At 37.5% G+C, this 234,812-nt stretch overlaps 5 protein-coding genes across 26 annotated transcripts; 4 read left to right on the forward strand and 1 right to left on the reverse strand.

The window, feature by feature from the left end:
- Positions 1-2,385: 2,385 nt before the first annotated feature.
- Positions 2,386-128,824, forward strand: ncam1b (neural cell adhesion molecule 1b). Of its 19 annotated transcripts, none has more exons than XM_038303423.1 (24): positions 2,386-2,714; positions 64,598-64,672; positions 65,451-65,660; positions 68,545-68,688; positions 71,725-71,862; positions 73,138-73,255; positions 81,472-81,632; positions 83,429-83,571; positions 85,521-85,544; positions 93,346-93,375; positions 99,869-100,019; positions 101,123-101,310; positions 101,658-101,754; positions 107,684-107,854; positions 108,757-108,885; positions 111,184-111,198; positions 111,598-111,630; positions 112,881-112,883; positions 116,408-116,532; positions 116,841-117,021; positions 121,867-122,065; positions 122,562-122,678; positions 123,429-124,490; positions 125,858-128,824. In XM_038303423.1, exons 1-23 carry the CDS (start codon positions 2,663-2,665, stop codon positions 124,486-124,488), a joined length of 3,564 nt encoding a protein of 1,187 aa, XP_038159351.1. In that variant the 5' UTR covers positions 2,386-2,662; the 3' UTR covers positions 124,489-124,490; positions 125,858-128,824. The 19 variants fall into 19 exon arrangements, with proteins under 19 accessions (XP_038159351.1, XP_038159341.1, XP_038159350.1 ...); XM_038303413.1 differs by having other exon boundaries at positions 123,429-124,472; XM_038303422.1 differs by having other exon boundaries at positions 123,429-124,500; positions 125,858-125,985.
- A 5,295-nt stretch (positions 128,825-134,119) lies between these two features.
- zbtb16b (zinc finger and BTB domain containing 16b) lies at positions 134,120-173,104 on the forward strand. Its single transcript, XM_038303432.1, has 7 exons — positions 134,120-134,249; positions 136,413-137,653; positions 144,010-144,107; positions 147,775-147,861; positions 162,496-162,666; positions 165,933-166,100; positions 169,308-173,104. Exons 2-7 carry the CDS (start codon positions 136,482-136,484, stop codon positions 169,535-169,537), a joined length of 1,926 nt encoding a protein of 641 aa, XP_038159360.1. The 5' UTR covers positions 134,120-134,249; positions 136,413-136,481; the 3' UTR covers positions 169,538-173,104.
- Positions 173,105-189,586: 16,482 nt separating this feature from the next.
- On the forward strand, positions 189,587-203,428 carry tmprss5 (transmembrane serine protease 5). 2 transcript variants are annotated; one of them, XM_038303370.1, is made up of 13 exons: positions 189,587-189,742; positions 191,527-191,665; positions 191,928-192,008; positions 196,036-196,149; positions 196,486-196,621; positions 198,209-198,322; positions 198,430-198,473; positions 198,601-198,763; positions 198,900-199,084; positions 201,260-201,358; positions 201,479-201,621; positions 201,733-201,885; positions 203,271-203,428. In XM_038303370.1, exons 1-13 carry the CDS (start codon positions 189,740-189,742, stop codon positions 203,277-203,279), a joined length of 1,383 nt encoding a protein of 460 aa, XP_038159298.1. In that variant the 5' UTR covers positions 189,587-189,739; the 3' UTR covers positions 203,280-203,428. The 2 variants fall into 2 exon arrangements, with proteins under 2 accessions (XP_038159298.1, XP_038159297.1); XM_038303369.1 differs by lacking the exon at positions 203,271-203,428 and having other exon boundaries at positions 201,733-203,201.
- A 68-nt stretch (positions 203,429-203,496) lies between these two features.
- Positions 203,497-206,091, forward strand: pih1d2 (PIH1 domain containing 2). Its single transcript, XM_038303374.1, has 5 exons — positions 203,497-203,816; positions 204,863-204,989; positions 205,063-205,296; positions 205,411-205,685; positions 205,830-206,091. The coding sequence occupies exons 1-5, from the start codon at positions 203,634-203,636 to the stop codon at positions 205,962-205,964; spliced, it is 954 nt and encodes a 317-aa protein (XP_038159302.1). The 5' UTR covers positions 203,497-203,633; the 3' UTR covers positions 205,965-206,091.
- Positions 206,092-206,461: 370 nt separating this feature from the next.
- On the reverse strand, positions 206,462-230,018 carry dixdc1a (DIX domain containing 1a). Of its 3 annotated transcripts, none has more exons than XM_038303373.1 (16): positions 229,736-230,018; positions 229,465-229,634; positions 220,878-221,032; positions 220,638-220,783; positions 214,682-214,771; positions 214,382-214,435; positions 214,250-214,300; positions 211,914-212,018; positions 211,742-211,795; positions 211,543-211,626; positions 209,882-209,959; positions 208,803-208,964; positions 208,655-208,721; positions 208,379-208,487; positions 208,041-208,149; positions 206,462-206,874 (listed from the first exon to the last, which is right to left on the reverse strand). In XM_038303373.1, the coding sequence occupies exons 2-16, from the start codon at positions 229,485-229,487 to the stop codon at positions 206,791-206,793; spliced, it is 1,371 nt and encodes a 456-aa protein (XP_038159301.1). In that variant the 5' UTR covers positions 229,488-229,634; positions 229,736-230,018; the 3' UTR covers positions 206,462-206,790. The 3 variants fall into 3 exon arrangements, with proteins under 3 accessions (XP_038159301.1, XP_038159300.1, XP_038159299.1); XM_038303372.1 differs by having other exon boundaries at positions 211,543-211,629; XM_038303371.1 differs by having other exon boundaries at positions 211,543-211,632.
- Between the last annotated feature and the right edge of the window lie 4,794 nt (positions 230,019-234,812).

Consider the following 234,812-nt stretch of genomic DNA (forward strand, 5'->3'; position numbering starts at 1 on the left):
GTGGGGGGGAGATGTTCATGTTGCTGCAGTCTGCAGTCTGACCGCTAGATGTCGCTGAAAATTACACACTGTAGCTTTAAAGTATTTCTTTTTACAAAAAGTAATAAAACAAAATAAAATAAAATAAAACAGCTTTTTTGACCTTTTCGATGGTGATCAATAATTTCTGGTTTCACAGACTGCAGTAATAACAGTGCAAATTTCTAATTTTTCTATCTATTTATTGTTTATTGTAGAGTTCAAATCAGATCACAATAAAAATGAAATTTAAAAGTGGAGACATTTTTCTTAGGCAAAAAACTAGTGATGACAAGTAAGAAAAGACTGTGAGACATAACGACGTAATGACCAACTCTCAGAAAAGAAAATTAAACTCCAACGTAAATGAATTGCTTCAATAGTTATCAATTAATTAATTAATCATAATGTTTAATTCATCTGAGATTCCTAACTTATGAACTTTATAAATCAATTTGGAACAAGTTGATTCAATTACTTGTTAGCGATTGAAGCAATTCCTATAAGTTGGAGCTGTACTTTCTTTTTAGGGTGAAGAAACCAGGAGGGTCACAGGTAAAGATACTGAAGGGAAACGCCTAACAAATTGTGCGAGGAAGAAGAAAGTGCTTCAGTATAAGTGGAAAGATTAGAGTCAGAGAATGAAGACCATGCAGAGAAAAACTGGTGGACAAAAAAAAAAAAAAAAGCCATAGAGTTAGGTGATCCAGCTTATCCAATTTGACCACCTGGTACGTGCTTATTCAGGGGCGTAGCCAGAAAATTTTAATAAGGGTGGCCAGGCAATAACAATGTACACTGAGGGGTGGCCGAAAGCGGATAGGTGCCAGAACCTCAGAGTCAATCTGCACTGTTCCAAAAGGAAAATGAACAATCACAACATCCATATTTTCTAAATAAAGACAAACTATTCTTTCCTAGAGCCTTTGCTAACAAATAAACGCATATATTTAAACACCCATGGTGTCTAAATAAAAGGTGTAGTGGACAAAATTCTTTCAGTTTTAAGTTCTGGGGCGAACATCTTATTATCATTACTAACCTACTTTTATTAATATTCATTGAGCATAACATTAATATTTACATGTACTAATATCTACATTAAATTGATTAATTATTATTAAAGTAGTTATTTATCTGTGATTTCAGTAAAGATTCCTAGATGACTTGTATAGATATAATTTTCTCTTTACCCCATATAAGACAAAATGTAGTTCTGAAAAGAAAATTAATTCTGTATTTATCTTTAATGTTAGTAATGTTGTTTACATATAAAAAATTAAAATGTTAAATAAGTTAGAACTTTCCACTTGAGAATATAGGGCGACAGTGGCGTTATAGGGCGACAGTGGCGTTGGATGTTGGAGTTTGCCCTGAAATCGAAGGGTTGACGGTTCAAGCCCCGGCTCTGACTTTCATTGTCGTTGTGTCCTTGGGCAAGACACTTCACCTGCATTGTCTACTGATGGTGGTCAGAGGGCTTGGTGGCACCAGTGTACGGCAGCCCCGCTTCTGTCAGTGAGCCCCAGGGTAGCTGTGGCTACAATGTAGCTTGCCACCATGAGTGTGTGTGTGAATGGGTGAATGAATGTAGTGTAAAGCGCTTTGGTCAAGTCTCCTGACTTGAAAAAAGGCGCTATATAAGTACATACCATTTACCAATAATATTGCTGCCACCATCTGTATTGTAGGGAAAAAATGGTAGGGTGGCCAATCATTGCTAGCTCTGCCCCTGTGCTTATTCTCTGTATAATTTCCAGTATCTGAATCCTATATTATAGTCTTTTCTCTGTGGATGTTTTGCTAATATATACTGTACACATGAGAGATTTATTTAAATGTTTCAAAGGAGATGTCATATGCAACCCTGCTTAGATAGACATTTTCACCAAAATTTTTTCCTACTTGTTTTGATTCTGTTTTATTTTCCTATATTTTAATCATGTAAAGCACTTTGCATTGTCTTTGTAGTGAATTGTGCTATACAAATACATTTGCCTTGCCTTTCCTTGCCTTACATGTCAGTTTTCAAAAATGTTCAAAGTGGCTGAATGTTCCTGCTTTTTATTTTCTTTGTTAACGTTTTATTTTTTTTAGCACTTTGCTTAAAGGTTATCTTATATATGTGCTATACAAATTAATTTGAATCTCGTCATCACACGTTCACAGTTTGGAAGGATTAAATAAACAACATAATTAACAAATATTAATTTCCCCAAAAATGTTCAAAAGGGAAAAGGAAAAACATCTTATCTTGGCAATGACTGGGGATTCCCTATCATCCTCCTCCTCCTCCTCATCATCATCATCATCTTTGAGCCCTGCGCACTATTTAGCAACGGCAGATTCTCCCCTCCTCCTGCGCGGAGTAATTCGCGCATGTGAGAAGGCTCCACTTGTCAGTCAGACTTTGAACTGCGCACTGGCGCTCATCACTGCTTATCTCTGACCGCTGCTTGTCATCAAAAGACGCTGGGCACTGACACTTAGCGAGCTCAGATGTAAAGATTAGGATGAACAGTTGTTGAAAGAAAGAGAGAGAGAGAGAAAGAGAGAGAAAGGAAGAAGGAAAAATCCATAGAGCATCTCTAAGGGAACAGAGCGGGGATTAAACGTTCGCTTTAACGTTTACTCGGGAGTTGAGATGGTCAACACCAGGGATGTGTTTTTCGCCTTGCTTTTCGTGGGCTGTGCAGGTAGGAATCATAAGCATGCTTTTTTTTTATCTCATCCATTTCCGTTCTTTATTCATTGTGGTCCGGGACTGCGGGCGCTCCTTATGTCTCCTCTGCCTGCAGCTCTCTTATTTAGCAGGTGCGATGAGGACACTGCCTCTAATTAGCTTACAGGAGAGCTGATTGTCTAGTAAAGACAGCTTTCTACCTATTATTCCACATTCACACACGCAAACAGCCCAACTGGCTGCTATAAACGGCCATGCGCTGACTTTGCGTTATTGCATGGTCAATAAATTGATGCAGTGGGATTTAAATCTCGTGTAGGTGCGCCGTTTGTGTTGAAGTGTGACTCAGGGATTATTGTGCTTGTGTTTTGTAGAGTCGTGTCTATGTGGGCCGTTTGCTCTCCGCTCAGATGGGACGTGTTTGTTGATCGCTGGGAGGGATGCTGCGCGCCCTGTTTGGGGACACAAACACGGACGCGCGGCCAAAATACACCCCTGATGTGTCCATGCCCTTGATGTTATGATCAAACTGTGCAAAACAAAAGAAAGAAAACGCGTTTGACGTGCACCTGTGCATTGGCAGTGCGGTGATGACATTCTGGAGGTGGGGTTTGCAATGCATACGGACACCAGGGGTTATAGTTACGCACAGCAAGCGCAACTTCTACTCTGAATCGTGTTATATAACCTGATGCCACGATGCAAGCTTAAAATGAGACCCCCCCCCCCCCCCCCCCTAAGTTGTTAAACGTGTCCTTTACGTAAGAGATACTGGGGGAGTTTTGTGCAATTGCATTTTAATGATATTTGCACGCTCTCTTTTGATTAACGTCAGTATTTTCGGAAGTGTTGGGTGCTTATGTTTGAAGTAGCGCTTTTAGCTCCACCAGGCTCAGGATTTTCCGTGGGTTAGCATTTTAATCCTTCATGTACAATCCGATGTGAAGGGGTGTTCCTCAGGCTAGAGTGGAGAACGCAGTGGGAGTGGAGCTCTCACTGCATTGTCATGGTAATGCAGCCTTCTTTGCACAATTAATTTAATTTAAAATATAAAGGATAAACAGTTAATTATGCAATAACCTATCTTAAGTGACCACATGTACATTAATATATAAATAAATCTAATTCTTATAGTTCCTATGATATATAAATAAAAAACATGATCAAAACACTGCAATTAGATTTTTTGATAAAGTTATTTAAGAACTAAGATTTGTTATGTTTTATATCTGATTAAAATTTATTTAGGGAAGATCAGAAGCCATGGAGCTATAAATAGTTTGTAAATATACTATTATTGGTCTAGTATGAAATGAAAAAAGGCAAAAAGAATTGCACCTGTCATTATACATTAATGCACATCATATAATAACATATTTGTTTAGTATTCTGAAACAGTTTTGTTTTTAAACTGCTGAATTACATAAAAAACAAGCAATCCTTTTTTAATCCTTTTTTCTTACTGTGAAAAGGGTAACTTTGCCATGATTACTCCCACCACTTTCCCAAATCTTGATAATTTTGGCCCCAAGGTTAATATTAGAAATCAGTATTATGGAACCATGTAAAAACAGTCCACTTTTATTGCGTATCACCTGAACCATTTTAGTTCACATTGCACTCTGTTAACAACTCTATACAGTCATCTTTTTGTATGAACGACGTCATATTTTTTAGTCATTCCTTTTGTCCAATTCAAAATCTTGGTGGTTTCCATTTTCAAATTATATTAATTCTTAAATTTGTCTAAAGCCAATTAGAAAGGCATCATGCTCAATTTAGATTTTTATTTATTTAACCTTTATTTAACCTGGAAATAATCCCATTGAGATTAAAAACCTATTTTTCAAGGGAGTCCTGGCCAAGAGGCAGCAAAGTTACATAAGAAACATAGATATATTAAAATAAATGAAATGACAGGTATATATGAAAAAAAACATATCAAGTACAACATTAACAGATCATTGAGGCTGCTTCAATTTTTTCACTTTCAACTTAAAAGCATTTAAAGATAAAAACTCAGTCAATTTTCAGTTTCTTTGTAAAAAAAAAAATCCAAAAGGAGCTGCGTAGCTAAAGGCTTTCTTCCCTAGTTCTGTGCGGGCAAAAGAAACAGTGAGCAACAGCTGATAGTTGGATCTCAGGGCATAAGAAACCGTGCTTAACATCACTTATCTCCCTAAAAGAGTGTTAGTTTTGAAATGAAGCTTAAATAAAATTCATTCTGGAAGACTTGAGACTTCAGTTTCACCTGAACCATGTGTGATGTCCCTCGTCCAGCTTCAGCAAATCATCTCTGGGCCACACCTCATCCGAAGCCAATCCTCTTTCAAGATCCCCTTCATTTAGCTCCTGAACTAGCCTCTCTCCCGCATTCATGCAAACTTTCACCCACTTGCACCCAATCTCCTCCTTCACTATCAGACTATTCTCAGTCTCACCCTCTGGCTTATGCCGTCACCAGTGTGAGGAAGAATGCACTAATCCTTTTCCAAAGTTACTCATCCAAGCCAATGTTCATTCACAGCATCAAAGAGGTCTGAGCACTAAAGAACTTATTTCATTTATGTCACTACCTGCACACCCGCTTCTATTTCCTTGAACCCAAGTTAGCAGATGACTGCTCACACTGAGCCTAGTTCTACTGGAGGTTTCCTTTTAAAAGGGAGTTTTGCTCTCCACTGTCACTACATGCTTGATTGTTGTGAGGATTGCAGACAGCCAATGAGTTGATGCTATCAGCTGGTTTTTCATAGATAGAAACATTTTAACAATCTGACGGTGAAACCTGTTTAAATAAATTGTATTCAATAATATTTTTCTAACTGCAACTTTCTCTGTGTGTCTCTCAAGGTTGAAATAATAATAATATTCATCTGTGTTTACTTATATTTTGTATTTCAACAATATATCAAAACATTTGTTGTGCTTCCATAATCAACAGAAAAAAATATTTTATTTTAATGACAGTAATTGGAGATTTCTTCTAGCTGTAGACAAGCCCTTTTACATTTCTATTGTTATTGTGTTTATCTTTTGTGTTTAGACCCAAATATTAAATGCTGAAAGGTCTCCTTATCCCAAGCCTAATCATGAGCTCCTTTCACAGGTTCTCTGTTACATTCAAGTGTGGACAATGGCTGCACTGCTCCAAAATGTCATCATTGCATTCAGTCAGAAGGATTTTTATCTTCTTTAAAGATAATACTACTATCTTAAATATGGTTTGGATAATTGTTACTGTGAACAATTGTCGGCTTAACCTGAGCATGTAAATGAGTAAATATATTTAATCATAGGTTTCACAAATCAAAACACTTGATCTAAAATTGAAATCATTTATTCAAGGTCTTACCCATCTACATTATATATCGTTGATGGTTCTTGCTGAAGTGATTCTGCATAAATGAATGGCTTCAGTTGTTAACAATCAAATTGATCCAACTTAATTCAATTATTTGTTACCAATTGAAGCGCTTCATTAAAGTCGTTTTCTCTTTAGAGTGTAGTAATGTTTTCTTCTCAGATTATGTTTGAATGAATATACAGTTAGTGTAAAGAAGTCCAGTTTGGATTGGACCAGTGTAAGCATTTTAAAGTTTTAGGATAAAATGCAGCCCAGGTTAAAAAATCAATCAATCAATCAATCAATCAATCAATCAATCAATCAATCAATCAATCAATCAATCAATCAATCAATCAGTCTAGAATTAGGGTTGTCAAAAGTATTTATACTCCTTAAAGTATTAATACTGAAATGCTGTATCCGAATGCAGTACTAATTTCGGATGGTATCAATACTAAAGAGAAGTTTTTATTGCATATTTTTGCTATTGCTGATTTCAGATTTGTTTCGCACATTTATTTAACCAGCCTGTGCTCTTTTGAAAAAGCATATTTCATGCTGAGATTGTAAAAGGTGAAAAAAAAAGACTCAATTGACTTTAGTTGTAAATTCTAGGAATCAGTCAGGCACAAATTTCATGAATTTTCTTTTGTTTGTTTCAAGGCTTTTTGTCATCTTCATTTGAGAGGCGTTATGTGCTGTGAGTCATATTAATAGCTACAACTGATCAAGAACTGTAAACAACTATTTTGAGGAGAGATGTGTCTCAGTGGAAATTTTGAATTAAATGAGCTAATGATTTTTACATTCAAGGATATTAAATTTACAATAAAACAGTTACACTTTTATTGTTTAACATACATTTGATAATTGGTAACTAATGATCTATCAATATGTTTCAGTGCAAGTTAATGTTTGTATTTACAGGTATGTTTCTGTTTCACTGTTCTTTAAATCCTAAGGAGGAGAAATTTTGCAATGATATTTATATGCGGGGCGAAATCTAATGTAAAAGTTTGGTTAAATTCTATCTAAGTACCCTAACAAATCTGTCACTCTCTAGCAAAATAGATTTTACAATATTATTAGAAAAATAAATAGTTTACTTAAGCAGTAGGCATTTCTAGGGATTCATCTAGTTGTAAGTACATAGCTGAATGTAAATGAAATAAAATCCTCAACTTTAAAATGCTTGTTGTAGGGCAGGGCTGCTTGCAGCATTAATGACTGAACTGAGATTGAGGAGGGATTAACCCTCTTTCTGTTCCCTGTCCTGTAATTGATCCTCTTCCAGCTGATAACAGCTACGTGGATTCATTTTCAAAGATGAATTACAGCCCGAGAGAATGAAGCCAGACTTGATAAGAGATTAGTTGTAAATTTCTTTAAATTCTGGGACATCTCCACATATCACCATATGGCATCTTTGAATGGGAGAAAGCGGCTTTGTGCTTTACAGTAGGGTTGGTTCAATGAGGCTGTCTTACATCATCAGTCATGTGGATGTGATGACGTAGCTCCGTGCTGCTCTGTTTCCAAAGCAAGATTGAAGCAGGCCAACTTAGAAAAGCTCCAGCCCTCCTTACGACTGACTTAGCATTGGGAGGATGTAACCAACGCTGCCATAAGCAATGGCTGCAAGTCCAGAAGCTCCCATTTGACAAAACAATTATTTCAGAATAGTGTGCATATATGGTAGAGGCAAAAAAGAAAAAGAAAAGAAAGACCACTATATCTCCCTCTAAATCAAACAGCAAAGTATCAATTTAATTGATTATATGTAATATTTTGTTTCTGGCAACATTTTTTGCTTTTCTATTGAATAATTAACAAGTGTAACATACTTTTCTTCTATTCCCCCCAATTGCTTTTACATGAAAATGCTAAGTAATTTCAAATTTGAAAACATTTATTACTCTTATTTGACTCTACAGTCATTGGGCTAAGTACAGGGAGCTGCGTGGTATGGTGTGGAAACAATAATCTGACCCTTAATGAGAACAAAACAAGGGTGGGTGGTGGTAAATTTCCGAGCAAATGACTTAAAGAAGCTCAGCAAACTGATAAAGAAGATATAAGAAGGCTCTGTTCCAGAACACCTAGAAGCTCTGGAAATGATTTAACAAAGAAGAAATATTTATAATGTTAAGAACATTATGGACAACAGTGAGCGTCCTCTTCAGGCGATTGTTAGATAAAAGGCTTCTCCTGCTGTGACACAGCTTATCCTGATACTGTGGCACTACTATGCTGGAGTATCCAGCCAAAAATAGCTTCAGTTTCCAATTAAAACAGTAAGACTACAAGAATCCTTGCGTGCCACCCAGGAGTGAACTTTTACACCAGCCTCTCAGATACACTTTGGATGTTGCTTTTGAGCATATTTTGCCACAATAAAGACATTTCTGCCTTTTACTGTCAAACAGAACTCTGTAAAATTGAACAAAAAAGAGTTTGGTTGCAGAAAGCCTGGCAGGAGTACAATTTTAGAGTTTTGACTCAACTTGACCTAAGAGAGGTTTTTAAGAACAAAAACTGTTTTGTCTTCATAAATAAAAAAATTAAAATGTAGAGTGAAAGATCTTAGTGGCTGCTTTAGGCCTGGCATACACTGTATTAATTGTTGTACTCAGTTCATTGCACATGATGTATGTTCTTATACTGTATGGCCCAATGCTCTGATGTATTCCACCTGCTCACACTGTACGTCTAAAAACCACATGTCGTAGTCAGCGCTGTGAGATGGTGCTGGTCGGACTCGCTAATCTGGAAGAAAAAGAAGAAAACTCCCATGTTTTCACATGGGCATTGCATAAGTTTCTGGTAAATCAGCTAGTAGACCCTCGTGGTAGACCTTCGTAGACAAATCCTGCTTCAACAGCAGCCCAAGAATATCTCACGAGGGCCACCTCGCAGTTGCGTTAGGGTAATATGTGCCCCACAAACAAACAATCTCTGTCTCTGGGAAACAAAACAAAAACAGGAGATTTGTAGAAAAAAAAAAAGATAACATGGAATGTTTTTATATATAATAACTGTTTTCTCACCCCTCGTGGGGTGGTAGTGTCATCCTCAAGCTCGGGTCCTCTACCAGAGGCCTGGGAGTTTGAGGGTTCTGTGCAGTATCTTGCTGTTCCTAGGACTGCGCTCTTCTGGACAGAGACCTCTGATGTTTTACCTGGAATCTGCTGTAGCCACTCTCCCAGTTTGGGGGTTACAGCCCCCAGTGCTCCAATTACCACTGGCACCACTGCTGCTCTTACTTTCCACATCTTTTCTAGCTCCTCCTTCAGCCCTTGGTATTTCTCAACCTTCTCGTGTTCTTTCTTCTTGATGTTGCTGTCGCTTGGGATTGCCACATCTATCACTAGATGTGGCAATATATATATATATATATATATATATGCATCTGTTTCTGAATCTACACAGATGCCTCACTTGTCCATAAATTAGCTTAAAGTGAGGCATTCAAGTAGGGCTGGGCGATATAGAAAAAAAGCTTATCGATAAAAAAAAAATGCATATTGATCGATATCGATAATTATTGAAAAGATTTGAAACCATATTTTATGTGCAGCTCTGCCTGGACTTTTTATAATATTGCTAAATGATTTAATTTTAATAAAACTCACAAACACAGACTTCGAATTAAATCTTTATTTAACCAACTTTTTAACCATAACAGAATTGTTTTAAAGAAAAATAACTTAAGAGACCTGAGTTATGTTATTAAATACTGACAAAGAATAAACTAAAGTGACCAGAAAAGTGACCAAAATAAATATAACAAATAAATAATTGCCCCGCCGCCGCCGCCCCTGTTTCCTGCTTTAACCTGAGTTATTACTTTGAAGTTTCTGGCCCCTCAGCATTTTTCTCTCAATCGTTAGAACTACGTGGGAAACTGCCCAGAACATATATATATATAATATATATATATATATATATATATATATATATATATATATTTTTTTTTTTTTTTTTCCCGGAATTCCCGAAGATTCCTCGGAGGAGAGCCGCTTCGGGGCCTACACAGCTCGTACTCCTGCGGGTGTGAGCGGCTGAGATGATAAATAATAAAAAAAAATTGGTTGTGTTATCAGACTTCGTTTTCACTGGTTCCCGACACATTTTACAGATGACTGTGGTTTGTTTTTGGTCCGACTTGCCATGACCGAAATACTGCCAGACTGCCGAACTACAAAAACCCTTCTTTGAAACAATTTCCTCCGACTCTACTTGCTGCGACATCTTCATGTGCTCTGTGTTGTGGTTAGAGAGGGCGGCGCTTTGTGACGGCGTGCCTGGGTCCGCGATTGTGATTGGTTGGGAGGAAGTAGTGACTAGCATAAACCTACATGCTAGGTTACAATGAGAAGAAAGGAAAACTGCGTTTCTTTTTTATCAAACTTTTATTGACCCTCTTTTTTTCTATTGCGCCACACGTCTATCGATCGATATATATCGTTATTGAATTATCGACCAGCCCTACATTCAAGTTTTCCAGCACACTGAAATGTTAAAAAAGATTGCAATAAATCAAATAGATGAATTTCCTTCTCATTTTTAAACAACACACTAACAAGAACAGCTTAACTTACTTAGTGCAACACTCATGTACTGGAAGAAAGATTACTTCATTTAGAGCATAGAAAATCTGAGTATTTGACAAAACAGAAACAATAAAACACATGTCGCACTCAAGGGTTCACAAAAAAAGTTAGACATATAGTTGTGACAATCTAATGACAACCGCTTACAACCACACATTCACAGGATGGTCAAATTATTGTACATTTGGCATTTTTGCAATTATTGATCATACATCCAACAGAGGTTAAAGTTGTTGAACAAATATGGTAATTATTGTACATCGGGTAACACTGTTCTCAAGACTTTTAGGACAATAATATTTGGACTAAAGACAAAAGGCGAACAGTTTTTCACGTTTATTAGAAAAAACTGTTCTGCAAAGAAGAGAATGGTTAAGAATTATTTTACATAGATGTAAAAGGTTTTACTTCTAGCTAAAAAAAACTTTTGGCAGGAGTGGTTGCTGCTAAGGGTGGCAGAATTTTTTAGGATTTTGGGGATTATTCTTTGTTCATAGCCCTATATGTCACTAAGCTCAGGTGGGTTCAGTAAAATGAATCAAAACATTATTAAATATAAAATATACTATTGGCAGGCAGAAAAATATACTATTACATATAGTTTTGCATGGCACACAAAATATTGTAACTGACCTAATATTCGATCGAAACTGGCCTTTGAAATTGCAGTACTTTGTACTTTGGCATTGCAATTCTGATTTGATACATTGTGCAGCTTTAGTTAAGACAAGTAATTTTAAAAATTCTCAGAAATTTTATATAAAAAAGAAAGTTAAATAACAACTACCTGTATATCAGAAAGTATAAAATCATTACACACATAAAAGCAACTTACACTTTCACCCAGAATAAGGAAGAAGGCACATGGAGGAGGCTAGGAATAATTCTAGTCAGGACATGACTCTCTGGGTGATGCCGACCGGAACAGACAGATCCAGGTCTGAGAGAGTTCAGAGGAGATTTGTTGCCTAAGGACACTAAATAGATGACATTACATGTGCGCGTGACCCCATTTGACAGTGAATGCGGAACAGAAGCACTGCCTCCTTGGGGTTTTCCTGGCAAAGGGAAGATAGGATGTGGGGATTAGTGGTTGTTTGTAAATGGTAACCTCTGTGGTGGAGGGACCCTAAGTCCAACCTCTGAGGTCCTTATTAGGTGATAATATTGATAAAATTTAATTGAGTATAGAATAGGTTGAAATACAGCATAGAACACACAGCGAGAGTTTACTTGTTATAAAAACCTGCTTCAGAAGGTGCTTCTTTACTGAAAATATAATAATTCTGATATCAGGATACCTGGCAAAATTTTGTCTCTGTCATCAAATTATAAATCATGCATCTTTGTCCCTTGTCAAATAATTAGGCAAAGCCATACCTTGAAAATACAAAACTCCATTATCTTAGCCTGACACACATTTTGGTGTCAAGGCTTTTCTCTACTTTAAAGCTAGACACCACCAAGCAATGGAAAACTGTGGACTGTTGAAGCGTACTTCAGTTTTCGGCTGTTTTTTACTTATTCAATCTGTCTTGGTCGAGTAGTGATTAAATATTTTTGGGATACTGGGCAGCCTTAGTTAAAACTTTCACAGGCCTCCATGTGCAATTTTATGATTTTCTTCCCTCATTTTATGCAAGGTTCTGCTATCAAATAGTGCTTTGTGGTGGTTATCTTTTATGATCTTCTTGTAAACCATTCAGATTTTCTTTGCCTATTCAGGTTAATTAGATCAGGATGTAAAATCTGGGTTACAGTGGGAAACCCCCATAAAAAATTTAGATATTTCTCAAAACTTAGTTATGTTACAGCTAAAATGTAATTTTGGTTGCCTTAGATATAGCAATTAAAACCAATATGAACATTGATTTTCTCATTGGATGTCTGTCTAGACTTTTCTAAGCCAACAAATAAACATACTTTAATCCAAACTATTTTATTATAGCTTTAGCTTTATTCTAAGAATTGTATCTCTTCCCGATGTTTCTCTCTTAAGCAGCAGCCATTTAACACTGCCTTCGGACTCCTCTCCACCTGGTGGACTCATCTGATCTTCCTCTGCTTCGATCCTCCTTGGTTAGCCTCTAGTTAGCCAGGGCTACCTGTAGCCTCTTCTGGCCATGTTTCCAGCAGACCTAACCAAGCTGCTGCTGTGCTCCTCAGCTCTCTTCCTGAGCTGTAAGCTGCCGCCTCTGCCGTTGTGCTGTCTTACCATAGAGGACGGCATAGCTGGCTGGCTTGTCCTGGTTTTGGAGCTCTCTCAGCTTCTCAAACTGATTCCCTACTGCTTCTGTCTAAGCTCAGGAACACTGTCTTCCCTTAGCTCTGTTTTCCAAGTGATTCATCCCCCTGTTTTGGGCATAACAAACAGGGACTGAGGGCAGGACAAAGATGCAAGTCTGCTGAGAAAACCAAAAACACAACAAAGCGATTTAAATCAGTTGTCTACATCAGGGATCTTCAATGTTTTTCAGGCCAAGTACCCCCAAACTGATGGAGAGATGGAGCGGGGACCCTCTAATTTGAAATATATTGCATGTTATATCAAACTGGTCCTATAGTCAATCTATTACATATGGAATAATATAATGAAACTAATTTCACCCAGGGATTATTAAAGTATTTTCTGATTCTTATTGTCAGGTGTTGTCGCTGAATGTGTGCATTGATGACTGACAGACATCTTCTGCCTCCATTTATCTGTTTACTACAGTGTGTTGAATTTATGTTAATGTGTATTTAAAGACACTTCAAATGGAAAACATTGTAGGGCAGAATATAAAATAAAAAAGTCTAATCAACCAAAACTTTCGTGACACCCATTCAGTACCACTGTGGACCCCCTAGGGGTCGCGGACCCCCTGTTGAAGGCCTCTGGTCTACAAAATAACTGGGCTGTTGCTGGTCGTGGCCGGTGTACGTCTAGTTGACATAGAAAATTTTATGAATAGTATTTTATTAGCCTGTGTAGGACTGTATATAGGTCTATAAATTGCCGCATTCCCATTCAAGCTTAATGGCGATCTCTATAGTCATTAGTTTGTCAGATCTGCGCTGCTGTATTGCAAGAAATGTCTGCCTCAACCCACTGCTATTTGTTTATAAGTAGCAATTTCTTATAAGGCCAGTTGACATGTGATAATAAAATAACATGCATATGGGTTATACATACCATGTATGCCAGTAAATCCCTGTAATTATTACACACTGTACCTTTGAGTGTTGCCACCTCTATCAAGATGCTTTCAGGTATATACATTTATAAATGGCTTTTATTTAAAATATCCTGAATTTTGAAAAAGAGCACATCAATAGATTTTAACAATTGTGTTAGCTGTAATAAATACTGGCTAAATAGACTGGCGTGAACGTTGCCATAGTGACCCAAATACGATTTCTTATGCAACGTGTATCTGATCTTTTCATAACAGTCTGAACAACACAGATACGATTTTTTCAAATGGGACCCAGGCCACTTGGTTATGTGGTCCTTTTATCTGATACATATCTGACCTTTTCAAATGCAACCTGTGCATCTAATCTGAACGTCATAAAGTGCATTAATTGATGAAGGTCTCCACAATTAGTTGTGCTTATTTGTATATGTAATTTTCTACCATATTAGAAATAATTTACATAATGCCCTCTACTTTTCTGGCATTCTTATCTTCCTTGCACGTCTGTAATTTCTGGTTGAGAACTTGATGCTCCTCTACCTTGCTGATCAGTTGACTGGCCTCTTTGTGGATCATAACTTAAGAAACATGTCTAATGTTTATATGAACAGATCAAACTGCACAAAGTGGATTCTACTGTCATCGAGCAGTGTATATCAACTCATTGTAGATTATTATTTTGAAAATAATAATCCCAGTGAATGGATTCCTTTTAGATTGATTAATGTTTCTGTTTTAGAATGCCTCTGACAATACTGTTTGCTAGTATTGGTGTGGCTCTGCTTAAGTAGTAGTAGCATCCTCTTCTGACTGATGGCAAAACTACAGCGCTGAAAGACGGTCTGTCTTAGCAGATCAGTTCTAAGCATGATCAGTTATTAAAATTTAATAAACCATTAATCATGTCATCAATAATTAATTGTTATTCAGTTTTCTGCTCTGCAAACATTGTGGATTGGTCATTAACAATAAAACATATGATAATTATTGTTCTTTGGGCGTGACAGTTCAAATACACTAAACTCTGTGGTTGTTCCATGAACACTAATTCAGGGTTCTGCTTCTGTCCAGTCCAAAATTTTAAGTATAAAGTTATTAAGAGAAATGTATGTCATATTCAGCTTATTTAATTTCCTAGTAGCTGTTATCAGTGGATGTGTATTGAGTTTATTCAGTATATTACTTCCCTCAAATATAATGCACTGTCAAAATGGAACAGGCTGTTTTTGAATCAAGTTTGCTCATTTGCTAATGCAATTACCTGCATTCTGCCTCAGCTGTTTTCTAATTTCAAAGCTCTAGAGACCGTGCAAAAATTCCACAGTGGTGCACATCAAGTCCTTTCACATCTTTTTCTATTTCCTCTATGGCAGTGGTTTCATTAAAAGCGACTCTTGTAGAACATGTATTAACTTCTGTTGTTACTGTGGAGCTGGAGACTTTTCTTTTTCCACCATTCTCTGATGAGGTTTTGGCTCTGAACACAGCTCAGTATGTAGTTAGGTTAAAATCGAATCTTTTTTTTTAGAATTGTTGTTTTAGGCCGTTCATATTATCTTAAACTCATCTGGATGCAATCCGTATTTTACAGTAATATATTGAGTGTGCTGTTTCTATAATACCATTGATAATAATGATATTGGTCAGAACATCCTCAACCACTTCAGGGACGAACTTTTCTTTCCTGCTCCTGTTTACAAGTCCTTTATTTAATTGATTGGAGCTTACACTAAATTTATTTGCTTTTCTCGCAAAGCTATTCATTTGCAAATGAAGACTAATTCCTCATTTGAGATGTTTCATTATAAACTGAGGGTGCCTTCCTGGGCTTTTTGTCGTCTAAACTGAGTCATCATCCCAGCCTTGTCTGTGGCCCACGTGACACTTTAAAGAGAAGGTGAACTTTAACTGTGACTGTAACAAGGGATACAGATTAAACATGTCGGCTAAAGCTTACAGCATTGATTTTAAAAAAATGGTCTGTAAAAGAGCAGCATGCTGTTGGCCATAATTTAGCTCTATTTTTTTGTAACATGAAGGGAATCTGTACAGTATGTCCCTTCAATTCATTGTTGAAACACCATAGGATGCATCACCATGCATAGAGAAGGGGAAATTTGGATTTTTATGCCTTAGGCATTTTTATACAGTCCATAAAATGTAGCACCCTGTCTAATATTACAGTTCTGTACAGATTTAGCGATTGCCTGGGAACTTCAAGATGATTCTGTTTCACACAGAGATAATGTGCATTAAAATGCTCTTCAAAGGGTTCGAAGCATTCAGAGATAAATTGGGTATAATTGTGCTATTCAGCCTTTTTAATTTGAGTTCAGATAGAAACTATCTTAGCAATTAAAAGTTCTGTTCTCTTTGAGTGTTTTTTCTCATTGAGCTTACATTTGCTAAAAATGAGCAGATTAGATCGTCATGTTGCTAATTTCTATGTAGAAAATGACCAATGAATAACAGAGACATACGCTTAAAAAATGACAGTGATGGCATTTATTATTTGTTTTAAAAGACAAGGAAAATAGACTTAGCATAATTTAGGAACTCCTCCACATCAGAGGATACAGTGAATATCACCTATGCAGATTGTACATATCAAGAGGTTCAGAATGCATAATTTTCTTTTTCTTTCCTATTGACATAGCACCCTTTTTTAAGATATTACTTACATACAGACTTTAGTTGAAGATGGTTTTGTTCTATGATATCTGATTTGCCTTTAAATGTTTTAGTTTTGTCAACCTAAAATGATAAATTAAAGGTACAGAGGGGAATGTCCTTTTTCTGTGTTGATCATCAAAATAAGTGGTCCTCCTTATTGTCAGTAATTCTGATGATATGTTTACATAAGGAGAGGGTGGGTCTTTTCAAAAATTTGCGGAACTCCTCCACTATACATTTAAAGCAAAGTTATATTAAGTAAATTAAATTAGCATTATTACATTAGTGACCTAACTAATATTGCAATAATCACTGAAAGACAAATTACAAGCACTTCAGAAGAAACATGTAAGAAAAAAAGAAAAAAGAAACTGTGCTAAGCTGTCTTGCTCTGGATATAAAATTGAGATGAAATCGGTGCTGAGCATCCAACAGCTGAGAACATCTACCTGAATGCTAGTTTTTGTGGATTCGAGGTTAGAAATGCCCCAATGACCAATTTTGCACTTCCCTCACCAAATATAAAAAAAATCAAACATTAGAAAGTTTTCTTAGAAAACTGAGCATTTTTACTGTTGCTGTGAGAGATATCTGAAAATTTTTCCCTTATGTCCTGCCAAAAACGCTTGGACATCTGTCTACTTTTCCTGATACTTTCCTCGGAGTCCAACTAACTCTAAGAGTGTTCACACTGAACTGGTGTACTTGTGCATTAATCTTTGATATACTGATTTGATCTTTTGTGATTTTGCTACAGCGTAGGATGGTCCAGCCTAGTCTCTTCCATTGTGCAATGTGACAGAAATTCTTGTTTGATTTTATCACATCTATCTTCAATAGTGTTCATGCTTTGTTTGATTTGTATGAGTGTTTGTTACTTTGAACTAAACAGCCAAATACTCTTTCTGAATTCTCTTTTGGATTTCTATAAAGACTGAGGCTAAAGCTTGATTTGTGCTTAATGTGTCTGTGAGGTCTTTGCGGTCAAATTATGGTACTGTAGCTTCCCCGCCCCTCCGTGTGATGTTCAAGCTGACATAATTTCTGCACCGCATGGCTAGGAAAAATTTCTAAGTATGTGGACAGCTCTGCGGAACAAGTGCAATAGTCCAAGTCAACTACTATATAGTCTTTCCGTAGCTCTTAACTGTGCAGATATTTTTATATCTAAAGGAAACATATTCTAGGACATTACAACTTTTCTTTTTTGTATTATATACATTCTTTATATAATGTCTGTTGTATTTTTTTCTTTAATGGCATCTTGCTTTAACTCTGCCCTTTGTACTCTTTTTAAGCTATAGGAACCAGAATTTCCCTGAAGGAGTAATTCCAAGCGATAAATAAAGTTGAGTCTAAGTCTGAGTCTAAGTGGAAAAACATGGTGGATGAGTGACAGCTCCTACTGTCAAGGGGTTGCAAATAGAACCTTCTAGAGTCATTGTGTGCTTTAGTCCATAAATATTACTATGGTCAAGAGATTGCAAAAATCTCTTGGAAAGAAATTACTGTCAATCTTTAATGACAGGAGAAGGGTTTGAAAAACTTGGAAATGGCAGTGTTTTCCACTTCCTCATAGGGTTGTCACGATACTAAACTTTTCACCTCGATACCGATACTAAGGAAAATATTCGATACTCGATACCATTTTCGATACCACAAGGATAAAAACAACGACTCCAAAATTCTACAGAAATATTTTCATTAATAAATAAAATACAATAAAGGTTGTATGCTGTGCACAATATTAAGCAAGCTTGATAAAAAACTTATAAAATTAAAATTAAGTGTTTCTTCCTCGGCTATGCTTTGCACACATAAAAATGACACTAGCCAAACCGGTTAAGAAACAAAAATAATTCTCAGCAGCTGCACCTCTTACAAAAAAAAAGCCTGAAACTGAAAAGTGCACAGAATTATTGAATCACACAGTGTTCTGAAAGTGCATTTTCCTCTATTCTGCACTTTAGATGAAGGACTGCTTAGGTGCCACTGGTGGTGGCACTGTATCGATACTTTGAAAAACGAGTATTGTATCCGGATACAACATTTCAGTATCGATACTTTTTTGAGTTTCGATACTTTTGACAACCCTACTTCCTCATGTAGTGTGGTGTTGTAAGCTTGAGGTTGGTAGTATACACACCCCAATGGAGCCGGCTAGAATATTAGGCACAGGTCCTCTTATACTCAAGTCGTTGATTTGTCCTAGGTAGGGGTTAATTTTTTTCCTCGCAAAAAAATTTTTTTTTTTTTTTTGTTCTTTTTGGTAAAACTAAAATGTAATGACATTGTAATCATTAGGTATTGCACTTTTTGAAGTTCCCAGTCTTCAAAAGGTTTCTTCACATGCCTCTCAGCTCAACTCCAGAATAAGCAATTTTTGAAGTGGCACTTAGGGGAAGCTACAGGTGCTGGTCATAAAATTAGAATATCATGAAAAAGTAGATTGATTTCAGTAATTCCATTTAAAAAGTGAAACTTGTATATTATATTCATACATTACATACAAACTCATATATTTCAGATGTTTATTTTGTTTAATTTTGATGATTACAAATGACAACAAATGAAAATCTCAAATTCATCATATCAGAAAATTAGAATATTGTGAAAAGGTTCAAAATTGATGGCCCCTGGTGCCACACTCTAATCAGCTAATTAACTCAAACCACCTGCAAAAGCCTTTAAATGGTCTTTCAGTCTAGTTCTATAGGCTACACAATCATGGGGAAGACTGCTGACTTGACAGTTGTCCAAAAGACGACCATCGACACCTTGCACAAGGAGGGCAAGACACAAAAGGTCATCGCTAAAGAGGCTGGCTGTTCACAGAGCTCAGTGTCCAAGCACATTAATAGAGAGGCGAAGGGAAGGAAAAGATGTGGTCGAAAAAAGTGTACAAGCAAGAGAGATAACCGCACCCTGGAGAGGATTGTGAAACAAAACCCCTTCAAAAATGTGGGGGAGATTCACAAAGAGTGGACTGCAGCTGGAGTGAGTGCTTCAAGAACCACCACACACAGACGTATGAAAGACATGGGTTTCTGCTGTCGCATTCCTTGTGTCAAGCCACTCTTGAACTACAGACAGCGTCAGAAGCGTCTTGCCTGGGCTAAAGAGAAACAGGACTGGACTGCTGGTGAGTGGTCCAAAGTCATGTTCTCTGATGAAAGTAAATTTTGCATTTCCTTTGGAAATCAAGGTCCCAGAGTCTGGAGGAAAAGAAGAGAGGCACTTCATCCACGTTGCTTGAAGTCCAGTGTAAAGTTTCCACAGTCAGTGATGGTTTGGGGTGCCATGTCATCTGCTGGTGTTGGTCCATTGTGTTTTCTGAGGTCCAGGGTCAACGCAGCCACATACCAGGAAGTTTTAGAGCACTTCATGCTTCCTGCAGCTGACCAACTTTTTGGAGATGCAGATTTCATTTTCCAACAGGACTTGGCACCTGCACACAGTGCCAAAGCTACCAGTACCTGGTTGAAGGACCATGGTATCCCTGTTCTTAATTGGCCAGCAAACTCTCCTGACCTTAACCCCATAGAAAATCTATGGGGTATTGTGAAGAAGAAGATGCAATACACCAGACCCAACAATTCAGAAGAGCTAAAAGCCACTATTAGAGCAACCTGGGCTATCATAACACCTGAGCAGTGCCACAGACTGATCGACTCCATGCCACGCCGCATTGCTGCAGTAATACAGGCCAAAGGAGGCCCAACTAAATACTGAGTGCTGTACATGCTCATACTTTTCATGTTCATACTTTTCAGTTGGCCAACATTTCTATAAATCCTTTGTTTTTATTGGTCTTCAGTAATATTCTAATTTTCTGATATGATGAATTTGAGATTTTCATTTGTTGTCATTTGTAATCATCAAAATTAAACAAAATAAACATCTGAAATATATGAGTTTGTATGTAATGTATGAATATAATATACAAGTTTCACTTTTTAAATGGAATTACTGAAATCAATCTATTTTTTCATGATATTCTAATTTTATGACCAGCACCTGTATCTGCTAGAAGTATGAATTGAATTATCTTTTTTGTCTCTGATTGCTAGTTAGTTAATTATTCCTAAGTGTAGGGAAGAAACCACGCCCACTTGTTCTCGCAGGTCGGAGATCTATTGAACTTTAATCTCTTGATGAAATTCAGATTCGGCAATGTGCTGTTCTGCTAATTTGCTTCACAATATGTGGCAGCAAGCCAATTCAGTCTAGTCAAACACTGTGAATTGGATCGGCAATGTTAACAGAGATTATGTTTAGATTTGAATATGAAATGTGCAATTAACAATTCTGTGTCTCCTCTGAGCATATGTTTAGTATATAGTATACTGCATATGTCTCATGATACTAAGGATGTTATTTATATTAAATTAGTTTTAAGTAAAATTAACAAAGCAGAAATTTAGGGAAGAAAATCTATGACCTAAGTAGTGCGGTCAAAGTCATTCTGGAAAGACTAAGGTTATTTCTGACAATCTAATTAGATCACTTTAATAAGACAATCTCCTGGGAAGACTTAGCAGCTACAGCATGTCTTTTCCATTCTACATGTAGGATCCACTTTGATATAGTAACAGTACTCATTACATGATTTTTGTTCTGTTTCAACTATCAGACTTATTTTAATACTCAATTTTATTATATGTAAAGTGAAAGGTAATGGCTGCTGTTAGGCATTCATATAGAGGAAAATGCCTTGTCTGTATTTTTTTAGTTTATGCTCAAAATTTTAATAAGTGGGTTAATATTTATGGAGGCGCATTGCATTCCCCAAAGAAAAAAAATCAGACAGCTTAATACGAGATACTGATCTCGTAATTATGAGATATTATCTCGTAATCATGAGATCTTTTCTCAAATTATGAGATAAAATCTCATAATTACGAGATACTGATCTTGTAATTATGAGATCTTATATATATAAGATCTATCTAAGATATATATATATGGTTATGATTACTTGAGGCAGTAATGAAGCATCTCTCAGAAAACTGGTCTTCATGACTACTTCTTAAAAATATCTGCATCTGTCCCACTTAACAGTTCTCTGTGTCAATGTCTGACCTGATACGGGTTGGAGTTCCGCTCCTGTTTTTAACTTCATCCATAAGGTACACAGCTATAACCCTGGGGTTACTACTTGTGGAGTAAGCATGCAGCCATATGACCATACACGAAAATCCGTAAAAAGCTCGTTTAAAACAGATTCCGTGTTTAGCTTTTCATATCAATCGACATGCTGCATGTTGTTGGGACCTGGTCGTTTTAAACAATTTTGAACCCTCAGCTGTACTCCTTGAGGATCTAGGAGTTTGAGAAGGTACCGGTGGACAGTTCTTTGGGGCACAACCAAGCCAGCTGGAATGCATTTCAGATGCATTTATTTATAACCATAAAGAATCCCGTGCTGGTTTAATTGCTCCAGGAGGACCAGTGCGATTCCCAGCACGTCAGAGTAGAGTGGGCTTTTTCGCCAAAACAATTCTAAGGAATCACTGTGCAATGCTGACAAACTAAAACTAATTCCATCCTCATTGAGGAAACTCAGTATTTCCAAGTGTTGCATACCTAAAAGGAATTAAAAGCATATTAAATCCGACAACCCACTCATTGTTTACTTTTCATGTAGTGTAGCTCGGCATTGACTGTCCTTCCTGATCTTCTAAATATGAACTATTATCCCATAATTATGAGATAAGATCTCATAATATTGGAATCAGGATCTCATAATTATGAGATCGGTATCTTTTAATTATGACATCTTTTCTCGTAATTAGGAGATCTTATCTGGTAATTATGAGAAGGATCTTATAATTACGAGATACTGTCGAATTTTTTTTGGTGAATGCAGTATGCTTCTGTAAATATTTCTGTAAATTGTCTTTTTTCTCTCATGAATCTATGTCCTAATGACATAGCGTAACACCAATAACAGGTATCGGTAACATGCAAGAAATGTTTAAGGCTGAAATATTTTGAGTTTTTCTCGCTGTAGCAAAGCCTTACACAAAAATAAAAGGGGAAGTTCTCCCACATTGTAGTTCTTTATTTTATCACCCTTACCATTCTCCTCATTATATGGTGGCAAAAAATACCTAGATTGGTACTAGTGCACTCATACACTGCTCCTGTTGTTTATTTTATATATAAATGGTGAGTGAAATGCAATTGTTATGTAAATGTATATATTTTTCGAGTTTTTATTTTATTCAAGATAGTCAACTCAAATGTGCCTTATACCCTTATTACATTACTGCAGTGATTGCCAACCAGGGGTACGTGTATCCCTAGTATTGCCCTCAAAACGGACAATCTTATTCCTAGAGGGGAGCTATTTATACATTAAAGGAGAAGTTCGGTTTTTAACACTTTTAGCCCATTTTCTGTAGTGTCCAGGATGAAATCGAATGATCGACACCAAAATTTTGACAATTGGTCCTGTCTCTGCTTTTTGGCTCATTTAGAATCCACCCCTGGCTGCTTTAGAATGGCTTCCATAGAGCATGTCCGATAATGTCCTTAAAACAACCTTAAACGTTCTTTTTTTTAAATATGCTACTCACCGGGTCGTCAGCGCTGTTCAATGACGTTCCAAAAAAAGTTTCGTAAAGAAAAAACGTTCCTGTAGTTTTTTATTTAGCATTTTGTAAATCCCATTGAGTTCTGTTGGAATAGTCAATATTCCCCTGCCACCGGAAACGGAAATGGGGCCTGTTTACACAGTTGTAGTCTTTTCGCTTCACTCTGTGTACTCCGACGTCGAGAATCAAGAATCCACCTTTCGTATTCCATTTTCAGAGTTTTTTAAAGTGTTTAACAGAGACGTTAGCACCTCGACGTCGGAGTACACAGAGTGAATACTCAAGGTATTTTAGGTTTGTAACAAGCTGTTTGAAGGAAAGCGTTGAAGAATATCTACAGTTTATTTAGTTTATTTAATTATGAGATCGTAAGATAGAGTAAGACTTTCCTTAAATACCAAGAAGACTGAACTCGGTTTAATTGTTTTGAGCTCTAAACCTCTGTATACCATAGAATATTCTGGATTTGGAAGTTCTGGTAGCCTTTTGTAAGTTAGTTGAATTAAGGTTGAATTAATCTACATTCTCTAGGAAATTAACACAAATGTAGTGTGAAGCCAATGTGCTAAAATATGCTGCCAAACTCTACAATCTTTTAGTCTTAATCATGTTTAACAGTGAGAGATCTCTCACAAATAGACCAACATATACTCTACTACAATTGTATAGCTTATTGTAGAGATGCACGATATTGGGATTTTGGCCGATAACCGATATGCCGATATTTTAAAACTCATGTAGCCGATAACCGATATCGATACTGATGTTAAAGCTGGACAAAAATAAGTATTCATTGAAAATAGCAGTTTTGTTATCCATTTTTGACTCTTTGAAAAATAATATACTCAAATATATTTTCATATGCTGATATCAAATTGATTTTTAAAAACGCGGTATCGATCTATTTTACTTTCAAAATCTCGTGAAATTTCATCGTTCTGTTACAAACTCTCGTGATATTTTGCAAATTCTTGTGAGATTTTGTTAGTAAAATAGATCGATACCGCGTCAATATATCAACATATAAAAATATGGCAACATTTTGTGAATTTTCAGGGGATTTCGTAGCATAACGATGCCATATAGCAATATTTCATTAGTAAAAGAGATTGATATGGTGTTTTTAAATGGCAATTTATCAGCATATGAAGATATTGTGATATTTTAATGTATCAATATTTTTTCCCTCATCTTTAGAAGTTTTTAAGTCTGTAAAAAAGAAGTTTTTGAGGAAGAAGAAGAAGTAGTATTTTTTATTTTTTTTTTTAGACTTTAGAAACTCAGAAGCTGATCAAATATTGGGTTAAATATCAGTGGGGTAGCCGATGTCCGATATTCAGTTTTAAGGCCGATACAGGCCGATACCGATAGGGGGCCGATTATACAGTATTGTGCATCCCTAGCTTATTTCCTAAATTTTCTTATCTTTTATATTGTCTTACACTTTAAGGACTTGTATCTAACCTGCAAGGGGGCTTCCATAGTAAGAAAGTTTAGCTTGTTACTTAAACAGTCTTAAGCATTGAACATCTTCTGTGTAAGTCCATTGGTGAAGCTAACTGCTGAGGTCTCAGGTCTAATGTTAATGTTCTGCCATATGAGAGCTTTGTTGCAACATTTTGAGCCTATAATACTCACTGCTGACATCTTTTAAAGAAAAAGCCTGGAGGCAAAATTCAACAGGTTACTTACTTACTTGCTGTAGGCAGAGTGAAAAGGCGCATGGAATATTTTATTACTGTTATAGTGAATATAGCCTCAGACTCCAAATATGAGGGTCAATTATTGTCGGTGAAATTTGAAATGAATCTGACCAGAGTATCTTCAGCGAGTCCAGCTGCTCGCCAGCTGACAGGCAGCAGAAGGCGAGACATAAAAAAACTGAGTCCCTGTGTAGCTTATGCAAAAATGTATAATACTATATATGAATGCAATAATGAATTCAAACCATATATAAAACAAACTTTAAAGTAAGTTATTCGATTCAAATTTAATCCCCCAAAAACACACAGATACATGATAACGACAGTCAAATTATGTTATGGAATCAAGGATAAAAATAATTATTGAAAAAAATAATGATTTTTTTTATCATATTTCCCAGCCCTAGATGAAATGGATTTAGTGGATCCACTGCTGACTTAATGCCTTCTGATGCCATAACTACTCAGCTGTAGCAACTGCCTTTGGGTGTGGAAGCAAGCAATTTCCAGAGGTTATATGAAGCCAATTAGATTGTGGTTTTGTTTATTTAGGGCGACAGTGGCGTTGGATGTAGGAGTTTGCCCTGTAATCGGAGGGTTGACGGTTCAAGCCCCGACTCCGACTTTCATTGTCGTTGTGTCCTTGGGCAAGACACTTCACCTGCATTGTCTACTGATGGTGGTCAGAGGGCCCGGTGGCGCCAGTGTACGGCAGCCTCGCTTCTGTCAGTGAGCCCCAGGGCAGCTGTGGCTACAATGTAGCTTGCCACCATCAGTGTGTGAGTGTGTGTGTGAATGGGTGAATGAATGTGGTGTAAAGCGCTTTGGTCAAGTCTCCTAACTTGAATAAAGGCGCTATATAAGTACATGCCATTTACCATTTACCAATTATTTAGAGCTGTGAATTTCCTAATATTAACTGTCTACATCACCTTAAGCTGCATCATGTCCTTAGTAGTATTCACAAACCTGGCACACACCAATTGAACAGGAGGTGTAGCAGAAGTTTCCATCGAAGAGGCAGAGGTATGAGAGTTAACTCCACATTGCTGGAGTGGATGTGATGGATGAGTTTTGTTCTGAAAGGCTGTGGACTGTTTGGATATTGCTGGGCTCTGTAACAGCTCGCCTAGTACAACAAAAAAGAACAAAAAAACCCACCTTACTATTTCTTGGGTGTTGTGTTGCAATGCTAAAGCCTCTGGATATTGTAGCAGCTGCCTCTGAAAGTAACATACAACTTAAATTGTCAGATAAAATGACCCGTTTCCCTTTTTGATGATCAGCAATGCACTTCTTACAATAAGCTGCAATTTGTGCTTTTGATGTAAGCACAAAGAACAACATTACAGTCTGTTTTAATTAACTGAGTTCGTTTTTTAAATTAGATAAATTAATCTGTATAACTAAATGGAGGAAATACAAAGACGCCATAAATCTCTACAGAAGACTTTTTTGTGTTGGCAGTTGATATTGTTCAGTAGCCATTAACATAAGCCCAATCATGTTGGCTGGTGAATACTATTATATAATTACATTAGGCTCATCTTGAAACCCCTTTGTTTAGTGATGGCAATCAATTGGGCGCTATTGCTGAACCACATTCGATACTTTTTTGAAACCTTTGACATGCTTTTAATCAATGCAGAATGCAAGGAGAAGCAAAGGCAGAAAGGGACGCCTAAGCAACAGAGCCAATCACACTTTTAAGAGCAAATTAAAACAAAGCCCATTTAAGAGCTTGGGGGAGACTTCCAAATGTGAACTTTTGTTAGTCCAAGCTTCAGCAGCAACCACACACAGGCCTATGTAGGATTACAGGCTGCAACAATTTCATTCTTTTTTTCCTTTAAACAAGAGATGACATCTTCGCTTTTATCTGGGTTTGCAATAACACTGGCCTGTTGCTCTGTGGTCGAAGTCGTCTTTTCAGATAAAACTAAATTTTTGAAATGAAGATTCTAGAGTTTAGAGGGAAAGGGGAGAGGCACAAATGTAAGGTTCTTTTTACAGTCACTTATGACTTGAGGAGTCATATCTTCTGCTGGTGTTTATTCTCTTTAAAGTTTAAAGATTTTTTTATTGTCATAAAAATTCACATTTGCATTTTGTTTGTGGTATCAAATTTGGACTCATGTCACAGTTAAATAAGCTTAATATTTAACAAAAGAAAGAGAAATAGATGAAGCTGAATTTAGTGTTCAGCAGTTTCACAGCTCCAGGGTAGAAACTGTTTCTAAGCCTTGTTGGTCTTGTTCTAGATGCTCCTTAGCTGCCTGCCTGAGGTGGGAGGCCAGAAGAGCCTGTGTTTATGATGGTTGGAGTTCTTCATGATGTGGTTGGCCTTCCCCATGCATCTTAACATGTAGAGGTCCGAGGTGGAGGAAAGGCCACTCCCTACAGTTCTCTGTACAGCTTCAACAGCCCTCTGCTGTGTCGTCCTCTCAGTATCACTGCAGCTGCCGTGCCATATGGTGATGCAGGTGCAGAGAATACTGCCTTGGTACTTGTAGGTAAAGACACAGGTTCTTCTCCATGGTAAAGGGGATGAAAAGGATCCTTTTCCCTTCTAAAATCCACTATCATCCCCTGTGTCTTCTTCACGTTAATAGAGAGGTCATTGTCTCTGCATCACTTCCCCAGTTCTATCTTTTCTCTGTATTTGGTCTAATCATTGTTTGTGATGCATCCTGCAAACTTTACCACAAGACAGGTACTGTGTGTCTTGCCGGGCAATGGTATATCAGCTGAGGAAACAGGAGCTCAGGAGGGAGTTGGGTGCTGATTGATCCTTAACGTAGGAAAATAATCTGTTGAGTGCATCTGGTCATATGGTCCTTTGTCATTAAACATGTCTGATGTAGCCTGTTATGCATTTGATGCCCTTCCACTTGCATTGTAGGTCATTGGTGGTGACCATTTATTTTTTGGGTGTATTTGGCTTTGGTCCTCACAGTGCCTACAGTCAATCTTTTCCTCGCCTCAGAGTGCTGATGCCTCACCTGTCCTGAACACAGTGTCCCTTGCTTTCAGCAGAGCTCTCACCTCAGCATTCAGCCAAGATCTCTGGTTCAGATAACAGGTTACTATCATGGTGGAAGTTACAGCATCAGCACACAAGAAGATGAAGCAAGAATAGTGGGGGTTTATTTATCCAGATCCACCTCTCTGTCATATATAGCCACCTCTCTGAAGACCCACCAATCACAAAACCAGTCGTGTTGCATGGTGGCTACACCCCTGACTCACACATAGCAGCTATTTAGTCAGGTAACTTTAAAATGCTTCATGATCCCCTCATCTGACAAGCTTTATTAAGATGCTGATTTAATTTAGCAGTAGGATTTTGCACCTGTCCAGCCTGACAAATGGACCAATACTGTGTCACTGTGCTTGATTAGTCAACAAACCCACTCAGACTAAACCCCAAGAAGAGTCTGTGGAGGCGTTTTAACAGCAGAATCAACAACGCTGTTGAGCTGGAGGAAGTTTTTGATGAAAACTGGGCTTCCTTAACTTTTCTGCAAAGCTGCAGTCCGATCACCTCGATGTAATGCATAGATGCAGTGTTTGGCAACTTTGGCTCAGTGAGAAAGAAAGTGCCCATACAATCAGAGTAGTGTGGGTTTCATTTCAAGCTTCACATTTAAATGCACTACTGTTGGTGAATGTATCTGTAGTTTAGTTTGTCCATGCAAACAACCCCGACGCTGTCCTGAGAGTGAGTAGGTTGATATTTCTTAAAATTGCTCTTTTCTGATTTTATTTTGGTCTATTGTAGCATTCACATTTTTTTTGAGGAGATAGATTATGAGCATCTTTGGCTCTAAGTCATATTTAAAATGAACAGAAATAGAATCATAAATACATAAAACTTTGTCAAAAACCAATAAAAGAAACATTTTACCATTTGCATCAATTTGCTGAAACTTCCAATGACATTCTAATTTATGGAAATGCACCTTTTATAAATTGAAAGGTAGAATTTCTTAAAACAAGACTTGGAAAACAGTACATGAATGCTGATATTTCACCATTAGGTGCATTTTGAGCCTCCCCAGAGCATCATGAGAAATTATTTGAAAATCCATCAGCTAAAAATGATTTTCCACAGTACATAATACATTCATGCATTTTGCACCGCAGGTACTAATATGAGGGTTATTGTGAATGTATTATGATTGTGCAACTACTCTTTTTTTAAAGAACAAACCATTTACTGTTTTACAGAACTGTGCATTTACACAAATGCTAACCAATGTAACTAAAAAAGGATTTTTATTACAGAGAAAGCATTTTCATAAATGTTTATCTACTCATCGCAGCAGTATTAAGATCCAATTATGTGGTGAGCCCAAGTATTATAAGTGATCCCTGATGAATTTCAACTATTCGACTGGGTGTTGATGCACTACTATTTCCTGCATTTAATGTCAGTAAACACCATTTACAGCTTTCTCTCGTCAGCTCAATTTTAGGTTTTAGTTTTGTTTATTTTGTGTTTGGTCTCCCAGCTGTGCTTAGACTAAGGATGATATAAAAAGTAAAAAGAAAATATCCATCTGCTATTTTGCATGATAATTTTATTATGGGCATGTGATTAGAAAATAACAGGGGTATTTAATAGAACCTAAAATCTGTATCCACTGTAAATTTGGCATCACTTTGCTCATCTGTCATGGTCTGTTTTACCATACCCCAACCCCCACCCCCCACCCACAAAAGGAGCTCCATGCAGTATGACTCATTGACTTCAGCAGCCTGAAAGCCATCTTGCTTCTTTGCCAACAGAAGTCCGGATGTGTCATGAGCCCCATTGTCCAACTTTTCAATATAAATGCCATAAAAAGCAATGAAGATGACAAGGCCTGTGAAACTATCTTCACTGATCAAGTAGGAACCAGCTCACTGTCATACCAGGCTATATACAAAGTTCAAATTTAGAATAAGCAACAAAAAAAGTTATACACTTCTTGACCCTGTTTCCATTTTGTCACATTAAATCCCCAAGCCAGAAATATTTTATTCACCTTTTATTTTATAGGTCAGCACAATGTTGTGTTTAATCACGTAATTATAAAATATAATGAAATAGATCTGTGCTTTTATAAAAATAGGTTTGCATAAAAATACGAAAGGTGTTGCATGTATTTGATTCTGCCCAAATGAGTCAATACTTTTCCATCTTTGATTGCAATTACAGACAGGTCTTTCAGGAAATATCTGAACTAGTTTTGCTCAAGACACATTATTATTCCAAATATACCGTATCTCATGTTCAAACAGCTTGAACGGGGAACACCTTCCCAGCACTCTTGACTAGATCCCCTACCCCTCCGAAAGAAAAGTATTCCCACAGCTAAATGTCGTTTCCACCTTGATATGTTTGATCTTTAACAAGAGCTTGTTGTTCTAAACAGATGTAGATGCAAGATAATTAAAAAAAACTACAATCTAAACTTGTTTGAATTTGCCTAAGGAGGCTTTTTTCTTTTAACTTCTCAAAAAGATAAAATAACCATTAAATATCTGTAGTAGTCCGGATGCTTAGGAAATTTTTATATCAAGTATCAATAAAAATTAGCCCAATCTGTAGGGTCAGATCTGTTAAATGTCTCTCCATGGTAAATTTAAGTTTTGTTCTCTTCAACAGCAACAAGGTTTACTCCTTATGGGCATCTGTCTTTTTTATTTCATAACTACAGCCAGTTTCATCCCTTACAGTTGCATATATATATTTTCAGGATGGTTTTGTCCTGTTTTTATTTATTGATTTTTTGACAACCTTTACTGACCCTCAAGTGTTGTGGGAACAAATGTGTATATTCATACATATCATAGCCTCATCAAAAATCATCAGTAATGATGTTTAAATATTTTTATTTATTAAAAAGTCATGTTTAAATGTATCATAGATACTAGTACTATAGGATTTGATTTTATCATCAAATTTCTCTTTCATCCAGTCACTCACAGTTCATCCCTTAAATTGTTAATGAGAGGTTTAAGTTTTGATTGTAAATCCTTTTTTTTAACAGTTTCAACAGTTAACTTAATTATTACTTAATTATATCTGGTAGAGATCTGGTAAAAGAAAAGTATTGGAGTCTACAAATATTTAAATCTGAGTTTCTAAGTTGGAACACAAGTGAAAAAATGTGGATCTCTGCATCCCTACTGAAAATTTGTAAATGTAATAATGGGCTATTGTAAGTTTTTATGATTAAAAAAAGACTTAATTTAAGTGCTACTATTGAAAAAATACTTTTTCTTTTATTTTATTGTGACTTTCTTAGAGGAAGGTACTGTAGATGACTGCAAAACAAAGAAACATAAAAGTATGCTGGGGTTTGGTATTTTTGATGATTACATATCATACAAGCTTGCACTAAATAATAAAACAGTGTCTCTGCAACATATATGCTATCAGCAAACTGTAATAAGCCACCTTATATTCTGTTGCATTCAGTTGAATTGTGTGCCAACTCCCTCTGGTCTATCTTAATAATCGCCATTAGCTTAGATGGAAGATGTTTCCTTGAAGGACTGTTTTCCACCTCATGAAAGCACACGGCTGCTTTATCTGCTTGAGTGGATACAGCAGCTCAATGAACACAGTTTGACTGAACAGGGTCAGGGAGCCGTTACACCTAGAGAAATAGAATCACCATGTTGGAGCATCAAATGTTTGTATTCAATTTATGGTTAGGTTTTACAGTACAGAATTGGACAATATATCCACACAATGTTTTTTTGTATTATATTAAAAAGGTTAGAACTACCTTTGAGTTCTTTGTAGTTTACTTTTTGACTCGGTTTTTGGAAGAAAAAGCGTGCTGTTAATACTATATACAACAATTCACTTTGCTAACAAATGAAATACAATCAAATTGAAATAACCAGGGCTTACATTTATTAAGAAAAGGTATTATTATAAATTTTTACCATATTTACCCTACCATAATATACTACCATATTGTAGTAAACTTTCTATTTTTTTTCTTTTGTCTTTTTTTTTTTTTTCAAAGATACCGTTAAGATCCTTTTTAGACCATATCAAGCTCTTACACCTAGCTGGTTGACAGGAAACATGGCAACAACAAGAGTGCTGTCATGTGATCCAATAAAAGGAAAATGTTATGTGTCAAAAGATGATGATGCTTTCCTGTCTGTGTTTCTCAAATTGGAAACAAGTGAATACAAAGTTTTTGTTATTCAGCCCCCACCAGTGAACTGTTTCTCTTGAGGTTGTAAAAGGGAAAGGTACAAGATAACCCAAGTAGGTTGTCAAAAGCATTTTGACAGAAAACTAAAAGCTATCGGCCTCGAAAGCAGAAAACAATAGCAGAAGAAAGCCGAATGGGAGAAAAAAAATAATTGAGTTAACTGTTGGAACTGGTAATAAATAGGATTTACAATCAGGATAGCAAAACTTAAACCTCTCATTAACAATTTAAGGGATGAACTGTGAGTGACTGGATGAAAGAAAAATATTACAATAAAATCAAATCCTGTAGTCCTAGTATCTATAAAGCATTTAAACATGACTTTTTAAATAGATAAAAATGTTTAAACATTTATTTTCTCTAGTTGTGGGGTTGGGTAGTACAGTGGGCGCTGTCTCATTCCTGGTGACTGCAGGGGCAGGCCGGGGCCTCCTGACCCTGTGGGGTCTCCACTTGGGGGTTGTTTGCTCTCATCCGGACCCACCCTGGCTGTGACTGGCCGCTGGTGAAGCCCATGGGCTTGATGCCGCTGCCCCAGCATTGTGGCCTCCGAGGTTTGGCCCCTCATGGACTGGGCCCCATTTGGGTTGGGCCAATCATGGCTTCAGGTCCGGTTGCTCTCATCTGCTCTTTTATGGTGGGTGAGGCCATCTCTATGTCTGCCCTCCTTGTGTCCCAGTGATCTGGGTGCCTCAGGATAATGGGGCTCCTGTTGCCTGTTTTTCTGTCCTGGCCCCGTCAGGCTTGTCTGGTACCGCCCACACCTGCTATTAAGCATACGTTCCACCTGAAGAGGATTTGTGAATCCCTTATACACAAGCATGCTCATGCATTTGTTTCGAGGTGTTCACGGATACACATTAATACTAAAATACTGAGCTGCAGCTACAGATATTTTCCTCCCTGATTAACATTGTGTAATCACAATAGGTTCGGACTCTTACACACATGGAAAGGATACACGCTGCTGTTGAAGCTTTTTTTTTTAAAGTCTACTTTGGTTGTCCGTTGTCTTCTTTTTGCTGTTATGCTCTTTTTTTTCTGTTCTTTTTATCCCATACAGGTGTGGAAGCGGATTTTTAGGAGTTGCATATTTTCTGTGTTGTCTATTTTTGCTATTTTGATCTGTTTTCTCTCTTTTCATGCACTCTTTCCTGTCTGTCTCTCCCCCTCTGTCCCCTTAGTTCTAACCCTCATTGTCTTTCTCATCTCCCTTTCCGTGTCCGTTGTACTTGATTTTATTCCCCAAATAGTTTTCAATAAAGTTTAATGCACATATACAAAGCAGAACTTCATGGCAATCATACTACTTGTGAAAACAAAGCTAGCATCAGCGAGCTGTGGGACATCAATTCCCAGAGATATATTAGCTTAACAGGACACACACACAAAAAAATAGATTATTGTTATTCCACAAATGAAATATATAATCAGTGTACTGGATGAACACATTTCCACTTCTGTCTATATTATAACTTTCTAATACTATTAGTCACTTTTTAAGATAATTCAGGTTGAATCTATAATACTAGGCTAATTATGAAATAAGTAAATTAGCCGATTACATTTTTTGTCAATGATTTAGAAAAATACTTATTTTAAAAATCCTGAAGCTGCTTCTTGAAGTCTTAGATAAGAAAAATTTTAAATAAATTAGTTATTAAAAATAATAATTATGATTCTTTTTTAATTATCTTTAATCTGCGACTATTAAAATAGCTCAAAGGCAATAATTTTTAATCTTTTTTCAGTGGAGGACACTACTTACTTTTTTGTTTATGCGTTGCATTTGCTTTTATTCTCAAACTCCAAACAAAACTGTTGTTTTAGATAGATAGATATTTATCTATCTATCTATATATATATATATATATATATATATAGATAGATAGATAGATATATATTTATCTATCTATCTATCTATCTATCTATCTATCTATCTATCTATCTATCTATCTATCTATCTATCTATCTATCTATCTATCTATATATATATATATATATATATATATATATATATATATATATATATATATATATCAACAACAGTTTTATATACCACATATCTCATATTGGTAAGAGATAAATAGCCTTTTAATGATCATGAAACTTTAATATCTGGTGAAACCAAAGCTTAATTACTTTTTGGGGAAAAAAATGAAACAAAAGAACAATCTAGTCTTGTTTTCAATATCAGTTACTCATAGAAGTTAATTAAAATTCTGCTTAGAGGAAGGTTGTGTTTTGTAATGTGATTTAAGGCTTCTTCAGTGTTGCTCCTGTATTCCTTTGGGTTCTTGATGTTATCTAATGACAGGATGACATGATTTCCTACAATTCCAACATGGTGTTGGCCTGAGGGACTATTGTAAGATTGCTGGTCCCAACGGGATCTTATTTAAACAGAATGACAGTTGCAGCCCTAAACAAGTAAGAAATGCACAGTATTAAAATAAATGCTGTTTACTTTCAGAGACAGCTAGGCTAAGTTCTTCTGAAATTAATCTGCTGATGAGCATGTTTGAGTGGCTGAGACTGTCAGACTTGGTGCCAGCAGCAGACAGATTACCATCCATTACCAAAGTAGATTATACTCATTGCTATCATGGGCCATGATTTCCATAATGTGAAGAGCCCAATGAATTCTAAGTTATGTATTTTCTTCTCAGTTTGAAATTTAGAATTGGTGCACATTTGGCAAATTTATGTACATAAAAAACAAAAACTTCTCATATGATTATAGAATAAATGAAAAAAAGCATTATCTCAAGTTTGATTTCTCTGAGCTGACTAAAAAGTGGCATTCTGAATGAGGGCTTACAGTTCTCACTGCAGACAAATTTATTCCTGTGATGCGGCTCAGGAATTGAAACTGAGCATTCACTGATCTGCAAATCAAATGTGAGTTACATTCTTCGCTTTGCTTCAGACTGGATTTAATATGTTTTAGTCAAACTTTATCTTTTGCACACTGCTAAATTAGATTCAGTATGTAGTCTGTGTTAACCTGAAGGTCAGACATTTGACCCCAACTCAAAAGTATTAAAGACAAATAACATTAGTAACAATTTTTGTGCGATAGTTTACCCTAATATCCATCTGTTCTGATGCTTGTGTTAGTTCAAACCATGCGGCTGTGACTGGGGTTTCTCCTTATTTCTCTCTGCTTCTCTTTGGGAACTCTAGCCGTAAGAAGTAGTGCGGCACTCTCTGGAGGCAAGCCTTGTCCCAGTGTCTATTTTTACAGTCCAGCCTCTGATTGGCCAGAAAGATGTGTGTGTGGAAGCTCATGTTTATGTCATAAGGTGCTTCTGTACCATCTGTTGCCTTTAGTAGAGCTGCTGTGAAAACTGACCACGCCTTGGCAGGCACTCTCAGAGAATGCGAAACACAACCTTGGGCTTTCCTTGCTCTTTTTTAATGCCAGCTAGGTTTGGAATTTTGGGATCATAATAAGGTTAAAATAAACAAAAGCAAGCACCCTCTTTGCAGAGAAAAATAGTTTACTCTTCTCACTGTAGCGTTGCTCTCTTTAGCAGATACCTGCATTTAGTATAAATATATAGGATGTTGGTTAATCCTGAATATTTCTGGACTGTATGTTTGCAGCATTGGATTTGTTGGCGAATTAATACCTATGTAAATGCTAACAGTAAACATGAACAGATTTATCTGGCAGGTGTTGAAGCAGGTGGTTTATGACTCATTGTTGTCTGGTCTATGAATTGAATACGAATTTGCTGTCGCACCAGAAGCGCTACATAACTTAATCACACTTGTGGTAGAGACTTGACTAACCAAAACAGAAGATTACACAGTGTGAACTGACCACATCTTGTCACAAACTTCAGTTTATGTGGAGGTATTGAGACGACATGTGACTTGGGAGGTTGGTTAAGTTAAAAAAATAAAATAAAATAAAAAAGTTTTATCATTTTATTTGCTTACCTAAATTGCATATTATAAATTAATCATTCAGTTTACCTGACTTTTCTTTTCACAAGGATTAGATGAGATTTTAGCAGTATTTTTATGTAAACTAAAAAAGCTTAAGTTCATTTTTTACAAAATAGGAATTCATGAACTTCATGTTGTGTTGCATAATGCTTTATTCTAAGATGTTCCAAATGGGTAATTATTTAGTTAATAACCCAAATACTTTGCTCTTACAATTTGAACGGTCATATACATGCTTTCACATTTTTTATTACCTAAATGCTTTTTTCTTCCTAGAACAGATTCTTAGAACAAAAAAATGGTAAAATAAACCAGGAGTGGGCATTTCCAGTTCCTGAGGGCCGGTATCCTGCAGCTCTTAGATTCACCTTTGGTTTGACACACCTTAATCAAGTCATTAGATGATTGAGAGGACTCTGGAGGAACTGACTACATCCTAATGAGGTAACTCAGACATTTCATTCAGGTTTGCTGGAGCAAGGGTTAATCTAAAAGCTGCAGGATACCAACCCTCAGAAACTGGAATTGCCAACCCCTGGACTAAAGGGTTTAACCTTCTTGCTAAGTTTAGATACTGTCAGGGTTCCCATGTGTATGAGTTATACATCTCTTCAAGAGAGGATCTTTGTGGAGAACCTGGGCAATCTACACAGGTGGAGCTAATCAGGCTCATCAGAGTGCCAGGCTTTAAAGAGCAGAGGAGCCTTCACTCAGTGCTGGTTTCTTGTTGTCATCGTCCCTACCTTCCACATGTATGTTCCCGAACATTTTTTTGGGCATCTAGTTTGGTTTTCAGCATTTTTGGATTTTTGCCTCTGTTGCTCTTGGACTTTTCATTAAATCTTTAAAACTCCTCTCTGCTTAATCATCTCCGCATTTGGATCCTTGAAGTCTCTACCTAACCACACAGATACAAATACAATGTAGATTCCATAGGGGAAAAAAAACTGTCTTTAAACATTTGCCTTGTTTAATGGCTAAGAAATCAGGGATAACATTTTTGCACCTTTTCTTTTTGGGTATAGCCATGGGTCAGTTTCCTGTATGAAGAGATGCCAAGGTCACGAAAACGTAATTTTTCAAAAGTAATTTTTACTGTACCGTTGAAATGGTCTTAAGTCTATTTACAGAGTTTTTCCTAGTTTTTTGTATCATAGAGAAATCGAACACTTTCCCTTTCATACTCACTGATCTCACTCAGGTGGATAGATGTTCTGTCATTTACAAAAAAGCTGTTTGAATACCTTTCCAAATGTTTTTTTTGTCTTGAGAAATTAAAATAGGAATGCTGTTAAAAGTGCAGTTAATGGATTATAATCGACATCTCTGTAAAGGAGTAGACAAGCCAGATAACCCAACTAAATAATTAACCAATGGTGGCTTAATGGTTATTCTCATATTGTTATTTTAAAAGAGTAAAGAGGATAGAGGGCAGCTTAAAAAAACGACTTCTTTCCATTCTTTGAATACAAATCTTAAACAGAGATACATAATATAGCTGCATTTATATGTTATTGTTTCATATTTTGATACCAGGAATAAATCTGGCTGATGTTTAATTTCATATTGTTGGACTTTGTGCTGCAGGAGGGGGAGGGAGGGGCTTTGGTCAAATTATATTCATCTGCGTATGTGACTGTAAAAGTAATGCAGCCCAGGATTTGTGGGTGTTTAGCTTATGCAGACAAGCAAAGTCAGCTGTGTGGTTGATTTATTATTATTTTTTTTTTTTTTACAGTGTTGACAAGGTAGGGAAATAACATTGATAAATTCAATTTATCACCATAACAGCAATATTGATAGCAGTTGAAATTTTCCTATCAGCATTATGCTTTATAAAATACAAACATTTTAACAGTTTTAAAGCACTCACCCTCAAACTTTGACATATCAATACTGATACCAAATAGATAGTTAATGGTAAGAACAACTGCATTCCAGAATTAATATAGTGGAGCTCTAATATTTTGAGATTGTGTGTCACAGGATCATGCTATGAACATAATTATTATGACTTTGCATGCTTAAGTTACATTCACACAGCAGGCCTTGATGCTCAATTCCAATTTTTTTGCTAAATACGATTTTGTTTGCATTGCCGTTCATATTTCCAAATATATGCGACTTGCATGTGATCTCCTTTGTGAACTGCAGTCATACAACGCAAGTGTCCCGCATGCGCGGTAGATGACGCAATGCCGTCACAGGCCAGCATTTTCTTTGTTTACAGAAGTAAACATGGATGGTAGTGCCAGCGCGCATCTAGCGATCTTTTCCAACCATAAAAACTCAATCTTTTCAATATGGTTAAACATAAATACTGCTCTCTGCATCACCATCTGCCATGGTTGTTGTTTTTCTTGCCGCTTCTGCATAGCATTAATTAATTAATACCCACCTTTGTCGGGTATTAATGGCATTCAGGTCTGATGAATGCGACCTGGCTGTTCAGACACAGGTCTCATTTGAAAAGATCAGATTCGAATCGGATTCAGGACCGCATAGCCAAGTTGCCGGGGTCGGATTGGAAAAAATCGGATCTGTGTTTTTTAGACTGCCAGGAAAAAAATCTGATCCAGGTCGCAAATGGGCCAAAAAATCAGACTTGGGTCACTTTAGGCTGCAGTCTTAGTTATGGTATAAGTTGTTGGAGATTGTAGCTGTTATTGAATAACTCAAGCATACTTCAGAGGAATCCTGGTTAAAAGGTTTGCTAAGTGTTTTTCCAAGCATTTCCTGTGAGTTAGCCATGCCAAAGATTTTTTGTATGTTAACGCTTTGTCAAAGCAAACCTATTTCTCTGTATTTTAATAAAAACTATTATATTCACGTTTTTTGAAGATACAAATATTTTTGAGGCCTTTTAAAAAGTAAACAAACTTTCCATGCTCAGTGTATGAAAAGCGCTTTAACCTTGGTAAGGTCGTACAGGTGTTTAACAGCCTCGTTCTTGTGGAAACTCTTACAAATACACTCATGAAAGCTTTCATAAGGTGCTCGATAAGCAGTCCTTTTCTCTGTACTTAGCAAGAAATGTTTTAATGGCAATAGGTGGTTCAGTCCAAGGGCATTTTGACGTGAATGGCTGTGAATCCAATTACAGACCTTTCTTTTAAAGAAGAACCACTCAAACGTCTGGGTCATAATAGCAGATGAGCTTTTTGACAGCTTTCTTTAAAGTTACCTAATGGAAGAAGAGGTCCTTATTTAATTTAGTTCGGGACCTTCCTGTGTGAAAAAAAATCTTGTTTTTTTCCCGCACACCAACGAGATGCTTGTTTAATTAGTTGATGATTCTTAAACTGGCTTCAGGAGTAAGTATGGTCATTTGTCTGTGTTGGCTGTGTGATAAGCTGGCAGCCTATACAGGGTGTACCCCTCCTCTCCCCCATTGAAAGCTGGGATGGATTCCAGCCAGCCCCCACCAGTGAACAGTTTATCTTGGCTCTGAAGGATGGTAAATTTATCATTAAAATTAGCAACATTCTGTAAGGTCTATAAGCTAGTCATATCAATCAATGTTTCTCTTTAGTGAATATTGCAAGCTGTGCTGTTTAACCATGAAATATATGGGTTTTATACCATTTCCTGTGGCTCTGCTGATTGCCAGCATTATAGACACCCCCATCAGTTATACGGACACTTCTGTTTCCCCTCTTCTGATCAAAAGAGCAGTAAGCCCCATAGTACTGCCTTGTGGTTGCATCGTCCTTGTAACTGTCTTAAGATTGATCACATCCTGGTAGCAGATTTCTTAGGGGATCTGAGACAGTATTTGCAAATTGGGATAAGGCAGTTGAGATTTTTTGCCTTGCATAAATGGCCTTTGTACTGTGATCATAGGCTTTTCTCAGATTGTTAACATAAAGGGCAGATTTTCAGCAAAGAGATGCTCTTACGTCAGAAAGGGTAATAGGCTTCAAGGCACGTCAGAGGGAGCAGTGCTGTTGGTGGGGATGGAAGTGAGGCCCTATATATTCTATAGGAGGGAGAAACATTCATGTCTCTGTCTGTGGGACTGAATAAGAAGTAACTTGTTGAAGGAAAGGGGGCACCTCTTTAAAATGTCTGCCTTGATGATCAGTTGTGTCTGTTAAAATTACAATTAATGAATATCATGAAGACAAATACACAATTTTGACTTTGTTTTAGATGAAATTTGCTAATCCAATTTTAATACTTTTTTTGGGGGGTGACTGAAAAAGAATCAAGCCTTAAACCTTTTCCTGATATGGTTACATTTAGCCAGGAAATTAGATGCAATTTATCCAGATTTTTATTGACGCACAGTTATGAAGTTGGAGAGAACAGGTGATGCTTTTTATAAAAACACATTTAAAAAGTAGTACTTGACTTACTTGTTAAATGCAAGAATATGTCTCTTTCTTATTTATATCAAGAAAACAAGGAACTATTAAAATGTATTCAGGACAGGCCATCCAATATCCTTTGATGCTTTGAAGAGTCAGTGGGGAAGTTGAAATGGTTTCTGATTGGTCTTTGATCAACTTGCCAGCTTCAGTTCAGTTCCCCTTTTTATTGACATTGAAAGAGCACATAAATTATATTCTTTCATTTTTTTTTTTTTTTCATATTTTTGTTTGTTGGGGGACTCAATTGAATTTACAAGCTAAGGTCACATAAAGCAAAACACTATAAATTTAGATGGTCTTACACAGAGGCTTTCCTCATCCAGCAGAAAATCATAAGAAACAGGAACTTATATACACTTAGACAGGGTAGGGAAAATGGCTAACAAATCAGAAGAGCTAATCACATGAAATATGGATCACTTGTTGCAGAGGTAAGTTACAAAGGCAAAGGGAGAAGAACTAATTAACGAACATAACAGTAACAGAATTTAAAAAAAACTCAATATTCAACAGAGAATGTTATCGAATTTTTAAAATCAAGTAGCAATACACTGTGTGGGAAATAATCGTTTTCGCGTTATATCATGATATTCGGCTGCCCAATATAATATCGATTTTTCACTTCTTAGTATCGATAAAAAAAAAAAAATGGTTACATAAAACATTGATGGGAAAATGGGCTACCTCTGCACCACCACTCTGGCAGAAAGCGCTGTGGAGCCCTTTAACTGTGCGTGCAGCACCAGATCTGTATTTGAGGCAGTCACAGTGGAAGAAAACCCCAAACAACATGGATAATAATACCTAATCAATATTTTCTGATGAAAATATACAGCACTTGCTTTTTTATCTCATCATTTGATTTTCATAGCTGGGGAAAATATGGCAATATATAGTGATACCGCAATATCGTGATAATATCGTATCTTGACCCAAGTATTGCGACATGTACTGTATCGAATCGCAACACTCATGCCAATACTCACCTCTACAATACACTGTTTCAACTAAATAAGAAAAGACTGATCTTGTCTTTGTAAGTTTATTTGAAGGCAAACAGGTTTCGACACCACCATAGAGTCAATGAATGTGCAAAGTCCTAAAAGTTAACACACCGTTTATAATTCTCAAGGCACTCAGCAGAACCTTGATGAGAAAGAGATGTTTGGAATGTACCCAATAACCAAGGGGAAGGACCTCTTCAATCAGGAGCCTACAGTAGATAAGGGTTGCACGTCCCTGGAAATAGTAAATGGCCTGCACTTTAAGTCATTCACCCATTCACGCACACTGATGGTGGCACGCTACACTGTAGCCACAGCTGCCCTGGGGCTAACTGAAACCCTCTGACCAGGGTGAAGGACTAAAAGCTGGAGCTGGGGCTTGAAACATCACCCCTCTAGTTGCAGGGCAAACTCCTATATTTGACACCACATGCAAAATTGCAGGGTCACAAACTAAAACTATTCTTCTACTACGTAAGAATATATAGTCATCGGTGTGCAGGTGGAGCAGTGGTTAGTGTGCAAGACCCATGTATGGTGGCCTTAGTCTTCAACGCGGCCGAACCGTGTTCGAATCCGACCTGTGGTTCTTTGCCGCATGTCTCCCTCAAGTGATTCAGACCCCCCCCTCTATAATTGACATTTATTCATTCCTTGCACTATTTTTACATGCCACCATCACTTTACTTGGATTTAGCTATACATATGCATATATATATATATATATATATACAGAAGAGTTATATGTGTATATATTTATATCTTTATTATCTTGTGTGCTTTGTTGTATATATATATATATATATATATATATATATATATATATATATATATATATATATATATATATATAAAACTGTATATGGAGCGTGTAACAAAAGTAATTTCCCTCTGGGATTATTAAAGTATTTCTGATTCTGATTTTGTCTCTCCCCCTCTCTCATACCCCCTTTCCTGTCAGCCTACTGTCGAAAAAAACAAGCCAGAAGTGGCACAAAAACTCTATATAAACTAAAAAAAAACTTATCTAGCAAAAATGGCAAAAGTAAGATGTAATAAAGACCCCCCCCCCCAAAAAAAAAAAAAAGTAAAAATGCAATTTAGATCATAAATAATTAATACGGAAATGTCACTAACTCATTTTATCTTCATTAGTAAGATGCTAATTTTAACACAGATTACCTTCAATTATAGCATTAGGTATAATTGCTGCTTGACTGTTGCTAATATAGACAGTATCTTTCTGTAAAGAAGCAAGAAAGCTTCACAGAGTTGATGGAAAAGAAAAGTTGGAGCTTAATACACCAGTGTGAAAAAAACAAGTTAGAAACTGCAAAAGTGTTCACCTTGTACAGGAACACACCTAAAGTAAAGCTTTAGCCAGAGTGCAATAATTTACATCAAAGAATGATCATGTGTTAGACTGGTCCAGTCAAAGGCTTGTTAAATAAAATGCATCAGTAATTTGTTGCAACACTTGAAAATGTCGCTTTTTAGTCAGATTTCAATCTGACAGACCACCATTTGCCTAAGATTTATTTGCTTTAAAAGTTAAAAACCATTGACTCTGGCTGTTTTTTTGTGTATTTGAGAAAGAGAAATACAGGACAGCTCTTTCCCACTTAACTTTAAAGAACAATTGAAACTGCTAGTTTTTTTGTCAATCAAGATGCACTATGTTGTGTTGTTCTTTCAAAAAATGCTTTAAAATCCAAGTCACTAGTTGTAACATGACAAAATGAGAAAACGTCCTCTAACACACATCCTCAAAGTATATTTGCCTTTAAAACTGTGTTGTAATGGCATTCAGTTTAACTTTCAAGTGACAATAGCAATTACTCTTTGGCAACAACCTGTTTGATCAGCTTATGGGTAGACACACTGTGAACAGAGGCGTAATAATCAGAGGACAGGAAAAGACTCACTAAGGCATCATCTTTTTTGGCCTCTGTAGAGGCTCATCCTTATTTTTTTTACAGGCATTTGATACTTGGCAAGTAGTGTAGATACTGTTAGCATGGGAGGTGGGGCGTCAGATTGTGATTGACTTCTGGGGGTGATGTCCAAATGCTTAGATGTAGCCAACAGTTTCCATGCCAGCAAGGGAGGCATAAGTGACCGCCGTGGCAAACATTGTTCAGTGTTTATTTGGTCACTGGAGAGGCTCGGGCCCCTGGCACCTGCATTCTCTTCCTTCTGTCAGCCTGCTTAGACAATTGTCTTCGGCTTTTCAGCTTTGATGTAGACAGGCATATATCAGTTTTGGTTCTTATTAGTACCTAAATCTACAATGCAGTGTCCTAATCCCTAAGGTGTTTATATTGTCTCCCCATGTTTCTATATAATTCTAGAAGTGGCAGCACACACTCTGCTCACCCTACACAGCATAATGAGTACTCGAGGTCTGCCCTGTCCTTACTCAGTTTGTCTATATCCGAAATGGTGCATTCCCTCCTATTGATCCTCTTCCTGGTGGAGTCACAGGCAGGCTTATCCGGCTCGTCTCAGCGTGTCTGCCTTATGAATGGACACACAGAGAGAGCTGTGTGCATGTGCCAGGCTTCAGCTCTCTGTGCAGTCTCAGGCATCTTGTGGCTGACTGGTCATTTTGGCTCCTTCCTCCCAGCCTGAGTTTTCTTCATTTTTGCCTCATTGGTGTTAAAGTAATTATTATAAATGTTTGAAAATTGGACCAATGAGTTGCATCACAACCTGCTTAATCTTAATTGCTTTTTCGCATATAACAAACAGGGGCTCTGCAGGTTTCATGAGAGTGTGTCGTGACTATTGCTAACGGGGAAGTCACTGGAGAACCACTGTAGTGATTAATCTGGAAAAATAACCTTTTTGTGTGTAGGAGTGACAGACTGTGGTGATTCATTGTGTCACAGGGATGTTAACATTTCAGTCATTGTTCACGCTACATAGACTCACTATACTTTTTGGTGTTTTTTATGCAGGATTTAAAAAAACAAACAAAAAAACAGCAAAATTTTTATACACTCCCTAGAGGTCAGCCTCCATTCCACTGATTATGCTTTCCTTTTTATGACAGGGTAAGAAAGTCCTCATAGTCTTTGCACAGATTTTATATCTCTCCTGGAGCCTTAATAAAAAAAAAAGAAACTTAAAAAAATAAGTTGCAATCAAAGTCTTGATGCATCTAATGTTATTTTGTTTTTAAAGGCATAGATAATCAAATAGAGACATAAAATGTTAAAAAAAATTCTCAAGTACAAACTCAACTCAATCACAATGAACAGTTCTATACTGTAACATCAAATCAGATAAGTGCTCTCATGAAACATGCACTTCCTTTATGGGGATTCCATAGAGTCTAGAATCGTGTTTTGTGGAAATCACTTACAGATGTCATAAATTGTACAGTTTTCTTGTCAAAAACATTTTAAATGGGAATATGTCAACTTCTTGTTTGGCTTGGTTAGTGCATCACAGAAAAAAGATGTCATCATGTATACAGCTGTTGGCTGCAGATGTTTTAATTGTCAAGGATTAAAACACTGTTTCAACAAAATAAAAAGATTAATCTTTGCTTAGTGAATTTAGTTTGTGAGTAGAAGTTATGCATTATAATAAGTTTATTTGAAGGCAAACAGCGTTCGAGGCACACTAAATCATAGAGTCACTAATTGTGAAAAAAGTCAAAAGTTAACACACCCTTTAAAGCCTTTGGTGCTGTAAGAGTAACATGGTGAGAAACGGAAGTAAGGAGGGTTTCCAATGAGAGGGACTGTCATGATGGGTTCACAGAAGGCAACCCAGTTATGCAGAACACCACTGACGGACACAAGGATGAAGAGTTCAACAGTTTATTAAAGCACAAACACACAGAATGTACCGATTCTGGTTCGGGGCCTGGATACTGGTTCACCGGAGTCTGCGTGAGAGACAGCACAGTTAGCGGTTGGCTGGCAGGGTTTTACTTCCAGAAGTTCACTGATTGTACCTTGAGGGTTCTTGAGGTTAACTTTGGGAGAGTCACTGTTGGTTCTGGAGAAGGGTTCATCAGCAGAGTCCGTTAGCTGCTTCAGCGTCTCACGTCTTGTTAGAACAGACCTTGGCTTGGAAGTCCCAGCTCAGTCCTGAGCTGCTTGAGGTTTCTCAGAGGGATCTTCAGGGTTTGGCTCAGAGGGTCGGCTCGGCAGGTTAGCTCTTCCAGAGCTTTCTCAGAGGAGGCACAGGTTTCTTGGAAGACAGAGATAATAGTTAGAATCCAGACTGGATTCAAAGTCATGGAGATACTCAGAGGATCTAGGCTTTAGCGCTGACCAACTGGAACAACACTGCGGCGTTGAGGCAAGGTCTGAAGACAGCTTAAGTAGTGGATCCTCTGATGATCTTGACGAGCTGCAGCTGTGCAGGGAGCTCCCTCAGAGGATCCACGGCGGACTCTGCTGGAGAAAGATGGGATTTCTCCAGCTCCCAACAGGGACAAGATCACACAAAACGCAGGGTCACAAACTAAAGCATAAAAAATAATTTTAGTAAGGATTTATAAATAGTGATGTACAAAATATCCAACAACACAGCAAACTTGGATTAGCTCAGGGAAAAGCAGATGAGGACCCTAATGATGATTGTTTTTGTTGATACAGCTTATCAAATAAGAAATCAGAAACAGACATACTTAAAAAATTCCCTGCGGGAAATTACTAAATGTCTGCTTTTAAAGCATTTCCTTAAAATTTTTTTGTATTATTTATGAGTCAGAAGGAGAAGATATCTACAGGTGCTGCTACATTAATACTTGCTCTTTCCAAACATTCCTGCTGCTTGTGAAGCCCCAAAAACATCTGTTTTCATAAAAATATTTTAACACCCATTACATATGTAGTCTTAGGTGAAAGAGAGTTTTTAAGGGAAAAATAAAATGTTTTTTACATAAAATTCTTTTCATGCACTTATAGCATTTGAGGGTTAAAACAGACATTGAATTATGAACAATATTAGCTAGCTAAATTACTGTAGCACAGTTAAATCCCCTCAAGTAACACATTGAAAGATTATATACAGATAAGCAAGTCCTGCCCAACATTTGTATGACTGAGATAAAGTAGGCCATTCAGGTGAGACAGCTGTTGGGATTTATGTGTCGCTGCTTGTGATTATCAGAGTAGCAACACTGGTGCTGACATAACTTCTAGACAAATCCTGCCAGAACTTTGTGTTTTCAAATAAAAGTTTTTGTCACAATCAGTTTTTTGCTACTGATGACATATACTGGTAGATTGAGCCCAAAATAGTGAGCTCCTAAATCTCTGTACGGGGTGCCAGTTGGTTAGGTTTCCCACCTACTCTCACTGTTTCATTGGTATATAAATCTCAACATTATAAAATTGTATTGATGTTGGGGGCTTTGTTGTGACATATTATGTGCCAGGGCCCAATTTCTTGATGCACAAATGCCTGTTTTCAGCATTCCCAATGTAACATCTGTTACTTTTACCTTTTAATGCTTTTTTAAATTGCATAAAATTGTATAGAACTTTTTGGAGTAGCAAGTCTGAGCTGAAAGCATTGACTAAAAACTTGTTACGTTTATAGATGAGATTTATTCATTTTTATTAGGGTTTCATGCAACATTACAAGCCACATTTTTTTTCCTTTAGGAACCATCGCTCCCGTGTAATTGAAGTGTTATTGGAACACAATGTCTGTATTTTATTCTAGCCTTGTTTTCTACTGACTAAACAGTGACTCATTACAGGAGTACACAGCATGGCATGATGGGTCACAGACGCTCAGCTCTCTGCCTCTGTGGGCTTTTGTTGTGTGGCGGACAGCTGAGGCAGATGCTGAGGGGCACTCACACTAAATTGCCTGAACGAGGGCAAATTCTGCTGGCCGTTGAAGTGGAGTGTAGCGAAGCTCGTTGATTCGCAGTTTATCTACGGCACAGAAAAGAGGAGAAATCCAGTTCACAGAGGCATATAGCCATTACAGACCGATCATTCTAACTCATATTTTGACTGCAGTTTAAGTTTTCATACATAGATTTAGATTTTGTAGGTCCAGTGTTGCTAAAAATCCTTTATGCAACTTGTGTTGCTTTCAGTAGCTGGCAAAAATTAGTTTGAAAGAAAATGTCTTGGAGCTTGTTCACGCACAGCTGGATAAACTGAACTGAAAAACACTTCTAATTGAATTTAGTTTGTGAGTAGAAGTAATGCATGATGATTAGAGACCAAAACCACTTTAAGGAAAGCAATACATAACACCATACTTGGGATTTTGTGGATGAGATGGAAGTTTTGCCATGCAAAATTCAATAATTGATTTATGCATCAATCAATTTTCTCAAACCTGGGTACCTCTAAAACCCACACATTCACGGACAGATGAACTCCATGACTGGTTTGATTTGAAGCACCGGCGCAGTAATTCTAATTCAGAGGACTGTCAAATTCTTGCAGCTGGCATAATTGTTTGAAAGTCAACATGTAGGGGATTATTTGCAGTTATGCAGATGTACTGTATTTTGAAATACCCTAAAATACCAAGAGACTCCCTTTTAATAAACCACTACAACAAATGAGAGAAAAAAAACCGCCCAGAAATCTTTTTGTTATCAGTGATATGAATAAGCCAAGAGTGAGCAGTTAACTTGGTGTATTAAGAATAGAAATTCCTGGATGGCTCCTTGTAGTGAAACCCCTGCTGTGTATCAGTATTGTTTTTTTTCCATAATAACACCTGCTGTTTTGAATTGTTGTTACGGAAACAACAGCACATCTGACGTGCTGGCATAACTACTTCTGCTTTTCATGTTACATCCTGGCAAATAGTTTAAGTCTCTTAAAAATAATTAACATAAAAAGGGAAATGTTTTATCTAAAGAGCAAAATTAAAAGATAACAAAATCTCTTGGAGGATATCATAAGGTAGTATCTTTCTGCAGATTTTGAAAATCAAACTTAGAAGGGGAGGAACACTCATCTCACTTAAGATTAGGGATGCAAGTTATCACAATGTGGTAAATCTAAAGTCAGTTGCTTTTATTCATGGACAAATAATAAATTTTCCAGAGTTGTTTGTTGTATTACAGGAGGCTTCTATAATATTAAGGGTTAAATTTGTCACAGTAAACTGAAATAGGGCAGAAACAATCAGATTAATTGTGATTAATTGATTATTGAAATAGTAATCGATTAACCATTAACTCAAGAGACTCTTAAAAACATGCCTTTAGCTGACAGAATGACCCATTTAGAGCAGTAATTATAGCAAGATTGTAAAAACCATTTTGCATCTCATATAAAAAATCTTTTTCGTCTCTCAATATTCTCTATCAAGAACTCCTCAAGTCGAAAAGTTTGTTTTACCTGGTTTAATTTTATAAAAAGTCTTCTTTAGAAAACCTTTGGGTATCCAATTATTAATTGAAAAAAAAATATAACAACAGATTAATTGATTGGCAAAATAATTGTTACTTATGTCTTTGTTAGCAATGACTCTCAACCCACCTGCTTCCAAAGTCTCTGTGATAACCAACTACTGGGCTAACTGAACGCTTGCTGGAGTCCCAACTACTTTCATTAGTTTTTTTTTGTTTTCCTACATAAACACCACAGAATCAGAGTACAGATTTGTAATAGACCCGTCATTTTGTTGCCTGTGGGACTTTGGCTATCTTAATTCAAACCTTGTTATGCAGATGGCCAGAACAAAAAATCACCACCATCTCTTTCTCCTTTACTGCCCACCCGTTTCATACATTATCTATTAATGCAAAACTTTTTAAATAAGAACATTTAAGTGCTGCATTAAGGCTGAAGTCTGTAAGTTTTTAAAAATCTTTTTTTTGTCATATTGGCTAAAACTGTCCCTATGCCCAGACAGCAGTACATGTGATATGTAACCTGTGAAAAACACTGCTTCAACTGGTCCCGCCTACTGCCTGTATTTCAATCTGGAAAGAATAATTCGGGACGAGTCAAAACAACCAATCACAGCCAGAGGAGCGTCTGATGGAGTGTCAATCACAGCTCACACATGCTGAATCCTGCCCCCTCCCTCTCACCGCTGAACCTGCCGCTGCCGCGGTATAACCGGCATCTTATATCTAGCTGCTTGGAGGTGAGTGTTATCGCTCTTACCGGTTCACACTCCATGCCGCGTACGCTGCTTGGACGCTTCTGGTCGCATGCGGTAGCCGCGCAGATGCTGTGAGAGGGGTGGAGCTTGGAGGTGGGGCATGAGTGAAGCAGAGAGGGTGGGGGAGTGGCGTGAAACCTGTTTTTCTTCAAATTTTCAGTCGAAGTCTGCTCTCTTCTCAATGTAACAGACTGCAGCTTTAATGTGTAGGTTTTTACCGTAGAGAGGTCTAAAGTTCAAGAACTGCAAAAACTGAAAACCCACCAAAGAATTTTACATTTTAAAGAGTGGTGCAGTGTAGAGCTATAGAATTATATTAAATAGTTACAGTACAGAACCTGATATTTGCAAATAAAATTTCCTCCTTTGACAAAGAAGAAATCTAATGGGACCTACTTTATCTTTTTTGTTGGCCATGTTAACAGATATGCTGCAACACGCTAACTTATTGAACATGCAAGAAAAAACGTTGCACATGCAATTTTGCACTTATTGGAATCTTTGAAGATGAGGCCCTAAGTGTGCATGCGCAGCAAAGGAGAAACTAGCAAGGAATGGTGTTAGATGCGGCATCAGGATGATCAGCATGAGTGACAACAAATAGATAAGAGGATCCTCCCGGAGCATGAAACCTAAAGAAGATTTTAGAGGGTTTTTTTTGGTAGATATCTATAATTCCAACGTGACAGAAAACACCTAAACAGGGACATAATATATCCTCACGCCTGATGACAAAGGGATTTAGTTGAAATATATACATTTTCTTACTTGCTCGATGCTTTTCAAATATTCAGTCTTTCCAATGAGGCAGCCGCCTGTTGTGGCTACAGCCTCTTATTACAATATAACGTTTGCTGCATTTCTATATCACTTTGTAAGATCAGTGTTCCAAGTTCACTGACTGTATCGGTCTCTTTAAATAAATTATGCTTTATAGACTGATAGCAGAATACTATTGCTAATATTTATAAAAAGGGATTTCAGAACACAATTTGAATTTTAGCTTCTTTAAAAATCCTCCTATCATTCAGGATTAAGATTGAAATGTAAAATTTAGCAGATCTTAGGATCCTTAAGAGTCAGAGCACCAATACCTCCTCCTTCATTGGTATAATTCCCTCTGATGCTAATACTGGCTATATGAAATTGCATTTTGTTTAAAAGATATATGAATGTAAAGATGAAATGCTCAACATGCCTAAAGCCATAATGATACCAATGCCTTAGCCTTGAGCTATATAAAGGGAGGTACGTGTTTTGCATCAAAAAGTATTTCTCAACATCATGCTTATCAAAACTCAGGTGCTGTTGAGAATAGTTAGTTAAAAGGTTTTTCCTGCTTGAACTGGATTTACCAGTAAAGAAGATGCAATGTCATACAATCTATAGGTCATTTTGATCTGTTAAAACCATTGGGAATGTTTTGACAGGCTCTTCAATGTAAATAGGCACTCCTCTCAGGCTGCACTGCTGCACCCAATCAAGCATTGAAGAGAGAGGGGGTGAGCAGAGGAGAGAAAGCAGTGATGTCAAAATAAGGGGAAGAGGGGAGTGGGGAAAGACGTTTCCATAGCAACAAGTACAATTGAGTTTAACTGTGGTTTAGAGACATGAGCAGCAAGCAAATATTTACTTCTTCCTTAAAAGAAGAGAGTCCAAGTATTTTATATAGAATTGGTTAGTGGGAACTTAATGGTGAGTGTTTACTAAATTCAAAGCTATTGATTTCTACTTTCTTTATAATGTTAACAAAGAAGAACGTGTAAAGTATTTTTGTGTACCAAATCACAGAATTTATGAGCTGGCTTCTGCTTCACCAGGATGGAAACTGGTTTTTAAAGAACAATTTGCATGCATATGAGGGTTCCACAAAGCTACTTTTAAAGAATATTAATTGCTGCTTAAATATATGAGGCACCTTATTTATATAATAGTGAAATGTAATGCTGTTGTGTAATGCTTTTACCAAATGGATTTACTAACCTCTTGAGCAATTAAAAAAAAAAGGCTTTCCAATATTTTTTTTTCCATTTGAAAGTGATTGGATAATGGGATGTTTAAAAAAAGAATGAAAGAAAAAACTTGTATAAGTATGTTTTAAATATGATTAAACTACTGTCTCAATACAGATTTAAAGATACCTTATTTAAGATAGCTATTGCTATTGCTGAAGATGGTCACTTAGAATATCCAGTTCACCAAGTGACAGTATAGTCAAATATATAATGTTACATTTCAAAAGAATTGAAATCAATACAAGGACATTAGCTGTGTAATGCAATTTTACCCTATCAATAGATGTGGTAGATAGCTGTTAAATGTGATTCTATCTGTTCACTAATGAGTGCTGTATCTTTTCATAAACAGCTTAAAAAAACACACACAAATGTATGCAGCAACAAAAAAGAAACAGTACATATGCTGGCCCCTATGGTGGCACTGTGACGGAATAGCCCTCAGATCGCTAACTAAAACAGCAAATTTGCATACAGCTCATGAAAGGTAAACACAAACAAAATCAGGCTAAGGAGGCATATGCGGGTTAGAGAGGTAAGTAGAGCTACAACATTAAAAACAAGATGCAGCGTGACACTAAAATATGAAACCCTTATTATCTGAATTGCCAACTTTAGAACCTGGTATCATAAACTATTTGATATGGTCTCCCAAAATGCTGGATCTATCTCACAAAATACCTTTGCAGTTATAACTAATCTCATCTGTGTGTGGATGTGGCAAGAGTATTTCTTTTGGACAAATGATTGTTGTTGCACTATACCTAAATAAACACTTTAAACTGATTGGCCTCTATAGAATAACTATGTCATAGCATTTGATAACAAAATGCATTGATTTTGTATTTGTATGTAATATGCAGCACACTGGATATTTGCATGTTAAAGTTTAGATTAGGCAGCAAAGGTTATAAAAGGGGTTTCAATACAACCTTTATTTGCTGTTATCATTAGACTTACGCTGACCAGAAGCCATGTTATATGGGAGATGTTACTATACCTGAAATGATTAGGGACTTGGGCTGCACAGTGGAACATTGGGTAGCACTGTTGCCTTCCAGCAAGAAGGTTTTTGAATCGATTCCCTGGAATCGATCCAATGCATGGAATTTGCATGTTCTCCACATGCATATGTGGGTTCTCATGCCAGGTACTTTGGCTTCCTCCTATAGTCGAAAAACATGACTGTTAGGTTAATCGACTTCTCTAAATTGTCCTTAGGTGTGGATGTGTGGAAGCGTTATTGTGTGTCTCTGTGTTACCCCGCAACACACTGGCGACCTGTCCAGGGTGTACTCTGCCTCTCACCCATGCAGTAGACTGTCGGGGGTAGGCAACGGCCACACCTAGACCCTGACAAGGAATTAGCTGGAGAAGATGGATGGATGGATGGATGGATGGATGGATGGATGGATGGATGGATGGATGGATGGATGGATGGATGGATGGATGGATGGATGGATGGATTCATGGATTGATTAGGGACATAAAAAAGCAGCAGTAGTTTCTGTTAGAGATTATATGGTAGTGAAGTTTGTTTTCACCAAAATTTACTGACTGAATATTCCCACAGATTGTGAGGTAAATGACTTCCTGTTTTCCATGAAGATATATTATTATAGTGGTAGATCTTTGATTCAGAGCTACATTCTGACGTTGATGGAAGCCATGCTCTCATCTTGCAAGATCTTTAATAAGCCTCACTGATTGATTTATCAAAGGAGTGCTTGGATAATCTCATGTTTCCACAACATGTGTCTGTGCAATTTAAGATTAGAAGATAAAAGCAATTACTCTTGTCAAATGTACACACAATGGCCACAAACAATATATGATTTTAAGCCATCTGGCTGAATGGATTCAAATGGTGGTTTGACATTTTTGTTGTTGACCAGCAGACATTTTGTCACTGGTTTTGAAGCCTCATTTTTCAGTTTTGAATCATTTCTACGTATCCTTGCATGTCTGTGTCAACAATAAATCAAATAAACGGCTAGACAAATTACAGTTCGTGTCCTGTGCATCCTCAAATAGGCTGGGTTTGTCTGTCAGTTCTGTCAATACATTGTAGTTGTATATAAATTACAGTAATTACAGTAGAGTGTTTATCGACAAAGGTTTGTAATGGTAAAAAGCAAATTTTTATATTGTGAATGTACATATTTCTTTGATGTTCTTTTAGAAAATATATTATTTTAGTCTGTACTGCATTGAAGGATTATTTCTTTGATTAATTAGTTGATTTTTATCTTAATTGATTTACCAGATTCATTGGATTAATCGTTTAATCTCAAAGTAAAAAAAGAAAAAAGAAAAGTTTAGGTGGAAGGAATAGGTAGGGGTAGAGACCGCAATCACTACAGACTCCCGTGCCTTTCAGTTTAACAAGACAGTAATTGTCAAAAACTGACCATTCACAATACTCTCCTGCAACTAAGCAAAGAAAGAATAGGCAGCGAGAACAACCCAATGAGAAATGTGTTCTTTTTAGATCATATTTGTACTCTCTTTTGCTTGATAATCTCTTAAGAAAGCTTCTCCAATTGGAAATACTGCCTTTGTTTGCCATTTTCTTTTGTCTTATGCTCATGCACTCAGCACTCGCTGTGCTCACGTGTGATTTGACACTATTTACATTGCAAAAAAACTTTTCAAACTTTTAACATGACATTTGCCCATATTCCTATCAATCACAAACATGAAGATAAACAGGCATTAACACAAAACAACAGCAAAAAAACAACAACGCAAAAGCTCGACTAAGAGCTACAAGCACTGACTCAGACTTCAGATTCCCCAGATTACAGTCTGATTGAGCATCTGTTGGATGTGCCGAAAGCCTGATCAACAGTAGCTCCACCTATAACCTAGAGGATCTGAAAAATTCTGTTGCCAGAGACACTAAACATTCTCATAGGCCCTCCTGTGCCCCAGTGGTTCTAAGCTGTTTTTGCACATCAAATAAATTGTATTAGGCAGTGGGTTGTTTTTGCATGATAGCTATGGTGACTTACTCCATGCTGCAAGAATTTTATATACTGTTATCTGGTGTGAAATATTTATATGCGGTTACCCTTAGTTGCTCACTTACTCTCAGTTTCAGTGGCCTAATGTTTATGTGAAATACATATCATAAATCTTCTGCTTTTTTAACCCCAGGATTTGAAGCTTGGGTTTATACTGTGACTGTCAACATGGCAGGCTGAAACTCTAAGTAGTTATGAATGTTTATGCATGTGTTTTACACTGGCAGAATAGATAATAAGCATAATCCCACATAGCAAGTGAGCTGAATCGCTTCTTGGGCTGAGGCTTACTGCAACACCCCAAAGTGTAGTCTGCAGCATGTGAGGTGTTCTTAGATAACCACAGGCCAGAGGAAAAAGCTAGGCTCTGCATAAATTTTTGCCTATATACTGTTTCTTCCTTTTATATCTTATCACTTACTTCTGAAATACCAGCGTCTTTCTGTTTAGCACTTGCAGTGAAGATCCAGAAAAGGTGGTTTTAGGCTACACAAGACTGATTTAAGGTGCAGCAGCTGTACTTGGTGATTCCTTTAGCCAAAGGACACCAGTGGACACCATGGTATTATCCTCCTTCCATCACCATGTTTATGCCAAAGACTAACACTTCCATGCCTGTGCAAGCACATGTGCATGCACTGGTATGAAACTGTAGTACAAAGCCTCGTAGCTATGCTAAAAAAAGAATGACTAGAGTCTATAAAAAGGGCACACATAAAAAAGCTTACAGTGGAGTAGGAATTGTAATCAAATTGCTCATAGCGTGTTGTAAGGCAATGATTTGAAAACAGTACATTTTATTTAAAATATACAGTATTATCAGTTAAATAGCTGGAAAGATATACATTATCCAGTGTAAGGATGTTAATTCACCACACTCTATGATTAATTAAGCTTTTTTACTAAGACTGCAAATCCCCAAGCTTTTGTTTGTTGACCTCCAGATACTTGAATTATTGACAATGCAAGCTGTCTCTTAAAGTTAGAATCAGCCTGTATCCAAACATGACATTGCCCACAGCTACATCGACTGGTGAATTTAAAGTCAACTACCCAATGTGTGAGCCACATTAACAGATTGCAGTCTAATTTTTTTTTCTGTTTTGAAGGCAGAAAAACAACCAGATTTCCTGTGTTTTTTCTTACCATGGTGGTGTGCATTATTGGACGATCATTTCGCTTTGTTCCATGATTACCAAGCTTATTTCTTGTAATTAAGACTTTTAATTTGCAGCTCGGATTTGTGGTTGGCACTGCAAGCTAAATATGTGTTTGGGCTACTGTCAGATTCCAAATGTATTCCGAACTCATCTTTGGTAATTTTTAAATCAGTTATGCCAAGTTTATTTTATTTTTCCCTAAATGTTCAGATTTTTTATTAACCCTTACTAATGAAGAAAATCTAATTTTTAGACAAACCATTTTGAATACCTTAATTTTTTCTTATGACGCATTTCTTTGTAGCAGCTTTGGTTTATTGAATTATATCCAGTCAATGCTGATGGTTTTTCGATGGGGACTCTTAAGGATTCTTTTGAAAATTGTGGAAGAAATGCCAAGTTTAATTGCAGAGAGATTACATGTTCTCCCATATCTAGGTCACTGTTTTTCCGCTTGAATTGTTTATTTTTCTTTCGGTCTCTCAGCTCTCTTCAGTTAAAGGCATTAGCAGCTTGGATGCTTGGAAATCCTGTGAATATTAAATGTTTACCTACTGGAGACCTAATATGTCATCTAAGGATACCAGAACTATAGCAAAACATGGTGGTGTCAGCTTCATGATTTGAGATGTTTCTTTTTATCTCAAGTGTAAGCCTTAGGCAAATCCCTAAGGAACTGCTAACAGTTACAACTACAAGTTGAGGTTGTATACAAATAAAGAATAGAAATGAAAAACAAATTAATTTGAAAGATTTCTTATCAGTCATAAACCCAGCCCGATCTTGCTGAGAAGGAGCCATAATTTTATCTACAGCAAGATAAAGCTCTAAACAGCTGGATTTACCTCCATTAATTCTCAACACACCCAAAATGTTTCAAAGTAGGGTCATAGTAATTGTTTACGCCAAAACTGCTTTGTTCAGGGATCCTACATAATATTAAAGGAGAAAAAGAAATTAATTTTACTTCTAGTTAGAAATACTATCTAACCCTAACCGAATCCTTAATCTTAACATAACCCTAACCTAATCCCTGGTATTGTTACCACATAATATTTTTAAAATACGCTCACATTGTTGTTCAACATGAATCTGTAAAAAGTCCACTGTAACATTTCTTACATTGCTTCATTATAATGGATTTGCCTTTTTTTATGTGAATATGTGTATCTCCTTGTGCAGTGATATTTTACTCTTGATCCCAGGAGCATATTGTTTTTTTTTTCTAACAATATTATCTAATGAAAGACAATATTGTGTTGAGGGATCTCATGTTGTCACAAAGTATAGCTTAAATGGTACATTATGATTACTACGCAAATTGGTTTAGGCATTAGTTTAATATATATTACATGACTACCAGGACCTAAACTTTTTCAGCAAGCTACTTCATTTGTAGATAACTAATTATATTCCTCTCGGCTTGGTGCTATTAGTTGTCAGTAGTGGTAGCTTTAAAATGGAAGAGTGTGCAAGTGTTGTGTTTCAAACAGATCGCCTACCAGAAGTTCACATGCAGATTGAATTTCCAGACCTCACAATGGCTTTTTTGTAATTTGGCCACCCCATCATTTGAATGAGTCTCTGGCCTTTAACAAGACTTGAGCTGCAGGATCTTGTACAGTTCTCTTTAATGTTGGGAAGGTGAGCTGTTTGGTGGAGGGCAATTAGAAAACCTCCATAGGTCTTAGAGAAGAGGAAATCCTGCTCTACCTTCATTTAGGAGAGAGCCAATTAGTGGTTGACTAACACTGATTTAATTGGATGGACTCTCAGACTGCAGGTGTGATGCTATTGTTTTAAAGAACTCAGCTCCATAAAGAGAAAAACATTTAGTGATTGAGTGGGAAAAGGATATAGAGTTCATGTGTTGGAAAGTCCCTGTGGAACCCTCCTCCCTCTGTCAGCTTGTATGCATATAGTCTAGTGATGGTTTTGCATTGTTGCTTTTAATGGAAAGAGCAGTGTGGTGAGACAGTTGAAAAGGTTTAAAGCCTCGCTTAGTCTTGTATGAATTTATGACATACTGTAAAATTAAATTATTCAGGGGATCTGAAAGAAAAAAATGTGAGATTCTAAACAATTCACATGTCACCTTTATGTGTTATCTGTTTAATAGTTTCTATGCTGCAATAAGGCTGAAACCAGGTACATGTTACCTCTGAAATTTTCCATCATACCTTTCCTACAGTCTGAAGTGTCCTTAATGAGATGCCAGAACACTCTTCTCCTAGATGACAACTCTCGCCCTCTCTGAGAAGTGTTTGTTAGAGACTACCACCATGATTTGGGAGCTGAGAAATGGGCTGTCAGCAGTCTTGAACTTAACCCCATTAAGCGGTTTTGGGATTAGCTTGGCCCTGGGGTTCTTTGCAGAGTACCAACCCAACCAAGATGGCTGATTTTCTAGGAAACCTTGTTGAGAGAAAAGGTTAAAAAAAACAATCCATTGGACTAGGGCTGCAACAACGAATCGATAAAATTGATAAAAAATCGACTTTTAAAAGTGTTGGCAACGAATTTCATCATCGATTAGTTGTGTCGTGCGATTAATGCGTCATCCGCCGCCGTCGTCATCACTGCCACTTGATTGAAACGCGGGAAGAAAAAAATACGGTAGTGCAAAGGTAGCACAGGTGCGCAAAGGCTGTTTTCAAAAGGCAGTAAAGTCAACTGTTCTAACGCAAGCTGCGTCTCAATTCGCAGACAGCCTGCGCTTTGTAAAGCGAAAAAAGTCATAGCTATAACAAATACCATGGCACGGAAGCACCACTGTTATGATGCAGCACCTGAAAAGGAAACACGTTGGAGCCTTCGATGGCAGTGAAGAGAGCTTATCAGCAGGGTGAGCGACCATGTTTGTTTCATTTTAAAGTGGGGAAACGTAGCTTTAGTTTCTCAGGTAGCTCATCTGATGCCTTCCTTACCTTGTTAGTAGGTTACAGACAGTGATAAGGTTGGCTACTTATTTTACTTTTATTTGAATTAGCTTAAGCGGCGTTTCTATTTTCTTTATAAATAAATGAACTTTCAAATTATGAGGGCAAGGCTTTTAAAGTTTAAATCTTCTGGCAAAGATATAGTAAAGAAGATCCTGCAATTTATGGAAGTACAGCAGAATAAAATCCAGCAAGATCAGTAATATGTCAATTAATTATAGGCTACATTCCCATGTAAATATCTGTCTTTGGAGGATGTGTTTTTTAGCACCCCTACAGTAGTTCTCTCATTTTCTTTCCAAATACAATTTATAATTTAAATCACAGGGCTATTTTTATCTCTATGGTTAAGTATTTTCTCAAGTAGAAACTTTAACTGCTATACTTTCCTGTCTTAAAAGGCAGAACTCTTCCAGTCTAAAAAAACCCTCATTTGTTGAAATGGGGGGGCCTATTGTTTGAACCCCTTAGGGGCTTTTAAAAACAAAAATGTCTTTTTTTGCTCTTTATGAAACAAAGTACCCTATATTTTGTGGATATACAGGTACATTTCTCATGTAAGTTTGCGTACTTTTAACACAAACATTTATTTTTCATATTGCACCAGTGCAGTTAATGAGCAAGCTGTACTTGTGTGCTTGTTTGTTCTGTCTAAAATGTTTATTTTGGAATAAAGAGGTTAATATAAAAAAATATTTTTTGTCCGATTAATCGAAAAAATAATCGGCCGATTCATCGATTTTTAAAATAATCGTTAGTTGCAGCCCTACACTGGACTTTGTTTCCAAGTTTGAAGACGTTTTGCTTTCCATCCAGGAAGCCTTTTCCAATTCAAAATGTCAGAAATAGCGTTACGTTCGAAGCTTCATAGAGTGAACCAAAAAGAAAGCCTTGTTTTGGCTTAGAAAACATGCAAATTGAACCGGACGAACGGGTTTGCACCTTAGGAATGGGCAGTCATTTAGGTTCTTTCTTAGCCTGCAATACCTGATGCTGGTCTATAATCTGAAAGGGGGGTCGTTATTTTATACTTGTTGAGGGAAGTGACGCTGTATCCCCGCAGTGTGTGACAAAGCTGGTGACCAGCATGAGGAGATGCCAGACTCTTGTGTGGTTGTGTACAGCTTTCTCACACACTACAAGCCCCTGTTTTTTTTAACAGGGTTCAACTGTCAGCATTTCTTGCTTCCTATACTAAGACGTCCAGTCCATGTGACGAAACCAAACATGAGTCGATAGGAGAGGAAATTCTTTGCGCTTGTCAAAAGGGACTTGGCCTTTAGTGTTCATAGTCTACATAACTGTCATGATTGGATCAATGGACTTAACCCACATGCAGAACACCAAACTGGAGACAGAGGAAAATTTAACAATGTTTATTTAGGACAACACACAGAGTTAAGGAGGACTGGTTCTGGTGCAGGTCCGGGACTGGTTTCACTGATATCTGAAGAGATGAGAGTTTGGTTAGCCAGGCAGTTAGATGGCTTGATGAAATAAGTTGAATTCTGATTATACCTTGAAGAAGTTCTGATAGATCCTTGAGAGGGGAAACCGGTTGGGTCCAGAGAATGTGGAAGTAGCAGAGAACTCGGCAGCAGCAGCGTCTAGCTTCTGGCAAGAGAGTCTCAGACTTGGGTTTAGCTTCCTAGCTCTTCCCTGAGAGCTGAAGGAGGAATCCAGACTGAAATCTTCAGGTTTAGCTTCCTGCCTCTTCCCTGAGAGCTGAAGGAGGAATCCAGACTGAGACCTTCAGGTTTAGCTTCCTAGCTCTTCCCTGAGAGCTGAAGGAGGAATCCAGACTGAAATCTTCAGGTTTAGCTTCCTGCCTCTTCCCTGAGAGCTGAAGGAGGAATCCAGACTGAGACCTTCAGGTTTAGCTTCCTAGCTCTTCCCTGAGAGCTGAAGGAGGAATCCAGACTGAGACCTTCAGGTTTAGCTTCCTAGCTCTTCCCTGAGAGCTGAAGGAGGAATCCAGACTGAGATCTTCAGGTTTAGCTTCCTTGCTCTTCCCTGAGAGCTGAAGGAGGAATCCAGACTGAGATCTTCAGGTTTAGCTTACTTGGGCAGGCAGGCACGTTTCCAGGTAAAGCTCATCCAGAGCTTCAGACTTCAGTCAGGCTTTCTGTGAGTAAAGAAGACAGAGGCAGGTTAGAATCCAGTTTCTCTCTAGAGTCTACTGTGATTCACTAGATTAACAGAGGCTTAGGTTTTGCTAACCAAACTTGGTCAACACTGCAGCGTCGAAGGAAGGTCTGACTGCTGCTTTTGTAGGAAGGTCTCCTGATGGGTTGATGAGCTTCAGGTGTGCTAGAGGCTCCAGCCCAGGAGACCCACAGCGCACTCTGCTGGAGACAGATGGTAGATCTCCAGATCCCAACAGTAACCCCAGTTCCTGACAGAAAACATATAACAGAAGAGGATCCTCTGCGCCCTCTGGTGGGCAAGCCTCAGGATCCCAACAATAACTCACTTCTGCTCAGGGTCTCACCAAGAGAGCGTGAGTATGTTGCCTGCTGGTACCTCTCATAGGTACCAGCAGGCAGTCTGGTATCATAGAGACCCAGTGACAATTTGCTCTGATCCACCTGCAGCCATGGTAAGGTCCCTGCATTTTAGTGACCATTGGTCGATTCTGCTTGACAGACCAGTCGTTTGGGAATCCATCTGAACCTGGACGTTTCCCTATCACCTTCAAAGGTTGCTCTCTGTCTACTGGCGGGGTGAAAGCAAAAGTGCTCATCTGCCTCAAGTCAATTCTTAGCTATAGGTCTTGCTTTAAATTGCTGTCTGTTATAGATTAAAGTGGAAATGGTCGCTAGTAAACCACTGTTATTTTAATTCAGTCATAGAATGTAAAGCAGTTGTAGTGATAAGTTTTATGGCTTCAGGCCTATAATTTGCAGCACGCTGTTTAAGTGCGACACATGTTTTATCGTTTCTGTTTTGTCAAACACTCAGATTTTCAATGCTCTAAATTAAGTAATCTTTTTTCCAGTACATGAATGTTGCACTAAGTTAAGGTGTTTTTGTCAGTGTGTTGTTTAAAAATGATAAGGAGATTCATTGATTATTGTTATCCTTTTTAACATTTCAGTGTGCTGGAAAATTTGAATGCCTTACTTAAAACTAATTTATGGACATGTAAGGGTTTGAATAAAATGCACCTTGTTAGGTTGAGTATACTTAGGAAACTTGGGGATACTATATTTTACAGATCAGAAAATAAAGGATAAAGGGATTGTTATATTTTAAATCTGTAGTTCCCAAAGTGGGTCGTTAGGGTTAAGGCTCAGTTATTGGGGGGAAAATAAACTGGAAAGGTATATCACTAAAATAATAATAATTTAGAGGTGGATTTTTTGTTACTTAAATGAGATTGTATTTCTTTTATCTCTTTGTATCTCTCTTATTGTATCTCTTTTAGTTTATTGCAATGCACAATTTCCTTCACTTAAATTTAATTTGGGGACAGGTTCAGAAAGAAAAGTTGTTGTACTCCATGTCCTATTTTGCTTAATGAGTCAGGACTTCATTTGACTTAACTTGCCATGATTGACATTGGCCATCGTGAAACTGTTGCATTGTGACTAAAACCCATAATATTGTATTGTATTTTGTTTTTAAGAAATACAAAAATTAAAATTGTCGCTGCTTGTGGTGCTCAGTCAGCCAGATTATGGCAACCACAAATGGACCTACAGGGAATTTGAGGCAATTGGATGCTCAGTTTATTCGAAAATGGTTCAGCAATTGTCTCTATTTTTGGTATAATTTTACAAAATATTTATTTTTACATTTGAAAAACATTTTTCTGTTGTTTTTGTTTTCAAAACCAATGAGGAAAACCAAAGTAAAGAGATAAAATGAATACACTTCACAGTATTTTCCTAGTGGGAATTGTGCAATAATAAAAAGTTTTTGTCATTCTTCTCTTTAAAGCTAAAACAAATCAAAGAAAATTACTTTATCTGCCCAATAAGTCATCCTGTTTGCTCTGGTAACCAGCCTGCAGACATATTACTCATAATTTACTAACGGCAGTTTTAATATAGCGCTGCTTAATTTGAAGGAATGTGTTTGGTAATTTGCCCTCCATGACTTTTCCCCGTTTTCAGACAGTCTCATATGTTATTCTTTCTAACAAGGGAATGTTTAGGAGACTATTTAAAGCCAGCTGACAGCAGTGCCCAGCAGCATGAAGTGGAGGTGCAGGGTTACATTACATTACACATAATTTGGCCAAGCAAATATATGAAGTATATGATGGAGACAGGTTTTTCAGTTTAATACTAAACACATAACTTATTATTGAAATAATAAATACTGTAGTTTGTATAGTTTAAAAATCGAGCACAATTATTCAATTACTTATTTTTTCTGCTACAGTTCACATGAATAATAGGTACTTTTACTTATTTTTAAATAAAAGTATATTTGTTTGCAGGTGACTAAATATGTTAAAGCTGCTAAACATTTCTTTTCTTTTGACACTCTGTGACAAAGCTGCAGTTCTTCCCCAGCTGCACCAGTTCATTCTGTGTGTCAGGAGCTGATTAATTGCTATGATAACTTGTTATTTTTCTTGAGAGGACAAGACTGTGGGCGATAGCAAGGAAGGGATTGTTCCTCTTGTTTCTGTAGCAGGCCTGCAGGAGCCAGAATTGGCTGTTATTTATGTGCATGGTCTTTGGTTTCTATAGATTTGTACTCATTGGCCTTTTCTGTCTGGGAAAAATACAAAATATGTATGCAGTTCCGCCTATGTAAAGATTTCTACCTGTTGGGCAAAAACCATTAGCCTGGGTGCCATTCCGAACTTAGTCCCGCCCACAAAGTTTGAGGTCGGGGAAGTTCGGTCTGGCTCTGCTCCATAGTAGCGCGAGTATTATCGCCCAATGTCAGGCGATCCAATCAAATTGTCAGGGCGGGCTTTATACGATGATGGACAGATGACAAACAGTAACGTAATGAACCACGTGACCAATGCGCGCTTGGGTGACAACAATAATGGCTGCCGCTGGAGAGTTTAGGTGAGTAGATTCTGCTATTAGGTCTGTTCTAGAAGATATCGACAGCAAATAAATTTTAAAAGAGGAACAGAGAAACGCGATCAAGTCTCATCTTCTTATTATAGGTGTGCAACTGCACGCTTTGATTTTTGTGGACAACAACTATGCCTCGCTTAACATACGTCACGCACTCTGTTGCTCTTATTGGTTGTAGGTCTATCCAATTGAGTGCAGAGGCATTTTTTTTCCTGGTTCGTTCAAAACACGCCCCATAATCACAGCTCTATGGAGCAGTATCAGACTCATATTCTGACTAGAATTGAGTCGGACTACGTCAGGCTAAAAAACCATAACTTTCCACTGGGAATGGGGAGCTATGGTCCTTTAATCATAACAGACTTTTTCTTTTCTTTTCTCCACTTTATTAAGTAAATTAATCTTAAAAAAAGGTAAAATGGGTGCTACAATGACACAAGGGTAAATTACTGACGCGTTGGTCCTCAATTCATCTGTCACTTGATGGCATTTAACTTTGCTGCTTGTCTTCTCTTCTTCCTCTGAACTCTATTTTCTGCCAGATGACTTTAAGATGATTGCCTCAAAAAAAAAGGCTATTTAAAATGAAGTAAAACATGTGTAGTTTCCAATTGTTAGTTTTTTTTATAAGAAAGCTCCTACAATTATACAAAATTAAAAAGTGCTATTGTTCTTGTTGACAGTAGAAGAATATTAAAATTTTAAAATCTTGGCTTTGGAAGGTATTCAGTTGTTTCTTTTTTTCAGTACATATTGAAAATTATTATGTCACTATGTATAGGACTAATTAGTCCTTAAATAATGAAGTTAATTGTATTCCTTTATGTTACTTATGTCCCAAAGTACTAAGAAGTGTATGCACCTTTTTGTACTTAGTTCATAATCAGTCTGTAATTGTATCATTTTCTTTTAATTTGTAGTTTCACTCGAAGTTCAGATCACACCTGTTCTTGGTGAGATCAGCCTTGGAGAGTCCAAATTCTTCATGTGTGATGGTAAGTCAGAGTTTCTGTTTGTTTCCATGTGAAAATTAACCATTTAAATAGGTAACAAACCTGTTTAGTATGCTTTGGTTTTGTTACTCAACATAGAATCCCTTATTTTACACATTCATTTTACCTTGGCTGTGTAGTTTTAAAGACTAAAGGGCTGTAGTGATCTGTGCTTTTTCTAAAAAAAAAACAAAAATCTGTTATCTTAAAGCACTTTGAAATCTGACACAGGCCAAAAAATAAATAAAATAAAATGTCTATGAGAATATTGAGAAAGCACTGTTATGCTTTGTGTTAGAATGACCTACTCAAATTCCTGCCCCCCAAAAAATACATAACCTGATGTAGTAAAAGAAGTTAGTCTATTTTTACTGATACTTTTTATTGAGTCTGACTGTGGTTGGGTGATTTGGCAAAGGGCAGACATACTGTACCCTGAAAAACATGCAGTTTGAATTACTGCACTGTCAAAAGTTATAGATAAACATGTAATAAAAAATACAAATAAAATACATTTAAAGTGTTGCTGAAATGTGATAAAAGGTGAAAGGGTTCAAGGTTAAGAATAGTTTTGCAAGGCATTTTATTCGATTCTGCCATATAAACAAGTGATCTTGTCATTCAACTCCTTATTAAATTCAAGGTAAAATTTAGAAAGTACAATACACCTACATTCAGTATTTCATCTGCTGGCTGGCTTCTATTTCTCTGCTTACTGTAGGGGCGAGCCCTCTGCAGATGCCTGTTTGCTTATCTCCTGCTCTGCTCTATGTGTTCTTAGTTGTAGGCGTTGCCAAACATTTGGACTGGTATGGCCCAAGCGGGGATCGGATAGACCCCAATAGACCAGACTTGACTGTAACCCGCACTGATGAGTCATCTTCCACCCTCACATTTTATAAAGCTAAGACTGATAGTGCCGGGATGTACAAGTGTGTCGCTACCAACGGAGACCAGCAAGCAGAGGCAACCATCACAGTAAAAATCTTCCGTAAGTTTTTTTTCCTCTTTCTCTCTGCTGCATGGCAGCCTTTAAAATTAATGAGTGATATGAACATGCAAGGACAAAAATCCTTGTTTGTGGAAGTCATGATATGCTATTGACTGCTGAAATGCAACACATTACTTTTTTATTTTCAAGGGTTTTTCATTAGTTCAGTAAAGTGTTGGAAGGCCATTAAAGGGATGTTTAATGAACCTGTGTGTTGTGTGGTTCCACTGAGAAATGGGTTTTATTTTACTTGAATGCTTAACATCAACAAATGTCCATATGAATAAAACCAGTTTATAAACACAACTTTTTTCTGTCCTCTGGCTGCTTTAGATCTTCATTATAGATAACATATAGATGTAAAGCATTTACAGTAGGCAGTCTGGTACTTCATAATATAAAGACTGCAACTTCATAAATGCTTTTTTTTGGCTTTTTTGCTGTCAGAGCAATATCGGATGTTTAGATTTTATTAAGAAAAATATAACTGATTGAAATTAAGTATAATCTAAGACTTGTTCCAATTTCTCACACTACTTTAGCACATGAATTAACATTTGCTAGTGTGAGGCAAGGCTTATGTTCAAGTTAAAGAACAGCACTAGGAGTAGCAAAATGCAGATAGAGCACACTGTTACACTTAAAAAATACAAGGACATAAGTTAACTGAGGTTAGGTCTTGAACACCATCAAGAATCTGTCAAGTGTGACCATATTCTGCCTGAGTTAAAACGAGGAGCATTTGTAGTTTGTATGTTAACATCAATATATAATAATAGTAATACATATTATATTGACACATTCTTACAAAGCATCTCTAACCTTAAAGAAATTCCTCAAAAATGTCGTGCTGTTACTTACAGTAGCAGCAATTCAAAATGGCCATTCCCATTCAAGCACCAGCCTAGTGGCAGCCCACTTCCCTGCAAATCCCAGCAAAATCCCGTCCAACTTCCAGCCATAGAAATGACCGAGTCCTCCTGGGCGTGCATATTTTTTTTACTCTGACCCCACCCTTTCACTGAATTACAGGGTCTGACCAGGAGATTGGGCTTCTCTTAATATCTGAATGTCCACAAATCATGACAGAATATTTTAGTACAAAGATTGATGTTCAAAAAGGAATTGTAGGGGACCAGCCAAGGGCCCATCAAGGGAATTTGGCAAATTTGGAATGGCTACCACTGTATAGTCTTTTTACAGTGTTGTTACATTGCTGTCACTGCATCTGCAATAGCGAACATAGGATTTTTTAAAGGCATTCCACAGTATTGGTCAGCAGGCTGTAAAGAAAATATGAAGGGACATAAATGTTGTGGTGTTTTGAAAAGGTAAAAGGCAGCAGAGCAAAAATTAGCTTAATAATCTGTTGTTTTGTAATCCTTTGCTTATTTGATAAACTTAGTGTCATGAACCGAGGACAGATGGACCCAGTATTCAGGAGAGACAGTCAGTAGGAAAGTTCAAAAGGTTTATTAAAATTAAAACCAAACAAAAGCAGAGCTGTGGCTCGCGGACACTGCAGGCGGGGGGGGGCACCGCCCAATCTCAGACACTCTAGGGGAGGAAACACAGGTAAGTGACCATGAGAAAACTGATATATGATTATCTGGGTTGGTCACTTACCTGGTTTAACAGTCCAGACCACGAGTGTCCCCAGTGCTGCAGTCCCAGAGGTTATGGTGGAAGCCGATCCTGGTGAGGGATCCAGAACAGACAGGAACAGACAGGAACAGGCAGGATCCAGATCAGACAGGAACAGAGACAGGTGGCAGGATCCAGACTTCCAGGCATGCACAGGCTTCCAGGAGGGTTCAGAGTCAGACTGGGACCAGAAGCATGACCAGGTGGCCACGCACAGGAGCAGACAGGATCAGGTGAAGACAGGCAGGCACAGTGGAAGAGGGTAGCTGAGACAGGACGTAGGAACCGGAACTTGAAGCTGGACTTTAAACTGGTCTCCTCCCTGGAGCCAGGCTTACTTTGATAAAAACTGAACCTCCCCCCATAATAAGCCAAAAACCCAGAGGACTCCACGGGGGAGGAACAGTGGACGATCAGGAGACAAGACAAACACTAAAACCCTCTTTCCACTGGCAGCTAGGATCCAGGACATGAACCAAATAAAAACTGAACAGAAAGACTGACAGAAAGACAAGCAATGATCTGGCCCTGAATGCTCAGGCTGAACTGAATATAAACCAGAGGAAACAGGTGAGGGGAATAAAATATGATGAGGCTGGGAAGGAAGAGGGCAGGTGAGAGGAATTACTAATTAGGGGAGAGCAAACAGGCCAGATCATGACACTTAGATAATGAAAATAGATTTAGAATAAGGAATTGTCAATTTTACCCCTGTATCGTTTCATACCTGTGTGATTTTTGTTGTTTTGAAATCAAATTTTGGAGTTTAGCGGAGCCATGTACAAGGCTATATGCTTTAATTTGGCTTATTAGGCGATGTTTTCTAGCTCACCAAAAAACTATAATAAGCAAAAATAAGAAGAAGAAGGAAAAAGCAATTTCTGCCACTATTCAGCTTATACTTTATTGGAAGAAAATATGTTTTTTTATTCAATTTTACTATGGCTTTTGACTCTATTATATTATGAAAATTTTCATTCTTATTTTTATTTATTTAATTTTATTTTTTTATTCTTTCCACTCACATTAATTGTGACTTTTAGATGAATAGTATAGAAGCACTGAGTGTTTAAATGTGACATCGATGGCTGAATAAAAATGTCTCCAAATTTAGAGAATACTACGCTACAGGAAACGGTTTATTGTTTTGTTTTTACTGCTTTGCTCTTATTCCATGAATAATTCCCTATTGGTTTTTATTAAAAGTTTAAGATTCATTTTGTCTTACTTTTTCTCGTAGAAAGAATAACCTTCACAAATGCTCCATCTCCTCAAGAGTTTACTGAAGGAGACAATGCAAACATTGTCTGTGATGTCACCAGCTCACCTTCACCCACTGTTTTTTGGAAATATAAAGGAGCAAAAATACAGTTTGAAAAAGATGGTAAGTGTTTTTACTTCCTGTTGTTTTCTGTTGGGATCATTGGACTTTTAAATCATCAAGTACTTCGATTATCCATATGATGCTTGTAAAGCTGTCTCTAAAGTGAAACTCACGTATGGAAAAATATTCTCATACAACCTATAAAAAATAATTTAGTATAATTAGGAAAATTTCCTTGCCTCATATAGAGCTGACAAACTATAATGGAAATGTTTTAAGGCACATGCTGGCACCCAAAGAAATGCTACCTAATTATGTGTATGCCGATATGCCTGTGTTACAAAGTGGAAATTGCTTGTGCGCTACCGCTCATGCCTTTTTTCTCCTGGGTTTATCTCTGCTTCAAAAGGAAAAATTTAATTTAATCTGGAATTTGAAAATAATATCCACTGTCTTACTCCTATTTGACACTGGCAGTTTAATAATGTTACTGTTGGTTTTGCTTACTGGAAAACAATAACACATGCTTGTGTGGGTTGCTAGAGCAGTTCCGATGACAGTTATGTGGATCATATTTCATTTGAAAGGGAAAATATTCATGCAGCTTTGGGGCATATTGCTATGTGCCTCAAGCTTGTAGTAGACATGTATAACACACACATACGCATATGCTTACATGTAATATAAATCATAATATCAATTGTTAATAATATCAATTGATATGAACTGTAAAGTTGTAGAGCTGTTGGTAGCACTGGACATTTCAAACATCAGGCTTTAGCTGTACCTTGCAGAGGGTTGAGCAGCAATCATTATTCTAAGCCCTGTTTGAGCCTCTATAAGCTGCCTTTTTGTAACAACACTACAGGTGGGCAGCATACAAGAGGATTGAAAAACCTTTGAAAAGGGATATGTGTTCAGACAGTGTACATATACCAAATTCACAAGTAAACATGTTCTCCTGTAAGGCTTACATCACCGACTATAAATATCTGCACCACCTTAAAGATCATCCATCCATCCATCCATCCATCCATCTTCCTCCGCTTATCCGGGGTCGGGTCGCGGGGGCAGCAGCTTAAGAAGGGAGGCCCAGACTTCCCTCTCCCCAGCCACTTCTTCCAGCTCTTCAGGAGGAACCCCAAGGCGTTCCCAGGCCAGCCGAGAAATATAGTCTCTCCAGCGTGTCCTGGGTCTTCCCCGGGGCCTCCCCCCGGTGGGACGTGCCCAAAACACCTCACCAGGGAGGCGTCCAGGAGGCATCCTAAACAGATGCCCAAGCCACCTCAACTGGCTCCTCTCGACGTGGAGGAGCAGCGGCTCTACTCCGAGTCCCTCCCGGATGACCGAGCTTCTCACCCTATCTCTAAGGGAGAGCCCAGCCACCCTACGGAGGAAACCTTAAAGATCATCACTTATGTAATGGCCCTAAATGATTCTGCCTCTTGCAAATGGACAGGAAGTAACATAAGAGATGCTTGATCTTCTTCAATTTTCACATAAATGCTTAAAAAGCAAAAGTAATAGTTGTTTGAAACATGCACTTAATTTCTAAACATTCATAAAATGGCTAATGTAGACTGGCTCCACAAAGCTTATGTGGCATTTATTTGAATCTATAAAATCTTAAAATTTAGTTCTGTACAAAACTTAAATTTACATATAAGCAATAAGTGTAAGCAGTAAGAGTTTTCATACAGATATATAATAAAATTAATGCAACTACAAGGAAAACCTCTAAGTTGACATTTGCAAACTTTCACTTACACGGTCCACATAGATGGAAGCTACAAAGATTGAGTGCTGGATTCAAATATATGATAAAAAATGTGTTCAGCGAAAAAAAAAAGAATTATAAGGAATCACTGCGAGAGAGAGGATTTAGAGGAGTTTTACAAGTCCTGGACGTCGGCTTAAAAACTATACAGAATACCCTGTATAGTTTTTAAGCCACTCCTGAATCGTCTTAACTGAGCAAAAGGAGAAAAACAAGTGAACTGTTGCCTGGCGGGGAAAATTCCTCTGTTCAGATTAAAATTTATACTTTTTTTTATCACTTGAAAAATACAGAAATTAGCAACAGATTTTGCGAGAGGTCCTATGTGAAATTTCCACTGTGACTGACAGATTTGTGAAGCCATGTCATTTGCTGCTGTTGGTCCACAGAGTTTTATCAAATTGCGAATCGGCACAACAATATCCGAGGAAATGTCATGATTTTCTCAGCTAAAGAGCTTTATGGAGATGTTTACATTACCTTGTAGGGTGTCACCTCGTAGGACTCTGACTAGTTTGATGATCAGGCTGTTATTATACTAAATCAGCTAATAGAATTAAACCTAATAAAAATTATCTTTAAGATATGCCAAGAGCAAAATAAGAGACATCAATTCCAACAACGGGCAAGTAGTACAGCCTGATCATCTCCATGCCACACCACACTGCTTCAGTAGTATACAGGAAGCCTAAACCAATAATTCATTGCATATACTATCCAGCACAAGGACATACTATACTGTAGGCCATTATTACTGTATCTATTTATAAATAGGTCTTAGGAAATATTCAAATTTTAAGAGGCTGAATTGTAAGTTTTCATTACCTATACACCTTTATGTTATGCATTAACAGAAATCTACATTAAAATGTATATATATGTGTCTCTGTCTGCTTGTCTGTCTGTCTATCCAACTATTTACATCTATCTATCTACATGTATATACTGTAAATGAGTCGTCCAATCTGCTTATTAATAATAAAAATAATTTATGCTTAGTATATATTTTGGTTTAATTACTATGTATGTTGCCTCTTTGATTAAAAGGTTTAATTTACTATATTGTCTTTATTACTTGTTTATTATCCTTTTATTCACTTTACTATCATTTTATTAACTTTAAATAAGGTGGACTGAATGGATCTGGTTTTGGACTTTCACGTTTGTTTTAAAGCTCACATATATGATATATGGTTAATATGCTCTAGAAAGGAAAGCTTTTTTGGCATATGTGGCTGCTGTGCAATGATAGTTATACTCTAAACTTGTCAGAGTAACTCCCCAAATAATCAATTAATTAATCATCTGTTTTATTTCAGTTCGTTTCAAGGTACTGAGCAACAACCACCTTCAAATCCGTGGCATAAAGAAGACAGATGAGGGCTTGTACGTGTGTGAGGCTCGCCTCATGTCACGCGGCGAGATTGATATGCGTCCCATCAGCGTAGTGGTGAATGGTTAGCAACCTCTTCACATCATTTCCAATTCCTTTTTGCTACCTGCATGTTTTTGTGTGTCAGGTGTAACCCGATACACAAGAAGTCATAGATATAAAGGGGAATGACAGGGTTTGGTATCATTATAGACACAGTTGCCCACAGCAACTGCTTATCAAAGATATTCTATGCTAATGAAGCTTATTTCCAGCAATGTCTGAGAGACAAAACAACACTGGATTAGTGCTCTGAATGTGTAAGAGTGACTGATTCTGTCTCTCATTCTGCAAGTTGTGTTTTCCTTGCTTTTTTACATCTAAAACACTATTTACAAGCTTAGAGCTACATACATTATTACAAGACACTCCACACTTATGGATGTGATAAAAGCCTTAAAAATGTACCGATGTTTTGTTGCAGTATCATTATGTATCTCAGAAAAACTACATAAACTACTACATTGTGGATTTTTCCATATACTCTCATCTTAAGCTCAACCCTCTTGATTTTCAATAAAATAGAGCCTGTGATAGCCTTGGAATAATGTTGATTTTATGTTTGGTGAATTATTTCTTTGTTGTTTTGGCCACAGAGTTTTTCTATCAACATCGCAAAAGATCAAATGAAGATAATATTTTCTGTTTTCTGGTAGAGTTCACCACGTTTTCATTTCAATGTCCTTTCAGCCAGGTTCATAGAGCCTTTAGGAAAAATCATTCCCAAAGCATCACAAGTCCTCCCCTCTGCCTAACAGCTGGCATGATGCAATTTTGTGCAGGTTTACACTGAAGCCAAACAATTATTTCAGCGTTCTAGCTTAAGTGCCTTAAACATTGACCGACTCCATTCAATTAAATTGTTGCCACTTTAGCTTTTTTTGCCAAAACCAGCTGATATTTTAATTGTATTAATATCGGTTCTCCTGGAAACCTTTCTGCAGTCCTCTAATAGGGAGCTTTGGAGATTATTTAATTTTCCTTAACATCCTACTCACTGTGTCTGGTAGAAAGATAAATGTGGGTCCTCATCTAGCTCTGTTTGGCACATTTCCAATTGTTGAAAACTCTTATTTTATTGCTCTCACTATAGATATGGCAAAGCTACAGGGAAGCCTCTTTCAAGTAATTTCAAGACTTTTTAAATCACTTACATCTGCATTGCTTGAATTTCATGTTCTATTGTCTTTCTGATTTACCCTTTTCTGGATCTATTTAGTTATTAGTTTATAAATGCATCTAGCTTTATTTCTTTATTTTTTCTTTTGTTTAACCATTTATAAATCTCTGTATGTATTAGTCCTCCCAACCATCAGAATATGGCAGTCAGAGGTGAATGCCACGGCAGATGTTGCCCAGCCTGCCACTTTGACTTGTGCTGTTGACGGCTACCCAGAACCCATGGTGACCTGGATAAGGTAAATCTCTGAGATTTATGGAGAGCTGTATTCATTATTACTCATTCCAGATATGAGTATTGTATATGTCTTTTTAGAAAGCATAGAAATGCATCTAACACATACTTCTGCATCTAGGAATAGTGTTCCTAAATTTTACACAAAAAACATCTCGTTAATCCATAATTATTCACCCTCCTGGTGGATTTTGATTTAAAATTTATTTAATTTCATCCTTTTTTTCTGTTTGGATTTATGTAAATTTTCTTTAAATAGTTTAATGTGTTAGCTTCAAATTAAGCAGAAACTTGTCCCACAATTTTATCAAGTAGCTTGTACACCTGAACAACTATAAGGTATTAAGCTAAACCCTTATATTTATTTGTGATATGCATTGATTGTCATACAGAACAGTAAGGTAAATATAATTATACTAAAAATTCATAGCAATAGCATAATTTTGATGAGTTGGCGTAAATCTAAATAATACAAATTTGTGTTAAAACTTTAATACAAGTATAAAAAATGTCTTTGTATGTGAAGGACATTTGAGATCATGAATGATTTATTCATTTCAATAGCATAGGAAACTTAATCACAGGGTATCAAAGGTAAACTGAAATCTAAGAAGCAGCATGTCAACAACAGCAACATTATCTGTGTATCTGAATGCAGCCATTGAAAAGCTTCCGCTTTGTTAAACTTTTTTCCATTTATCTTGTTTCCAAGAGAGCGGATGACTGCAGACTATTTAGATCTTGGGTCACAAAGTGTAGTAAGTCCAAAAAATCCTGCACTTTATGTGTTTTATTGATAGTTTCACTTTATACTGGTGCTGGTAGAGAGGACCAGCATTCTATTAAAAACTTCACTGAAGCACAAAACCAGCTTTCAAATACTGACAAATAGAAGGTCAGAAAACAACACCTCCTCTAGATTACTAGTATTTGTGACAAAGTACCGGTTCTGTAACATGACAAGATAAAGCAAAAAAAAAAAAAAAAAAACTAGCTTATTTTTAACAACTTTCATTTAATTAGCTTAAGAAACTGTACAGATTGCAAAGTAGGGAAAAATATTAAGATGAAGATTAAGTCAGACTAAGATTAGGAGGCATAATCAAATAGAAGATGCAAAAGGGGAAGCTTATAATTGGCATATAACTTCATTTTTATGCATTTACTTTTTAGTTGTGCTCTGGCTTGTAGATGTTGATAGTTTTAGTCCGTTCTATGTTAAAGTATGTACAGTAAAAGCACCGGGAAAAAAGATCACACGCAGCTGATAATGCATCAGAAACTTGCTAAAAAAATGATGAGGCTACATTTGCACATTAAACTAGAACACAAATGTCTAACACAGTATCCATCCCGAAGAATGGTCTGATTTTGGAAGATCATTGTTGCCACCGATTTAACAAAATGCTGCATGTTGTGATTTATTTAGCCGGGAGAAGGGAATCAGTTTTCTGAGCATCAGTGTGGAGACATAAACTGGTGCTACATCAAATGCTTATAATCACCCTGTGGTCTCCTGAGTCTCCCTGTAATTACCACTTTGGAGAATGTCTTAAAAGAAAAAAAAATCAGTTTCAAAATACCACATTTCTCCAAGCATTCAGACATGTTTATTTCAGTTCCAGTCCAGATCTGCACTGTTACTATGATATGCATGGGCATCAGGCTAACTGTTCTCTCTGCAACTGTCATCAGACTATTTTGACCAATCATAAAGCTATTGCATGCATTTCACTTTCTAGATATTAAAACCAAATTGTTTATCATCCAATGCAAAATGTGAAACATGAATGGAAGATGAGTACAATATAAATAGCAGTTTAAGACTGACTGTTTTGGCTAAAACATAAAAAATAATTTGCAGCTAAAGCTAGTTATACAATGCAACACAATCCTTCTTAGACAGTTATTATTATTTAGACCTGACAACGTAATCAGGTGTTTTATATTTAGAACTTGCAAAAGTCAAAACGACTCTAAATTGCTAATTTATTTGTTCATTAAAACATCCATGTCTTGTTGGTCTGCCTGTTGATTTCATGCTTTAGTAATCTGTTCAAGCCAGAAATTAACTGTATTGTTTCTTCTGCTTTCAAACCTGATTGTTCTTCCTCTTATATTGAAAATGATTACACTTAATAATTCTGAGGGAAAGGGTTAGGATTGAAGCCAGGTTAGGTTCTCTGAGATGTTCAGTTTAAATTTATATAGAACATTTATCATAGAGTGATGTCATCATAAGGATCTGATATCGCTTTGTAATTCGTGCTTGCACTGATTAACCACAACTACTGTATACATAAGGACAAGGAATAAAAAAGCAGCTCAAATCCTTAATAAAGTGGAGAAATGTTTGTTTTCTCACCATCACATTCCCTTCCCCAGTGATCAACAGAGTGAGTCGTACCACAAATCAACACATAGATTTTAAAAGGTGTAAGGTATTAATACTGAGTGCTGTAAACGTTTTAATACAGAAGGGACACCCATGCGTAATAGTGTGTTATACACTCTGCTCTAATGAAAGACGTTACAATCTGGAGAATTAGGAGGAAACAAATTGTCAGAGATCACCAATATTTTTGACCCATGAAAAAGACAGCAAGTGAGCCAATCAGACACAGCAAACCAGGCTTGTCTGGTGTCCTCCACATTCTAGATGTGTCTCTTTACCACACCTGAATCAAATTGCTGATTTACCTCATCAGCATGCAGGCAAGTTTTTCAGAATCTTAATAATCACCCCATTATTTGACTCAGGTGTGTTGAAGCAGATAAACACCTATAAGGTGCAAGACACCGAACCTAGAGGACCATAACTGAGGAAGCCTCCTGTAGAGCATTGCTCTTGAATCTATGCAGAAATCAGTCCCGTATTGGAGAGACTAACCAGCCATACCCACTAGATCAGTGTGCACAACAATGTAGAGAAGAACTGAAGGGTGGCATGAAGGACTCTACTAAAGGAATATGGACAACTCATGTTCCATTTTATATATAAGACTTGAGATACATTTGAAAATATAGTTCCATGAAAATTATTTATTTGAAAGGGTGAAAAATTGACAGTTTCAGGGCACAGTTTATTTAAGATTTTAGTTCATTACAGCTGTTAACCACTCTGTGGTTCTTTACAACCGGCTGTTAAACATCAACAATTACGAACTCTCTGCCTGAAGCAACGTTTAGGAGCAAATAATTCTTTGAATTTATCCAAAAATGCTGAGATATTATACCCACACCAAAGCAAAATCCTGCCTGCAGTTTTTAATGACAGTGCTAATACAGTCAGCTAATTTCAGACTTTGCTGAAATTAATAACACTTTTTATTTTTTCCCGCCACTACTCTGGCTACCAAACATATTTATACTTAACATCTATTTCTGCTATAGTTGAACTGCATTTTTTATTTTTTGCAGGCTCACCTTTTAATTGCCCATGGTAACTTTGGAATAGCATTATTCAACTGGCTCATTTATTTTCAAAATGACCTGCATGTGATGCTTTTTATGGGACACGTTTGGCTGAATGTTCGGGTGTGGTGGGCCAGACGTAAAGTGGTTCCTTTAGCGCACAGCTGGGATTTATCAAAAAAAAAAAAAAAAAATATATATATATATATATATATATATATATATATATATAGGGTTTATTTTGTGCGTATGCATGGCTTGACATATCTTTGGAGCTTGACAGGCCTATTGAGTGTGCACAGAATTTTAGTATAGATCCTACACAATATTGACAAATGGCACACATGAACTTAAGCACATCTTCCTCTTAGGTGGACATTCTTTGCCAAAAACATAACTGAAGGCAAGACTGCTAAAATAGCAGGCTATCACTTTGATAAAAAGGACCATGTACCTAGGAAATTCAGCTTTTTATATTCAATTTTGCACACATATCCGTTCATATTCAAATCAAAGTTGCTGTCTAGTAAGATACACATTCAAAGAGTGAAAAACAACTAAGAAAGACTAGTGTGTACAGTACAATCTGACAGGATAATATTAAAGAGTTGAATTTTGGCATAGTTCTTGAATTTACTATGCTCAACATTTAAATGTCGTGTGTATTTGTGTCATGAAAGCATCATAGAGAAATCAATCACAAATCTGACAGGTCATGGCAAAATCCATCAGTTTGTTTTGAGTTATTTGCAGATCCTGAAAGAGTGAGGTCTAAGTTTTCCAATGATGTACAACTTGTGGAAGATGGAAAAAAAAAGAATTCAAGTCGACATGACCCGTTAAATGTTGCCACTATCCAAAGAACTTAAAAGAGAAAAGGAGCTTGAAGAATTTTCGTGCCACTTTTGAAGCCATCTAGGTGATAAAAGCTGTTCATTTGAATAACTTTTATAGCTTTCTGCACTTAAGCCCAAAACCTCCCACAACAGCGTTTGTCAGCAGAGGCTCCAAAAGCTACTGACTGCACTGTATTTGACAGCAGACAGCATCATTTTTTTCTAAGTAAAATATAATTTACAGCATTACATTACTTATGTGCATTTTACACTCAAACTGTCATGAGCTCAGAACTTAGGACCCAATATTCAAGATGAGACAGATGGTTGGAAAATCCAAAGGCGAACATAACGGAACACTGAGCTGTGGATCTGCAGCGACTCGAGGGCAGCTGGGGCACTGCCTATCAGTGGCAACTCTGGTTTAGTCCATCCTCTTAGAGCGAGGCACGATCCAGCCGATGGACTGCCAACGAGATGGGGCAGACTCCGGGCAGAGTGAAACCAGATGCAGCAGCCCCAGTGATCAGGTAGAAGTCTGAGCCAGATCAGGGAAACAGTTAAGAACTGGAAGATTCTGAGATGCAGGAGTCCGCAGCCCGGTCAGGGGTTCCGATCTGAACAGGGACAGACAGATCCAGGGTTCCAGGAATCCACAGAGAGTTCAGGCAGAACATTCAGATGGGAACAGGCAAGCTCAGTGGTTGAGAGGCAGAACAAGGCATGAAATCAGGAAAACACTGAGACAATGCTAAAAATCTCTCTCACCACTGACCTCAGAGAACAAGAAGTGGAACTTAAGTCTATACTTATCTGCAAGTCATCTCAGCAACAACGTCAATGATCTAGTCCCGATACCTCGGACTGAGTCATTTAAATAAAGCAGCAGGAGCAGGTGGATAAGATGAGTTATAAATGGTAACAGCAAAGTTAGGCAGGTGAGTGAAATGAGCAATTAGGTAAGCTGGTGTGAAGTCCTGCATTTGACGAGGTCTAATTCCAAAAAGCCAAAAAATATATAAATATATTCACCAGGTGAATATCTTAAATAAAGATGGCAGTCTTGCAGTCATTAGTCATTTACCTTGGGACCACGTATGATATGTAATTATTGCCAGGAAAATCTGTGCTTTTAATACCATGAAAATCAGCCATGATAGTAATTTCTACATTAAAAATTGGCCACTTTTTATTACTATATTTTACAGAACTAAGAGGTCCTGTAATGATAACAATCTCATGCAAAATGTGTTGCTTATCCAGCTGTGCATTTCTTGTGCAACTGGCTTTTACAGTGTGGTTTTACATTATGCTCCCCTAAGTATGAAATAGAAAAATAACTTCGACAACCTTCACAAAAAGCTGTCCAAGAATCACCTTTCACACCAGGATAAAAGTGAAAATGAGGCACAGTCAAGCATAAATCAGGACATCTGGTCACAGATGGATCACATCATTGCACTGTGCTGTGAGAATTCCTTTCTTTTGTCTGTAGCCTCTTATAGAGCTGGCTAGCTCTAGCAGTTGCCCACAGCACTTAACAGTTGTTACACAATAGGCTATGCAGTGCACTAACATCATACCCAGCACAAGAAAATGTCAGTACATTTAAAAAAAAATGCGATTAAACCTGTGGAATTTGCAGATAAAAAGCAACTGTAAGGGGTAATTCATTTATTATATGGGGTTTCCCAGATAATGTTTATCATGTGTTAATATGGCTATCATTGTTCCAGAGCTGCGCCAGCCATCTGTCAAACCACACAAAGCAGCTCCCTATGTTATAACCAGCCGTGCACCATACTGTTATACTCAGGTAAAGGAATTTATCACGTATAAATAAAGTATACTCTAAGGAAAATAAACCAAGCCACAACAAAGCCTGCAGAACATTTTAGAACTGGGTGAGGACAGTAAAAGGTGATTCTCTTTATGTTAAGATTGCCATAGTTACTTTTTTTCTGGGAGGATGAGCTGCCCTTGAGCTTTTTGCCAGTAAATATTTACATCCATGACAATTTAACCTGCTTTTCCATGGTTATTTTTAAGACATCTTTTGGATTTGTTACCAGCGTGGTGTGGGCAAACAGTTTAACAAAAACATTATAATCACAAAACATATCATTCCTACGATTTCAGATTTTTAAAAATGGCATATAATACATTTATCATAATGATATAGAAATGTTGGAGTGACTTTAATGTCCCCCAGGTTGAATGATGCCATGAAGCTCTGCCATTTTCCCACCTGTCGGTGTGCACTGCAGACCAGCTGCTAGGTTTTTTTTTTATGATGTAGAAACTCTAATGTTGGATTCATAATAAACGTGTTTTGAACGTCAGGTCTTCTGGTTTACATAAGACGACATCTAGGAGCATCAAGAATCAAGAAAAGTAACTTTTGAGCAATCATGGGTCCAGAGCAACAGACATTGGAGTTGGGAAATCAAAACTTTTGCAGCTAGATGCTGAGTATCAACCTTTCAGAGTAGCTAATCCAGGAGCTGTCTGGGGACAGACACGACACGCAAGCTACGAACGCTTCTGCAGAGCTAACAGAATAAAACTATGAAAAATTAGCATATGTAAAGTTAAACTCCACTGGTTTAAAAAGCCAGAAAATATATATTTTATTTTATTGTACAAGGAAAAGACAGTTCTCTGATCAGTATTATTCTATTAAAATATTTTCTTACTAAAATCTGGTGAAACAGTTTACAAATACCTACATTAACTCAAAATTACAAAACCTACTTGTAAATAATATTCCTTTTAATATTATGGTACTTTTGAGTGTCCACACCATCCAGTGTCCAGACCACCCAACTTTAAAATACACAATCATCCAACTTGAGGCATTCTATACCTTTTTTGGTGTCAAAATTTGGTTGTTATGAACACACCATAAGCTGGTATTGTTCTAATATAATGAGTAAAATAACAAAATATCTATTTCTTGAAAATCCCTACGTTTAGTGTTAAGCAAGTAAGTTTTGTTGAAGTTTGTGCATTAAAATCCAAAAAATACATTTTAGTCAGTGTTACAAAATGACTAGACTTTAATAATCAATAAAATATATCATTCAAACTGCAGCTACACTGATGGCTACTTTTTCTTCAAAAAAGGCAATAAGATCATGTTATACATATTTGTTTTCAATGTTGCTGTCAACATTATTAATACCCGTGGTCATTCCTCAAGTATTTTTTTTTATACTGTGACAATCTCATAATGGCAGAAACTTTCCTCATTCCTATGAACTCATCAGTGTAATGTCTTAATACAGTTCCACTAAGCTATTACACACAGACCTGCAGGCTGTTAAACACAGAGCCTAGTTAGAAGGTTAGGAAACAAACATGCTGGTGTTTTACCCAGAAAGGTAAAGACATGTACAGGAATCATAGACTTTTCCACTCTGTGCACACAAATAAACTGATTCCCTAGAAAGTGGGTTCAGTGACCCAGACCAGATTTTTTAACCTTGCTTGAAAGGGTGTAAGCACAGTTCTGAACTACATTTATTTTTTGCAATGTTTGAAACCACACAGATGATTCTCCTAATGCAACAGGCTATGGAAGAATGTAAATATAAATCATAAATAATGAAATAAGCCATATTTTTTTTATTTTGACATATTTTCATCAAACACTCTGCCGTGAGTCCAGGTGTAACCACTGTGTCTACTTTCTTTCAAGAAAAACCTGCGGATAAATCTGTGTCAAAATGTCAGAGAGGTTGCAAAAGAAAATGTGTTGCAACAGAAAAACACATTTGTTCTCAGATTTTCAGCTTTTACATCTCCTCTCGTCATCACTGCTTTTGTAGTTCATCTGCTGACCTTTTTCACTTTGTTCCCAAGGGGACCTAAGAACTACTGCACATTTTCTAGAGTCCCACAAAAAGGTTGGAAAGTGCTGTGTAGATTGACTGGCTTCAGTATTTAAACACTTGTCTGTTTTCAACAGGAACGGCGTTGAACTTAGAGATGAAGAAAAGTACAGCTTTAATGAAGATGGCTCAGAAATGACTATAATGGATGTTACCAAACTGGATGAAGGAGAATACACATGCATTGCCAAAAACAAGGCTGGGGAGAGTGAGAAGGAACTGAGCCTCAGAGTGTTTGGTAAGACAGCATGTTTTATATATAGGAGCACATATGGACTAGTGACAGGATAAATTGTTCCAAGTAAGTGGGAATGATACACACATACTGTATGATCATGTATGTGGGGGAAGAACAATAGTTAGGTTTGTCTGTTTTAAGTCAGACAAGAACAAGGTGCTTTGGTGTGGGCTGCAATTGTTTTATGTTGGGATAAAGTGTAGCTTTAAAAAACAATGGAATGAGCTCAGTTGAACTATTCAGTCGAATTTTTTTTGCTTAGTTTATTTATTCATTCTCTTCTGATTTTCAGCAGATTTTTGCTGCTGCAGTTTGTTTCAAAAGCAGAATATGTGGCCTTTTTTCATCTCTTCAGAGAAACAATTATCTAATAATGATTCAAGGCAGCAGTTAAATCAGTGTTTACCTGAGTATTTCAAAGATTTCCTCTCTCTCTTTCAAAGCTTTTATTAGTGTACGCAAAGCAGCATTCAGTCATTCCTATGAGCTTTCATGCTTCGTAAGTGCAAATCATAAATGTAGATTTTCGGTCTCTGTGGATTTTTAAAACTTAAGTTCTTCAATATCAAATTTCAACTTTGATACTGCTGATAGTTTTTCATACATTAAAGCAGCTCCAACATAACCAAGATTATATTTAGTTTTAAATGTAAATATAAAGTAGTGTTTGTTCTATTCCTTTAAAATACTGCACTGTGTTAGTCCACCACATGAAACACTGCTGAAAGACAATTTGTAGTTGTAACAAAAAGTAAAATGGTTTGATGTAAATACAATTTTAAGACTATGTTTGTTTTTGGAAATTACATTTCTGCAAACAAAGTTACTATTGTCATGATGCTTTTAAGTGATCTGACCAACATGCAGAAAACCAATCATAGAACCAAGGGAAAGTTTAACAGGTTTATTGAGGAGAATCACAGGAAGTTTAATCTGGAAATCAGAGAGCTGATAAACCGGAACTAGAAGTGAGAAGGGAAGTTCACAGCGGTTAGTTCAGTGGCCGTAGGAAACTGGATTGAGTTCTTGAATATAGAGGAAGCGGGACTCACGTTGGAGGGGGTTTCAGTCTTATCCTTGAATCCAGAAAGTGTGGGTTTATCCAGAGGAAGGGCATCTCGTTGGAGGGCGGACAGGTTGGTTTGGGTTGGACCCTGAGGAGTAATATGAGCGGACTGCCACTTGAAATTCCGATGGAGCTTGAACGGGTCGTGTGGAGGTTTTTACCCTGCTCAGTGTGAACACAAAAGATCCTTCCAGGGGGAGAAGGCCAAACATCCAGTTTGCAGGAAGGTTTCCTGCCAAAAGGCAAAGACAAAAAACAGAGTTAATCTCAGAGAAACAAAGGCTCAGGTTAGAATCAGCTAATCTCAGTTTGGCTAGAGTACCCAAAACTGACAAACACTCTGGCATCGAGGTAGTGGCAGTCAACGGCTTAAATACTCCTCAGTGATGAACCAACAAGCTGCAGGTGTGCAGGAGGGCCAACGAGGACAGGGCGTCACCTGGTGGTGGAGGGAGAGACAAACACAAAACAACCCACACAAACTGGATTAGTAACAATTTTTAAAGTTAAAAATATTTTATGTAGTATTTTACTTGACAAAAAGTGCCACTTTTGTGATTTGTGTGATTCAAACATTTACTTCAGTCATTTTTTTTTACATTTTATTCTATGCTTAAAAGTATCTGTGATTTTAATGCTATTGATTCCTACTTCCTGCTGTATTGTATGACCATTTATGCTGCCAAACAACACAGCCCAGTTGACTAAACTTCAAGGCTTTTTTTCACAGTAAAACCCAGGATCACTTACATAGTGAACCGGACCACTTCAGAGATGGAAGAACAGGTAACTGTTACTTGTGAAGCATCTGGGGATCCAACTCCAACCATCAGCTGGAGCTACGGTGAGCAAGTTTTCGCTGAAGGAGACCAGGTAAGATCACATTTTATTCAAATGAAATCCACTAAAGTAGCCAGATTATAATTTATTACAGAAAAATAAAACAAATCTTTATCTAGTCAGTTTCTACAGTCTTTGCTTTTGATTCTTATGTATTCTATTTGCTTTCGAGTGCAAACAACATGATGAAGAAATGAAAATCTCTATTTACCGGCTTAGCATGAATTGTTTTTGATGCATTATGTGGAATTGGGACACTGAGCAGAAACCACCAGGGAGGAAAACATGCAGGCAACAGGTGTTTTACGAAAAAGAATTGAATATCTATAACCTACTTTCTAATGATGTATTGATTTGCTACAGATGGGGGACATGGAAATTCATTACAGAGTGCCTTCACTAGATTTACATTGTGTTCATGCTCTGTGCATCTTTTGTAATCAGTTTTCTAAAACTCAGTCATTATAAGAGAGCACTTACAGGAAAATATATCTATACCTCTTGAATAATACAAAATGGTGAAATCTTTTGCATCATTTTAAACAAGAAAGAAAATGATATATCATTTTAAAAAGATTTCACAAATAAAATAAAAATCTGGAGTGCTTTGCATTCATTTTCATCTCCTTTTTTTATCTGATGCCATTAGATAAAGCCACGTCAACCAATCACCCCTTGAAAATGTTTAATAAGTAGAATCCACCTCTGGGTAATATATATAAATATATAAATCCAGCTATTCTGTGCAGGTCTTAGAGGTTTCTTAGAAAACATTAGTGAACAACCAGCATAATAATAATTATAAAGGAGAGGTTAGGGATAATGGGGAGAAATTAAAGCAGAATTAAATTGTAAATTGATCTCCCTAACCTTAAATGTTTGACAGGACTACTGTTCTCTTTTCTCTGAAAATCGGAACAGTTTGGGAAAAAGCAAACCTACCTATATTGATAGGCCAGTAAAGGAGAACATTAATCAGGGAAGCTGCAAAGAGTTGGTTAATAACTCTAGTGGAGAGGTGGAAGGCAAGGCAATTTTATTTGTATAGCATGATTCAGTGGATGGACAATTCAAAGTGCTTTATATGAATTAGATGATAAAATGGAAGAAAAATGAAAGCAGAATAAAAGCAAAAAACATTTGTAAAACAAATGAATCAAAAAGCAGAAAAAAATAAAAAGACCCTGTTCTTGTGGGAGAAGCAAGTGAACTTTTAGTTATGCATTTAACAAATGTGGATTTTTCACAAGAGTTGTAAGACGAAACCATTGTTGAACAAAACTAATTTCAAGGTAACTTGGCAAAAGCCAGAAACATTCTGTCAGGCTGCTTTTTTTTAGCAGAATCAAATAGGTTAGGTGATGGGAGAAAGGTGGCAATAAATACAATCCGAAAAGACAGAGGTTTTTCTTCCGACAATGTGACAAAATGTGAAAAGGTGCAAGGAGTATGAATGCTTTTGCAAGACACTTTACATTTGAGACAAAGTCCCCGCTGCAGGGCAAATTATCTCCAGAACTCAATTAGACTGATCCCAAAATAAGCATGTCAATTAAGACAATTGAACTACTTTCTTTTTTTTATTTGCCACAATGAGCACTTGACAGAGCAAGTGTGTGTTTTGTTCTGTACATTCAATCACTTTTAGGGTTTTGTGCCTCTGTCAGTGATTAACATATTTTTCGATGATATTACTGAACATTTTACGATTTATTTGGGAGAGCCAGCTTTTAATCTCCCATCACATCATGTGTTTCATTTGTAATATCTTCCACATTATTACATGGCTAAACCATCAAATACAGTGAATACCTGATGGGTATTCTCATACATCTATTGTCCACATGGCTGACTTCTCCAAGGTGCTGGTGTCTCACTGCGGTTGAGAAATAAAAAGGGGTTATATGCTGTAGGGATATGCTTCAGTTCATAGAGTAATTCTGGAGCCGGTCCATTACATACGCTACATTTTCTCCCTACAGGCACATCTAAACAGGATCTATCAGGTATGAAATCCGCGTAGCACAGAAATGTCCTGAAGTAGTGTGTAAAATATGTCTTCAGCTATAACAAAAACTCTACGGAAATCAAATCGTCCTCCTTTGTTGAAAAAACTCCCAGTTCCTTCTTGAAAACCCCAAAGGAATGATCTCATCAGGGTTCATAAAATTGATTTGACTGCTGCATGTTTCCCAAAATGTGGCCTGAAAAATTTCACTGATCTTGTGATAGAAAGAATAGAAAGCTTTTTTTTTTCACAAGATCAAATGAAAATTTGTCTAATAACATACTAAAAGGGAAGACATCATTTCTGTGTTGCTTTTGCCTGATCATTTCAAACTATTCATCACAGCATGAGGTTGCCTGGTCTCAAGCCGAGCTCAGTCTGTGTCATTTCATCATATTGTAGATTGTCTAACACAGATGTTGGTATCGCTTCAAATTTCTGGTAAAAGTTGCTCCAATTAAAGTTTGCCTTTTAAATATCAAACCTTTGCTTCTGTAGACAAATCTATAAAAAAATGATGAATAAGAAATAACATTTTTGGCTGTTTTTTTATCATGAAATCTGCTGGCTTTGTATCATGCAGTGGTAATACTGTCCATGGAAATGGGACATTTTGCAGCCACCTGTCAAGTCTGTTGGATATTTAAAAATACATACTTTGATTGGAGCCTCACTCATAAGTGCAAAACACACTTCCACCATATGACGCACATCACGACTTGTTTTTTTTTTCTTTGCAAAACTACACATACTCTGTAGCGAGGTACACCGGCACACATGGATGCACTGCTGAGTAACAGCTTATACCTCAATCCTGTTTTCCAGTGTGAGTCTCCCATGAGAAGCATGTGTACAGAACACATCTCCCAGCTGGTGTATCTCTACTTACTCTGCCGTCATTGCTACTTTGGCTTAGATTTCTTTCACCTTAAAGCAGTCGATAATCGATGAAGTCAAAACAAAGCTCAGATTCAAGGTTCATATGATAAAAGGCATTGTTTGGAAAGCTATGACAATGGCTTGACTTATACTTTCGCAGTTGCAGAGGTGAGCAACTCACAAACACACAGTTGTTTTGTACTTGACAAAAAAATGGAAACATACAACATGATTTGCCCATTAGTTTTGCATGATGCATCTGCTGTGCTGAACTGTCACATGGCACATCAGATGATTGCCAGCTGTGCAGTGGTGGCAGTGTGATTTGCACTGTTGAGTTCAGTATGCTTGGTCTATCTGTGGCATCTCTTCACAGCTGTCTTAAAAAATGATTAGCAGCCTTATTGAATTACATTAATAGAGATCGCTTAGACTCTTTGTAGTTCTGATTAAGGAAAAAAAAAATTTCTGTGGCGGGCTTTTATCTGTCGGCTGCTAATTGTTTAGCTGTCCTGTTCAGTTTGTCTATCTGATGTTCGTCCGACACGTTGTCCATGACAACCACAACAGCTGCATTTCATCTGGTATCGGTGCGACAAATGTTCCAAATTTTGTGTGGGGTGAAGATGATGAAGTGACAGGAAGCATGTTTTCATTAACATATTGAGGTGAGATTTTCGTTTTGGTCAGAGAACAAGCACAGATCCGTTCTGTCTTTTCAGATGTGTGATGCTGATTAATAACCAGAATTAATTAGCAGTTAATTTGAAAGTGTTTTCAGTTATTTAGCTCTCTAACTGTTCAGATGCTGTCAATTCCAATAGCATTAGAATTCTGATCTAGAGTTGCTTGGAAAAGAAATTACATTGTGATTACTGATTATTAGTGAACAGTTTTATACTTCTTTTTCTGATGCAAGATTTAAAAAAAACATGCTGATGGAGTCCAGTTTTTCATAGAGCAAGTGCTGCACATTGTTTTAGTTCTTATATTGATATTTAAACACATTTATTTCATAAAGTATAAAGCATAAAGTTTGCAGGGAGGACACTCACAGCTTTAAGTATGTTTTCATTTAGTGATTTGCCAGTAGTTTTTCAACTATGTTTTTAACTTTGTTTAAAAAATACGATCAATTATAGTGTCCACAGAAATTATTTAAAACAACCATCATTTTACTGCAATAGCAAAGCAAGTATTATTTTTGACAACTCCAAAAGTTTCACAACTCCAAAAGAACAGAGATTACTGTATTTATTATAATGTTTTTATACATTATCTGTAATTTTTCTTTCTTAGACTGAAGAAAAGATATTAAATAAGCAGCGACTAAAATAATTGGCAGTTTTCAGTGCTGTTTAATAAGTTGGGCTGCCTGCTACTTGTGAGGGCTTATAGTCAGCTGTATAACAGAGAGGCTTTTCATGAGAGTGGTGGGTGGGGTGGTTTTAGTTGCTGTGCAGTGATTTTGCTTTTTTTCTGATGTCAAATGATTTTAAAGACTGAAATTTTCTCTTTTTCAGTGAAGAGGAAGTACATGAGAAATAGGAACCACTTTGTAAAATCGGGATCTAATTAGTTCAAAATTTACCCCAGAAAATTGGCTAAGACCTGTAGGAGATATCTATAGGTAGCCCACCAATGGCCCACCATGTTTTAGTTAAAATGTATATATAATAATTAGTTCAAAACCAATGATCTTTCATAAAAATAAAAAAACTAATTCTTAAAATACTGCTTAAAATAACAGAAAGAATGTTAATAAATATGGATTGTTTGCTCTTAAGTTCATCCTTAAGTAATCAGCCAGCAAATCTTAAATTAAGCAGTGTATTACTGGTCACATTTTCAGTTAGATTAAGTTATTAGTAATAAAGTGCAAACAAGGAATCAACAAACTGTTTACTTACTATTAGTATTTTTAACTGAATCATACAGATTCATTCATTTCAAAGCTATTTTTACTATCCTTAACAATATTCACCATAGTTATTTTTATCTCACTTTTTCAGGTTCAAGTACAGTTATAATCAGCTGCACTTTAAATAAATGTAAAAATTATATTAAAAGCTGCTTTTATTTTAATGGCTGAATTCACTGAGTGAGTCATTTTTTTATTGATTTCTAAAGCAGAGAATGAAGTCATGTAAGCATTGTGTACAGCATTTAGCCTCAATATAAATTATTGGGGCACAATGGTATAAAAGACTTAGTTTTAGTCCATAAATGTTATTTTCTAACCATAATGCTGCCCACACAATACTCATAGGACAGCAATCCCATGGGGAGCAGGCCACTGAAGCTCTTTGCCGTATAAGATGGCTGTTCAGTCTCTAATGGAAGGTTTTATGTAAGAAGAAACTTTTATTTAAAATATGCACCAGCTGCATGGATAATTACAGCCTTAGGGGGTTGTGAAGTAAATCATATGTAATATAGGCAAGATTCACAATAACACATACTGGCTTAAAAATATATCTCTTTTTCTGCAATTAATTTACATTATGTATGAGTTTCACTTTCTTAAACAATAATTGATAGATGTTCTAGTTCATCGAAATGCACCTGTTGCTGTTGTTAAGGCAAGCATTTCCTTATATCAGGTTTAGGTTTGAAATGTTTTTTTTTTTTTATTAATTTACCCACAAGTTTCTTCCAAGTGGAAATAATATTAACAAATTTTATAATGCCTCAAATTAAATCAAATAATCTTTAGGGGCATTCCAACCTGAAGACGCCGAAGATGGAGCTAAATTACCAAAGGAAACAAGCAAAAAGCTTCTCAGCAATTATAACGAAGGTTTGACGACCATGATGTTTAGAATCGTGTTCAGTTTTTTGTTTTATTATTGCTTAGTGAGAACGATCTGAACATGACATGCTGCCTTTAAAAAAAAGTTCAGTTCAATTTATAACCAATTAACACATCGTCTGAAGGAACTTTGCAGAGACAGCTCAATCACATCCTACATTAAGAATCATTTATTTATTTCAACATAAATAAAAACACATTTAATTTATAATTTTTGAGAAATGTCTGTTTGGTTTCCCAAACAAACCTCTTGGTTGAATATAAATAACTTTTAAATTAATTCTCACAGGGGTATTAATTACTTTTGGCTTAACTCTTTATATATCCCGTGAAGACATAGTTTAGTTTATTGATAATACATTTTGTAAATAGAAAAAGGGACTTACTTTAGTTGCCTTTGTTACGTCTTTAAGGAAGTGCCTTACATTTACTTACAAAGTAAGTTTGGCATAAAGAAACCTAATCTGTCTTCATTTAAAGTCATCCTGTTCTGCTTGGATTTCAACATAAGGAGAAATCAGAAGGTTCTTAGCAACCAGCTTAGGCTGTAGGTCGACAAAAGCATTGTCCTGTAACAATTTCAGAAGCAGCACAGCGTGAGGATGGAGGATTACTGTTCTGTTCACTGAGTAAATGACAGCATATAAAGGACAGCAAATGTAGACTAGTGGGATTTAACCAGCTTAGTTACATTTCAGAGTTCAGTCAGTGGTATCTGAGGATAGGCTTGTTTCTGTTTATGCAGCTATCAAAGCTACGTGGTTATATTTTTGTTTTTAAACTTTCATCAACTTCACACGCAGCTTTTGGTTCTCTTAGTCCTTTGAAAGCTTTTGCTGCAAGTCGTTTTAGATAAGTATGCCTGTTTAATAACTGAAAATGTAAATTAAGTATTTATTCCCGCTTTGTACATTATCTACAAAATGAATGTTTGGCTTATTTGAATACATATTAAACATTTTCCGTTACGCTGTTTTTGTTGTTTTTTGGTTTTAGCTGTAATAATATTTTCTGAGTTATAGAGCAGAAAGATGCAGGGAAACTGTAGAAAATTTAACAGCAAATAATAGTTACTGGTGCATTTGGTTTGAACTGTTTTTTGCAAAATATTTAACTCAGTCATATGATATTAATGGTAATTATTAACATATAATATCAATGTTTAAGAGAGTTGGACAAACTTATGGGGACATTGAACAGTAGTGAAATGTAAAAAGAAATGTCTATGTAATGCTGTTTGACAGTGACACAGGCAGGGCAGTTGCAGCGTATGGTTGCACTGCTAATGCTCCTCATTATTAACACGCCTGCTCTGTAATGTAAGGATGTCTGCAGCTCGTTTAGTCCTGAAGCAATAGAAATTTTTTGAGGCTCAGCAGATAGTGGCTTAGGACAATGGCAGAATGCGTAATCAGACGACTTAGTCCTGCATCGTCCAGATAATAAAACACCGTCAGTGTTTTTTTAACATGTTTAGATTATTTGCACAAGTACCTCTTTTTCTTTGCTTTTTCCATTCTCTTGTTCACACTGACATTACAGTTTAAGTCAGAACTGAAGGAGGATTATTGTCTGTGGAAGAGAAAATTACAATTGGCTGGAAAAATTGAGAACTCTCTCATGGGTGCCAGCAGCACATTGTTCTTGTTGTTTGGTCTGAGATGCGACAGTGGCAGGTGAAGTTGTTCATGGTCCTTTTTTGTCTCAGATAAACACCTGTCACAGATATGACAGCAGTGCTCATCAGCTCCCTTAGTGCAGAGGGAGCGCTGCGTACGGCGATGGAGCGGTGATGTACCACACTGTTAGGTTGCTTGTTTTAATTGGGCTCCCGTTCCTTCATAAGATGATATGCAGCGACTGCAGTGCCTAATGATGAACAGTCAGCTTTGCATAAAACTCGGCTGATAATTATTTACTATTTTTTCCAATCTTGGCACTGAGAAAGGATCCCGATTGTCAAGGATATTAGGGAATTTGCTAATGTAAAGAGAGTTGAATTTAAATACGCCATAAATGGTTTAAAAGCATTCTGCTCAGGCAGTAAAGATGATGCAGAAGTGCTTTTTAGATGTGAATATTGATGGTTTGATTCACTGTTTTGCCCCATTATTTTTCCTGTAGATTTCTTCCATTTACTCTTATATTTTCTTGCTGCTGTGCCTGATGAAATAGCTGTTTATTACTCTGCTAGTTGCATTTAAATAATGTGTTTTTTCCAGCTTTGTAGGCCATAACATCTCATTGACATGCTTAACATTTTCTCATCAGCATCAAAACAGCATGCTGTCCAAAAAGGTGTCGGTCTTGTGGTGTTTTTCAATGTTGTCTGATTTTATTTGGATTATTTGTACATATTCCTTTAAAAATCTGTACTGTCAAGAGACCTGTTCTACTATGATATATTAAAAAAATGGCTGTCCATTAGAAAGTAGGATAATGCTGATTATCTTTGATTTATTTTAAAGAATGCTTCTAGATTGTAGTTCTATATGTGCCATTATATTAACATAGATATATAAGATACAAATGTATAACATTACCCATTTGGTATAATCTAAAACAGAAATGTGCAATTATTCATACAGCTGCAAAACAATCGTATATTATTAGTTATAATGCTGTCTTTTATGCAGTGCTTGCAGTGCATATTGGTTGCACATGTGACCTTATTTTGTTTCTTGGGACCAATATTTCAAGTCTTTTCCAGAACAAAGTTATGATCTCTTTTTTTTTACCTCTGTGAAACACACAACATCACAGGACACATTAGTTTTCAATCTCCACCTGGCAACTCTGCTAGATCAGCCTGCATTAATTACTAATCAATTACCTTATAGGTGGATGCATTCAGTTTTAAAAATAGACTGTTGGTTACACTGACGACCTTGCCAGTTTTATTTGTCTACTAACACAGTTGTCATCTAAAAATTACTAACAAGATTTTTTTTTGTTTTTTGTGAGGCAACTTAATGTTGTTTATATTATAATTTTAAAAGCATCTTCGATCACACCCTGACAAAAAGAGAATACAAAGGTCATCTTCACTATGTAAAAATGTTTAAGTCGATTAAATATCTTACAGGACCTTGTAAAAAAAAAACACAGTGGTCTCAATCATTAGTGTGATGTATACTCCTGTTTCCATCATTAACTCCTTACTTAGAGATTTTGTTCATTTATTAATCAAAAGAAATTTGTTTTATTATATTTATTGCAGAAAAACTTCTGTTGACATAATTAAAAAACAACTACATTTCATTTTAAAGAACATGTACAAAAACCTTAGCAGCATTTTTAAAGGCATGTTCAGGAATGCTAAATGATAAGATCTTCTATAGCAGCAGTCATATTTCATTTTTAATTGTGTCATTTACTAACATTAAGTGATATTTTTTTAACTTAAAGACCTGAAACACAGAACCACAATCCTTTTCTTGTAAGGTGAATAAAGATTTTTGTCAAAGGAAAGAAATGCCACTTTCAGAACTCGTACAAGCAAAGATTTATTTCCTTGAAGAGCTCCAACAAAAATTGCCTTTCTCAACCAGTCATCGCTTATTGAAAAGCCCAGAAGTGTTGTTCAGTGACTTAAATGACAAGGCTGCTAACCAGTGTGCCTTGGTGCAGAGAGGCTTTTTTATCAAATAAAGACAGCAGGACTAGAGTAAAATGGATTGTGAGTTGATAATTGCTGTATCTCCTTTACCAAGGAATTCTGGCCTATCTTTGTTGTTGCAGTGTAATTGAATCACATCCTTTGATAAACTAGGAACCCTCTTCTTTGGAAGAATTTATGCTTTCGTGATGGCAGTAGATTTTCTTTATTTTGGTGTGCACTTTAGAAAAAAAAAAAAAAAACAGAAATCTATACTTAAAAGGTTTCTTAAAGCCAAATCAAGCTTTCTCTGAAAAATAAAAAAAACTTCCCTAAAGCATCAACAGGCATTATGAATCAGAAACTCAGACTTGGCACTTTGGATGCAAGGTAAATAATCTGGTCGTCTAATACTTGCATGCAATTTGCAGCATCCCATTCTTGAGAAGAAGAGGATTACTTTCTAAGAATTGCTTTGCCTTCTGTCTGTTGTTTCTCTGTCCTCTGCAGGCATCATGGACTCGGCCTGAGCAGCACAAGGTATTCTAAATGCATGGCTTTTTCCTCCACCCATCCATCATTCATGTCAGGAAAAGTCTAATTCAATTCCGAATGGATGCAGATCAAAATTCTTGATCAAAGGAGGGTCAGCGAAAGAACATAATGCTGAGAATGATGCAGTCGAAAAATAGGCTTGTGGAATTCTCTCATTTTTGGGTTTATTTCTGCTTTGGCCTGAACAGTTTTAGTCCCTCAGTGCTTTCCAAAAGCATTGATACACCTTCGATTCTGACAAGTTTTCTGTTTTCTTGCAACCATAAACCTATATATATATATATATATATATATATATATATATATATTATAAAGCCAAAAGACAACCCTGCGAGTTATGTTGCTACAAGTCCTGTATCAAATTTTTGACCTAGGATAAAAACCAATCCTTCTTGTTACCCTGAAAACATCATCCCCCCTTAAACAGTGTTGGCAGCATTCTGCTGTGGTTTTGTTTTTGATGGAATGAAACATTATTAGTAGTAACTGTTTAAATGTTACCCTGTTTCCATGATGGGTCCTTGACACGTCCTTCGCTACTAACCGACAGGTCTGTGGGGGTAATGTGCTCCACTACTTCTGGGTGCTAACTTTTTTTGTCTTTGGATTTAAACATAAATCTTGTCTTTTTGATTTTGTTTCCATTTCATTTTAATATTATGGTATATAGTGCATAACCCAACGAAAGAAACAACAAAAGTACGAATAAATTTTGCTGGACTGCTCTGAGAATGTCTGATGATGATGCAGTAGTTTAATGGGAAAATGTAAAAAGCATCAAAATTGTCTCAGAAAAATCATAAAACATTTTTAAACATGTGTTATCAGCGTTCTTTAGTGAGTTAAGGATAGAAAAAGTAATTTTAGTATCATAATTACATTATTTATGGAAACCCGGATTTTTATCTGGTTGCGCATGCACAAATGAGCTGATGGTACGGATTGTGCTTCCAGGACGAATTAGGTAGCAACACCACTCAAGGGGCTGGAATTGGGCGGAAATTTGGCTGGAAACCGGAGGCCAATCAGCTACTTTTCAGCCATTAGGGGAACTTATAAACTGTTACTACTGTATATATTAAAAAACTAAACATTTTAATGTTATTGTTATTTAGGGTGGTCTGTCTTACCAAATATAATTAAAAGACAGTGAGGTTTTGTCTGGAAGATAAAAAAAAAATGTGTAAAAGTTGAAGGAATGTGAAAACTCTTTTTAGTGTTTTTCCTGGAACTCATCCTAATCAAACATCGTCGATACAATTTCCTTCAGGTATATTTGATTAATCCAATGCTGAATATAAAGAGCTTTATACAGTAGTATCTCTTCTTTTAAATCTTTTTTCTTTCATGCATATCTGTAACTACTACTGTTCTCTATCAACTTTATAGTACATCTTTGAAAATTATTATTGACATCCATATGTGATATTGATTATAACTGATTCTTTGATTTTAAAAAGTTGAAATATCTCTGTTCAGTAGAATAGTATCAGAATAAGGTGCTTGCAGAAAGGAAATGTGAAAATTAGCTAAAGAAAGGACCAGAGCACTAAAGTTTTTCTCCAAATTAGTTTAATATTGAATTTGTTCTCCATACACGAGAAAATTGGTGAGAATATATCTTACATCTATACGCAACATGGAGTGAGACAAGGAGATCTTATTCCATTACATTTTTTGTTACGAGGTGTTCTTGCAAATTGTGTCTCTGATCCTCTGCTTTTTGTGGAGAAACTGTACTTCAAGTAAATCAATGCTGTTCTCTCAGGTCACTGTGTGTCCTGGAATAGCCTTGCTATTTTAGTATTGAAGGTGTTCTAAACAAATATAATCTAACAGTGCTGAAAAATACTGCATTTTAGTGCTCAAAGTTTCCAAATGAAGTTGGTATTTTATCAGGTCAAATCACTATTTGATACGTTGATCAGATGAGATTTTTTTTAATCTCCAGATATCTACAATAACTACCAAAACTAAATAGAGGCTCCTTCTTGAAACCTGAAAATGTTTGCATTAAAAATAAAAAGTTATGCATGAATAATTATTTCAAGTAAAAAAAAAAAAAAAAAAAAAAGAAGAAGAATGACTCATTCTTGCCATCTGGATTCATTTCATGACGATTCTTCTGCAAATAAAAAAATAAAGCCATTATATAACAATTTAGTTTTGGCTTTAAGATGTATAATCTCTGCTAGACGCAAATGCAGATTCACTACAGATTCCACAAGGCTTCTTGATATATATTTCTACATTAAGTGTATTTCAGTGAAATCCGGGCTTGCAAATGACTTTTCCAGTAGGGTATTTGAAGCACATGTGGTTTCTGGTCATGAGCTCTCTGGATTTCATTAATGGATGAGGCAATAATAATTTTCACTTTCTGACATAATGATATGCTTTTTCAGTTCACCTGCGCTCTGAGTTGATCAGTGTGTGTCTCTCTGCATGACATCCAATTACAAATCACACGGGAGGGAGCGCGGAGCACTGGGAGAATACTGAGTGTGTTCGTTTAATAAGCTGTGCGGTGGAAGGTCCATTTGTATGCGGGACTATTTTATATTTGATGAGACATGAGTTTTAACTTGTCCAGCGTGTAGTGTCAAATTGATGTTTTGAGGTTGCTCAGAATTGTCTTTCATTTTGAGACAAATTTCTCAAAATGCTCGGTCAGTTTAGCTTTATTAGTAATGTGTGCTAAAAATCTTGTGGTTTTTTTTACCTACTGTCTTAGAGCAGCATTTCACTTTGTCATTAAAAACTATATCTTTAGCTTTTTAGAATTCATATATCCAGAGAAAACATAACTTGGTTTATTTTCTACATTTAAAAAAGTGAAACATACTGTATGCCATAAGATATATTTTACACAATTATCTACTTTATAGTTAGTTTTGAATAATTTGACCTACAGCTAAAAGAAAATTAGAAAGTGGCATAACTTTTTTTTCTCAGTTAAATGATTGCTGTCACACCTTGAGGATTTGTCAGTTATGTCTGGTCGCACATGCCCGAAAGAGCTGAACGGATTGTGCTTCTGGGACATATTGGGTAGCGACACACCACTCAAGGGGCTGGAATTTGGAGGAAAGTTGGCTGGAAACCTGTAGCCATTCAGCACATGAAAAATAAGGCAAAAACGCTGACATACGTTGGACAAGTTATGGGTCAGTTTTGTATAAAGTATGCTCATACGTGAGCCATACTTTACAAGTACGTCATTTGATCGTAGACAAACGTTGAGTGTAAGTTATTCATAAGTCGTGGGATCTAGCTTATAGAAAACCTATGAGTAACTTTTATATAACTTATGAGTAACTTATCAAGAATTTATTTCCAACACAAATCAAAGTATTTGAGGTGTTCCAGATGACCGCCGAGCGGTTTTCTTATTTACAGCTATTGTATAATGACGTATTGGCAGCATTTTGGTATGAACGGGGGCTCACAGGAGGAAATGGTCTGTACTCCTCCAGACTTCATCCGCATTAAGGGGTGAGCATGAAGGTGAGCGTGATGGATCCTCCCTGCGTTCATGCCCCCAACCAACAAACTTCAAATACAAACCTTCTTTCTTTCTTTTTTCTATTTAATATTATAATATTCTTTCTTTCTTTTTTGGAGGGGGGGGGGGGGGGGGGGGGGGGGGGGGGGGGCAGTAAACAGCAGCTAGGTTAATACCGCGATCAAATAAGTCTTTTTATTCAGACCGGGCACCTCCGGGTGCATTGCTGCCGTCCTCAGGACACTGGCTTGTGACATTTCATGGGCATTACTCTGCCGTGGGTTATGCATAAGTTAGGCTGTGGTTGGACATAAGTTCTGGACTCGTTATGAATACTCTATGTATACGCCCTTAATTGATAAAATACATAGAAAGTTCATCGTAAGCCAGCGTTCTAGAAGATTCTGGGATGTCAGACATACGCTGGCTAAATTGTCAAGGTGTGACAGGGGCTTAATACCCCAGAAATTTCATACAAGAACATGTCTGAAAAGCAGCTTGTCAATTGTTTTGTTTGGCCCTTAATCTCTATTTAAAAATGGCCCAAATCCTGCTGCCAAGTGCTGGCAACAGCTGCACCAGACATCTAGCAAACAAAGTTTGATACACGCATTGAGTCAACTATGCTAAAAAGAGCAAATGTTTGCAAAGAGTGACCCACATACCCTCCAGTAAAGATGAGAAGAAATACAACTTTCTTTTTATGTTTTCTATCTTAAATGAGGTACATATTCATCCCCGGACAGCTGTGGACATGTGGCCTGCTTACTTTGTTGATTAGAAGTTCACAAGTAAAAAGGAAAATACTATCAAAGCTGACCTTGTGTTATCAAATATAAGAAAAAGGGAAGCCAGTCAGTTTAGACCAACACAAATATTCCGCTTCAGGATTCTGGCCCAGATGGCAAAACGTTTTAAAAAATGACTGTCAGGTAACCTAGGTCAGGTAGGCAAATGAAGCATTCAATACCACCGTCATATAACCTGATGTTTGTACATTGGGCACTGCTAGCAGGGGTGATATTTTGATGGAGATTAAATTAAACCTAATCTTCATAACACTTATTAGCAGAAGAAAATATGAAACTTAACATTTCCTAATAAATAGCTGCACTGAAGTTAGACCTGATCAAACACAGTGGAACAACAACAGCAGATGAAGACTCCCCAAATCATGAATGAAAGAACATTCTGTACCAGACCTCAGGCAACTTGGATTCTAACTCCCTCCATTTTCAGCTAAATGGTGGGAACTAAATTTACCAAATAAATGTATAATTGACATTCATATGAAGGAAGTGTTAAGGCCATTGCAACAGACACATAATTAGCTGACCTTAAATTGCAGTCCATACCATGTGAATCTCCCCAAACTGTGGATTTATACGACCTTATGCTCGGCAATTTCCTTATGTAGACCATTACATAACATTTCTGTGTAAATCCTTTTGCACATTCTTGCTGGATTTTCAATTACTGGAAGATAACGTATGACAATTAACATAACTGCTTCAAATACATTTTATTGTGTTTAAGATTCAGCATACAGTGAGTTTTATTTTATTTTATTTTTTTAACAAATTGCTTAATGGAATAGCTTTTTAATTATATATACATTATATAGTATATATACACCGTTTAACTAAAATACTTATGTATACTTATAATACTTATTTAGGGGTTTTTTTGCACTTAAAGGAATTCTATCAGATGAGAAAGCCTTCATACATTGTGGCTTTTTTTTAACTACTGTTGGCCCTAATGCCTATATGCAGTGGCATGTTGCATAAATGCAGCGTTTGAAAACAGCACCACAGGGGTCGACGGAGATAGCTATCTGCACAGGGGTCAGAAAAAAGGGTAGTGTGTGTTATGTAAGTGTCCCTCTGCTCTCGCTACCCGCTATGCATAATAAATGCCCCAGACATGCTTTGTGTGTATAATTTGAATACAAACTAACACTGTTTCTTTTAAATGCCTTCCCAGGCAGGGCCCTAATTCACTCTGTGTTAAAGCATTCAGCCATTGTTTTCTTTTCAATTTGGATCAAAGCCATAAAGCCATAAGAGACATTCAGATACTCTGTTCTAGCACCTTGGTGAGAGAACAAAGGCACAGGAAATTGTATAGAATACAAAAGTAAGATGTTCATGAAGAAAATTGGAACATCGTACAGATGTCTTTTATTTGGCTTTGGTGTGTTTGGATTTGATTATATCTAAGATATCATCTGGTTATGAGATGTTTCAATTTGTTTGATTTTTTTAATAAAAAGTAGCTCTTGGAAAGCAGAAACCACACACAGCCTGTTTTAGTCTAAGTGATAAAAACTGAATCTGTTGGCTGGAATGCAGCATGTGATGCAGCTGCACAGATCAAGTTCTTCCTACTAGGTTTTCTGGGGAATGGAGTTCACAATTAAGCATCTCATCAGGACACTTTCTGCGCTGCCTATCATGGTATTGGATTTCTGCGTGTCTTGATGTCGTCTTTTCATCACTGAAGCAGGAATAAGTGCTGGAAAAAAATATACAACTAAAATGTCACAAATGATGTAAGCAGTGGGGAAGCAAGTAACTGGCGGAGACAGAGATGATGCAAAAACACCAGTCAGCTGGTGTAGAAATGCAAGCGTGGGACATCCTGTCTGCAGCTGTGCATCAGCATATTTCACAAGTTTGTAAAGCTGCCATGTGAAAAGCTCTAGATGGTCCTAATGCTGTCTTCCATCAATTATTTATCAGCTCCCCTACCTTGTCATCTGCATCCCTGTGTTTCCATGTCTCTCTACTGAGCTGTTCACCTCTTTTGTTGAAGTCCATTCTTTTTATTAAAGGCTGGCTTACTTTTCTTTCTTCTTTCAGGTTAAAATCATCTTTTTGCAAAATAGTTTAATGTGACGATGCTGTAATACCATGAATGAACTGATATGTTTCCTTTTACACCAAACTTTTTTTTTCTGGCACTATTTAGAGCCCAGATGGAAATGTGGTTGTAAGGAGTGATGCTCGTGTGTCCTCCCTCACTCTGAAGTATGTCAAGTATACAGATGCTGGTCAGTATCTCTGCACAGCACGCAGCGCCATTGGAGAGGATGAACAAATTGCTTATCTGGAGGTCCGCTGTAAGTATTTCCTAGTTTTTTAGCAATCTGATAAATATTTACAGTGGGGAAAATTATGTTTAGGTGTACTTACAGTCACAATGAGCATTAATGTAGTAGATTATTTGGGTGTTTATTTATTGTTTTGATTAAAAATTCTAATAAGAAAGTGACATCCCCTTGGGGAGCCAACTGCTTCCCAAGGGGATGGGTTAAATGCAGAGGTAAATGTCTCCATTGTGAGATCAATTAAGTTAAATTATTATTGTCTTTTTTTAATATAGGTTTGAAAGCCTTACTTCCACTTCTTGAATCACAAATTTGGGATATTTTAAATAGATTAACCAGTCTGTATCTCCCTTGAACATATAACCTTTCTTTTGGAGATGTTTCTGCTATCCATTGAAGCGGCGGCAAACTTTAATAGTAGTAGATGGTTAACTTTGTGTAGAAGCTTCTTAAGGTTGTTTTCTAAAATAGTTGGTCCCTCTTAGTTATTACTTAGAATGTTTGCTGAGATATGTAGGTACATGATTTCATTTCATTTAATTTGTAAAAATTAGTAAAGTAGTTTTTGCTTTATAATCAGTATTATATGTTAGACTGTTGGACGATCATCAGTACTTTTGACTGAGACGGGTAATCATGGTAAGAAAATGCCCAAAGTAAACTGACTTAGTCACTGTATCCCCCAACAGTGAAACAGGCTGTCTTCATTTAGTGCTCTTGCCCTGATAGGAATACCTTTTTTAGCGACATTAACAGCAAGGCCATTGTTTTAGCACAGATTTGTACAATTTGTCCTATGAAATTATAGGTGTTTTAACTGTTTATGTTTTGTTCAGTCCCTTTATCTTTCATCACCTTAAAAAGCTAAAGATTTGCCAACAAATCTTGACTGCCAGCAGTTGATCAATCTACCAATTTGAAACATTTCAGTCCCTAGTGCATGTGCGTGATGGATTCTTACTCTTTGGATTACTGAATATAAAACCTTTAATACATTGAATCATTTGTCTATATCGCCTTAAAGAATTTACATTAACATCTTATCATCTTATCTTATTAATATAAGTTAAAAGATATTTTTTATCTGTTTTCTCAAACACGTTTTGCACTCCTAGATACGCCTAAGATCCATGGAACAGTCGCAGTTTACACCTGGGAAGGAAATCCGGTCAATATCAGCTGTGAGGTCAAGGCTTTTCCCACTGATGTGTCAATTGTTTGGCTGAGAGATGGACTGCAGCTCCCAAACTCAAACACAACCAATATCAAGATCTTCAGAACTCCTTCATCCAGCTACCTACAGGTAAACTGACTTTAAAGAGCATTTGGCAACGTAAAGTAAACATACATAATGCATAGACAATGTTCTTCCATGTGCACAGACAAATCCCAGACCCCCCACCACCTTGTGTCATCAAGATTTCATGAGCACAAGTTGGAGTGAGGGGGGTTTCTTTCAGCCTCATTGTGAAAAAAAGCATGAATAATTCAGCAGCATAAAGGCTCACAGCAGCACATACAGTAGAAATCTTTAGGTTACTCTAACGGACAAACACAAAGGTCACCTTCATAAGGTTTGACACATATGTTGGTTCGTGAGTTTTGCCTTCATACTGTATGTTTACTCTTCTATTTTTCTCCACCCTTCAGATTACTCCTGAGTCTGAAAATGATTTTGGAAGCTATAACTGCACCGCCTCCAATGAGATGGGCACCGAGTCCAAGGAGTTCCTGCTCATTCAGGCTGGTCAGTGATAAGGCTGTGGTTTAAACCTCACAACAGCATTAGACCACAACATTTAAATATATGATATATACAAGTCAGTACAGTATGTTGCAAAAGCATTTTATTGCAAATTATGGTAAGAGCTCTAAGACATGTATTTACCTTTGTAATAGCAGTAAACCTAATTAAAACCAAGTAGTGAATTAGATATTGGTTTGTTCTGGGCTGTGAAACAGATTCTAAACTCTTTGTATTAGAATGTTTGTCCGTGACATTCACCATGAGACAAAAAGCAGCTCTGTTTGTTTAGATGGAAGATAAATTTAGATAAAAGACATTAGATCATCTATCAGCATTGCTTATCTCTTTCTTGCATCAAAGACGTTTGTGCAGTGTGGAAAAAAATGTCGTTTTGTACTGTTCATCTGCAGAAATTCGCTGAATGCTTTGTTAGAAAAAGGGCAGTTTAATTACGTTGCACGGTGAGATGAGTGTATTTTTCTCCTTAAGACAAGAGGGAGAGAGAAAATGCCAATTTTAAGCCACCGTCTGAAATGAACAGCTTGGGGAAAAAGAAAAAAAAAAAGAAGCATTTTTCACTTTAGGCAGAAACCTGTGGAAGCGCAGTAATTACAGTGTTCCTTTTTACCTCCCAGATCAAAGTGATGCACAACAGAATGGGGCTCACGTCAGAGTCTTGGAATCCTACAAAGCCAGCAGAACTCGGATATTACTGTTTTAATTAGTTAAACAGTTTTAATAATATAATTTTCTCTGTAATGGATGGAGAAGTGGGTGGGGAGCAATAACTTTTTTTTGCTGGTAATTTTAACAAAGGAGAATTGTAATTTAAACCCTATTTCCTGCTACGAACAGTATGTACCTCATATCCCAGATAGCTCCTTTTCCCATAAAGGCTAAAATTAATATTTGTATATTACTGAACACTCGCTGTTTATAGTTGAATATTTTCATGTTTTGGAAACACTGAGTAATCTGTGACTTACTGATGGGGGATTAATGTAACTACAATCTTAGTTTAGGCTCCCAAGGGCTATTTATTAAGACTGTTAAAAGCCTGCTTAATTTTTTGTGACTTTGTTTTATATTTTACATCAAGAGAGGTGTATTTTTATTTTATTATAATTTTTTTTTTTATGCTTCTCTGGAGCTTTTTTCCTGGATTTCCACCCTTACCTTTACTACACATTCTACCCTTTACTGTATGTCCATTGTTTCTGCTTCAAACAGAGAAATAAAACCATCTGAGTTTGGATAACAGAAGTCGTTTAGTTTTAATTAAAATAGGGTCCAGGGTTTTAAACTTATAAATCATTAAGTTAGTCACTTCTACAAACAGTATATCGTATTTAAATGCCTTGTGGTTCTTTTAAAGATGGGGTGAAACCATTAAAGCATTTTTTTTCCTGTCTTAAATTACCATCAATACTAGGTTCTTAAGATATTCAGATACTAACTCCATCCATCCATCTTCCTCCGCTTATCCGGGGTCGGGTCGCGGGGGCAGCAGCTTAAGAAGGGAGGCCCAGACTTCCCTCTCCCCAGCCACTTCTTCCAGCTCTTCAGGAGGAACCCCAAGGCGTTCCTAGACCAGCCGAGAAACATAGTCTCTCCAGCGTGTCCTGGGTCTTCCCCGGGGCCTCCCCCCTGGGGACGTGCCCGAAACACCTCACCAGGGAGGCGTCCAGGAGGCATCCTAAACAGATGCCCAAGCCACCTCAACTGGCTCCTCTCGACGTGGACGAGCAGCGGCTCTACTCCGAGTCCCTCCCGGATGACCGAGCTTCTCACCCTATCTCTAAGGGAGAGCCCAGCCACCCTACGGAGGAAACCCATTTCGGCCGCTTGTATCCGCGATCTCGTTCTTTCGGTCATGACCCAGAGTTCATGACCATAGATGAGGGTAGGAACGTAGATCGACCGGTAAATCGAGAGCTTCGCTTTTTGACTCAGCTCTCTCTTCACCACGACGGACCGGTACAGCGCCCGCTTCACGGCAGATGCTGCACCAATCCGCCTTTTGAGTCTCAAAGAGGATCTACTTTGTTGCTTTTCTATCCTTCTAAACTCTATATTCTAACCAATTTTAGGTAAGGTATTCTGTTTATTGAAAAGTGTTATTGATTGTTTTTGATCGATGCTGCACTGCTTGCTATATATATATATATATATATATATATATATATATATATATGGCAGCTCCAACGACTATGGGAATTATGGCAGCTCCAACAACCATTGTCGTCATTGACAAAGAAACAACTACTAACACAGTGTTCCAACATCCGCAAACGGCAGCTCCTTTCACAGCTAGAAATTGACGAGGTACAACTGACATGCTGCGGCAAGGGGGAGTCAGGACAACAGGTCAGTAGGGAAATATCATCATCCCAACACACAGAGATTGGGCCCCCAGCCCCAACTACAACAGGCCCACTAAACGTAAGGGCAGCTGACCTGCGACAGCAGATCATAACGAAACTGGATCCCCTAGTACGACGACCAAGACTGCCAAGGCTAAGTGACAGAGTACCCTCTGAAAGCCTTCTAGAAGATGTAAATGCAGCACTACATACTATCCCTACTAAGGACATCACTGAAACCAATGAGCTGACCTATGCCACAGCTACAGTGATCCTAGAGATGCTTGGCCATAAGATAAACACCACAGGCCACAAAGCAGAGCCCCCATGGAGAAGAAGGCTGGAAGCCAAGATCAAGGCAACACGAAGAGAGGTTAGTCAGCTCTCAGACCTGCAGAAAGGTGTAGGGAAGAGGTTACCTAAGTACAACAAGCTGTCGATCCCTGAGGCTCTGGAAACTGCCAAGCAAAGACTCGCCGCCCTGGCCACCCACCTAAAGAGATACAAGGGAGAAGCAGAAGCCAGGAGAATAAACCAGGTGTTCTCCACCAACCCATCCAAAGTGTACTCACAGTGGCAGGGTAATTCAAGATCAGATCCACCCAGGGCTGAGACTGAACAGTACTGGAGAAACATATGGGAGAAGGAGGCATCCCACAACACCAATGCTCAGTGGCTGGAAGATCTAAGAACAGATCACAGCAATCTCCCAGAACAAGAACCAGTAACCATTACAACGGCAGATGTCCAAGAAAGAGCGGCAGGTTTGAAGAGCTGGACAGCACCAGGCCCTGACATGGTCCACACCTACTGGCTGAAAAAACTAACCGCACTTCATGCACGCCTCGCAGCACAAATGAACCAACTGCTGATGGATGGGACCCACCCAGAATGGCTAACCCAAGGACGGACAATCCTGATCATGAAGGATCCGCAGAAGGGAACAACCCCATCCAACTACCGGCCAATAACTTGCCTATGTACAACATGGAAGCTCCTGTCAGGCATCATAGCGGCTAAGATGAATAGGCACATGGCTCAATACATGCACCCTGCCCAGAAGGGAATAGGAAGCAACACCAGAGGAGCCAAGCACCAGCTACTAGTGGATAGAGCAGTCACCCGAGACTGTAGGACCAGGCAGACAAATCTGTGCACTGCCTGGATTGACTATAAGAAAGCCTATGACTCAATGCCACATACATGGATACTGGAATGCCTGGAAATGTACAAGATCAACAGGACTCTAATAGCCTTCATCAAGAACTCAATGAAGCTGTGGAAAACAAGTCTGGAAGCCAATGCAAAGCCAATAGCACAAGTCACCATCAAGTGCGGCATATACCAAGGCGATGCACTATCCCCGCTGCTGTTCTGCATAGGCCTTAACCCCCTCAGCCAGATCATCACAAAGACTGGCTACGGATACCAATTCCGAAGCGGAACAATCATCAGTCACCTCCTCTACATGGATGACATCAAGCTGTATGCCAGGAGTGAGCGAGACATCGACTCACTGATCCACACTACCAGGATCTACAGCAACGACATTGGGATGTCATTCGGACTGGACAAGTGCGGTCGCATGGTCTCAAAGAGAGGGAAGATGATCAGAACCGAGGGGGTTGAACTACCAGAAGGCCACATAACAGATGTTCAGGACAGCTACAAATACCTTGGGGTGCCACAGGCTAACGGAAACCACGAGGAGATGGCAAGAAAGACTGCCACAGCTAAATACCTACAAAGAGTAAGGCAGGTCCTGAAAAGCCAGCTGAATGGGAAAAACAAGATCCAAGCCATCAACACATATGCCCTACCAGTCATCAGATACCCCACTGGTATAATAAACTGGCCAAAGGAGGAGATAGAGGCTACTGACATCAAGACGAGAAAGCTCCTCACAATGCATGGAGGGTTCCACCCCAAATCCAGCACTCTGAGACTGTACACCAAGCGTAGCGAGGGAGGCCGAGGGCTAGTGAGTGTCAAGACCACTGTCCAGGATGAAACAACTAAGATCCAGGAGTACATCAGAAAGATGGCCCCCAAAGACAAATGGCTTGGTGAGTACCTCAGGCAGGAGAAAACCGAAAATGAGGACAAGAAAGAGGAAGGAGAACCATCATGGAGGGACAAGCCGCTGCACGGCGTATACCACAGACAAATAGAAGAAGTGGCTGATATCAAAAAATCCTACCAGTGGCTGGAAAAGGCTGGACTGAAGGACAGCACAGAGGCACTAATCATGGCAGCACAAGAACAGGCACTCAGTACAAGATCAATAGAGGCCGGGGTCTACCACACCAGGCAGGACCCCCGATGCAGACTGTGCAAAGATGCCCCTGAAACAATACAGCACATAACAGCGGGGTGTAAAATGCAGGCAGGAAGTGCATACATGGAACGCCACAACCAGGTAGCTGTCATAGTGTACAGGAACATCTGCCATGAGTATGGGCTGGAAGTCCCAAGGTCAAAATGGAAGACACCTCCTAAGGTAGTTGAGAATGACCGAGCTAAGATCCTATGGGACTTCAAGATCCAGACTGACAAACAGGTGATGGCTAACCAACCAGACATCGTGTTGATCGACAAACAGCAGAAGAAGGCAGTAGTGATAGATGTGGCAATCCCAAGCGACAGCAACATCAAGAAGAAAGAACACGAGAAGCTTGAGAAATACCAAGGACTGAAGGAGGAGCTAGAAAAGATGTGGAAAGTAAGAGCAGCAGTGGTGCCAGTGGTAATTGGAGCACTGGGGGCTGTGACCCCCAAACTGGGAGAGTGGCTACAGCAGATTCCAGGTAAAACATCAGAGGTCTCTGTCCAGAACAACGCAGTCCTAGGAACAGCTAAGATACTGCGCAGAACCCTCAAACTCCCAGGCCTCTGGTAGAGGACCCGAGCTTGAGGATGACACATACCACCCCACGAGGGGTGAGAAAACAGTTTTTTTTTTTTTTTATATATATAATGTATGCACTGTGTAAATTCAAAAGCGGCAAAACTGACTGTTCCCTTGGGATTTAGAGATTTTATTTTGCATTTCCCCCAAATAGATTTGCAACTGCATCTCTCTTCCCGTCAGATGCTGAATTGTCTTCTTGTCCAAATCCGTCCTCCAAACTTCTTTTTAGGCCTCTCAAAGAGCCCACTACCCTATTGTGAACAATGAAGTGCTAAACTTCTCCATGTCATTACAGATTACAGCCGAAATTCATCTATCAAAACCAAAACACGGCCTCTAACTTCTGCCAGACAAGAGCAATGTCCTGGTATAAAGCTGGTATTGTGAATCATTCGGTTGCTAAGGCAGTTGCAATAGCGCGTTCTCTGATTTCACTGAACTATATGATCAAATGTTTTGCCATTTATTTATTATAACCCTCAACTCCTTGCTGTGAAAAAATGAAAGCTCTATTCCTTTTATTAATTAACTCTTCACCCCACCTTTAAAGAGCTCCGTTTCTCACTGTAATGGAAGAACAGGTACTAAAAGAGCTGAGAGGGTAAAATCTTGTGGTTTCTGTGGCTAAAGCAATATATTTTTTATCATTTTACAGAGGTTCCATCAGCTGTAGTATTCAATGAGGTGAGGCCTTTCTCCACCACTGCTCTGATCCAGTTTGGGGAGCCAGAATCTCTCGGAGGCGTTCCTGTTCTGAAGTACAGAGCTCAGTGGAGGATGCAGGGCAGGGGCAGTTGGATTCAGAAGGTCTACGAGGTCACAGATGGTAAAAGCACATTTAAAAACAGACCTAATAGTATTAGAATAGGTTTTATGTTCCTTTGTCAATATTTTGTCAAACTTAAAAAACTGGTGAAATAAAAAAAATAAAAAAAAGTTAGTTCCTCTCAATAAATGGATTAAAAAAACAATACAGACCTTATACTTTTACCGTAATAAACCACTTCAAGGTTTAATTAGAATTCTGCAGAAATTAGACCAAATTGTGCAATTATCTAACAGTTATGTCTATAGTTGCCGAATAAATCATCACAGTAAAGCTCTATTGCTGAATGTAAAATAAGTGAAATGTTTTAAAGTGAATGAGTTCAGAAAAAAACACTGCATTGCTCAATGTTATTGGGTCACAATTCGTTAGATCGATAAATACTTAAAAATGGAAGAATTTGAAAAAAGAAATTACACATTGTAACTGAGTATGGTTTAGTATTGTAGTATAGTATTTCTGTGTTAAATATCTTAATATTGAAATAATTATTGTTTATCATAATTTGAAACATAATAACCTTTTACTCAAATTCGATGCGTGTGTTAAAGAAACATCTGAAAGATGAAATAGAATTTGGTAATTTCTGTATTAATTGCATATATTTTAGCTCTTATGATAATCAATTACTTGACAAATGAATTCTTTGCTTGATTGTGGAGTATTAGGCCATTGTCACTATTATTCTTGTTTTCATATAGGGTGTATCTGGAAACGGATCAATCAGTTGTTTAAATGTTTTTTTTTTAGGTAGAAATGAGAATCCAACTAATCAGTATCTGCCTCTGTGCCAATTCATTATGCATGTATTGTTGGAACAGGGGATTTTCTTTATTGTTGTGCTCATCAAAATTATCAAGGTGTTCTCAACAGAAATTGCACCGTCTTTGATAATGTAACAGGATTCATCAATGAAGTGACAATTACGGGCCTGAAGCCAGAGAGCCGCTACGAGGTGAAGCTTTCAGCCATTAATGGCAAGGGTGAAGGAGAGAGCAGCCCTGTCCAGTTCTTCAAGACGGAGCCTGTTCGTAAGTGCACAGTTTACAACACAGTGTAAAGCTTTTATCCACTTTTAGTTTTTTAAACCTATAACCTGCAGAGGATTTATATAAACACATTATTGGCTGGTGTCAGAGATGTTTGGACAGTTTAACTTATAAAAAGGTTTAATTTAAAAGACATTTGCAGTCCTTCCTTCTCAACATGTCTGCAGGAATTTTGTCAGCTGCTGTATTTGTCATTTTTACTTCTCCACAGGAACATGTAATCATCTAGGAAATCATAAAGCAGTTATTTAAAACCATCCTTATATATTTATTACTCCGATAATTCCTTGATGAATTTGTCAGAAAGCATAGTTGCTTACCAAAGTAGTATTTTCACATAAATTATTGTCCAGTTTATAACAATAGGATTTGATTTCCCTCCTCTTTAATGCACCACACAGCGACTGAAGCCCAACCAGTAGCATAGTACTGAAGATATTTTGGCATTCAAACATTTCTTACCAGTCTGGGAAGGATTTACTGAAGTGAAAAGTTGATCTGTTTTAGTAGATTCATTCAAAAGTTGAAACTTGTATTTTTTAAAGGATTATCACACCCAGTTCATATATCTAAGGCTTTATCAGTTTGCATCATGATGATTGTCGCTTGCAGCTATCCATCCATCCATCAATTTTCGATTACACTTATCCCTATTGGGTCGAGATAGGTGCTGGTGCCTATCTCCAGCTATCATTAGGCGAAAAGGAAGGTTACACTCTGGACAGGTCACCAGTCCATCACAGAGACAAAAAGGACAAACAACCATTCACACACACACTCACACCTAAGGAGAATTTTGAGAAGCCAATTATAATGTTTTTGGACTGTGGGAGGAAGCTGGAGTACCCAGAGAGAATCCATGCATGCTCAGGGAGAACATGCAAACTCCATGCAGAAAGAACCCGGTCCGGGAATCGAACCTAGAACATTCCTGCTGCAAGGCAGCACTGCTACCCACTGCGCCTCTGATTTCTCTAAAAGTTTGAATATACTACAATATATTAAGACTGAAGCTGAAGTGTAATGCAACACTCTAAACATTGATGGGGGAAACGGCTGACTTGGCAACCTGGCAAGTGAAAAACTCCACAACATAGATAGGTCACAGAGGCTAATTGCTTAACAAGCTAGCTTCTCACAGAGGACTTTATCCTACACAATGCTGGAAACGCAAGTGGAAGGAAGAAGTGTTTCAGATTTAGGATCAGAGGTCAAAGAGCACAGGTTTATTCATGTGTTAAGCCACTCCTAACCTAAATGCAACATCCCAATCGTTTTATTCTGGTGTTAAGGGAAAAAATAACTGGATTTTGGTTTAGTGGTCCTATTTTTAAATGTAATATAATTTTGCTTTGTCCAACATCTGGACAAGGAATATAATAAGGACGGAGTCCATGTTGCTTAACGTCCAGTATTATGTTTCCAATAAGTGATGATTATGGAGGCCTGTCATCTAATGGTGTTGGTCCCCTGGGTTTTTTCAAATGTATAGTCTATAGCAATATTCCCTTTAAAAAAATAAAAAGTCTGACAAACTGACCAAACAGTAGATGCTTTGATGCAGTAAATCATGCAAAAAGGTGCAGAACTTAACAGGGCATGCACATAATTATAAAAACATTTATATTGGTAAAATTACAACTATGACTAGTGTATTTTCTTTCATTAGCTCTAATTGAACAATGATAATATCCAGTAAAAGTACAACCAGGAAGTCGAAATTAAAATAGAATTTTTCCTTTGAGGATTTGCATTTGTCCAAAAAAACGTTTACATGGTCTGCTTATTTATTGGGATACACCTGTAGAAGGCTTTTCAGTGCTCTACACTGGATCTGAGAGATGAATTTTTTCAGGTGTGTAGATTTGTGTGTTTAGGGTTTGGATGGTTGGTTTTAGCTCTGAATCTGTTGTTCCTCTGCTGGTACAGATGCTGATACTACAGGTTGTGTCACTAGTGTGCAAAGTTTATGAAAAGTAGCATCAAAAGTAACCAGTTATACTATGTTGAAGTATTTTACAAATAAAATATAAGTTGTGATGTTATACCTTCTCTTTTTTATACGTTATCCTATACCTGATGACTTTATTTGTTAGCTATCATGTTATGCTTATTGGTGTGGCTTTGACATGCATTGAATCCAGATCCCATGCTTTAGTGTTTACCGCCCTCTGTTGGTTGGTGAGAGGTATGGCTCCATGCTGTGTTTCTTTCATTTCCTTTTTTTGAAATCACTAATTTTTATATCCATTTGTTCATTTTCTCTGTTATGTTCTTCAGCCCCCATTAGCAGAAGTAAGTGATCCATCCGTCTTTATTCAGATTTAGGTTTAGTTTTAGCTCTAGTTAATCTTCATTCCAGGGACAATCAAATAAAAACCATTTGCTCTGTTTTGTAGTAAATGTTTATTGAAATAAACCTATATGCTTTATTGGTGATTGCATTTGTAGTATTCCTCTAATTTACATAAAATCAATTTAAAACATATTTTCTGATAATACGATACAATTTAGAGTTGAGTTTATTTTTGTAAAAGGAAAAGGAATCCACTTCTTTTAATGCTACCCTTTTTTGGCAAACTGCCAGAAATTAGACTTCGCATATTTTCAATAAGTTCATATTGTTTAGATTCAGGTGGTTATTTGTGTAGAAAACTGATTTTGATTACTTTTTTTGTTTTATCCTGTCTCTAGACGACCTTTTTCATTTTTTCACTGACAGCACAGGTTTGTTTAGTAGTGGTGATGATAGAAGTAGCTGTAGCTGTTTCTTTCTCCTTAGAGGAGAACCTAGTCCCCCTCCTGCTGATTAGAAACATTTGTAGTAACTTTAGGGCATTGCAGAAGCTGATAAGCTCCTCCTGCATCTGTGACCTCACATGTCCCCATTTTCACTGCAAACTCCTCTGTGGGACATGAACAGATTTTATTTTACTTTCATCCCATGAGTTTTATCTGATATATCCAAATATGAATAATAATGTAATTCTGGTTTGGAGCTTGCAAACTAATTGGCTTTGTAAAACTCTGATGAATTAACGGGAAATATCTATATTTCAAAAGCTGCACATTTTTGCCCCTGGTTTCAGCTGCTTTGGGGATAAGTTTTGGGAATATTTGCATTTGGATTAGGCCCATCAGCATTGATTAATCTGCTGCCTTGTGAAGGATTAATTCTGCTAAATCAGGATGTAAAGTTGTTTGATGTCTGTTGCACTTCTGTCATTCAGAACCCAAACAGAGGAATTAAAGTGCATTTTAGCAGAATGTTTATAGCTTTGCTGTTATTTAGTCTGTTTAGTTTGTCTTAGGGTCACCTAGTTTTTTCTCTTCTTTACTTTTACCTCTATTTTGTCATCTGCTGCAAAGACCTGCAAAGGTTTTCAGAGCTGTTTTGTATTTGGTTGTCATCTTACCACCACAAAGAACCTTGTGTTGTATTCAGACGTTATGAAATAAATGAACAATTGGCTGCAGAAAAGTGTAAATTTAGTGAAAAATAGATTTTATAGTTGTTGTTTAATGAAATAAACATTTTTTTTGTGTGTATTTGTAATCAACCTGAGTTTGTGGAAATCTCCTTTTACTGAAATTAGTCTTTAAGGGAATATTTTACCCATGTATCTTTACAAATAACATGCTAATGTGAAAGTCATTGTAACACATATATCCATTCAAGTTGTAAGACATATGTAGCGTTTGATGGGGGTTTCACTGGATTTCATGCCAGTGAAGGGAAATGCATGCCACACTACGGTTCCACTTCCTGCCTATTCTTTACTGTGTCAAATAGAATATTTATAAGTTACTGGTTGGTAATTTGACAAATTATGAAGAAATAGCTCTGACCATTTTTGTAAGGCAATGTATGACTTTGAAGTGTGTCCTTTTAATAGTTGAATTACTCACATGTCATTTCATGTGCCTGTACCTGTCATTTGACTTGCATGGTGGTGATGATTTCTTCAACTCTGCAGAAGGTAACTTAGCCTGAAGTTTTCTTGGATGATACAGGTGCTGGTCATAAAATTAGAATATCATGAAAAAGTAGATTGATTTCAGTAATTCCATTTAAAAAGTGAAACTTGTATATTATATTCATACATTACATACAAACTCATATATTTCAGATGTTTATTTTGTTTAATTTTGATGATTACAAATGACAACAAATGAAAATCTCAAATTCATCATATCAGAAAATTAGAATATTGTGAAAAGGTTCAAAATTGATGGCCCCTGGTGCCACACTCTAATCAGCTAATTAACTCAAACCACCTGCAAAAGCCTTTAAATGGTCTTTCAGTCTAGTTCTATAGGCTACACAATCATGGGGAAGACTGCTGACTTGACAGTTGTCCAAAAGACGACCATCGACACCTTGCACAAGGAGGGCAAGACACAAAAGGTCATCGCTAAAGAGGCTGGCTGTTCACAGAGCTCAGTGTCCAAGCACATTAATAGAGAGGCGAAGGGAAGGAAAAGATGTGGTCGAAAAAAGTGTACAAGCAAGAGAGATAACCGCACCCTGGAGAGGATTGTGAAACAAAACCCCTTCAAAAATGTGGGGGAGATTCACAAAGAGTGGACTGCAGCTGGAGTGAGTGCTTCAAGAACCACCACACACAGACGTATGAAAGACATGGGTTTCTGCTGTCGCATTCCTTGTGTCAAGCCACTCTTGAACCACAGACAGCGTCAGAAGCGTCTAAAGAGAAACAGGACTGGACTGCTGGTGAGTGGTCCAAAGTCATGTTCTCTGATGAAAGTAAATTTTGCATTTCCTTTGGAAATCAAGGTCCCAGAGTCTGGAGGAAAAGAAGAGAGGCACTTCATCCACGTTGCTTGAAGTCCAGTGTAAAGTTTCCACAGTCAGTGATGGTTTGGGGTGCCATGTCATCTGCTGGTGTTGGTCCATTGTGTTTTCTGAGGTCCAGGGTCAACGCAGCCACATACCAGGAAGTTTTAGAGCACTTCATGCTTCCTGCAGCTGACCAACTTTTTGGAGATGCAGATTTCATTTTCCAACAGGACTTGGCACCTGCACACAGTGCCAAAGCTACCAGTACCTGGTTGAAGGACCATGGTATCCCTGTTCTTAATTGGCCAGCAAACTCTCCTGACCTTAACCCCATAGAAAATCTATGGGGTATTGTGAAGAAGAAGATGCAATACACCAGACCCAACAATTCAGAAGAGCTAAAAGCCACTATTAGAGCAACCTGGGCTATCATAACACCTGAGCAGTGCCACAGACTGATCGACTCCATGCCACGCCGCATTGCTGCAGTAATACAGGCCAAAGGAGGCCCAACTAAATACTGAGTGCTGTACATGCTCATACTTTTCATGTTCATACTTTTCAGTTGGCCAACATTTCTATAAATCCTTTGGTTTTATTGGTCTTCAGTAATATTCTAATTTTCTGATATGATTAATTTGAGATTTTCATTTGTTGTCATTTGTAATCATCAAAATTAAACAAAATAAACATCTGAAATATATGAGTTTGTATGTAATGTATGAATATAATATACAAGTTTCACTTTTTAAATGGAATTACTGAAATCAATCTACTTTTTCATGATATTCTAATTTTATGACCAGCACCTGTAGTTCCTAATCTCCGCTGATGAATAAGAAAATTAAAAAAACTCATTTTGTGTTTTTACTCTCACATCTAATACATTAATCAATGTGGGAATCTTGAGAAAGAAAAAACTGAGGGAAAACCAGAGCTCTTAATGGTGCTGTACTACTATTGATAGTCTGCCACATGAGGGATGGTAGCTCTTTGTCAGTCGTACGGATTACAGTAAATCAAGTATGTAATGAAATATCTTTTTCATAATTACAAAGAATCATTGTTCATTTTAATCCACTATATATAATCCTGCTGTCATCCCTTTCTCTCTGGTTTTCATTCAAACTGGTCCAATAATTTGATAATTAATTTTCCATATTGTTGTTTCCACATTAACCCTCTAAGATTCATTCACTACAGTTAGATTCACTAACTTGATCTGAATTTTAGATGCAATAATATGACAGCTGTTAAGATTAACCTAGGTGAAAAGCTTTATTATTAAGTTGAACAAAATGATTTGGGTTACAGAGATGGATTGATTTTCATGTAGAAAATGACCAATTTAGTTAGGCTGTAACTTTTGGAATTAAGAGAACTGTTTAGATTATTAGTTAAACATTTGCTCTCTAAAAAGTACAAAGAAGATTTTGGCAGTGTCATTAACTTTTATCTGAGATCGGGTAGTTCAAAACAATTATACATTTTTTAAATTTAAAGGATCTTGAAAGCAATGTTTTATGAGATTATCTTAAAGGGCCCCTGCAAGAGCTTTCAATAAGTCAAGTGTTTAGCTCATCACAAAGTTGCCTAATTTAGATCTTTTGCATAATCAGCAACTAGCTGACACTGATCTCCACATTTTTCCAAGCTGTTTTAACCAAAGCATTTTCTGTGTTTTTAATTATATTGGCACATTTATAAGAATCTAACCTTTTAAAATTCAAGTTCCTTTATTTAATGGAGGGGAGTTGTTAACACCATTATTATATTGTTTGTTTTAATCACCATTGACTTTATTGTTACAGCTATGAAATCCCTTTAAAATAGATATAGCTACAGTGATTTATTTTCCAAGGTGAATAAATGTTGTTTTCAACCACCTTGTATTAAGTTGGACAATGACAGGTTTTTTCTTGCATTGAGCTGGATAGTAAGGGAGGCTATAACTATTTGGAGACATACAGCAAAGAGTTGCATCTTGGGAGAAATATGCCTCCATAACAACCTATCTTCATGCCAAACAGCTCTTTGGAAGACATTTTTAGTTTTTGTTAAATTATATTAGTGAAAAAAAAGATAAAAAAAAAAGTTTTGAAAGATTTTCACACATCTTTGCCAGAAGTGCCAATAAATTTGGGCAGCACTATATATGGCAGAGATAGATTCTGTATTATAGCAACAGTATTTTGTGTCTTTTTGAAGATTTAAACATTTTAAACAACCAGGATATGAAGACCTAAAATATCTAGCATCATATTTAAATTCTTAAAATGTTCATATATCTAAATAAATACTGTTCAGCCATACAAAAAATGTTAAATGCTCTGAATTTATGACTCCTAAGAAACTGGATATTTCATCCCAACTGGTCCCTTTAGCATTCTTTACACCGCTGACTGTCACTCAGCAACTGCAGCAATACAAGGCAGCTTGGATGAATCAAATAAGCATGTGTTTGTGGGTCATTTGCTAATTAGTGTGACTTGACACATAGCATCTTGGGACAAGTGATTAAAGGTCAACTGAATAAGAGAACAACAGCAGGAAGAGTCTCTAGTATCAAACTTTAATTTAGTGGTCAGCAAACATAATTACCTCTGACCTTTCTTACAAATCAAACTTCATATATGTTTTTATTTATTTATTTATTTATTTATTTATTTATTTTTGTGCATGTGTGTATGTGTGTGCCTTTAGGAAATCCAAACCCTCCTAAACTTGAGGGATCACTGCAGCCTAAAGGTAACTCCCTCAAAGTCAGCTGGATTAAGCAGGATGATGGCGGATCTCCCATCCTGCATTACCTGATCCGCTACAAACCAGTGAGTTAACTATTTAGTTATGTTAAATTTATAAGCTTTGAAAAAGCCTAGCCTCATTTCAGGTTTAACATAGATCACATTGAAATAGGCAATGTTATTCATATTAACAATTATGCCTTTAAGATAGAATCCATTCATACTGGCTCTTCCCCATTATATATCCTAGGTAATACTTAATCCCAACTTTCAAAGCAACAGCCTTTTCTTTTTTAGTGAGATTTTACCTGACGATTGCAAATGCACCAGCTATGAGCAATACTCATCATCTACTTTGATAGTGTTTAGGTTATATTGATCTTTGTCCTTAGATCCAGGCATCAGTGTGGAAGCCCGAAATCCGGATGCCCAGTGGCAGTGATTACGTCATCCTGCAGGGATTAGAGTGGGACACAGACTATGATGTGTATGTGGTGGCTGAGAACCAGAAGGGGAAGTCCCCACCTGCCACCATGTCCTTCAGGACATCTGCAGAGCCAGAGGCCATCCCAGGTAACCTCTTAATAAACCTGGCTCTGTCCAGGTATAATGTGAATCCAAACCCTAACTAGAGAGAAAAATACAGCTTTGTGAAAAAACACGTTTTCCTACAGATTTCTTCTTTTTTTAATGGATTTTAATATCAGACAAAGATAACCAGAAGGATTTAAAAAAACAGTTTTCTGATAATAAATTAGTTTAAATAGATCTTCCCATAAAAACTTGGCTTTATGTGAAAATATATTTTCACCTTAATCCTGATAACTGGTTGTGGTGGGCAAAGGCTTGGCGGCCATGATTGTTTCACATCATGCGGAAGAAATTTGTGCTACTTTGTTGAATGGCTGTAATTTAGTTACAGTAATTTGATGGTTTCGGACTATGAAAAGTCAATTTAACGTGAACCCATGTCATCTAAACCCTAAACTCTGACTTGACTGAACTTTTTGGATGTGAACTTGTTGGTGTGCTCATTGTTCTGCTGTATAACATAATATGATATAACCTAAATAGTCTTTATTTTGATTTAACAAACTGGTAGCCCGAATTTTCTTTTGGTACTTTTCTGTTAGATAGCAGAATGATGATCCCAAAAAGCCTGGCGAATTATCTAGGCGGTTTAAGCAGCATCAGCCATGGACCACCACACTACCACACAGGGCCAGGTTGGGTTTAACAGCCTTTGTCTCTCAGTTTCTTTGTCTGACAGTAAAACTTACTTAATGATATGAAACAGAAAAACAAAACCAAAAGTAAACTTTAAAGGCCGAATGCTTTCTTGCAGCAGCTGTAGACTTCCCTGATATAGGTCAGCCAAAAAAAGAATTTTCATTTCCTGTTTTTGGGCGTGACTGAATAAGCTTAAGTTTGTGTTTCACGGAGGATGTTTTCATCAATTGCTTCCTGTAGCCTCTATATAATTTTAACCAAGTAAATAAAATAGTTTGTATCTTTTTTAATGGAGTCTGTTAAATAACTGCTAATTAACACGGCTAGAGAGGTCCTAACTGCAGCTGAAGCGGCATTTTACTAACAGTAGAAAACCCACACAGCCTGTCAAATTGCCTGTATGTGCTAGACCCTGTCGGGTGCTTCGCTGAAGTATCGCAACAGGCCATTATGTCTTCCTCTCACTTTTTTTTTTTATTCATTTCCCAAACTAAAGCATTTTCCACTCACTGCCACTGAGTCACCATCCAGTCAACACGGTGTGGATTGTTGTTTTTTTTCTCCCTTTGTGATGTGCTTTTGCTTTGATGTGTTGCTGCCTTTTTTTTCTTCCCTCAATGCGAGAAATCTGTTTTCTTATTTTTTGTTATTTTTCACTTTTGGTTTTCAGACCTGAAGCATTTTTTCACTCTCTCTCTCTCTTCCTCTGTTTTCCCCACCCTTCTCTTTTTTTCCTCTTTATGTGCTTTCATTTCCTCCCTTTATTCTCCTTTTCTGTTTTCATCTCCTCGCTCATTGTTCCTGCTCTCTCTCCTGATCCTGGATATTCGTGTGGTGGGGCCCACGTGAACATTTTCGTCCTGACCTGTTTGCATTTTGGTCTGGTTTGTGATGTCTCAACCCACAGCCACTCAGGGCAGCTCATCCGTGACATGCACTTTGGTATCACTCATCTCGTCCCTCATCGCTGTTCTCCTGCTATCATAGTTCACGTCTGGGATTTACACCTTAACAGTAGAGGAGAGCATGCCTTTTCTCTGGCCTGGCTTTCTCTCTGGACGTTTTTTACCACTTATAACAGACTTTCTCCATGACAGATCCGTTTCTGTCATGGTGGAGAAACGGTTGTTGTGTGGTTTCAGAACAGACCAGACAGATTTAATGAACCAAAGGCAGTGGAAAACCTTCGCCTCCCACAGATTCACTCTGCTCAGCATTAGCACAGATAGTCGTCAGCTCTAGACAACAGAGAGAAGTGCAAGTTTACAGTTATGAACAGAGGTGGACTTATAATATAAGTTGTTTTTTTTTTTAAAGTAGCACAGAGTCGAGTAAAAACCAAGTACTGAACCTTTCTGTTTACATAAACACTGCATTATATTTCTTCATGGTTCATAAAATTGTCTCTTAATGTTTGGATCATTAACACTAATAGCCCTGGGAAAAAAACAAAAAAAAACTTTTTAACTGTTTATATTGGCAGAGATTCTCAAAATGTTTACTGAAATACAGAACATTTATTTTTGTGCAGATTATTACATGTTTTCTTGTGCAAATGTTTTTAATCTGATGTCCACACAATGACTTTATGTTTTTATATATTTATATTTGGAAGGTGCTTTATTCAGCTACAGTGCTGTAAAAAAGTCCCCCTCCTCCTAACAGATTTATTCTGCTGTATCTGTTTTTTGCCGTTTAAGTATTTCAGAACATCAAAGTAAAATGCTAAAAATCCAGTGGGAAAAAAATTTCCATCTTTATTTTAATCTTAAAAGACCAGCAATTAAGTAGTTTTTGATTAATTTTAGCCTAAAAATGCCTGATTACTGCCAGACCTGCAGAATCCATAAACAACTCAAACAGAACCTGTATGACAACATGAAGTAGGCTATACTTTTTTACAGCACTCTATCTTTTGTAACCTAGCGGACTTATTAACTTTAGGCATGGGTCTGTTTGTTCATTAGAGAAGGATATGCATTAAAATATGTTTCACAGGCAACAAATTATGTATTATTCTTACACAAAGTGATACATCAACACCCATTTTTTTACCAACCGTGTTCGAATCAACCAAACAAAAAGCCTGTAAGTATTTGACAAATGATTGATAAACAAAAAAAACAAATCAACAACTGTTAATTAACATGTTTGTACTAAGTAAAATTTTAATCTGAACTAGAGCTCTGAAACGTCACTTAAAGGGATAGTTCGGGATTTTTGACATGAATCCGTATGGCATCCCCATCACCAGTGTCATGCAATCACACTGACTTACCCCTGGCAGCATCCTGTGAGCAGAGTTCTCGTCCAGCTTTGGTCAAGCCGAAAGTAGTCCGGCAGGTTTGCTAGACCCAGCGAAATAAAACGTTTCTCTTCCCAAAACATTATGTGTTCAAAAGAGCGATATTTTTGCATCCCAAAAACATTGTAGTGGAAAAAGTCACACGTCGTTATCACTTGGTCCTATTTTCTCTCTGTTCGTATCAGTGCGCGCGACACCATGACCTGACAGCTAGGGCCTACTAACCTGACAACAGCCAGATGCATGTCTCGCTCCGCCTAGCTAGGAGATAGGCGGAGCGAGACATGCATCTGGCTGTTGTTGAGCTCGCTGTCAGAATGACGGCGCGCACTGATACGAACAGAGAGAAAATAGGACAAAGTGATAACGACGTGTGACTTTTTCCACTACAATGTTTTTGGGATGCAAAAATATCACTCTTTTGAACACATAATGTTTTGGGAAGAGAAACGTTTTATTTCGCTGGGTCTAGCAAACCTGCTTGACTACTTTCGGCTTGACCAAAGCTGGACGAGAACTCTGCTCACAGGACGCTGCCAGGGGTAAGTCAGTGTGATTGCATGACACTGGTGATGGGGATGCCATACAGATTCATGTCAAAAATCCCGAACTATCCCTTTAAGGGTAAGAAATAACATAAGGAAGGTATTAATGGGTGATAGAAACACAAAATTATTTTTGAATACTGCTCCTCTGGCCTAAAACAATGTTATTGTACCAGAGAAAGTGGGAGATTTAATATGGCTTTCTACATTTAGAGTAACACAGCTTGGCACCTCCCCCACCTGTTGCTTTAGTGTGTCAATAAATTGCCACATGAAAAAAGGTAGCAAAAATTGCATTGATGTGGACTTTAAACTTCTCCATGTATTACTGTTATTAGGTTGACAACATTTTACTGAATGGGGCATGTCTGTTAAGCAATTAAATAGTTAATATAAGTTTACAATAAGTATAATATTATGCACAATAAACACAGGAGTATTACAACATTTAAGAGGTGCTTATTCTTTATTATTTGTTCAAGTCTGTGTATCAATATTCAAAAGACTGAATAAACAGGAGCTATTATACGTAACCTTACTGTAGTAGGTTAATCAATGTTTTATCATTTCAACTGTAAAAATTTTGCTTTTCTGATTACAATATATGTTTTTTTGTGACAAACCCATCATAATCTGATGTTTTTACCGAAGGTCATCAAATCCCATACTGACCCTTGCCTAATTCAGCCAATAATCCAAATCCCAGTCATATAAAACATTCAGCTGTCTGTAAAAAAAAAAAAAAAAATTATTCCAGGTATCAAAATAACAAGTTTGTGTGTCTGAATGCAGGTCTGTCCAAGCAAAGCAATGTGTAATGTTAGGAGTGTTAGTGGCTGTTTGTAAGTAGTCATAATGTTATGGCTGATTGATGTAAATATTTAAATACTGTATAGGAATTCTGTTACAACTAAGGATAGTTTAAGGAAAAGAATAAAGAATTCAGTTTTTGTTGTTATATTTTCGGAAAATGTTACCCTGCATGTAACCTACAAAACACTGTAAACTCTGTTTTTCTAATATGAAATAAATAGGTTGAAAATAGATAAACTTACATTTTTTTTTTTTTTTTTTTTTTTTTTTACATAAAAACATTTTCTTTGGTGTAAAATTCTCAACATTCATCTTAATAAGCACCACTAACACACAAACTGACGACTTGTATGTCTAAAATCAATTCAAGACGACCCGATTATCAGTTAATACTTTGCTGCAGGTACGTTTTCTATTTTTATTAAAGTTCCTGTAGAATTTTAGCTCTAATTAATCTATCATAACTGAGTCGGGCTCCAGTTTTTTGTATTTGTATTTCATTGTGTTTCGTCTTTTGTCTGGCAGATTTGGGTGATGATGGACCTTTCTCCATGAACATCATGCTCTGGGCAGGAATCCTAGTTGTAGTATTTATACTCCTGCTGCTAGCAGTGGATGTCACTTGTTATTTTGTCAACAAATGTGGCCTTATCATGTGCCTCTGTGGAAAATCAGGCACAGGGACTAAAGGGCACACTTTGGAGGAAGGAAAAGCTGCTTTTGTGTGAGTATGAAAGATAACATTCCAGTTCATTTTGCTAACTTGTATTATTCTATATTATATAAATGAGCATGTTTTTTTGTACCTTCTTTTGGTTTTGTACTTATAGTTATAGAGTAATATTTTTTTTTTAATTGTTCTACAAATTTTATTTTTTCTAATTTACTGCTGATCAGATTGAAGAAAATTAAATAAATGAATTGCTTTCAGCAACATAGGCACTCACCAAAATGAAATAAAAGAAAAAAAAAATGCATTGATATTTAACTTTTTTTCCCTTAAATACTATTCAGTTGAATTGGTTTGTACTACCCCCGGAAATTGCTGCTTGTGTCATGAGAATGTATGTACTACTGACTCACCTAGAGTGTGTAGTGATGGGGTCGAAAGGCCTGGAATCACAGCTCTCATCACATCTTCCTACAGCGCATTAAGGCTGCAAAATAAGATGTCAGTCATCTCCTGCCCGAGTACCAATGTATCTGTCTTCATATTGTAGGAAAGATGAGTCCAAAGAGCCCATAGTGGAAGTCAGAACAGAGGACGAGTGCACAGCCAATCACAACGCAGCTGGACCGACGGAGCCCAATGAAACCACGCCGCTCACAAAGCCAGAGTGAGTCAAAACAGACAAATAGCACTGAGCATTTTTAACGCAAAGGTTTTCTCAGCTGTTCAACATTGCACTCCACTTTAAAGAATGGTTTTATTTAACAAACCCTTAATTTGACTATTAAATCCGTTAAAACCTTCCCTTCATTCTTGAGTGGAGTCCACTGGGTTGTGTTGCTTTTCTTTTCCTTCTCCCAGTCAGAGGTGATTACCGTACTTTGTGTTTCTGCTCCAGATGTGGAGATTTTCTGTCTCATTACATAATGGTTGAAGCAATACCAGTAAAAGACACCAAAGGATTTGCTCCTCCTAACTGTGGTCAATTCATAAAACCATTTAACAGCCTCAGCAAGTCATCTCATATCAGAAGTCTGAAAAGAAAAAAAAAACTACAGAAAAAGGCAGGATAAGATTGTCACTGGTACTGTTTAACCCGTATAGGTGATTCCATGTGGTGCTGTAGTTTCTCGAGGAAGCTGGTGGTTTTTGAAGTCCATTAGTTTATTAGTCAGTGTACTCCATGTTGGTGTGTGTATGGGATGTATCCTTTAATGTTCACTCACAGCATGATGCCCTTTTTTTTTCTTTTTCTTCTTAAGCTTTATAGTTGCTATTTTTAGTTGCTTTTGTGTGTTTTTGTGAATTTCTGAAGCCAACTAATCCCTCTGCATGCTCTCGTTCGGGTCACCCCTCCTCTGTCACAGTCACCCTGGTGTCTAGTCTGTGTGTCTCTGTTCTCTCCCTGCTCTCTCAGGCTGGTGGCTTCTCTGGCACTGGACACCCCCTCCTCGATAGCCACCAACTCTGACACAGCCACCGCAACAGTTGATCCTGCTCAGGAAAGCCCCTCTAGCGAGACCACCACACTCACTTGCAGCCTGTCCACCCTGGCCAACGAGCCCTCGCCCACCCCTCTAACAGCGCCAGCTCCGACCCCGGAGTCGAACACTGCCCCGCCGACCCCCGTCTTCTCCTCAACTGTCGTAGAAGCGAAAATGGGGCCTTTGCTTGAAAGGGAGGGGATTAAGACCCCAGAAGATAAAGAAAAGACTAACAATCCTTCTCTTACCCCTGAACAGAACAGACCTCAAAAATCTGGAACACCGATACCGCCAAAGCGCAGACACTCTCCTAAACTTGCTGCTCTCAACGCTAAAAATAGCCCACCAGTTTCCCCTCTTGCTACGTCTTCTCCTCCCACTCCAGACACCAAGAAGCCTGCTCCGAGCCCTCCGGTCACTAAGCCCACTCCACAGCCAAACACAGTCGCCTTAAACAAAGAAACGCCACAGCAATCTGCTTCTAATTCTCTTCCAGAACCAAAACCTAAACCTGGTGTTCCAGATTCCACTGCATACAGCTATTCTGCTTTTAATACAGATAGACCTACTGATAATAACATCCCCACATCAAAACCCGCTCCGAGTAAAACTCCTGCAGATATCCCAGATGATGTTGAAGATCCACACGCTGAAAACCCTGCCTCCCTATTGGCAGACGTCCCCTCGCCTTTACCCATCACTCTGATTAATTCAACGGTTCCCAATGACCTCCTCACGCCGGGGTCCGAGCTTTATGAATTAACAGCTCCAAACACAGGGCACAAAAACGCAGATTTAGAGTTAGAGCTGAGAAATGGCACAGGAAGACCCTCACGGCCCCTCTCAGACCTCATAAGCTTAGAGAGCCCATCCGCTGCCCCCTCTCTGCCCAGCGGACACCAAGCAGGCTTCCCTCCCTCAGGCCCTGTTCTGGAGGCTTCAGAGACCCTCAAGACCGCTCCTCCTGTCAACGATGAGTACGGCTCCCTCTAGAGGTTTATCTGTGTGCGTGTGTGTTGGTGTGAAAGTTTGTGTAACTTGTATGCCCATTCATTCACCACCGCATCTTGCCATTGACCACACAATATCAAATATTGTAATGGTAAACTGTGGTAATGACATTGGGGTGAATCTTTCTAGTGGAATGTTATAGATAGAAGTGATCTGATGGGTTGAATTTTATTGCTTGTGTGTGACAGTTATTTATGTTTACGTCTGAAAAATATCTAAATCCAATCTCTATAAAAACACAGTTTTTAACAAAGTTAAAAAGGGAAACAGTGGACGACCAGTTTTTTTAGAGAGGGCAATTTAATAAAGAGTATTAAGATTCCCAAATTTTTATAGTCTTCTCTTAAATCTTAAAACTATCAACCATATTAGATATTATTATATTATCCTGAGCTACTGACCTGAAATAGATATGGACTCATCAATGGTTTCCAAGCTCTGATTATAAAACCGATTCTCTTGAAGAGCTGCAGTTAGCAGTATTTACATTGAAAATAAATAATATTTAAAATAATTACCAGATTAGTGGTTAATATATTTTTAATTATTACTACAGCATTACCTAGACCAAAAAGTTCCTGAAAGATGCTACTTTAACAGGAATTTTAGGAGGCATGTAAACTTATGTTTCCTTATATTTTAAATTACAACATAAGAATTTTATCAGAGATGTTTATCTGTGTAAAAAAAAAAGGGAAACAAAGCCATTCCCTATTTTTATATCTAATTTCAGCTAAATAGAGGCCTCTTTGTAACCAACCTGAGTGTGCATTTGCTCAGGTCATGTTCGTATCAAGAACTTGTAAAGAATCCATGTATAGAAAGCATCACCTCAGTAGCAACATGATGCATTTTATATTTCAAGCTGGCTTATCAATAATGAGACAATGCATCATCTCAGGCTTTAATTTGATCCCTTCCAGCATTCCCTCCATCTTTTATCCAGGAGCGAACAGAGGCTTGATTGCTGTTTCTACCTTCAAGCTTCTGAAAGAAAAGCTAACAAATGTCCTTTAAAATGATCAGGGATATTTTGCTACAAGCCAGGGGCCTATTTATTCTAATATTATCACTCAGAAGTAAAACTAAACTGATTCATTCCTACTTTCTACATTTAGAGTTTGGTTTTAGGGAAGAGTCAGTTTGGGATGTGGGTATGTCATTATCTGTTATTTTTTATCAGACTGTGTCAAGGTGGTGAAGAAATATGTAAGAAGACTGCAGCGTCCTCTTACATATTGGGTAGAGCTGTCATTGAGACTGTGTTTCAATTAACTGTTTGTTTGCTGGGCTATATTCACAACTTTTAACATTCCTAATTCTCAACCTTGTTTTTTTTTTCCCACTGCAGGAAGATATTTGCTGATGAGAAAAGCAAACTGGACGAGGGGGACCTACCAAACACCCTGATCACCTCAGTACACAACAGTGTCATACAGACAAACACAGCAGAGAGCAAAGTATGATGGGCCACTGGGAAACAGTAACCCGACTCAGTCATACTTTGCAGCAGCAATGAGAGGAAAAGCTTTTATTTTTAGTGCCCTTAATGCATTTATTGCCACACACCTCCGTTGATCGGTTAGAGCGCACTTGGACTGCTTCCTTTGAATAAATGCTTAACCACACCCAGAGAATTTATCTGTGCTTCATAAGAGATTTATTTATTTTTATTCCTTATTTTATTTAACCACTTTAACCAATTAATTAAAATGCAGCTTACAAGGATCGCCTCGTAAATATGTGAATCTTTAAGCGTGCGTAGTTTAACTACGCAAAAGTACTGGAACATTATGAGAAATGTAAATGTATGAAAAAAGGACTATACATTTAAATATATATATATATATATAGAAATTATTTTTCTTATTTTCTTGTTCTATTGTGCAAACTTAAGACTGTTTTCCTTTTTTTTTTATGTTTTGTGGGCTAGTCTCTTCAGTAGCGTGTTCTGCATGTCTGACCTGCAAGTGGTTATAAAGTTTTCACTGTGTCTGTTACAGGGATTTTTAATGCTAGCGTCAAATAAACTAAGGCCCAACTGAAGTATCAAGGGTATAACCATGCAGTGCCTTGCAAAAGTATTCTAGTATTCATAACCCTGAGCTTTTTCACATTTTGTCCAGTCACAGCCATATCCTTCGTGTTTTTTCTTAAGATCTTTTGTGGTGGACCAATAAAAGTTACACATGCTGTAGTTTTACATGTCGTTTTCTTTCTTACTAATGAAAAACTGAGTGACATTCATTTGTATTCAAGCACCTCGAAATAATACTTGGTACAGTAGATCCCCCTTTCTCTGCAATAACTCGGGATATGGCTCTGAATCTTTTACACGTCCAGAATTTCAGTCTTTCCTGTTTTTTTAAAGTATCTGAAATTTAATTGGATTAAATAGAGGGCATCTGTGCACACCAGTTTAAAATCTTGTCAGATTCTCAATCTTATTTAATTCTTTGCCATTCTAACAGAAATATGACTGGATATTAACCATTCCACTGCACATCTTTAGACATTTTGCTGCTTGAAGGTGAGCCTCCATTTAGGTCTTAAGTCTTTTAACTGATTTTCTTCCAATATTGTTTGGTAATTATCCAAATTTTATCTTCATTTAAACTCTGACCAGTGTCTCTTAACCTGCTAAAGAGAAGCATCCCCACAGCATGATGCTGCCACCACCGTTTTCACAGCAAATATGACACGCTTTGGATTTTTTTTTCACACATGATTGGCAAGCAGAATAAAACAAAACTGTTATGGTCTCTGAGACTTCTCCATAGCTAGATGAGCCTATGATTGCTGCTTGTCTGACTAACAGCCTCATTGGTCTTCAAAGTGCTGTGGTTCTCTAATGTTATCTAAAAATCTCTTAGGCCTTCATAAAACAGATGTATACCGACTTTAACTAAACAGAGGCAGGATCTATTTAGCAATTACGGGACTTTTCAAAGCCATTGGATTCTACTGAATCTAAAGCCATGCCATCTATCCTTTATCTTTTCAGATTTAGAACATTGTGTTAATCTGTCAGAAGCATCCAGATAAACCACTTTAAGGTTTGTGGTCATGAAGTGACCAAATGTGGAAAAACTAAGGGGTATTAAGACTTTGCAAGGCACAGTGTTTGTTTTGGTAAAAACAGAAACTATGGCAGCCATTGCAGGAGGGAGAGATGAATATCTACGATACATCAGCGTGCATGATCAGATCACATCTGGACCAATTTGTTCAATTTATTCTTTCACTGCCTTACTATAGTGCTGTTACATATTAACATGCTTTAAAAAAAAAATACCAGCATTCCAGCTGATATAAAGCCAAGTGTTGAGGAACTCTGGATCAAGTGAATGTCATGGGACCTCCGGCTCAATATTAACACTTCTGGTGAAGGAGGACGAAGATTTTTCTTCCTGACATCTACGCAGATCAGAGCTCTGGCTCCTTAGTTTTGGATTTGCTTTGAGGTAAAAAAAAATAATATGGAGAGTTTTTATACTGTTTAAAATTTACAGAGATTTCTTTTGTTTTTTTCCAATTCCTGCCTGCCAGCTTGTGCACCGTACCTGTGTGTCAGTAGACTGTCTCGTCATCAGTTTGTATGATATCCTGTATAGCTTTGTTGTGAGGGACCCTATTTTTATTTTCGATGTTATATTAGACAAAAAGTACAACTAATGTGGTCATTATAAAAAGTGTAGTGTATAAAACTGTCCGTCTCTGGTCACAGCACCATATTCCGCCAGCTATAGCGAAGGAAGGTGTTTTGAGCCTCGGCATGAACTCAGTCAGTGCTTCATAATGTATAACTACAAGGTACATATATGTGCCTGTGTTTGTAAAAGAGAAAATTGTTCTTATATTGATTCTATGTATGTTCCCTGAGGAGCTTGTTAGGGCATAATTACACAAGCTTTTATTTCATTTTTTCCCTGTACTTTCTGGTGTGCTGTTTGGATTTCATTCTCTGGGAAGGGGGGGGTCCTTTTTGTATAATCACTCACCAAGAGCAGCTGCCTGATAAGTTCAGGAAACCTGTTTGCAGGAAACAGGCTAAGCCACCTGGAACAGAAGAGCAAGTTTTTTGTTGTTGTTGTTTTTTTTTTTTTCTTCAGGCTTCAGACATCAAATTAAATTGACAGAATGAACTGACTGCATATACTTTGAGGATTCTGCTTTATTCCTGTTAACCAGAACTCCTTGTTCTCTTATGTCTGGATGCTCCTAACTGTTTTTATTGGGGGAAACTCTGGAAACATCTGTGTGCAGCCTGAGTGATGACCGGTTTACAAAATAAAAAATGGTTTATGTGTCAAATTTTCTTCCGACTGATTTTGTCATTTTATTCTCAGGTGCATTTTAACAAATGAGAAGTCTGAAAATCAGTGCGAGTCGCTGAATTCATTAAACACACAATGAAACCATTTATTTGTCAGTATTGATTGAATGCCTCTGTTCTGTTCAGAGGACTATATATCATATTGAAAAAAGTTAGAGGAACAATATATATATATATATATGTGTGTGTGTGTGTGTGAGAGAGAAGAAGAGACTGGCTGATTTAAGAGGTAGCCTGATTTTAAGTCATTTTGGTTTTTTGCTTGCAGCTAATCGAAAGATTAGAATATTACAATAGCAATGAAAGAAATGGTCATACTAAAATGTGGGATTACTACCTTTGTTTAATACCTTCTTAAAGGATATTTTCAGAAGATACTCTAGTGGTACAAGCATCTGAGCTCCACGTAAACATGGTGAGTGAGAAGAGAGAAAGTCTCATTTGGAAAATAGTTATGTAAAGGTAATTAGCAGAATCAAGCATGAGGTGCCATACGTGTACCAGCACACCACTGCAATGACTTGATCAAGGACCCAAGTGGGGTCAGGACCCCAACTTTGGGAATCAGTGACCGAGACCATAACATAACCTTAACATTTAATTATTGCTTTTTTATTTGCCTAATGTGCAACTATTTACTGTATCAGATTCTTCTTTTTTATTATTATTATAATCAGTTGTAAGCCATAATTATCCAGAAAAAAAATAGATATAACAGATAAATAAAAGTATGAATTTCACTTTTAAAACTGCAAGTAATAAATTTTCAATTCATTATTTTCATTTTGCCAGGTAATTTATCCTCGGGTGTTCATGCAATGGCAAAGGTTGAGCAGCAGATGGCAGTAACGGCGTGTTAAAGCCTTTTCTTTCCCCACGTTGAACTGCCAGCATTTTGTCCTGAAATGTTACAGAAACAGGTTATTTTCCTTCGGAGAACTTAACAGAATGCTTTATTCAGTGAGAAGTGGCAAACACAAACACACACTTAAAACATATGGGGGACAAACTAGATAGAGAAACTAGATAGACAGACGCTAAAATTTAAAAACTATGTCAGGGTTGATATTTATACAGCATTTAATTCCTCTGTTTCTCTTGTGAAATTGTGTCAACAGTAAGTCAACAAGCACACTGACCCGTTTATCGTCTACATTTAGATCTACCCTTCATCTTTTTTAATAATTCTTTGCTTTTTTTCTCTAGAAACATGTACTCTTGTGTCCCCAACCTGTTAGATACTGCGGCTGAAAATGAACCTGTCTGGGTAAAAATCTGCCATATTCATTTTTCAGATGCGATTTTATGTAAAATATTCAGTTTAAAGAATCCAAAGATTTCCACTTTCCTGATTTCTGGGTTTCTTCTGATCTGTCTGGTAGAAACTGATGGAGAGAGAAGCCCTGACATTCCCAAAGTGTTTTACAGGGAGTCAAGTCAGCTGATGGTTCAGGAAGCTGCTAGAATGGGCTTCAAAGTAAAACAAGTCTATTTGTCTTAGTTTGATAAAGGCGTTTGAAAACAAAGCAACTTATCTGTTTAAAATAAATCAATTGATACCTATATAAAGTTTATTAAACTGGATTTGAAAGAGTTATACACCCAAATACAAAGAGATAACCTTTTCTACCCTGATATCCTGGGCGTCCTCAATGTCCACTGATCTCAAGCATGCATAGTACATCATAGATCATTTCCATATCCTAAAACTAGATATATAATACACTGCAATATATATAGTGTTTTATTTTTTCACAATAAAATAAAAGCAACGGATGTACATGAGTGTTTCTCACAATGATATATGGCATAATGTCCTTGAATAAAAGCACTATGCTTTCACCGTATTAACACACAAAAAAAAAATTATTTAAAAAATCACTATTTCCTGCTTTGGAAACTTCAGACCTCCAAGTCCACCAGTTCATAGTTTGTTTTTATTTTAGCATCCAAACTAAAAATAGTAAATCTGACATGTAGCCTGATCATTACAGACTTATTTCTGGGTAAACCCGCTCGGTCATCTGCTTAGTGACAGTTGTTGAATATATTTTTAATTGAATATTGGACATTTTTTTGTTTTAGACATACTCTATCCCAAACTGGATATCAAATATATAAAATGTGCCTTTAATTTGTATTTAGTAAACCTTTTTAGAACGTCTTTTTGTCCAAATATACGGTAAGTAAAGGTCTTTGGTAGAAAAGGTAGATCTCTGTGGAGCAGGATGCTGTTTTACTACCTGTTTTATGGTGGGAATGGTTCCTTACTTTTTTGCTACTCACACTGTTTTGTATTTTGACCAAAAAGCTGAATTATTGTTTCATTTGACCAGAATTTGTTTAGTTTGCCAACCTGTGGCTGTAGGCCCTCTAGTTCTAACCTGATAATATTTGGAAACAAGTGGAAAGGGCAAATACATTTGAAAAGCTCTTATTATGTGATTATTTTTCTCACATTCAGCCTTCATAGACTTTTTTGGGGGGTTGTTGTGTATGTTTTTTCTTTATGCAAAGTTATGTGTTGCACATTTTAGAGTTGAATATTCTGATTTTTAAGACTAGGTAGGGTTCCAGGGTATTTATAGTTATTATGTATAAAAACTTAAGACCAAAAAAGAGTTATTTTTCTTAATATTTAATTTAATTATTTTAGTGCTTCAGTTGCAGCTAGCATTTAAATTAGTTGACATCTATCTTAGTCTATACAACCTTTTGTAAGGAGAAATTCAATGAGACTACTTTTTCTCTGTGTACTCTTAGAATAACATACATGCAAAGAAATTTTATGTAATCATATTATTAAAATATTAAAAGGTTAGAGATATACATAACATGTTTTATTTCCACAATCGCTAAACCGATGTATTCAACAGATTAAGAGATACTAAAAATGTTGGATTATCATTATTATTATTTTGTTGTTCGCCTTTCTTCTTTTGTCACGTTTTCAATTAAATGTAGATTTGGATTCTAACAGAAAAATGGGCAGAGAATGACATGCATCAGAAGTTCTTAGTCAGAAATAAATATTTACTCCATCTGCCTTAAAGCACCAACATCCAAGATGCCGCAGCCAGCTTGAGTCTAAACTCTGAGGGGCCGTAATCATCACCAGGTCAAATGTTAAAGAAATTAAAAACATCAACTGTCATATCTGATTTCCTCCAGTCAAACTTTATTTTTAACTTGTCTTACCGTTGCTCCCACGTTTAAATAAATACAGTTCCTTATTAAAGGTCTCATAACTCTTAACATTTCCTAACATTATAACCACAAACATGTTTATTGGGATTTTATCTGATAGACCAACACAAATTTGTGCTCAGTGGTAAAATGGAAACAAAAGAGGCAAATGGTGTTAAAGAACGTTTACAAAATCTGAAAAATATTTTTATGCATTTGTATTAATTTCCTTTACTCTGCTACCTCTAGTGAAACAAACTTCTATCAGAAGTCACCTGCTTAGTTATGTAAAGTCACAATAAATCAAGGCCTCAGGTGTTTGTTAGGGAACATTAATGGACAAAGAACCTCATGATGAATGATAAACACAGTGAGCAGGTATTTTCCAATCTTTTATACAGTAGCAACATTTAATCCATTGGATCATGGATGGAAACCATGTGGCTCAACTCTAAATCTACCAACATGTTGACATCTGCCTGATCTGGAACACTGTAGGAGTTGCAGAGATCCGCAGCTAAGGTGAAACACTCTGGTGATAGGCTGGCTGAACCTAATCAGGCCTTTAGGAAATAATAGCCAGAAAAAAAGAATAGGGGAAAGAAAATCATAAGAGTTCTGGTTTTCAGTTTGATGGGAGATGGCAAAACATTTGAAACACCGGAATCAAACCTTCGGGCCAACATGGGCAACCAATTAACATCGCATATTTACCTGAATACAAATGCAGGCCAATTTCTAATTTTTAAATAGAATGAAGCAAACACAATTTTATATATTTATTTTATTTATCAGCTGTGCACTATCCTGCTGCTTAACATGTCTGTTCAAATAAGACTCCTGTACCAAAATAAGTGTATTGAGGGCCAACAAGTGTAAAGACAGCACATAGTATTATTTATCTCAAAATACTCTGGTGTAATTCAGGGTCCATAATCCAACTACTCATCTGACATTCATTAATTAGGCTACCTTATTCAACGACCTTGGGCCACCACCCCCATAAATGGGAAAAGGACAAATGGACAAATGGTTTTTCTTAGCTTTCACCAAAAAGAATAAGATCATTTCAATAAATATTAAAGCTGGGCTGCAATTTTAGTTTAATTTTGAGCCAGCGTATATTTGATACGTAAGATTTATCACATAGGAAATAAAGTCCATAAAACAATCTTACCCATGAGGTTCGCAGGTAACTTTATGATAATTTTTTTTCTTCCTACTTGCTTTGATTCTGTTTTATTTTCCTATATTTTATTCATGTAAAGCACTTTGCATTGTTTTTGTATTGAATTGTGCTATACAAATAAATTTGCCTTGCCTTGCCTTGCCTATAGTTTCCTGCGCATCGCACTGTCTTGTCATCACCAGAACCCCATCTTATCATCACATTACCCCTGTCCTTCAGCAACTCCATTGGCTCCCAGTTCAATTCAGAATACAATTCAAAATCCTTCTTTATACTTTCAAAGCCACCTATAACCTTGCTCCTCCATGTCTGGCCGACCTCCTTCACATCACCACCTCCGTCCGCTCCCTTAGATCCTCCTCCTCCATCCACCTCACTGTATCCCCAGCTCGACTCGTCAACATGGGGAGCAGAACCTTCACCTGCTCTGCTCCCCAGCTCTGGAACTCACTTCCTCCTAAACTCTGCAATATTGCTATATTGACTCTCTCTCCTTATTCAAAACCAGACTCAAAACCCATCTGTTCTAGTTCGCCTATTTGTAAATACATTGCTCTTGTCCCTCCCCCATTGTTTTTATTTTCCTGTATTTGTATTTTTGTATTTTAATTTTTATGTCTGTATTATTATTATTATTATTATTATTATTATTATTATTATTATTATTATTATTATTATTATTATTATTATTATTATTATTATTATATGGCGGGGGGTGGGGGTGTTTTGTTTATTTTGTTTTTTACAGTGTCCTGTCTGGCAATGTGGCAAATTCTAAGTAGAGGTTAAGCTTCTTAAGTCAAGATTTTCCTCTTCTAGTTAGACCTTTCAGACTTCAGTGGGTTCTGATTAAGGGACTTTATTTTGAAAAGTCAACGCGGAACTCCCATCTTCCCCCGTCAGCTGAATTAACGATTGGTGGCAGGCTGATGATTTGCTTACTTGAAGCAGGACTGAATTTGGAGCGGGTACTGTGAAATGTGTAAGCATGATGTTGCCTGGATAATCAACGGAGGTCTTTAGAAGACGGAGGTAAGAAAAAAAAAAAGCTCTGAGAGCTGAACCTCTCTATTTCATTTTAATTAGAATGACGTCCCATATCAACTACTTTTTTTTATCATCTTCATTTTTCAATGATTTTTATTTCTCAGTGAAAACAGCTCAGGTCATATTTCAAATGCTTCGCTCCACAAGAGATGTGGAAATCGAGACAAGTTTTTCCAGCAACCTGATTTAGGATTTTTTTTTTTTTTTTTTTTTTAGGAAAACTTGAGCGTTGATTTTCTAGCGAACTGGGTCTGTTATTTTCGGACAGGATGCGCTGCCTGGCGCACACACAGAAGCGCAGACAGAGAGTGAGCGCGCAGACTGGGACTCTGAGCGTTCGGGATCAAAAACGCGGATTTGCGCACCTGATGCGTTTCCCCGTTAGTTGAGGAGGTCAGCATCAGCAGAGGAGCTAATGAAGAGATCATAAAAAAAATAAATAAATAAATAAAATAGAAAAACATCGCAGATCTCAGTTGTTTTAAAAAAAAATAGTTTAGTTAAGTTTAATAACTTGTTAAAGCTTTATTATTAACAACGCACGTGTGCAATAAACTAATAATCAGCCGTTTGATAATAAGCAGCCTACCTGTTGAGATGTGTGTGAGGAGCTTGACAAATTGAACCGTCACCTCTCAGTATGCAGACGCTATTACAGAGACGTGACCGCTCACAACGAGCCCTCAGACTAATCACCTGCAATGGAAACTGTTGCTCTGCGCTTATCGACCTGCTGTCTGCCTTTGATTCTTAATTAAAATACATAAACAGGGAGCCTGCATCAAATAAGACCTCTGAAGACATCACTAGGGGGTACATATTTCACTGAATGTGATTAAATATTTAATGTTTTGCTTCAAAAATATTCCTTTTGATTTAGCTCAGATAAAAGTTTCCATTTGAGCTTAATTAACAGTATTTTTCTATTAAAAGCAGAGCCGGTTAAAATGTGTTTTGGGGGGGAGGGGGGCTGATCAGAATGTAATATATGGGGCTTTTTTTTTCTCTTAAGCTCAGTTAACAATACCACCATTGCTGTAAAGCACCATTAGTGACTTAATATATGTTAATAATTGTTTAGTCTAGCAATGGAAATCATACAATCTAAACATTTGTCCAATTTTGAAATAACTTTAAGTGGAGGTGCATGGTCAATTTTTTTTTACAGTTTACACTATTTTTCAGTTTTCCGAGAGGTGCGATCTGTCAGTTACATTAGCCGATTTTATTAATTTATCTGTTTATTTATTTAATCTATAGGGACTATAAAGTTAAAGTTCTTCACATTTTTTGATAGATGTATTCGTTTTAAAATTCAAGAAAAAAAAATAACTCAAATTCTGCACCAAAGTGTATGCTCCTAACTTGTAAGTTGTATGCTGTTGTTTATTATTTTATATACTTATAAAAGCAATACTCTTACATTTTAAATGTAAATAATTCATGCCTTCACAGCTAATACTAAGCTTATTGTAGTCTCACAGCCATTGATGCTCACAGCTGTGATAGTGTCCAGCTGCTTAAAGTCTTAAAGACACAAGAGATGATTGTAAAAACAGATTAGAATAATAGAAGTAATGATGGAATGTATTTTATGTGTCTTATATCATAGCTACACGTTTTTCCAAAACAATATGTCAAACAAATCTTCTATTATTGTGCGTCTTCTGCTATACTTTCTTCTGCTATTTAGTGAGTTAAAATCTCAAGTATAAAACTGTTGATATTCTAAATCCTAACATTATTCAATGAAACTATATCATTAGATTACAGTGATTTTAAGGTGATGTGGTCAAATGAGACCAAAATAAACAACTTTAGGCCAAAATACTACAACCGTGTAACCAAAAACGAACCTAGATAAATGATGGCTGCACCATCATGCTGTTAAGATGCTGCTCTTTGCTGTAGCTCGGAAGGCTCATCAGAGTATTAAGGTAACGTTTTTTTTTTTTTTGCACAATTAGTTCTGATGTATCTCAGAAAGTAAAAACATTGTTATCTGTAAAGCTTGTGAAAATTCTGGGCCTCTTAAGGGCTTTCTTTTGGTGGCCCCCAGGCACCTGCTTTAGATGCTTATTCCTTGTGCATGTGCTTTTAATCAGGCAGAACTGATTCTCTGTCTTTCCTCCTTCACCCAAATCACAGAGCTACAACTGGCTGAAGGTAAGAGAAGAAGGCAGGACAGCCACACCTCATGCATGGGCCCGACTGGATATGGCTCTGGCAAACATGGGTGTTCTCCAGCTCAACAACCCCACTCACTCCAGCACACTTCTCCAGCGGGCCAACCAAATGCGCCTGACTGGCACCTTGTGTGATGTGATCATCACAGTGGACGGTCAGGAGTTTCCTGCGCATCGCACCGTCTTGGCTTGCACCAGCAAGATGTTTGAGATCCTTTTCCACCGCAGCAGCTTGCGCTATGCCCTTGACTTCCTCTCCCCAAAAACCTTTCAGCAGATCCTTGAGTATGCCTACACTGCCTCGCTCCAAGCTACAGCTGAGGACTTGGATGACCTGCTGTATGCTGCTGAGATCTTGGAGATTGAGTACCTGGAAGAGCAATGCCTGAAGGTGCTTGAGACTATCCAAGCAGAGGAAAGTGAAGAGGTGTCAGTCAGGAATCACAGCTCTGGAGATCACAGTGATCACAGTCGAGCCAGGCACTGGAGGCACATGTTGATGTCCAAGAAGCACTCCTTACAAGATGGAACAAAGTGCAGCTCTCCCACCGCTCTCCACCACTTGGCTCTGTACCACATGACAGAGAGGAGCTCTCCTGGTCCAGAGTGTGAGGCAGTTCCTCAGGTCAGCCCCAAGCTGGATGCTGAGGTCGATATGGAGAGTTCCCAGCAGCTTCACAATGTTTCCCAAGACTCATCCCTAGATCCTGCCAGAAGTATTAAATCAGAGCACATGCAGGTAGACGATGCCGACAGCTGCAAGGGAAAATTGTCTATTGCAGGAGACACAACGAGCACGACTGAGCAGCCAAGAGATGAAGGCCCAGGGACGCCTCTCAGAGGTAGTGTTATCACCAGCGCCCGAGAGCTGAACACAGGCTCCGAAGAAGGCGGACAAACGGTGACAAACACTCTCGACAGTTTTCCTGGAATCATTGACAAAGACCTGGCCTCCATTTACGCTGTAGCCTCCAACCACATGGGAGAAGGGCTGTCCGTTTCGGTGGCCCCATCCCTGGGCATTCCGCTGGATCCCAGGGCCTACAGCGGCCTGCTGCACCACGGCTTGCTGCACAGGGAGCTGCTGAGCAGGCTGGGGCAGTTTGCAGCAGGGATGAGGAACGACGGCCAGACGGCAGGTCAGCAGTGCTGTGGAGAATGTGGCCTCCAGCTGCACAGCAGACAGGCTATCGAACAACACAGGTAAACACCTGCAGAACATCCAGTTTTAGTATCTTCATTAAGCTCACTTATGTTTACTTTGAGACAGAAACTCCAGAGGACAAGAGTTACGGTATAAATCAACTTGCAGAAAGTAGAGGGTGATTGATAGATATGCTGATGCTTGTGTGGATGTATGATATGCAAACTGAGATAAGCTAAAGACTGTTTCAAAATACATGTCTTTCTTTTTGTCCTGTGATGTTGAAATGCTATGATCCAGAAGATGGAGAAAGCATCAGTAAAAATGTTAATATATTCTGAGGGACACCTGTACTTAGTTCATAACAGTTGATGTTATGAAAAGGGTCTTTGTGAAGTTGGCCTCATGTAAAGAGGTCTCGATATCACATACTATCATCATTTACAAAGCCATGTTTTCTAAACTGTCTTTGATATCTACACAGACGTGTGCCTTGCACAACAGACCGTCTCCCAGGCTATTTGATATGCATTCCTTTGCATTAACAGAGAGAAACCTCTCAGCGGGTACCAGGCTGGACGCCTCGGCAGCATGATGGATAACTTCTGTTCCTCGGCTCCCTGTCTTGATGTTGTTGTTTTTTTTCTTGGTATTTGATTATTTTTGCTTTATTTATGAGCTTGTCAGTTTGTGTTTTGTCATTCTAATCAAAAACCCACAAACGGTTTCAGTGAAAAAACTCATTAGCTTGATTGCAGATGCTTCTAATTGTGCAGGATGGGCAGTGTTTGAGTCATCATTAATCATTAGCAACACAGCAAGCTTTAATATGCTGCTAACCTACGATCAGGATCGCAGCCTTCCCCTTCTCACCCCTGCGGCTGACATCTCAGCTGCGTGCCATTCCAGAGAAGAACAAAAAAGCATCCTGTGGTATATTTAATGATGAGCGTCCCTTACCCATATAGACAAACCAATGTCTGCTGGTTTTAAGGGGTTACATTGGTGGCGCAGCTCGAGGATGTGATGAGGCTCCTGTAAGTGTGTAACCAGGTCACTGAGCATTCACCTGATCTGCAGACTGACATTTTCTACTGTTGTTTTGAAAAATTCTGCACAGTGTTTGACTAAAGAACCAAATAAACCCAGATTGCCTGGTTGGAATTATAGATGCACAAACACTCTCCTAAATATGTTATCAAAATAACTCTAAAGGAATGCATGCGTGCAAATCATCCTTAATTTATAGTGTCTTAAACATCAGCTCGTAATCAATTAATAGGGGTATGGGGAAACTAAACAAAAGGTCCTTTATCGTGTTAATAAAAGTATAATTGGAGTGAAGCTAATGAAAAATAAAAAGCACTAATTCCTAATGGCTAAATGACAGAAACGTTGTATAATCATGAACATATAAGGGAACCTAAAGTTAGGTGCCATTATTTTAAGCCTAAAAAACCCATTATCCGATCAGGAGTTATTTGAATCACCTTTTCCCTTCACTAATTTGTAGCTTTCCATCAGTTCGTACCCATTTCACATACACACATATGTATTTGGATGTAATTTATCGACCACATGAAGTATTTCCATGAATTAGAGGGTAACAAATGGGTAACAATGTTTAAATGTTGTGACCATTGATTGTAAATGATTGTCTTAATATTTTGTTAACGTCATTTACAGCTACTTTAATTCTGTTCCCTGTTTCAGCAAATTTACTAAAAAGACATCGTGCATAACATTAGACAATATAAATTCCCTTTGAGGTACCTCCATTTCATCACCTGAAAAGTTGGGAAAGAACTGACCAAAACAGAATCAGTGTTACATACTGTATCTCCTGATGACCAGAAACTGTTGCACTAATTTCAAGCCACTGGTTATTACAGGGTGGCTTTAAAATATTCTTTAGCTCAGTCCAGTCAAAGCTGGTGTTTTAGTGATTAAAACAGATATTCAATTAATAGAGATTTACAGGACCACTTTGAAGGTTTACAAAAAGCTGTTCAGATCAGTGTTTACACCTTGATGTCAGACTGGATACCATTTTTTTTTTCTTTTTAATTGAATAACTTATTGTCATTTCACAATTAGTCTTAAAAAAAAGAAGATTTCCCACTTAGTCCAATGTAGAGACAGGAGGACAAGCATTTGTAGGTAGTGGACCTATAAATAATAAGCTTCTTCCAGCTAGTCAAAGCTCTGTTTCAGTCAGTGATGGGACTAACGGCGTTGAAACTAACGGCGTTACTAACGCCGTTACCTTGTTTTAGTAACGAGTAATCTAACTAATTACTTTGACTGTAACTATAACGCAGTTACCATTGCAGGCACCCCGTTACTGCGCGTTACTCAGGTCGCACAATGAACCTTTTTTCATGATAGGACTCGTGCGCAGCTGCGTGAAGCTGACACCCCACCCACGTCAAAAAGCTCTGCAAATAGACTGAATGGTTAGTGCAACGTTAGTGCAGATTTGTGCAGAAAAAAATATTGTTTGTGCTACTTTTGTTTAAGAGATATTAAAGATTATTTTTTAGGTCATCCAGAGGTGCGCGCCTTGTCATGAGAGAGGGGAGGATGAGATTCCGTCTGTCAGTTGGGTAGGTGGGTGTTTCTGCTGGTGGGTGTTAACGTACAGCACACACAGAGAGATGGAGAGTGATGATGACTCCAGCAGCAAAACAGCGTTTTCCACATGGAAATACCGGTGTTATGTAGAGCTGCGTTTCCCCATCACATAACGGTTTCCTCTGCATCTCCACACAGCGCAGGCGGCAAGAGTCACCGCGCAAGCGGCAGGAAACGCGCATGCTCGCTAAAGGCGCGCACCAGTCGCCCTGTGCTCGCGCCACAGGAGAACTATGGAGAGCGTGAACGATCAAATGAACCTGACAACAGCCAGAAATGATGCCTATATGGAGAAAGGGAGAAATCTGGATGGATGGATGGATGGATGGATGGATGGATGGATGGATGGATGGATGGATGGATGCTCTGCCTTCTCAACCTACTGTATTTTTTATTTTAAACATTATTTGATGGCCTTTGTGGCAGGGATGGAGATCCATATTTTATGTCACACACAGAGTATACATCTAGATAGATAGATAGATAGATAGATAGATAGATAGATAGATAGATAGATAGATAGATAGATAGATAGATAGATAGATAGATAGATAGATAGATAGATAGATAGATAGATAGATAGATAGATAGATAGATAGATAGATAGATGTTGCAGTATCTATAACAACCCAAACACACAGGATTTCAGAATTAGACATCCCCAGTTATTAATTTCATTTACTCACGGGATCTGAATGTCCTGTTATAAAACTTCACATGGCGTTCCCCCCTGATGTCATTTACGTTGAGTTGCAATAAATGCTAAACTGTCTGCAGGTTCTTGTCTTGTCGTCCGCTCTATTCAGCTGGCTTTGGAAACACACGGCGAGAAGGTGGGGGCCGGGTGGTGAGGGTTACGGGGGCGAGAAACGCAAAAGTAACGCAATAGTTACTTTTACTAGTAACTAGTTACTTTTATTGTAGAGTAACTCAGTTAGTAACTCAGTTACTTTTTGGGAGAAGTAACTAGTAACTATAACTAATTACTTTTTCAAAGTAACGTGCCCAACACTGGTTTCAGTTACTTCACATGAAAAAAAAAACATAAAGTGAGGACAAATTACACAAATTTAAAGTCTCCACAATTAATTTCACAATTTATATATATATATATATTATTATTATTAAAGTTTATTTGATAGGGACAGACACACATTTACATAGACACACTGAATGAAACAGCAGTCCCAGGTTTGCATCATGGTGCAATAGCAACAGCTAATTCGCAGCACTTGTCCCTAGATGGGCTTTTAAAAATAACTCTAAAAACTGAAGTGAAATCATTTGAAATAACACAACATAATATATATACAAACAGAGAAGTGTAAAAAAAAATGTAAAATGAGTACAGGTCTGTTTTTGACATAACCAGAGTTTTGTTTGATTTATATATATATATATATATATATATATATATATATATATATATATATATATATATATATATATATATATATATATATATATATATATATATATATATATATATATATATATATATATATATATAGTTTCTGTCAAACATGAAATTTGATATTATCTCCTAAAGAGATTTATATAGATTTTTTTTTCTACTAATAAAATGTATTTTTTAAATAATTAAATTGTAGAACTTTGACATGCATGTATATTCTTGTTATTTAGGGTTAAAGCTCTTGAATTTGTATGTCTTGGTTATCTACATATTTCTGTCTTTGGTATTTTGCATTGCATTATTGCATTTCTTTAATAGCTTACTCTCCCTATTTAAATGTTTTTCACATAAACTCACAACAAATCCTCAAAATGAATTGAAAAATGTTATATCATGTGTTACATGTAAAAAAATATATATTATGCAAATAGTTTAATAGACTCTTTACAGACAAAAATAACATCTAATCTTTACTTCAGAGTTCCTGTTTTGCTCTTCTGATGTTGTTAATGTGCGTTAAGCAACATCTCAGGTTCCTGTCATATTTACCACTGCATGTGTGCTTGAGCGCAGGCTCTTTTCAGGCCACGTGCTCGGCTGTAGGGGGTGATATAAGGATAACAGTACAGATGCCTCGCATGCTTCGGTTGTGTGTGATATGATATGATAGGTTTTGCTGCTGGAGGAGCTTCAGCAAATCATCGTCTTTTTATTGCAGTCACAGAAGAAGAGTGCATATCTGTGTGTTTGGGAGAGAGAGAGAGCTTATTCAGTTGGGATGTGACTTTGTGTGCATGCAGTCTGTGTGTTTGTGTGTGTGCCTGCTGTCTTGGAGCGCTGGCGGGTGGAAACACGCGTTTGTCTGCACTCTGAAATTAGCCAGATATCCTATTGTCTGTTTTCTTTTAGCATTCATGCGTTGTGATACAAAACTCCAAAGGCCTCTCAGACTAATGATGCTGCATTCAGCTAGGGATTCTTGCAGGAATTAAAACACACTCCTCTTTTTCTGAGGACAATGATACTTCCAGGTCTAGGAGGCCTTAAAGAAAAGGTGCAGAATAGGCATGGCTCAGTATAAGAGATTAATAGTATAACAACCTCAACTAAAAACAATAATTTTTATTTAAAAGATAAAGATTTTATATATTCCTACTATTTAAACAAAAATAAATTACTCTTATGGTTTGTTTCATTTTGATGTATATTAAAAATAAACAGCAAATATTTGTTATTAAATATTTGTTGAGTGACATTTGTTACTCCTTTATTTTCCAAATCATTATCTTCTGCATTTTTTGTTACAAAATCTCCAAGTAGAAGAATGTTTATCTTCTAAACAAGCGAATAACTTAAGACCTTTCTTTTAGCAAGCTTGCTAACTGTACGTGTGTACATAACACTTTAGGAAAAGTACGATGAAAACCTTAGGTGGTTTTGAAGGAAGCATTTACATTTCTCTGTAAATCTATAGCAGTAATTGCCTACTCCTACTCAGCTGTAAGGAAAATTCGTTTTATCTTCAACCAGGCAATCAGAAGCTGTCCTACTTTATTAACCTTGACTGTTGCAATGAGTATAGAACTCCCTGGGAAAATAGCATTATTTAAAATCTTCAGGAAAATTACAATTATTTCAAATGAAACCTTAATGTATGGCATGGTTAGATTATTGATTACAATATCTGAAACATTTAGCCTATTTAAGAGAAGCAACAACTGTGGTTTGCTAAAAACAGTAGCTGGTTTAATATATCAGGCTATCTACTGAGTTTAGCCTGCAGTGGGTTGCTTTACAGAAATGTGTTTTATAACTTGCCAACTGTAGTTTCCAAAAGTAGAAACACCTTACCAGGACTGATAAGTTGACTTGGTTTTACTTTCCATCCATCACAGTATATTTTATTTCATTTTAGTCTAGTTATTTGCTGTTATTATTTTTTCAATGTAATTTAGATTCAGTAAATTATTGTCACCTATTCTCCTTTTAATCTAGGTTTAGCTGACTAAATTATAGACTTCCCTTTACATCACTGGCTTTTTTTCCATCGTCCCACCAGACAAAAATTAACTATGAAGGGATTTGATTGCTTGCAAACTTTGTCTTCAAATTTCTTCTCAAATAAAAATGTCAATATTTTTCCCCATACTGGCAAAGATCTTTTTTGTAACAGTTTCAAACCTTATCGTACCTATAAACTGTCAACAGTCTTGCTTAGAGTAGGAAAGAAGTTAACTAATGTCAGTCACTTCTCTTGCTGACCAATGAGCACCGTACTTGTGAAATAAATAACATTTTTACAGGTCTGTTCTCACTGCATTCTTTCCTCCATTAGCACTCTCACATCAGTGTGCTTTCTTTTCACAGGAGGCTTCATAATGAGGAGAAGGGCAACAGCTGTGAATACTGTGGGAAACACTTCCAGGACAGCATGCGGCTCAGGATGCACATGCTGTCTCACACAGGTATTTGGTAACTCTCACACACTCATCTCAGAGCATTCATGGCAGATCAACGCTGTTGATACAGTAGTTTGGGCCTTTCAGATGCACCTGTTCACCCCCCCCTGGTCTTCCCATAGTACTTAGTGCTGTTCCAGACTCTTGATTCATGCTTTCTTTTCCACATAGAGGTCCACGTTTCTCTGCTTTCTTCCTGTTTTGTATTTCCATTTTTTTTTTTTTTGGAGAGAATGGCGGCTTGCCAGCTCTGCCCCTTCTGAGTGATGACATCATGAGCTGCCGGCAGGCCTGGGTGTTCTGCCAGCGTTTCCGAAGCGTGTGTGATGGCTTGCTCGCAGATGTGTGTCCAGGAACACACTGTACCCAAATGCAGACTTAATCAGACCTGACTGCTCTCCCAGCTACTTTATCCAAAATAGAGAGGGGTGGGGGGGGGCACGGAAATACAGAGGGGAGGAGGGATCAGAGACTAAAAATGAAACTAAAAACACAAAGCTCAGTTTGAATTTGTGTAGAGACAAGGCAAAGTCCCTGTCCTCTCTGCCTGCTCTCTGAGGAATGTTCAGGAATGGCATGCTGCTGACAGATGAGAGAGAATCTGCTTCTTTAAACTTCACCTGAGTCTTCCTGTTTTTCCCCCCTCTGCATCGCCCTGAACACACACATTGTTTTGCATCACTCTCAGACCTTCACAGCATGCTTTGATTTTCAATTCGCACTGACATCCATAACAGCAGCACCTTTAACCGAATTTGAATTTTTGCATAAACTCTCCCCATCCGACGTGTCAACCCAGTAATACTAGAAGGAGGGAGAGGGGGTGAAAAAGAGAGAGATAGATGTGGATCTCATTTCTTTGTCACTGTGTATTTCAGTATAGCAGCCTCAGATCCTGCTGGTTGCTAAGGAGCGAGTGCTCCGCCGCTCTAATGGGCTGATTTGGTATTCAGCTCGATGCTGGCTCTTATTTTGGTATGCCAGACAAAGTGTTTTGATGGAGGACGATTGCAGCCGCGTCTGGAGACAGTTTGATGGTTTATGGATGAGAGCACACTCCGTGCCTTTGACTGCACAAGACAATGCACTATGTTCTCCTCTTTCCTTATCACACAATCTCACACAGCAGAACACACCGGGGTGGACAGCGTCAAACAACATCAGGATCTACAACACTTAACTCCACCATTACTAGTGCACAAGACTGTTCTCAAACCAAGTTTTATTTGTATATTCTGCAAGACAAAATGAACCAGAATGTTTTTTTTTTTTTCAATTTAAAATAAAAGAGAACAGATTAAGGCCTTTTTTTTATTATTTGCGTGCAGCTCTGGGAACAGTGGTGGACTGTCTGTGCACAGAGTTGAAAGAGGACCACATTTAGGCTGTAGTGCTCAGAGTTCCCAAAGCTTGTGGGTGTTTTAATGAGTCATTTTAACTTCATTTAAAGCCAGCTGAGCAGAAAATAGATCAGCGAATGAGCCCTGGGCCAGTATGGATCTGCAACCGATTTACATCTCAGTAAGAGCCAACCCACATCCAAACAGCTGCGTGCAAGAGAGACACAGAGAAAATGTGTGCTCATGTTAGTCCAATGTGTCTGTCAGTGCAGGTGTGAGGTGAGAGCAGAACAAGAATTCGATGTCTCTGAAAGCTGTATGCATACTTGTCTCTTTCATGTCTATATCAGAATAGGAAATGGCACGCCAAAGGTGACCTGAAGTTACAGTGCGTTGGGATTTGGGATGTTGACTGTGAAGTGTCTTTTCGTCTTTTTCGGTGATAAAGGGATGTGCCGCAGGCGCGAAGCGTCTGCTGTACAGAGAACACCCGGTCCTTCTGTGGCCTCTCAGGCAGACAGTCTGCTCACAGTTCAGAGACTGATAACAGGCCACAGTAAATAAAACTCTTCAGCTTTTTTTTATGTCAGGAAGAAGAAAAAAAGGGGCCATTGGACCCTGACAAGAGCTTTTGCATTTATGGTGCTGTCCTGTACTCCACTGTATTTTGTGCCTTACTTTCTTCCTTAAACAACAAAAAGTCTGGTGATTTTATTTACCTTTTATTAGTAAATTATTTACCTAAACCAGGCATTAAAGAAAAGTCACTTGAAAGTTGTGGCTTTTGTGGAAGAATGGTGAGAGTAAAATACCTTGTTGAAAGAAGGCCATAATAGAGTCAATTTGCAGGTCACCATGATCCAGCTAGGGCACACAGAAACTATTAGAAACATTTAAAATTATTCTGGTAAGATTGAATCAAAAACCGACCAAACATAAATCTTATGTACCGGTAGTAGAAATATTCAGGTGCACATCATCCTGAAAACACCATCCTCACAGGGAACTTGGTGCTGCTCTGTGGATGTTTTTTTCAGCCAGGGAACCGGATCTGGTTGGTGAATGGAGGAGCTCGATAAATGGAAATCTTTATGGGTTACGGTTCACTTTTCATCGGAACAGAATCCCTAGATATCAACCAAAAGGCACAATGGAATTAATGTGTTAGAGGGGCTTAAAGTCCATGTCTTCCATATTACCACTACCTGCTATCCAGTGGCTGCTGCTCTCTGAAACAGGGGAGACTCATTAATGTTGTTGAAATCCAAATGTAACACGTTGCATTAACGAATGTTGAAACGCACAAAACGAAACACTACAACGGCTGAAAATTGCTGTATTGAAGCACTCTGACATAAACTCCACGGCAAGATTTCAGCACATGTTCTGACTGAATGATCACTTTTCCCTCTCGACTCATGAGGAAAACCTCCTCTGTGTCTGGGTACTGTCATTCAGAAATCCTTAAGTATGTTTGCCAATAAGCATCAAGCAGCCAGCTTCAATACCCGACCTTGCTTCATAGACCCCCTAAGAGGTTTAGCTTCACTGGAAGTGACATATTTTGGAGTTATCCAACCAGGGCTCTACTTTTTTGTTGCTTACCTTAATAGACCAAGGATCAAACTTGAACAGGGATTTCTCATAGAGGCTGACCGGAAGCATCCTGCTTCTGCAGAGCTGAAGGGAGATCGCTGAATAAACAGCTGATTAATGTGCAACATATTAATGAAATCAAGTGCATTTTAGTGCTTATTTGTGGAGTTTAATGAAAACCTTTAAGAAGTTTGACAGTGCATATTTTACCAATAATTGTAAAGAATTTACAGGGGAGGTTTAGCGTCCCTTGCATTCAATGAGGAAATTAGGAAATGATCATCTAAATAATGATAATTGAAATTGATTGATCTCACATTGGAGAACTTTATTTCTACATTTAACCCATCCCCTTGGGGCGCAATGGGCTGCCATTTGTGGGGCGCCTGGAGAGCAATCTGGATTAAGAGTCAAAATAGTGGCCTACTATTTTAGAATAAATCCTTTATTTTTCTTCATATTTTATTCCCATTTGACTTGTTTAATGGTTTATTGGGCAATCCAAATAATAAGGGACAGACCACGGATCAACACTTCATGTAAACATGCCAAAAATTATTTTGCATGGACAAAAAAATAAGTAAATAAAAATACCCATAAAATGAGAAATCTGAGAATTTAACTCTTGAACAAAATTAAATTTAATAAAAGGATATTGCTATTAAACACTCTAGTAACACAGCAATACATGTATTTTGTTGTTTTTTCATTTCTGTTGGGTTTGATGTCACCTACAGCTCCTGCAGAGGCTTTGGTGTGCGATCAGTGTGGAGCAACATTCTCCTCAGATGAAGCTCTGGAGGCCCACAGGCAAACACACACAGGTATTTATCCACAGCATCATTACGTTTAACCTGGAGAGCATGCATTTAGGTTGTTAAGTAAGCCGTGACTACAACACTCGTGATCATGAGTCTAAACTTGCTTGTCATGCTGGCTGGGTTAAACTGTTCCTGTCATGATGCTCCATAATTTATCAACAGGGAGGTGGGAGGCCTCTCACATATCACCCACTAATATTTCCTGGCATACAAACCCACCGCATGCCCCTTTGCCACCGCCAAAGCTGCACAGTGCCAGTAATACAGCTTTACAGACCTTATCCCCACCCTCCTTCCTGTTCGGAGCTTTGAAATAATTTACCTGACACCCCAATTTTTTTTCTTAATTATGACAGATTTAAAAAAAACCTTTATTGCTCTGGTAATTATTTGGTTATCTTGATCACTATAAAATTTGATGATATTGTGCTTTTTTCTTTACCAATTTGATGATCATTTCAACCTGGAGAGAATTCCGTAAAAATTCAAAAAATATCCACTGGACTTGGTTTTCAAGATTTGAAGATGTTTCGCCACCTCTCCAGGAAGCTTTCTCAATTCAAATGTCTGGATCCGCAGTGAGTTTGAGTCTTATATAGACAACATGAGGATCCAGACATTTGAATTGAGAAAGCTTCCTGGAGAGGTGGCGAAACGTCTTCAAATCTTGAAAACCAAGTCCAGTGGATATTTTTTGAATTTTTACGGAATGACTATGACCTGGATGACTGAGAACCTTCATCAGCAACCTGGAGAGAATCACGCAGAGAAAAGATCAAATTAGAAAAGTTTTATTTAATTTATTTTTTACAGGTGACACAGGAGATTGGTTAAAAAAATTTCTATCTAAGGAAAAAACAGCTGATGAATGGATAATTCACCATCCTGCAATCGCACACATCAAGCATGCTTGTAGCTACAACGGAGAGGAAACCTTCTTTTTAACAGGACGAAACCTCGAGCAGAACCAGACTCAGTGTGAACGGCCATCTTCAGTTGAAGGAGGGAGAAGCAGATATGCAGATAGTAACATAAATGAAATAAGTTATATGGCGCTCTGGCCCTGGCAGAAGACTTTGATGCTGTAAGTGACATTTGTTAGGATGAGTAACCTAGAAAAAGGATTAGAGTAGTCTTCCCCCGAGGGTCCAGACACAGAATAAGCCAGACAGAGAATATTCTGAAAGTTATGGAGGAGATGGGGCGGAGGTGGGTGAAAGAAACAATGCCAAGAGCTAAATGAAGGGGATCTTGAAATATGATTGGCTTTAAAGGAGGTGAGGCCCTGAGATGATTGGCTGAAGCTGGACTAGGGATATCACAGGTGGTTCAGATGAAGCTGATAAGAGTAAGATTGAATTTCTGACTTTCTGTGATATTTTTCCGTAGCTTTGGGACATTTATTAACAAGGGTTACACAGCTTTAGAATGATGAATGAAATGTGGTAATGGGACTTCTAAAGGAAATATAGATTTGAAAATATTTTATCAGTATTTACTACCTAGTTGTTAAAATTCTCAAATATTTTAATCAATTATTTAGTTTGTTGTCTTCAGTTAGTAAAGGGATATAGAAATATTCTATCATAAGCTTGTTGAATAGACTTTCTCTTTGCTTTATGTCCAGGGCTGATATTCAAGTGACTTTTAAGACTAAAGGGAAAGTGAAGGGGACATCATGGTGAAAGAAAGAGATGATTCAGAAAATATTGGATTAAAAAACAATATTTAGATGTACTAGTTTTCTAAAACTGTGAAAAATCCTAATAATACATTTATTTATAAATAATCTTTTATATTTATTATGTAGGGAAAAAGATTTTGAAGTTGTGACTAGTCTTTTTTTAGCGTTTTTTTTTTTTTTTAGCTTTTTTAGCTTCCTGTTAAAAAAAAGAAATATTATACAGAGCCTAAATATAGAGAGAAAGATTACAAAGATAAATAATGATAGCACAGCACAGTTAATGAGTTCTACAGTGTAGATAAAACAAGCTTTTTAGGAGATTTCTTTCCACATTTAAATGTACGTTTTTTATTATTGAATTAGACAATGCTATTTAAATATGCTAAATATGCTAATTATAACCTCAGATTTTTATTTTTCTGTGTTATTTATATATTTATTATTTTTCAATATTGGTGAGTTCAGTTCAAATCTGCAATTTTTCTAAATGTTTCCAAGTAAAAATCTAGTGGTTTCATTTTCAAATGTTGCATACGACCAACAGTGTCCAAATCCACACCTTTTCTGCTACTGTCAGAGAAAGGTGATAACCCTCTGAGGAGCATTGGCATGTAACTGTAACTCCAGGTGGCACACACAGTATGAATACTTAATGTATGCGGACATGGAGGGGTGTTAACGATGCCCAGAAGTTTCTACCCGCATCTCTCTGAGTTGTAAACACCCAGAGCTCGGTTTCAGATTGGCAGTGAATCCAGAGCAGGATACAGGAGGGAATTACTCTGTTATTTTGTCATGGTCCTGGCTCGGCCTGCTGTGACGCACTCTCACAGCCGTATGATATGAACCACAGGTAACTTAATCAGCTCTGATCTGTGGAGGTTATAAATGGAAATACTCCTGTTTACCACGCTAATCTGTTTCATTTCTACCTAAAACACACTGGAACCTTCAGTGGGGGATCAAACAGTGCCTGCTTTAATTCACCATGTGACTTACCCAGTGAGCCAAATGAGTTTCCTCCGAGCAGATTAACACTTGTCAGGCCTCAGCAGCTGCAGTACTGTCTGTGTTTTCTGAAGGGGAAATTTCCTACTTTTTTAAGACCTTAATCTGAGGCAATTAGGTAATCCTGGCAGTGATATTAGTTTACAGTGAAAGTCTCTTTAACCATTTGAATATGTCAGAGGTGAACGGCCACGGGTTACTGACGTTAGAGATCAGAGAGAGGAGGGAGGCCTGTATTTGTGTGTGGTGTCCTAAGGGTAGACATATTGCTGCTGGTGTTGGGTGCCAGGAGTAAGAGGGAAAACAACATCATGTGCTGCTGTTTACTCCTCACCACAGCACTGTCATCGTCTCCTCTGACCTACTTGTCAGTGCCCAAAATAAAAGAATGGATCTGTCTCGAACTGCTCTCACAACAAAAGCGTTTGTTTCATCGCAGCAAGGTGAGGCTCCAGGGCGCCATGCTCATAGTTTTTGGAAAACCCAAGACTTTAGCTTATCTGCACTGCACATAAGAATTGACTGTTAGTTCAAAACCTTGCTGGCTGACCATTTTGCCACCTTGCCTTTAGGAGCAACCCTTATAAGAGTGCTGTCTTTGTGTACGCACAGCAGCTGTGCTGTTTCCACACATTACAGGCTGCTTCATCAAGTGAATAATATTACCTTCTGCCCAAACCCTAATTAAACGCTCCTGTAGTCTATTCAGATACAGCCAAGGCTTTCTAATGCATCCCTCTTAATGCAGACCTTTTAGCTCGCCTAATTGCATGTCCATCACCGCTCTGCACCCTACTGGTAATACCCGGTTTTAATTTGAATAAGCCTCAGACTGAACTGAACTGGGCTCTGTTTGACCATTATGCCTCCAGTTATGTATTTGCACCAGAGAAGCCTGTCATAAAGCGAAACATTGAGGCCTTTACTGAATATTTAAATCATTCTAGGAATCAAGGCGAGCGAAGCTGTTGCATGACCCCAATGAACCGGACCGTGGAATGGTGCTTAAATGCAACCGACGCATCTCTTGTTGCATTAATTATTGAGACGGTTGTTCGTCACTCGGGTAGATTAGCAGTCTACTGATAAGAGCCCGAGGTTGCTTAAGGTACTGTAGCTTTGTGTGTGTGTGTAGGGGGGTGTCTTTGTGTAAGCTAGATCTAAGTGCATAAGAACGGACGGTAACAGTATGCATGTTGCACATGGGTCATATGACTGCTGGAACATAATGTAGCTGGCATGACTGTACATTTAACTGGGTGACAGAACAGATATGAGCCAGCACACAGTGTATGTACAATGAGTTTGGCTATTCAGTCTATTCTACTCTCCTCCCTGTACAGTAGTAAGCATGTCAACATTGATGTCATCATAATGTACTAGTTTCAGAGGCAGAATGATACTTTCTTTAGATACAATTTCATATGCATGTATTCAACATAACCAAAACTGTATTTTGTTTGATATTATAACATTTCCTCAGATAAACAATCAATAAATAACATATGCCTGTACAAACTTCTGAATTATGCCAATTCCATGAAACTCCTAAAATACAGAATAAAAAATACTCTTTAGGCTGAGCTGCAAGGTCAACAGATGCATCAAACATTTAACCAGTTGTTTATCTCTCCATCCATGGCTACTTTTCTCTATCAGTCTTTTTGTCATTACCAATTTTTTGTTTTTTACTTGATTGACCCTCATATATTCAACAGGACAAACGCACCTAAACCTGACTACGTTCACAAATCTCTATAGTTAGTTAACAAAACAACATACTAACTCGCTCTAAAAATAGGACTAAAGATCCCAAATAAATTCATAAAAATATACATTTTAATAAATCCCTATTGTTAATGTACACAGCACTAATAAGTATTTGTTTTTCAATCATCCTGTTTAGATGTTTCCCCTTTTCTATTAGTCACACCCTCCTGCTCTTGTCTTATGGTATTCATTTTTTTTCTTTCTTTCATGGTTCAAGTTTTGGTTTATTTTGCAGTTCTACTACTTTCTCTTTTAACTTGGCACTGCAAGCTTTGACAGCATCAGTTACATTTGAACCAAACCTTTATCTCAGCAAGGATCAGCTCTGACAGAACAAAATGAATCAATTCACACTTGCCATAATGCCACAGGACTGCTCCATGTTGGTGGTGACAACTTGCGCTCTCCTCGCTCCGCTTTTCTACCCTGACTGCCACCAGCTGCTCTACCAGCAACATGCTTTCTACCATTTGTGCATGTAACAATCTGTTTCTCATTTATCAGATGCTAAAGTTGGAGACATTTAACAGACACGTCATTCAAAATAAGGATGTTTGGTCACATTGTCATGTGTGCTCATTTTATAGCTAAAACTTACTGCCTTGAAGCTTAGTGGTGCAACGACGCCTAGAGCTGCAGAGCACCGCTCTTGTAGCCAATGTTCTTCATCTCTCTTTGCTCGGCTCAAATCACCTGCACCTGGAAGTCAATGAGTGACAAACTCTGTAACTACAGGGAAATAAAAAAAAAAAATAAGGGAAATGTATTCAAATGTCATATCATTGTTATTGAAATTAATTATGTTCAATATACATTGTTTGAATTATTATCCACACCTACATATATGTTAAGATATCATATCCTGAACGACATCTCAAAAATATACATGGACACATTTGTTGTCATCCCTTAGAACAGGGGTGTCAAACTCATTTTGCATCGTGGGCCACATACGGCCTAGGGAGATGTCAAGTGGGCCGGACCATTAAAATTATACCATACTCTGCTAAAAATAACAAAAATATCATGTCTTTCCTTTGTTTTGGTGTAAAGAAGCACAAGAACATCAGGAAAATATTAAAATTTAATGAACTATCCTTTTACAAAACATTTCATGAAACACCTCATATTTCCTTAGACAAATGTGCAATTTACTTTTATCATTCACAAATATGCATTGCAACTGATCCCACTGATTGTACAAAGGCACAAAACTTTAATTGGTACTGAAAAATATAGTAATGCACTTTAAGATTAAATGAGACTTTTAAAGAAAGGAATTTTTAAACCACTTACACATACGCATATAAAATCTAAATGTAATCCCTGCGTACACCTTACAAACTAAGGAGAGTGATTTTAAATGTGTAATGAAGAAAGTGTTCGCCTGTCCTGTAAATCTGTAAACTTCATACATTAAACATACATACACATACAATACATACTGAAAATTTATGGAGTTGTATGAACAGTAGAATTCCAACACACAACTTTGTTTTGAAGCTGCTGACTAACATTAAAGTGCACATTTTTTAAATCACCATAGTAAGGATTCATCTTCACAGAGCTGTATTCTTTCAATGCAAACAGTATCTAAGGCAGCATTTTAAAGGTGTTAGTCTAGTCTGGACTTGTATTTGTTCCTGAAACTTGGCATCTTTTGGCCTGTACAAGTGCATCAACACCAGGTGTCATGTCCTGACTAGCTGTCACTTTCAGAATGTAATTTAAGTGCTTGTTTGTGAGCCTTGGACGCATTTTTGTTTTATTGATATTCATCACTGAGAAAATTTGTTCACAAAGGTAGGTTGTCCCAAACATGCACAAAATTTTTGCAGCCAGGGCTGTTAATTTGGGGTACCGTGGTAGTAGATACTGATAAAATCTGTCCAGACCTACAGAGGCAAATTTGCCCTTCAAATCTGCATCACACTGCAAATCAATTATCTCTAGCTGAATTTCGACCGGCAGATCAGAAGCTTTAACTGTGAAAGGTGAGCGAAAAACTGAAAATTCTGTCTCAAGTTCACCAAATACCTGAAAACGTTTCTCAAACTCCCGCAGTAGTCCTGCAATTTTGTCTTTGTACCGTTTCATGTCCGCATCAGGTCTGGTCACACACACATCTCTCAGACAGGGGAAATGAGCAGGGTTGCCATTTGCCAGTTGCATCTCCCACAAAGTCAGCTTCAACTTAAATGCATGTATGTTGTCAGAAAACTGTGTGACAACTTTTTTGCGGCCTTGCAACATTTTGTTCAGATTGTTCAAGTGTTCAGTAATATCAACCAAGAAAGCAAGGTCCCGTAGCCATTTCTGAGATTGTAATTCCAACACCGGTTTTCCTTTTTTCTCCATGAACTGTCCGATTTCCTCTCGTAGATCAAAGAAATGCCTCAGCACAGCGCCTCGGCTTAACCATCTCACTTCAGTGTGGTATGGCAGGCTGTGGGTAATGTTGCTGTCGCTGAGAAGTTTGTCAAACTGACGATGGTTCAGACCTCTGGACCGGATGAAATTTACAGTGCGAACAACCACCTCCATGACGTGGTCCATTTTCAGCGACTTGCAACACAATGCCTCCTGGTGCAAAATACAGTGAAATGTCCAGAAACGATCTCCTCCATTAAGGGCTTGTACTTTGTCTTTGAACTTTGTCGCGACACCTGCTTTCTTTCCGACCATGGATGGCGCGCCGTCTGTAGCCAGGCTGACAGCGCGGGACCAGTCCACTCCAGCTCTGTCCAATGCAGCAACGACAGAGCCGAAAATGTCCTCGGCTGTTGTGGTGTCCATCATTGGCACCAACTCAAGAAACTCTTCAGTAACAGTCAATGTCTCATCAACTCCTCGAATAAATATGGCCAGTTGGGCCACGTCTGTGATATCAGTGCTCTCGTCAATTGCCACGGAAAATGCAATAAATGACTTGACTCTCTGTTTCAATTGACTGTCTAAATCTGCCGATAGTTCCGAAATCCTCTCTGCTATAGTATTCCTCGTCAGGCTAATATTGGCAAAAGCTTGTCGCTTCTCGGGACATACAAGTTCAGCCGCCTTCATCATGCATCGTTTAACAAAGTCACCGTCGGAATACGGCTTCGATGCTAATGCTATTTCGCTAGCAATTAGGTAGCTGGCTTTTACCGCTGCTTCACTGACTTCTCGGCTCCGGATGAAAGTTGACTGCTGTTTCCTCAGCAATTCGTTAATCTTTTCTCTTCTTAGTTGTCCTTGCAACCCGTCATATTTTTCGCTGTGATGAGTCTCGTAGTGGCGTCGAATATTATATTCCTTCAATACCGAAACTTGTTGCAAACACACCAAGCACAAAGGTTTTCCGTGCATCTCTGTAAATAAATAGGACGTGGTCCATTTTTCTTTGAAAATTCTACACTCCTTATCTACTTTTCTCCGTTTGGATAACGACATTTTGGCTAATAAGTGTGTAGCGGAGAGGTAGAGACCAAGGTATTAACGACGTCGTAACAAGCAGCAGATGGCGCATTGATACCGTCTTCTGTTTTCAGTCTGTCTCAGTGATGCGGCTTGTCTTCTACTCTGATGGAAAGAGTGCGCCCCTTAGCGGATAATCCATGAATTGCAGCAAATTAAAAATATTATTTCCATGTCTTTTATGCATTTTTTCCACTTTAAAATTATCCTGCGGCCCTGATCGAACCTCCTTGTGGGCCGGTTCCGGCCCGCGGGCCGTATGTTTGACACCCCTGCCTTAGAATATAGTTTTTTTTTTTTTTTTGCATAATCTCAATAAAAAGTGAATTTAATTGCATTTATTTGTGTAGTTAGTCACAAATTAAGAAATGACAGCTGTTCACCAAATCACTAGTTCCCCAAAATTATTGTCACCCTTGCTGTAATGCCCGATCTCTTACATAGCATAGCCAAAAATTATGAATTAAAAGTTATTAATCTTTTCTGCCGCAATGCTGATTTGCTTGTTGCCCTATAAAGAGCAGTAGTACCATCGATCGTCACTAGGAAGGGAACCTTGCTAGTGAGATGTGTAAACGGTCGTAAGGGCCGAGCTTGGCATGTTTAAATGATCCAAGCTTGGTTTGAACTCGGCACGGATCAGTTTCAGAGGAGTAGTGTAAATTGGGCTTTAGTCTCATCTGACCATACCACCTAATTCCACTTAAAATCAGTGAACCTGGGAAGTTTCATGGTTTTGTATTTATGATGGTAACGCAAAGTTTTTGGTGTGTTTTTTTCTAGACATCACCTACAAACAACAAGCTGTTTTATTTCTACAGTCCAGTTGTTTTTAATGTGTACATGTTGACCACAGGATGCAATTCTTTCCTGTAATTCTTTATCACTGAGCTTTGGAGCTTTGGTTCTCCCTCTCTTATCATTTTTCCTTGTGGACAACAGACAGATAACTATTGGGTCACTTCAAATTGCTGGGCATCTAACTTAAATCAGAGAAACATGAAGTTATCAATAACTAAAAACTCTAAAAGGCTGATTAACAATTAAAGTATTGTGCAAAAAAAAAAAAGCTTATTGCAATCAAACAAAAGTGGGATACTTTGACAATTATGTTGTATCTATAAAGGATTAAACAGCTTAACACTATTACTAAAACACCTGTCTTTATACTTATCAAATATTTCTACAAACAGACCAATAATTGATTTAAAATAACAGATTTAATTGATGGGCTCCAAACACGAAAGATAAGAAGAATTTACAGCGATTTGTGGTCATTGCTGATACAATCTTTTGTTGAGTCTGTGGTGGGGTTTTTCTCCCAGATTCTCAGGGTGGGAAACTTTTGTTTGCTGCCTGAAAAGAAACAGGCTGCGCCTATTTGTGAATGAAGGGATTAGCTTGAACACTTCACCCCAACAAGGACCATGATCCTATCTGGTTGCCTGGACACATGGTTTTGTTTCTTAGGCAGCGTGAGAGCTGGGCCTTCTCCCTACCTCAGCTGGACTGAATTAAGTGGTAGAGGTAAGAGGTATAGTGGGTAAAATCATTAAACAAGTGCACCGCTGTGGTTAAGATATGCTGAAACAGAATTACAACCTCACACCGATCTCGTTTGCAGACCTAATTGTGCAATGGGTGAGCAGGTCTGCCATATAATGCAAAGAATAAATGCAGAATTGCACAGAAGTAAATCATTATTCCCACTGTTAAAGCCTTCTTCCCACTCAAGACAATGCTGTGAGAAAACCCATTGATTACATGGTATTTACCCCTCTGTGGGCCAAAGGTCAGAGGGTCAGCCTGTGCCTCAAAAAGGCCAAATCCCAAACCTATTGTGCAGTTAGGGGTGAGAAAGCAGGGGGCAATGGCAGCCAACTTTAGGGGCTTATTCTCTCACAAAGAAACTCCTCTGCGTTTATTACAAAAGCTTACAGGAGAAAAAGAACTGCGACCAAAAAAAAAACCCAAAACATTTTTTGTCTAAGAAGTCAAAGCACTGTGAGGTGAAATGCCAGCTCTAACAAACACACAAACACATCTTTTAGTTTTGTTTTTTTCTCTCTACGTTTCAAGATAGTATTCTTTATTTTTATTTTCAGCAGCCCTCAGTTGCACAGAATAAAACGACCGCTGAGCTGTTTGTCAATGTGTGTCAGCCAAAGATGAAGGGTGAAGGTTTTTGTGACAGAATATTTGTCATTTCTATTCTCAAGTTTCAGGATTGTTGGTGACAAAAGGATCAGGTCTACATCTGTGGATGTCTGCGAGTGTCACCAAGCGATGGTTTACAGACACAGGGAAACTAAACTTTCTCAGCAGTCTGAAAAGTGCACAAACTGCAGAGAAAATGGGGATTAGAAATGCGTGATGGTTGATATAATGCTAGGTAATTAAAGCAGCTTTGATGTAAACAAGTTGGATTATGTGCTCCTTCCCTGCAGCTACTATTCACAAAGGAATAGAAACAACTCCCCCTGCTGGCTGCAGCAAATACTGAGAGGAAATCAAATGATTCATAATGAGATAAAAATGTTCGACTTAAGTTGTTGAAGCCTCGCTATTGAGTTTTCACAGCTGTGGAATGCAGTACATTTAGCTGAGAATGACTCAGGCAGAGAGGGAATCTGGTTAGACACTCCAATGATTTCCTGTATGGTCAGCGGATACAGGGAGCGGGGCGGCAGCACAGGCGTTCACAATGGAAAGCCTTTCGTTTACAACTAAAATATTGTGAACTCTGGGTTAAAAAAAAAAGAGTCCTGGTCATTAGGCTTCAGTATAAAGACTGGGATTGTAGGAGTAGTGTGAGGAGCCTATGACTAATGGGCTTGGTCATTGAGGGCCTGAACTGCATTGTGTGCCTATTGTGATGGCAGAAGTCCCCAACAGGTGCGGGTCATTCCACAGGAGCACCTCACTAAAGGATTGTTGGCATCAGGGAAAGTTTTTTATCCGACTTTCTTTGTGTTGAAGGAAAAGTTCAGCGTTTTTAAAGTGAAGATCTGCTAAAATGGCATAAAGAGCTGAAATCTGACTGTAAATAACTCTCCTAGCATCTTTACAGAGTATAGATACAGCTGCAAGCTAATCCCTATAATTTAGAATATTATTGAAATGTTTCATTTATTCCTGTCATTCAGTCTAAAATAAAAATCCAGCATTTTATGATGTATTCCACTGTATGTAGTTACAGAAATTTATTATTTCTGATGATTGTGGTTTACAACTAACAAAATAGTAATATTATGAGAAATATTTAGTATTATGTGAGACCAATAAAAAAATTATTTATTTTGTACCTGTGTACTGTACCACCCAAAACTGGTTGGACCTTCTTTTGCATGAATTATTTTATCGGTGTGCCGTAGCATGAGGATGGCCAATCTATGGTGTTGTTGAGATGTTAATGAAGCCTAGGTTGCTTAGATAACAGCCCTCAGCTCAGCTGCATTGTTGGGTCTGATGTCTGTTGTTTGCCTTTTGTCAATAATCCAAAGATTCTCTATGGGGTTCCGGCCAGATTGCTGCTCAATCAAGCTCAATGGTACCATGGTTATTAAAGCACCTCTGGTTACTTCTGCAGAGTTGGCAGGGAAAAATAAAATCAGCTTTTGTGTAACGCTTTTATCAAAAAGATGTATAAAGTGCTATATTGTTTCCTGGTAGATACAGAGTTAAACAGTATTGATACCCAAGTTTTACAAAGTGAAACTTTATATTGGTTCCTGGCATGCAACTTGGATTCTGTGCCTCTCCATTCTTTCTCCAGACTCTGGAATCTGGAAACTCCAAAAGCTGAATTATAATAGGGACCTTGAACCATCCGCTTTTTCCTGTTAGGATTATTATTATTGTTGATTATGTGTGAGTCTGTAACACCCTATTATTACCTGCCTGTTATGTGTCAGAACTAATGTTTTCCCAAGTAGTTTATCTAATTAGGGCGGTTCCTCTGTCCAGATATACAGTTATCATCTTCATTATGTGCATGGCAAAGATTTAGGAATGGAATGAGAGCGGTGTCCTGGATCTAAGAACAAAGTGTAATATTTTGATAAGGCTGGAGCCATGGATGTCTCCTCATCTGCAAATGTGTATGATAGAATGAGCCTGCATACTGGAATTGGTTAAAATACTTCTTTAACTGTAATTAGGGGGCCACATCATGTGATGTGAGGCTGGTTGGTAAGCCCTGCCTTCTGTAGTCCTATGCAAATTTTCAGGACTAAGTAAGATGACAATTTCTGTTGTCTGTTGTCATGTCTCTTGGTTGTTTAATACACATACATTATGACATGTTACTTAAAGAATTTGTCCTAAGTGATCTCTTTTCAGGAAAAGAACTAGAGAGAGAAAGCCTCCAGGTGTAAACACAGAGCTTTCCATAACACTCCTTAGTCCAGGTAAAGATGCTTCCAATGTTGTCCCTGGATCAGGAGTGGCTTTACAAAAAAAAAAAAAAAAAAAAAAGTTAGACAGTTGGAACCTGTTGGTATGTCTGTGTGGCATTCAAATCACTGGCATCAGCTATGTCCATTTGTACTGAATCTCCACCAAGCTATCCTCTTAAGGCTGCTGCTATCTCTGTCATTGGAGCAACTTTTTCCTCTCTGAACTTTCTGTTTTTACTGTATGCTTGCATACAAAACCCCTGTCAGTTTTTTTAGCAGTTACCTTTGTCGCTTAACCTTTTCATAGAGGGTATCTTTGACCATAAATTGGTCAACTGTCAAGTCTGCAGTCTTCAGCATAGGCAGTAAATTAGAATATTTAATCCGTCCATCCATCCATCCATTTTCCATCACGCATTATCCCTGCTGGTGCCTATCTCCAGCTGTCTACGGGCGAGAGGCAGGGTACACCCTAGACAGGTTGCCAGTCAGAATATTTCAAGTTAACATTAATTTATCTTATCCAACATTTTGTGTTCTTGCTTAGAAGCAAGGCTTAAAATGATTACATCTCTGTGTACTAAATCTGATAACTGTAAAAGCTTTTTATTTAAATTGCAAAAATATAAATAAACTTTTTGTCATTTATTTGTATTGTACATGTTCTCGGCATGTGTTTAATCATGCAGCACCTTATAACTCTTTACTGTGTAAATATTCAACAGCCTCTCTCTAAATAACTGTTCAATTAAAATGGGACGACGGTTTAAATATTCACAAAATAACATTAACATAAATCACTAAGCAGTTTGAGTTTGAAGGTGCTTAAAGATGCTTTGGTCTTTGCCTTTCCTGCACCAGGGTCCAACTAATCAGGATTTATACTTATTCAAGAGAGTTTTCAAGCACAGGTAAGACATAAACAGCTTAATACAAAATCTCCCATAAAAAAATCTTCTATCCTTTTACATGGTGGATTTATTAGTGTTGATTTTTTTGGTTTGGAGTTCAAGATTCCTTTTCAAACTATGGTTTTCTCTGAAATACTGAGTTTTGCTTTGTTTAAATAAATTGTGATGCATGGATTAATAAACAATGCTCCAGGAATGTGTTTGTATTACTCTGTAAAATGTGAATTTGCTTAATATGTTCTCTCTTTCTTTCTTTCTTTGAGCGGGCTCGTCTGTCTGCTAACTTGATTGAACCTAAAGCAAGTGTCTGACACTCTTCCCTCTTAGTATGAGTGTGCTGTATCCCTTTCCCTGCGTTAATTCCAATTTAATTGCCAGTTGCCTCAAGGCACTTCAATAACAGTAACAAATGATTTGATTTAGTGGACCTCATCAGACTGCATTTTAAATGCGACACAGCAACCCCACTTGAATTCCAATGAAGTGCTGGCACAGTCCTCTGTTTACTAATGATCCTCTGCTGGAGATGTCTGATTGAATCTGAGTCAGGAGCAATGGGACCTGCTCACATTGTAAATGATCTGCAACCTGAGCAGACAGAGAAATAAGGACCTCATAATCTCACATTAAAGCCTCACTCTCCAGGACACGCACATTATGTCAATGCTGCTTATTAGTCCCGGTCCCTACTTCCAACCGCACATGTGATTTGCATCAGTGTGAATGCCAGAGAGGGTTTGAGAGCTGGCGTCTGCAGCCTGTAGATCAAGTGTTGACTGTATGACAGCCAATGGATCTTCTTCATGTAGCCATTTTGACTTGAACAACCCTGCCAGCGAGTCCCTATCTGTATTCCTCGCCACACTCTGTGCAACAGGAAAGCAGCCCCAAAGAGATGCCAGGTCACACACAGGATTAAACTGGATTGTGTTTTTTCCTGCAGTCCTGCCTTTAATGGCTTGATATCACTACTTAACATTCAGCACAGAGCGCATAGAGTAGGCATCATTTAGGGTGGAGCCACTATCAGCTGCTCTTTGAGCACAGAGACAGAGGACTTCACAAGCTGAAGCCGACTCCTGATGGGGGGAATGAAGAGAATAATTATACATCTAACACACCAGGAAAGAGGCATTGATTGTGTGATTGGCATGCCCTGTGCATTGTGTGGGGAAATTCTTAAAGAAAACAATCACTTTCATGGTTTAAAATAGCGCGTATAAAGACTCGCTGCTGAAAGTGCCTCTAGGCTTTTAGGGGAGTTAGTTTAGGTAGAGGCACTTGCTCTTTGAAAGAAGCTTTTCCCTCAGAGGACTTGCACAAAGTTGAAGTGACCCAGTTTCCCCACTTAAGGCCCTGTCTGTGTATGGTACTGAAATAACTGCGTGTCTGTGTCTTCTGCGTTCTCCAGGGACTGACATGGCGGTGTTCTGTCTGCTGTGTGCAAAGCGCTTCCAGACCCAGAAGGCCCTGCAGCAGCACATGGAAGTCCACGCAGGCATGCACAGCTACATTTGCAGTCACTGTGAGCGCCCCTTCCCGAGCCACACCACCCTGAAAAGACACTTGCGCTCCCACACAGGTAAGAACTCATTTAAACCATGAATGCTGACTGTGGTGTCACCTTCTCTCAGGTAATGTCAGTGTAATACTGTCAAATACAAACAGACTGTGGTTGAAAACTGTTTGCTTTCTTGCAGGTAACTTATGTGTCTTTTGTTACGTATAAATATTTCAGATTGATCAAGCTTCAGTGACTGGTATAGAAAGCCTATTTAGCTATGACATTTAGCTCTCACATCAGAATTTCAAAAAAAAAAAAATATCCAACTTCAACTGGCCCTTAGTGAGACGATTGGAATTTATTTTATTAAACTGCAGTTGAATCACAATTGAAGGGAGGGATGAGTACAAATAAATAAGCAACAATGAGAACTGATTTCTACCAGAAGAGTTCAATCAAAAAGTCATTTAAATAAATCTGGCCTTAAAAATGTTTAAGTAGTTCAAAAAGATGACATCATGTCCCAATCAAAGGAAAGCTAAGAACAGATGAGAAACAAAGTTATTTACTTCCATCTGTCTGGAATTGGACTTATAACGCAACTTTAAAGCTTTATTACCACTTAAAGCTATGATCTACAAATGGGGAAAAAATGAAGCAGTAGTGAACTTTCCCAATAGTACCAACATCAGCACAAGAGCAAGCCAATAAACAGAAGTTCAGAAAATAACCAAGAACAATGTCCAGAGAACTCTAGGCCTCATTTGACTAACTGAACGTTTGGCTTGTCAGGCAACAGTTACTGCTGACACAAAGGGGCAGAAAGGCCTATCTTATATAGTTACCTGCAGACACATTGATAATGATTCCAGACTGTGGATTGCAAAAATAGGTTAAATTTTTTAGAAAATGCGCATCTCATTAAATTACGCCTGTAACTAACAGTATTTTAGGAAAGTCATTTACTGACCACGTCTGCCAACAAGGTGGAACAACTGGGCCCAGATTAGAGGAGACTTGGGCCAGAACCAGCCTTATCTTCTATGGCTACCAAATGGTTTCTTCTACAAAAGAGTTTGTAAAAAGAATAATACATAGGCTTGAAATTTAAGTAAAATTTAATATTTTCCCATAAATATTTCATTTAAAATGGTTTGGCCACTGGCGCGGCCTCTTTTAAGTTTATTAAGCCGCTCCGGTAAAATGCAAAAGTCTGCAGGTAGAGACAAGAAAACACAGAGCATGGATTTTTCCCTCTGCCCTGCATCAGGCAGCAGCTCCATCGCCTTTTCATAGAAATGCTACCAGGACACACAATCTGAAGTCTATAAATAGGATCAATTGCATAAAAGTGCAGAATATACAATACATGAAAAGGTGGCAAGATTCGTATTTGTAAATGTTAAAATTGTATGTTTTGTCCAAATCTATTTGAGGGAGACTTATGAAGTGGAGCTGCTTTACTTCTGTAGGAACTGGGCTCTTTGCTGTAGTTAACAAATCAGATTAACTAAAACACGCTTGGGTTTGCAGTAGGGAAACAACCCACAGCAGGCCAGTGTACTCAACTTTGAATAGATCAAAAAAGCAGAATTGAAAGTAATTAAGTGGACTAGTTAAAGCCCAAATAAATATAATAGACATTCTATGACTTAACCCTAAAAAGGCCATCCTCCAAAACCCCACACCATAGCCTAATTAAAACACTTCTGCATAGAAGAGGTATTTCTTAATAGCATTTGTTTTCAACAAGAGTGGCACAGCTAGCTCTTAGTTTGGACGATGAGAACTAATTCAGATACAGTAGGGTTACGCAGGTTTGCATAGAATCTTTCCCTGAAAAATAATTATTTGTATGTAATGTTTTCGGGCATAGTAGGTTAGAGTCCTTGCTCAGTTGTCTGCAAGGAGTACTTTCCCTGATTGGTTGGGTTCTCCATCTTCCTGCCCATCTGCTGAAGTTAGATAGAATAAATTTATGTCAGGCTTTTAATGTCATCTGGCCACTAAAAGTGTTTTACACTAGAGCCAAAAACTAATCAAATTCACTAATGTGCACACATGCAAACACTGGGGCTAAGTGACTTGCCCAGTGGCACATCAACATGTGACCTTAGGAAGCAAGAACTTAACCCACATATTTTCAAGTCACTTACGCTACCCAGTGAGGCACAGTCGCATGTCTGTGTCTCTTTGGGTAGCACTGTGCTGGACTGGTAACTTGTCCGGGGTCACAGGCGCATTTGCCTCTCGCCCAATAATAACGAAGGCCATAGCTCCTTGCTACAAGGAGAAGGTAGAGCAAATGAATGGGTAAGCGGCAAGATGAAGGGAGGGATACTTTTTCACAGCACTCTGTTTGGAAAATAGACAACGTGTTGTGTTATTTCTGTATATAGGTTAATTTCCTCAGGTTGTTGGCTGTAAGGCTTTAGTCAATTTGCACACATCCTCTCCCACTCATCCTTCTTGCTCTCTATGGGATGACTCACCTCTCTTGTGACAGCACTGTACCTTTATGGCCGGTGCATATTTTTGGGCAATCTCATCCTGTTTATATTTTGGGTTCTGAGACAGCCTTTGGGCCTCTGCAATTCATGGCTGTCACTTCTTGTGTAGTTCACAGAAAATGATAGAGGAAACCCAAATAAATATTGAAGGAAAAGCAAATGGAAATGACGTGTCTCTGTGTTGCGCTGAGGGTGAGTGCCGTGGGAGACGGGGAGATATTTACTGAAAAGATGTCCCCTTTTCTTCTCCTACCTTAAATAACACTACCAGCTGTCAGCATGGCTTGATGTCTAGACGAGAGAAATACATAATTGATGTGAAGAGACAGAAGTGAAGGGAGTCTTGGCCATGGCAGCGTATCTTGTTTGTATGCCATTCTGCTTGGAAGTAACATTTTGTAAATGTCATCTGCTCCACAGTGGAGTGGGGGATTGGGGAGAATCGGCCTGTAATGAGGAGAGCAATGTATCCTCTGACTTGGCTGTTGCTGTGGACACTGAGATAATGAGGCACATAGGTCATTGGAGATGAGTCAAACTCTCAGCCTAGGAAAGAAATAGATTAACTACAGTATAGTGAAGAGAGCAGCACATGCCCTGAAGACTTTTATTAGCTGTTAGCATATAGCCAAGGGGCGTGTTGTAATGTCATTACATTAGCGTCATCCTAAAGCATTTTGTTTCAATAAAGCTATGTCCAGGTAGAGCTGTGTGCTTATGTACCTACCCAGGTGTCTATGCTGGTACTGCGCGCCGTCAAGTTCTATGATTCTTTTAGTACCTAAGGGTTGCATTTTTTTTTCTAAAATTGTCGTGCCACAACTTTGCTTCTAGGCGATCACCCGTTTGAGTGTGAATTCTGCGGGAGCTGCTTCAGAGATGACGGCACGTTGAGGGGCCATAAACGTATCCACACCGGGGAGAAGCCCTATGAGTGCAATGGCTGCGGCAAGAGGTTCAGTCTGAAACACCAGCTGGAGACACATTACAGGGTTCACACAGGTGAGAGCTCAGATAGAGAATGAATACAGTCATACAGTACCTTGTAAAAGTACATGGGACAAAGAATAGAATAGCAAAATACAAATTAGCTGACTGATCAGCTGTTTCCTCTGTGACAGTCCTGAATGTAAGCACTGGAATTGCATTTCTATCTTGATATCTCTGTTATGTACCATCGTTTTAGCTGACATAATAAATTAAGTACAACTTGTCTGATTGCAACACAGTGATTGAAACCTCTGTCCATTACTGATCTGTTCTGCTAGTTTACTACCTCTACTTCCTGTGTATTACACCTTTCAGTGTATGGTGACATTATGATTTGCACAAACCAGATCTACTTGGCTTTTTTTTTTGCAACATGTTAAACATTTGTTCAAAATATCACATACGAGTTGGATAGAAACATTGTGAGTTTATACAATCTTTACAGATTTACACTCAAATTTTTTTGCCAATTTTCTCAAACTGAAACACATTTGATAGGGAATCTTGAACTTAAATCAGTTTTCAAGGTTAATATTTTGGTTTAGGCCTTTGCCTCAAAAAGGCCATTTAATAAACATGAATATGTTTAGATTTTTGCCCTTTCACCATAGCCCTGGTTGTATGGGACCTCTGTCCTGTCAGAAGATGAGAACCTGTCATAATGTCTAATATTTTTTAGCCTTTAGTCTTTTTTTTCCTAGATTAAAATGCATGAAGCTTCATCTAGTATTACTATTTGATTGATTTCTTAAGGTATTAGTTACACTGAATTGTTTCAGGTGTATCAGAGCAAACTGGACTACTTAGAAATACATTTTACACTTTAAAATGTTTTTGCTGTAAAAAACAATAAATAGCTGACCTGTCATTTGTGAATGCAATGTCTAAACAGAGAAAAACAAAACTTTAAGGTTTAAAAATACCTTTGCAAGTCACTCACTAATTTAAATATACTATTTACTAAAGCCAGAACAAATTTGGATGCTTTTCTTTGACATAGTTTAAGTCTAACATACTAGTCCACCTATAAAAAACATATAGCTGCTAATGAAGCTAGCTAGTTTAGCTTACTCTAGTATGTCCAAAATATGACATCATTTAAAATATGTAATATGAACCAACAACAAGAATATCTGGGAACAAACATGTTTTCCCTTGTATGAAATTGCCTGTTTCTGTTCAAAATAATATTTAATGAAAAGACAAACATAGCACATGTTAATTAAATGTATAATTTGAAATCAATAGTGTTGGATCAATTAGCAATATAGCCACCATCATAAAGTCGCTACCCTGTAAAGATATGCCACAGTTTACTTATTTAATTAAATTTTTTAAAACAAGTGTTTGAACTTATTTTCCAACAATTGTTTTAGATAAACTTGAGCAAGAGAGTGCAACACTTGGTTTATGTTTGACACAGAGCACATTTTCTATACTACCTCCACAATTTGAAGAGTTGTAACTTTTTTTTGTAATTGTGAAAGATAGAAATACTCAGGAGTCTAGATTGGCTTCATACTGTAGAATCTGCAAAAAAAAAATGTCTTTAAACCTGAGGCTAGAATTTAACCATTTACGAAGTAAGTAATGATCTGGTCATTTATATTTCAAAACCATTTCTATTTACCACGAAGCTCCATCTGCCTAAATAATTTGAGCAATACTTTTATATATCTTTAAACAAAGATTTTAAATCCATGGAACCAATTGACTACCTTATATAGCTAACTTTAAAAATATAAATGAGTGAATATAAGCTCAATGATTGAAGGAGGGTAGTATCATGCGGTTTATCCCACTCCGGATTTGATAGGTAGGATAGGTACTTGAGTCTTTTTAGCAAGGTTTTATACTTTCCTGCACTAAATTATTTTTTTTCATACTAGACTGGGTACAAAAAGAAGGACAAAAAATATTCAAGTAAATGTTTAGTCAGTTTTGTTTGCATAAGGCTTGACAAGATTTGTTGTCATGCAACTTCTCATTTCCACTTTTATGAAAACTGCTGCTCAAGTCTGACACCCAGTGGTATGTTTTAGTTAAATATTATAAAGCTCAATTTACATTTTTATTTATTATAAGAGTACTAAAATTATCAATTGGATTAATCGTGATTTATCAATTGTTGAAATAAACATCCTCTATTTAAAATTGAAAATCCTCCCTCAGTAAGTATGTATTTAAAAAGTGGTCAAAGAATTATTCAATTGGCAGAATAATCTTTCTTTCTATATAGATATCTACCTATTCAACATATGTATCTAAACACACCTTATTAATTTATCTGTAATATTTTGTGCTTGCAATTGAGTTTTTTCCTGTTTTTTCCATTATTTGCAGTTAATTAAAAATGCAATTAGTATTTTTTTACTTTAAAATGTTTTTGTTGAGGAATGTTAATCTACTAAAAGTATTTTGTTTAAAAAAATGAATCAAAAAGTAATTTAAGATAATAAGATTAATTGATTACTAAAATAGTTGACGGCTGCCATCTTACATCATAAGCAAGGTTTTGACAATTTTTTTTTACATAATTTAGCCAGGCTTACAAGTTAGCCTGTACAATACATAAATAAAAAAGGTAAGGAAGTAATTGGAGACAGATTTTTCTACATTGCTTGAGATAACTTGGATAAGTTGCTTAATAAATCTTAGACCACAAAAATCAATCCCAAAAAATAAAACCTGGGATGCTACTAAGTAAAGACTAAGGAAGAACACTTTTCCTGCATTTTCATGCAGAATTTATGCTCCTCATTACTGAACCTGTTTTTCCGCCTAACATTAGAGTTTCTCTATGAACAGTCTATAGAAATGGCTTCAGATTTAAGTACTGCAGGTATTTCTTCCACTGTCTTTAGCGTACTCAAACATGTTAAACTATTTACAAGGTCAACATAAAAGTTGACAAATGTTGAGGTAAATACGATACCTCATCCTAAAATCTAAAAGGAGAAGTGTGAAGCATAACCTGTTTTTATCTCTTAGAAATATTGATTTGTAAAATAAAAATACAATTATATTTCATGGTTGATTCTAATGTAAAATACCGTTTTGTGTGTCTCCTGAAACAAAAAACAAACAAAACCCAAAAAAAACAACAAGTTAGATAATACACCTTTTGAAATCAGTATCTGGTCTTTTCAAAAGTGTCCCATTTTTCCACCATAGCACTACAAAGCATACAAAGACTTTGTGTTTTTCCTCTTCTCATAGGTGAGAAACCCTTTGAGTGCAAGCTGTGCCACCAGCGCTCCAGAGACTACTCGGCCATGATCAAGCACCTGCGTACACACAATGGAGCTTCTCCATACCAGTGCACCATCTGCCAGGACTTCTGCCCCAGCCTGGCCGCCATGCAGAAACACATGAAGGGCCATAAACCCGAGGAGGTGCCACCTGACTGGAGGATAGAAAAAACCTATCTGTATGTCTGTTACGTCTGAGCAGAAATTGGACCCCAGGCACAGTCTAACACACACACACACACACATACTGTCAGTCCTGGATTAAAACTTGTGCTGCTGCTTTAAAGCTGAATGCATAAAGTATTTTGCTGTTTTTGGACAACGTTTCCTCTAAAAAAAGTTTTTTTACTGGACGACAAGATGTGCAAGCAGGGATACCGGAGTGTTTACAGAGTAAAGCTGCAGCTAATGATTACTTTTGTTGGCAGTCAAATTATGAGTGCTATGAAGAAGAGACAACCTCGCAAAGATATCCTAGGTAAATAATTGAATCTATCTGACAAACAGTAAAATCCAAAGAGATTTGCTTTCCCTTTCTCAAAAACAAAAATTCAAACATTTTTTAGAGCCGGTAGGTGATTTCTTCTAGCGCCAGTTCAGTTAATTCTAAAAGCTGGTGACAGATTCCTGATGGCTTAACTGTTTGCCTCTCCTGCACAGAGAGACACACACTTCCTCTCTTGCACACAGAGTTTAGATAACATTATCTTTAAAGGATACATTGTGGTGAAAAATCTATGCCACGGTGACTTTGACTGCAGAACTACTCATGCAGCAGCAGAAGCACTGAAGCAACTGCTAAACCACCGTTTTGTATCATTTTCAGTTTGCGCGGCAGATGTTAAAAATGACTCCTGAAAAGCTTGATTGGCTGAACTTTGCAACTTCTGTCTCCCTCAATTTCCTTTGACTTTACCTTTTTTTTTCCTGCAGGTGGAATTTTGAGTTTGGAGTTGCTTTTTTCTGCATGTTTTTACTTGAATGGCTGACCTCATGAGTTTGATCTCTTTAATTGCCTTGTCTTCTCATGCAGTTGGTGTTTTTAAACAGAGGCAAGTTGTGCTGAAATTGCAATTGCTTCTATTGATTTCTTTTCAATTTATGTGTTGGTTATGTGTTACCAAATGTATGTGCCTGTTCCATCCATGCTCTGTGTCCATGTTCACTTAATAGAGATGTACATAGAAACCAACTAGTGACAGGAATTGATCAAATTTCAGTTTGTTTGGCCCTAACTGGTGTGAACGCAGCTGGAAACTCGGAATGTCATCTTTTTTACTTCATGTTTATCTTCAGAACTAACAGGTCACTGTAACACCAGTCTTCAATGTAGATGGGGTTACTCCAAGTTCACTATTTTCTATTTTCAATGTTAGTAAATGAAAAATAAAATCAATACAGAGATGTTAAAAATTGTTTAAAAGAAAGCCATTTTCAACCACTAGTCAAGATGTGTTGGTTGTTCCTTAAGACTACAACAGGGTAAGAGTGCAAAACCTGAAGCGGATAATAAGAAGGCTCAACAAAGAACAGAAACGTTTTTTTTTTTCATTTTCTGCTTTTAGAATTTACCAGGAATTCCAGTACTAGTGAGCTATGACTCTTTAAATTAAACCAACTTTTTAAGCTATGGGTTTTTTTTGTGTGTGTATAATTAGGGCAAACATCCGAATTTCAGCAGGGAATCTTTAAAAGGTTATCGAGTCTAATCACACCTTAGGTCAGCCTTAGGAGATAAAAACCTGTTTCTTCAGGTAGTTTGTCACAGATTAGGTCTCAATGCAGAAGTTTTGCCCTTTTTAGAAATATTCTAAATTGGAATCCACTTAAAAAAAGGATAATTTAAACAAAACAAATTATCAAAATATTAATGCAAACATATTGTTTTATCCAAAAAGAGGCATCAATGTAAATTGTGTGTTAAATGCTAATAACACAGTCCAGCAAATAAAACTGAGAATATCATGAAGGTTTTTACATCTATGGTTTCAGAAGCCTTGGAAATGGGGCTTTAATGTGGACCCAACAGTCCAGGGTTGTGGAAATATTCTGTGAATGTAATGCAGAAATGCACAGTGTATCGGAGGTCATTGCTTTAATCCTCCTGTAGTGAGCAGTGTATCATGTGCAAGAAACAGGTAGCATATAGTCATAAATATTTGCACAAGAAGTTGTTTGTGTCATGAAAACGCTTAAATAGAATTTCCCCAAGTATAAGAAACATGTCTGCAAAGGAAGGTTCAGCATTCAACATTTAATATTCCTGATTTTTTTTTACAATCATTCCTATAAATTCCCCATTTTGATGTTAATTTTCCTACTCCACACTCGCACACCGGAAGATATCATAGCAACACGGCTAAAATTAATACTGACCTTATTTAGTTTTTTAAGTTTTTAGGGAGACTTTGGTCTTAGTTGGCCTCTGTTGAAAGCTTTACAAAAACCAGAGACTGGATATTGGTCAAACGATTCTGATCGGTGCGTCCGTATCCCATACATTTCTCTACTGGTTTAGAATTCACATACAAATCACTTGTTTTGTTTAAGCCAGATTAACTTGAAAAACATTATACAAATGGTTAAACAGTGTGTAAAAAATGGACAGGCTATTAAAGGCTTTTAAGTGTAGTATTTTTTTTTTTAAATCATTGCTTCTATATAGATGTCTTATAAAGATCACAGAATCAGAATTTTCTATTAAAAAAGGAAAAACATGAAAATAAAATTGTTTTTATATAAAACAAGAACAGAAAATTCTGACATTCAACTCCTATGAGCAGGTTATTGTTGGTCGTAGTGTAGCTGTAATGTTCTGTCATGGTATGTGATTCCCTTATGTGAGCCTAAAACAGGCCTTATAGATTTGAACTTGTTGTATTTTTGTATTACAGTAATTTGCTGTTTGTTTACATTTGGTATGATTTGAGAAACACCTTAATGTTTGTGTGTTTTTTATGAGTTGATTAAGACCCATCCCTTGTGCCTCTTTTTATAAGTAGAGCCTCGATGTGCTTGAGTACATGGGACTGTGCTGTCGGTAGGTGTTTTCTGGGTGTTTGTTTATTGTTACTAAACTAAAGATAAAATACCATGTAGATTCACTTTGTCTGAACATTGCAAATGGAAGCAACAAACTGTGATAGTGGCGGATAATCTGATGCAAGATCTGAGCAACTTCTCATCTAAAAAAAAAATAATGAAAAAAGTGGAACGCTTGTTTCTAACATTTCCCTTCAGAGCCACAATGGACTGACATCTCTGGAAGATAAGCAAATCTTGGCATCTGTGGGCATCACCAATGCCTTCTTAAGTAGCCAACAACACTCAGTGCCATGAAAGCCCACAGTCACTGTATCTATTCTACATGAACATGCACTATAAATGGATTTCCTCGATGGACCAAAAGAAATAGAGCACTTTTGTTTGAAAAGGGTTTTTCTTTTCTTTGATCTTTGTATGTTGTGATAATGCAGCTGTCTTTAATTTGATGTGTCCTAGAATGGTGTGATTTGCATTGTTTAGATTATGTCACTGTCTGTCTACCTCAGGACCAGATCAAAGCTTGAGCTGGTATCCAATCAGGGTTGTTCTTCTTGCCATGTGTGCAGTAATAAAAAAAAGAAAAAGAAAAATCCCTTCTCATTACAGCTTTGTATCACAGTGTGTACAAACGTTTTCTCAGTGTGGATTCAGGCACAACTCTGTATGCGTCAGTGTTCAGTGGCATGGTTTAAAAAAAGAATAAAACGATTTACTATTTTATGCATCTCGTCTCAGTTTCCTGCTGTTACTTCCGTTTCCTTTTATTTGATCTTGTACATAAGCATTATTTACAGCTGCCTGATATCTTCTAAATATGTGACGCATCATTATATATAACTGACAGAAAACTGGATCTATAAAATGTTTTTTTTTTTTTAGAAATGAAATAGTGTAAGTACTGGTTTGCTTAAGTAGGCAGTTCCCAACAAGTCAAAGCTGGCAACAGTTAAGATTTATTTTTCTGGCATTTTTTCATACAACTAATTTATTCACTTGTAGTTATTCCCACAATTTTTTATGTTCTAATGATTTTAGCAGCCCCTGTTATTTTTGCCAGTAAAAATAGGCAAGCAGCGAACATGAGAGTGAATTTAGATTTACTTTGTAAGTGAAAAAAATAATAATTCTGAGATCTAAGAAAACCAAATTTGGTGCCTGTTTCTTTTGTGTTGGGACAAAAAGATGGATGGATGGATGGATGGATGGATGGATGGATGGATGGATGGATGGATGGATGGATGGATGGATGGATGGATGGATGGATGGATGGATGGATGGATGGATCATTATTACATGATGGATGGATGGATGGATGGATGGATGGATGGATGGATGGATGGATGGATGGATGGATGGATGGATGGATGGATGGATGGATGGATGGATGGATGGATGGATGGATGGACAAATCCATCATGTAATAAAAATCCATAATTAAAAGAGCCTTTGGAAAAGACCTTTAACGTATAATTGATGTGTTCATGTAGGTATTTTTGCAGGTTATTTCTGACAAAACAAAGTTTTCCTGTCAGAGTGCAGCATTCTAATGCAGGGAGATGATACATTAGCAAGTGCTCAATAATATCTTCAGTGGTGTATTTTCCAACAGAAACTGTCCAATTGCAAGTTAGTGGTAGGCCGTTTGGGGTTTTTCAAAACATTTAAAGTCCTGGTAATATCTTAAACCAAAACATTCCAAATCTCAAACTGTTACAGTATAACTATAATTTCAATCTGAAAAACTCACACGGAAAGAAAAAGACAATTAGAAGAATTTCATTGATACAATTATTTTAGTATTTGGCTCTCAGACCTCAGCAGGAACAATTAGCACTGAATTTTGTTTTGATATGCATAAACAGTAGTAAAGAACAGGGATGTTTGCCCCTAGGCCGGAAACTTTCGGTGGAGTGGAGATAGATGAAGCTTATTCAGTCCATAGACTGACGGTTGGCGAATCGGTATTCTTGAGCTGGAGAGATCCAGTGGACTGCGTGAGCTGATACTAGTGATTCCCTTAGGGACCTAGAAGATGAAAGTCCAGCTTTGATAACACAGGTTGCGAGAAACCGTCCATGATGAGGAAGCATGAAGCGACAGTGGAGAGGAAAAGCTAGACATTTGAAAGAAACCTCTGGCAGAACCATGCTCAACATGGCGCTCTTCTGTGAAGCTTTAGCTACGATGATGGAGAAGGGGCTGGAGGTGGATCATAGCACAACCACTACCTTTGATTTGGGTAGCAGATGGAGTTGTGGTTTGTAGACCTTATAAGATGAACTCTGGATGCTGATTGGGCTTTCGTGGAGGTGTGGTTCATAGCTGATTAGCTTGTGTCAGAGGTGCATGAGGGTAAGTAATCAGTTTATTCAGTTGAACTTCCACCTAGGCTCCATAATAACAATGTATTAAAAAAATACAAAGCTCAACAACTGAGCAACAAAGAGCACCACAAGTGAAAAATTTACTGAAAAACTAAAAGGTAAATAATTCTGTTATTTGCTGTTTGGGTTTTAATCTGTTTTTTCTTTGAAAGGATTTGGTAATACAATGTTTATTTTAAAGATAAGATGAAACAGATTTATTTTATTCTAACACATTATAGGGGCAACAAGCAATTATTTTAGGCCATATTCCAAAAGCAATTGAAGCCGGAGAGTGTCTCATATTACTGTTCATAATCCATTTGTGTGGACATATTTCAGTTATGAAATGTTCAAGTTGTATTTACTGCTGGAACTAAAATGTCATATTTTGTTTGATCAATTTGATTATTATCTATTTAGAAAAGGGCAGGATTAATTTGCAATATTTTCCAGGATATAAAAAATATGCATAAATCATGGTAGCCTAAAGCTCAAAACATAATATAAGGCTGAGTAGCGACTCCTACAGCTCAGAGCTGTAGGCAAAAAATTGTCAAAAAAATATTCTTTTTATGTGTCCTCTGCATCTCTCCTACCTCTTTAACCTAAATAACCTGCAAAAATACCTACATGAACACATCAATTATACGTTAAAGGTCTTTTCCAAAGGCTCTTTTAATTATGGATTTTTATTAAGTTATGGATTTATTAAATTTTGGGCCTCCAGGCCAAACATAATTATTTCTGTAAGTCTTTCAGAGATTACTAAATTTTTTTTAACTTAATAACTTAAAACTTTTTCCTGAAATAGCCTACAGTACATTATCTGTAAGAAAACGTATCCATGATGTAGAGCAACAAAACTATAGGGGTTCTGTGAAATACAATAAATGTGGAGAAAAAGTTCATTTAAATGGAAACCCAAATTACAACTGCTCTCAATATTTACAAGGAGCGTCCCCATGTTGAAAGCTTCAATTTCCAAAAAGATCAATTATCAAGGGTCATCACCATCTAACTCTTAAAAACCACTGATATTTTCTTCCGTTTTTTTTATTTCACCACAGCCCCTGCCTGAGTCATGCAGTAGGCCGATTCATTTTGCAGTGGTTTCATGAAAGAGTCTGAAAAACTACCTTTGAAAATGAAAATTATCTTTAAAATAGCCTTTTTTATCTACCGGTAATCCTCTATGATTAAAACATCGTTTGATGAGCAGACTAACACCTCAGTGTTTCAGCGCCAATGCTTCTATAAACCTATTGTCTATTTTCCCTGAATTTACTTTTGCGGATGTGACGTCAAGCGCGTCCATGTTAGATGATTAAAACCCACTAATCTGTATTTATTCTGAATAAATACAGATCAGTCGTAATAAAAAGAGATCACTTGTCCAACCTAGCAAACAATCAAAGCATTATATTCAAGATGGATTTTGTGGATAAAGAACTGGTTTCCAGAATGGTTCATGAAGTATCTGACAAAGGCTCCTCTCTGTGTTTTTTATATTCTAGATCTGTAACTTTATTGGATCATATTTAAATCTTCCATCAGAACTTACAATAAATCATTTTTTAAGATGCTATACCACCTCAAGCAAATGAATACATTGTCACACTTTTATCCCCATTCTCCAGCCATTAAATTACTACTAAGCTGGACTGAGCTGCAGTGATTGAAAGAGCACTTCACCTTTAAGAGCTCTTAAACTGTATGTTTAGGAGTGTTGCCCTTCAAAATTATTCAATCCATTCTGCTCAGTTTCCCAGAATGAAATGCTCTTCTCAGGATTTTCTTAATTATTTTGACAGTAGTTTACAAGTACCATGGTTCTCTGAATGTTGTTGAGCGCCTCGGTTGACATGCCTCTTCAATATTGTGTGGTGGTCAGGGAAAATTCCCTCTGAATTGGCAGACTGAGGTGCAGCTTCCACTTAACAATGAGGGGGACCATAGTTCCCAGACTACCTGAGAAGGCCTATGCCAGGGTACTGGAGAGGAGAGTCCGGGTTATTGTAGAGCCTCAGCTTCAGGACGAGCAGTGGAACAGTGGACCAGCTCTACACCCCCTGGTGGGTGCTATAGAGCTCACAGGAGTTTGCCTAACTGGTCCACATGTGCTATGTGGACGTGGAAAAGGCTGGTTTTTCTTATGGTGGTCTGTGAGGAATGCTCCAGGCATATGGAGTAGAAGATGATCCTTTACTTGAGGCCATCTGGTCTCTGTGAAAGCAGAAAAGAAGTCTGGTCCATATTGCCACTATTCGGTCGGACCGTTTTCCAGTGCATGTTGAGCTTTTTAACCTTCTGTCACCAATCCTGTTCACAATTCAAATGGACTTCTAGGTGCAAGCAATTGCTCGACTGGGGCTTGGTTTGGAAACCAGCAGATGTTTTGTGCAGATGACATTCTACTGGCTCTCTCTTTCAAAGACTTGCAGCATATCCTGGGGTTATTTACAACCAAGTGTGACGTGACCTTGGATTTGGGAATACATTATGTGGGATTTGAAATCTCTCAACTTTATTAATCAAACTTTTTGTTGATATTTAGGGCATTTCTGTCTGTTATAATTTTTCTCTTATATCAATGTGTTGTATTTTATGTTAAAGGCTTAAGTAAAGTTGTCCATAATTCTAAAATAAAAACCTTAAAAGTTCAGTTTCTTGTAGTCAGCCTTTTCTAGATACTGCTAAATTAGATCCACTGGAACTAGTTTGCTTCAGATTAAATTTTTAGTAAATACAGAGAAATTCTCAGTGTTATTTATTGTCAGTATAAACCAAGCAGTTCTGCGAAGGCCTCTGAGGTTTTCTAAAGCGCTCTGGTGAGTAGAATTACAAAGACGAAGCACAGCACCTGTATAAAGACCAAACAGTGACAGGAACAGCTTTATCATTTGCTCTGAAGGAGAGAGACACAGGATTTAACACAGAAATTCCAGGGTCAAGGGTATCGTCTACAGCTAGAAAGCATGAGGCAATCTCAGTAATAGATGGCGCCCGCTAAAAAGGTTTCGTAAAAATAATAACCTGATTGGACAGATGAAGAAACCCAAAGTGAGAATTTAAAGTTAATCTTTGACGTAACTGATGGTAGTTAATTAGATAGCAGTAGGAGATAGTTAAAGAGGGGGAAAAAAGGTGATCATCAGGTCCCTCAGCAGTCTAAGCCTATAGCAGCGTTACTACAGAAATGGCTCTGGATTACATGATTGTAACACCAAAATTTAAGAATGCAAAACTATGTCAAGTACAATCCAGTGAGACTAGATATGACTCTAGCTATATTTTTATATCAGCTTTGATTTTTGCTGTCCTTTTAACTTCTGTTCTTGTCTTATTAAATTTATTTTAGCACAAGTCACTGGCATTGTTACAGATTGTTCTGGATAAGTCTGAAGCTCTTAAAGAGACAAAGTACTGTAAACAAATGTAAATCAGGGAATGTTATTCAAAAAATTATTAGCCTTTTGTACGTATTCTAAGTACCTATGTAATGTATTAAAAAAAAAAGAACTTGTATAAAATATATAAAAATGCTGATATAAAACTTTCATACTTTTCTCAGTCATCAAATATTCAGTATAATTTAGATTTTAAGAATTAAATTATACAGTGTAGTTTCAGAACTTCGAATACTTCCTAATTCCATTATTTAAAAAAGGCTTGATAAACCAAACACAACACCAGAAAAAAACTGGGCAACCTATTTAACCTTCTTAAAATATACATTTCTTAGAAATAACCTGTAAGAAAATGTATGATTCTGACTGTGTAAGAAACTAACACACATTTAGCTCAGATAACAACCCTACTCTCAGGCCGATGTCATTTCGAGTCTGTGTGGGAGCCAGTTTTAATGTAATCTTCTCTGTTTAATTAGAGTGAGCATGCCGGGCAGCTAAAGCAAACCACATTACTCACCATCTGGTGGAGAGCATCGCTGCTCTTACCCACACTCACTATCATTAGCCCAAACAAGACAAGATACAAACACATACATGACAGCCATTTATTCATCCTGCCACTTCCAATGCAGACAAAACCGCATACCATTTGAAGACTCTCATGCTGAGCCTTGTCACAAATACACTGCCATGTAATTAATGTATGTATGTTGCACAACAAAGCATCTAGAGTAGTAGTCAGAGTTTAACTAACAAAAGCCACAGTCTGCTCTAGAAAACTGAAATACTGAGACTACACAGGAACTACATGGTAACAACATTTCTACTAATGACCCTATAGATAAAAACACAATTTTATTGCATGCTGACGAGATGAGACCTCACTAAGAATGGCAATAAAACACTTATTCACTTCCACCACAAGAGGACAGCATGATACCACAACTGTCTACAGGAAGATATCCAGCTATGGTCTGAGTCTGTTACATGGAAAGCTCACTGTTAACATAAGATCAAGTGTATGACATGAACAGCTCATATAGCTCAGCCATGCCATGTAAAGGTCAGTTGTATATCTGCAACACATTTCACCCCAGACAGCTGAGCATAGTAGTCCAGGCTTCGCTTCAGATGCAATCAATCTCTACAGAGATGTTAAGGCTCTTGCATGTCTGTGGCACAGCTATTGAACTCTCCACCTTGAATAATAATTCCTAAGTCGTGATATGACAAAAGATAAATGTTTAATGGTCTAATTTTATTGTTAATGTTGACCTGCATTATTTTTTACCATCTTTGACTTATGAAATTATCTTGATCTGTTTTTTTTTATAAAGAAGTTGAATTTTGATAAATTCTGTTGGTGTTTTTAAGTGATTATGTTTAAATAATTACTTCCATTCTGTCTGTAATAATATTTGTTGTCTTTTAAACTGAAATCAAATTAATTTTTAAATTATCTTTTATCATTCTTAGATTGCTTCTATTCAATTTTTGACTGTTATCTTTTTTATATTTCAGATTAGAAAAAATACATTGAGAGACAATGACAATTGTCAGCAAATACACCAAAACAGAAGCCAATTTTTAAAGGCCAAAATAAATACGTCACACAAAGTGTGAAATTGGTAAAGGCTAAATCACGTTATAAAAAAGTTTATTATTTAATAGGATGCAGTATATAGTACAGTGTTCATTTTTCTAAAACCTATATTTTGTAGAAATCTTATTACGGTAGTGTTTTTGCTTTGCAGGCTTAATTTGTTTCCTTCCGTTGAAAGGCTTTCTAAATTAGGTTTTATTAATTAGGGTCACAATAAATGTGCATATGACTGTCCATCTGTTCTTAAAAACTGAGACAAGCTGCACCTTCTAAATCCAAAATAACAACCAGAACTTACTTCTACAGCTAGCAGAAAATGAGATCAACAGATATATCTAGTTGTGACATGTAAAACATATAAAACCTTGTTTTCTGAAAGTCAAAAATGAGAACCTGAACTTTGTCTTAAAGCTACAGTGTATAATAATTACAGGGATATACAGTCAGAAATGTAATATATTATACATAGCTGTTATTTATCATCATCTACGAGCTCAGCCTCTTAACCTTAATATTTGCGTTGCCTTAGAATTCGTTATTTATAATTACATAGGAGCGGGTCTCGCAGCCATGGAGGCAGACATCTTTGCGCTACGGCAGCGCAGAGCCAACAAACTAGCGATTGCGAGATCGCCCATTACAATAACATGCTGCGTGATGATGCTGTTACTCTCCAGTATACTTATTCAGCAACGTCCCTGACGTTTCACAGATAATGATTCAGTAATTTTCTGTAAAATAATTTTCTGGATATATACCTCGGTTACTTCTCTCCGGCTCCTTTGGAGATCTTCAAGCCTTTCCTCCTCTGCTCTTGTCACCCCGCTGGCACCTCTCCCTCGCCTGGCCCTAGCTGCACGCCCACCCCGGCCTCTCTGCCCTCTTCCTCGCCCTCTTCCTCTCCCTCTTCCTCGCCTTGTAACCCCCGTGCCACAAACAAGACTTGGACTCTGTAAACGGGGAATATATATTCTTCCAGCGAACACAATCTCGCTGTTAAACTAATGACTACAATTACTTCGTCTGTTTATATCACCATGCAAAGCAGCTCACCAAAACGTCACAACGATGTAGAAAAAATAACGGGTATATTTATTATCTTAAGTCTACATGAAATCTATACCCTACACAGACTAATGAAATACTATCTGTAAAATTATCTATGTAAACAAACCTCATCACTTGAGAAGGTAGGTGATGCGGACGTCGTGGAAGACATTTTGTCCCAAAACACTTGCCGTACTGTTGGGGGGGAGAAGCGGTGGGGGGAGATATTGATGTTGCTGCAGTCTGCAGTCTGGACGTTAGATGTCGCTGAAAATTACACACTGTAGCTTTAAGAGCTACTGTACACCATTTCTAAGAGGATGTAATCTGACAGTTTGGGATGGTCCTGAGGTAGCAGAGCAGACAAAAAAAGGTTATATATCTTGTTGCTATTTAATAAAGGAATGAATGGAATGAAAGATATGTTTTATTTTACCCCTGTTCTTCGATGCATGTCTTCTAAAATGTCTTTGATCTGTATAATATTATTAGAATGAAAATGTGACTTTGTTTCACATTGCTTATTATTGTCAAGCTATATAAAATGCTAGTTAGTTTTACTCCTCACAGTACATCAAATGAAAATGATCTACAGTTTGCAACTTTACAGGTTGTGGGATGAACCAAATTAAATTGAGTTGGATGTTCATAAAGAGATTGAATAATGCTACCTTAGACAATGAAAAGCAACTGCTGTTATAACCAATGTTTTTGTTGGAATGTTGCACTTCTTAAGTTGCCTAAGAAATATGCTTCCTACTGGTCCCTCCAATGAACATCCCAGGTCGCAGGATACGGTGAGTCTGGATGAAAGTATTTCACAGCCGAAACTTTATCGTTAAGGAAGCAAGGGAGCTGTTCTCCTAAAGTCTTAACCCCTGTTATCTTAAGCTGGTTAACACCAAGTTCAGACTAGATCAGTGGACCAGCTGAAAGACACTAAACTGGCCGAGCCTCTGGTGAAGTTACAGTCCACTTGATGATGCTGAAGGCAGAGCTAAGATTCACAAGCAGAGTAAATATTGTAAAAAATTTATTTCTAAAATAGTACATACAAAATATCTCTATTTTATAATATAATATTTTTGTTTTGTGAAAAAAACTGTACCTATTCCATAAAAGTCATCCTTTCAGTCACGGGTTTGTCCAATGGCGTAACAACACAACAATAGGCCCGTAAGCAACATTATCTACTGTAGGTGGGCCCCATATGAAGCACAATACCCCATCCCCTACCCGCCCCCCCCTTCGCTATTACATTGTACGTAACGGTTATGGTTTTAATCTACGGTCTGGATTACCCATAATTCCAAGTCGTATTGTAAAAAATAAAATACTCAAATACATCGTTCTTTTAAGATCTTTATTGCGGTTTGAAACATATTATATGATGTATTTTATACCTAATGTCTAATGAACTATACACAGTTATTAACATAGTAATTAAAAGTACCACTGTCTGCTTTGCTATTGGTGTCATGTTTAAACGGCTCACCATCATGTTGAAATCTGCCATGTGTTGGGGTATAAATGCGGTCCGGTCAGTTAACCCAGTATCAGGTGAGTTAAGAGGAATTTTTCGCACCATTACATCTGCAAAGTGATGTCCTAGTCAAAATTGTGTAGGGGGCCTACCAGGTATCAGTGATGGGGCCCCTAAGAGGTTGGGGGCCCATAAGCAACTGCACTCTCTGCTTACCATGAGTTACGCAATTGGGTTTGTCACAGATAGCCTGACTTTCATTGAGGTAGAAGCTGCTTTAAGGGGAGCTCTTAGGGCATCAAATTTATTCAGGGATGAAATTAACCTTTTATCTTCCCTCACGCACGATTTCAATGTTGTTTTTTTTGTTAGCTTACTGAATTAAAGACATACGATATGTTTTTTTCTTCTTGAATGGCAAACTTTACGGTTACACCTAATCTCCTCTTTGTGTTGATTGGTCATTAAAACGATGACTAAAATCTCCAGACAGAATGTTCAAAGTGTTCATTCAAATCATTAGAAATTTTAGTAAAAAAAACTAAGGTTAACATTTATGCAAATCCTGAGCTGATGTAACAAGTAAATTTCTCCACTGTGAGTTCAATGAAGTCCACCGATCAATCAATTAATCATATCCAATAATTGACCATTCTGAAGGCCCTCGCTCCCAAACACATTCCAAGTTATATTCAAATCAATGCCTTCAAAAATGTTTAATTGTAGCTCCTACCTCCTGTTCCCAGCTCCTATCCATTCACCATTCGCTGGTTCAACAGTGAGAACTCTATCCAGGGTAGGAAAGGAACAACATAATGCTGTGCTTAATCCGGACAGTCCTAATGACCCACCCCTTGTTCTCCTGGGTCATTGGACTCTGGTCTTTTGTATTATGTTTTTGTATGGCCATGTGAATAATGATGAGCATGCTTGTGACACCTTTTTTGGAATGAGTTCCAGGACATAGTTGTTCATGCCTGGAAGCTAAATACGCAATCCAATCCTTGTGTTAATAAATGGATTTTCTCTATTAACAAAAAAGTCATAATTTTCTTCTTTAGAACCAACCAAACAATGGGAAATAGGAAATAAGTTAAAATGTGCAAAAAAAAAAGGTTATTTTATTTCCCAAGACTTCCATCGAGTCGGAGAAATTAATTACCTTGTTAAGGTTGCGACTTGTTCACAGTCATTGTTAGAAAAGGTCATAGGATGCAAATTTGGAAAATTGACTCCTCTTACCTCTTCCCAATAATCAGCAGCCATGACTCGCCTAAAGAGCAACCTTGCACACAGAAAATTAAAATAATTGATGTCCACAAATTAAAGAAAGCTTTTACAAGCAGCAAGTATCAGAAAGCTTTTTAGCTGGTTTGTGATTTAATTAGGAAATTGCAGCAAATGCAAAAGTTGAAGGTCATCTCAAGGGTCTGTGAGACCAAGAAACCAAGAACCACAAATAGGGAAACACTGCAAGCCTTATTTGATTGTTTGAGACAAAATACATTTTATAATAATAAATAAAGTTTAAAGAAAATAAGTTGCTGATTAACGATGTTATAACTGAGACATAATGCATGTAATTATATTCTTTGCCAACTTTTTATTTCTGGGTGGGCTTGAGACTGAAGAGACTGAAACAGAGGAAAGCTTAGGAACCAGACAGGATTCCTCCAAGGCTGCTAAGGAACTATGCTGATGAGCTCTGCGAGGTCCTCAACTACATCTACAACCCAAGCCTCAGCCTGGGGGTGGTCCCTATTCTCTAGAAGACCTCATGTGTGGTACCAGTTTCCAAAATTCTGCATGGCAAGGAACTGGCCAACTTTAGACCAGTTATGCTGACCTCCCATCTGATGAAGACCATGGAGTCCCTCATCCTAACCCACCTACACACCATGGTGAGCCCCACCCTGGACCCGCTGCAGTTTGCTTACCAACCTGACATCAGAGTGGAGGATGCCATCATCTACCTGCTGCAGGAGGGGCACACCCACCTGGAGTGCAGTGAGAGTCAAGGTTCTTGACTTTTCCAGCACTTTCAACACCATCATACCAGAGCTGGCTAGAGGGAAGCTGGAGTGGAGGACGCTGTGGTCAGACATCTTGCTGCCTGGACCATCAACTACCTCACCGACCACCCTCAGTACGTACTGTAAGGCTGCACGGCTGTAAGTCAGAGGTGGCAGTCTGCAGTACCGGGGACCCCTAGGGCAACGTTCTGTCTCCGTTCCTCTTCACCCTTTACACCTCAGACTTAACCTACAACACTGACAGCTGCAATCTCCAGAAGTTATCCGATGACACTGCTGTTGCAGGCTGTGTTTCTGAGGGGAGCCAGCAAAAGTATTGATCGGTCATCATGAAATTTGTGGACTGGTGGGAGAAGAGTAAGACCAAAGAGTTGGTGATCGACTTCAGGAGAAGATCTCCACCTCACTCCCCTGTGAACATCCAGGGGCAGGACATAGAAACTGTGGAGAGTTTCAAATACTTGGGTGTTGATGTCAATAATAACTGGACTATACTCATGACACCGACACCCTGTACAAGAAGGGCCAGAGCGCCTACACCTCCTGAGGAGGCTGCGTGCCTTTGGAGTGAGCAGGCCCCTGCTTAAAATTTTCTATGACTCTGTGTTGGCATCAGCCCTCCTCTATGCTGTTTTCTGCTGGGCCCCTGGCAGCGCAGAGGGGGACAGAAAGAGACTAAATAAAATAGTGAGAAAAGCAGCTTCTTTCCTATGCTGCACTCTGGACTTAGTGGAGGAAGTGGCTGAAAGGAGGGTGCTGTCAAAGCTTACATCCATCATGGACAACACCTCTCACCCCCTGCACCAGACTGTAGAGGAGCTGAGCAGCTCCTTTAATGAAAGACTTTTACACCCTGTTTGAAAAAAGAGCGCTACCACTCAAAGACCACTCAAAGACCCAGAATGGGTCTTGCAAAATGTGATGTGAAATTACTATTTGATACCCTCTGCAATAATCTGTTTCTCTACATTTACACCCACTGCGATAACTATATATATATGCATATAAATATCCATCCATATGAATACCCATGTAAACACCATGTGTTATGGTATAATGATTCTGCTGAAAAACAAAACCTGTCATATGTGGACACTCTGTATATATTTTATATATCCCATGCACCTTTTCCTTCCTTTGGCACATCCTCCTCCTTTGACTATTTGAGCTGATGTAATGAGTACATTTCTCCCCTGTGGCTGACGAGCTGCAATCTGGGCAGGTGTTACATCGGTTAAACACAGAGGAGAGACAATGGCGCAGAGCCATCCAAATCAATAACAGCATTTTTCTAAGGAAAGGCATTCTCTGAAGTTTAAAGGCTAACTATTTTCTCATTATTTGCAAAAACAAAGACTTCATACGTCAGGTAGGAGCATTCCTAATGTAAAGCAGCTCCTCATATCATCCCAACACTGACTGACACCTGGCTACTGTATACTGAATTTATTTGAATGATTTTTTTTTTTTTTTACACAAATATTTTCTAGAACAGAAATGAAACCTCTGTTTAATTACATTGCAAATTATTATAATTATTCAAACTACTTGAAAACCATTAGGGTCATATACATTTTATAACAAGTTAGATGCCACCAGTGTACAGAAATATGAAGCTCTACATCTGATTTACTTTACAAACAAAAAAACAAATCTAATCTACATAATTATTTTGCATCTCACTCTGCCCACAAATAAAACCTAAGTTTATAATGTTTTAAGATACTGCATGTAGTTCTATTACAAAATTATGGAAATCATCAATTAGGAGCAAAAACTTATATTTTATATTTTAACCTCCAGTTGTATTTAAAGTCCAAAAACAAAAGATATACATTATTTGACATTGAACATCATTAAAACTAACTACATTGTTACATTGACTAGTAATTAGTTACTCTAATTGTGCTGTTACTGGGTTACTAACGGTTCATTTTAAAATTATTATATATAGCTGCTTCTGAAAATAACATTCTAAACATTAAAGGTTATGAATCTGTTGTTGTCCAAAACCGAGAAACACCTATATAAGAGGAAAATGTGAAATGTGTTGGATGATTAGTGCTTTTCAGAATTACTCATCCAGTCTGAAAAAAAGATAAAGAATGTGATTAGATTATGTATATCATACTTTAAAGAAAGTTTTGGATATTTTGTAACTCTGAATTCTCTTTGGCATGTTTTTTAAATTTTAATGTGGTATGAGATAGGTTACTTTGTCAGTATCTATTTATATGTAGGAATAAACACCTCTTGTTCTTTCTGTATTTCACTGCCATTGTCTTACTTTCCATTTCATCTACTCTCTTTCTGACCATTAACATCAATCTCAACAGTGTTCAGGCCTCTCAAAGGCAAAAACACACACAAAAAAATGAAGTTTTGAAATGAGTGATTCGATTTTAAATGCATTAAAGCATATAAGCTTGGTTTTGGTTGTAAGCTGTTCAGAATCAAATGCTCAAAAATGCAAAAGGACTACCGGTAATCGTCCTCTTTTCAGCTCAGTTTTAACCTAGTGATGCGTTTTCTGGCAGGAAATAGAGAAAGCATTTAATGCTTGAGGTTGGACATTTACAGAAGCAGACATGCTGATGACAGAGATAAAAGAAGAACTGATTAAATGTGAGCTAGGAGAACAACCCCCTCAGAGAAAAAGACTGATAGATAAGGATCCAAACTGGCCATTTGCCAACATCTTCACAAAGGAGCTTTAGACTGAAATACACACATTTGGAGTTCACACATGGATTACTGCTATTGTTCTGCATTGAAGGCATATTTTAGATTTTGATGAAATTATGAATATTAGGGTTATCTCAGGATGTCTCAACAAGCACAATTTCAGCATTTTATCAAATACTTACACTACAAAACTGTTGGAAACTACTAATAACAAGGGAGCTATGATTGTATCAAAATATAATGCCTTTGAAAACAGACACCAAAGATTGAAAACAAATAAATAAATAACGAAATTATACTGAAATGAAAAAAAGTGAAAACATCAAAAAAGAGAAACAGATATCAAGGGTTTGCTTTCCACTCTGTTACATCACTTCCCAATTTCACAACACTAAACCTTTATGGTACCGAACGGACCAACTGCTGCAAGTCAAAGGTTCAGAAGAAAAAAGTTTAGTATTGTTATTTAAAAAGGGATTTCAGTCTTTTAAGCGTTTGTGGCAAACAGGGTCATGTTTTATACCTTGGATGTTTAAAAAATATATATATAATTAATCAGTATTGTTAGGATAGCAGAACTTAGTCCCAATAGCACTTGATGTTAAAAGAAGCATAAAAAAACATTTAGAAAATCACAAGTAGAAGCTCTTCTTGTTTTATAATATTTTCTATTATAGATGTGTGTCACATTGTTGCCATCGCAAAATTTAATCACAGACATCATGACTTAAATTTATAATACCCTTAATGTTTTAAATTAGGCCTACATAATAAAGTTAGGATCCATACACTATAAAGAAGACTTTCTAACAGTTATTATGAGAGATTATGACCACTAGCCCTGTTTTACAACCAAGCCTCATCATTCATATACTTTTCCAGTGATGACAGACATTATGCTGGTGTGATAGTTATTCAATTTAATTAAATTCAGTTAATTTATATAGCACCAATTCACAAAACATGTCATCTAAAGACCCTTAACAGAGAAAATCCAATCAAATCTTACAGACGGATTGGCTAATTATTATTATTTTTAATCTAATGAATCCCAGCTAATTATATTGAGTTATTGACTATGCACGATTCGCTCCTCTTGGATGAGCTTGTGGGGACATTATTTGTTTGCAATGTGCTGTTGATTTTACATTCCATCACATTAGTGATTTGATTTTAATTGCCTAAAGATGTAATAAGCCTCTATACTGTAACTGGTGATGGTCTCATTTTCAAACCTAAAACATTATTCTTTTATCTCTTGATTAAACAAAGGTTTAAATAGATTTTCTGATAATTAAACCTATTTTTAACATGATTTTACATTTTAGTTTTGGTGCTATAAGAATATAATATGAAACACTGGTTTCAGGCTATTTTTACAGCTATTTCCCTTCCATTTGAAGGACTTTAAAATGTGTCAGAAGAAGGAAAATAAAATGTGTAAAATATATTTTTGTTCAACACATTTCTTAAGACCCACATAAATGCAAAGAGAAACAAAAATGAATTCAATAAATGCAGCAGAATAAATTCCTATTGGCTTTGCATGTGAAATAAAAAGTTAGTCAAAGAGACATTAAATGGTTTTAAAAATTGCCAGACAACAGCTTAGATGTCCTTCTACTGACTGATTTTCCAGAACAATTCAACACGAGATTTATATTGTAATCCACTTTTTAAAAACAGTATCTTCATGAAATGCAGTGTGAATTTTGCCACATGTCTTACAACTCTGTGTTTGACTTTTAAGTCTTTAATGTTACACCTGTGAGATGAGCCAAACAGAGCTGGGTTTTCTCTTTCAGTCCGCGTTGACAACTTGATGGGAAGGAATTTTCGTCCTTGCAGTTTATCCCTTCACCTGGAAACTAATCCTACATCATAAAAGATATAAATACACATTTATTTTTAATCAAATGTTCTCTTCGCTGAATGGATCTAATTATAATCAGTTGTCTAATGAGAAGAAATTCAGTTCGTTTCCAAGGAAATTAGGTAATGACAGGCTTTGATCTTCTATCTGATGAAGCTAAACTATTTTGTTCTGGCTGTATTCAAAAGCACTCATCTCCCTTTTTCAACATGCTAATTATTTTCCTTCTTCTCTTCAACCTAATGGATCTTTGTAACTACATTTTCTAAACTAATTAAGACAAAGAGCATGCCTCTAAATTGGGAGAAAAAACAACTCTAGTAAAAAGGAACCATTTAAAAGAGAGGGCATCTGTCAGTGGACTTAATTTTACCAATGAGTGCTGAGAGACGATAGCTTTGGGTTTCAAATGATGGGGTTTGACATGATATGAGACTTTTCAACAATTTGCAATAATGACCTTTTCACAGAACCCAGAAATTGTCAGGTAATAACGCGTCTCAGGTGAGAATAGACTATCTTTTGGCTCAGGTAAAAAGAGTTACCCGGCAACCACTAGGAATCCTACCAATAACAAATTCAGGAGTATCTTTAGAGATCCTCTCCCTCACCTACCTTAAAAAAAAAAGGTTTCACTTGCTTCTACTGGCCCCATGACCCAACTGTCAAACAACAGCCTCATTCTCCTCAACGCTGCTGACCTCATTGTCTCTTTGTGACGGGAAAATCCAGAGTTGCATTCTGTTAAATGGCAAATCAACAGGGACGAACGTCCATCCCTACACCACAGCAGGCTTACAGATGAGCAAGAACGACGCTGCAGCTTTTTCATCAGGTCCGTAAACAAGGAAAAACATGGTAGGAGACAATGAAAACTAGAACTAGTGTTTCATCTGTTTGATGTAGTCCTAAGATGGTCACTTTTCTGATAACTTTTGTTTTTCTCTTGGTTTAGGTTTTCTTTAAATGCATCTTTTATTAATGACTGATTTTTTATTTTTTTTTTATTTTTTGCCTTTCACTTCAATGTGCAATTTTCCTCAAGGGAATGTAACTTCCTATTGTTTTGGAGAATACTTAACGTCTACGTCTAAAATTGTACAAAGATTGCATCAATGAAAAATGCATGTATGCTCACCATGGGCATAAAGCTATGTGGGTTTTTAATTATTTATGTGAACCCTTTTTAAAGAGTACAGTGTAGGATGACCACATCCTAAATCTGTTCCGTGGTTAAAAAGAATGCAAAAGGATTATATTTACACATGTAACATTTAATGAAAGTTTTCTTAGCAAGTCCCGCCTAATCTAGACACTTAGTGGCTCTCAAATATTCAGTCTCAAATTCTGACTGAATATTTTGTATTCTCGTTAAATTTTAAATGTTTTGTTTCCTAGCTTTTAGGCGTTGTTTAAAATGTTTTGGAGTAGTATAGGTCAAGGCTTTCTAAACATAAATATCCTCCTTGTTCTAGTCCACAACCATTTTTAGTCTTGTGTGTGATCATTGTGTTGCTGGAACAGCTAATTACATCCAGTTTGGAACAATTGATTCGAGATAAAGCTGAAGAATTTGGATATTGCATTTCCTTGTTTTTAACATACAGTACAATACACAACAAGAAATCCCAGGACCATAATGCTGCAAATTTTTTCCAAAGCCCCACCAATAAGACTGCTTAGTTATCAAACTTACCAGATACCAACCTTTGGGCATGGTGGTGAAAGTATTATGCCAAGGATCTGTTTCACAAACGAAGACTCTAGTGAAATACACCAGAACGGATGAAGGGAGAAAATGGACTGTTAATGAACAAAGATATCCTCTGAAGTTATCCACTTCAACTCAAATTCACATATTGAAATTAGAAATGGATATGTGTTATAACAGTACAACAATCCAGTGTTGGTCTCAAACTGGATAAAAAGGCCTAATTTTAAGTTTCTCTAATAGTTTTGATCTCAAATGCAGCAAAAAAGCTTAGAGATGCTTATTGGAGTGAATCCACAATAATGTTCTAACTGCTGCATCTAGGTTTCGTAGTGGGGTATCAACAGTTCACCCAGAAAAAAGGCATGAATTATTTTCATCTTAAAATCCCCAAAAAAGACATTCTGTGTTTGCAAATGTCTAACCAGCACTGTACATGAGCAGCTGCTGTTGTATGCATGTAGATGAAGTTTGCAAAGTAATTGTAGGATATTGACTATGCATGTCCCATATATTGAGAGATGGGTTATAATTACTACAATAAATTGCTTATAGAAACAGCTGCTTCTAGGTGGGATTGCTCAGTAAACAGACACCCAGGAGAAATATAATATAAAGGAATGCAGCATAGAACATAATGTGCAGCTAAGAAACAAAAAGAAAAGACAACTCAACGTCTCTGCTAACTCATTATTCTGCAATCAGGAAGGGGGAAAACAACACACACATCGATGTTTACTTACCTGGATGCATGCATCTGGACTGGTTAATGGTGGATAATATTCCGCAATACAGATCTCCTAATTAAATTCGACAGAACCCGACAGGTTGAATGTTGCTCAGGAGCAGATGGTCAGCACTGTTGCCAATTTTTTTTCAAACAGAAAAGAGCTCTAAATGAGACTTGATGTGCCCACTTTAATTCTTACAGAGTGTTGATGGAGATGCATTGTCAGTAATTGAAACCCCAGTGGCCGTCAGTCATCCCTTTCAATCAGAGACAACAGCTGGAGTTCAGGCGAGTAAAGGGGTCCAGGGTTGGTTAAAAGGAACCCATTCTACAACTCACAGTAAGCATCAACAAGTATTTTCTTTACAGTCTGTAGACTAGTAGATACCAAAACATAAAGAGGCACTTCATCAAAAAAACATTACTTGGATTAGTATTTTTGCTCATTTCTGACAAATATGCATTCTAGAAATCCTTATTTCCTCTTGTGTTGGTGCTATGTGTTCACTAGCAAATATATTTACCAGCTGACATTTGATCATTCCTTTCAGCTCACATCATGGTTAAGAAGGCATTAACACTATTATTAACTGTTACTTTAGCTCACAGACTGGTGAGGTTGCTGGCAGCAGTGTGTGCAGTTGGACTCCTGGGAGGCTTACTTGTAGGTGTCTGGTTTCTAGGTGAGTCAATGTGTCTGAGAAATAATGACTAAATGAGCTTAGCAGGAGCTAGGAAGTAAAAATAAATGGGCTAAAGGTCTCATTAGAATTACCATGGGGATTTAGTGCCTTGCAAAAGAATCTAAAATAAGTCCCCTTGAAATGTTTGACATGTTGTCAAATTAAAGCTACAGCTTTAAGGATAGTAATTGGAATATTATTAGGCAGACCAACACAAAATCTTTGCATAATTTTGCACAAAAGGATTTGTTGTTTTTAACATTGTCACAATTCGGAAGCATAACGACTGCAACATGAAACTATTCAATCTTGTGAAATCAATACTTTGCGGATAAACCTGTACAGCTGCAAATGTTAGAGTTATTTCTATAAGACCGTTGCATGTCAAATTGAGTCAGAAAGGACAAAGGTTACTTTTGACATCAATTTCCAACTCTTGCAAAATATTCCTAATTGGATTTAGGTCTAGGCTTTGACTGGGCCTTTCTAACAAAAGAAAGTCATTTTCTTTAGACAATTACCACCTCAGACTACGTACACCAGGTTTTCCAAGGAGCAGTGTGATGACAGGCTTGTTAAGACAGTCATATGGCTTTTGAAAAAAAAAAAAAAAAACCTTAATTGGTACTGCAAGTTTTTTTTTAGATTTCATGATTCTGTTTGGACAACTACATGATAGCTTATATATTTTAAACATACCACCCAGATGTTTGAAACTAAATTGCGTTCATTCTGTGCCGGACTAAGGCATGAGGGTTAGGCTTAGGGTAGCTTAGGGCAGTTAGGGGACCCCCTCATGAACGATTTTGCATGTATAATTATTTCTAAATAAATATAATAGCAAAAATGCAGTAACATGATAAAATAGGGCCAAATGGACACAAAAACAAGAGATTGCCATGTAAACCTCCAAGAAATGCTGATCTTTGGAGAACAGTCCGATAGTGACGAGAGAGCACTGGCTTCAGAGATAGAAAACCTTACAGACATCATCTTCATCTGCTCATCCCACGTTTGCCCCCATGGAACAGCCTGGGCCCCATTGCCTGGGCCCCAAACCTCCAAACCGTGATCCCCTGGTCGGGCCTCTTTGACTTCTCAGCCTCTTTAAAGAGATGTCCTTTTCAAGCTCCTGTAAGTGATCAAATTAAGTCCTGCAGATCTGCCTCTATTGTCATTGCATCGGATTAATTTAAATCTCTCCAAGAGCTGCCTGTTTGATTGAGGATTGGGTTGACGAGTCAGACTGAACTGAACCAAAGCGAGCCGAGCTGGCCAGGTCCCCATCCATTCCACTGAGCCAAGACATTAAACCCATTTTCCCCCTCTTTTGATCTGATGCTTAATAAGTACTCTGTTTGAGTGAGAAATAGGCAGAGTGGATATTATTATGTGTTGTGTTTGTTTTATCTGAAAGAAGATTTCTAATTCAACTGCTGAGAGTTCTGAACTGAATGTTAATGCTCATTGAGCCTGTCTGTTTTTTTTTCCTTTTGTACAAAGCGGTTCTACGGTTGGACTGGCTAACATTTCAAGCGTCAAGGTACCTCATTTTTGGCCATGCATATACATGATAGAGGCCATTGTAGTTCAAAGTTTTATCACTTTTTGTTCTAGCTGAGCCCCGCCTCATTGGTGCTATAATCTGGGCTAACCCATTTTGCTCCAGGTAACTATATTTTAATGCATTCCTGGGTCGTTGTTCATTTTTCACTGTAAAACCAAATAAAACTTCACCGTTTTGATTGCATTTAAGATCTCTGTATCGGTTTTACTTACCTCTATCTGCTGCAATTTAAAAGGACGCAATTCATCAGGTAAATGTGAAAAAAAAAGAAGTAATTTTACCTTTCCGAATCATGATCCACGAGGCTGTAGGCCCCAACAACAACCCAGGGCTCTCTGAGGTGTTGGTGGACATCTGTAATGCGTCACTGTCACTGACTTTCTGTCCCCAAGTGCTCCACACTCACAGGCCTAAATGAGTACCGACCTGTAGCCTTCACATCTATACTGTAATCATGAAGCGTTTTGAGAGGTTAGTCCTGACCCACATCAAGAACTCTATGAATGTAACTGTGGATCTCATCAGTGGCCCACTCAGTCCTCAACCACTTGGAGAGCAGATATTTCTACATATGTCAGCTCTTCAGCACCATCATCCCACAGACCTCAGTGCAGAAGCTCTCCAATCTAGGAATGAGTCCCACACTGAGAAGCTGGGTCATTGACTTCCTGACCAACAGACCTAAGAATCACAGGATCCACAACACCGACTCGCCCTCCATTACCTTCAGCACTGGCTTCCCACAGGGCTGCATACTGAGCTCCATCCTCTTTAGTCTGCTGACATACAATTGCCCTGGCAAGACCCAGCAACTGTCTTGTAGTGAAGTTTGCAGCATGCATCACAAACAATGATGAGTCCAAATACAGAGATAAGATAGAACCAATAGGTCAGTGGTTCAGAGACAATGACCTGTCTATCAATGTGAAGAAGACTAAGATGGTGGGGAATTTTAGAAAGGACAAGCACCCTTTTCATCCCCTCATCCTCGGAGAAGTAGTTATGGACGTGCTCTCCAAATACAGTTACCTGGGTGTGTGTTTATCCAGTGACCAAACCTGGTGTGCCAACCCTTCTTGCCGGGTCAGGAGAGCCCCTAATCACTTGGGAGCTCAGCGGGAGCTCAGTCACTGTGAGGTGAAGAGCATTCTTTGCACCTCCATGTGGCACAGCAGCTGCACTGCTGCAGACATGATGGCTGCATAGAGGACTGTGAGGAGCATCCTTTCTTCCACCTTAGATCTCTACACATCAGGATGCATGGGGAGATTGCTCCAATTCATGTAGGACCCCTCCCATCCTGCATACACCATTCCAACTTCTCCCCTAAGGCAGGCAGCTGAGGAGCATCCAGAGCAGGAACACCAGGCTTAGAAATAGTTTCTACCTTGCAGCTGTTAGACTGCTAAACCCAAACTACACTTATTTCAGCCTCATATCTCTTTCTTTTATTTCTAAATATACCAAATGTTAAGCAATGTTAAGCTTATTGAACTGGTACTTGAGTCCAATTTTGAATCACAAACATACAAATCCATAACATACAAATGTAATATTAAAACAATTTCTTCTCCAACTTTGTTTTACCTCCTAGTAGTTCTTATTCTCATTATAAGACAGAGAGCCACAAAAACATATTATATCTTTTAAGGTTTTTGTTGGATAAAATTACCAAAAACAATGTATACTTTTCTCTTGCTATTAAGTTATGCTTGATCTACCGAATTACAGAAGTTACAGGTGCATGAAAACTTCTGCAAGGCACTGCTTACCCATTCATTCACTAATGTTAATGCTAATTCATAAAAAAAAGTTTTATGACCCTGTTAGATACATATTTTTGGATAGTAAACTGAAATGTATTATTCATGACCCCTCCTGGGTGCTGCACTTTGTTGTTACTTATTTGCAGACATCTTTATCAAGTTACAACAGCAAGAACCTTATGAGAGCTGACACTGCTGCGTATTCTATTTATTAATCTGGCACCAGTATAGAAAACCTAATTAATAACAAATCTTCATATAATTCAAATTGCATTTGAAAAAACAAACTTTGATGTGATGTAGAAAATAAACATGGCCACATATTAAAGCAGCAAAAATATTGTAACTTATCAGTCTAAAATTAGGTTTTATTTATAGGTACCAGGTCCAAAGAAATAAGGGTGTACATTTAAAATATACTTTATACTGACCTTAATATACAGCCTTTTTAAACCTTTTTAATTTATCTTACAGACAGAACTATATTATTGTTTTCATAGTGCAAGTCATACATTTAGGTTAATATCCTTTTTTAAATCAGATTCTTGTTAGTCTTTCCAGATACACCATATCACTTCTAACAGTATAAGATGATCACTGAAGAAGTTGCTTTGCTCTGAGTACTAATTCAGAATCATTCTTGATTTTCCAGAATAGCATTAAGACTCATTTAACTTTTTTTTTCTGCATTCAGTCAAACTTCTGCTGAGGCCACCCTCTTCCCAAACAACAGAAGGGCTTGGAGATACAAAGGAGACGTCTTTCTGCAACATGACGGATGATGTCTCCATCTCTGACCCACGGAAAGGTTTGTTTTCCTCTCGTGTGTTTATCTGCTTGATGGATTAACAGTCATAGGGGGATTCTGTTGCTATGCCGCTTACTGTCATTTGATTTATTATACAACTTAGAGTCACCTCTGACATTGTTTCTACATCAACAGAAGCTAGATTTGTACTCAACTGAGTCATCTTGTCCTGTGCCTCACCTGTGGAAGAATCTTGTTGGCTGATGTAAAAACATAGTGACCTCTTTGTACATACAGACCATAGCTGGTCTTTTCTCAATCATCGCTCTACTCGCTCATTCATTACTGCTGATTGAGAGTTTGTCTCTGGAGGGATTTTGAATCAATCAGGTTCAGTGTTTTACAGAATCAGCCCAGAGAACTCCCTCCTAGAGATCCAGCTTGGGAAACAGCACACCTGGCTGCCGGTGTGCGCGGAGAGGTGGAACTCATCATTAGGAACACTGGTCTGCAGGCAGCTTGGTTATCTGAGGTGTGGCAACACAAACACCACATTAACCCTTTAATTTAGGATGGAATTGGGGTCCCAACTCACTTATTTTTCCCCCGTACCTACTTTTCAACGATCTGCCCTCATGTGTCGAAACATAGATCCCCTTATGATCCCTTAGCATGAAGCAGATTCCCTCACACAAATATTAAAACACATTCAAATTTTTTAGATTATGGCACCAAGCTTGTATGCTGATATTTTAAACAACAAGCCTATTTGTAACGTAAAAGGATAAATGTCTTTAATATAGTTTTACAAGATGATAATATTCAGGCTTTAGATAGCTCTAAATTTATTTTTTTTAAATGAACTCCCTTTAGAAGTAATGCCATTGGTTAGGTCATCTACCTGTATGTTATTTATTCTCAGTGTTTATGTACCTGTTTGTGTTGCACTCCTGAAACAGAAAGGACTCCGTCTTCGCATTTGTCAACTTTATTAGCCCCACGCTGCTTCTCTCTGGAGCAGCCAGGCATTGACACGCAGAAAAAACCATCACACCTAGCCATCTTCTTCTTCTTCTTCCTGCAACTCCCGCCACTAACATTGACGTAGTGCCTATATCAGATGTGCTTAAACAATAGCAACTAGATGCGATGTTTTAAACAACAAAATTGACCAGAAAAAATAACAGTCACATTGAACAAATCAATAATACAATAAAAAAATGTTATATATTGAAATAAAATAGCTTTGGGTGCAACATTTGGTTCTGTTCAAAAAGCATAATAAAGACAAAGGCACAGCATACAGGTCAGGGAAAAAGAACTTAGAAGACATGACAGTATAAATTATATGACAAAAAAAGCTGTCAAGAGGCCCATACTGTATTAACTCTAGAGGAGCTAAAGATATTTACAGTTCAGCTGGCAGAATATGTCAATGAAACAAACATCATTCATGCTCTTTACCCATGCAGCCTTTGAAGAAGAGTGTCACAAAAACTGCTTTAGATGCAAGAAGGTCAAAGAAGCTCTGTCTGTTCAAAGAATCTTTCCAGAAGCTGTTAAGAAGAAAGAGAAGAAGAAGGCATTCTGATAAGATGAGGCTAAACCCTTACTTTGGGTGCACAAATAAGCTGCTCTGTTTTGCAGAAACTTTCACTGCAGATCACTTTAAACTCACCCTCAAATAAAGGTGAGGGAGGGATTTTTATTAGGAAGAGGAAAATAAAACTAGAACCTGTTGATTCTGCTGAGGACTTGAGACTGGGTTGGAAATGGATATTTTTTAACTTTCCAGCAGGACAATCACACACACAGCCAAAAGTATATGTTAAAGATTTAGTTAATTTTGCCATCTTAGAATGTTTTTTTCATTACCCAGACATAGTCAGTGCCATATTTGTGGCAAATGGAATTTTACAGTCATCCTCTGTTCAATTTGATTGAGCTTGAACACTTCTCTCATAGTGTGTATATTTGCAAAGCTGGTAGAGACATACCCCAAATCATTAACAGCTGTAATTAAATCAAAATAATTTTACAAACAACATGTTTAAGAGGTGTGAATAATTTGCAAGCATTTTCCCCCCAGCTAACTTCAGTGTTTTTTTCTTTTTACCAGACTGACCAAACATAAACAAGTAAAGCTAACGGATATTGCGCCAAACTACACTGAAGGATTCATACAAATTACCTCGGAGCAAAAGACTAGTCTAGAAAACATATGGGGCTTCAGGTACTGTGATTTATGTGGCCACATTATATTTAGATTGATGCACTAACTGTTTTACCTATTAACATATTGATAAAACCTAATCAGTCTATCAATTTATTTTCATTTAGGGAGAGCTGTAGCACAGGGAAGGTTATATCTTTGCAGTGTTTTGGTAAGCAATTTGGTTTTAACCCTTTTAACACAAAAATTCTTGTAACATGTCCAAAGTTAACAGAGCATAGCTACAGCTGCACCAGAATTATTGCATTAACCAGTCCAAACTTTGAATCTCTGTGCAGAGTGTGGGACCCGAGCAAAGCTGCCCAGGATAATAGGAGGTGTTGAGGCCACGCTGGGCAGGTGGCCGTGGCAAGTCAGCCTCTACTACAACAACCGTCACAACTGTGGAGGGTCAATCATCACCAGCCATTGGATAGTAACAGCAGCTCACTGTGTGCACAAGTAAGCTGCTGACCTTAACAGCGTTATAGGTCAGAGGGCAGAGCTGCTCTGAAGGGCAACAATCAGTAATTAACAGCTGTGCAGCTGCAGGACACAATCTCTTTCATCACTGTCTGTTTTACCTTTGAAATGTCAGCTACAGGCTACCTCAGGTGTCCAGCTGGGTGGTCTATGCCGGCATTGTAACTCGTAGCTCTGCTACAATTGCTCAAAATGCGGGTTATGTGGTGGAAAAGATCATCTACAACAAGAACTACAACCACAGGAGCCATGATAGTGACATAGCGCTGATTAAACTGCGACGACCCCTCAATTTTTCAGGTGCGTCTGTGGGCAAGTTTTGTATACAAAAACTTATTTAAGCACATGTGGAGCAAAACCCAGAAACTACTCTCAAGGTGTTGTCTGTGTACCTTTTTCTAACTCATTTACAGCCCACTGTGTAACAATTTGGGAAAAAAATGTCTTTAATTCTTTAACTATCTCACACAAAAATAGCTATTATAAGAATACAAACTTACATCTTGGTTCATTTAGGGAGTGAATCCCATGCTTATATATAACTGTTGCACAGTTTTTTGGCTACATTTACAACCTATATTTGAAACAAATGTCTTGAACCATTATCTCTACTCATACTCTAATTCTTTAAATTGATTAGAGTTTCTAGGAGCTTCTAATTAACAATCCATGACTTTTTGTTCCCTTGGGGCATTGATAGGATGTGACAGAGGACCCTATCTCTTAAGCCACAGTCTAAAAGGCTGGATTCATCCTGCCACAACCCACAGTAAGCAGATAAAGGAGTATCTAATAATTCCTAATTGGTACTTCTTAATTTTACTAATAAAATGTTAAATTAGTTATTGATACCACTATATTAGTAGTGTACAGTGGATCCCAAAATTGAACACTCCTGTTAAAATATAGGCCCACATTAACTGTTGAACTAGTTTTAGAATGATTCATTAAATTCTTTCTATTTTTGTCTGATATCCAGAGGTGACAAAAGAAATTATTTCATTGTTTCAAATCCTGCTTTACTGCCTGTTGTGCTTTACATTGCTTTTAATTTCTTTTCTTTTTGTCATGATCTGTCATTCTGGACTTTTTGGTTCCGTGTAAGTTTCATTTTGGGTTCTCAGATATGCTTTATTTTATGTTATTCTGTATTGATTTATACAATATTTGAATTATTGGTTTTACTTGTCCTTGTTATTCTCTTTTCAGCATTTTTGTTACTTTTATTCCTTGGTCTAGTTGTAGTTAGTCATAACTTCCCTTATCCTTAGGTTATGTTTTCCATGGCTGCCGTTATATCCAGTCCCTTCTCTTATCCTGTGGTTTTCCCTTGATCTTTCCTTATTTTGTAGTTATTAGTTTTATTCCCCTTCAGCCTTATTTAAGTTCTTTTCCAGTAACAGTTATACCCTGTTTTCCCTTGTTACTCTATGTTGCCCCCTAGTGACCCTTTCCTTTCCCCTTATCTCCCTTCTTGCTGCATCTGTCCACACCTGCTCCCAATTAACTGATTACACCACTCTTGGTTCTGTCTCCCACATATACACCACCTCTGCTATTCCTCAGTTCTGGATTCTCTTAATTTCCTTCTTGTATGTTTGTTTCTTCTGAGCTTCTCTAGTTTCTGGTTCCTGAGTTCCCAGCCTGTTATTTCTGGATTTATGTTTTTGTAAAATCTACCTCACCATTAAAATTGCAAGGACCATCTCTGCCTCCTCTACCCTGCATTTAGGTCCACAACAACATCCACGATGCCTGACACTCTTTCTGCTTCCTGCAAGAATTACAAATTTGGCAGATTTCTGTTAAGCTAAAGATTTTTTTCTCAGGAATCAAATCGTAAAAGAAGTAATATCACTCAAAATATCTTACATCTAAATCATGATAAAGGCTGAAAAGACAAAATAAGCTAAGTGCTATCTGAGTAGTATGCTGGCTACTACTGTGCTTTCTATAATAGTTCCTTTAACGTAAAAATCTCACAATGTCACTATCTGGTGCTAAAGGGGTATGAGGGATCCCATAACTCTTTGCATGAAATGAAGTATAGGCAGAGACTGCATTGAACTTAACAAACACATATATGTACCTCACAAGTATTGTGTGTGACATATGCAAATGCACACAAACTCATATGTAGTTTGCGCAATGGGGAACTTCATACTTTTTGTGACAATAACTTGTGTTTAAGTCGCTCTTATTTAGTAGGCTGTAAGATCAGTTAGGCAGGTATCATCCATTTCTATCTCATAATGTCCGAAAGGATAAGACTGTCTGGAATTAGCACAGTGAGGAGTTTTTTTCCTATATTTTTTGCTTTTTTTTGGGGATCGTGACACTTTTCCAAGATTCTTGCGTTTGCATGCTCCGACTTTGTAAATCAGTCAATGAGTGTAGCCATTAGAGTACAAATCTCTAAAACTACATCAACATGTGTCGTTAAGAAGTAAAATGTTTTTTCATCTTTTAATCTAGATACAATTAGACCCATCTGCTTGCCTCCATATGACTATGATCTCCCAGGTGGCACACAGTGCTGGATTTCCGGATGGGGATACACACAGCCTGATGGTGGTAAATTGTTGCAACGCACCTGACCTACATTTTACTCCTACAACCCACGCTTTAACATAGTGACAGAGCATAACACCTTTATTGACAGGGCAGCCTTTAAATGCACGTTTCCTCTTTCAGTTCACTCACCTGCCACCCTGAAAGAAGCCCCAGTTCCTATAATAACCACAAAGAGATGCAACAGCTCCTGCATGTATAACGGAGAAATTACTCCACGGATGCTCTGTGCTGGATACACCGAAGGAAAAGTGGATGCATGCCAGGTTGGATGCATCTACTGAAAAGTAGTGTTTTAGAAAGCTATTAAAGATTTACCCCTTGTTGTCACATTTATTTATGGTTGTAGTAAAGTGTTTCTCTGTGTACCTCATCAGGGGGACAGTGGGGGTCCTCTGGTCTGCCCAGATGAAAATCTGTGGAGGCTCGCCGGAGTGGTGAGCTGGGGAACAGGCTGCGCTGAGCCAAACAATCCTGGGGTTTACACTAAAGTGGCTGAATTCTTGGACTGGATCTATGACATGACTGAGGTGGACATTTTTTAACAAGTTTACATGGATAGTTACGTAATCTTAGAGGTTATCATACCCTTTGGAATTTTCCCATCTTCATAATGCATCATTGAGATTTATTTAATGAAACCCAACATACAGCAAGCCAAAATACAAACATTTGTATTCAGCTCCCTTTATGATCACTTAGACATAATAACTTTCAAACAACTGTCCTTAAAAGTCTGTTTATTAATATAGTATATCTTGTTTTCAATGCTTCTGCAGCTATGCTCGACTTTAATATGATATTATTGCTATTTTACAAGTAAACCTGAAACATATGGCATGCTTTTGTATTCAACCACTCTGATAGAACAGATAATAAAATCACACTTTGTATCGGGTAGGGCTGCAAACATTTGTGCATAAATGTGTGTCTACCAGCTTTGAAAATGCTAAATTTTTGCCAATTCATTATGAAACCATTTCCAATGTATTTAACAGTGGGATTGTGTGTTTAGTTGCTCCTGGGAGCAGCAAATAAGTAACCCAGGATATCACCCTCAGTCTCATCTAGCTAGACCATCTTTTTCCATGTCTCCATAGATTATGACAAACAGGAAAATATAACTTCTTCAGGTCTGCTTTCTACAACTACTGCTGCTATTATCCACGTGCTTCTTCCCCCTCTTCATTAAAAAAAATATCTTTGGAGTGCAAGACTTGTACTTTAACCATCTGAGTTATGGATCATCGCCACAAGCCTCTTGGTTCTCTGAATAATGCATCACTTGTGCAGTAAGATAGTTTAAGTTAAAGCCAATATTTTGGTAGGTGTACATTTGAGGTATTTTGTTTCCATTTTGGGGAGATATTAAAGAATACTCCATTATTTTTTTCAAACCTTGGGACATCAATCATTGAACCATGCTGTAAAACCTTGCATTAATAAATTTCTGACCCCTGGCCTTTATGATACTGCTTGCTCACTACTGCTATCTTACAAACATTTGAACCCTGTAAAGAATGGTTATATTTATATAAAGATAAAGTTACACACATGTGCACTCTTCTTACTGACTTTTAAAGGGAGATGTTTGCGCAGGGTCCAGCAGAATACATATGCTCACAACAGTGAAAACATGTTTGCTTCATATATAAACATTCTATCATTTTAGAAGTATGCTGTAGGAGTTATTGAGATGTTGAGTTTATAATACAGTCTATCCCCTAAAAATACTATGACATGTATAACTGTTAAATAAATAAAAAAGATTAAAGTTACTGTAAACATTGCCGTGGTTCAAACAATGGATGCCTAATTACAGTCATCACAGACTTCAGTCTATCATGCTTTTCAATTTACAATTAAACATAATTGTGGTTTACATACTGCTAACAACCACTCTTTGTCTTTGCAGAATTACTGAGAGCAAGCCGCGCAAAAACGAAGAGGATATTTGCATACTACAGCTGTGTTTTATGTTTCATTTATATGTCAGCTAACTGATGCACAGATTATGAGAGAAAGATTATAAACAATGTATTTTTTATGTAACAATGTGAATTAAAGCGCTTTAAAAGCATTGTTGTGATTATTGCAATAACACCTTCCTACCGCCAAGGGGCGACCGTGGTATAGTTTGATCTAGTTGCCGTGGCAACTAACAACATTAACGCAGCTGTGCACATAAAGTTGAAAAGACTATAGATACATGCTGACTACTTTATAAACAGTCAGGTTTCCCAGCATTAGAAAATAAACTTCAAAGATAAAAGCTGGTATGATGTCATCCAACGGCGGAAGGCATGTTTTACAGCAGGTCAGCCAGTTTTGGTCCATGCTGGACGATCTGTCCGAAAACGACCCTGTAGCATACAGCAGGTTCATAGAGGAGCAGATGAAGAGAGGAGCTGAATTCAACGCGCCGCCTGAGCTCCACTCGTGTGTGCGAACCCAGATACTGGTGAGTTTATGGAGGGCAAACAGTTTTTGGAGGGCAAACATTTCCAGATGTGCTTCCTCAGAATGACTCCATTCAGAGGCGTAGCCAGAAATAGGGGCCTAATAGGGGTGGCCGAAAGGCACCAGAACCTTAGCGTCAATCTACACTGTTTCAAGAGGAATGAGCACATCAAGGGTGTAGGTCATTATTACTCGGTGCTTGGCAGTCAGTTTTAAAACTTTTTTTTAAAATGAGATCAGAATTCAATATCATGTATATTTAAATTAATTTTCCCATGCATTTCTTTGAAATATGGGCACTTAACATGTTGTATACACAAACTTCTCAGTGTTAGAAATCGTAATTGTTAGATTGTAATTGGAAGATATTTACTTTATGGTTTTATTTTCAAAAGGAGACAAAGAATTAACAATTTAGTCTACATAAAAAAAGTATAATTAGCGGCAATGATCAGTCTTTTCAACCTAAGTCAACACCTACAGTGAGGCGACAGCATCATGGTAATGAAAAGTGTACCTGTCGTTTTGCATAAAGTTGAGAGAATATTGCTAAGAAAAGAGAATTACCAAATTCTTTGTTTTACCTTCTAATAAGCAACAAGGATGTTTAAAACATTTCAAGGACAGTAATCAGACCACCCTAAATGCATCAAAACTGGTTCTGGAATAGATGAGGCTAACACGTAGAATGAGTCAGACCTGAATTCTGTGAATATTTAGGGAGTTTAAACGAGCTCTACTATTGCCGACATGTCCCACCAAATGTACATTATTTGTGGCTTCAGAAAGTGTGTGCATGGTCCAAATGGTAGATGGCTATATATTTGAACCTGTATGTGTAATTGAAGAGAGAAAAATCTTAATTTAGTATCACTTTTTTTTTTCAAAGAAAAGAAATGTTTCTCGTGTAATAATTTTTTTAATTCATATTTAGCTGTACATTTATACCATGTGGTTTTTATGCCAGGTCTATATAAACCTTTTACTGGCACTGTATGTATCATATTCTAGTCGTACAATGACAGAGCACATCTGTGTCCTTGTCAGGAACCAAAGCCAGGTTGGCTTTATATTAATATTTGCAGCTGGAAACGAGTGCCTGCACCTCAGAATCTGAGCTGTTCTCCACACTTATATGGCGGAAAACTAGAAACCATCAAGCCAGAAGACCAAGTTGGTTGTAAGCTGCACAACTGTCATTGTGTTGCTTTATAGTGCGAGGTACTTAAAGATTCTTAACCCTGCAGGATGGCTTGCTGTGTTGGATGTGGCATTAAACCCCGCTGTGCTACAGAAGAGGAAGGACGATAAAGCAGATATTAATGATATCTATAAGCTGGCTCTGAGTTTTGCCCAGCAACAGCACAGGATGTTGTTATCTGCAGAGTACAGCATTGTCAGCTGTAGTCCAAACAGTAACCGTGATGACTTACGATGTCGACTCGGCTTTCAGAAGCCTCCAACCTCCAAACTGGAAACAGGTAAATAGACCTCTTGTTCTGATAAGCTGTTGCAGACTTCTTTATCAAGGCCTTTGCTCCCTTCCTGTGAGGGCGTTTTGTCTGTGTCCTCCCACCAGTTTCTCTCATTCACAGCCGGTCAGACCCCAGCTTCCCTCCTACAACGGATCTCCTCTCAACAATCAGGGGCACAAGAGGAGGACAGCAAAGTCCAAATTATTTGCAGACCCGTGGAGCACATAAAGAACGATTTGATCCAGGTCATTTCCAGCACTTTCCAGGGGCCTCAGGAGCCAGAGTATCTGCTCGAGGTGAAGACTGATGCAGCAGGAGTTCCTCGCAGCGTGAAGCTGACAGTGGACCTGCCAAAGGTTCGTTCCATGTCAGAGTGCCAGCTGAGAATATCCAAGGTTAGTGGTTGCACACTCCTCTGAACACTTATAATGAACCGCTTTGATTCCACTGTGCTTCACTGCATCCCTGGATGTCATATGAAATACATAATTGGTTCACGCTGAGTCTTACCACTTCCTGAATATATTTGGGCTTTACAGGAGGATGTTGTTCTGCAAGTGGAGGATGTTTATTATTTGCTCCTGGAGTTTCCAAAAACTGTCAACGAGGACACAGCATCCGCCGTTTTCTACAAGAAGAAGAGGAGACTTACGCTGACAGCAGATGTTTTGTGACCAATTAATTTTAAGAGAAAAGGTAGAGGGTTCGCACCGTCACACATGCAAGGAGTGAACTCGTATAACAAAAACACCTTAAAAGAGTGTGGTTAAAAAAACAACAACATTCAGAATAAAGAGTGCATGCTGTGTGGGAACATATGCCCTGCTTCAAACTAAAAATCAAACATCCTGCCTGTAAACTGATCTATTTTCAGGGTGTTTTTTAGACAAATGTGTAAAGTTTTCCCACTGCGTAGTCTGGTGCTCAGAAACACATTCAATCTAAACCCCCCTTCCACCAACTTCCCCTAAAAAAAATGTTATTGACAGTAATAACAATCTGTCAGTAGTGTTCAGAAACCACTAAAGGTGGAATAAATGTCAAAAATACATTTCATGCAATAAGTTATGTTTATTGAAACAACAGAACAACACCAAAACTTTTTGGCAATGTGGAACTTTGTGTAAAATGTCAGTAAACACTGCAATTTGAGGTCTGCACCCAATACAACTTTTTTTTAAGTTAAAAGCTTCAAGTATCACTGTTTTACTGGCCGTTGATATTGTAGCTGAATGTTATTCTTTAAGCAGGAAATTATGAGCAACATTCAATTCTATTAAATAAAATAGTAGCAAAAAATGCTGAGACATTTTTTTGGGTATGAAACATTCACTTTTAAAACATTGCTGCGGATGAACGATGGTCTCTCCCTTGGTCCCAGTTATTGTTTAACAGCTTTTTTTTTTTTTTTTTATATGGCATGACAGATTGTTTTTAGTAAAAGTTCTGATCCGGTAGGGATGATGAGGTTTGAGGTGGCGATCTCTGGTGCTCTGAGCTCTACCTCCTCTCTCCGTGGTCCTCCTCCACCCATGCCACAATCTTCCCCTCCCAGCCAGGGACCACTGCTCCATCCTGGAACACCTGGGGAACCAAATAAAAAGCATTTACTTAATGTACAACACAAAGGAAAAATCTTTAACCATTGAACTTTTTCAACAATCACAAACTCGTATGGGTTTTTTTCCCCCCCAGACATTTCCCTTAAGCTCTGACCAGCTTAATTGTCCCTGCTGAGACCAGACAGTATCCCATGGGGATACAGCCACCTCTGTAGTGTGCTCAGTCAGGTTTTCATTTTGCCATATGCAGAACATTCAGTTTTTTTCCCCTCTGACCAGAGTACCTTCTTCCATATGATTTCTGTCTCTTGTACCACACTACAAAAAATGGGTCTTCCTTTCAACTTCCTCTCTGCAGATTCTATAACAGTAGAGCTATGGGCTCACTTGCTATGGGTAGGAGAGCCCATAGCTCTACTTTCAACCTATTCTCCCACCTGAGCTGTTGGTTTCTGAAGCTTCCCCAGTAACCATGGACCAGGTTGTTTCTAAAATCAATGCCCTTTGTTGTTTCCCAGCTGTTTTTTTTTTTAGGTCTTGGTAATTTGCATTTTCGGCCATACTTTTCGATTCAGAAAGATGGATGGTCTGCTTTGTTTCCTTGTTCTTCATGATTCTTTTTGTTTGCTAATGTTCTCTAATGAATATTGGAGGACTTGCTTATAGAATATTAAGTTTCACCTTGAGTGACTCTGTGTTGCAGCAAATGCATCTTTGCGACAGAGAAGGCCTCACAATAGTAAGTCATTTGTTGTCCTTAACAGGCAGGATGTGTCTGCTTGCAACACCTTTCTAACTGATTGTTTTAGATGTTTTAAAATTGAATCTTTAGATTCAATAATGATCGGCATAACCCTTAAATACTCATAAGTCACACCTACTGAGGTCATAGAAATGTAAAAATCAGGTTAATTCTGATGGTTGTTGGTTCTATTGAGTTTTACGTAGAAATGAAGGGAAATGGAGGCAAATTTAAGAGATATTAAGGAATCTACATCATATATTTCTTTTTTTTCCCCATCTTCAGGTTGGTTTTATATATAAAATCCCCAAAAATGCATTGATGTTTCTTTTTAATCTGATAAAATGTGACAGAATTAAAGAGATACAATTATTCCTCCTAATGCACTTTGGTTTTTCTTATTAATATTATTACAACTCAAAATGGTGTTAAAATAAGTGACCTACCTCCTCTTTCACTGTGCCAAACTCAGGGTCAAGGGCTTTAAAGTGATATCTGAAATTGCCTTGTCTGTCTACAGCAGCTTTAAAGTCCCGCAGTGTCACTTCACCCAGCCTGTAAATATACAAACACTCAGTTATAATCTATACAAGCATACACCCCATAAGCATGAAGCTTTTCTAGGATAAGCAGCTGAATAACCCTTTTAAAGCTCTGGTCATGCCTCAATCAGGCTTTAACTCTGGTAACAGTTAAAAAACATAAGAATATAAAAATATATCTTCCTACAGCAAATAACTAAGCGCTGCAACAAAGATCTAATATTGTTAACTTTTTATTTTACCTTTTAGGGATGTTAATCAAAAAAGGAGTAAGCGAGCGATCAGTAAAGTAGAGAACTTTAGTAGAGACGACAGCGTCAAGACCCGGGCTACTGTGTGAGTGCGCCATTTCTGCAAAATGATGACAAACTTTTTCAGACAGTAATGATTGTGGCCTCACAGCTGGTTATCCGTTCTCCATTCACAACAGTGTAATTGAAGGAGACAATTTGATTTAAGTAAGATGTTACTGGGGATTCCAAATGCTGAACAGAATACAAAGGTTTTGCTTGTCTCACTTGAGCTTGGTGGCCAGGAGTCACGGTCTGTTGAGTTGGCTCTGCGTCCTGGTGATTTAAATTCCTCCTGGAAGAAGAACCAATTACTCCTGGTAAACAGTTCCAACATTTCTAACATTTCAGAGTCACTGTGTGCATCTGTGAGTACCCGTCTTTCTTGTCTTCGCTGAGTGTCCAAGGAGTGGAGTCGGTCCATGAGGCTGGCAATACCCTGCTCTAAAGTGTCCAGGGTGTGATGCTGAGGGTCATGGCCTGAGAAACTGTCCCTCAGACTGCGCAGGGCTTCCCTGACGAGCTGGAGCTCTTCGCCCTGTGAAAAAAAACAGCCTTGTAAGACTGGTAATGTGTATTTAGTTAAATTTAGTTCATTTACACCTGAGCCCTGACATGACCGATTCATCTTAAACATGTTTGTTTGGACTAAACATTGATATTTTTAAGTGACTTAGCCAAAGTCTGTGGCTAAAACTGATAGAGGATCTGTATAAAGCTTAGGGTGATGGCGAAGAGGCATTCCCGTTTCAAAGACAAACCAATCAATAGATGCAAAAGGTTAGTCAGCAATTAGAAGAGGGGCTTCATTTTATGATTGAGATAAGCATAAATAGATCATAATGTTGTTTTGATTCCGTTTTTTCATTGATACTTCTTTTCTGAATTTGAATACTTTTAACAATGTAAACCTGCCAGGGATACAACTAATGTTGGACTTGACTGTATTTAGTATCAATGCACAAAAATGTAACCTCAAAGAGGAAATCAATTTAAAAAAAAATTAATTTTAAACACCGTTCTAACAATTAAAAGCACATCCAATTAAATAAAATGTATTTTTTTAGAAAATGCATGGGGTACTGTATCTAAGCTTAAGTCTAGCCTTTTATGTGTAATTCAAGGACATTTTAAAATACTGCATTCATCTCTAAAGGAATTTCAATTAAATAACTTATTAACCCCATTTTCTTCAAAGCAATATAGTAGCCAGTTAAAATCCACCATACGTAAGTCTTTCTTATGGTGGATCGGAAGCAGTCTTTAACTAAACCCAATCTGTTTATTCAGTTTTATGAATAACTGGCTTTGATATCCGCCCCCCCCCAACTTTCTCTATTCCTAAGAGATAGCTTAAGCATCACCAACTGAACTTAAAATTTCTGTGTCACTAAAAACAAACTTTTATACATCAGTCTTGTATGAAAAATAAAAAATGTAAAAAATGATACATACGGATGCATTGTGCTGAAACGTTGAAGGAGAAGTCAATGCCACTGAGTTACTAAAGCCACCATTTTCCCCCCTAAATGACTGGATACATGAATAAAGATAAAATAGTGAATTAATAAAAAGATTAACTTTAGTAAATGTAGATGTTTAAATACTCTCCTTTTCAATGCAATATTAATTAAGGGCCTTTTTTTATGTTCTCCGACACACGGTGTAAATATTCTATGTAATAAATCCTATCATATTTGTCTAAATGTTCCAGTAAACGACTGGCATATTTCTGGTTGGATATTTTAACACTCTTTATTAGTAGCACTAGAGTGGCTAATTTAACCGGTAAGGTTTTTCAATACTGCAGAGATCAGGAAACTGTTGGCAGAGCAATTCAGGAAGCAGAACATTGCTGCTGCATATGTATTTGGATGTAAGGTTTAAAGTGATTTGTCGGCATAATTGTCCTGTATCTACCATCAGACCGGAACTGTCACCCTCACATGAAAGAAAACTGTTTGGACTAACAAAGACAAATTCTACTTACAACTATAACTCCAAAGATGCTGGAAGATCAAAGATACTTTCCTATATTTGGAGGGATGAGAATCTCTTAACCAGGGAACGCATGGAAGAGATAGCATCATAGTGAGTGGCTATTTCATTGCTGGTGTATTGTAAAAAGTGGAGGGTATAATAAAAAACAAGGTTGTCCTTCAAATCTTTCACTTCACCCCAAATCTAAAAATAAACAGGATATATATCTTAACCACGCATCACTGTTTTAGGAATGGATGAAGTGGGATAAAATAAAGCTCTTAGAATGGGACTGGCATTTTATTGAAAATCTTGTGGACTACTGCAAACCCAAGGCAATGCAAGAAAACCAGTTCTGTTTTGCTCCTAATAAAAAGAGCTTGAATAACCATCCAGAAATGTTTTGGAAGCTTGTTGGAAAAACAAAATCTGCGTAATGATGAGTTGGTAATAAACAAATAGCCAATATTTAATATTATAGGTTTTTTATGCATTTTACCACCTGTTTGTGAATTTAAGACTCAATAAAATCCGCAGTAATTCAAGTTAAGCACTAAATGTCATTGAAATTACATTGGCATTCCATACTCAAAAACAGCAAAATAAAAAAAATTATTAAATGACTAAACTGGGAATGTATTCATCCCAATGACATGTTTATGTAAACCTCTGATGTTAATAGTAGGTAAACACTGCTAAAGAAGCATCTTTCTCCAACTAAAAGCTTTCTTCTTGTCAAAACCTTTTCTAAACACATTAGTGACTCAGTTTGTTGTGCAACATGTTACATTTGAAATCACAATAAATACGCCTACTCAAGAATTCTGTAGATTTAGAGTTTTTCACAATCTTGCTCAAAAAAAAAAAAAAACTTGTTGTATATGTTGGTGTATGTAGCCTACAATGCTGAACTACTTGAAGAAAAATAGCCTTGTTTTTCAGCGCATGGGGCTGTTTAAATGCATCAGTGGTTATGTTGCATCAAGTGATTTGTTGATATGATAAGAATAATGTTGGCCCCCTCATGTGAAAAGTAGCCGTGCTTTGAAGAAAGGCTCTCTGATTATTGTTACATTTATTCATATTGAGGCAATGATTGCGCTGCTGTAATGCTATAACCATGTAATGCTCTGTACCCGTCCGTGGCCGACTTCATGTGCTTTATGCTGAGCTTCATCAAGCTTCTGATGCTGCAGCAATCTGTCCTTCTTCCCCAGCTGCTGCTGCTTTGAAAAAAAAACAGTTGAAATATAGAACCAAGTGTTGACCCGTGCATGTGTTATAAAAAAAAAACCCAAAAAACACACATTTCAATGTAAATAATGAAAGACTTACCTCATATTCAGTGAGTAATTTGTTCCTTTCACTCAGCTTGCGTTTGAGCTCTTCCTGGAGGGAGGCAAAGTGGGATAGGGTTAGCTCTATGAATATAATATTTCTTTCACGTATACCAGACTCCTAGAAAGAAATGTTTTTAAGTCAAGAAGGAAATCATGTCTTGTCTCACATTTTCTCCTTCTAACTGATCTTTGGTCATGTTGCACCTCAGTAGTTCCTGCTTAAGCTGCAGCACAGCATCCTCCTGCACTGACAGGCGCTGCTGCAGGGCATCCTAATGAGAAAGATGGGAAGATCAAAGAGGTCACCACACAAAGGCAGGCCAATCGTATCCATCTCATCAACCCTAAGCACTGTTGTTCACTTTATTATTAATGAATTAAAACTAATTGTGTACGTGTTTAGATCCGACAAACTAGTGAAAAGTGATTGGAATCAATCTAAATCTTAAGTTCAATAAAAATCTATTCTGACGATAAGAGAATAATTTCCTCTATATTTTTTGTCTTATCTTTACATAATGTAAAATGTAGCATATTTTTTTCCTCTGTGTAGAGAAATAGTTTGTCCCTTTTACTAAGTTCATTAGTTTTCCTCTTTTTCCTATTAACATTTGTCAACAAATTTCAATCAGACAAACATAACCTAAGTAAACACAGGAGGCAGCTTTCATTTGATAACTGGATTTATTTGTTAAAAGCTGAATTGATTGCAAATTTGAAAAACATAAACATCCCATATGCTGAATCATGTTTAAGTGTGATTAACTTTGCAAAGGGTTGAAGACAAATTAACTAGCCACCAGTTTTCAGGCCAATGTTGGCCTGAAAACAATTGAATTGAATCTACCCAACAACATAAAGTAGGCTTAAAGTTCTCAAAACCATTGGAAAGAGTCGAATTGAAAGAAATTAGGACAAATGGGAAACAAAGTCACTGACCACTGAATCACCAGCCCAGAAATGGTTAAAAAGCCAATTCTTCAGAGCCATAGTGAAAAAAACAAACACAGAAAACATGAAACAGTGCTAAACCTTTTCAACAACAGTAAACCTACCTCATTACATGACTGCAACTGCCTGCTGTAAATACTGGAACCATACATTTTCATCACTGGTAGTAAACTGAAGGGTTTTAAATTCTAGCTCATTGAGTTATGTAGCAACAAATCCCCTCCGAATGGCTAAAACACATAAAATGGTTTATGAAATGATGCGGTCCAGGTCTTGACAAACAGCCGCAACAATGGCAAAACTAAAAACACCCTTAAATGGTCATGAATGTTCAAAATACTCAACTGTGGATGAATTAAAAGAAAAAAGTGAGCCAAGATGAAAAAGATGGCATAACCAGTTATTAGTTTTAGGTGGCAATTACTTTTAATTTATCTCCAGGTTGTATGGATAACGTTTTTCTCTGAATAAATGAATTGCCTTTTTTTTAAAGAATGTTTTTGTCTAACATTTAATTTAGTTAGCGGGTCTAAAGCATTTAAGTAAAATGTTAAATGAAAAGACATTTGATCCCAATGATCTTTGCAAACTTCATTATATCAGATCCCACAGGCAGATTATTAGAGTTATTTATTTTTATTTTGTATGTAAAGAAACCCAATGGATTGCATCTAGCTCGTGAATTTAAGCATTTATTTCTCCTGCATGAGCATTTAGTGACAAGTGCCTACATTGTGTTGCATACTTTGCAGCAATCCCTCATACCAAGCAAGCGTTAAGTGACAGTGGAAAGTAAAATTCCCCTCAACAGGAAGAAACCTCCAACAGAACCAGGCTGAATGGGAATGGCCTTTTGCGAAGACTGACTGGGAAATTTAATAAATGTTCAATAAAGTAGAAGAAATCTGTAAAGGGACAAACACTTTTTCATTACATGGTATCTGTTATAAACAAATAGAAATAGGGCTTTAAAGAGAACTAGATATATGTCCTTCTCACGGTTATTATCATTAACTTAAACTAACAAAATGAGGAAAACTAAAATTTTTAAAAATAAAACTAAAAACTAGGACTTATAAAAACACGAAAACGAACTAAAACCGTAAAACAAAGTTGACTAAAATAATGAAAACTAACTCATTTTAAGAGAGAATTTCGTCTGTGTTTGTTTGTGTCTTTATCATTATGCATTAATGAGGTCAAGTGTCCTGTTGATGCTTTTGCTTTTCGCAGATAGTAGGTATAGGACAATCATGTGACTTTTTTTTACAGCAGAGGTCTGTTCCTATTTAGGTTTTATTCTTATTATCTTTCTTTAAAGTCTCTCCCTCCGGTACCTAAGTCGTATTACATAAAAGAATTAAACTATAACTGAAACTAATTAAAACTAAAACTAAGCATTTTCCGAAAATCCTTACTGGAGTATCTCTTTGTGTGCATGATCAAAAACTACTAAATCCTCAGATTTATACCATACAAAATTAAATAAATCGACTTATGCTCTGTAATCCGTTTTAGTCTCATAAGTAAAAAGCTGAACTAAGAGATTTACCTTGATGGCCTGAATATGTCTTGTCTCCTGTTTGTGCCTCAGGAGCTCCCTCTGTGAGCCACACACATGAACACACTCATTAAAGAAAAAAAGCTCATCTATATTAATTCCAATTACGTTTACTCACTGTACCTTCAGATCAAGGGCTTCTTCCATGCTTTGGTCCAGACGACTGCGGATTAGAACCTTCAAAGGAAGAGTCCATGGGCACGATAATTAGAGAACGGAAAAATGTCAGAACGCATGAAGAGGCAATAAAAACGCGTGACAGCGGGCTAGCAGATCAGAGAGAATTAATCGGCACTCTCCAGCAGCTGCCCTGAAGGGAGTGATGGGTGCAAACATCATCACAGGAGAAGGCCTGACATGGACACTTCACACAAGATTGTTGACCAAGTGATGCCTTCTCAAGTTAGAAGAGCTGTACCATACCAGCTGCTGCTCCGTGGTTGCTCTGTTGTCTCCAAAGCTCCCCGATCCGTCCTGGTCCTCCTCAGGTAGGGAGCCTTGCAACAGAAGACCCTGAAGGTGAAAGCACACAAGCAGCTCAAAAGAACATAAGCACTTAGAAAAAAAAGTATAAAGTTCAAATTTGATGAGTAGATAATAAAAGTCAGTTTTGGCTCATTTCTGGGATTTACATTTGCTGAGGACATATTAATGTATATAGTTGGAAATAGATGAGAACCCCATAACAAGTATGGGTCTATAATGAACCCTCTTTACTCTTACACTTTTACATAAAATTGAATGATATGCATAAATGAATAAAAAACAACAATTGACCAAATTAGTAAACACACTGCGTAAGTGTAATTCAGTTTTAGACTGCCAGGAAAGGGGAGATTTTTCAGAGAATAATGCTTTCAGAATTGAGTTGGGATATTCTGCTGACAGGATACACTAGAGGTCCTGGGAAAGTGAAAAGAATAATAGGAAAAACTTAAAAGAAGAAGGTGTTTTTACAAAACCCACAATTTGCAAAACATTATGTGAGGCAAAACATCACTTTCCATCATCCTGAATTCTTCTTCACTTCAGTGTAACAAAGTGGTTGCTGTATCAAACTGTGAGGATGCTTGTATTTTGTAGAGAGAGGGAAGATGAGGTCAAGATGGATGGAGCTCAGAATAGTCAATATTTAAATCTATCAGAGGCTGCAAATGAGACCTGAGCACAGATTTACCTTTGAACATAACAGCAACCCAAAATAGGGTTTTATATTTATATATATATATATATATATATATATATATATATATATATATATTTTTTTTTTTTTTTATACCGTATATTGTTTTATATTTATATTTTGTCATATATTTCGGACCAGTTCTGTTATTTTATAAAAATAGAATTGGCAAAGCATCCAGTATCTAGATATAGAAAATTGATAGAGACACACCTCTAAATGCTTGCAGCTGTAGCTGCAGTAAAAGGTTTTTCTGCAATGTTTTTTAAAGTATAATTTTACAGAATATATTACTGATAGATACAAATGAATTATCGGTAAAAAATGTTAATCATCTTAAAAATCATTGATCGTTTTATTCTTGTGAAAAAGCTGATTGATTACATTTAAGCTAGTATGGTAACAAAATGTGAAAAGGTATAAGAGTATGAGTACTTTCACAAAGGACTATATATGAACCGACAAACAAGTCTAAGCTAAATACTAAAATGATACCATATTGACTCTGGAAGTGAGGACACTGTGAAATATTAAAGCGCCGGCACTGTTTATGTGGAAGAAAGCAAGCCTCTGGATGTCATCTGATGTGTTTATTTAAAGAACTTTTATTATTTTTAGCCTCAATACTTTGGTAAACATAAAAAAATTACTCTATATATCTTTTTAGCAACATAAGAAGAAAATACTCTTTGTTTTTTCAGTGTCTGTTAGAGTAAATTATAATTACTAATTAGTTAAGCGTACATAGGGGGAGGGGCTGTTGCAATTGTTTCCTTTTAGCAAGAACGTCCTGCACTGAAAAAAACTATCTAGAAATAAGTAAACATGTCTTAAATTAAGTGTATTTACCCTTAATTTGAGTAGGTAAATGAGATAGTTTGCCAATGGAATTAGTATTTTTACTCTTAAAATAAGATTAATTGGATAACATGAACCTGGAATAATACAATGCAATTGTGCTTTCTTATTTTAAATGTAAATTGTCTTGTTCCATTGGCAAAAAGTCCCTTTTACCTCCTCAATCCAAGAACAAATGCACTTATTTTAAGAAAAAACTACTTATCTAGATTTGGATTTTTTTCCAGTGTGGGTTCACTCCCAGCTGAGGTTCTTTCTGCATGAAGTTTGGGGGGTTTCTCCTTTGCCTGTATCATCTTTTACACAAAATAATTTAAATACATTTGATTAATGAATGAATCAAACAAATTACCTTTTCATTGGCTATATGGTATGATTTCATACAGTGGAAAAAAAACTAACTGTACCTGGTTAAAAACTCACCATAGGAGGAGGAGGAGGTTTCCCCTAAATAACTTCTAGGTTCACACATCTGATTAATTTCATCACTTTTTAGAAGAACCATCTTCTTTCTTGTTTCCTCTTTGAAATCTCCCCTTAAGGCCCTGTAAGTATTTCCCTACTATGCGTATGTCCACTATTTTCAGCAGAACACTGAAAAAAATTTAATTCCACAACCTCCTGCTGAGAGGCAACCTCGATCTCATTATGTATAAACTATGTTGGTACTGGAGAAACTGCTTCTAAATAGTGTTATATTTTTCTAAAACCAATGTAGAAACTAGCAAGACCCTGAGATTTAAAGGGTGCGCCTATTCACCATGTTTTATTCCATGTGGACTAGCAGGATGTCTATGCCTCACCGGGTCTTTACAGACCAAAAACATGAAGCATCTGCTCCATAGAACAACTTCAGAGTCATAGCATTTGTATTTATGCACTCAAATGCACCCTGCGCAGCTGAATAACACTGAGGAGAAATAATCTCTGGTCAGGGCAGAGGCTGCAAACGCAAACCTACTGCTAGGAATAGTGACAACAATCGGCAGCAATATCATGCATAACAGCGCAACATAGCAAGCCCTGTGCGCCTCAAGCACCACAACAGAGTGGAATTAACCGAATGCTCAAGGCTTGTTTAAATAAACCCATGATGGAAAAAAATCACTGCAAACATCAAGTCACGGACCGACCGAGCAAAATTGTAAACCAAAACAAGTCTAGAATTTATGAAGAATATAGCCTGGAAGCAACAACCTCTGGCTTTTAGTTATGCATATAAATCTTTTGAGATATTAACAAACAGGGTTGGTATTAAGATGGGGCTATATCAAATGCGATTATATGTGTAAAAGCATCGGCCATTATTGGTTTAATAATACCTCTGAAAGCAATCCTAAGAACAATTTTAAGGCCAACATTAAAGGACAAATCCATAAAATAGAAATAATCAGGGCTGCTTTGATTACTTATCAATTTTCGAGTCTTATTTACCAGACTGTACTCTTCAGTTTAACCCTAACCCTACTATTATTTCATAGATACAGTCTGAAAAATAAAACCAATGTTTGACTGTAATGTTCTTTAACCTAGCAATCAAGCTTAATTTTGTCCTTTCTTTTTTAACTACTAACCTATATATATATATATATATATATATATATATATATATATATATATATATATATATATATATATATATATATATATATATATATATATATATATATATATATATATATATACATATATAAGTCTTATATATATATATAAACGTCATATATATATATATATATATATATATTTTTTTTTTATTTTTTTTTTTTTTTTGTATGAAAAGATATATTTTTTAAAAAGCCAAACTGCTTCATTCTTAAAAAAAAGGTTTCACATATCCTGTCTAGAAAGATGATGCGAAAGCCTAGTGGCGTTAAGTTCAGAAACCGAAAGAATGACCTTGACAGGCTGTCAGGGTTTGTTGAAATGATCCATTTGGCAGAAGTTCCTCGCCTGTTTTTGGCTTTAAGTCATCTTAGGCAATAGGTCCTGGTTAAATCTTCATTCTCTCATTTGAAGAGAGAAGTCTCTTTCACATCTCCTCTGTCTGCTTCTTCTCCACATAGCAGTCCTATTTACTCACAGTTGTTGCAGAATACTGCTGCCTTAAGGATGCGCAAAATAATGACATACAAGCAATGAAAGGATCACATGGCCACTGTCAAATAAACATCCCAGAATGAAAAGACCAGTGCTACATAATACTTCGATGTCTTCCAGTCTGGCTTCCCTGCTCAGCACAGTAGAGAGAAAGCCCTTCCGGGTGTTTGATGACAACCATATAAATGTCTCCTATGAAGGAACCACAATGCTGATATTATTGGACCTTAGAGCAGCATTCAACACTGTTCATCAGTCCATTTTACTAGAGCACCAGGATAACTGGGCTGGCCTTTCTGATACAGTACTTAACTGGTTTAACTCCTTGAAGGACAGGACCTCTTTGTGTCAGTAGGTAAGTTTTCATCAGAGACAACAAAACCACATGTGGCGCTCCACAGCGCTGTTTAATATCTACATGCTAACCTTAAAGGGGAACTCCATTTTTTTTACACTGGGCCCTTGATTTTACGTTATTACATCATGTTCTACTCACCCATATGAGTTTTGTGTCATTTGGAGCTGTTCTGAAGATTCCCTTAGGTTATATCCAAGTAACGTCTTCCTGTGGGCAACGACTTCAAGGCACAAACTGAACTGTTCATAATTTATCATTTATGGTACGCAGGCATTCATAACATGTAGGAGAATCACTGTTCCCCAGACATCCGTGTTTTTTTTTATTTATATTTATATTATTATTATAATTATATATGGGTGAGTAGAACATGATGTAATAACGTAAAATCAAGGGGCCAATGTAAAAAAAAACGGAGTTCCCCTTTAACTTAGATTATAATAAACAGCAACTTCAGTTACCCAAACTATGCAGATGACACACACCTCTATGTTACATGTAACCAGGTGACCATATGGACCCATTCAAGTCTTAGGTAAATGCATAAAAGAAACTGATGCATCAAAATATTCTTAATCTAAATTAAAACGGAACTAAAGTATTACTTTTTCGCATGCTCCACTAATATGAAAAAAACCCCAGAAAACTGTGAAGAAGCTTTAGTCTAAAAAAAAAAAACATTTGTTTAGAGTGACCTTTGACTGTGCTATGTAAAGTTATTAGTTAAAATGTGTAGTCCAACTTTCATTCATTTTATTATGTTATTAAATATTTTATCATTTAATTAATCACTTTTATTCCTTAATTATCTAATTACCTCTAAGCCACTGCAATGGACTTTTCTCTGTTTTCCTTTTATGTTTTTTTATGTACAACACTTTGAATTATCTTGCTAATGAAATATGCTTGATAAATAATCTTTCCTTCCCTAAGGAAAGAAAGCATGCTAACCAGACAGTGGGTGTTTTTTTTTTTTTTTGGCACTATGATGTCACTGCTCATGTTTGTGTGTCCATTCTAGTATTAAGGGAAACAATATTTTGTATAAATCTGGACAATAGACACTAGAGATGTCCCGATCCAGGTTTTTGCACTTCCGATCCGATACCGATATTGTTTTTGGACTTCCGATCCGATACCGATACTGGCCGATACCAGCCTATCCGAGCATGTATTTAAGTTTAAGTTAAAGTATTTAGCCTTAGTTGTAAGACTCATGTTGAAAAGGGTTTTAGTACTCTTGAGAACATCTAGCCAGCTAAATTAGGTGAGATTGAATAAAACACAATGCTTGGTAACAACAAACTTACCTGTTTATTAAGAGATAAACACAAACTGGACAAAATTATGAATAGCAATCGGAAATTGCACAGTGAACAGTAAAACCGTAAACAGTTAAAGGTGCAGGTATTACTGTAAGTTTTAATAAAAATGCAAAACAGGGAAACACTGGCGCAAAATAGTGGAATGGATCGTTTCAATCGGCGAAACTGGAAAATACGGACCGGATTTTTTTTAAAAACTGGATCGGCAGTCTGGATCGGCATTTTACATGCTTTGCCGATACGCATTTTTTTGCCAATATCGGCGTCCCGATCCGATACGTGGATCGGATCGGGACAAGCCTAATAGACACTAAGGACACAAGAGCAAGGGAGAGAGAGAGAGAGAGAGAGAGAGAGAGAGAGAGAGAGAGAGAGAGAGAGAGAGAGAGGGAGACAGTGAGAGATGAAATCATTCAGTGCTCTCAGTGGATCAGGATCAGGTCATGGCCCGGGCAGGGAAGGTAAAGTTGGGAGCCATGAGGCCTTCGGCAGTCTCATTTTGGCCCCACAGTTTGTACCTCTGTACTGAGACTAAGCAGTTTTATCAAATAGAGTTACCTGTAGCCGAAACACCATCCTCCTGGCTTCTTGCATCTCCTTTTCCAGCTGCTCCTGGTGGGCATCCAGCTGCTCCTCCCAGGACTTTTCTTCCTCCTGCCCATTATGCCCAAGCATGGGACACAATCCACAGAGTGACACATTCTCTGATAGGAAGAGAAAGGGATAATCGGTTTAACTGTTTTTTGTACATGATGCATGATATTTGGCTCTACAAAAGTTAATGTGTAAAGGACCAACCTGGGACAGATTTCCTCTCTAACGGCTCAGATTTGTCTTCCTGATTTTCCCCCTGGTTATCAGGCTGATGTGGGACTACTTCCGTAGGGGCCTCAGCGGACTGGGCGATAACATATTCCTCTTTGGGAGAGTGGGCAGGGCTGGCAGAGCTAAGGCTGAAACAGATGGTAAGGACGTGCAGGAGGGAATGAATGGATCAGGCAAACCAACAACAGTAAATAACTGCGCTTTATATTTACTACCTACAGGTTGAGAATGAAATCATGAAATTATCTCCATCCTGGAAAAATCTGCTTATTTATAAATGTAATATGAGCATAAAAGACTAAATGCTGTCTTGGAAAGGTATACTATCTGCCCTCTACCATTACTTGTTCAGTTTTTACATTGCAAGTACAAACCTCCTCTACTTTAATCCCCTAAATCAAATTCAATTGTCATGTAATTTGTAAATAGAGGCCTTTTGGGGTGGGGTAATCTCATTTAGGGCTGCAACAACGAATCGATAAAATCGATAAAAATCGACTTTTAAAAGCGTTGGCAACGAATTTCATCATCGATTAGTTGTGTCGCGCGATTATTGCGTCATCTGCCGCGCCGTCATCACTGCCTCTTGACTGAAAGAGGAAGAAAAAAAAATACGGCAGAGCGAGTCAGCGCCGCAGGTGCAGTGTTGCCAACTCCGCGACTTTTCAGACCTCTCCAGCGACTATTTTTCAAAAAAGCGACTAGCGACAAATCTGGCGACTTTTTTCGGTGTCACTGGCGGCTTTTGGAGACTCTTACGTGAAAGCATGCATCGTTCCTACTCTGCCGTGGGGCGCCTCCCCCACCCCAACCGCATTTTCCCGCAGGAGTCCCTCTCAGTCAGAGCCTCAGCGTCCAGACTGCAAATGAAGCGCGCATGCACCGGGATTGACGGCGCAAATTGATCACAATAATTAAAATAGCCTGCGCTTTGTAAAGCGAAAAAAGTGATAACATGCAACTTTTTTCAAAAGAAATTAACATGGCACGGAACCACCATGTTTGTTTGGTTTTAAAGTGGGGAAACGTAACGTTAGTTTCTCAGGTAGCTCATCTGATGCTTTCCTTACCGTGTTAGTAGGTTACAGACAGTGATAAGGTTGGCTACTTATTTTACTTTTAATTTCATTTGAATTAGCTTAAGCAGCGTTTATATTTACTTTATAAATAAATTAACTTGCAAATTATGAGGGCAAGACTTTTAAAGTTTAAATCTTCTGGCAAAGATAAAGTAAAGATGATCCTGCAATTTATGGAAGTAAAGCAGAATAAAATCCAGCAAGATCAGTAATATGTCAATTAATTATATTTGCCACATTCCCATGTAAATATCTGTCTTTGGAGGATGTGTTTTTTAGCACCCCTAGTTCTCTCATTTTTATTCCAAATACAATTTATAATTTGAATCACAGGGCTATTTTTATCTCTATGGTTCAGTATTTTCTCAAGTAGCAACTTTAACTGCTATACTTTCCTGTCTTAAAAGGCAGCCCTCTTCTAGTCTAAAAAAAACCCATTTGTTGAAATGGGGGGGCCTATTGTTTGAACCCCTTAGAGGCTTTTAAAAACAAAAATGTCTTTTTTTGCGCTTTATGAAACAAAGTACCCTATATTTTGTGGATGTACAGCTACATTTCTCATGTAAGTTTGCGTAGTTTTAACACAAACATTTATTTTTCATATTGCACCAGTACAGTTAATGAGCAACCTGTACTTGTGTGCTTGTTTGTTCTGTCTATAATGTTTATTTTGGAATAAAGAGGTTAATATAAAAAATATTTTTTGTCCGATTCATCGATTAATCGAAAAAATAATCGTCCGATTCATCGATTTTTAAAATAATCGTTAGTTGCAGCCCTAATCTCATTATAATTTAGGCATTAGGAACTCGGCAGACAAATTCATTATCTAAACTGGTAAACCATTATCACATAGATAAAAAAAAAAAATAAATAAATAATGATAATATTTAAACATTCATAAAACGAAACCATTAAAAGCACCATCCCAATTTACACTAAAATAGAAACCATTGGGTATAGATGTGTTGCTGTTGTTGTTTTATTAAAGAAACTCAAAAACAGGGAACTTAAGATGTCTAATATTTACAAGCAACATCCAGAGTTAAGGAGCCAAAATAGAAACCCCGCCCAAACACCAAACGTCATGAAGATGTTGGTTTTTAGGCTCAATCTGGTCATCCTTGTTCGTCACAGTCTTGATTTAGTCCAGAAATATTTTTTGAAAAGTGTGCTGTGTTTGGTTGGCCTTATTTTGTCCCACTTCAGTCCAATAAAAGATGTTGAAATTCCAGTTTCAAATGTCTTTTCAATTAGCTGAAAATTGCAGCTTTTCACCTTTCACTTTTCAGCCAAATGTAGAGGCTTTTTGGACATAAATTTTGTCATATTTTTAATGTCTGTTCAACCAATTATTGCTCAGAGGGAAAAGATTCATCTCCTCTGATATTCTGCCTCATTTTTTTGGAACAACTAATATCCTGGTTGGCTGATCCAAAGGCCCCTGCAGAAACAAGGAAAAACAGGTCTAAACTCAGCACTGAAAACCCATTATAAAAAAGCCATCTGAATTTGACACCCTGCTGCTGGGAAGAAAAAAAATGTTAAAAAGAAGAAAAAAATGTGGCTTAGCTGTGGGATAAAGCTTTACAGAGAAACCAAGGAATGCCTCGAGGGATTCTATTTTCACAGTTAAAAATGCTTCTTCCCATCAATATACAGCTAGATTTAGACCTCAGTTGACCAGACTTTATGCCTATCTGCAGGCATTACTTAACATAAGCAAACATCACAACAGAGAACAAACATTTGTCACTTTAGAGTTCACGCTGCTCCAGCATAGACTAACCCAGCACATTCCTGTGATATCTTCAGCTAAACTGGAAACATGCCTAAAGGAATCAGCAGCAGCATGAGAAACTGAACAAAGAAGCTGCTGAGAGGTTAATGCTCAGGTTTTAAACAGATTTGCATGTAGGCAAAGAGCAGTGGTTAAATATATAATGTCCTCATTGATCATAAGTGCTCCTTGTGTTTTTGCCTTGGTAATAAAAACATTTATATCAATCATATCTATTTGTTAACAAACATTTAATCATTAAAAAAATTAAAGGCACAACAGTATTCAGTCATTGAGGGTCATTGGGGATTTAATATTGGAAATATAAATTGAAAGGGGTGTACTAGGAACATAATGATCCATAACACATCATTGCTTGGATTGGGATGAATAAAAGCCAGTAAACATTAAACTTCTCGGCGAATTCCCTGACCTCAGACACATTGGAGGGTTCAAGCTACTAACTAGTGACAAGTTTAATTATACAACCAGAATTATTAAAGGTATAATGGAGGATTTTTGCAAATTTTTGAAAAGACTTGCCCTCTCCACAACAAAAATAAAAAATGCACATGCACATCCCTGTACCCGCTCCCGAGAGGAAATGCATACAGGAGCCCATTTCTCCTCGTGCACGCTCTGTTTAAAAACTGCTGTTTGCATCGCTTATACAGGCTAACTTTACAAAAGAAGATTTGCAATTTTGCCACTAGCTAGTCTCACCACTGGTAAGTGAAACTGGGGACAAGCAAGTAGGATGGCCCTACATAAACATATCACCAGAATGATTGACAGTTAGGAGGACCACTTATTTTGATGATCCACCTGGAAAAAGAACATCTACCACCACACCTTTAAGTTTTTATGAAAAAATGTAAACAATTAAGTAGAAATTTTGGTTTTCATTCTGTCTAAGCTGTTTAAAACAAACTGAACAGACTTTATGCCAGAATCTTAGTTTGTCATTATAAAATGTCAGAAGGAGCCTCTGCAACAATTTGTGATTCTCAGTCCAGTTCCTTCTTTTAGAGAAAATGACACCTTCTGTGAGAATTCTGTGTAGTATTGTTGTAATGTATTATATATGCGTGGCCTCCTACGGTAAAACAGATCCGTCAATAACCAGCATGTCTGATTGTTTTCTCCTTCATGTTCCTTCTCAGAGACATTACTTGAGGTCACATAAAAACAGGAAGTGAGCATCTTATCAGATGCCACTTTAATTATCCCTAAGTGTTTTTCGAAGCGGATCAAGGAACTGTTGGCCCCTGCAAGCTCTCTGACTGCATGTTAAAAAACGCTTTCAGAATCGCCTCTATTACTCCAAAAGCAGTGGGTTTAAAAATTATTTTCTGTGCTCAGCTTTGACACAAAAACACAAACAGAGCAAATACCATTTCAAACGGGAACATATGGGTTGAGCCAAAGATTAGGCACTGCATGGGATTTGCAGAGGATGAGCTTTAGTACCAACAGATTAATAGAACATAATAAGCTGAGGGGGAAATTACTGAGCATGCATATTTGTTCATCACTATGTTAATATGCAGCTAAAAGTGCTTTATTGCCTATATAATAACATTTTATGGAGTTCACAGCCGCTCTTAACATTTTTATAGTAATACATATGTTACTATAATTATTAAGGAAATGTTGGTAAGCCTAATTTAAACTTAACTTTTATTTTTACTTATATTACATTTGATTTACACTTTCAAAGTATTTTTTAAATCAAAGAAGTCAGTAAACTCTCATTAATATTGTCTTGCAATAGGATTTTTATTCATAAAACTTTTGTCACATCTCATAATTTAGCATCCATAATCTTACTTAACATCTTAGAAATACCAGAAGTACAGCATGCATGCATTATAATCTCAATGTAAATACAGCTGTTCTGTGAGCCCTCAACGTTATTGAAATTGAACTACAGCATGAACACTACAGAACACCCAAGACATGTAAAGTATACGGATAAAGGAGGTTGGCATAATTGAAATATACCAACGCATGCACTTTCACCTAAACTGAAACGCCAGGTAGGAAGAGCATTAATAAGAGGCTAATGGTAGCCCTGTATGCAGAGACCTGCAGCTGAACTGGAAGAAACTGTGGAAAAACAAGACTTAGTTTTTTTTACGTTATTACATCATGTTCTACTCACCCATATGAGTTTTGTGTCATTTGGAGCTGTTCTGAAGATTCCCTTAGGTTATATCCAAGTAACGTCTTCCTGTGGGCAACGACTTCAAGGCACAAACTGAACTGTTCATAATTTATCATTTATGGTACGCAGGCATTCATAACATGTAGGAGAATCACTGTTCCCCAGACATCCGTGTTTTTTTTTATTTATATTTATATTATTATTATAATTATATATGGGTGAGTAGAACATGATGTAATAACGTAAAATCAAGGGGCCAATGTAAAAAAAAACGGAGTTCCCCTTTAACTTAGATTATAATAAACAGCAACTTCAGTTACCCAAACTATGCAGATGACACACACCTCTATGTTACATGTAACCAGGTGACCATATGGACCCCTTCAAGTCTTAGGTAAATGCATAAAAGAAACTGATGCATCAAAATATTCTTAATCTAAATTAAAACGGAACTAAAGTATTACTTTTTTCGCATGCTCCACTAATATGAAAAAAACCCCAGAAAACTGTGAAGAAGCTTTAGTCTAAAAAAAAAAAAAAACATTTGTTTAGAGTGACCTTTGACTGTGCTATGTAAAGTTATTAGTTAAAATGTGTAGTCCAACTTTCATTCATTTTATTATGTTATTAAATATTTTATCATTTAATTAATCATTTTTATTCCTTAATTATCTAATTACCTCTAAGCCACTGCAATGGACTTTTCTCTGTTTTCCTTTTATGTTTTTTTATGTACAACACTTTGAATTATCTTGCTAATGAAATATGCTTGATAAATAATCTTTCCTTCCCTAAGGAAAGAAAGCATGCTAACCAGACAGTGGGTGTTTTTTTTTTTTTTGCACTATGATGTCACTGCTCATGTTTGTGTGTCCATTCTAGTATTAAGGGAAACAATATTTTGTATAAATCTGGACAATAGACACTAGAGATGTCCCGATCCAGGTTTTTGCACTTCCGATCCGATACCGATATTGTTTTTGGACTTCCGATCCGATACCGATACTGGCCGATACCAGCCTATCCGAGCATGTAACTGGAAGAAACTGTGGAAAAACAAGACTTAGTTGTCCTTAAAAATCAAGCCAATGTGAAATAATGACAAGAAAAAAGCCAACAGAAGCCTTCTTTGTAGTTTACTCCCAGAAAAAAAGTGGCAGAAGATGCTCTGATCCACAGGTGTAACTTTCTGAAGGACTGGTGTGGACATGTCCCCACCAATAATTTCAATACATAGCTTTTGGCAATATGTGGGGCAAGTGTCTCAATTAGATTTTTCTGCTTTTGAAGAAGGATAATCACTAATTTAGATGAAAGGAAAAATATCCATCAATCAATCCACATTTTTCTGGATGGATTGGTGAATGCATGAATGAAGCTGAAATTGTGTACATAGTAGGAAGGCGTTATATATTGCTGTTGGCATCGGAATCGGTTGTTATTCATCCTTTTTTTATATACGTGAATGTCTATAAATATAAATATCAGTGTATTTTGATTATTTTGTGATCTCAACATTAGGAAAGCATTCAATAAATATATGTTTTAGCTTATTTTTGGAAAATACAAAGCCTATTGAAAGGCCTTGTGTAGAATAACTGTAGGTCCATCAGCCATCATCCTAAGAGTGTCCCCACCAACTTTCACCGCAAAGCTATACTCTTGCGCTGATCAGATAAGACAAAAGTGTAATTATTGGCCTAACGTCAAAATGCAATCAGTGAATTAAAGTGGATGTTGCATCTCACCTGGAAGACAGTGTGAAACATGGTAGTGCCAGCATCATGCAGTAGGATGGCTAGTGGTCAACAGAAAGACACCAGAAGTGATAGAAAAATGGACAGAGCTAAATCCTGGGACAAAAGCTGTTTAAGGGAGCAAACATTTGACAGCAAACTTTTTCCTCACTGGTCAGAGGAAATGTGTAGTTTAAAGCATTTCTGTTTATAGAATAAATCACTCAATGTCCACCAAATTGAGAGTTTCTGTGCAACCTGGAAGATTGAAGTCCAGATATCACCTCTATTCAGTATCTGGCTATTTTGCAATGAGCAAAAGTTTAAATCTTCAGATAAGAAAAAAAGGGGGTAAAACTATATATATAAAAAAAACACTTCATTAAATGTTATAAAAAGTGGTTTAACAAAGTATAGACCCAAGAAGGCTTCAGTAATGTCTAGTTTAAAGCATTTCTGTTTATAGAATAAACCACTCAATGTCCATCAAAATGAGAGTTTCTGTGTAACCTGGAAGATCAGAGATGGCAAAAGTACTCACTTTCCGTACTTGAGTAAAAGTACAGTTGTGTTAAAAAATACTCTGGTAAAAGTGGAAGTACTGATTAAACTTCTTTACTCAAGTAAAAGTATCAAAGTACAGGCTGGTAAATTTACTTAAAGTATAAAAGTAAAAGTAGAAACCACTTTTTTCATGCCGTTGCCTACATTTTAAATGGATGTCTGCCAATAGGACTAGATCTCCGATGTGTTCATTTTCAATCATCTCGTCGTCCATGCTACTATGCTAACGCCACCGCCACCAAGCTGCAATGATTTGCCGCCAATGAATACCGCCGAATCTGTCGATTCATCTTGCAGTGGTGCGTCAAATGCAAAGTAGATTCCCATCCAATTAGACTGAATTTGGTATTGATGACGTGAAAAATAATAACGGTAACTCCATTGAAATGATTCAAAACTAAAGTAACGAGCCAATTTTTTAAAATGTAAGGAGTAGAAAATACAGATATTTGTGTAAAAATGTAAGGAGTAGAAGTAAAAAGTCCCCAGAAAAATAAGTAGTAAAGTAAAGTAAAAATATCAGAAATATCTACTTGAGTACAGTAACGAAGTATTTGTACTTTGTTACTTCCCATCTCTGTGGAAGATGGAAGTCCACATATCCCCTCCAGTCAGTATCTGCCTATTTTTGCAATGAGCAAAAGTTTCAATCTTCAGATAAAATATATATATAAAAAACACTTTATTAAATGTTATAAAACGTGGTTTAACAAAGCATTGACCCAAGAAGGCTCCAGAATGTGCCTTTTCCTTCTGCTTTACAGTTCAGTGCATCATGCTGGTTTATCATATGACATGTAATAAAATACTTTAAAAAAACAGAACAGCAATACACTTTAAAGTATGAAAGCAATGCACTGTAGCAGTAGTTTTATTCTAAAACATCTAGCGTGGCCAGGTCTGCTTTAGTGGTTGCTAGGCAATGAAGGCTCATCTCCTGCAGACACATAAAGGGACACACCCACGTCCACTGCAATGTAAACATGCAGCAATTCTCTGGGTTTCTCTGGGTTATAAACGCATGCATTTGTGATAAAAATCTGTTATTATGAGTTGCCTATAATTAAAATCCACATGCAATTCCAGAGAGTGGGTTGTTCTGGATGTAGGCCTGGTTCTGTGTATTTCTGTCTCTCATGCATACGCGCCTTGTTGATAACAATAGCAGCCTGTAGGCTGCTGGCGTTTAATGTTTAGAATAATCACAATGTTAAAAAGAAACAGCGCGTCCTACCATTTCATCTGCTTTGCTCCCATGCTGCTGTTTTTGTTGCCTTTACCCTCCCACACAGTCGGAGTTGTTCATCTGGGTGATGCCCCGGTTCTCAGGCAGGACCATAGCCCAAACACAGCCGGCGGCTGCAGGGAAGGGAGCAGGCACTGCAGGAGTCTCCGCGTCGCACACTGTGTTCAATCAGAAATAACAGCACGGTCAAATCCACTCTTACAGCATTAAAGTTGCAAATCCGAATCAAAAGCCCCAAACCCATTTCCCTAGACCATACCGAGGCTCGGTTCAAGCTGGCACGGAGAGAGATGGAGCGGAGAGAGGGGACTGCTTCTCAGCAGCAGCGATGACTAAAGTCTGCCTGATTTCTCATTGCTCTCACCAGCTCCCTTTCACCAACACAGTGCGTTATTGTTCCTTGTGCATCTTTTACACTGTGGTGTTTTTTTGTTGTTTTTTTTCCTGCCTTTTTTGCATCTACGCTCTCATGGTTTTCCTCTCTCCCTCCCTCTTCTGTTTCCCTTCTGTTGGCCTTATAATCAGTTCTTTCTGCCAGACGTGGCTCTAGCTGTCTGGGTGTGTTTACCCTCCCCCCTTTTCCTCCTCTAGTTTTTTCTCTGCTGCTCTCTGTCTTCCACTAAAAGTAAAAGAAGAGTTTTTTTTGGTACTTCTCTCTATCTTTCTTCATACCTCCAAAAGGCTTTTGTGGAAGGTACCTGCAACCATCTTCATGTTTTAGGGGCTTTACAAAGATGTGCCACTGTATCCCATTAGATTGTAAACCAACCAAATAGGTCTAATGTATTTTATAGGTTCAATTGAAAATAATCATTATGAAATATGCATAGTTTGGGCTGCAAGGTGACAAAGAGTCCAAGTTTGGAACATCTAAAATCAACTCCCTGTTTATAGTTTCTGTATGGTCTCCAGGTGCATGCATGGGTTCTCTCTTGGTACACCAACTTACTCCAACTGTCAAGTAAAGTGACCATTTGGTTAACTGGTGACTCTTTAGATGTGGAGTTTAGGTACAGTATAAGCATGTGTGCATAAGTGTCCCTCCAATGTACTGACATCTTTTCCAAGGTGTACCTCAGCTTTCACCCTTAGTCTGCTATACTGAAGTATAATTATAATTAAATTATCCAAGGAGTTAGATATGTTTCAAGAGTTTTACTTATTTAGGTGATCATGGAATGCAGCTAATGATAAGTCAAATTTGGATATAAATTGTTTCGCAGAACTGTGTGTAAAGGGAGAGAGAGAGAGAGAGACGGACTGCCCATTTCATGTTGGTGTTATAATGTACACAATGATGGGGATCACAATGTATCACAATCTACAAGGAGATTTATCTGCAGAAGGCCATTGCTGGAGAAGCTGGAAGTTCAAATAGTTCTAAAGCTAAGCTCACACATGGGAATTTAAAGGTATAACTTTTGAAAAAAAAAAAAAATGCACATGCATACCCACTCCCGAGGAGGAACACCTAATAAATGCATATGAGCGCGTGCATGAGCCAATTTCACCTCATGCATGCACTGTTTAACAGTTGCTGTTTGCATCGCTCATACAAGCTTACTTTCCAAACGAAGATTTGCAAATTTTTCCACTAGTTAGACTCACCACCGCTAAGTATAAATCGGGATGAGCACGTATGACAGCCTTACATAACACCAGAATCATTGACAATTAGTCATTCTTAACTAAATTTCTTTTTGTTTACACTTGTGTTTACAAAATAATTAAATAAAATCTGTCTAAATTAGGAGGACCACTTATTTTGATGATCCTCCCGGAAATAGAACATCCTCCACTATACATTTAAGTGGAAGGAAAAACAGTGGCCAGCAAATTGGACTATGCCAAACCCCATATACAGTCTGTGGGGTAATGTTAAGCTGAAGATAAGAGACAGCAGACCTATCTATGTAGAGCAATTAAGAATCCTGTGTTTGAGTTCAGTGAGTATCATATAATGGGCATAGTCAAGGTCTTCTCCAATATTATTGGGCCCATCTTAAGACCTTGTGGATAAGAAGTATAAGAGGGCTTCTGTTATTTTCAGTCATCAATTATATGTAATTAAATCATATATTAGGAAAGGAATCCTAAATCATGCCTCTCTAGACAGTGCTAAGCTCCATGTCATAAAACAAAACAATATAAAGACTTTTTGCATTTTTTTTCCAACTTTTAAGTTACTGAATGTTGTGAGGGCATGTGTTTTAAACTTTTTATTCAATGAGTTTAGTGTGTTTTTTCAGTTAGTAACAAGCACCATACTGTTGCAATATAATGCAGAATTTGTTTATCTATTTTGTATTATTTTGCACTTTATTTTACTTTTTCTACAATTGTCTTCATTGCATTAATGAACACAGCTAACTGCAGAACTGAAACGCCCTCTGTTAACACTGATATTTTCTGAGCTAAGCTCCAAAACTTTTAAATAGAAGATAAAGACTTTAAAGCATCCCTCTAAATGGAGTTTTAATTTTGGAATTGAATTGAAATACTTGTTGTCTACAGCTTCTCTGGCAATGAACCTCCTCTATAGATCCTCTGGGGGAATAACCTGACAACAGCCAGATGCATGTCTCGCTCCTAGGCGGAGCGAGACATGCATCTGGCTGTTGTCAGGTTACTGGGGGAACCCTGTGGCACTGAAGGTACAGAAGTCCATCCCATTTTTCCTGGGTCACCCGTTAGCCTCCTCCCAGTGGGAATCTTTGGAATTAAATCAGTGACATTAAAAACTTATTTTAAATATTCCATATATATAGAAAATTCCCTGTGCTTTTTTAAAGGTACACTATGCAACCGGTGTTGATTTTCCAGCGAGGCTCCCCCCAGAGGGCGAAAGTAAAAGTGCACTGTCGTAAATATGCACAGCTGTTCTCCTGGTTTCTCCGTCAAGCCAGGCGCGGTTGTTTTGAGCTTAGCAGCGAATGACTAATGCTGCGTTCACACTGGACGTAGCTGGCGCGACAGCAGCAGCGAGTTTACATGCAAAGTCAATGGTTGACGCGCATCAAGGCGCAGCAAAAGGTCCCGCGGCGCATTTTGAGCAGCAGGCGCAGCACGTCTGAGCAGCTGAAGCAGTGCGTCGGGCTAAGCATCTGACGCAGGGAGAGAGACACAGCGCTGATGATCACTCCTCTTAAACAGTTTATTGACGCCTAAATTAACTTAAAATGCAGAAATCTGCCGGCAGAACATGCAGTTTGGATTATTTAGATGAAAAACACCTACCAGCTGCCGCGGTGAACCGCGAGGAGGCAACCCGGCCAGAGGCTGCTGATGAAGGGATCCCTACTTTCGGCGCATCCCTGGTATGTGGGGGTCTGAGCGGCTCCGACAGAAAAAATATTGAAGGCAGGATAATAATCTGAATGAACTGACTGCATTGATTACGTTTTCAGGTGTATTTTCTCACTTAAACACATATTAAAACTACTTTATTCCCACTGATCACAGCAAATATAGCTGCAAGGCAGAGAAAGGATAGTGAAGCTCCGCCCAACGCGCGTCAGACACACTTTTGCACCGCGCAGCCAGAGCAGCAAAGCTGCTTCAGCCGCGCCTCAGAACTAACTGGTACAAGCAGCAAAAATGAGGCAGCAGACGCGATTTTGCTGCTTTTGCTGCGTGAACGTAGCATAACTGCACAAAGATCGCCACTGTGCTAGCAACGAGCATGCTTTTAACTGGGGGGTGTAGCAGTTCTCGCCGTAAAGCAAGACTGACTCTCACGAGACTTCTGAGCCTGTGGGTGCGGGTCGGTGCTCCTGCAGTTGCAAGTGCAGTATTTCCCCCACAGACCACCAGGGCGGCCGAGAATACCTTTGTTCAACCTGAAATGACTCATTTAATCATCCATAACGTTATGGAACACATTAATTAACTGAAAAATGTTGCATAGTGTGCCTTTAATTTTGACTTACATGTATGAAAAAAAGTAAAAAAAACAAACAAAATGTCAGAAATAGCGTTGACTTCAAGGCTTTATAGAGTGGACCAAAACAAAGCCTTATTTCGGCTTAGAAACACTATTTCTGACATTTTGAATTGAAAAAGCTTCCTGGATGGGAGGCTAAAAGTCTTCAAACTTGGACACAAAGTCCAGTGGATTGTTTATTTATTTATTTTTTTTTAACTTTTTTTGGAATGACTATGACCTGAATGACTGAGAATCTTCACCAGCATTCGTATATGATCATCATTTTTTTTTTTTTTTTAAAGCTCTAGCTCTTTTAGCTCTATTCTATTTGAAAGGAATCATGCTGTTTTGTTTGTCATGAGCTGGGGTTCTTGGTGGGTGTTGAGAGAGGTTGGAAGTGATCGACAAGCCTATTTAAGTAGAAGGCCCCCGAAGCATAAAAAATCACAAACATCTTCAAGCCTGTCTGGCAAAAAGCGGTAAAAATATGTCTAAGCTCTTCTGCAATTCTTCTCTTTTTTGGGGGTGAAAAACACAACATAGAAATCAAGAGTCCTTTAGCTCTCAATCTTTGCAATAAGATGAGTTAATAACATATTTACAACAACGAGGAAGGTAGTAAAAAAAACAACTGTATATTTAGCCTTTAGAGCTGACACCCCAACCTGCAATCACAGCTCCTCTTACTCCCATTAAAAAAACAAGGACTCTGATTCCAAACATCAAACTAAATTAAAAGCTAAAAATCGAAAACCTCTTATTATAAATGTCAGTGAGAGCTCACAGAAACAAAAGATTCACATATGCATGTGCATTTTATGTTAATCACCCCTCTGAAAGGCTTTTGGACCATGGGAACACTGACATTAAATTGTTAAAATGTTGCTGGTGTCATCAACTAAACTGTGAAGCTGCTCTTTATGTCGCAGCTTGCGCTTCTGTCCAGAGCCAAATGACGGTCTTAAATTCTGCATAAGCACCATCGATGCATGCTTCAATGGGCTACTTTGCTGCAGAACCATGAATATGTATGTGAAGAGGCAGACCAATGCAGCAATTGATCTAAGCAGAAAAACATCAGAGGCCAAAGCTGTCACAGACGACTAAAGGACTTTACGACTGTGTCTCTTTCCAATATCCCTCTTGATGGGTATAACCTACAGAGAGTGTGGAGAAATCCAAAAGATTGGTCAATATTGTGCTTATCTGCAGAGTCAACAAGACTCCTTCCAGAAGATGAAATTCTTGAGTTTATTGCACTTTGTCACATTACAAACAGAAACAACAAACAAAGAACTGCAAAAGCATGGGTATAAAGAAAGGCTTGATTCAGAAAAAGGGCGAAAGAATAGAATGTGTTTGTATCCAGTGCCTCCGTAGACAACGCTTCATAGCACCACATTTATCTAAC

The sequence above is a fragment of the Cyprinodon tularosa genome, unplaced genomic scaffold (assembly GCF_016077235.1).
Source record: "Cyprinodon tularosa strain WSP-4 unplaced genomic scaffold, ASM1607723v1 ctg51, whole genome shotgun sequence".
Classification (NCBI taxonomy): domain Eukaryota; kingdom Metazoa; phylum Chordata; class Actinopteri; order Cyprinodontiformes; family Cyprinodontidae; genus Cyprinodon; species Cyprinodon tularosa.

Bases quoted from the DNA above. Each gene is read 5' to 3' on its own strand.
- zbtb16b (XM_038303432.1), top strand. From the start codon at position 136,482: ATGGCTCTGGCAAACATGGGTGTTCTCCAGCTCAACAACCCCACTCAC. The intron at 137,654-144,009 runs GTAAACACCTGC...TTCTTTTCACAG, and splicing joins CAGGCTATCGAACAACACAG to GAGGCTTCATAATGAGGAGA. The intron at 162,667-165,932 runs GTAAGAACTCAT...CTTTGCTTCTAG, and splicing joins ACACTTGCGCTCCCACACAG to GCGATCACCCGTTTGAGTGT.
- pih1d2 (XM_038303374.1), top strand. From the start codon at position 203,634: ATGATGTCATCCAACGGCGGAAGGCATGTTTTACAGCAGGTCAGCCAG. The intron at 203,817-204,862 runs GTGAGTTTATGG...TGTCCTTGTCAG, and splicing joins GTGTGCGAACCCAGATACTG to GAACCAAAGCCAGGTTGGCT. The intron at 204,990-205,062 runs TTGGTTGTAAGC...TTAACCCTGCAG, and splicing joins CATCAAGCCAGAAGACCAAG to GATGGCTTGCTGTGTTGGAT.
- dixdc1a (XM_038303371.1), bottom strand. From the start codon at position 229,487: ATGGGAGCAAAGCAGATGAAATG. The intron at 221,033-229,464 runs GTAGGACGCGCT...CATCTGTTTCAG, and splicing joins GGAGCAAAGCAGATGAAATG to CCTTAGCTCTGCCAGCCCTG. The intron at 211,633-211,741 runs GTAAGTCTTTCA...TTTTTTTCAAAG, and splicing joins AATTACTCACTGAATATGAG to CAGCAGCAGCTGGGGAAGAA.
- tmprss5 (XM_038303369.1), top strand. The intron at 198,764-198,899 runs GTAAGCTGCTGA...TTGAAATGTCAG, and splicing joins GCAGCTCACTGTGTGCACAA to CTACAGGCTACCTCAGGTGT. The intron at 201,622-201,732 runs GTTGGATGCATC...GTACCTCATCAG, and splicing joins GAAAAGTGGATGCATGCCAG to GGGGACAGTGGGGGTCCTCT.
- ncam1b (XM_038303413.1), top strand. From the start codon at position 2,663: ATGGTCAACACCAGGGATGTGTTTTTCGCCTTGCTTTTCGTGGGCTGT. The intron at 68,689-71,724 runs GTAAGTGTTTTT...GTTTTATTTCAG, and splicing joins AATACAGTTTGAAAAAGATG to TTCGTTTCAAGGTACTGAGC. The intron at 85,545-93,345 runs GTATGAAATCCG...TGTCCTCTGCAG, and splicing joins ATCTAAACAGGATCTATCAG to GCATCATGGACTCGGCCTGA.